We start from the raw sequence: 288,358 nt of genomic DNA on the forward strand, positions 1-288,358 counted from the left end.
GTAAGACTATAAAAATAAAATAAGAAAGCTTGGGCTGCTTGTGAAACAGCAGCCCTCTGACCATGGTCCGGCTCCTGCCGAACCAAACAAAAAACTAGTTTGCCTGAGCCAGTGGGCGAGGATATATGGACAGGCCCGTTGCATCCTGGGAGGCCTGAAAGCTTTTGATCGTTTGGTGCCAATCCGCTGTCGCTCCATCATATCCCATTGTTATCCTGTGGATAACCTGTGGACCCTGCCGGAGAAAAAAGCAATCGCACGGGCGATCACAAGGTGACCGACAGGAAGACAGCGTTTGTGGGTTGCAACTGACCGTTTTAGACGAGTGTCCGGGAAAACACAGGAGGGACCAGGCGTTTGGAAGAAGGGTTTCTGACGTCAGCTCCGGCCCCCTATCATTGCAGCGGCTGAGTAAGTCCTGGGCTGAGCAGAAACTGCACAAACTGATGTTTGTGCAGTTCTGCTACAAATGCGATCGCACACCTGCACACAGCTAATACCCTCCCCCCCTGTAGGCGGCGACTATCTGATCGCAGGGATACAAACAACGCACCCTAGTGATCAGGTCTGAATTACCCCCTATGGCAGCACTAACCAGCAAAAGCAACATGATTTTTTTGTTTGTTGCAATAGTGCATTTTTAATGCTTAGCAAACAGCGCAACTAATGTATTCCATGCAATAGAAATTTGTTAGGCAGAGCATCACAAGTATTAACATCTCAGTGCCAATCTCTTCTTAACAGCAACCAGGAGAGGGGAAAGTAGGGGGTCTGCATGTCACACTAGCAAACAGGAAAGTAGAGGATGTGTCTGTAATGGGAGGCATTTTATATGCCGGCTGTCGCGATCCCCGCGCTCAGCATACCGGCGCCGGGATCCCGACAGCCGGAATACCGACTATTCTCCCTCTTGGGGTGTCCACGCCACCCCCGGAGGGAGAATAAATAACGTGCGCCACCGTGCCCGCATGGGGCTCTGTTGCGCTCGCTCCCGCTACCGGCATGCCGGCGGTTGGGATCCTGGCGTTGGTATGCTAGCCGCCGGGATCCCGACAGCCGGCATAACGTAGTAGACCCGTCTGTAAATGTATGAATCTGATGCTAATTCTAATATACAGACTCCCTGCTTCCATCTTCCTGGGAGCTAGAACCCAGTATAGGCTCTGTCTTCTTTATGGAGTCTGTATTTTACACTAGCCATCAGAACAGAGTGCATGTAGTCTGCATTGTATACTAGCCACCATCAGAACAGAGTGCATGTAGTCTATACTGTACACTAGCCACCATCAGAACGGGTGGTCTTCAGGTTGCCGGCGGCAGGCTTCCCGACGACCACCATACCGGCACCGGCATACCGATATCTTTTCTCCCTCTTGGGGGTTCACAACCCCCCTGGAGGGAGACTAGATAGCGTGGCGCGCTACCGTGCCCGCAGCGTGGTGAGTGCAGCGAGCCTGCAAGGGGCTCATTTGCGCTCGCATGTCTGTCGGTATGCCGGCGGTCGGGATTCCTACGCCGGTATGCTGGCCGCCGGGAGCCCAACCGCCGGCATCACATACTACACCCATCAGAACAGAGTGCATGTAGTCTGCATTGTATACTAGCCACCATCAGAACAGAGTGCATGTAGTCTGCATTGTATACTAGCCACCATCAGAACAGATTGCATGTAGTCTATACTGTACACTAGCCACCATCAGAACAGAGTGCATATAGGGCCTAATTCAGACCTGATCGCTAGCAAGCGATTTTTGCACTGTTGCGATCAGATAGTCGCCGCCTACAGGGGGAGTGTATTTTAGCTGACCTGTACAAACAGATCTTGTGCAGTCTCTGCGCAGCCCAGGACTTATTCAACCGCTGCGATCACATCAGCCTATCCGAGACCGGAAGTGACCCTCCCTGCAAACGTAGGACACGCCTGCATTTTTCCAACCACTCCCTGAAAACGGTCAGTTGCCACCCACGAAATCCCTCTTCCTGTCAATCTCGCGAACGCCCGTGCGAATGGATTCTTTGCACAAAACCATCGCTGAGCAGCGAACAGCTTTGTACCCGTGCAACGCGCCTGCGCATTGCGGTGCATACACATGCACGGTTTAGACTTGATAGCCCGCTGTGCGAAAACGCAGCCTGGCGATCAGGTCTGAAGTAGCCCCATAGTCTGTATTGTATGCAACCCATCATAACAGAATGCATGTAGTCTGTATAGTACACTAGCCATCACAACAGAGTGCACGTAGTCTATTGTATACTAGCCACCATCAGAAGAGGGCATGTAGCCTGTATTGTATACTAGCCACTATCAGAACAGAGTGCGTGTAGTCTGTATTGTGTACTAGACATCAGAACAGAATGCATGTAGTCTGTATTGTATTCTAGCCACATCAGAACAGAGTGCATGTAGATTGTATTGTATACTAGCCACCATCAGAACAGTGCATGTAGTCTATATTGTATACTAGCCACCATCAGAACAGAGTGCATGTAGTTTGTATTCTATACAAGACATCAGAACAGAGTGCATGTAGTCTGTATTGTATTCTAGCCACCATCAGAACAGTGCATGTAGTCTGTATTGTACACTAGCCACCATTAGAACAGAGTGCATGTAGTCTGTATTGTACACTAGCCACCATCACAACAGAGTGCATGTAGTCTGTATTGTACACTAGCCACCATTAGAACAGAGTGCATGTAGTCTGTATTGTACCATCACAACAGAGTGCATGTAGTCTGTATTGTATTCTAGCCACCATCAGAATTGAGTGCATGTAGATTGTATTGTATACGAGCCACCATCAGAACAGAGTACATGTAGTCTGTATTGTACACTAGCCACCATCACAACAGAGTGCATGTAGTCTGTATTGTATTCTAGCCACCATCAGAATTGAGTGCATGTAGATTGTATTGTATACGAGCCACCATCAGAACAGAGTACATGTAGTCTGTATTGTACACTAGCCACCAATACAACAGAGTGCATGTAGATTGTATTGTATACTAGCCACCATCAGAACAGAGTGCATGTAGTCTATATTGTATACTAGCCACCATCAGAACAGAGTACATGTAGTCTGTATTGTATACTACTAGCCACCATTAGAACAGAGTGCATGTAGTTTGTATTGTATACAAGACATCAGAACAGAGTGCATGTAGTCTGTATTGTATTCTAGCCACCATCAGAACAGTGCATGTAGTCTGTATTGTATACTAGCCACTATCAGAACAGAGTGCATGTACAGTGTATTGTATTCTAGCCACCATCAGAACAGAGTGCCTGTAGACTGTATTGTATACTAGCCACCATCAGAACAGAGTGCATGTAATCTATATTGTATACTAGTCACCATCAGAACAGTGCATGTAGTATTTATTGTATACTAGACTCCATAACAGAATGCATGTAGTATATACTGTACATTAGCAATCATCAGAAGAGTGCATGTAGTCTGTACTGTATACTAGCCACCATCAGAATCAAGTGCATGTCCTCTGTATTGTACACTAGCCACCATTAGAACAGAGTGTATGTAGTCTGTATTGTATACTATCCACCATTAGAACAGAGTGCATGTAGTCTGTTTTGTACACTAGCCACCATTAGAACAGAGTGCATGTAGATTGTATTGTACACTAGCCACCATTAGAAGAGTGCATGTAGATTGTTCTAATGGTGGCTAGTATACAATACAATCTACATGCACTCTTTTAATGGTGGCTAGTGTACAATACAATCTACATGCACTCTGTTCTAATGGTGGCTAGTGTACAATACAGACTACATGCACTCTGTTCTGATGGTGGCTAGTGTACAGTACAGACTACATGCACTTTGTTCTAATGGTGGCTAGTATACAATACAAAGTGCATGTAGTCTGTACTGTACACTAGCCACCATCAGAACAGAGTGCATGTAGTCTGTATTGTATACTAGCCACCATTAGAACAAAGTGCATGTAGTCTGTACTGTACACTAGCCACCATCAGAACAGAGTGCATGTAGTCTGTATTGTACACTAGCCACCATTAGAACAGAGTGCATGCAGTCTGTATTGTACATTAGCCACCATCAGAACAGAGTGCATGTAGTCTGTATTGTACACTAGCCACCATTAGAACAGAGTGCAGTCTGCATTGTATACTACCACCAGGAAAGTTTCTTCAGGTAGCAAGTAAGAAAACAGTTAGTGCGTGAACAAGGGCTCAGCCTGGTGAGTGAGCAGGATCTCTGGGTCAGTTTTGAATGCAGTTAAAGTGTAGAAATATCTAAAAAAAACGCAGTAATAAAAAGGCACAATTTTTTCCCACTTGCTTTTATTGTTATTACTGTATGGTGACAACATTACACATAAGCAATAAGGCGAGCCGTGTGATAACAGACTGGTGAAAGGCTCTGACATGTCACCAGTTACTTGTTTTGTAGAAAGCGAGTGTGCAAATGCCACCACTGTGTCCAGCCCAGATAGGATTATGGGCCTGTACAGGCATAAAGTACACCAATAAAACACCAATAGACCCTACTTTATACCACTTAGGGTTTACAACATACCCAGGTTGTTATGCTGTCCAAAACTACAGCAGCTGCTGGACCCAGAATCAATGATGCCCAATCATATGGTTACATTGGCCAGTCGTTAATATACTTGTACCCAGGAAAGATGAAATCATTATGCAAGTCCTTTAAACATGTATAACTACTGCACACTTGCATTCATCATGGGCCCATACAGTAGTGCAGGGGTAGACAACCTGTGGCACTCCGGCTTCTGTGGAACTACACGTCCTAGCATGCCCTGCCAGAATTTTAGTATACATTACAGCAAAACTGTGGCGGGCCATGCTGGGATGTATAGTTCCAAAGGTTGCCTACCCCTGCAGTAGTCAATACTTTACATTTGTATAGCCCAAGGAAGGGAAGGGGGGAACCCAAGCAGTAAGCTTTAATGTTGATATACTGTGAACAATATAGGTTGCAGGCATTGAATAGTAATACTATATAGTAATGTCATAATAAATATAGGCTATGCCTGCTAGTCATGCTCTAGGTGCTGTGACAGTGTAAACAAGACCAGCCTACTTGTGCGTAGGTGGCCATATCGGATAATATGGATCACACCCCTAGTGAGTCGTATGCAGTGTCAAATTACCATGAGTGAGTGAGAGACGCTGTGTAATCTGTACTCTGTGATCCAACACAACAATGCAGGAATGGCTGATCAAGAAGACAGGAAACTACTGAATTGTGGGCAAAGTTATAAAACTGGTGTGTGAGACAATAGGGATCATTTCTAGACGCTGCATGTAGTCACAGTATCCAATGAGCACTTAGCTTTGAACTGGCTGAACAGTTGGACAATGACAGTAAGTGTCTACTTTTCTGTTATACGTCAGTGCCGATTTGCACGAACATGCAGTTTAGTACCTAGATCTAATGATACGTATATGTGAACGTTACTCACTATTATAACCTTTGGCATCTTCTGACGTTGATGAAAAATAAATGTGCGTGTCTTACACCTAGTCTGTGTTACTGTCGGTGTACTCATGCAAATATGCAGTTTCCTTTATTCTAATTTATAAATAAGCATGTTGCTATTACTTTCGATAATAAGGCATTTATCCACCATGTTTTTCTGCTGCGGGATTTAAAGCAGCATAAAATGCAAAACGCACCTTATTTTGCAATGAATAATATTGCTGCTATAATCAGCCTGTGACGATACAATCGCACCAATCTAATCTCACCAGTTGTTGTGTCCAAGGCAGAGTCTACAGTTCTGGTGGGAGGGTATAACTAACTGTAGGTGAGGTTCCCCTTTAAGCAAAAGGAATGGTCTAACACTTTAAACGCCTCCACCCAGGAAGTCAAACCACTAACTGCCTGTTTAAGCTATGGTGACCCTTGGTTATGGTAACTAAAATAAAATAAAAAATAAAAGGAAAAATGTCATGGTTGGGGCAGAACAATCCAATGCAATAAGAAATGTAACAGTTAGTTTTGCGGACCCGTAGTATATTGTCACTTGATCACAGCTAAATTAGAAGTTACAAGCCCTCAAAAATGTGTTTTAAAAGATGGCAACATGACGATCTAACAAAAGCAATGCCTGCAACTACATCTAACCAGAAATCGTGCCATATACTTGGAATAAGGTTCCCTAAGGAACACGTCTTCTGCACATTTATACTCCAAATGTCACAGCGATCCACGTTACAGTAAGTTTTCTTGTACACAAACTCTACGTGGGCAACCTAGCACGTTTTGTACACAGCCATGTGTTTCAGAACCTAGTGTGTCTTATTTGCCAGTGTTCTAGGGATCACAGAGTTGAGAGAACAGCGCATTCCCGCAAGTTACCGCCTTGTAGGCCGCAACCTCCAAGCACAAGTGCATAAAGCAACTCTGCCTCCACGCTTGGTCTCCAGGTGGTGGAGATGGAAAATTTGCCCCCTGGAAGCCTGCTACTGTATAGGAACCGGTGCGAATGGTTTCTAAGGGGCAGCTGGAACCACAGGCCCCAAGTCAAGCTCCACGTGATGCGTCAGCCACACAACCTCTGAGGAGGACTCGTTGTCTTCTAGCGGTCGGATGGGGGCGGCCAGGTTTCGGAAGTCGTGCTTGAGCTTGAAGCTCACAATCACTTCTCCTTTCTCCTGAAGAGGAGTGACCTTGATGAACACTCCCACTTTATTGGCTTTCCTGAAGGCGACAACGCTGCAAGAGAGATGAAAGCATTATTAGAAGCCAGCACGCTAAAATGAATCTATGAGGTCGATGTATCAAGCAGTAGAGAAGAGTGAAGTGGTTGCTATGGACAACTTCTCCACTGGTCCAATTAGATTCTACCTATTATTTTATAGAATGTAACTGACAAATGCTACTTCGATGCTAATCGGTTGCTATTGGTAACTTCGCTATTTTCACTGCTTGATATGTCAGCTTCTAAGGGGTGAATTCAATTGGCTGAGACCAGATCGAGTGCTCAAACGGGTCACTTTTTGGGCATTTCAGCTGGCCACCCCTGGCAGCCGATGGCACCCAAACGGATCTACAATTGAATAGCCCCGTTGGGCGACATCTACTGGCCGCCGGTGAAAAAAATTATTGAATCCCCCCCTAAATGTTAAATGATCTTTTAAAAAGGCCATTGCACACAAGGACGATGTGAAGTGATCACGTCGCCACGTGTCAGAAACGCCATACGGCCGAGTGATCGTATATAAAAAGGGACAGCTTACTCTGGATCATCCTGGAAGTCCTGTGGCTCTGCCAACTCGTCATATTCTGCAGCAGCATCCTTACCGGCTAAGACCAGCTCCTTTGTTGGAACAATCACCTAAAAGAAAGAGAGCCTTTCCATTATGCATTTGTACAGGCTATAGCAGACCTTGCCCTGCTGATCACTGCTGTGCTAATCCCACAGCTAGCATTAGGAGCACGTGTGCAATAAGAAGCCGTGGAGGCCAGGATCTGTACTTTGTGAATCACCCTTAGGTGGTACATTGGCAGAAATGCAATTCCTGGATTGGTGGAATCATACAGAGGCGGGGCCAGTGATGCTGCAGCATCTCAGTCCATGCTTTATAACCTGCACTGAATCCCATCATATTTATGTACGTTTGTGTATCTTGATTTTTAACAGACCTGCTGCAGTGTAATATTCATATCTATTGCGTTTTAGTTGTGCTTTAAGGAGGATGTGTTCGGCATCCCAGCGGTCAGGATAACAGTGGAGGCGAGTATCAGGGTACAGGTTAAGCACTAGGTGGGTTGTTAACCATAGCCCGCCCGCCCCCCCCCCAGGGATAGCCATAGCTGCCAACCCAGGAGGGCTGGGGTGGGGGATGGAGGAGAAGTAGAATACTTACCCTTTCTGGAGCGAGATCGTCAGTGCCGGGATGTTACTGTTGGTTATGTAACCGCCGGCATCCCGACCACCGGGATAACCTACCCAACCCCTTTAAGGAATAGACTTTCAGCAGCTGTTATAATAAATATGTTATACAGTATACACACACACACACACACACAGGCCACGGCTTCAGTAGACACTTTCTGGGTATCTATAGCTATAAATGCAAACACATCCGGCGCCTGTACTGCTCCCTCCACGACTCAGGTAATAGGGTTTTATTTGGGATAAAAGATGAAATACTCAGACCATACCTTGGCAGTGCTGTTGATGTCATGGGGATCGCCTTCTTCGCATGGGATCAGTGTTATATGAGTGAGGTTCTCCACTGGGTTAGTCAGAGTCAGCAGGACCTGGCTTTCCTGCAACAAAAGTGTCCAGACATCAGTAGTGCGCTCTGCCCTTGTGGCTTCATACTGCAGCAGATGCCGGGTCACTCAGTATCTGCAGCCTGGGGGGCACCAGCCACAGGGGAGAAGGGAAATAGGTAGGGAGGGCGGATATAGGTGGGTAGTTGTCAGTGACTGGACTAGTGCCATATACATCCAATCACGTGATGCCTTCACTAGCGAATAGAGTTGGACAAAGTGAGCTTTCTCTACAAAACATAAACTACTCCATGCACAGATGTGAAAAAAGTTACATGAGAGAAAACAGAAGTGCGCTTTGCTGTGTCTCACTAAAACTGGCAGAGGTGAAACCGTCTGATATTCAATGAGATCCTCTAGGGATTTTTCAGTAAACTTTTAGTATACTGGTAAACCTGATGGTTGACGTACAAATCAGATGGTGTTCGGGCCTGAGCATGTGCAGAACATTGCAATACTGCTCGCACCCCCGTCAGCCGCAGCACGGTTTGTGTGGTGGACGGTGATCCAAGGATGCCACCTCAGACGTAGCACTCGGATCTCACAAGTGCATGCAGGACGCGTCTATCACCTACAGAGGCCTCCGGCTTCATTTGTATTTTAATTACACGGATTTGCACAGCCGCTTCCTTGCACACACAACATGAATTAGGCCCTCCATTCACAGATGCACCAGGGTTATGTGATACATATAACTCCAGGTCCACAATCCTATGACTGACGTGCTGTTTAATGTTTTAATGACCAAACTAAGAAAATGCTCTAATGCAATCCAATCCCTGAGTCAGTAGAAGACAGGAAGTAACATTAGAGTGATGTGAGCCTGGAATACAAACCTAACTTCAGGGGATCACACTGTGTAAAGTAAATATACCACACACTTGGAAAGTGCCCGTCCTGGTTTTCGTGCATGTCTTAGTTTTAGTTCACACAATTTAGCAAAAAGTGCAAATGATGGTAGACGGTGACACTCACCTTCATGTGGCGCAGGTTTGGAATGGACATAATTCTCACTTCTGGGATGTAGCTCCTGCACAAATTAGCCACAATCAGTAGGTTAGGATTAATAACATTACACCTAAAAAATTCAATTCTTCAACATTCATTGGGGGACACTGGAACATTGGGGTGTAGAGATGCATAAAGGTTGGTCAATATAAAAAAAGTAAAATACTGTTGCAGGTAGTGACGCCAGAGCCCTACAGCTGCTGTCTGATTTGTCACTACTGCTACAGGTAGTATCAGCAGACCCTCGCAGCTGCTGTTTGATTTGTTACTAGTGCTGCAGGTAGAATCAGCAGACCCTCGCAGCTGCTGTCTGATTTGTTACTAGTGCTGCAGGTAGAATCAGCAGACCCTCACAGCTGCTGTCTGATTTGTTACTAGTCCTGGAGGTAGAATCAGCAGACCCTCACAGCTGCTGTCTGATTTGTTACTAGTGCTGCAGGTAGAATCAGCAGACCCCTACAGCTGCTGTCTCATTTGTCACTACTGCTGCAGGTAGTATCAGCAGACCCCCGCAGCTGCTGTCTGATTTGTTACTAGACCTGGAGGTAGTATCAGCAGACCCTCACAGCTGCGGTCTCATTTGTCACTACTGCTGCAGGTAGAATCAGCAGACCCTCATAGCTGCTGTCTGATTTGCTACTAGTGCTGCAGGTAGAATCAGCAGACCCTCGCAGCTGCTGTCTGATTTGTTACTAGTGCTGCAGGTAGAATCAGCAGACCCTCGCAGCTGCTGTCTGATTTGTTACTAGTGCTGCAGGTAGAATCAGCAGACCCTCGCAGCTGCTGTCTGATTTGTTACTAGTGCTGCAGGTAGAATCAGCAGACCCTCGCAGCTGCTGTCTGATTTGTTACTAGTGCTGCAGGTAGAATCAGCAGACCCTCGCAGCTGCTGTCTGATTTGTTACTAGTGCTGCAGGTAGAATCAGCAGACCCTCACAGCTGCTGTCTGATTTGTTACTAGACCTGGAGGTAGTATCAGCAGACCCTCGCAGCTGCTGTCTGATTTGTAACTAGTGCTGCAGGTAGAATCAGCAGACCCTCACAGCTGCCGTCTCATTTGTCACTACTGCTGCAGGTAGTATCAGCAGACCCTCACAGCTGCTGTCTGATTTGTTACTAGTGCTGCAGGTAGAATCAGCAGACCCTCACAGCTGCTGTCTGATTTGTCACTACTGCTGCAGGTAGTATCAGCAGACCCTCACAGCTGCTGTCTGATTTGTTACTAGTCCTGGAGGTAGTATCAGCAGACCCTCACAGCTGCTGTCTGATTTGTCACTACTGCTGCAGGTAGTATCAGCAGACCCTCACAGCTGCTGTCTGATTTGTTACTAGTCCTGGAGGTAGTATCAGCAGACCCTCACAGCTGCTGTCTGATTTGTCACTACTGCTGCAGGTAGTATCAGCAGACCCTCACAGCTGCGGTCTCATTTGTCACTACTGCTGCAGGTAGCATCAGCAGACCCTCATAGCTGCTGTCTGATTTGTTACTAGTGCTGCAGGTAGAAACAGCAGACCCTCGCAGCTGCTGTCTGATTTGTCACAACTGCTGCAGGCAGTATCAGCAGACCCTCACAGCTGCGGTCTCATTTGTCACTACTGCTGCAGGTAGTATCAGCAGACCCTCACAGCTGCTGTCTGATTTGTTACTAGTGCTGCAGGTAGAATCAGCAGACCCTCGCAGCTGCTGTCTGATTTGTCACTACTGCTGCAGGTAGAATCAGCAGACCCTCGCAGCTGCTGTCTGATTTGTCACTACTGCTGCAGGTAGAATCAGCAGACCCTCGCAGCTGCTGTCTGATTTGTCACAACTGCTGCAGGCAGTATCGGCAGACCCTCGCAGCTGCTGCCAGATTTGAGCAGCATCCTTATAACACAACTACGCTCTGGAACTGCAATATCCACTACTTCAGTCTCCTCTCCCCCAGTCAGGGGCACAGGAGAGATTATGACTAGCAGTCATACTGAAGCTGGGGCACAGCAGAGCTTCAAGTGCCAGTATTAGGACTGACAAACCGTTTTTTTTTGGACCCCTCATCTGCAGAATGTATATATTTGAATATCTGCACCAGAGCTGTAAGGGGGGACAGTTTTACTTAATGTTTAAAACTCTAGATGACATGTATTAAACTTCAAAAGAGTGAAGACGTGAACCGGTGGGTAAGCTGCCCGCAGCAACCAATAAGCTTCTACCTATCACTTTATAGAATGTATTCGATAAATGCTAGCTAGAATCCGATTGGTTGCTATGGGCACCTTCTCCACTGGTCTACTTATCCACCCTGTACAAGGTTTAATGACGGCTTTTCTCTGTGAGCTAAGTCTGCTCACTGCGGACAGGGCACACAGTAAAACACATAAGCGGGAATGTAATAAGACCTTGCATACTGGTGAATTATACTATAGAACATTTCCAGTCAGTCTAGCTAGAACGGTCAAGTACTCACAGGGCGACCAGTTGGATCTTAAACTTAATTGACGTTGGGTTAAACTCTGGCTTGCTCAGGTTGTGTTCACATTTCTGGATATAAAGAAAAACACAAAACCAGACTCGTACTTATCACGCTGCAAACATCGGATAGAGCGCACAGAACACAGGACATATCAGGATTACATACCCGGCAGCGGAGGGAGCGTTTGATTAGGAGATGTTTGTGGCGAGGGTGAAGCTGCGAGGCACATATGGGTTGGAAGTCGCACTGTAACAGACGTTGGTCCAAAGTAGTAACTGGTAACAAGGAAAGAATTCAGTATTAGGGCAAAGAATATTGGTAACAAGGAAAGAATTCAGTATTAGGGCAAAGAATCAGGGAGGATGAGCAAGTGATCGTGTTAATGTAGTCAGCGCGCCAAGAGTCAGGTACAACAGTGTATAAATCCCACAGTACCATGGGCAATCAGAATAATATTAACATCCAGCCACTTTCACTATGTAAGGCAGCCGCATTACCTTCTGTGAGATTTATAGGTCTGGTATAATAGTCCTCAGGTAACGGCTCCACTTCATCTACTGCCTGCGCCGGTTCAATCTTTATCTCCTTCTGATCTTCTACTTCTTTGAGTCTAGAAAAGGAACACGTTATATTATATGTTCAGTAACTGGAAAAACAGTACGATTATGAATGTAATTCCCATCTGCAAACAATAAAATGATAGGAGGTGGCTGAGGCAGGGAACAGACGCAGATGTATCACAGTGACCTGTAAAGACCAATTAACAATAAGAACCTTTAGAGTCTGACACAGTCGCGTCTGCAACTGTAAGCTAAGGCCGTTACATAATCCCAATGTACTGTATATACACCGTAGCACTTGTACTAATTATGTCCGCATTACTGCCTCACAGCACTGAGGTCTTGACTTCAATTCCCAGTCATGACCATATCTTTATGGAGTGAGTATGTTCTCACCATGCTTGCGTGGGTTTCCTCTGGGTACTCCAGTTGCCTCCCACAGTCCAAGAACATACTGGTACTTGGCTTCCGACACAAAAAATTAGCCCTAGTGCAGTGGTTCACAAACGGGTCCAGGTTATAAGGATATTGATGCTTCGACACAGGTGACTTAATTAGTATCTTGGTTAGTTTGAGTATGCCACCTGTGCACTAGCAGGGATATATATCCCTAAAACCTGGACTGTTGGGGTGCCTTGAGGACCGCACTTGGGAACCACTGCCATGTGTGCGTGTGGTAGGGAATACATTGTGACTGAGCTCATAATATAACAATATTTACATTTGAAAGGTTTATTGTACTGTAGGAATATAAAAGAAACGGAGGCCACCCACATTGTACCTGGGAGTACATGTAACAAGGGGTTCAGAAGACATAATCAACGCAAACTTACGTCAGTCCAGCCAGAGGAGTAATAGGGACTCCTGGTCTCTGACGCTGGAGCCTGGTGCCGCGCCCATACTTGTCCTGCATGGAATGCAACAGATGCAGTTATTACCTCTGTAACAGAACAGGAGTCATCAGTGGATGTTAGCCATGCAAGAGAAGCAATGACATTGAGGAGAATGGTTCCTCGCCCGCAGATAAGGCTTAGAGAATGCTTGATGGTTAGCGTGTGACTGTACGCCATTGCTGCTGGACAGCACGAGTTGTGATCAGAGAGGCAGAGATGAGGAGACCTGGAACTTACCGCTACATGAATTGTGTGTTGCTGTGTTGTATTCCCAAGTTACCCAGCAGAATGCAATTAAGGCAAAGACAAAAGAGGGACAGTCAGACTGAAGAACAGTAAGAGATTGTCTTTTATCCTTTTATAATAAGCTCATTTATGCGTTCTCATTGGAGAGGTCACAATATCAGGCAACAAACAGGATCTTTGTGTGGTTTGTGATATTTCCGCATAACCCCATCAATACGCTACTGAAAGCCCAATGGCAGCAACGAGAATCCATCAGTGGCCGGGCTCTAGTAGAGGACAATGTATTTATGAAAAGGGAGCAGAACCCTATAAATAAGGCACCGGACAAGAGGATCTCTCCAAACTGCTACCTGCATTCTATTTCCCGAACCAATGAAACAAGTTTCACATGCGCATCCCGCTGTTCAGAATCCTGACAGGGGTCCGGAAGCATGCTAATGCTTACCCCCTTACCCTCCTTTACTGCAGCCTAAACCAAACCCCCCCCCTCCAAACTCCCCCCCGCAGCCTTACCCTTACTTCCCCACCCTGAACCTAACCATACCCCCCCCCCCCCACAGACTAACCCTAACTTCCCCAGCCCGCAGCCTACACCTAACCCTCCGACCCCGCAGCCTAAACCTAATCCCCCCCCCCGGCAACCTAACCCTATCTTCCCCACCCCACAGCTTAAACCTAACCCTCCCCGTGGGTGCCTAACCCTACGACTTCCCCCGGCCCCCAGTGTGCCAGTAGTGACCCGATCAGGATACCGGGTGTCGGGATGCCAGCGCCGGCATTTTGATTCTATTCGAGAAGCCGATGCCGGCATTCTAATCAGTGACGGTATCCTGGCCTGGTACTTCGACATCCAGGATCCTGACCGGATCTAATTACCCCAAATACAAACTGTGTCATCTCTTACAGTTAGCACCCCATCGACTGTCGGGAAAAGCACTTACGGAAAAAGCCAAAGGCATGTAGTTTCTGCGCCGCACCAGCTTCTTGCGGTCACGCTCAATCTTCTCCTTCTGTGCCAATTGCTGGTAGTACTCCAACAGTTTATTAATCTATATATATTAATATATATAAATAAATAAATAAATATTATAAACACACACATATATACAGTATACATGAAACAGCAGGCGGCACTCTCAGGACTTTCACTGGCAATTACATCCACGTCTTAGATCTAACACACATAGATGTTCTTAATTAGTATATTTATTATCATCTTAGGTATACATTGGCCGGTATCCTATTAGCCTGATGGTGTACCGCTTGTGAAACATGGGGGTTTTCGCGTTTTCCTATCCTACTGTTTCATTCGAAAAGCCCCCCACTCCCCTCCATTTTTCAACTTCTGGAAAAATGACATAGGGTCTGCGAAAAGCTTTTAGGTGCACTTATTGGGGATCTGATTTCACCTGCCTTAGGCAGGAGAACCAAACCCCCGCTAGGTGCTGGCGGTCAGGTCTAATAGCCCTGGAGCGCTAATTAGCCACGGTAATTACCACGGATAACAGGATACAGGCCATTGTCTGAAAACATTTTTTTAAGCAAATGTATTTTTATATTTTGGACAGTAGATGGCGCTAGTAAAAGTTAAATGCTTGGAACGCCACCACATTGGAATGAATTCAAGATGCAGATTTACAGTCTCCTGACGAAGTAAGTTACATATCATACACAAAAAACAAGCCCCTTGCTTACCCTCTGGGTGTATGGATTCTCAGGTTCCTGCCAACCGCCGCTGGCTGCAAAACAAAGAAATCGTTTTACAATGGGGCTGTACTAAGCAGGGAGCAGCCATGCACATGTGACTGCAGACCACCAGACACCATATCTACACATAAACTACACTGTCAGCTTCAGCATACAGTGTAAGGTTACTTGGCTGTACCGAGCTAACACATAACAAGGAACAGATGTTATTACGCCTGTATTTCCCCCCCAAAGTACAGTGTCACGGGCCAACTCTGTGCTGCCCTGGGGTTAGCTGGCCTTTGCCGGTTTGTGGGATTCTGCACCCCGGGCCCAGACCTACAGTTAGGGACCACCAGCATCAGAGGAGCCTTGTCGGAGCCTGGTGGCTTATCATACGTTTGCAAACTGGATGTAACTAAGATCTCTGGAGAGATATATATAGATATATAGATATATATATATATATATATATACATACACACACACACACACACACACACAAAGTAGAAACTCCGGCACTCCTGTAATGGCAAAAAAATTTCTTGCTCCTGTGCCTTCCACCCGGGGGACTGCCCCAGAATACCAATGCAGAACAAATGAGGCGGCACTCGGAGACTGATGCAAATAGTGAATGGTATATTGGCAAAAGAGTTGCCAATATACCATTCACTATTTGCATCAGTCTCCGAGTGCCGCCTCATTTGTTCTGCATATATATATATATATATATATATATATATATATATATATATATATATATATATAGGATTTTAAACCTAGCAGTAAATCTTTTTCTCCTAGTCCGTAGAGGATGCTGGGGACTCCGTAAGGATCATGGGTTATAGACGGGCTCCGCAGGAGACATGGGCACTACAAAGAACTTTTAGTATGGATGTGCACTGGCTCCTCCCTCTATGCCCATCCTCCAGACCTCAGTTAGAGAACTGTGCCCAGAGGAGATGGACAGTACGAAGAAAGGATTTTGTTAATCTAAGGGCAAGATTCATACCAGCCCACACCAATCATACCATACAACCTGGAATATACGCAACCAGTTAACAGTATGAACAAAAAACAGTATCAGTCAAAGACCGATTCCAACTGTAACATAACCCTTATGTATAATAAAGGGGTTTTACAGGTGCGCCTGAGAAGGATTGTGCCTGCAAAGAATAGTAAAAATGACCTCTTTTCCTGATTTAGAATACAATCGGTAGGTTACTGTGGTCAACAAATGAAAATAAGTAAGTATGTAAATATCTTGATAATCACAAATGAGAGTCAGTAAGAGAGTAATGGTCTTGATAATAACAAGAAAGCAGTAAACAATATAATGAAAATAAAACTTGTCTTTTTATTTTTAGAATATGTTGTTATATCTAATACTTTAAGAATGAATGAAAAAAAGGGGGGGGGGGGGGAGGGGAGGGGGGTACCGGGGAGTTGTGGGCTAGGGAGAGATTGAACTGCTAACAATGTAGCAGTGAAAAAATCCCTGAATGTATACAGGTGTTAATAGGAATATAGTTATTGTGGTAGTTACACTTCAGAAAAGTGGCGTCACTTTTCGAAAGTGTAACTACCACAATAATAACCCCCTTTTTTTCATTCATTCTTAAAGTATTAGATATAACAACATATTCTAAAAATAAAAAGACAAGTTTTATTTTCATTATATTGTTTACTGCTTTCTTGTTATTATCAAGACCATTACTCTCTTACTGACTCTCATTTGTGATTATCAAGATATTTACATACTTACTTATTTTCATTTGTTGACCACAGTAACCTACCGATTGTATTCTAAATCAGGAAAAGAGGTCATTTTTACTATTCTTTGCAGACACAATCCTTCTCAGGCGCACCTGTAAAACCCCTTTATTATTCTTGTTTATGTGAAGTCATTTTTGGAGGTGCTTCATTTACAGGCTGCAGCCCCCACAGAATATCCAGACACACGAGCGCCATTTACCCGATTGTGCAATAACCCTTATGTAAGCAACAACTATATACAAGTCTTACAGATTTAGTCCGCACTGGGACGGGCGCCCAGCATCCTCTACGGACTAGGAGAAAAAGATTTACCGGTAGGTTTAAAATCTTATTTTCTCTTACGTCCTAGAGGATGCTGGGGACTCCGTAAGGACCATGGGGTTTATACCAAAGCTCCAAACCGGGCGGGAGAGTGCGGATGACTCTGCAGCACCGACTGAGCAAACGCAAGGTCCTCCTCAGCCAGGGTATCAAACTTGTAGAACTTTGCAAAAGTGTTTGAACCCGACCAAGTTGCTGCTCGGCAAAGCTGTAATGCCGAGACGCCTTGGGCGGCCGCCCAAGAAGAGGCCACCTTCATAGTGGAATGGGCTTTTACATAATTTGGCAACGGTAATCCAGTCGTAGAATGAACCTGCTGAATCGTGTTACAGATCCAGCGAGCAATAGCCTGCTTAGAAGCAGGAGCGCCAACCTTGTTGGCTGCATACTGGACAAACAGAGCCTCTGTTTTCCTAACCTTAGCCGTCCTGGCTACATAAATCTTTAAGGCCCTCACCACATCCAGGGACTTGGAGTCCTCCAAGTCACCCGTAGCCACAGGCACCACAATAGTGAATTTTCATGTGAAAAGAAGAAACCACCTTAGGCAAAAATTGAGGACATGTCCTCAACTCAGCTCTATCCACATGGAAAATCAAATAGAGGCTCTTGTGGGACAAGGCCGCCAATTCGGACACCCGCCTTGCAGATGCCAAGGCCAATAACATGACCACCTTCCACGTGAGAAATTTTAATTCAGCTGTTTGAAGAGGTTCAAACCAGTGAGACTTCAGGAAGTCTAAGACCACGTTAAGGTCTCACGGTGCCACTGGGGGCACAAAAGGGGGCTGGATGTGCAGCACTCCCTTCACAAACGTCTGGACTTCTGGGAGAGAAGCCAATTCCCTCTGAAAGAAGATAGATAAGGCCGAAATCTGTACCTTAATGGAGCCTAACTTCAGGCCCATATCCACTCCTGTCTGTAGAAAGTGGAGAAATCGGCCCAGATGGAAATCTTCCGTAGGAGCATTCTTGGCTTCACACCAAGAAACATATTTCCTCCAGATACGGTGATAATGCTTTGCAGTCACCTCCTTCCTAGCCTTTAGTAGAGTAGGGATGACTTCCTCCGGAATACCTTTGTCAGCTAGGATGCGGCGCTCAACCGCCATGCCGTCAAACGTAACCGCGGTAAGTCTTGGAACACACATGGCCCCTGCTGTAACAGGTCCTCTCTGAGAGGAAGAGGCCACGGATATTCTGTGATATACTTTCTTCGAGGCCAATCTGGAACAATGAGTATTGCCTGCACTCTCCTTTGTCTTATGAGTCTCAATATTTTTGAGATGAGAGGAAGAGGAGGAAACACATAGACCGACCGAAACACCCATGGTGTCACTAGAGCGTCTACTGCTACTGCCTGAGGGTCCCGTGACCTGGCACAATACCTCCGAAGCTCCTTGTTGGAGGCGTGACGCCATCATGTCTATTTGAGGAATTCCCCAAAGACTTGTTATCTCTGCAAAAACTTCTTGATTAAGTCCCCACTCTCCTGGATGGAGATCGTGTCTGCTGAGGAAGTCTGCTTCCCAGTTGTCCACTCCCGGAATGAAGACAGCTGACAGAGCGCTTACGTGATTTTCCACCCAGCGAAGAATCCTTGTGGCTTCCTCCATCGCCACTCTGCTCCTTGTCCCGCCTTGGCGATTTACATGAGCCACGGCTGTGACGTTGTCCGATTGAATCAGAACCGGGAGGCCCCTAAGAAGATTCTCCCCTTGTCGTAGGCCGTTGTATATGGCCCTCAACTCCAGTATATTGATGTGTAGACAAGCCACCTGGCTTGACCATAGTCCCTGAAAATGTCTTCCTTGTGTGACTGCTCCCCATCCTCGGAGGCTCGCGTCTGTGGTCACCAGAACCCAGTCTTAAATGCCGAACCTGCGACCCTCTAGGAGGTGAGCACTCTGCAGCCACCACAGGAGAGACACCCTGGCCATGGGGGACAGGGATATTCTCTGATGTATTTGTAGATGAGACCCGGTCCACTTGTCCAGAAGATCCCACTGGAAAGTCCTCGCATGAAACCTGCCGAAGGGGCTGCCACCATTTTTCCCAGAACTCGAGTGCATTGATGAACAGACACTCTTTTTGGTTTTAGCAGGTCTCTGATCGTGGTCTGGAGATTCTGGGCTTTTTCCAACGGGAGAAAACCCCTCTTTTGTTCCGTGTCCAGAATCATGCCTAGGAACAATAGCCGAGTCGTTGGAATCAATTGTGACTTTGGCAGATTGAGAATCCAACCGTGCTGTTGCAGCACTTTCAAGGAGAGCGACACGCTCTCCAGCAATTTGTCTCTCGATCTCGCCTTTATCAGGAGATCGTCCAAGTATGGGATAATTGTGACTCCCTGCCTGCGCAGGAGCACCATCATCTCTGCCATTACCTCGGCGAAAATCCTCAGGGCCGTGGAAAGCCCAAACGGCAACGTCTGAAACTGGAATGACAGTCCTGTACAGCGAATCTCAGGTACTGCTGATGAGGGGGATATATGGGGACATGAAGGTATGTATCCTTTATGTCTAGTGACACCATAAAATCCCCCCCTTCCAGGCTGGATATTACTGCTCGGAGTGATTTCATCTTGAATTTGAACTTTTTCAAGAACAGGTTTAGGGATTTTAGATTTAAAATGGGTCTGACCGAACCATCCGGCTTCGGGACCACAAACAGGATTGATTATTACCCTTTTCCCTGTTGAACCGGGGGAATCTTGACCACCACTTGCTGTTGACAAAGCTTTTGAATTGCAGCTAACACTACTTCCCTCTCCGGTGGCGAAGCTGGCAAGGCCGACTTGAAAAATCAGCGTGGGGGCACCTCTTCGAATTCCAGCTTGTAGCCTTGGGAAACAATTTCGATTGCCCAAGGATCCACCTCTGAAAGAACCCAGATGTGGCTGAAAAGTCGAAGATGTGCCCCCACTGGTGCGGACTCCTTCAGGGGAGCCCCAGCGTCATGCGGTGGATTTTGTAGAAGCCGGGGAGGACTTCTGCTCCTGGGAACTAGCCAGCGCAGGTGTTCTCTTTCCCTTACCCTTACCTCTGGCAAGGAAGGAGGAGCCCCGACCTCTTCTGGCCTTATGTGACCGAAAGGAATGCATCTGATACTGTGGAGTTTTCTTTTGCTGTTGGGGAACAAAAGGTAAAAAGGTAGATTTACCCGCGGTAGCTGTGGCAACCAGGTCCGCGAGCCCCTCCCCAAACAACACTTCACCCTTGTAAGGTAAAACCTCCATATGTTTCTTGGAGTCTGCGTCACCCGTCCATTGGCGGGTCCATAGAGCTCGTCTCGCAGAAATAGCGATGGCATTGGCTCTGGAACCCAGCAGCCCAACGTCTCTTTGAGCGTCCCTCATAAATAAGACTGCGTCTTTAATGTGGGCCAATGTTAATAAAATGGTATCCCTGTCCAGAGTATCAAGGCCATCTGACAAGGTATCTGTCCATGCTGCAACTGCGCTACATACCCATGCCGATGCAATTGCCGGTCTGAGCAAAACACCTGTATGCGCATAAATAGATTTTAAAGTAGTCTCCTGTCTGCGATCAGCAGGATCCTTGAGGGCTGCCGTGTCCGGCGACGGTAGCGCCACCTTCTTGGACAGGCGTGTCAAAGCCTTGTCCACCCTGGGGGAGGATTCCCAACGCACCCTGTCCTGAGCAGGGAAAGGATACGCCATAAGAACCCTTTTGGGAATCTGCAGTTTTTTATCTGGAGTTTCCCAAGCTTTTTCAAACAACTCGTTAAGCTCATGAGAAGGGGGAAAAGTTACCTCAGGTTTCTTTTCCTTATACATGCGCACCCTCGTGTCAGGAACAGAGGGATCATCTGTGATATGCAAAACCTCTTTCATTGCAATAATCATACACTGAATACCTTTAGCCACCCTTGGGTACAATCTAGCATCATCGTAGTCGACACTGGAATCAGAATCCGTGTCGGTATCAGTGTCTACTATTTGGGATAGGGGACGTTTTTAAGACCCAGACGGGCCCTGTGCCCTAGACCAACCCGTGGATTGACCCCCTGCTTTCTCCCTGGACTCTGCCACGTCCAGTCTCTTATGTAATGAGGCCACACTCGCATTTAACATATGGCACATGTCCATCCAATCATGAGTCGGCATTGCCGACGGAGACACCCCACTCATTTGCTCCACCTCCTCCTTGGACGAGCCTTCCGCTTCAGACATGCCGACACGCACGTACCGACACCACCCCCACACACAGGGATATATCTATAAAGGGAACAATTCCCCAACAAGGCCCTTTGGAGAGACAGAGAGAGAGTCTGCCAGCACACACCCAGCGCCAACTGATACTGGAATACAACCCAGATAGCGCTTTTTATTAATAATCAGTGTATAACACTCACTGCGCCTTGAAAATGCCCCCCCCCCCCCTCTTTTTCAGCCCTCTGTCACCCGAGTTCAGCAGGGGAGAGTCCGGTGATAAAGCTAAATATTTATCGTATATAAAACACTTTAAGAGGTCTAAGAACACTGTACGCTATCTACGTAAGAAGTACCGTAAGGGTACGCAAGTTGTGTAGCGATCGCTCAACCGTAGTCGAGACGCTCAAGCGTCACGTTCGCTTACGGCCCAGTGATCACAGGCAGGCACGCTATTGGCTGCCGACTAACGTAATGATTCGCTATAGCGTAGCGTACGCTCGGGACCACGAGGAGATCACCAGCGGTGCAGACGCTTACAACGTTAAAACCTTTATATCTATACCTTTAACAATGAGATACACAGTATACCTTAGTGACAGAGTGTAAGTGCAACCTGGTGTAACCTGATTAACTACAAAGCTGCTTGAGCGTCACCGACGCTCAGAGAATACTTAACACTATAAAGAATACACAGATACCTGGGCTTAGGGTCCAAAACCTATTATATGTATTTTAACTATTATACTTGCAAAAGGAATCACAGTACAAATGATACACTACAATATAACATAAACCAACTAACCAGATAACTACACTGGAAATACAATACAATACAATTAAAGGAAAATACGAGAGAAAGAGTAGGGAGAGAGAGAGAGAGAGAGATGGCTCACAGTAAGACAATATGATTACGGAGAAAACTTACGCACAAGGGGAACGATCGCATGCGCCTCGATATCCAGCTCCCGATTATCAGCAATGAGAACCGTTGATGAGAGTGAGTCTGGATATGGTCGGCCTGCCTATTTATGCCCCACACACAATACTATTCAATGGTCCCTACAATCTCATTGTCCATTGGACACAGGAATTCGGCTTCGCATTATAACAAAAGGTCATAGGTTGATTCATACAGGTGGGCTGTGACTGTTTCCAACTGTTCAGGTGGGTGGGATACTGGGTTTCCCGCCGCATGACTAAGTAAGAACAAATAATAGTAAATGGACATAAACTTCTTATGTCCATAACTATTCGCACGAGCGATTAATCCGCTCCAAACCAACACCGGAATATTGCTATTTAAATACTCTTCCGATGGGTACCAAACACTACTGTATGACCCCTGTTAGACCCTTCGTACAATACAAAGAGGGATCTCTCTGTTCAGGAACATGCTATGTTAACCAAACTTTCAGAATCTATCAAAGGGACCATGATCTATAAAATACCTTATTAGTGAAAATATGTAACGATTGAGTCGCACGCTACGACTACACAAACTTTACCGTAAATACGCATACCGAGCACCAGCGGGTGCACGCAACAGCGGGTATGCGCACTCACGGGAGAGCGCACGCATGCGCAGCGCGGACCTGAATGAGGTGCAAATATGGCAGTGTGCATAGAGATATTTTTCTGACTTTGACACCGGGGAGCCAGCTTCTCTGCAGCGTTCTGTGGAGAAAATGGCGCTGTTAGTGCTGAAGGATCAAGCTCCGCCCCCTCCAGCGGCGGGCTTCGGTCCCGCTTCAATATACAAAAAATGGCGGGGGATCTCTTCATTTACTGCCTCCGCAGCCTAATGCACCCATTATTTCCAGTCCCGAGGTTTATTGCTGCCCAGGGCGCCCCCCCTGCGCCCTGTACCCATCAGTGCCTGTTCTGTGTGTGTAGCGTGTGGGAGCTGTGTGTGTAGCGTCTGCGCGCTTACCTCAGTGAAGATCTGAAGTCTTCTGCCGCCTTGAAGTCTTCTTTTCTTCACATACTCACCCGGCTTCTATCTTCCGGCTCTGCGAGGAGGACCGCGGCGTGGCTCTGGGACGAACGGCGGGGTGAAACCAGCGTTCCGACTCCCTCTGGAGCTAATGGTGTCCAGTAGCCTAAGAAGCAGAGCCTATCATTTAAGTAGGTCTGCTTCTCTCTCCTCAGTCCCACGATGCAGGGAGCCTGTTGCCAGCAGTGCTCCCTGAAAATAAAAAACCTAACAAAATTCTTTATTAGAGAAACTCTGGAGAGCTACTCTGTAATGCACCCTATCTCCTCTGGGCACAAAATCTGAGGTCTGGAGGAGGGGCATAGAGGGAGGAGCCAGTGCACACCCATACTAAAAGTTCTTTGTAGTGCCCATGTCTCCTGCGGAGCCCGTCTATACCCCATGGTCCTTACGGAGTCCCCAGCATCCTCTTGGACGCAAGAGAAATATATATACACACATACATATATACACACACACACACACACACATATACATACATACATACATACATACATCGCGCCCTACGGGCGCTCTTCACACTGTCGTTAGGGGCTACACCCCTTTAACCCCTGCAGGCCTTTAAACATACGCAGTGCGGTAGATAACAGAATCAGAAACACAGGGCAGTATAGAGGGCATAGAGAAATGGTGTCCGGTTGAGAAAAGATAGAGAGGCGTGGGGGGGGAAGGGAATGTACAGAAACACTGTGCGATTGGTGAAGGACAGTGACAGGCAGGGAAGGCGTTACAGAGAAAATAAGAATTTACTTACCGATAATTCTATTTCTCGGAGTCCGTAGTGGATGCTGGGGTTCCTGAAAGGACCATGGGGAATAGCGGCTCCGCAGGAGACAGGGCACAAAAAGTAAAGCTTTAGGATCAGGTGGTGTGCACTGGCTCCTCCCCCTATGACCCTCCTCCAAGCCTCAGTTAGGTACTGTGCCCGGACGAGCGTACACAATAAGGAAGGATTTATGAATCCCGGGTAAGACTCATACCAGCCACACCAATCACACTGTACAACCTGTGATCTGAACCCAGTTAACAGTATGATAACAGCGGAGCCTCTGAAAAGATGGCTCACAACAATAATAACCCGATTTTTGTAACTATGTACAAGTAATGCAGATAATCCGCACTTGGGATGGGCGCCCAGCATCCACTACGGACTCCGAGAAATAGAATTATCGGTAAGTAAATTCTTATTTTCTCTATCGTCCTAGTGGATGCTGGGGTTCCTGAAAGGACCATGGGGATTATACCAAAGCTCCCAAACGGGCGGGAGAGTGCGGATGACTCTGCAGCACCGAATGAGAGAACTCCAGGTCCTCCTTAGCCAGGGTATCAAATTTGTAGGATTTTACAAACGTGTTTGCCCCTGACTAAATAGCCGCTCGGCAAAGTTGTAAAGCCGAGACCCCTCGGGCAGCCGCCCAAGATGAGCCCACCTTCCTTGTGGAATGGGCATTTACATATTTTGGCTGTGGCAGGCCTGCCACAGAATGTGCAAGCTGAATTGTATTACACATCCAACTAGCAAAAGTCTGCTTAAAAGCAAGAGCACCCAGTTTGTTGGGTGCATACAGGATAACAGCAAGTCAGTTTTCCTGACTCCAGCCGTCCTGGAACCTATATTTTCAGGGCCCTGACCACATCTAGCAACTTGGAGTCCTCCAAGTCCCTAGTAGGCGCAAGACACCACAATAAGCTGGTTCAGGAGAAACACTGACACCACCTTAGGGAGAGAACTGGGGACGAGTCCGCAGCTCTGCCCTGTCCGAATGGACAAACAGATATGGGCTTTTTTGAGAAAAAAGAACCACCAATTTTACACTCGCCTGGTCCAGGCCAGGTCCAAGAGCATGTTCACTTTTCATGTGAGATGCTTCAAATCCACAGATTTGACTGGTTTTAAACCAATGTGTTTTGAGGAATCCCAGAACTACGTTGAGATCCCACAGTGCCACTGGAGGCACAAAAGGGGGTTGTATATGCAATACTCCCTTGACAAACTTCTGGACTTCAGGAACTGAAGCCACTTCTTTCTGGAAGAAAAATCAACAGGGCCGAAATTTGAACCTTAATGGACCCCAATTTGAGGCCCATAGACACTCCTGTTTTCAAGAAATGCAGGAATCGACCGAGTTGAAATTTCTTCGTGGGGCCTTCCTGGCCTCACACCACGCAACATATTTTCGCCACATGTGGTGATAATGTTGTGCGGTCACCTCCTTTCTGGCTTTGACCAGGGTAGGAATGACCTCTTCCTGAATGCCTTTTCCCTTAGGATCCGGCGTTCCACCGCCATGCCGTCAAACGCAGCTGCGGTAAGTCTTGGAACAGACATGGTACTTGCTGAAACAAGTCCCTTCTTAGCGGCAGAGGCCATAAGTCCTCTGTGAGCATCTCTTGAAGTTCCGGGTACCAAGTCCTTCTTGGCCAATCCGGAGCCATGAGTATAGTTCTTACTCCTCTACGTCTTATAATTCTCAGTACCTTAGGTATGAAAAGCAGAGGATGGAACACATACACCGACTGGTACACCCACGGTGTTACCAGAACGTCCACAGCTATTGCCTGAGGGTCTCTTAACCTGGCGCAATACCTGTCCCGTTTTTTGTTCAGACGGGACGCCATCATGTCCACCTTTGGTAATTCCCAACGGTTTACAATTATGTGGAAAACTTCCCCATGAAGTTCCCACTCTGCCGGGTGGAGGTCGTGCCTACTGAGGAAGTCTGCTTCCCAGTTTCCATTCCCGGAATGAAACACTGCTGACAGTGCTATCACATGATTTTCCGCCCAGCGAAAAGTCCTTGCAGTTTTTGCCACTGCCCTCCTGCTTCTTGTGCCGCCCTGTCTATTTACGTGGGCGACTGCCGTGATGTTTTATCCCACTGGATCAATACCGGCTGACCTTGAAGCAGAGGTCTTGCTAAGCTTAGAGCATTATAAATTTACCCTTAGCTATATTTATGTGGAGAAAAATCTCCAGACTTGATCACACTCCCTGGAAATTTTTTCCTTGTGTGACTGCTCCCCAGCCTCTCGGGCTGGCCTCCGTGGTCACCAACATCCAAAACTGAATGCCGAATCTGCGGCCCTCTAGAAGATGAGCACTCTGTAACCACCACAGGAGAGACACCCTTGTCCTTGGATATAGGGTTATCCGCTGATGCATCTGAAGATGCGATCCGGACCATTTGTCCAGCAGATCCCACTGAAAAGTTCCTGCATGAAATCTGCCGACTGGAATTGCTTCGAAGGAAGTCACCATTTTTTTACCATGGCCCTTGTGCAATGATGCACTGATTTTAGGAGGTTCCTGACTAGCTCGGATAACTCCCTGGCTTTCTCTTCCGGGAGAAACACCTTTTTCTGGACTGTGTCCAGAATCATCCCTAAGCACAGGAGACTTGTTGTCGGGATCAGCTGCGATTTTGGAATCTTTAGAATCCACCCCTGCTGTTGTAACAGTATCCGAGATAGTGCTACTCCGACCTCCAACTGTTCCCTGGACTTTGCCCTTATCAGGAGATCGTCCAAGTAAGGGATAATTAAGACGCCTTTTCTTCGAAGAAGAACCATTATTTCGGCCATTACCTTGGTAAAGACCCGGGGTGCCGTAGACAATCCAAACGGCAGCGTCTGAAACTGATAGTGACAGTTCTGTACCACGAACCTGAGGTACCCTTAGTGATAAGGGCAAATTTGGGACATGGAGGTAAGCATCCCTGATGTCTCGGGACACCAGATAGTCCCCTTCTTCCCGGTTCGTTATCACTGCTCTGAGTGACTCCATCTTGATTTGAACCTTTGTAAGTGTTCAAATTTTTTTAGATTTAGAATAGGTCTCACCTAGCCTTCTGGCTTCAGTACCACAATATAGTGTGGAATAATACCCCTTTTCTTGTTGTAGGAGGGGTAATTTAATGATCACCTGCTGGGAATACAGCTCGTGAATTTTTTCCCATACTGCCTCCTTGTCGGAGGGAGACCTTGGTAAAGCAGCCTTCAGGAGCCTGCGCAGGGGAAACGTCTCGACATTCCAAACTGTACCCCTGGGATACTACTTGTAGGATCCAGGGGTCCTGTACGGTCTCAGCGTCATGCTGAGAGCTTGTCAGAAGGGTTGGAACGCTTCTGTTCCTGGGAATGGGCTGACTGCTGCAGTCTTCTTCCCTTTCCTCTATCCCTGGGCAGATATGACTCTTATAGGGACGAAAGGACTGAAGCTGAAAAGACGGTGTCTTTTTCTGCAGAGATGTGACTTAGGGTAAAAACGGTGGATTTTCCAGCAGTTGCCGTGGCCACCAGGTCCGATGGACCGACCCCAAATAACTCCTCTTCCTTTATACGGCAATACACCTTTGTGCCGTTTGGAATCTGCATCACCTGACCACTGTCGTGTCCATAAACATCTTCTGGCAGATATGGACATCGCACTTACTCTTGATGCCAGAGTGCAAATATCCCTCTGTGCATCTCGCATATATAGAAATACATCCTTTAAATGCTCTATAGTCAATAAAATACTGTCCCTGTCAAGGGTATCAATATTTTTAGTCAGGGAATCCGACCAAGCCACCCCAGCTCTGCACATCCAGGCTGAGGCGATCGCTGGTCGCAGTATAACACCAGTATGTGTGTATATACTTTTTATGATATTTTTCCAGCCTCCTGTCAGCTGGCTCCTTGAGGACGGTCCTATCTATAGACGGTACCGCCACTTGTTCTGATAAGCGTGTGAGCGCCTTATCCACCCTAAGGGGTGTTTCCCAACGCGCCCTAACTTCTGGCGGGAAAGGGTATACCGCCCATATTTTCTATCGGGGGGAACCCACGCATCATCACACACTTCATTTAATTTATCTGATTCAGGAAAAACTACGGTAGTTTTTTCACATCCCACATAATACCCTCTTTTGTGGTACTTGTAGTATCAGAAATATGTAACACCTCCTTCATTGCCCTTAACGTGTGGCCCTAATAAGGAATACGTTTGTTTATTCACCGTCGACACTGGATTCAGTGTCCCTGTCTGTGTCTGTGTCGACCGACTAAAGTAAACGGGCGTTTTAAAACCCCCGACGGTGTTTTTGAGACGTCTGGACCGATACTAATTGTTTGTCGGCCGTCTCATGTCGTCAACCGACCTTGGCGCGTGTTGACATTATCACGTAATTCCCTAAATAAGCCATCCATTCCGGTGTCGACTCCCTAGAGAGTGACATCACCATTACAGGCAATTGCTCCGCCTCCTCACCAACATCGTCCTCATACATGTCGACACACACGTACCGACACACAGCACACACACAGGGAATGCTCTGATAGAGGACAGGACCTACTAGCCCTTTGGAGAGACAGAGGGAGAGTTTGCCAGCACACACCAAAAACGCTATAATTATATAGGGACAACCTTATATAAGTGTTTTCCCTTATAGCATCTTTTTTATATATTTCTAACGCCAAATTAGTGCCCCCCCTCTCTGTTTTAACCCTGTTTCTGTAGTGCAGTGCAGGGGAGAGCCTGGGAGCCTTCCCTCCAGCCTTTCTGTGAGGGAAAATGGCGCTGTGTGCTGAGGAGATAGGCCCCGCCCCTTTTTCGGCGGCCTCGTCTCCCGCTCTTAACGGATTCTGGCAGGGGTTAAATATCTCCATATAGCCCCCGGAGGCTATATGTGAGGTATTTTTAGCCAAAAAAGGTTTTCATTTGCCTCCCAGGGCGCCCCCCTCCCAGCGCCCTGCACCCTCAGTGACTGCCGTGTGAAGTGTGCTGAGAGGAAAATGGCGCACAGCTGCAGTGCTGTGCGCTACCTTAAGAAGACTGAGGAGTCTTCTGCCGCCGATTCTGGACCTCTTCTCGTTTCAGCATCTGCAAGGGGGCCGGCGGCGAGGCTCCGGTGACCATCCAGGCTGTACCTGTGATCGTCCCTCTGGAGCTAATGTCCAGTAGCCAAGAAGCCAATCCATCCTGCACGCAGGTGAGTTCACTTCTTCTCCCCTAAGTCCCTCGTTGCAGTGATCCTGTTGCCAGCAGGACTCACTGTAAAATAAAAAACCTAAGCTAAACTTTTCTAAGCAGCTCTTTAGGAGAGCCACCTAGATTGCACCCTTCTCGGCCGGGCACAAAAATCTAACTGAGGCTTGGAGGAGGGTCATAGGGGGAGGAGCCAGTGCACACCACCTGATCCTAAAGCTTTACTTTTTGTGCCCTGTCTCCTGCGGAGCCGCTATTCCCCATGGTCCTTTCAGGAACCCCAGCATCCACTAGGACGATAGAGAAAATACCGTTGCAAGAGGCTACGACCCGTTAACCCCTGCACGGGCTTCAGCTGTGCTATAAATGTTATTATATGGAGTATTACCTGAAATTTTTGTTATGGCAGTGGGTAAATATTGTAAGGGGGCGTGTGATTGTCAAGGGGGCGTAGGCCTTTGCGAGGGCGTGCAGAGTGGCCGCAGGGCACAATGAATAACATAGTGTAGTATAATAAGAAATTACTTACCGATAATTCTATTTCTCGGAGTCCGTAGTGGATGCTGGGGTTCCTGAAAGGACCATGGGGAATAGCGGCTCCGCAGGAGACAGGGCACAAAAGTAAAGCTTTCCGATCAGGTGGTGTGCACTGGCTCCTCCCCCTATGACCCTCCTCCAAGCCAGTTAGGTACTGTGCCCGGACGAGCGTACACAATAAGGGAGGAATTTTGAATCCCGGGTAAGACTCATACCAGCCACACCAATCACACCGTACAACTTGTGATCTAAACCCAGTTAACAGTATGATAACAGCGGAGCCTCTGAAAAGATGGCTCACAACAATAATAACCCGATTTTTGTAACTATGTACAAGTATTGCAGATAATCCGCACTTGGGATGGGCGCCCAGCATCCACTACGGACTCCGAGAAATAGAATTATCGGTAAGTAAATTCTTATTTTCTCTATCGTCCTAGTGGATGCTGGGGTTCCTGAAAGGACCATGGGGATTATACCAAAGCTCCCAAACGGGCGGGAGAGTGCGGATGACTCTGCAGCACCGAATGAGAGAACTCCAGGTCCTCCTTAGCCAGGGTATCAAATTTGTAGAATTTAGCAAACGTGTTTGCCCCTGACCAAGTAGCTGCTCGGCAAGGTTGTAAAGCCGAGACCCCTCGGGCAGCCGCCCAAGATGAGCCCACCTTCCTTGTGGAATGGGCATTTACATATTTTGGCTGTGGCAGGCCTGCCACAGAATGTGCAAGCTGAATTGTATTACACATCCAACTAGCAATAGTCTGCTTAGAAGCAAGAGCACCCAGTTTGTTGGGTGCATACAGGATAACAGCAAGTCAGTTTTCCTGACTCCAGCCGTCCTGGAACATATTTTCAGGGCCCTGACAACATCTAGCAACTTGGAGTCCTCCAAGTCCCTAGTAGGTGCAAGGCACCACAATAAGCTGGTTCAGGTGAAACACTGACACCACCTTAGGGAGAGAACTGGGGACGAGTCCGCAGCTCTGCCCTGTCCGAATGGACAAACAGATATGGGCTTTTTTGAGAAAAAACTAGAGATGAGCGGGTTCGGTTTCTTTGAATCCGAACCCGCACGAACTTCACTTTTTTTTCCACGGGTCCGAGCGACTCGGATCTTCCCGCCTTGCTCGGTTAACCCGAGCGCGCCCGAACGTCATCATGACGCTGTCGGATTCTCGCGAGGCTCGGATTCTATCGCGAGACTCGGATTCTATATAAGGAGCCGCGCGTCGCCGCCATTTTCACTCGTGCATTGAGATTGATAGGGAGAGGACGTGTCTGGCGTCCTCTCCATTAGAATAGAGATAGATAGATTAGATAGAGAGAGATTGTGCAGAGTCGCAGACAGAGTTAGTTTACCACAGTCAGTGACCAGTGCAGTTGCTAGTTAACTTTTATTTAATATAATATATCCGTTCACTTCTCTCTGCTATATCCGTTCTCTGCCTGAAAAAAAAAACGATACACAGCACAGTCAGTCACACAGTGTGACTCAGTCTGTGTGCACTCAGCTCAGCCCAGTGTGCTGCACAGTCATCAATGTATAAATTAAAAGCTTATAATTAATTGTGGGGGAGACTGGGGAGCACTGCAGGTTGTTAGCAGGAGCCAGGAGTACAATTATATTAATTAACAGTGCACACTTTTGCTGCAGGAGTGGTGACCAGTGCCTGACCACCAGTATAGTATTGTTGTATACTACTAATATCTCTTTAAATATCAACCAGTCTATATTAGCAGCAGACACAGTACAGTGCGGTAGTTCACGGCTGTGGCTACCTCTGTGTCGGCACACGGCAGGCAGTCCGTCCGACCAGAATTGTATTATTTATTATTATATACCTACCACCTAACCGTGGTTTTTTTTTTCATTCTTTATACCGTCATAGTGTCATCCTAATTGTTACGAGTATACTACTATCTCTTTATCAACCAGTGTACAGTGCGGTAGTTCACGGCTGTGGCTACCTCTGTGTCGGCACACGGCAGGCAGTCCGTCCGACCAGAATTGTATTATTTATTATTATATACCTACCACCTAACCGTGGTTTTTTTTTCATTCTTTATACCGTCATAGTGTCATCCTAATTGTTACGAGTATACTACTATCTCTTTATCAACCAGTGTACAGTGCGGTAGTTCACGGCTGTGGCTACCTCTGTGTCGGCACACGGCAGGCAGTCCGTCCGACCAGAATTGTATTATTTATTATTATATACCTACCACCTAACCGTGGTTTTTTTTTCATTCTTTATACCGTCATAGTGTCATCCTAATTGTTACGAGTATACTACTATCTCTTTATCAACCAGTGTACAGTGCGGTAGTTCACGGCTGTGGCTACCTCTGTGTCGGCACACGGCAGGCAGTCCGTCCGACCAGAATTGTATTATTTATTATTATATACCTACCACCTAACCGTGGTTTTTTTTTCATTCTTTATACCGTCATAGTGTCATCCTAATTGTTACGAGTATACTACTATCTCTTTATCAACCAGTGTACAGTGCGGTAGTTCACGGCTGTGGCTACCTCTGTGTCGGCACACGGCAGGCAGTCCGTCCGACCAGAATTGTATTATTTATTATTATATACCTACCACCTAACCGTGGTTTTTTTTTCATTCTTTATACCGTCATAGTGTCATCCTAATTGTTACGAGTATACTACTATCTCTTTATCAACCAGTGTACAGTGCGGTAGTTCACGGCTGTGGCTACCTCTGTGTCGGCACACGGCAGGCAGTCCGTCCGACCAGAATTGTATTATTTATTATTATATACCTACCACCTAACCGTGGTTTTTTTTTCATTCTTTATACCGTCATAGTGTCATCCTAATTGTTACGAGTATACTACTATCTCTTTATCAACCAGTGTACAGTGCGGTAGTTCACGGCTGTGGCTACCTCTGTGTCGGCAGTCGGCAGGCAGTCCGTCCATCCATAATTGTATTATTATTATAATATATACCACCTAACCGTGGTTTTTTTTTCATTCTTTATACCGTCATAGTGTCATACTAGTTGTTACGAGTATACTACTATCTCTTTATCAACCAGTGTACAGTGCGGTAGTTCACGGCTGTGGCTACCTCTGTGTCGGCAGTCGGCAGGCAGTCCGTCCATCCATAATTGTATTATTATTATAATATATACCACCTAACCGTGGTTTTTTTTTCATTCTTTATACCGTCGTCATAGTGTCATACTAGTTGTTACGAGTATACTACTATCTCTTTATCAACCAGTGTACAGTGCGGTAGTTCACGGCTGTGGCTACCTCTGTGTCGGCAGTCGGCAGGCAGTCCGTCCATCCATAATTGTATTATTATTATAATATATACCACCTAACCGTGGTTTTTTTTTCATTCTTTATACCGTCGTCATAGTGTCATACTAGTTGTTACGAGTATACTACTATCTCTTTATCAACCAGTGTACAGTGCGGTAGTTCACGGCTGTGGCTACCTCTGTGTCGGCAGTCGGCAGGCAGTCCGTCCATCCATAATTGTATTATTATTATAATATATACCACCTAACCGTGGTTTTTTTTTCATTCTTTATACCGTCGTCATAGTGTCATACTAGTTGTTACGAGTATACTACTATCTCTTTATCAACCAGTGTACAGTGCGGTAGTTCACGGCTGTGGCTACCTCTGTGTCGGCAGTCGGCAGGCAGTCCGTCCATCCATAATTGTATTATTATTATAATATATACCACCTAACCGTGGTTTTTTTTTCATTCTTTATACCGTCGTCATAGTGTCATACTAGTTGTTACGAGTATACTACTATCTCTTTATCAACCAGTGTACAGTGCGGTAGTTCACGGCTGTGGCTACCTCTGTGTCGGCAGTCGGCAGGCAGTCCGTCCATCCATAATTGTATTATTATTATAATATATACCACCTAACCGTGGTTTTTTTTTCATTCTTTATACCGTCGTCATAGTGTCATACTAGTTGTTACGAGTATACTACTATCTCTTTATCAACCAGTGTACAGTGCGGTAGTTCACGGCTGTGGCTACCTCTGTGTCGGCAGTCGGCAGGCAGTCCGTCCATCCATAATTGTATTATTATTATAATATATACCACCTAACCGTGGTTTTTTTTTCATTCTTTATACCGTCGTCATAGTGTCATACTAGTTGTTACGAGTATACTACTATCTCTTTATCAACCAGTGTACAGTGCGGTAGTTCACGGCTGTGGCTACCTCTGTGTCGGCACTCGGCAGCCCGTCCATAATTGTATATACCACCTAACCGTGGTTTTTTTTTCTTTCTCTATCGTCCTAGTGGATGCTGGGGTTCCTGAAAGGACCATGGGGAATAGCGGCTCCGCAGGAGACAGGGCACAAAAAGTAAAGCTTTTTCCGATCAGGTGGTGTGCACTGGCTCCTCCCCCTATGACCCTCCTCCAGACTCCAGTTAGATTTTTGTGCCCGGCCGAGAAGGGTGCAATCTAGGTGGCTCTCCTAAAGAGCTGCTTAGAGAAAGTTTAGCTAGGTTTTTTATTTTACAGTGATTCCTGCTGGCAACAGGATCACTGCAGCGAGGGACTGAGGGGAGAAGGAGTCAACTCACCTGCGTGCAGGATGGATTGGTTTCTTGGCTACTGGACATCAAGCTCCAGAGGGACGATCACAGGTACAGCCTGGATGGTCACCGGAGCCACGCCGCCGGCCCCCTTGCAGATGCTGAAATCAGAAGAGGTCCAGAATCGGCGGCTGAAGACTCCTGCAGTCTTCTAAAGGTAGCGCACAGCACTGCAGCTGTGCGCCATTTTCCTCTCAGCACACTTCACACGGCAGTCACTGAGGGTGCAGGGCGCTGGGAGGGGGGCGCCCTGGGAGGCAAATGAGTACCTATAAAGGCTAAAAATACCTCACATATAGCCCTAGAGGCTATATGGAGATATTTAACCCCTGCCTAATTTTTCTAAATAGCGGGAGACGAGCCCGCCGGAAAAGGGGCGGGGCCTATCTCCTCAGCACACGGCGCCATTTCCTCTCACAGCTCCGCTGGTCAGGACGGCTCCCAAGTCTCTCCCCTGCACTGCACTACAGAAACAGGGTAAAACAGAGAGGGGGGGGCACATTTATGGCGATATTTTGATATAACAAAGCAGCTATAAGGGAGCACTTATTATAAGGCTATCCCTGATATATATATATAGCGCTTTTGGTGTGTGCTGGCAAACTCTCCCTCTGTCTCCCCAAAGGGCTAGTGGGTCCTGTCTTCGTTAGGAGCATTCCCTGTGTGTCTGCTGTGTGTCGGTACGCGTGTGTCGACATGTATGAGGACGATATTGGTGTGGAGGCGGAGCAATTGCCAAATATGAGGATGTCACCCCCTAGGGAGTCGACACCAGAATGGATGCCTTTATTTATGGAACTACGGGATAGTGTCAACACGCTAAAGCAGTCGTTTGACGACATGAGACGGCCGGACAATCAATTAGTGCCTGTCCAGGCGACTCAAACACCGTCAGGGGCTGTGAAACGCCCTTTGCCTCAGTCGGTCGACACAGACCCAGACACAGGCGATGACTCCAGTGGTGACGGTGACGAATCAACCGTATTTTCCAGTAGGGCCACACGTTATATGATTTTGGCAATGAAGGAGGCGTTACATTTAGCTGATACTACAGGTACCACTAAACAGGGTATTATGTGGGGTATGAAAAAACTACCTATAGTTTTTCCTGAATCAGAAGAACTAAATGACGTGTGTAATGAAGCGTGGGTTGCCCCTGATAAAAAGCTGATAATTTCAAAGAAATTATTGGCATTATACCCTTTCCCGCCAGAGGTTAGGGAGCGCTGGGAAACACCTCCTAGGGTGGACAAGGCGCTAACACGCTTATCTAAACAAGTGGCGTTACCCTCTCCTGAGACGGCCGCACTTAAAGATCCATCAGATAGGAGGATGGAAAATATCCAAAAAAGTATATACACACATGCAGGTGTTATACTACGACCAGCTGTAGCGACTGCCTGGATGGGCAGTGCGGGGGTAGTTTGGTCAGAATCCCTGATTGAAAATATTGATACCCTGGACAGGGACAATATTTTACTGTCGTTAGAACAAATAAAGGATGCATTTCTTTATATGCGTGATGCACAGAGGGATATATGCACACTGGCATCACGGGTAAGTGCTATGTCCATTTCGGCCAGAAGAGCTTTATGGACGCGACAGTGGACAGGCGATGCGGATTCAAAACGGCATATGGAAGTTTTGCCGTATAAAGGGGAGGAGTTATTTGGAGTCGGTCTATCAGATTTGGTGGCCACGGCTACAGCCGGGAAATCCACTTTTCTACCTCAAGTCACTCCCCAACAGAAAAAGGCACCGACTTTTCAACCGCAGCCCTTTCGTTCCTTTAAAAATAAGAGAGCAAAGGGCTATTCATATCTGCCACGAGGCAAAGGTCGAGGGAAGAGACAGCAACACGCAGCTCCTTCCCAGGATCAGAAGCCCTCCCCGGCTTCTACAAAAGCCTCAGCATGACGCTGGGGCTTCTCAAGCGGACTCGGGGACCGTGGGGGGTCGTCTCAAAAATTACAGCGCGCAGTGGGCTCACTCGCAAGTAGATCCCTGGATCCTGCAGATAATATCTCAGGGATACAGGTTGGAATTAGAGACAGATCCACCTCGCCGTTTCCTGAAGTCTGCTTTACCAACGTCCCCCTCCGAAAGGGAGACGGTGTTGGAAGCCATTCACAAGCTGTACTCTCAGCAGGTGATAGTCAAAGTACCTCTTCTGCAACAAGGGAAGGGGTATTATTCCACTCTTTTTGTGGTACCGAAGCCGGATGGCTCGGTAAGGCCTATTCTAAATCTGAAGTCCTTGAACCTGTACATAAAGAAGTTCAAGTTCAAAATGGAGTCACTCAGAGCAGTGATAGCGAACCTGGAAGAGGGGGACTTTATGGTATCCTTGGACATCAAGGATGCGTATCTCCACGTTCCAATTTACCCCTCACACCAGGGGTACCTCAGGTTCGTTGTACAAAACTGTCACTATCAGTTTCAGACGCTGCCGTTCGGATTGTCCACGGCACCTCGGATCTTTACAAAGGTAATGGCCGAGATGATTCTTCTTCGAAGAAAAGGCGTATTAATTATCCCATACTTGGACGATCTCCTAATAAGGGCGAGGTCCAGAGAACAGCTAGAGATGGGATTAGCACTGTCTCAGGAAGTGCTAAAACAGCACGGGTGGATTCTGAATATTCCAAAATCCCAGTTAATGCCGACAACTCGTCTGCTGTTCCTAGGGATGATTCTGGACACGGTTCAGAAAAAGGTTTTTCTCCCGGAGGAAAAAGCCAAGGAGTTATCCGAGCTTGTCAGGAACCTCCTAAAACCAGGAAAGGTGTCTGTACATCAATGCACAAGAGTCCTGGGAAAAATGGTGGCTTCTTACGAAGCAATTCCATTCGGCAGATTCCACGCAAGAATTTTCCAAAGGGATCTGTTGAACAAATGGTCAGGGTCGCATCTTCAGATGCACCTGCGGATAACCCTGTCTCCAAGGACAAGGGTGTCTCTTCTGTGGTGGTTGCAGAGTGCTCATCTATTGGAGGGCCGCAGATTCGGCATACAGGATTGGATCCTGGTGACCACGGACGCCAGCCTGAGAGGCTGGGGAGCAGTCACACAAGGAAGAAACTTCCAGGGAGTATGGACGAGCCTGGAAACGTCTCTTCACATAAACATTCTGGAACTAAGAGCAATATACAATGCTCTAAGCCAGGCAGAACCTCTGCTTCAGGGAAAACCGGTGTTGATCCAGTCGGACAACATCACGGCAGTCGCCCATGTGAACAGACAGGGCGGCACAAGAAGCAGGAGTGCAATGGCAGAAGCTGCAAGGATTCTTCGCTGGGCAGAGAATCATGTGATAGCACTGTCAGCAGTGTTCATCCCGGGAGTGGACAACTGGGAAGCAGACTTCCTCAGCAGACACGATCTTCACCCGGGAGAGTGGGGACTTCATCCAGAAGTCTTCCACATGCTGGTAACCCGTTGGGAAAGACCAATGGTGGACATGATGGCGTCTCGCCTCAACAAAAAACTGGACAGGTATTGCGCCAGGTCAAGAGATCCGCAGGCAATAGCTGTGGACGCGCTGGTAACTCCTTGGGTGTACCAGTCGGTGTATGTGTTTCCTCCTCTGCCTCTCATACCAAAAGTATTGAGAATTATACGGCAAAGAGGCGTAAGAACGATACTAGTGGTTCCGGATTGGCCAAGAAGGACTTGGTACCCGGAACTTCAAGAGATGATCACGGAAGATCCGTGGCCTCTATCTCTAAGGAGGGACTTGCTTCAGCAGGGTCCCTGTCTGTTTCAAGACTTACCGCGGCTGCGTTTGACGGCATGGCGGTTGAACGCCGGATCCTAAAGGAAAAAGGCATGCCGGAAGAAGTCATTCCTACTTTGATTAAAGCAAGGAAGGAAGTAACCGTGCAACATTATCACCGAATTTGGCGAAAATATGTTGCGTGGTGCGAAGATCGGAGTGCTCCGACGGAGGAATTTCAACTGGGTCGATTCCTACATTTCCTGCAATCAGGATTGTCAATGGGTCTCAAATTGGGATCTATTAAGGTTCAAATTTCGGCCCTGTCGATTTTCTTTCAAAAAGAATTGGCTTCAGTCCCTGAAGTCCAGACCTTTGTTAAGGGAGTGCTGCATATACAGCCTCCTGTGGTGCCTCCAGTGGCACCGTGGGATCTCAATGTGGTTTTGGATTTCCTAAAATCTCATTGGTTTGAACCACTAAAAAAGGTGGATTTGAAATATCTCACATGGAAAGTGACCATGCTTCTAGCCCTGGCTTCTGCCAGGAGAGTGTCAGAATTGGCAGCTTTATCTTACAAAAGCCCATATCTGATTTTCCATTCGGACAGGGCAGAACTGCGGACTCGTCCGCATTTTCTCCCTAAGGTGGTGTCAGCATTTCATCTGAACCAGCCTATTGTAGTGCCTGCGGCTACAAGTGACTTGGAGGACTCCAAGTTACTGGACGTTGTCAGAGCATTAAAAATATATATTGCAAGGACAGCTGGAGTCAGAAAATCTGACTCGTTGTTTATATTGTATGCACCCAACAAGATGGGTGCTCCGGCGTCTAAGCAGACGATTGCTCGTTGGATCTGTAGCACAATCCAACTTGCACATTCTGTGGCAGGCCTGCCACAGCCTAAATCTGTAAAGGCCCACTCCACAAGGAAGGTGGGCTCATCTTGGGCGGCTGCCCGAGGGGTCTCGGCATTACAACTTTGCCGAGCAGCTACGTGGTCAGGGGAGAACACGTTTGTAAAATTTTACAAATTTGATACTCTGGCTAAGGAGGACCTGGAGTTCTCTCATTCGGTGCTGCAGAGTCATCCGCACTCTCCCGCCCGTTTGGGAGCTTTGGTATAATCCCCATGGTCCTTTCAGGAACCCCAGCATCCACTAGGACGATAGAGAAAATAAGATTTTACTTACCGATAAATCTATTTCTCGGAGTCCGTAGTGGATGCTGGGCGCCCATCCCAAGTGCGGATTATCTGCATAAATTGTACATAGTTATTGTTAACTAATTCGGGTTATTGTTGAAGGAAGCCATCTTTCAGAGGCTCCGCTGTTATCATACTGTTAACTGGGTTTAGATCACAAGTTGTACGGTGTGATTGGTGTGGCTGGTATGAGTCTTACCCGGGATTCAAAATCCTCCCTTATTGTGTACGCTCGTCCGGGCACAGTACCTAACTGGAGTCTGGAGGAGGGTCATAGGGGGAGGAGCCAGTGCACACCACCTGATCGGAAAAAGCTTTACTTTTTGTGCCCTGTCTCCTGCGGAGCCGCTATTCCCCATGGTCCTTTCAGGAACCCCAGCATCCACTACGGACTCCGAGAAATAGATTTATCGGTAAGTAAAATCTTATTTTCTTTATACATACATACTAGTTACGAGTATACTATCTCTTTATCAACCAGTCTATATATTAGCAGCAGACACAGTACAGTGCGGTAGTTCACGGCTGTGGCTACCTCTGTGTCGGCACTCGGCAGCCCGTCCATAATTGTATACTAGTATCCAATCCATCCATCTCCATTGTTTACCTGAGGTGCCTTTTAGTTGTGCCTATTAAAATATGGAGAACAAAAATGTTGAGGTTCCAAAATTAGGGAAAGATCAAGATCCACTTCCACCTCGTGCTGAAGCTGCTGCCACTAGTCATGGCCGAGACGATGAAATGCCAGCAACGTCGTCTGCCAAGGCCGATGCCCAATGTCATAGTACAGAGCATGTCAAATCCAAAACACCAAATATCAGTAAAAAGCCTCTTTTTTTCTTTGCGTCATGTGCTGTTTGGGGAGGGTTTTTTGGAAGGGACATCCTGCGTGACACTGCAGTGCCACTCCTAGATGGGCCCGGTGTTTGTGTCGGCCACTAGGGTCGCTAATCTTACTCACACAGCTACCTCATTGCGCCTCTTTTTTTCTTTGCGTCATGTGCTGTTTGGGGAGGGTTTTTTGGAAGGGCCATCCTGCGTGACACTGCAGTGCCACTCCTAGATGGGCCCGGTGTTTGTGTCGGCCACTAGGGTCGCTAATCTTACTCACACAGCTACCTCATTGCGCCTCTTTTTTTCTTTGCGTCATGTGCTGTTTGGGGAGGGTTTTTTGGAAGGGACATCCTGCGTGACACTGCAGTGCCACTCCTAGATGGGCCCGGTGTTTGTGTCGGCCACTAGGGTCGCTAATCTTACTCACACAGCTACCTCATTGCGCCTCTTTTTTTCTTTGCGTCATGTGCTGTTTGGGGAGGGTTTTTTGGAAGGGCCATCCTGCGTGACACTGCAGTGCCACTCCTAGATGGGCCCGGTGTTTGTGTCGGCCACTAGGGTCGCTAATCTTACTCACACAGCTACCTCATTGCGCCTCTTTTTTTCTTTGCGTCATGTGCTGTTTGGGGAGGGTTTTTTGGAAGGGACATCCTGCGTGACACTGCAGTGCCACTCCTAGATGGGCCCGGTGTTTGTGTCGGCCACTAGGGTCGCTTATCTTACTCACACAGCGACCTCGGTGCAAATTTTAGGACTAAAAATAATATTGTGAGGTGTGAGGTATTCAGAATAGACTGAAAATGAGTGTAAATTATGGTTTTTGAGGTTAATAATACTTTGGGATCAAAATGACCCCCAAATTCTATGATTTAAGCTGTTTTTTAGTGTTTTTGGAAAAAAACACCCGAATCCAAAACACACCCGAATCCGACAAAAAAAATTCGGTGAGGTTTTGCCAAAACGCGTTCGAACCCAAAACACGGCCGCGGAACCGAACCCAAAACCAAAACACAAAACCCGAAAAATTTCAGGCGCTCATCTCTAGAAAAAACCACCAATTTGACACTCGCCTGGTCCAGGCCAGGGCCAAGAGCATGGTCACTTTTCATGTGAGATGCTTCAAATCCACAGATTTGACTGGTTTTAAACCAATGTGATTTGAGGAATCCCAGAACTACGTTGAGATCCCACAGTGCCACTGGAGGCACAAAAGGGGGTTGTATATGCAATACTCCCTTGACAAACTTCTGGACTTCAGGAACTGAAGCCACTTCTTTCTGGAAGAAAATCGACAGGGCCGAAATTTGAACCTTAATGGACCCCAATTTGAGGCCCATAGACACTCCTGTTTGCAGGAAATGCAGGAATCGACCGAGTTGAAATTTCTTCGTGGGGCCTTTCTGGCCTCACACCACGCAACATATTTTCGCCACATGTGGTGATAATGTTGTGCGGTCACCTCCTTTCTGGCTTTGACCAGGGTAGGAATGACCTCTTCCGGAATGCCTTTTTCCCTTAGGATCCGGCTTTCCACCGCCATGCCGACAAACGCAGCTGCGGTAAGTCTTGGAACAGACATGGTACTTGCTGAAGCAAGTCCCTTCTTAGCGGCAGAGGCCATAAGACCTCTGTAAGCATCTCTTGAAGTTCCGGGTACCAAGTCCTTCTTGGCCAATCCGGAGCCATGAGTATAGTTCTTACTCCTCTACGTCTTATAATTCTCAGCACCTTAGGTATGAGAAGCAGAGGAGGGAACACATACACCGACTGGTACACCCACGGTGTTACCAGAACGTCCACAGCTATTGCCTGAGGGTCTCTTGACCTGGCGCAATACCTGTCCCGTTTTTTGTTCAGACGGGACGCCATCATGTCCACCTTTGGTATTTCCCAACGGTTTACAATCATGTGGAAAAAACTTCCCGATGAAGTTTCCACTCTCCCGGGTGAGGGTCGTGCCTGCTGAGGAAGTCTGCTTCCCAGTTTCCATTCCCGGGATGAAACACTGCTGACAGTGCTATCACATGATTTTCCGCCCAGCGAAAAGTCCTTGCAGTTTTTGCCATTGCCCTCCTGCTTCTTGTGTCGCCCTGTCTGTTTACGTGGGCGACTGCCGTGATGTTTTTCCCACTGGATCAATACCGGCTGACCTTGAAGCAGAGGTCTTGCTAAGCTTAGAGCATTATAAATTTACCCTTAGCTCCAGTATATTTATGTGGAGAAAAGTCTCCAGACTTGATCACACTCCCTGGAAATTTTTTCCTTGTGTGACTGCTCCCCAGCCTCTCGGGCTGGGCTCCGTGGTCACCAGCATCCAATCCTGAATGCCGAATCTGCGGCCCTCTAGAAGATGAGCACTCTATAACCACCACAGGAGAGACACCCTTGTCCTTGGATATAGGGTTATCCGCTGATGCATCTGAAGATGCGATCCGGACCATTTGTCCAGCAGATCCCACTGAAAAGTTCTTGCGTGAAATCTGCCGAATGGAATTGCTTCGTAGGAAGCCACCATTTTTACCAGGACCCTTGTGCAATGATGCACTGTTTTTAGGAGGTTCCTGACTAGCTCGGATAACTCCCTGGCTTTCTCTTCCGGGAGAAACACCTTTTTCTGGACTGTGTCCAGAATCATCCCTAGGCACAGCAAACGTGTCGTCGGGATCAGCTGCGATTTTGGAATATTTAGAATCCACCCGTGCTGTTGTAGCAGTATCCGAGATAGTGCTACTCCGACCTCCAACTGTTCCCTGGACTATGCCCTTATCAGGAGATCGTCCAAGTAAGGGATAATTAAGACGCCTTTTCTTCGAAGAAGAATCATCATTTCGGCCATTACCTTGGTAAAGACCCGGGGTGCCGTGGACAATCCAAACGGCAGCGTCTGAAACTGATAGTGACAGTTCTGCACCACGAACCTGAGGTACCCTTAGTGAGAAGGGCAAATTTGGGACATAGAGGTAAGCATCCCTGATGTCCCGGGACACTATATAGTCCCCTTCTTCCTGGTTCGTTATCACTGCTCTGAGTGACTCCATCTTGATTTGAACCTTTGTAAGTGTTCAAAAAATTTTTTAGAATAAGTCTCACCTAGCCTTCTGGCTTCAGTACCACAATATAGTGTGGAATAATACCCCTTTTCTTGTAGTAGGAGGGGTAATTTAATTATCACCTGCTGGGAATACAGCTTGTGAATTTTTTCCCATACTGCCTCCTTGTCGGAGGGAGACCTTGGTAAAACAGACTTCAGGAGCCTGCGAAGGGGAAACGTCTCGACATTCCAATCTGTACCCCTGGGATACTACTTGTAGGATCCAGGGGTCCTGTACGGTCTCAGCGCCATGCTGAGAACTTGTCAGAAGCGGTGGAACGCTTCTGTTCCTGGGAATGGGCTGCCTGCTGCAGTCTTCTTCCCTTTCCTCTATCCCTGGGCAGATATGATCTTATAGGGACGAAAGGACTGAGGCTGAAAAGACGGTGTCTTTTTCTGCAGAGATGTGACTTAGGGTAAAAACGGCGGATTTTCCAGCAGTTGCCGTGGCCACCAGGTCCGATGGACCGACCCCAAATAACTCCTCTTCCTTTATACGGCAATACACCTTTGTGCCGTTTGGAATCTGCATCACCTGACCACTGTCGTGTCCATAACATCTTCTGGCAGATATGGACATCGCATTTACTCTTGATGCCAGAGTGCAAATATCCCTCTGTGCATCTCGCATATATAGAAATGCATCCTTTAAATGCTCTATAGTCAATAAAATACTGTCCCTGTCAAGGGTATCAATATTTTTAGTCAGGGAATCCGACCAAGCCACCCCAGCTCTGCACATCCAGGCTGAGGCGATCGCTGGTCGCAGTATAACACCAGTATGTGTGTATATACTTTTTATGATATTTTTCCAGCCTCCTGTCAGCTGGTCCTTGAGGACGGCCCTATCTATAGACGGTACCGCCACTTGTTTTGATAAGCGTGTGAGCGCCTTATCCACCCTAAGGGGTGTTTCCCAACGCGCCCTAACTTCCGGCGGGAAAGGGTATACCGCCCATAATTTTCTATCGGGGGGAACCCACGCATCATCACACACTTTATTTAATTTATCTGATTCAGGAAAAACTACGGTAGTTTTTTCACATCCCACATAATACCCTCTTTTGTGGTACTTGTAGTATCAGAAATATGTAACACCTCCTTCATTGCCTTTAACGTGTGGCCCTAATAAGGAATACGTTTGTTTATTCACCGTCGACACTGGATTCAGTGTCCCTGTCTGTGTCTGTGTCGACCGACTAAAGTAAACGGGCGTTTTAAAACCCCTGACGGTGTTTTTGAGACGTCTGGAACGGTACTAATTGTTTGTCGGCCGTCTCATGTCGTCAACCGACCTTGCAGCGTGTTGACATTATCACGTAATTCCCTAAATAAGCCATCCATTCCGGTGTCGACTCCCTAGAGAGTGACATCACCATTACAGGCAATTGCTCCGCCTCCTCACCAACATCGTCCTCATACATGTCGACACACACGTACCGACACACAGCACACACACAGGGAATGCTCTGATAGAGGACAGGACCCACTAGCCCTTTGGAGAGACAGAGGGAGAGTTTACCAGCACACACCAAAAACGCTATAATTATATAGGGACAACCTTATATAAGTGTTTTCCCTTATAGCATCTTTTTTATATATTTCTAACGCCAAATTAGTGCCCCCCCTCTCTGTTTTAACCCTGTTTCTGTAGTGCAGTGCAGGGGAGAGCCTGGGAGCCTTCCCTCCAGCCTTTCTGTGAGGGAAAATGGCGCTGTGTGCTGAGGAGATAGGCCCCGCCCCTTTTTCGGCGGCCTCGTCTCCCGCTCTTAACGGATTCTGGCAGGGGTTAAATATCTCCATATAGCCTCCGGAGGCTATATGTGAGGTATTTTTAGCCAAAATAGGTATTCATTTGCCTCCCAGGGCGCCCACCTCCCAGCGCCCTGCACCCTCAGTGACTGCCGTGTGAAGTGTGCTGAGAGGAAAATGGCGCACAGCTGCAGTGCTGTGCGCTACCTTTAGAAGACTGAGGAGTCTTCTGCCGCCGATTCTGGACCTCTTCTTACTTCAGCATCTGCAAGGGGGCCGGCGGCAAGGCTCCGGTGACCATCCAGGCTGTACCTGTGATCGTCCCTCTGGAGCTGATGTCCAGTAGCCAAGAAGCCAATCCATCCTGCACGCAGGTGAGTTCACTTCTTCTCCCCTAAGTCCCTCGTTGCAGTGATCCTGTTGCCAGCAGGACTCACTGTAAAATAAAAAACCTAAGCTAAACTTTTCTAAGCAGCTCTTTAGGAGAGCCACCTAGATTGCACCCTTCTCGGCCGGGCACAAAAATCTAACTGGCTTGGAGGAGGGTCATAGGGGGAGGAGCCAGTGCACACCACCTGATCGGAAAGCTTTACTTTTGTGCCCTGTCTCCTGCGGAGCCGCTATTCCCCATGGTCCTTTCAGGAACCCCAGCATCCACTAGGACGATAGAGAAATACTGCTAGTGTCTGCATCATGAAGTACCAGATGAGTAACAGCAATGCACTGTAGATAAGATAACAAAGTGCTGTGGGCACAGGTAACAGAGCCGCATATACACACACAATACCCACAGGTAGCAGAACCGCTTATACATACACAATACCCACAGGTAGCAGATCCGCTTATACACACATTACCCACAGGGGGCAGAGGCGCTTATACACATAGTGCCCACAGGTAGCAGAGCCGCTTATACACACAATACCCACAGGTAGCAGAGGCGCTTATACACACATTACCCACAGGGGGCAGAGGCGCTTATATGCATAGTGCCCACAGGTATCCGAGCCGCTTATACACAATATACCCACAGGTAGCAGAGGCGCTTATACACACAGTGCCGACAGGTAGCAGAGGTGCTTATACACACAATGGGCACAGGTAGCAGAGCCACGTGTACACACAATAACCACAGGTAGCAGAGCCGTATATACACACAATACCCACAGGTAGCAGAGCCGCTTATACACACAGTGGCCACAGGTAGCAGAGCCGCTTATACACACAGTGCCCACAGGTAGCAGCGCCATTTATACACAATGCCCACAGTTAGCAGTGTTGCTTATACACATAATGGCCACAGTATTAGTGTTTCTAATTAATCCAATGTCCATTGGTAGCAACTATACTCACAAAAGTTTTGGGGGTTTGAAAAGGGGGTGGGTTCAGTGAGGTGCCTATCCGTGTGGCTGATCAGCCCAATTCAGGGAAACTTGTAGCAGCTGCGGATGGTGTCCGAGGTGCTACTTGTGGTGGAGGGGTGGGTGTGGGAGGGGGTACAGAGGTGTTGTGGGTGGCGGAGGAGTGGGTGCAAGGGCACGGATGGCGGAAAGGGTGCAGAGGTGCTGTGGGTGGGGGAGGGGTAGGTGTAGAGGGGGCGCGGATGGGGAGTGTAGATGCTGTTGGTGGGGAAGGGGTGGGTGCGGGGAACTGTGGATGAAGGAGGGGATATGGAGGTGATGTGTGTGTGGGAGGGGCGATGTAGGGGTGTGCGTTTGGAGGTGCAGGGGGGGTGAGCTTAGGTGATGGGTTTCAGAAGTGTTGTTGGTGGGGGAGGTGTGGGATGGCACGGATGGGGGATGTAGATGTTGTGGATGGGGGAGGGGTGGATGCGGGGGAGCTGTGGATGGGGGAGGGAGTCCGGAGGTGGTTCGGGTGGTGGTCCAGAGGTGTTGCAGGTGGGGGAGGGGGCAGGTGTGGGAGGTCCGCAGATGGGGAGGGTGTCTGTAGATAATGCGGGTGGGTAGGTGCTGTGGTTGTGGGAGTGGCGGGGGTGTTGCGGGTGGGGTAGGTGATCTGGATGGGGTAGGTGATCTGGAGGTGCAGTAGCCAGGGGAGGGGCGGGAGCGGGGATGGCACGGATGGGGGAGGGGGTCTGTGGGCGCTGTGGATGAGTGAGGGGTGGGAGCGGGGTTACGGTGGTTGTGGCGAGCCGGGTGTGCTGCTGCGGTGGGTGGGGGAGGGTGCCGGTGTAGGGATACCGCGGTCGGGGTAGGGCGGTTGGTGCAGCTGCGACGGGTGAGGGAGGGGCAGGGTCGGAGTGTGGCGGTGGGGAAGGGGCGGGTGTGGGGATGCTGCAGGTGGGGTGCCGGGGGGGGGGGGGGGGGGGGGGGGCGTGAGGGGGTGTGGATGGGGTCTGTAGATGCTGCTGGTGGTGGAGGGGCAGGTGCGGGAGGCTGTGGATGAAGGAGGGGGTCTGGAGGTGCTGTGCGTGGGGGAGGGGCGATGTAGGGGGAGGTGGGGTTGCAGGGGCGGGAGGTTGGGGGAGGGGTTGTAGAAGTGCTGGGGGTGGGGGATGTGTGGGTGCAGGATGGGGTATGTAGATACTGCGGGTGGCTGCAGGGGAGCCGTGGATGGGGAAGGGGGTCCTGAGGTGCTGTGGGTGGTGGTCCAGAGGTGCGGGGGGTGGTGGAGGGGAAGGTGTCTATAGATGATGGGGGAGGGGGAGGTGCCGGAGGTGCTGTGGGTGGGGGAGTGGCGGCTGTGGGGGTGTGGTGGGGGTCCGGATGCGCTGCGGGCAGGGGAGGGGCAGGTGCGGGGGGGATGGGGCGGATGGGGGTGGGGATCAGAGGGCGCTGTGGGTGGGTGAGGGGCTGGTGTGGGGTTAACGCTGTTGGGGAGGGCCGGCTGTGGTGGTGTTGCGGGTGGTGGAGGAGCAGGTGCGTGGGTGTTGGGGGGGGGGGGGGGGGGCAGGTGCAGGGGTGCTGTGGGTGGGGGAGGGGGCCGTTTGGCGGGGTGGTGCGGTTGGGTGGGTGGGAGTTGGGTGTGAGGGTGCCACGGTTGTGGGGGCGGGTGGTGCTGCAGGAAGGGGAGGGGTGGGGGAGCAGGGGTGCTGTGCGTAGGGGAGAGGCGGGGGTGCCATGGGTGGGGGGTTGGGAGCAGGGGTGATGTGGGTGTGGAAGGGGTGGAGGGGCTGTGGGAGAAGCTGGAGAGGGAGTGCCGTGGGTGGGTGGGGTGGGGGAGGGGGGAGTGCTGCGGGTGGGAGTGTGGTGCCATGGGTGGGGGAACGGGTGCGGGGGGGCAGGGACGGGTGCAGTGGTGCTGCGGTTGGGGGGTGGCTGCGGGGGTTTCCGAGGGTTGGCGCGGGTGGGGGAGGGGGTGCGGGAGCAGGGGTGTTGCGGATGGGGGAGGGGCGGGTGCAGGAGGGGCAGATGCGGTGGTGGTGCGGGTGGGGTGGAGGGTGCAGGGGTGTAGCGGGGTGGGTATGGGAAGGGAGTGGGGGAGGGGCGTGGGTGCCACGGGTGGGGGAGGGGGTCGTTTGCCGGGGTTGTGCGGTTGGTGGGGGTGTGGGTGTGAGGGTGCCACGGTCGCAGGGGGTGCTGCAGGTAGGGGAGGGGTGGGGGTGCGGGAGCAGGGGTGCTGTGCGTAGGGGAGGGGCGTGGTGCCATGGGTGGGGGGTTGGGAGGAGGGGTGATGTGGGTGTGGGAGGAGTGGGGGTGCTGTGGGAGAAGCTGGTGTGAAAGTGCAGTGGGTGGGGGAGGGGGGGGGTGCTGGGGGCATGGTGCCATGGGTGGGTGGGCAGGTGCAGTGGTGGTGCGGTTGGGGGGTGGAAGGCGGTGCGGGGGTGTCGAGGGTTGGCGCGGGTGGGGGAGGGGGTGCGGGAGGGGCAGATGCGGTGGTGGTGCGGGAGGGGTGGAGGGTGCAGCTGGGGGAGTGGTGGGAATGGGGGTGGAGTGGGGGAGGGGCGGGGGTGCCACGGGTGGGGGAGGGGGCCGTTTGCCGGGGTGGTGCAGTTGGAGGGGTGGTGGGTGTGAGGGTGGCACGGTTGCAGGGGCGGGGGGGTGCGGCAGTAGGGGTGCTGTGCATAGGGGAAGGGCGGGGGTGCCATGAGTGGGGGAGGGGTGGGGGGGAAGTTGGTGTGGGAGTGCCGTGGATGGGGGAGGGTTGCTGGGGGTGGGGGCGTGGTGCCATGGGTGGGGGGACAGGTGCTAGGGGGGGGGCAGGGGCGGATGCAGTGGTGGTGCTGTTGGGGGGCGGGAGGCAGCTGCGGGGGTTCCAAGGGCTGGGGGGGTGGCGCGGGTGCGGGAGGGGTGGGTGCAGGAGGGGCAGATACAGTGGTGGTGCGGGTGGGTTGGAGGGTGCAGGGGTGTAGCGGAAGGGAGGGGGCGGATGTGGGTGATGCGTTGGGTGCCGCGGGGTGTTGGTGCTACGGGTGGGGGAGGGGGCGGGAGTGCTGCGGGTGTTGGTGCTGCGGGTGGGGGCAGAGTGCCGCGGGTGGATGCGGTGGGTGTTGGTGCTGCGGGTGGGGGAGAGGGCGGGAGTGCCGCGGGTGGGGGTGAATGTGGTTGGTTGCCGCGGGTGTTGGTGGTACGGGTGGGGGAGGGAGTGCCGTGGGTGGTGGGTGGATGCAGTGGATGCCGCGGATTTTGGTGCTGCGGGTGGGGGAGAGGGCGGGAGTGCCGCGGGTGGGGGCGAATGTGGTTGGTTGCCGCGGGTCTTGGTGGTACGGGTGGGGGAGGGAGCGGGAGTGCCGCGGGTGGTGGGTGGATGCCGCGTTTGTTGGTGCTGCGGGTGGGGGGCGGATACGGTTGGTTGCCGCGGGTGGGAGGGGGGGCGAGTGCAGCTGTCAGTGCTCAGCATTGTCCCCCTGACTCAGCGGCAGCCGCAAGACTGTGAGGCGGTTAGTGTGAGTCCCGCTTACAGTCAGCGACTGCGGTGTCACCAGGGTGCAGGGAGTGTACGGGGAGGAGGGAGACAGGGGACTGGGCGGAGATGGGGAAGGAACTGGGCGGGGATGGGCGGAGAGAGGGAGGGGACTGTTCCTGGCCAGATCTGTGCCTGTGACTCCGCCCAGCGTTACGGCCAGGCACAGAATCACAGACTTGGGCTAATATATAGAAGAGATATATAGCAGCGATGTAGTTACATCCAGTGGTAATTGGACACTGGATGTAACTACATCGCTGCTGACTTGATCCTGTGAGGTCCCGAGAGGGATCGGTTGATGAGCTGTGACCGGCGGCCGCTCCACTGGTGCTATCCGGAGGCGCTGTGTGTGTGATAACATCGTGCTGCTTATCTCTTTCTGAGATGTATGTATATATATGTATACTTCTTTTTATTAAATGCTCACAACTTTTACTGATATTCGCGCTCCTCATTTGTTCTTTTACATGTATTAAGCCTTGGTACGGCTTTCTTTGGAGGAAGCAGCAGTGGATACAAAGAGTCTGATCAAGATCATAAAATACTGGACGTTCTTAAGTACATTGGACTGATTGGAGTATTGCGCAATTATCCTTTTTTTCTGTTAGATATATATAGATATATATATATATATATATATATATATATATATATATATATATATATATCTGTATATATCTATAAAGTCTTTCATGTCTTGGTACAGGTACAGCTCGGTGTGCTGGGGGACACCGTGGGTTTATCCCCAATGTATTTCTAGCTCAGACTACCCCCTCCCTTTCATGCAGCTGAACTGTATTTGCTAATTAATTTGAGCAACTTACATTTTGTTCTCATTACTGAAACAAAGATAAAGTTACTGTAGCGAGTATATCTGCATGCTAATGGTCCCATCCACAACAAAGAAAATAATGACATTTAGTAAATGGATCGACTTTGATGTCTAATGGCAACAAACATGCAGAGAGTGTTGTAAAGTGGAGCGCTCTGTACTGTATAACGCAGCTAGATCCATTCCCAGCGCTTGGCTTATGCCACGGACATGGTGCAGATACAGATGTGCCACCTGCACTATGAGACAGCAAAAAACTACTTTGCACAAGCCAAGGTACCCCAGCGATGCCGCTCGCAGATGAGGATTCCTTCACGCAGCGACTGACAGTCAGGGACCATTTGGTGGCGATTACAGAAAGTGGCGGCAAAAATGCAGGTGTGTCACAACCATTTTCAGGGGGTGTCTCAGCCTAGGACTGTGATCCCCTGCTCAGAAATCATTGTGCCAGCGTCTCAGATCCTGCGGCCATGCTGCGTGACCACACAGTGGCTCAGATGGTTGATTAGTGAAGGATCTGCGACCGCCGTTTGTACGCAGTTTCTTGGATCTGTGAAGCTGCCGGTGGATGTCTCAATACATTTACAGGCAACTGTAGCATTGCAGATTATTAATTAGCGGTGTACAGGATCGCATCAGCGAATGCATTAGCGCACATCTGTAAATCGGGACCATTACACTGCACATTTATAGTCAGATAAAGCAGAAGTAGAACCTGCTGATAAATAGGAATGTCTCTTTATCCGTTAAAATTATATATATATATATATATATATATATATATATATATATAAACATTGTTTAGCATTATGCCCTTTAGAACACTCACCCACTGACTTGTCGGCCATCCCGACATCTCTAGAGGTCCAGCGGCAAAAACCACAAGCGAGATAGTAAGCCTTCTTCATGGTGGTCTTGGCTGGGTCATCAGGAAGCGGAGCAGGAATGCTGGTTGCACGGGTGGAGAGAGTGTGCATGCAGCAAGGGCAGTCAAAGCAGTTAGCACACCTGTGTAACGACAGACAGACAAGATATTACATACTGTAAGCAGCGACTATGACGCCTGCTGCCAACGTTTCCATACTAACTACTATGAAGGGAATAGGTGCTCACTCCCTGATCCCCAGGTTATAACTTGTGGACCACTATCACAAGCCTGGAATGCGCCAGCCAGACAGCTCCTGTCATTTTTCAAACCCATAATGATTGACTGGTGCGTTATCACCTTCCACTTATCAATGCTTTATCCCTTCTCCAGGCTTATTACATCTGCTCCATTATTCACAATGGTCCTCATTCCGAGTTGTTCGCTCGCTAGCTGCTTTTAGCAGCATTGCACACGCTAAGCTGCCGCCCTCTGGGAGTGAATCTTAGCTTAGCAGAATAGCGAACGAAAGATTAGCAGATTTGCGAATAGAAAATTCTTAGCAGTTTCTGAGTAGCTCCAGACTAACTCAGCCATTGCGATCAGTTCAGTCAGTTTCGTTCCTGGTTTGACGTCACAAACACACCCAGCGTTCGCCCAGACACTCCCCCGTTTCTTCAGACACTCCCGCGTTTTTCCCAGAAACGCCAGCGTTTTTTCGCACACTCCCATAAAACGGCCAGTTTCCGCCCAGAAACACCCACTTCCTGTCAATCACACTCCGATCACCAGAACGATGAAAAATCCTTGTTATGCCGTGAGTAAAATACCTAACTTTTGCGTAAAATAACTAAGCGCATGCGCTCTGCGAACCTTGCGCATGCACAGTAAGCGACTAATCGCAATATAGCGAAACAAGGCAACGAGCGAACAACTTGGAATGAGGGCCAATATTTCAAGTAACAGTGCAAAAACGATGTGTGACTGAGCACTCATACAGGACTTACACCGGGATAAGAAACGCAAAGTTGGGGATATAGGGGGTCATTCAGAGTTGATCGCTAGCTGAAAATGTTCGCTGCGCAGAGATGATGAAAAAAAAGGCACTTCTGCGCATGCCGATGTAGTTTCACACAGGGTCTAGCGAAGCTTTTCAGTCGCACTGCTGGCCGCAGAGTGATTGACAGGAAGTGGGCGTTTCTGGGTGTCAACTGACCGTTTTCAGGGAGTGTTCGGAAAAACGTAGGCATGCCAGGAAAAACACAGGCGTGGCTGGGCAAACGCAGGGCGTGTTCGTGACGTCAAAACAGGAACTGACTAGTCTGAAGTGATCGCAAGCGCTGAGTAGGTCTGAAGCTACTCTGAAACTGCACAAAATTATTTTGTAGCCGCTGTGCGATCCTTTCGTTCGCACTTCTGCTAAGCTAAAATACACTCCCAGTGGGAGCCGGCATAGCGTTTGCACGGCTGCTAAAAACTGCTAGCGAGCGAGCGAGCAACTCGGAATGACCCCCATGGTGCAGATTCCAAGTTGCAAGCAAAGCAGAACAGCAAGTAACTGTGCACCTGGGCAGATATAAAATGTGCAGAGATTTAGATTTCAGAGGGGCGTGTCCAAACAGAAATTTGTGGGTCACATGCAAAAGCAGCCAGGATTTACCCTGCATGCACAAGAAAAATGTATCTGCACCCCTTGCATTGCAACATTGATTGTTCCAGATCCTCCCACCTCAGAATCAGCCCGTGGAAGTTGTGGGGTCGCTTTTCCGGACACCACAGCAGGTAGTGCAAGAATCCGCCCCGTGTATACACACAATCCGAGCAAAAGCCTCTCCCTCCCACTGCTTTCCCATCTGCAAATGGACTGAGAATTATTTCACATGGATTTGCACCCACCCTAAAAGATTTCTTTGGAACATTCGCCCACCTCCTTCCGCATGTGACGATCAAACAAAACAGTTGGCCTACGTGCCCTCGACCCTCCCTTGGCACTCCTACTAGACGGGACAGATCCGTGTAATCGCAAGGACCCCGTCCCAGAAACACCCATTTCACAGATAGTGTGGTCCAATCCGTATGCACCAGCGAGCCCTATTCGTGAGTTTAAGTCCGATTTATTTCTGACTTCTTCGGCGCATGCGCAGTCTGTAGAGACCCGCGGGATACATCCTCATCGACTATTGTGTCTGATTCAGAATCAATTGCAATGCGAAGTGCTTAAATATTACGCAATAAAAAGCCTGCACATATTTTATAGTACCTAGTATTTAAGGATGCGCTCAAAACTGTATCAAGAGAGAATTAACTGGTGTACTAGGGTTCTTAACCACCAGTGTTTCATGTTTACTAAACCTCCCACTAAGGGGGAAACCCTATTCCCCAAGGGGGCAAGTTGCAGCTGTAACGGCGTGGAAACGTTGACAACGGCACCCGAACTCGCCCCCCTCGCAGTCTCTTCTATGGCCTGGACTTCATCACAGGGAATAGGAGTGACCCATAAGTGTCTGTAAATAAGTGTATACAATGTGGCTGGTTTTTGGGGAAGCCGCAGCAGTTATTTATTTATTACGTTTCTTACATAGTGCAGCAAATATCGTTGCGCTTTACAATTGGAAACAACAATGATGAAACAAAACTGGGTAATGACAAACAGTCATAGAGGTAGGAGGGCCCTGCTCGCAAGCTTACAATCAATAGGATGACTGCAGTGTTATTCCTCAGACTCAGCGGCTGGTCACATTTGGTGGGGAATCACGAGCTGCATTATTGCTGATTAGTAACATTTTCTACACAACCAGCGTTTACTGAGCCGGAGTAATTGGTTGAATGCAGTAAGAGACAGAACTAGAGGAGACAAAGCTGCTGTGTAAGCATATATACAGTATATTTATATCTCAAAGAAATAAAACCATACAGCAACAAACCTATTCTTCTTCAGCTTGGCTTCGGCCGACGGCATATTCTCCAAGCAGCTGGGACAATAGTGCGAGTCCACCTGCGGAGAATGAGGAGGGAATGATTGCAGGACTTTTCCAACAGATATAGATTAATTCCACGTGCAGAACAGCTTATAAAGGACAACCAACATCCAACACAAATCAACCCATGTTTCCCTTTCTATTATACAACCCCCACAGCATAGCAATATTATTACTGGGGAGGGGCCTGCAAACTACTCAGACTCATGACGCATACTGCTCTGAATTCTCTTGGGTTGTTAGGATAAATGTCTGTAATACTTACCTGCAACCTGATGTGAGAACACTGTCTGGGTCAGCACTTACAAGTGGTTTTACTACACAGTTTCAGAGATAGGAGAGGTGACTTGGTCTTACTGGTTGGAGAACTGTCATTTGTTGGAACAATAGTCATGTAGTGTACTGTATATGGCTTCTGATTGGACAGTTAGCCAATCGGGTGCCGCAGTTCTGTACACACTCCTCAGTCTTCTCACATAAAGTGGGAATTCAATTCCCTGAGCATCGCCTGCACACATATTATTACCAGTTATTAATATAGCGCACACATATTCCACAGCGCTTTACAGAGAATATTTGGTCATTAGCTCGACAGTTACAAAAGGTCGACAGAGTCTAAAGGTAGACAGTTGAAAAGATCGACAGGGTCAAAATGTTGACACAAAAAATCCCGACACAAGTTTTTTTACATTTTTTGGTTGTCATTTTGTATATTTCCTCACCTGTGACCACAATTAGTGTAAACGTGTATGCTCTCCGCGCTTCGGGCAAGGTGCCTCACTCCACTCCCGCTGCGCTCGCCAAAGGTTACTATTCCCATCGTGGTCCACATGGATGGTAGATGAATATATGGGGTAGAAGTATGGACTGTCTAATAGACACTATCTAAACAATGAATGGAACCCGATCAGAGACACATCCTGTGTTCCATTACAAATCAGTCTCTCCACAGCTGAGCTTTTGGGGAACACAACAAACACCTTCTGCTACTTTGTAGTGAAGGGTGAAGAGAACTGAAGAGCTTTGCCCGCCAACTGTTTACCAATTGCTATCATATCCGTGACAGTCCACCCATCCTTCCGTGTCTGAGGCAGTCCTTCTAACAGCTGCATGCAGAGATCACAGAAGATTGTTCTGCAGAAGACAAGCTACAACCACATCTCTCCTTTTTTTTTTTTTTTTGTAAAGCGCTTCAAATGGCACCCTGGCGGAACCTGGAGATGAATGGTTCATAATGTGACTTCCTTTGGGGTTTTTTTTATGTGTTTAAGAGTCACAAAAAACCTCGTTATTTGCTCTGCGATTGTCCACTACATGTTATACAAACTGCTCTTCTGCCCACCATAACATACGTAGGGCGCACTAGGTAGCTTCCGCGCCTGGTACTTTTGCCTCGGGAGCAGTACAAACACATGGAACCATTTATTCAGTGAGTAAATTGTTGGTCTGTTTTCCTTTTTTACCCTTGTTTGTCTTATTTCCATGTATTGCTCATCTCACACATTATAACCTACCTATGCAATGAGCCCAAGATGGCCGCCTCACCTGGTACCTTTATATGTAACATAGAAACATAGAATTTGACGGCAGATAAGAACCACTTGGCCCATCTAGTCTGCCCATTTTTTTTTTTATCCTTTAGGTAATCGCAACCCTCTTTGAACCTTAATTCCTTGTAAGGATATTCACATGCCTATCCCAAGCATGTTTAAACTGCTCCACAGTCTTAGCCTCTACCACCTCTGATGGGAGGCTATTCCACTTATCCACTACCCTTTCTGTGAAATAATTTTTCCTTAAATTTCCCCTGAACCTCCCCCCCTCCAGTCTCAGTGTATGTCCTCGAGTTCTAATATTTCTCTTCCTTTGAAAAATGTTTCCCTCCTGAACTTTGTTAAAACCATGTAGGATGAACAATGCATGGTTTTACTGATTTAGTATTCAGTAGCCCCACCATTATGCATAATCTCTTCCTGGCATTGCCTGTGCCGGATACTGTAACCCATGTAGTGCACCTAAAATGGCTGCCTCGCCTGGTACCTCCAAGCCTTGGAACCGATACCCTACAAAGGCTGCCTTACCTCAGTGTTTATGTTCATGGCTTCTGTAATTTCTGCAAATCTAAACCTCTGTATTATTTTCATGGTTTCTATAAAGCGCCTTGAGCCCAATTGGATAAAAGCTCTATATAAATGAAATTATTATTAGCATCATCATCTTCTGTTTGTAGCATAAAATCCTTGTTGAATCAAATGCTAATCCACCAAAGCACACAGAGTTCCAGACTATGGATAGACACTGTCTAGATAGACCATACCCATGTCGACCTTTCGTACTGTCTATCTTATACCCGTTGACCTTTTGACCCTGTCTATCCAATGCATGTCGGCCATATGGTGTCGACCTAATGACTGTCTATCTAATAACTGTAGATCTTCTATACCACTGCCAGCATACAGAGGGTCTTGGAAGGTTTTCACACACAAATAAAGAACAGAAAGTTATGAGAAGCTAACCAGACTGACCCATTGTATATGTGTGTCCCTGAACAGATTACATCAGGTAAAACTGTAACTTGCTCTGTCAGTGACATAATAATACAATTGTATCTCCCGCAGATAAGAGGTGTATGTGGGTGTGTGTGGTCCGCATTTCCGGGGCACACATACATCATTACTTCCGCCACTATCTGCAAGTGCTCCCCGCTCAAATACATGACACATATCGGTCTGATCATTGTCACACTGTGAGAGGCACAAACAACGTGGGCTGTAATATTTACACACAACCCCATATGAGAACACTTCTGCAGTAAGTACTCAAAGTATTCATCCCCCCTTTGCATTTTTCATGTTTTGTTGCCTCACAACCTGGAATTAAAATGGAATTTTTGAAGATTTGCATCATTTCATTCACAGGACATGCCTTCAACTTTGAAGATGTTTTTTTTTTTTTTTTATTGTGAAGCAAACAACAAATAGGACAAAATAACACAAAACTTCAGCCTGCATAACTATTCACCCCCCTAAAGTCAGTACTTTGTAGAACCACCTTTTGCGGCAATTACAGCTGCAAGTCACTTTGGATAAGTCTCTATGAGCTTACCACATCTTGCCACTGGGATTTTTGCCCATTCCTCAAGGCAAAACTGCTCCAGCTCCTTCATGTTGGATGGTTTCCGCTTGTGAACAGCCATCTTCAAGCCTGACCACAGATTCTCAATTGGATTTGACTAGGCCAGTCCAACACATTTAAATGTTACCCATTAAACCACTCGAGTGTTGCTTTAGTAGTATACTTCGGGTCATTGTCATGCTGGAAGGTGAACCTCCATCCCAGTCTCGAATCACAGGCAGACTGAAACAAGTTTTGCTCAAGAACATCCCTGTATTTAGCACCATCCTGCTTTCCCTCGTCTCAAAACAGTTTCCAAGTCCCTGCTGCTGAAAAACATCCCACAGCATGATGCTGCCACCACCATGTTTCACTGTGGGGATGGTGTTCTTTGGGTGATGGAATGTGTTGGGTTTGCGCCAGACATAGCATTTTCCTTGGTGGCCGAAAAGTTCAATTTTAGTCTCATCTGACCAGAGCACCTTCATCCATACATTTGGGAGTCATCCACATGCCTTTTGGCAAACTCAAAACATGCCTTCTTATTTTTAACACTAAGTAATGACTTTTTTCTGGCCACTCTTCCATAAAGCCCAGCTCTATGGAGTGTACGGCTTACTGTGGTCACATGCGCAGATACACCAGTCTCTGCTGTGGAACTCTGCAGCTCCTTCAGGGTTACCTTTAGTCATATCTCCCAACTTTCCTCTCCTGGGAAGCGGGACACTCGTGCGGCGTAGCCGCGCGCGCTCCCGACAAGGGGGCTTGGCCTACGAAAAGGGGGCGTGGTTTCGCGGGAGGACCCGCGATCGCGAGTCATGCCCCCGTTTTCGTCACTGAGGGGGCATGCCCAGCGCTCTGTGAGCCGCTGGCATGCTCCCTATCCCTCCGTCTGCACTGAATAGACGCTGTGCGCATGCGCACAGCGTCTATTCACCACTGCTCTGCTAAGCAAGGCAGCGGGTGACAGAGCCTCCCAACTGCCCCCCCCCCCCACCGCGGGACACTGCGGCCCGCGGGTGGGACAGCGGGACAGTCCCCAAAAAACGGGACTGTCCCGCGAAAATCGGGACAGTTGGGAGGTATGCCTTTAGTCTCTGTGCTGCCTCTCTGAGTAATGCCCTCCTTTTCCTGTCTGAGTTTTGGTGGCCGGCCCTCTCTTGGCAGGTTAGTTGTGGTATCATGTTCTTTCCATTTGAAGATGATGGATTTGATGGTGCTCCAGGGGATCATCAAAGATTTGGATATATTTTTTTATAACCCAAACCTGACTTGTACTTCTCAACAACTTTGTCCCTGACTTGTTTGGAGAGCTCCTTGGTCTTCATGGTATGATGCTTCTTGCTTAGTGGTGTGTTTATACTGACAGATCATGTGACACTTAGATTGCACACAGGTGGACTTCATTTCACTAATTATGTGACTTCTGAAGGTAATTGGTTGCACCAGAACTTTTGAGGGGCTTCATAGAAAAGGGCGTGAATACATATGCACATGTCAATTTTTAGATTGTTATTTATAAAAAAAAAAAATTATATAAATTTATCTCATTTCACTTCACCAATTTAAGACTATTTTGTGCAGATCCATCACATAAAATTCAGATTAAAAAAAAAATTAAATTACAGGTTGTAATGTTACAAAATAGGTAAAAAGCCAAGGAGGGTGAGGCACTGTATATAGTCTGCAGGAAAGTTACAGATAAACATATGGTAGACTTATGTGAGCCATACATCTACGGACCAATTCACAGATGCCAATCCACTGGTGGCAATCCATTGGTGGACTCTGATTGATTTGGGTTACAATCGGCCAATCGAGGATTTCCAACATATTGGATTTTTCTGATCCCTCAATCCAGGCGTTGGGAAAAATAAGAATTTACTTACCGATAATTCTATTTCTCGTAGTCCGTAGTGGATGCTGGGAACTCCGTAAGGACCATGGGGAATAGCGGCTCCGCAGGAGACTGGGCACAAAAGTAAAGCTTTAGGACTACCTGGTGTGCACTGGCTCCTCCCCCTATGACCCTCCTCCAAGCCTCAGTTAGGATACTGTGCCCGGACGAGCGTACACAATAAGGAAGGATTTTGAATCCCGGGTAAGACTCATACCAGCCACACCGTACAACCTGTGATCTGAACCCAGTTAACAGCATGATAACAGAGGAGCCACTGAAAAGATGGCTCACAACAATAATAACCCGATTTTTGTAACAATAACTATGTACAAGTATTGCAGACAATCCGCACTTGGGATGGGCGCCCAGCATCCACTACGGACTACGAGAAATAGAATTACCGGTGAGTAAATTCTTATTTTCTCTGACGTCCTAGTGGATGCTGGGGACTCCGTCAGGACCATGGGGATTATACCAAAGCTCCCAAACGGGCGGGAGAGTGCGGATGACTCTGCAGCACCGAATGAGAGAACTCCAGGTCCTCCTCAGCCAGGGTATCAAATTTGTAGAATTTAGCAAACGTGTTTGCCCCTGACCAAGTAGCTGCTCGGCAAAGTTGTAACGCCGAGACCCCTCGGGCAGCCGCCCAAGATGAGCCCACCTTCCTTGTGGAATGGGCTTTTACAGATTTTGGCTGTGGCAGGCCTGCCACAGAATGTGCAAGCTGAATTGTACTACAAATCCAACGAGCAATAGTCTGCTTAGAAGCAGGAGCACCCAGCTTGTTGGGTGCATACAGGATAAACAGCGAGTCAGATTTCCTGACTCCAGCCGTCCTGGAAACATATATTTTCAAGGCCCTGACTACGTCCCACAACTTGGAGTCCTCCAAGTCACTAGTAGCCGCAGGTACCACAATAGGTTGGTTCAGATGAAACACTGAAACCACCTTAGGGAGAAAATGAGGACGAGTCCTCAATTCCGCCCTGTCTGAATGGAAGATCAGATAAGGGCTTTTACAGGATAAAGCCCGCCAATTCTGACACGTGCCTGGCCGAGGCCAGGGCCAACAACATGACCACTTTCCATGTGAGATATTTTAACTCCACAGATTCAAGTGGTTCAAACCAATGTGACTTTAGGAACCCCAAAACTACATTGAGATCCCAAGGTGCCACTGGAGGCACAAAAGGAGGCTGTATATGCAGTACCCCTTTTACAGACGTCTGAACTTCAGGTAGTGAAGCTAGTTCTTTCTGGAAGAAAATTGACAGGGCCGAAATTTGAACCTTAATGGACCCCAATTTTAGGCCCATAGACACTCCTGTTTACAGGAAATGCAGGAATCGACCTAGTTGAAATTCCTCCATCGGGGCCTTACTGGCCTCGCACCACGCAACATATTTTCGCCAAAAGCGGTGATAATGCTTTGCGGTTACATCCTTCCTGGCTTGACCAGGGTAGGGATGACTTCATCCGGAATACCTTTTCCTTCAGGATCCGGCGTTCAACCGCCCTGCCGTCAAACGCAGCCGCGGTAAGTCTTGGAATAGACAGGGTCCTTGCTGGAGCAGGTCCCTTCTTAGAGGTAGAGGCCACGGGTCCTCTGTGAGCATCTCTTGAAGTTCCGGGTACCAAGTCCTTCTTGGCCAATCCGGAGCCACGAGTATAGTTCTTACTCCCCTCCGTCTTATAATTCTCAGTACTTTTGGTATGAGAGGAAGAGGAGGGAACACATACACTGACTGGTACACCCACGGTGTTACCAGAGCGTCCACAGCTATTGCCTGAGGGTCCCTTGACCTGGCGCAATACCTGTCCAATTTTTTGTTTAGGCGGGACGCCATCATGTCCACCTTTGGTTTTTCCCAATGGTTTACAATCATGTGGAAGACTTCTGGGTGAAGTCCCCACTCTCCCGGGTGGAGGTCGTTCCTGCTGAGGAAGTCTGCTTCCCAGTTGTCCACTCCCGGAATGAACACTGCTGACAGTGCTATCACATGATTTTCCGCCCAGCGAAAAATCCTTGCAGCTTCTGCCATTGCCCTCCTGCTTCTTGTGCCGCCCTGTCTGTTTACGTGGGCGACTGCCGTGATGTTGTCCGACTGGATCAGCACCGGCTGACCTTGAAGCAGAGGTCTTGCTTGGCTTAGGGCATTGTAAATGGCCCTTAGCTCCAAAATATTTATGTGAAGTGATGTCTCCAGGCTTGACCACAAGCCCTGGAAATTTCTTCCCTGTGTGACTGCTCCCCAGCCTCGCAGGCTGGCTTCCGTGGTCACCAGGACCCAGTCCTGAATGCCGAATCTGCGGCCCTCTAGAAGATGAGCACTCTGCAACCAACACAGGAGACACCCTTGTCTTTGGTGACAGGGTTATCCGCTGATGCATCTGAAGATGCGATCCGGACCATTTGCCCAGCAGGTCCCACTGGAAAGTTCTTGCGTGGAATCTGCCGAATGGAATTGCTTCGTAGGAAGCCACCATTTTTCCCAGGACCCTTGTGCACTGATGCACTGACACTTGGCCTGGTTTTAGGAGGTTTCTGACTAGTTCGGATAACTCCCTGGCTTTCTCCTCCGGGAGAAAACACCTTTTTCTGGACTGTGTCCAGGATCATCCCTAGGAATAGAAGACGTGTCGTCGGGATCAGCTACGATTTTGGAATATTGAGAATCCAACCGTGCTGCCGCAGCACTATCTGAGATAGTGCTACCCCGACTTCCAACTGTTCCCTGGATCTTGCCCTTATCAGGAGATCGTCCAAGTAAGGGATAACTAAAACTCCCTTCTTTCGAAGGAGTATCATCATTTCGGCCATTACCTTGGTAAAGACCCGGGGTGCCGTGGACAATCCAAACGGCAGCGTCTGAAACTGATAGTGACAGTTCTGTACCACAAACCTGAGGTACCCTTGGTGAGAAGGGTAAATTGGGACATGTAGGTAAGCATCTTTGATGTCCAGAGAGACCATATAGTCCCCTTCTTCCAGGTTTGCAATCACTGCTCTGAGTGACTCCATCTTGAATTTAAACCTTTGTATGTAAGTGTTCAAGGATTTTAGATTTAAAATTGGTCTCACCGAGCCGTCCGGCTTCGGTACCACAAATAGTGTGGAATAGTACCCCTTTCCCTGTTGCAGGAGGGGTACCTTGATTATCACCTGCTGGGAACACAGCCTGTGAATGGCTTGCAATACTGTCTCCCTGTCTGAGGGAGACGTCGGTAAAGCAGACTCTATGAAAAGGCGGGGGGGAGACGTCTCGAATTTCTTGAGACGGGCCCCCACCGTGCCTGAGACCGCTTGTAAAGCCCCAGCGTCATGCTGAGGACTTTGCGGAGGCGGGAGAGGGCTTTTGTTCCTGGGAATTGGCTGTTTGCTGCAGCCTTTTTCCTCTCTCTCTGCCACGGGGCAGAAATGAGGCGCCTTTTGCCCGCTTGCCCTTATGGGGCCGAAAGGACTGCGCCTGATAATATGGCGTCTTCTTAGGTTGAGAAGCTACCTGGGGTAAAAATGTGGATTTTCCAGCCGTTGCCGTGGCCACCAGGTCTGTTAGACCTACCCCAAATAACTCCTCCCTTTTATAAGGCGATACTTCCATATTTGGAATCAGCATCACCTGACCACTGTCTTGTCCATAACCCTCTTCTGGCAGAAATGGACAGCGCACTTACTCTTGATGCCAGTCGGCAAATATCCCTCTGTGCATCACGCTTATATAGAAATGCATCCTTTAAAATGCTCTATAGTTAGTAATATACTGTCCCTATCTAGGGTATCAATATTGTCAGTCAGGGAATCCGACCAAGCCACCCCAGCACTGCACATCCAGGCTGAGGCGATTGCTGGTCGCAGTATCACACCCGTGTGAGTGTATATACATTTTAGGATATTTTACTGCTTTCTGTCAGCAGGTTCCTTAAGGGCGGCCGTATCCGGGGACGGTAGTGCCACCTGTTTAGACAAGCGTGTGAGCGCTTTATTCACCCTAAGGGGTGTTTCCCAACATGCCCTATCCTCTGGCGGGAAGGGGTATGATGCTAATAACTTTTTAGGAATTAACAGTTTTTATCGGGGGAAACCCACGCATCATCACACACTTCATTTAATTCCTCAGATGCAGGAAAAACTACAGGCAGTTTTTTCTCACCCAACATAATACCCTTTTTAGTGGTACTGGTATTATCAGAAATGTGTAAAAACATTTTCCATAGCCTCAATCATGTAACGTGTGGCCCTACTGGAAGTCACATTCGTCTCTTAATCGTCGACACTGGAGTCAGTATCCGTGTCGGCGTCTGTATCTGCCATCTGCGGTAACGGGCGTTTTAGAGCCCCAGATGGCTTTTGAGACACCTGGACAGGCACAGGCTGAGTCGCCGGCTGTCTCATGTCAACAATCTTTTGTAAAGAGCTGACACTGTCACATAATTCCTTCCATAAGCTCATCCACTCAGGTGTCGACTCCCTAGGGGGTGACATCTCTGTTACAGGCAATTGCTCCGCCTCCACCTCATTTACCTCCTCATACATGTCGACACAACGTACCGACACCCAGCACACACACAGGGAATGCTCTGATAGAGGACAGGACCCCACTAGCCCTTTGGGGAGACAGAGGGAGAGTATGCCAGCACACACCAGAGCGCTATATATATATATATACAGGGATAACCTTATATAAGTGTTTTTCCCCTTATAGCTGCTGTATTGTTATACTGCGCCTAATTAGTGCCCCCCTCTCTTTTTTAACCCCTTTCTGTAGTGTAGTAACTGCAGGGGAGAGCCAGGGAGCTTCCCTCCAACGGAGCTGTGAGAGAAAATGGCGCCAGTGTGCTGAGGAGATAGGCTCCGCCCCCTTCTCGGCTGCCTTTTCTCCCGTTTTTCTGTGGAATCTGGCAGGGGTTAAAATACACCCATATAGCCCTGGGGGTTATATGTGGTGTATTTATGCCAGCCAAGGTGTTTTACATTGCTGCTCAGGGCCCCCCCCCCCCTAGCGCCCTGCACCCTCAGTAACCGGAGTGTGAAGTGTGCCTGAGTAACAATGGAGCACTGCAGCTGTGCGCTACCTTGGTGAAGACAGGATGTCTTCCGCCGCCGATTTTTCCGGACCTCTTCTTGCTTCTGGCTCTGTAAGGGGGCCGGCGGCGCGGCTCTGGGACCGAGCTCCGAGGCTGGGCCTGTGTTCGGTCCCTCTGGAGCTAATGGTGTCCAGTAGCCTAAGAAGCCCAATCCACTCTGCACGCAGGTGAGTTCGCTTCTTCTCCCCTTAGTCCCTCGATGCAGTGAGCCTGTTGCCAGCAGGTCTCACTGAAAATAAAAAACCTAAAACTAAACTTTCACTAAGAAGCTCAGGAGAGCCCCTAGTGTGCACCCTTCTCGGCCGGGCACAAAAATCTAACTGAGGCTTGGAGGAGGGTCATAGTGGGAGGAGCCAGTGCACACCAGGTAGTCCTAAAGCTTTACTTTTGTGCCCAGTCTCCTGCGGAGCCGCTATTCCCCATGGTCCTTACGGAGTTCCCAGCATCCACTAGGACGTCAGAGAAACGGGGAATTGCCCAGATACACTCCTGACAAATGGGTCCAACAATAGCAGTTTCTAGAATTTCAGATTGAAGGGGAACATTGAAGGTATCAGGATTATGTTGTATTTATGCTGCAGCACAGGAGTCAGCAACCTGCCACATGCAGAACATTTCTAAGTGGCATGCCAGCTAGGACCAATATGCAAGTCCCAGACTTAGGGGGTAATTCAGACCTGATCGTAGCAGCAAATTTGTTAGCAGTTGGGCAAAACCATGTGCACTGCAGGGGGGGCAGATATAACATGTGCAGAGAGTTAGATTTGGGTGAGGTGTATTCAATCTGAAATCTAAATTGCAGTGTAAAAATAAAGCAGCCAGTATTTACTCTGCACAGAAACAAAATAACCCACCCAAATCTAACTCTCTCTGCACATGTTATATCTGCCCCCCCCCCCTGCACTGTACATGATTTTGCCCAACTGCTAACAAATTTGCTGCTACGATCAGGTCTGAATTACCCCCTTAGTTCTTACATGTAGGCCTCAATATTTTAGAATGAAAAGAAAAAATTGGTTTGTTGATGTAGTTACAGATAGCAAACGATACCCACCGATTTACCTAGACGCTCGTCGTTGTATTGGTCTTGCTGGCCGCCACAAAATTTGAGATACAAAAGAAGCTTATTTGTATTCCAAGAGAAGAGGTATAGCTTTAAAAGACCAAGAGGTATTACCCCTTTCTCCGCATTGTGCTCCAACTGGGATACGGTTATTAGGTCGACCACTATTGATCGACATGCAATAGGTCGACATGCGTTTTTCACTTTTTCTTTTACATTTTTTCAAACTTTTTAAAACTTTACGATCCACGTGGACTACGATTGGTAATATTAACCTTGCCCGAAGCATGGCGAGCAAAGCGAAAACAAAGAAAACGACACCGGAAAAAGTTTAAAAAAAAACTCATGTCGACCAATAGTGGTCGACCTAATGATTCATACCCCTCCAACTGATAGGAGGAAGCTGAGAGGATGTACTGCTTGAGACGTTTAAGATGGCTCAGAACTCGGGTAGGACAGCGTCGGAAGACCTAAGCAATGCCGTGTTGGTATCAACACAAAAGCCTTACAGGAAAAGGGTCCAATGGTTCGTATGAACATGGGAGGCAAGTATAGACAAGCTTGAAAGAGCATGAAAGTAGACAGGTGACACTGTAATCGAAAAGAGAATTTGGGACAGAACTTAATTTAAGAATTGGGCAATTATGTCACAGTTGGGATAATAATTGAAATATATTAGTGAAGAAGAAAAGGCAACATATTAGTTAGGGCTGGCGTGAGCACATATAGGATTCTGACAACCTGGTCCTTGAAATTGGCAGCAAAGCTCTTGGCCAGAGACGGCAGTAGGATGAGTTGGTTTTGAAGGGTTGAGAAGAGATTTAAACGTATTAAAAACTAGAGATGAGCGGGTTCGGTTTTACTCGGTTTTACTCAGATTTACTCGGTTCTCAAAACGGCACCTTATTGGCTCACCGATGTCACATGTTTTGGATAGCCAATAAGAAAAATCCGGATAAAACCGAACTGGCGTTAATTCTGGTGTTAAATCCGAACCCGCTCATCTCTATTAAAAACACACATAGCGTTAGAAGACTGATTGGGAGTGAGAGATAGGAAATATAGAGGTCTATTTACTAAGCCTTGGACGGAGATAAAGTACCAGCCAATCAGCTCCTAACTGCCATGCCACAGGCTGGGTTTACAAAATGCTGGTTGGCTGGTGCTTTATCTCCATTTAAAGTCGCGTATACAGCGTGTATGCAGAGCGATGATGTGAACATCGCTGTGCGGAAAATCGCTCAGTGTATACACACTGAGCGATTTTCACGGGGGAGAACCACTTTCCACAGTAGGAGACCGTGGAAAGTGGTTCACTTGGCTTGTAAAACAAGCCAATGGACAGCGGCGGCCAGTGATGATGCGGGAGCGAGCATCAGCGCTCATCGCCCGCCCATACACATTAGTCGATTTTGAGCTCAAAGTAGCTCGCTTTTGGCATTTTGAGCTCAAAATCTCCTAGTGTGTATGGCCCTTAAGGCTTAGTAAATAGACCCCATAATTGTCTGTCAGTGTCCAGAGAATTCTGGTGGTAAGTAGCAGCATATCTGAGAAAGTCAGACACTTTACCAATGACCTCCTGCTCACACGGAGAGTTTATGAAAGAAACACGTTGTACCCGACACTTAAGAGAAAATAGCTGCTTCCAGTTATATGTTTAAATAAATAGAATCCTAATCTTGTTACAAGACATCTTTAAGATTTGTTCTGAAATGAGAAACATTGGGCCTGATTCAGAGATGTACGGTAATGTACTTGCATTTGCGATTTTCTAGGCTACGGAGCTGCGAATATTAGCAAGTGAATCTGCCTCCCAGACAGGAAAAGAGACATTCACCGGAGCCAACGCAATGCAACTGCGTACAACAGGGAACATCAACTGCTCAAGCAGGTCTATGGCTCAGCAGACTTGCCACAGCAGTAGTGACGCAGGCGCCATGTTTCTTTGCATATATGATCGCAGCTGATGTCAGATACACACCCCAAAAAGGGCCATGGTACACATGCGTTTTTGCCCATTACCACCCCTAAATAGTAATTTCCTGTCAATCACTCTGCAAAGATATCCCCACTGTGAGCATAATCGCAAAGCCACCTTTACACATGAGCAGTGCAATCGCAGCGCCTGCAGAGTCTGCCGATAATCTCTCACTTGTGAAAACATCAGCATAACGTACAACTCTGAATTAGGCCCATTGTCCTTAGGAGGGGATGGGGGGAATCAACTAACGACAGGACTTAAGGGCCCCATACACTAGTCAGCAATGACTTCCAAGCAATTTTCCTGCAATCTGGCCGGGAGCTTCCCAGGAGGCCTGCAATTGCGATTTCATACTTGAGTGTATTTTTCCATGTGATTTATCTCAGGCAATATAATGTTATTAAACCTATTTCCATGCAATTGAGATAAATCTCACGTGCAGCACGTGTGATCTGCGATTGCGATGGGTGACACACGGGAGCGCGCAATCGCAAGAAAAGTACATGCAATTTGACATTTTTCATGCTATCCATCTCGGGAACTCATCGCAATTGCACGAAAGCATGCAATATTGCACTAGTGTATGGGGCCCTTTACCATGAACTTTTAGCTCCCGGTATGAGTGGCCAGAGCTGTTCAATTATAGTCCATGGTCAGACCCGCAGCTAATGCACGATAAGGCATGGATTCCGGGTTGTGATGAGGGGGCCACATCTGCTAAGTCATGCACACTCCCCTAATTACCATGTTTCTGCCATGCCCACATCTTGATTCAGTCGGGAAGTGGGGCTTAATGGCTACTCATTCTAATTATACTGATAGGGTGAAGATGATGGGAGCCGGGTGATGATGATGTAGAAGGGCACGTGCATAGTGGGATCATGGTGAAAGGAAGTGGATGAGGCAGACAATTGGCAGTAGAAGGGGAATGATGATGATGACGCGGACAAGGGGGTGAAAGGGTTTGAGGAGACGTGGAGGATACAGCACATATATTGGGGGGGGGGGGTGGATGAGTGAGATGAAGAGTAAAGATAAACATTAATAAGAGGATTAAACCTGGGAGTGTGTATGGGTGGGTGGTACAGGCGCACAGTCCTCTATTAGCAGACATCATAGGAAAACACTCACAATATTTGTCCCTCTATTTTTACACGGTCTCCTAGGTTCTCAGATATTTGTCAAGTTCTGTCTTATAATAATATTATTTATACTCTGTGCAATGTATTATGATAGCAGCCAGCAAACTCCAGCAATCGGTTTACTAGCATTATAACAGATCTTGTTTCATACACAGTGTGTTATTACTATTCTAATGCTCCTACTAGCATTAAGCTCAGCTACCTGGAAGGCCATGCAGTCGCATTGTATTCATTCAGCACTAGGTAATAACACTGGAAAATAAGTGAGAAAAGCACAGTATAGAAATGTCAGCTTGCTGATGTTGGATACAGAGACGGCCAGGCTGGCCATCACAGAGCTCTTCAACCACTATAGGAGCCCGTTTGCTTACAGTAAATGAAGACGCAGAGCCAATGGTAACACAACTCAGTCAGCAGGCCTGAGACCACGGCCTTTATTAGAAACCCAGCCCAGGACCCGAAGCCAATTCAGTGACAGTGACTGACAGGCAGCTGTCAAATCAGCACACACTACGAGACCCGCGTCAGCCAATCGCCGCGGCGAAACGTTTAAAGTCCCGCCTACTGTCATAACGTCATACATCCCAAAGAGGCGGGGAGAGTTAATTGGCAACTAAGATCAACCAATAAGGGAGCCGTAAGGGCAGATTCCCGTCACCCCATTGGTCACTGTTGGCGCCGCTTGCATGATGCCTGATCGGCTCAGAGTGTTCGCATTTCCCAGTAATGACCGGAGATTTACCTCGTGAGAGACGCATTCCAGGGAGCGGAGCTCGCTGCAGTAGCGGCAGAAGTACAGCTGCGAGAGCGGCGCTCGGATCTCTTTGTCGCCGTGTACCAAGTACAAGACCCTCTCCAACTGGAACAGCGACGCCATTTTCCCCGGAGCCCCGCCTTCAGGGTCACATGACCAGCATAGGTGGTGGCTGGCCTCGGCTACGTCATGGCTTCAGTTCAGTCACGTGACAGCAGCTCACTTATAATATACACTTTGGGGGTCATTCCGAGTTGTTCGCTTGCAAGCGGATTTTAGCAGATTTGCTCATGCTAAGCCGCCGCCTACTGGGAGTGAATCTTAGCATCTTAAAATTGCGAACGATGTATTCGCAATATTGCGATTACACACCTCGTAGCAGTTTCTGAGTAGCTCCAGACTTACTCGACATCTGCGATCATTTCAGTGCTTGTCGTTCCTGGTTTGACGTCACAAACACACCCAGCGTTCGCCCAGACACTCCCCCGTTTCTCCGGCCACTCCTGCGTTTTTTCCGGAAACGGTAGCGTTTTTTTCCCACACGCCCATAAAATGGCCTGTTTCCGCCCAGTAACACCCATTTCCTGTCAATCACATTACGATCGCCAGAACGAAGAAAAAGCCGTGAGTAAAAATCCTAACTGCATAGCAAATTTACTTGGCGCAGTGCGGACATTGCGCATGCGCATTAAGCGGAAAATCGCTGCAATGCGAAGATTTTTACCGAGCGAACAACTCGGAATGACCCCCTTTATTTGAATTATATCAAATGCAGTAATGTACTATAGAGCAGAAGCTAACACAGATGGCAGAATAATATGTAGGCATACACATATCGGTGTATCCCAACATTCTAAGCAATGGTGGCGTCACTGGGCCACATCCTCTGGTGTATGATGTTCGTCAAGCCAATGGTGAGCCCAGCATTACAGTATGGGTGCCGCGCATGCGTATGGCATCCATTCACCGAAAAGCGGGACTATCTCACCAAAATTGATGTTATTGGAGAAAGAGCGCTATATAAATTATTTATTAACAGTTTCTTATATAGCGCAGCAAATTCCGTTGCGCTTTACAATTGGAAATAACAGTGATATAACAAACTGGGTGATAACAAACAGTCATAGAGGTAGGAAGGCCCTGCTCGCAAGCTTACAATCTATAGGGAAATAGGCATGTGTACACAAGGAAAGGTGCTACCTATTGCATAGAATGAGAAGACGTGAGGATATGTGTGGACTGTACAGAGTGGATGCAATTTGATAGGAAGGTTTATGAAAGTTATGTGGGTGGTTCTGGAATTTGATAAGCTTGCCTAAAGAGGTGAGTTTTCAGGGAACGCTTGAAGGTTTGGAAACTAGAGGAGAGTCTTATTGTGCGTGGTAGGGCATTCCACAGAGTGGGTGCAGCCCGATGAAAGTCCTGCAATCGTGAGTGGGAGCGAGTAATGAGTGTGGATGAGAGACGCAGATCTTGTGAAGAGCGAAGAGGTCCGGTTGGGAGATATTTTGAGATAAGCGAAGTGATGTACGTTGGTGTAGTTTGGTTAATGGCCTTATGTGTGATGAAACATTGCAAATAAAAAAAATAAAAATCCCACAAAGATAGCAATCGTGCCATCCCTTTTGCCATTGGGAAGCAGTCAGGATTCCAGCTGTCAGTATCCCGGCAGTCAGAATACCGACCTTATTCTGAATGCCGACTCCGGCATCCAGAATGGGTACAGTCGACAGCCGGAATCCCGAACGAGAAGAGACCGCGGTGCAAGGCAGGTAAGCTGATGTCCCGTGGGGTTAGGGTTAGGCTGCGGGGAGTAAGGGTTAGGGTTAGGCACCCCCCTTAGAGGTTAGGGTTAGACTGCGGGAGGGAGGCTTAGGTTTAGGCAGTGAAGACAAGGGGTGGTTAGGGTTAGGCAACAAGGGGGGAGGAAGAGTTGGGGGGAGGAAGAGTTGGGGAGAGGTGAGAACCCCCAATACTTACCTCTGTCAGCTTCAGAACAATCGCGATTCTGGCGTCGGTATTCTGAGCGCCGGGATCGCCATACATCGGTGAATCATACTGCTCCCTTGCCATCTACTGTAAAATACATTACCAACAGTGCAAAAACATTGATGGCTCTAACAAACACTGGCAATGGCCATCTGTAGTCCTAGCCAGGGACCCGTTATGGGCCATCCCTGCGGCTAGCACTGTGATATTTTGTGTTCCAAAAGATTTCAAACATATTGCTGGTATTCAGTCACTTTAACCCAGAGCCCCAAACATCACAACTGTAATGTCTCAGTGCCAGTAGTGCAGTGCAGCAGCAGGGCCGGTTCGAGCCCTTTTTGAGCCCCGGGCAGGACATAGGGGAGTGGCTTCATACAAGAGGCGTGGTCAGTTATGCCCCCTGTACAGTAGTAGCGCCGCTGGCGATGACGGCATCGCGCACCGCACCGTAAAGGTCCTCTCCACGAAGGGAAACTAGACGTGTAGCGTCTAGTTCCCTTCGTGGAGCGGACCTTTGCTGTGCGGTGCACAATGACGTCATCGCGCACCGCACAGCAAAGGTCCTCTCCACGAAGGGAAACTAGACGCATAGCGTCTAGTTCCCTTCACAGGGGGACACAGCCGGGGGACACAGCGGGCAGCGGAGGGCACAGCAGTAGCGGATCTTGCCATGGTGCGGCGCCCTCCGGATGGCGCCGGCGCCCTCCGGAAGACGGCGCCCCAGGCAAAAGTCCTGCTTGCCCGTGGCAGCAGCCAACATACCGTGCAGTGCTGTTATTTCTTAGTGACATCACTGCACCATGCGAACACCTATACACAGTTCCGATACTCATTATAGTTCCTATAAATGTGTTTTATGTCAAGTTGCAGTACTACCCCCAGTCTACCACAGATAACTGTGAACATGAGACAATAAATAACCATCATCATAACTGGATTATTCGTTTTGTTGAATCTAAAAAGATCAGTGGATTGCATTGGTATTCTTATGATGACGTTGCAACGGGACAAATAATCCAGTTAAGAGTAAATACGAGAAAATTACAATACCTCCTTCTGTTAAATAAAACTGTGCTTGTAGGCTGCAATTGCTGCAGCCGTAGCAACCAGTTAGATATGCGTTATTATTAGCAGATAACACTATTGTTGCAAAATGCAGGTATCTGATTGTCTTGGGCTATCCTACATAGCACTATTAGCAACGTGTTAGTAAATAATATGTGTGACTTCCCGAAGGAAATCTATTCAGTGGTTTCTGTGCTTCATGATGGTAGCAAATACTGTGACCTATTTCCAAAATATTTATTTTGTTTAGGGGCTTTTCTTGTTTCCAGGAAAGATAAATAACCAATTGTAGTTAGAAGTCTAATACCATCCAAGATGACAGGCATACAGTCTACCAATAGAGGGCAGCAGAGTAGGGGTATTATGGCTGTCGCAGTGTAATGCTAGTCTAGTTTGAGTATAATTCATGCTACTATTTAATTGCTGGAACCGACAAAGGGGGTCATTCTGACCTGATCGCATGCTGCCGTTCATCGTAGCGCAGCGATCAGGTCAGAAGTGCGCATGCGCCACAGTGCACCGGCGCATGGCTGACAGCCGACGGCTGTCGTTACCTCGTGATCGTCTGTCTGACGGGCAGAGGCAGTCGCTGGGCGGGAGGGGGCGGCACGGCAGCGTCAGGCCGCCGTTTTGTGGGCGCGGTCCGCCCAACGCAGGCATGGCCGGACCATGCGGGGGGAAGGCCGCAGCGGCTGCGTGACATCACACGCAGCTGCTGCGACCCGGGCAGTGACAAGTAGCTCCCAGTCAGCACGCAAAAGCTGCGCTGGCTGGGAGCTACTCCTGAAGTGCAAAAGCATCGCCGCTGTGCGATACTTTTGTACTTCTGCGGGGTGGACTAGCCCTGTGCTGGGCGTCCCCCCTTATGTCAGTGTGCCTGATCGTAGCCCTGCAAAATTTTGCAGGGCTACGATCAGGTCTGAATTATTTGGTCTCTTTATCTTTGCCAATAGGGAACGCAGACAAAAACACAGAGTAATTAGGTTAGTGTCCATTGTTTCTTATTTCTTCATTAATAGCACATTTACATTATTTTTATCTTTTATTTTTAAGGCGCACCACAGTGTCCACAGCACTGTCAGGGAATATACAAAGTAACAGACAATATTGATAATAAGTGTCACATGTGACCTGCTAAAGTGACGTTACACGACTACCTTTGTCCAGTTATTAAGACACGTACAGTATGGATCCCAATTGGTGCAGTATGTGATGGCAAATGTTTGCACTGGCCAATGAGAAGAGTTGGGTGGGACTTAATAACCCTGCATTTCATCCACAGAGCTAACTTTTGTATATTAGCCTGAACACTGTGCTGAGTTGTACTCATCTATATGTTTTATTCTAGCACCCTGCACCTGTCAGAATCCGTGCAGTTCCTCTTTCTTGCCTGGGGTGTCACTTTCTGCTCTGGTGCTTCTAGCACACTCTGGTCTGTATCTCAGCACTGAAGCACCAGAGCTGAGAGCGACAGTGGCGTCATAAGGTGGGTGCAGGGGGTGTGGCCCGCACCTGGGTGTCACCCTCGGAGGGGGTGACACCAACGTACTTGTTCCTCCACAGTGACAGGAGCCAGGTGCTGCAGTGTGACAGCCTCGTACAGCACCTGGCTCCTGTCATTGATGAGGAGCCGACAACGAAGGAAGAGTTTCTCCGGGGGCTGCCCAGTACAGCCCAGCATCTCTGGAGATGCCGGGCACACCCCCGGAGTTAAGAGTTCGGGATCCCTGCGAGGCCACGCCCTCTATGCATTTGGTCACCCCCCCCATATATGAGGACATCCCCCTTTTCGCTCCAGCATGCAGAGAGATCCAGGGTGCGCACCGGGTGTCACCACACCCGGTGACGCCTCTGGAGAGCAACACCCCAGGCACAGGGCCGGATTAACAATGGGGCGGATGGAGCTGCAGCTCCAGGCCCCCCATTGAAAATAGGCCCACAGCAAACTGACAGCATTGACAGGAAAAAACTTTTTCCTGTCACATACTGCCAGCGGCCTCCTCTCTCCCATGCCCCCTTCTACGGCTCCATCGATCTCACCTGCCACGGAGCCGTGCAGGCAGTGTGCTGGCCGCCCCTCCCTCTCCAGCCTCTCCTTCTTCGGGGTCCTGCTGTCACTCACAGGCCCAAGCTCCGCCCCCAGACTGCACGGGCCACGGGGAGCTGCTGCTACAGGAAGCCTGGCAAGTGCAGTGATGGCTTCTTGATTAATATGTGTATACAGTTTGTGTGATGTGTGTAGTGAATGTGTGTGTGTGTGTGTGTGTATATGTGGTGGTGGGTGTGTATAGTGTGTACTGTGTATATGTGGTGGTGGTGGTGTGTGTGTACTTTGTGTGTGTGTGTAGTGTGTGTGTGTGTGTGTGTGTGTGTATATATATATATATATATATATATATATATATAGATAGTGATGGGGGGTGTACTTTATATGTGAAGTGTGTAGTCACTGTAGTGGGTTCTGTGTGTGTGTTTAGTGTATATATGGTGGTGGAGGTGTGTGTGTACTTTCTGTGTGGGTGTGTGTAGTGTGTATATGTGGTGGTGGGTGGGTGTACTTTGTGAGTCTGTAGTGAGTACTGTATGTGTATATGTTGTGGTGGGTGTGTGTGTTTGTGTATATGTGGTGGTGGTGGGTGTACTTTGTGTGTCTGTAGTGTGTACTGTATGTGTATATGTGGTGGTGGGTGGGTGTGTTTGTGTATATGTGGTGGTGGTGGTGGGTGTGTATATAGTGTGTACCAGTGGTCGAAATGGAGTGGTATATCTTTTAATTAAATGAAAGTGTTCATGTTAAGCTTCTTTCGCAGGGAGCTGCGCCCTACCCCTTTTCTGAGTGACAGAATGCGCCCTGCTAATCACCAAAGGACTGCCTTCTCCCCCCGCCGCGCTGTCACTTCTCCCCCCGCAGCACTGTTACTCCTCTCCCCGCCGCGCTGATAGCTCTCAGCTGAAGGCGGAGACAGGGTCAGCATGCAGCGGGGAGGAGCAGCCAATCAGATCCTGCGGTGTCTCCTGCCAGTCCTCCGGCATGGTTTGATTCTGCCTCACCACGGCGCTGCGCGCTGACCTGGGCTCCGCCGTCAGCATCAAGAGACTGGCCCTGCTGATCCGGCACAGTGCCCTCCTCCGCAACGGTGAGTGCCGCTCTGCATCTGCCCTGTGCCTGTCCTCCCCTTCCTCCCAGTGCTCTCTCCCTGGTGCAGTGTGCCTCAGTGCTCTCTACCTGGTGCAGTGTGCCTCAGTGCTCTCTACCTGGTGCAGTGTGCCTCAGTGCTCTCTACCTGGTGCAGTGTGCCTCAGTGCTCTCTACCTGGTGCAGTGTGCCTCAGTGCTCTCTACCTGGTGCAGTGTGCCTCAGTGCTCTCTACCTGGTGCAGTGTGCCTCAGTGCTCTCTACCTGGTGCAGTGTGCCTCAGTGCTCTCTACCTGGTGCAGTGTGTCTCAGTGCTCTCTACCTGGTGCAGTGTGTCTCAGTGCTCTGCCTGGTGCAGTGTGTATAACGTGCTCTATCTGGCGCAATATGTATAACGTGCTCTACCTGTCGCAGTGTGTATAGGAGGTTCTACCTGTTGCAATGTGTATTAGGTGCACTACTGTGTGCTATAATGTGAATTTCGGCTTATTCAGTGTTCTATAATGTGAATTTCTGCTCGTACCGTGTGCTATAATGTGAATTTCGGCTTATTCAGTGTTCTATAATGTGAATTTCGGCTTATTCAGTGTTCTATAATGTGAATTTCGGCTCGTACCGTGTGCTATAATGTGAATTTCGGCTCATACCGTGTGCTGTAATGTGAATTTCGGCTTATTCAGTGTTCTATAATGTGAATTTCGGCTTATTCAGTGTTCTATAATGTGAATTTCTGCTCGTACCGTGTGCTATAATGTGAATTTCGGCTTATTCAGTGTTCTATAATGTGAATTTCGGCTTATTCAGTGTTCTATAATGTGAATTTCGGCTCGTACCGTGTGCTATAATGTGAATTTCGGCTTATTCATTGGGCTATAATGTGAATTTCGGCTCGTACCGTGTGCTATAATGTGAATTTCGGCTCATACCGTGTGCTGTAATGTGAATTTCGGCTTGTACCGTGTGCTGTAATGTGAATTTCGTCTCGTACCGTGTGCTATAATGTGAATTTTGGCTCGTACCGTGTGCTATAATGTGAATTTCGGCTTATTCATTGTGGTATAATGTGAATTTCGGCTTGTACCGTGTGCTGTAATGTGAATTTCGGCTCGTACCGTGTGCTATAATGTGAATTTCAGCTTGTACCGTGTGCTATAATGTGAATTTCGGCTCGTACCATGTGCTATAATGTGAATTTCGGCTCGTACCATGTGCTATAATGTGAATTTCGGCTCGTACCATGTGCTATAATGTGAATTTCGGCTCGTACCGTGTGCTATAATGTGAATTTCGGCTCGTACCGTGTGCTATAATGTGAGTTTCAGCTCGTACCGTGTGCTGCAATGTGAATTTCGGCTCGTACCGTGTGCTGTAATGTGAATTTCGGCTCGTACCGTGTGCTGTAATGTGAATTTCGGCTCGTACCATGTGCTATAATGTGAGTTTTGGCTCGTACCGTGTGCTATAAGGTGAAAGGGGCACCAGTACTAGATAGTATAAGGGGTTCTACTACACTGGACATGCCCCCTTTTGGGTGACCACGCCCCCTTTTCTGGAGCGAAGGCGCGCGCATAATTGCATCCTTGACTTTTCCATATCCCCACTTCAAAATTTCCACTTCGACCACTGGTGTGTACTGGTGTGTGTTTGTGTATACGTGGTGGTGGGTGTGTGTGTGTGTACTTTATGTGTTTATATGTGGGGGGGTGTACTTTGTGTGTGTAGTGTGTACTATGTGTGTATATGTGGGGGTGTGTGTACTTTATATGATGGGGGTCTGTGTGTATATGCTATGTTTGGGAGGGCTACGCTAACACCTATATGTTATATGAGTAGCAGCTGAGGAGGGAAGGGGTTCCACCAGCCCATAGAAATTGGATGCTTAGCGTATTTAACTGTCAGCGCTCACTCCTAAACAAATAATATCACATATGCAGTTTACTTTTAAATTCTGGTATACTCCAATTTATTAGGTTATCAAGCATAAAAATTAAAAACACAATATTATTTACAGTTTATATGGTTTATATAATGCTAATGGTCCTAATACTCGGGACTAACAAGGGTTAAAACATTTTTTTTAAAAATACCCTCCTCAGGTCCAGATGTCGGCGGTGCTGTTGGCAAGTCCATGTGGCAGGCGGCTGTGCTATCGGCAGGTCCGGGCAGCAGGCGGCGGCTCCAGCAGGCGGTGAGTATGGGCGGGTACGGGCATTCCAGGCCGGCGGCGAGGTTTATGCTGTGCGGCACAGTGTGACCTCTAACACCATGTCACGCTGCGCAGTGCACACAGCCGCACTGCCAGGGGCAGGGGGAGCCGAGCAGCATCTGAGCCGTGTGCTGAATTGGCTCAGACGCTGCCTGGCATTAAAAAAAAAAAAGCGTTGGCCCAAATACCGGGATTGTAAGCCCCATTTTCTCTAACGTCCTAGTGGATGCTGGGGACTCCGAAAGGACCATGGGGAATAGCGGCTCCGCAGGAGACTGGGCACAAAAGTAAAAGCTTTAGGACTACCTGGTGTGCACTGGCTCCTCCCCCTATGACCCTCCTCCAAGCCTCAGTTAAGATTTTGTGCCCGAACGAGAAGGGTGCAATCTAGGTGGCTCTCCTGAGCTGCTTAGAGTAAAAGTTTAAATAGGTTTTTTTATTTTCAGTGAGACCTGCTGGCAACAGGCTCACTGCATCGAGGGACTAAGGGGAGAAGAAGCGAACTCACCTGCGTGCAGAGTGGATTGGGCTTCTTAGGCTACTGGACATTAGCTCCAGAGGGACGATCACAGGCCCAGCCATGGATGGGTCCCGAAGCCGCGCCGCCGTCCCCCTTACAGAGCCAGAAGACTGAAGAGGTCCGGAAAATCGGCGGCAGAAGACGTCCTGTCTTCACTAAGGTAGCGCACAGCACCGCAGCTGTGCGCCATTGCTCTCAGCACACTTCACACTCCGGTCACTGAGGGTGCAGGGCGCTGGGGGGGGGCGCCCTGAGACGCAATAAAAACACCTTTTTTGGCAAAAAATACATCACATATAGCTCCTGGGCTATATGGATGTATTTAACCCCTGCCTATTTTTACATAAAAAAGCGGGAGAAAGGCCGCCGAAAAAGGGGCGGAGCCTATCTCCTCAGCACACTGGCGCCATTTTTTCCTCACAGCTCCGTTGGAGGAAGGCTCCCTGACTCTCCCCTGCAGTCCTGCACTACAGAAACAGGGTAAAACAAGAGAGGGGGGGCACTAAATTGGCATATAAATATATACAGCAGCTATATTAGGGAAAAACACTTATATAAGGTTATCCCTGTATATATATATAGCGCTCTGGTGTGTGCTGGCAAACTCTCCCTCTGTCTCCCCAAAGGGCTAGTGGGGTCCTGTCCTCTATCAGAGCATTCCCTGTGTGTGTGCTGTGTGTCGGTACGTTGTGTCGACATGTATGAGGAGGAAAATGGTGTGGAGGCGGAGCAATTGCCTGTGTTAGTGATGTCACCCCCTAGGGAGTCGACACCTGACTGGATGGTCTTATGGAAAGAATTACGTGATAGTGTCAGCACCTTACAAAAGACTGTTGACGACATGAGACAGCCGGCAAATCAGTTAATACCTGTACAGGCGTCTCAAACACCGTCAGGGGCTCTAAAGCGCCCGTTACCTCAGGTCGATACAGACACAGACACGGACACTGACTCCAGTGTCGACGGTGAGGAAACAAACGTATTTTCCAGTAGGGCCACACGTTACATGATCACGGCAATGAAGGAGGTTTTGAACATTTCTGATACTACAAGTACCACAAAAAAGGGTATTATGTGGGGTGTGAAAAAACTACCCGTAGTTTTTCCCGAATCAGATGAATTAAATGAGGTGTGTGATGAAGCGTGGGTTTCCCCCCGATAAAAAACTGCTAATTTCAAAAAAGTTATTGGCATTATACCCTTTCCCGCCAGAGGTTAGGGCGCGTTGGGAAACACCCCCTAGCGTAGATAAGGCGCTCACACGCTTATCAAAACAAGTGGCGTTACCGTCCCCTGATACGGCCGCCCTCAAGGAACCAGCTGATAGGAAGCTGGAATATATCCTTAAAAGTATATACACACATACTGGTATTATACTGCGACCAGCAATCGCCTCAGCCTGGATGTGCAGTGCTGGGGTGGCTTGGTCGGATTCCCTGACTGAAAATATTGATACCCTGGACAGGGACAATATATTATTGACTATAGAGCATTTAAAGGATGCATTTCTATATATGCGAGATGCACAGAGGGACATTTGCACTCTGGCATCAAGAGTAAGTGCGATGTCCATTTCTGCCAGAAGAGGATTATGGACGCGACAGTGGTCAGGGGATGCGGATTCCAAACGGCATATGGAAGTATTGCCGTATAAAGGGGAGGAGTTATTTGGGGTCGGTCTATCGGACCTGGTGGCCACGGCAACGGCTGGAAAATCCACCTTTTTACCCCAAGTCACCTCGCAGCAGAAAAAGATACCGTCTTTTCAGGCTCAGTCCTTTCGTCCCCATAAGGGCAAGCGGGCAAAAGGCCACTCATATCTGCCCCGGGGCAGAGGAAGGGGAAAAAGACTGCAGCAGACAGCCTCTTCCCACGAACAGAAGCCCTCCCCCGCTTCTGCCAAGTCCTCAGCATGACGCTGGGGCCTTACAGGCGGACTCAGGCACGGTGGGGGTCCGTCTCAAGAATTTCAGCGCGCAGTGGGCTCACTCGCAAGTGGACCCCTGGATCCTGCAGGTAGTATCTCAGGGGTACAAATTGGAATTCGAGACGTCTCCCCCTCGCCGGTTCCTGAAGTCTGCTTTACCAAAGTCTCCCCCCGACAGGGAGGCGGTATTGGAAGCCATTCACAAGCTGTATTCCCAGCAGGTGATAATCAAGGTACCCCTCCTACAACAGGGAAAGGGGTATTATTCCACGCTGTTTGTGGTACCGAAGCCGGACGGCTCGGTGAGACCCATTTTAAATCTGAAATCCTTGAACACTTACATAAAAAGGTTCAAGTTCAAGATGGAGTCACTCAGAGCAGTGATAGCGAACCTGGAAGAAGGGGACTATATGGTGTCTCTGGACATCAAGGATGCTTACCTCCATGTCCCAATTTGCCCTTCTCACCAAGGGTACCTCAGGTTTGTGGTACAGAACTGTCACTATCAGTTTCAGACGCTGCCGTTTGGATTGTCCGGGTCTTTACCAAGGTAATGGCCGAAATGATGATTCTTCTTCGAAGACAAGGCGTCTTAATTATCCCTTACTTGGACGATCTCCTCATAAGGGCAAGGTCCAGAGAACAGTTAGAGGTCGGAGTAGCACTATCTCAAGTAGTACTACGACAGCACGGATGGATTCTAAATATTCCAAAATCGCAGCTGATTCCGACGACACGTCTGCTGTTCCTAGGGATGATTCTGGACACAGTACAGAAAAAGGTGTTTCTCCCGGAGGAGAAGGCCAAGGAGTTATCCGACCTAGTCAGATACCTCCTAAGACCAGGCCAAGTGTCAGTACATCAATGCACAAGGGTCCTGGGAAAGATGGTGGCTTCTTACGAAGCGATTCCATTCGGCAGATTCCACGCAAGAACTTTTCAGTGGGATCTGCTGGACAAATGGTCCGGATCGCATCTTCAAATGCATCAGCGGATAATCCTGTCTCCAAGGACAAGGGTGTCTCTCCTGTGGTGGTTACAGAGTGCTCATCTCCTAGAGGGCCGCAGATTCGGCATTCAGGATTGGGTCCTGGTGACCACGGATGCCAGCCTGAGAGGCTGGGGAGCAGTCACACAGGGAAAAAATTTCCAGGGCTTGTGGTCAAGCATGGAAACGTCACTTCACATAAATATCCTGGAACTAAGGGCCATTTACAATGCCCTAAGTCAGGCAAGACCTCTGCTTCAGGGTCAGCCGGTGTTGATCCAGTCGGACAACATCACGGCAGCCGCCCACGTAAACAGACAGGGCGGCACAAGAAGCAGGAGGGCAATGATGGAAGTGGCAAGGATTCTTCGCTGGGCGGAAAATCATGTGATAGCACTGTCAGCAGTGTTCATTCCGGGAGTGGACAACTGGGAAGCAGACTTCCTCAGCAGACACGATCTTCACCCGGGGGAGTGGGGACTTCACCCAGAAGTCTTCCACATGATTGTGAACCGTTGGGAAAAACCAAAGGTGGACATGATGGCGTCCCGCCTCAACAAAAAACTGGACAGATATTGCGCCAGGTCAAGGGACCCTCAGGCAATAGCTGTGGACGCTCTGGTAACACCGTGGGTGTACCAGTCAGTGTATGTGTTCCCTCCTCTTCCTCTCATACCAAAAGTACTGAGAATCATAAGAAGGAGAGGAGTAAAGACTATACTCGTGGCTCCGGATTGGCCAAGAAGGACTTGGTACCCGGAAATTCAGGAGATGCTCACGGAGGACCCGTGGCCTCTACCTCTAAGAAAGGACCTGCTCCAGCAGGGACCATGTCTGTTCCAAGACTTACCGCGGCTGCGTTTGACGGCATGGCGGTTGAACGCCGGATCCTGAAGGAAAAAGGCATTCCGGATGAAGTCATCCCTACCCTGATCAAAGCCAGGAAGGATGTAACCATACAACATTATCACCGTATTTGGCGTAAATATGTTGCGTGGTGCGAGGCCAGGAAGGCCCCTACAGAGGAATTTCAACTGGGTCGATTCCTGCATTTCCTGCAAACAGGACTGTCTATGGGCCTCAAATTAGGGTCCATTAAGGTTCAAATTTCGGCCCTGTCAATATTCTTCCAAAAAGAACTAGCTTCTGTTCCTGAAGTTCAGACGTTTGTCAAGGGAGTACTGCATATACAGCCTCCTTTTGTGCCTCCAGTGGCACCTTGGGATCTCAATGTAGTTTTGGGATTCCTAAAATCACATTGGTTTGAACCACTCACCACTGTGGATTTAAAATATCTCACATGGAAAGTGGTAATGCTGTTAGCCCTGGCTTCAGCCAGGCGTGTCTCAGAATTGGCGGCTTTATCCTATAAAAGCCCTTACCTAATTTTTCATACGGACAGGGCAGAATTGAGGACTCGTCCTCAATTTCTCCCTAAGGTGGTTTCAGCATTTCACTTAAACCAGCCTATTGTGGTGCCTGCGGCTACTAGGGACTTGGAGGATTCCAAGTTGCTGGACGTAGTCAGGGCCCTGAAAATATATGTTTCCAGGACGGCTGGAGTCAGAAAATCTGACTCGCTGTTTATCCTGTATGCACCCAACAAGCTGGGTGCTCCTGCTTCTAAGCAGACGATTGCTCGTTGGATTTGTAGTACAATTCAGCTTGCACATTCTGTGGCAGGCCTGCCACAGCCAAAATCTGTAAAAGCCCATTCCACAAGGAAGGTGGGCTCATCTTGGGCGGCTGCCCGAGGGGTCTCGGCGTTACAACTTTGCCGAGCAGCTACTTGGTCAGGGGCAAACACGTTTGCTAAATTCTACAAATTTGATACCCTGGCTGAGGAGGACCTGGAGTTCTCTCATTCGGTGCTGCAGAGTCATCCGCATTCTCCCGCCCGTTTGGGAGCTTTGGTATAATCCCCATGGTCCTTTCGGAGTCCCCAGCATCCACTAGGACGTTAGAGAAAATAAGAATTTACTTACCGATAATTCTATTTCTCATAGTCCGTAGTGGATGCTAGGCGCCCATCCCAAGTGCGGATTGTCTGCATTACTTGTACATAGTTATTGTTACAAAAATCGGGTTATTGTTGTTGTGAGCCATCTTTTCAGAGGCTCCTTCTGTTATCATGCTGTTAACTGGGTTCAGATCACAAGTTGTACGGTGTGATTGCTGTGGCTGGTATGAGTCTTACCCGGGATTCAAAATCCTTCCTTATTGTGTACGCTCGTCCGGGCACAGTATCCTAACTGAGGCTTGGAGGAGGGTCATAGGGGGAGGAGCCAGTGCACACCAGGTAGTCCTAAAGCTTTTACTTTTGTGCCCAGTCTCCTGCGGAGCCGCTATTCCCCATGGTCCTTTCGGAGTCCCCAGCATCCACTACGGACTATGAGAAATAGAATTATCGGTAAGTAAATTCTTATTTTAGGCCAAATTCCCAGGATACTGCCGATCCCGATCCCAGGATTGGCCACCATATGAGTAACAGGTGCAGCTGTGTGAGTATAGTAATGGGTGCTGCTGTGAGTACAGTAATGGGTGCTACTGGTCTTGCCCCCCCCCCCCCCACATCACTAGTCACACCCTTGGTGGCCCCATATAATAGGCCCTTTGTAAATTTCAGCTCCAGGCCTATGTGGACCTTAATCTGGCACTGCCCAGGCAGGAAAGAGGACTTACATGGGGTGTGAAAGGTGCATTGGTAGAATGAATACTACATCTATGCAACCGCACCTCCCCTATCTGTCTGCTTGTTTTCATAGTCGTCACCATATTTAGTGCACACTTGCACCAGTTCTAATGTTGGTGCAAGAGATCTCTCTGGAGACAGAGAAACTGCATCTTCCAAAGGGATGGTGCAAGTTTTGATGGTGCGACCAATGGTGTCTAATGACGCACCAATCAGTGTGACCGCGTGTACAGAAGATGACAGTGGGCATCTCAGTCCTCGCACATTTGGCCACACCGATGTACTTGTGTAGGTAAAGACTCTGTAGCGCCATTTGCATAAAGTTGCAGGCGGGAGAAGGCCGATACATGCTGCTGCCTGCACTTCTGTGTCCAATTCAGAATCGGGCTCCTGATGTTTCCTAACACCTCATATATACCACATTGTGTAAAGGATTTAGGACTCTGTTCAGTAAGGATTGTAAAATTTGCGATCCGCAATCCAGCCAATTATGGAATGACTGCACATGCACGGCATTCGCATTGCGCACGCGTGAGCAATAATAGCTACAAAAACTGCGTACAGATCGTGATTGCAATGCAGCCGCTGTCCGATCAGATAGCCTCCGCCCATAGAGAGTGAAAACCCACCCCGTGCAAGTGTGCGAATGCATGCGTACACTGTGTGAACACTTTGCCAGACAGAGGACATCTGCAATTTAGCACAGCTACGATCGTTAACTCAGACATGCGGGGGGACGCCCAGCACAGGGCTAGTCCGCCCCGCAAGTCAGTGCCGGCCCCCCTGCACAAATACAAAAGCATCGCACAGAGGCGATGCCTTTGTATTTGAGGAGTAACTCCCAGCCAGCGCAGCTCCTGCGGCTGTCTGGCTGTCTCAGAGGCAGTCGCTAGATAACGAAAGCTGCCATGCGCCAGCGCATGCGCATTTCCAACCAGATTGCTGCGCTGCAACAAACTGCAGCGAGCGATCGGGTCGGAATGACCCCCCTTGTGCAGTCTCTGCGCAGCACAGGACTTACTCAGCCGCTGTGATCACATCTGCCTGTTCGGGACCGGATTTGACGTCAGACACCCGCCCTGCAAACGCTTGAGCCCGCCTGCGTTTTTCCGGACACTCCCTGAAACGTTCAGTTGCCACCCACAAACGGCCTCTTCCTGTCAATCTCCTTGCGAATGCCCGTGCAAATGGATCCTTCTCACAATCCCATCGCTGACCGGCGATCCCCTTTGCAGCTGTGCGACGTGCCGGCGCAGTGCGGTGCATACGCATGCGCAGTTCAGATCTGATCGCCCGCTGTGCTAAAAAAGGAACAGCAGCCATCAGATATGAATTAGGCCCTGTATCCATTCTTTTCAAATCAATATATCTGCATCTGAGCACGTCTTTCATTGCTGTTGTTCTGACAAATACATTCTGCTGTGTTTGCAGGTGTGGTATGGCTGACCGGCAGTCAGCATACCGACGCCCGGATCCTGGCAGCATACCGACACCCGGATCCTGGCAACATACCGACGCCGGGTTCCCAGCGGGGAGTGCAGCAAGCCCCTTGCGGGCTCAGAGGCGACCGTCGCCACGGGTTCTGTTCCCACTCTATGGGTTTCGTGGACACCCACGAGTGGAAATAGTCCCGGCTGGTCGGCATGCCGACCGTCGCGATAGTGAGGGGGCGGGATTTGGTGGAGATCATGTGACCGCCGGTCACGTGAATACCACCCGTGTTTGCAAGAGATCTGTCTGCTATGTTTGCTTTAATTTGCAGGCATTGTAACACATTGATTTTTCTGATCCGATCCTCCGACTGGATGATATACAGTATACAGACACACCAGTCTATTTGTAAGAGGTCAAAGTGATCCTGATTACCATATTAGATACATTGATTTAAACAGTATCTACATTTGAGTATTCAAGTTGTTGGTTGCTGGTGTTCTGACATTTACACACTGCTGTGTCTACAAGAGATCTGTTTACCTTAAGAGGTTTATTTCTTAATTTTTATTGGACACAGTATATTTTATTGTATATTTGTCTAACATCCTAGAGGATGCTGGGGTCCATTTAGTACCATGGGGTATAGATGGGTCCTTTGGGAGCCACTGGCACTTTAAGAGTTTAATAGTGTGGGCTGGCTCCTCCCTCTATGCCCCTCCTACCAGATTCAGTTTAGAAAATGTACCCGGATGAGCCGGTGACAGCTAGGGGAGCTCCTAGGAGTTTTTCAAGTTTTATTGTTTTTGAAGAGTTGTTAGGTACAGGAAGGCTGCTGGAACAGCCTCTCTGCTTCGTGGGACTTAGGGGGGGAGTAGGAACCAACTCTCGAAGTTAATGGTTCTCTATCTCCGCTGACAGAACACTGAGCTCCTGAGGGTGCTGATCGCAAGCCCACGAGGCGACCGCTCACTCCAGCAGCACGGCCGCCACCCCCTAACAGAGCCAGAAGAAAGAAGAGTGGTGAGTTCAGCGCCGGCGGCCCGGTTAGCGGCTCGCCAGCAGGAATGGCGGCACAAGGGTGGGAGCGCAGCTCTGACAGGCTGCGCTCCATGAAGGCTCCGCAACATTGTTATGTAGACGTGGCTGAGGACGTCCTGGGCCAGCGCGATCACCCTACACTGGCAAAACAGCTAACGGGCTAATCCCGCTGTTAGCACTAAACACCTCAGGCCAGTATAATCATCTTAATGTGCGGGAAGCCGTGCGCCATTGCAGGGGGCGGGGCTTCTCAGAGCGGATCCAGCACTCACCAGCGCCATTTTCTCTCTGCAGAATGCTGAAGCACGATGACAGGGAGCGCTCACCCTCCACCTGACTCCAGTTACTGCGGTACCAGGGTGTTATAGACGGGGGGGGGGGGTGTAAAAGCGCCGGGCTTTTATCATAATAACTGCTCCAGGGGCGCTGTGGGACTGGATCCTTATACTCTGTGACTTTCTGAAGGTACTCTGGGGGAAACTGTGTCTGACATTTTCCTTTATGTGTGTGTGAGTGTATATATCCATATTACCAGGTCTAAGGCCTCTGTATAATGTGCTGCAGAGTGTGTATCTTCTCCTGAAGAGTCTGTCCCATATACTCAGGACTGCAAAGTGCTTTCCCAACCTGCCGAATCCGAACCCCCATGGGTGGATTCATTAAGGGGAATGATATCACAGATTTCATCAAGGATGTCACATAATGAGATAGAGACGCAGTTTTTGAGAAAGTCTGTAGAGGGTTTGCAGCAATCAGCTCATACTTCCTCAAATACCCCACCTACATACCCTAAAAAATGTACACCTGCCCAAAGTTGACACTGATACCGACTCTGATACAGGGGATGGTGATGGAGATATGCAGGGAGGGGATGCATCCCTTGCTAAGGGCGTGCAGTTGATGATTGAAGCCATTAGGGATGTTTTGCATATTACTGAGAAGTTACCTGAGTCTGAAGAGGTGTCTTATTTTATGGAAAGTAATAAATCCTCCCTCACCTTCCCTGCTTCTAAAAAGCTTAACTCTTTATTTGAAAAATCCTGGAAAACCCAGAGAAAAAATTCCAGATCCCTAAAAGAATTCTCATTGCTTTTCCTTTCCCTGAGGAGTGTTACGTTCACTGTACTTGGTACTCCTGGAACTGGGCGGATGAACCCCAAGTACAGGAACGTAACATTATCACCAGCCATACAACAAAAAAGAAACAAAGCTAAATAGTAGTTTCTCTGACGTCCTAGTGGATGCTGGGAACTCCGTAAGGACCATGGGGAATAGCGGCTCCGCAGGAGACTGGGCACAAAAAGTAAAAGCTTTAGACTAGCTGGTGTGCACTGGCTCCTCCCCCTATGACCCTCCTCCAAGCCTCAGTTAGATTTTTGTGCCCGAACGAGAAGGGTGCAAGCTAGGTGGCTCTCCTGAGCTGCTTAGAAGTAAAAGTTTAAATAGGTTTTTTATTTTCAGTGAGTCCTGCTGGCAACAGGCTCACTGCATCGTGGGACTAAGGGGAGAAGAAGCGAACTCACCTGACTGCAGAGTGGATTGGGCTTCTTGGCTACTGGACATTAGCTCCAGAGAGACGATCACAGGTTCAGCCTGGATGGGTCCCGGAGCCGCGCCGCCGGCCCCCTTACAGAGCCAGAAGAGCGAAGAGGTCCGGAGAAAGCGGCGGCAGAAGACGTTCCTCTCTTCAAATAAGGTAGCGCACAGCACTGCAGCTGTGCGCCATTGCTCTCAGCACACTTCACACTCCGGTCACTGAGGGTGCAGGGCGCTGGGGGGGAGCGCCCTGAGACGCAATAAAAACGATATAAAAACCTTATATGGCTAAAAAAAATGCATCACATATAGCTCCTGGGCTATATGGATGCATTTATCCCCTGCCAGTTTCCTGAAAAAAGCGGGAGAAAAGGCCGCCGTGAAGGGGGCGGAGCCTTTCTCCTCAGCACACAAGCGCCATTTTCTTTCACAGCTCCGCTGGAAGGACGGATCCCTGACTATCCCCTGCAGTCCTGCACTACAGAAACAGGGTAAAACAGAGAGGGGGGCACTATTGGCAGCTAATATATAAATACAGCAGCTATAACAGGGAGTAACACTTATATAAGGTTATCCCTGTATATATATATAGGGCTCTGGTGTGTGCTGGCAAACTCTCCCTCTGTCTCCCCAAAGGGCTAGTTGGGTCCTGTCCTCTATCAGAGCATTCCCTGTGTGTGTGCTGGGTGTCGGTACGATTGTGTCGACATGTATGAGGAGGAAAATGATGTGGAAGCAGAGCAATTGCCTGTGTTAGTGATGTCACCCCCTAGGGAGTCGACACCTGACTGGATGGTAGTAATTAAAGAATTACGTGACAATGTCAGCACTTTGCAAAAAACTGTTGACGACATGAGACAGCCGACAAATCAATTAGTGCCTGTTCAGGCGTCTCAGACACCGTCAGGGGCGCTAAAACGCCCGTTACCTCAGATGGTCGACACAGACCCTGACACGGATACTGAATCCAGTGTCGACGGTGACGAGACAAACGTAATGTCCAGTAGGGCCACACGTTACATGATCACGGCAATGAAGGAGGCATTGAACATTTCTGACACTACAAGTACCACAAAAAAGGGTATTATGTGGGGTGTGAAAAAACTACCAGTGGTTTTTCCTGAGTCAGATGAATTAAATGACGTGTGTGATAAAGCGTGGGTTTCCCCCGATAAAAAACTGCTGATTTCTAATAAATTATTGGCACTATACCCTTTCCCGCCAGAGGTTAGGGCACGTTGGGAAACACCCCCTAGGGTAGATAAGGCGCTCACACGCTTATCAAAACAAGTGGCGTTACCGTCTCCTGATACGGCCGCTCTCAAGGAACCAGCTGATAGAAGGCTGGAAAATATCTTAAAAGGTATATACACACATACCGGTGTTATACTGCGACCAGCGATCGCCTCAGCCTGGATGTGCAGCGCTGGAGTGGCTTGGTCGGATTCCCTGACTGAAAATATTGATACCCTGGATAGGGACAGTATATTATTAACTATAGAGCATTTAAAGGATGCATTACTATATATGCGAGATGCACAGAGGGATATTTGCACCCTGGCATCTAGAGTAAGTGCGATGTCCATTTCTGCCAGAAGAACGTTATGGACGCGACAGTGGTCAGGTGATGCGGATTCCAAACGACATATGGAAGTATTGCCGTATAAAGGGGAGGAGTTATTGGGGTCGGTCTATCGGACCTGGTGGCCACGGCAACGGCTGGAAAATCCACCTTTTTACCCCAGGTCACCTCTCAGCAGAAAAAGACACCGTCTTTTCAAACCCAGTCCTTTCGTCCCTATAAGGGCAAGAGGGAAAAAGGCCGCTCGTTCCTGCCCCGGGGCAGAGGAAGGGGAAAAAGACTGCACCATGCAGCCTCTTCCCAAGAGCAGAAGCCCTCCCCCGCTTCTGCCAAGTCCTCAGCATGACGCTGGGGCTCTGCAAGCAGACTCGGGCACGGTGGGGGGCCGTCTCAAGAATTTCAGCGCGCAGTGGGCTCACTCGCAAGTGGACCCCTGGATCCTGCAGGTAGTATCACAGGGGTACAAATTGGAATTTGAGACGTCTCCCCCTCGCCGGTTCCTGAAGTCTGCTCTACCAACGTCTCCCTCCGACAGGGAGGCAGTATTGGAAGCTATTCACAAGCTGTATTCCCAGCAGGTGATAATCAAGGTACCCCTCCTACAACAGGGAAAGGGGTATTATTCCACGCTGTTTGTGGTACCGAAGCCGGACGGCTCGGTGAGACCAATTTTAAATCTAAAATCTTTGAACACTTACATAAAAAGGTTCAAATTCAAGATGGAGTCACTCAGAGCAGTGATAGCGAACCTGGAAGAAGGGGACTATATGGTGTCTCTAGACATCAAGGATGCTTATCTCCATGTCCCAATCTACCCTTCTCACCAAGGGTACCTCAGGTTTGTGATACAAAACTGTCATTATCAGTTTCAGACGCTGCCGTTTGGATTGTCCACGGCACCACGGGTCTTTACCAAGGTAATGGCCGAAATGATGATTCTTCTTCGAAGAAAAGGCGTATTAATTATCCCTTACTTGGACGATCTCCTGATAAGGGCAAGGTCCAGGGAACAGTTAGAGGTCGGAGTAGCACTATCTCAGGTAGTGCTACGTCAGCACGGGTGGATTCTAAATATCCCAAAATCACAGCTGATTCCAACAACACGTCTACTGTTCCTAGGGATGATTCTGGACACAGTCCAGAAAAAGGTGTTTCTCCCGGAGGAGAAGGCCAGGGAGTTATCCGAGCTAGTCAGGAACCTCCTAAAACCAGGACAAGTATCAGTGCACGAGAGTCCTGGGAAAAATGGTGGCTTCTTTCGAAGCGATTCCATTCGGAAGATTCCATGCAAGAACTTTTCAGTGGGATCTGCTGGACAAATGGTCCGGATCGCATCTTCAGATGCATCAGCGGATAACCCTATCTCCAAGGACAAGGGTATCTCTCCTGTGGTGGTTACAGAAGGCTCATCTTCTAGAGGGCCGCAGATTCGGCATTCAGGATTGGATGCTGGTAACCACGGATGCCAGCCTGAGAGGCTGGGGAGCAGTAACACAGGGAAGAAATTTCCAGGGCTTGTCGTCAAGCATGGAAACGTCTCTTCACATAAATATCCTAGAGCTAAGGGCCATTTACAATGCCCTAAGTCAAGCAAGGCCTCTGCTTCAGGGTCAACCGGTATTGATCCAGTCGGACAACATCACGGCGGTCGCCCACGTAAACAGACAGGGCGGCACAAGAAGCAGGAGGGCAATGGCAGAAGCTGCAAGGATTCTCCACTGGGCGGAAAATCATGTGATAGCACTGTCAGCAGTGTTCATTCCGGGAGTGGACAACTGGGAAGCAGACTTCCTCAGCAGACACGACCTCCACCCGGGGGAGTGGGGACTTCATCCAGAAGTCTTCCAAGTGATTGTAAACCGTTGGGAAAAACCAAAGGTGGACATGATGGCGTCCCGTCTCAACAAGCAGATATTGCGCCAGGTCAAGGGACCCTCAGGCAATAGCGGTGGACGCTCTGGTGACTCCGTGGGTGTTCCAGTCGGTATATGTGTTCCCTCCTCTTCCTCTCATACCAAAAGTACTGAGAATCATAAGAAGGAGAGGAGTAAGAACGATACTCGTGGCTCCGGATTGGCCAAGAAGAACTTGGTACCCGGAGCTGCAAGAGATGCTCACGGAGGACCCGTGGCCTCTACCTCTAAGGAAGGACCTGCTCCAGCAGGGACCTTGTCTGTTCCAAGAGTCATCCCTACCCTGATCAAGGCCAGGAAGGATGTAACTGCAAAACATTATCATCGCATTTGGCGAAAATATGTTGCGTGTTGTGAGGCCAAGAAGGCCCCTACGGAGGAATTTCAACTGGGTCGTTTCCTACATTTCCTGCAAGCAGGATTGTCTATGGGCCTAAAATTAGGATCCATTAAGGTTCAAATTTCGGCCCTGTCGATCTTCTTCCAGAAAGAACTGGCTTCAGTGCCTGAAGTTCAGACGTTTGTCAAAGGGGTGCTGCATATACAGCCTCCTTTTGTGCCTCCAGTGGCACCTTGGGATCTCAATATAGTTTTAGGGTTCCTAAAATCACATTGGTTTGAACCACTTGCCACAGTGGATTTGAAATATCTCACATGGAAAGTGGTAATGCTGTTGGCCCTGGCTTCAGCCAGGCGCGTATCAGAATTGGCGGCTTTATCCTATAAAAGCCCTTACCTGATATTTCATTCGGATAGGGCGGAATTGAGGACTCGTCCTCAATTTCTCCCTAAGGTGGTTTCAGCGTTTCACATGAATCAACCTATTGTGGTACCTGTGGCTACTAGGGACTTGGAGGACTCCAAGTTGCTGGACGTAGTCAGGGCCCTGAAAATATATGTTTCCAGGACGGCTGGAGTCAGAAAATCTGACTCGCTGTTTATACTGTATGCACCCAACAAGCTGGGTGCTCCTGCTTCTAAGCAGACGATTGCTCGTTGGATTTGTAGTACAATTCAACTTGCACATTCTGTGGCAGGCCTGCCACAGCCAAAATCTGTAAAAGCCCATTCCACAAGGAAAGAGGGCTCATCTTGGGCGGCTGCCCGAGGGGTCTCGGCTTTACAACTTTGCCGAGCAGCTACTTGGTCAGGGGCAAACACGTTTGCTAAATTCTACAAATTTGATACCCTGGCTGAGGAGGACCTGGAGTTCTCTCATTCGGTGCTGCAGAGTCATCCGCACTCTCCCGCCCGTTTGGGAGCTTTGGTATAATCCCCATGGTCCTTACGGAGTTCCCAGCATCCACTAGGACGTCAGAGAAAATAAGAATTTACTCACCGGTAATTCTATTTCTCGTAGTCCGTAGTGGATGCTGGGCGCCCATCCCAAGTGCGGATTGTCTGCAATACTTGTATATAGTTATTGTTACAAACAAATCGGGTTGTTTATTGTTGGAAGCCATCTTTTCAGAGGCTCCTGCGGTTATCATACTGTTAACTGGGTTCAGATCACGAGTTGTACGGTGTGATTGGTGTGGCTGGTATGAGTCTTACCCGGGATTCAAGATCCTTCCTTATTATGTACGCTCGTCCGGGCACAGTATCTTAACTGAGGCTTGGAGGAGGGTCATAGGGGGAGGAGCCAGTGCACACCAGCTAGTCTAAAGCTTTTACTTTTTGTGCCCAGTCTCCTGCGGAGCCGCTATTCCCCATGGTCCTTACGGAGTTCCCAGCATCCACTACGGACTATGAGAAATAGAATTATCGGTAAGTAAATTCTTATTTTTTTCTTTTTTGGTCCAGTCCGGTGTTTAGAATCCAGTCCGGTGTTTAGAATCCAGTCCGGTGTTTAGAATCCAGTCCGGTGTTTAGAATCCAGTCCGGTGTTTAGAATCCAGTCCGGTGTTCAGAATCCAGTCCGGTGTTCAGAATACAGCCCGGTGTTCAGAATCCAGAATCCAGCCCAGTCTTGTCTTGTCTAGTTCAGAATCCAGCCTAGTCTTGTCTTGTCTAGTTCAGAATCCAGCCCAGTCTTGTCTTGTCTTGTCTTGTCTTGTCTAGTTCAGAATCCAGCCCAGTCTTGTCTGTCTAGTTTGAAATCCTCCTATGCCTACTGTGCAAGCCCTACAGGCGTCTCTCTCAGCCCTGAACTCTGCTTTCAGTGCATTGAGACCTGAGCGGCTGGAAGTTTTGCAGCAATCCTTAAAGCAACTGCAAAACCTTCTGACCAAGATTTTGCTTATCTTGCCAGAAGTTGTTGAGAGTACATCTATCTCTAAAGAGACTCTTGCTCACAATATTGTGACAAGAGAATCCTCAGGTTTGGTTGGAGAGAAAAGGTTTAAAAGTTTTCTGCGGCCCAGGCTCTCAGAAGAGAAGCGTCTGCGTCGCAGAAACTTAAATATATGCCTTTATTGTAGGGGTTTAGGCCACTATCTGCAGACCTGTGAGTTGCACTAGCCAAAGTGTGGCAACAAGTCCTGCCCTCTGGCCAAGTTGAGTCAGGATTCAAGACCTACTCCTGTCTCTACTGTGGCAGAGGTACTTGTCACAAAACCCACACTAAAAAGAACTCTGTCCTATAATTGGGGTCCTTGGGCTAGGGAGCCCCATTATAGATTCAGGAACCAAAGGAGAATGTTTCTCTCCTCTCTTGACTTTCCTGTTGAATCAGAGTTGCAAACCCCAGTAGTGAAATCTCTGAGTCCTGAAGCGGTACCCGATGCCCAGGGTCCTGAAGCGGTACCCGATGCCCAGGGTCCTGGGGCGGTGTCCAATGCCCGGGGTCCTGGAGTGGTGCCCGATGCTCTGGGTCTAGGAGCGATGCCCGATGCTCTGGGTCTAGGAGTGGTGCCCGATGCTCTGGGTCTAGGAGCGGTGCCCGATGCTCTGGGTCTAGGAGCGGTGCCCGATGCTCTGGGTCTAGGAGCGGTGCCCGATGCTCTGGGTCTAGGAGTGGTGCTCGATGCTCTGTGTCTAAGAGCGGTGCCCGATGCTCCGGATCTAGGAGCGGTGCCCGATGCTCCGGGTCGAAAAGGGACATCGGATATAATAGCTCAGGTATCAATCTCAGAAGGGGTCTCAGAAGCTGTTACCCCAGGTGGGGACTTGAAAGGCGCAATCCTAAAAATGGGTATCAAAAATCATGGCTCATGGAGGGAATTCGAGAAGCACAGCCCCAGAAGGGATCTTTGAAGCAGTATCCCTAGGTGGGGTCTCGAAAGGCACAGAATCCAGAGGGGTTCTAGCAGCCGTTTCCTCTGGAGGGGTCTCTAATGGCTTAGCCCCAGTAGGGGTCTCAGAGGCCATAATCTCAGAGAGGGAGGCCGACGGTCCGGTCCCAGAGAGGGAGGCCGACGGTCCGGTCCCAGAGAGGGAGGCCGACGGTCCGGTCCCAGAGAGGGAGGCCGACGGTCCAGTCCCAGCAAAAGAATTTGAGGTGCTGACCCCAGCGGGGTTCCCGAAGGCCACTGCTCCAGCGGGGTTCCTGAAGGCCTCTGCCCCAGAGGGGTTCCTGAAGGCCTCTGCCCCAGAGGGGGTCCAGAAAGTCACTGCCCCTGGCGGGGTTCAGAAAGTCACAGCCTCGAAGAAGGGCTGTAATGACTTGGTCACAGTGAAGCACTCCAGCCAGTCAGCACAAAAATCATAGCCTATTACCATTGCTGCTGGATGTGCTTTCCTGTCTTCTCCCCACAGGAATTCTCCTAAAGTTTCAGTATCTAGGGGAATGGGACCAATCTATGGTCTGTTCTCAGATTCTGAAACTGATTAGATTTCTTATGTGCCTGGGCATTCTAGTAGGAAAGGGAAGAATCATCTGACTGCTCAACCTATATATATTGAAGATTTTTTTGAGCAAGAGATGTCTTCCTTTCCTGGTGTCTTTAAGCAGGCACAGGGGAAAAAGTTGAAGAAGAAGAAGAAAAATAAATATTGCTGACTCTTGCCTTGTCGGTTTAAAAAAAAAAAAAAAAAAGATTTTTTTCCCCCCTTGTCTTGTGTCCAGTGGCCTCCGTCAAGGGGGGGCACTGTTACAAGCTGTTTCCACAGCTTGTTTCTGTTTTCTTGCCTGTTAGACCAGTGTGTCAGGGTTTTTTTTATGTATCCCTTGTTTTGGAAAACCTGAATTTTGGGGTCCGTTGACCCCTCCTCAAGGGGGGGGGGGGGGGGGGGGAGGGGGTACTGTTATGAGCAACGGTAGTGGCTCATTCCTGTTTTGTATTTTGGTTATGTATTTCATGTTGTACTCCTGTTTCTGTTCCCCTTGGCTTTTGTGGGGTGTCCGGAGTCCACCCTTAAGGAGAGGGTACTATTATGAACCACAAGCAGTGGTTCATTCCTGTTTGCTTTCCGTTTATGTATTTTGTATTCTAGTTATGTTCGCATGCCAGGATTTCCATTACACTGGTTTAGAAGACTCTTGTTGGCCGTCGGTGGTAAGTCTGTGTAATTGCAGCCTGTTTTATATGGGTTAATTCTCACCTGCAGGTGTTTGTGCAATTACCTTGTGCCTGGCTTCCAGCAATCCTGATTGGGGCGTGTTCCCTTATTACCTAGTTAACTATGCAGTTCTGAGCTGGTGATAGACGTTCTGCTAAGATACCTGTATGTTCCTGAATAGAGTCTTGTCCAGTATTGCATCTGTGTCCAGGCCCTGTCTGATACTGGAATCCTGTGTACTCAGCTCTGGCAGAGTCCAGAGCTTCCTATGAGCTGTTCCTATCCTGGTGTGTGTTCCTGTGATCCAGTAGCTCTGAGTCCAGAGTCCTGAGTCCTGGTGTCTGGAGCCTGTTAAAGATATCTGTCCGGCTTTCCTGTTATGTGAGCCTGTGTCTGCAGCTTTGGGGGTTCTTGTCCGTCCACCTGTATTCACACCGGTTTCCTGAGTAGCGGCTTTGCCGCACCTTACGGCCTTGGCCGTATCTGTCCGTTATATTTGCTTTGGATTTTCTGCAGAGGGTTCTGCGTATGCTGTCATCGCCGGTACACAGTAGTATTGTGTCGGCGTGTGGACAGCATTTCCTTTGTTGTTGTTTGTCTTGGCGGCTGAGCCGCACATACTTTTGTCTGAGTTCTGTAGTTGCCCCTAACTCGAGTTTCTGTTTAGTTAGAGGTTCCCCTTGTTATTGCCCCGTCTCAATTTACGCCTTGTCTCCAACTAAGACCGGGGGGCATCGGAGTTGGGCAGACATAATCCGTCCTTCAAACGCGGCTGCCATGGGCCCAAGCAAACATAGTCTCGCAGGCGTAGACTGACCACGCGGGTGAAACAACGGAGTCAGGGTTCTGTAGGGGTTTGCTGCTGGTCTCAATTCCCACTCCAGCATTACGTTCCTGTACTTGGGGCTCATCCGCCCAGTTCCAGGAGTACCAAGTATAGTGAACGTAACAAGGAGGATAGAAAGAAAAGGGAAAACCCACCTATAGTAGACGCTTCTGTATTTAGGTTGTCTAAAAAGGTGGTTTTACCTGTCCCTGGTTCAACCACCCTAAAGGAGCGGGCTGACCGCAAAATTGAGACTACGCTCAAATCTCTATACACTGCTACAGGCGTGGCTTTAAGGCCCACTATTGCTTGTGTGTGGATTTCTAAAGCCATAGTAAAGTGATCAGGCACATTACTAGAGGACTTAGATACTATGGATAGGTGTGACATTGATTTGTTTTTGCGTCACGTACAGGATTCTGCTAGGTTCATGGTGGAGGCCATGAAAGACCTTGGAGTCCTAAATGCGAGGACTACTTCCATGGCAGTCTTGGCACGCAGAGGACTCTGGCTACGCCAATGGATTGCGGATGCAGAATCTAAGAAAAGTGTGGAGAACCTACCCTTCACAGGTCAGGCTCTGTTTGGGGATGCATTGGATGCGTGGATTTCCATGGCAACTGTGGGTAAGTCAACCTTTCTCCCCTCAGGAGCTCCACCGACTAAGAAATCTTATCCTACATCCACACTGCAGTCCTGTCGGACCGCAAAATGTAAAAAATCCAAATCCCCTTCCACCTTCTTTAGGGGTGGTCGGGGAAAATCCAAAAAACCTGCACCAACATATTTTATTAGAAGGAGAGAGATCTCTTTTAGAAAAGGGGCTGAAGTACGCCCCCTCCACTAAAATGAATCAGTTTGATATATTTATAGATGTCCAAAAATGTACGATTAAAAGTAAGGATTGGCGAACAGCTACGTAACATCCGTAAAGGCATAGAAACACATGCTTTATCACTCCATTTTAAAGAAGAACATCAATGTGATACAACACACATTTTAAATTTTTATGGTTTTAAAAAAGTAAACAAAAATATAAGACATCAAGAATCTATGTCCATATTAGCACGCACTGAAATGGAGATGATTTTTAACTTTAAAACCTTAATACCAGATGGTCTGAATAAAGACCTCGAGATAAAATGGTTTCTCTGATGGGGTGTTCTTATTTAATATGGTCTTACAGAATTCATTATTTTATTATTTATCTTTTATTTTTTCTATACATGCACATATTTTTTTGTATCCTTTGATAAGGGATTATCCATATATTAATATTGTCTTTCTTAATATGTTCTTAATTTCATTATTCTATGATGCTGCTATCTATGGTATTGGACATTACAAACCAACCAAATGGCCACCGTAGAGAATGTAAAGGAATGGACATTACAAACCAATAAAATGGCCGCCGGCAGTGGAATGAACATAGGGGGTAATTCCAAGTTGATCGCAGCAGGATATTTTTTAGCAGTTGGGCAAAACCATGTGCACTGCAGGGGGGGACAGAGATAACATTTGCAGAGAGAGTTAGATTTGGGTGGGTTATTTTGTTTCTGTGCAGGGTAAATACTGGCTGCTTTATTTTTACACTGCAAATTAGACTGCAGATTGAACACACCCCACCCAAATCTAACTCTCTCTGCACATGTTATATTTGCCTCCCCTGCAGTGCACATGGTTTTGCCCAACTGCAAAAAAAAATTCTGCTACGATCAACTTGGAATTACCCCCCTAGATATAAAGTAGGGAGGCCAATCCCGGGCCGTTTTTTCAATCCCGGGATTCGGGATTGAAAAACGGTCAATCCCGGGATTCCCGGGATTGCAGTAGGGACCAGTGAAAGATGTAGGGAGCAGCGCTGGAGGGAGGGTGCAGGAGGTAGGGAGGGGGTAGGCATAGGCGTGCGCAGACACTGACAGGCGGGTGCCGCTCCGGACTGCCCCCCCCCCCCCTCCACGGCATTATAGTGTTCTCTCACCTCCCCTGTCCTGGATTTAGACTGCTCACCTGGGCGGCCCAGGTAAGCAGTCTATGTCCAGGACAGGTGAGGTGACAGAACACTATAATGCCATGCCATGGAGGGGGAGGGGGGGGGGGGGTCCAGAGCGGCACCCACCTGTCAGTGTCTGCGCACACCTATGGGGGTAGGTAGCGGTGCGGGAGGGTGGGTGTAGGTAGTGGCGCGGGAGGGTTGGTAGCGGGGAGGGAGGGTGGGTGTAAGTAATAACACTTACTATTAGGCGGGCGGCCGCGGCAGCCATGGACACACTGAACACTTCGGCATTTCAAATGAAGCGCCGGCCGCCAGCCAACCAGAGCTGGTGGACCGGCAGCCAATCAGGGAAGCTGCCGCAGCAGTCGCTCCTGATTGGCTGCCGCTGCTGCGGCAGCTTCCCTGATTGGCTGCCGGTCCGCCAGCTCTGATTGGCTGGCGGCCGGCGCTTCATTTGAAATGCCGCCACGTTCAGCGTGTCCATAGCTGTCGCGGCCGCCTGATATTAAGTGTTATTTCTCTAACGTCCTAGTGGATGCTGGGGACTCCGAAAGGACCATGGGGAATAGCGGCTCCGCAGGAGACTGGGCACAAAGTAAAAGCTTTAGGACTAGCTGGTGTGCACTGGCTCCTCCCCCTATGACCCTCCTCCAAGCCTCAGTTAAGATTTTGTGCCCGAACGAGAAGGGTGCAATCTAGGTGGCTCTCCTGAGCTGCTTAGAGTAAAAGTTTAAATAGGTTTTTTATTTTCAGTGAGACCTGCTGGCAACAGGCTCACTGCATCGAGGGACTAAGGGGAGAAGAAGCGAACTCACCTGCGTGCAGAGTGGATTGGGCTTCTTAGGCTACTGGACATTAGCTCCAGAGGGACGATCACAGGCCCAGCCATGGATGGGTCCCGGAGCCGCGCCGCCGGCCCCCTTACAGATGCTGAAGCAAGAAGAGGTCCATAAATCGGCGGCAGAAGACTTTCCTGTCTTCATAAGGTAGCGCACAGCACTGCAGCTGTGCGCCATTGCTCTCAGCACACTTCACACTTCGGTCACTGAGGGTGCAGGGCGCTGGGGGGGGGCGCCCTGGGAAGCAATGAATTTACCTTATTTGGCAAAAAATACATCACATATAGCTCCTGGGCTATATGGATGTATTTAACCCCTGCCAGTTTTCCAGAAAAAAGCGGGAGAAGAGCCCGCCGTGAAGGGGGCGGGGCCTATCTCCTCAGCACACAGCGCCATTTTTCCCACACAGCTCCGCTGGTAGGAAGGCTCCCAGAATCTCCCCTGCATCCTGCAACTACAGAAACAGGGTAAAAAAGAGAGGGGGGCACTTATTTGGCAAAATAACAGATATAAGCAGCTATAAGGGATAGACACTTATTGTAAGGTTGTCCCTATACATATATAGCGCTCTGGTGTGTGCTGGCAAACTCTCCCTCTGTCTCCCCAAGGGGCTAAGTGGGTCCTGTCCTCTATCAGAGCATTCCCTGTGTGTGTGCTGGGTGTCGGTACGTGTGTGTCGACATGTATGAGGAGGAAAATGATGTGGAGGCGGAGCAATTGCCTATAATGGTGATGTCACCCCCTAGGGAGTCGACACCTGAATGGATGGCCGTAATTAAGGAATTACGTGACAGTGTCGGCACGTTACAGAAAACTGTTGACGACATGAGACAGCCGGCAGCTCAGTTAGTGCCTGTCCAGGCGTCTCAAACACCGTCAGGGGCTATTAAACGCCCGTTACCTCAGTGGGTCGACACGGACCCAGACACAGACACTGACTCCAGTGTCGACGGTGAAGAAACAAACGTATTTTCCAGTAGGGCCACACGTTACATGATCACGGCAATGAAGGAGGTTTTGCACATGTCTGATACTGCAAGTACCACAAAAAGGGGTATTATGTGGGGTGTGAAAAAACTACCCGTAGTTTTTCCTGAATCAGATGAGTTGAATGAAGTGTGTGATGAAGCGTGGGTTAACCCCGACAAAAAACTGCTAATTTCTAAAAAATTATTGGCACTATATCCCTTCCCACCAGAGGTTAGGGCTCGTTGGGAAACACCCCCTAGGGTGGATAAGGCGCTCACACGCTTATCAAAACAAGTGGCGTTACCGTCTCCAGAAACGGCCGCCCTTAAGGAGCCAGCAGATAGGAGGCTGGAAAATATCCTTAAAAGTATATACACACATACTGGTGTTATACTGCGACCAGCAATCGCCTCAGCCTGGATGTGCAGTGCTGGGGTGGCTTGGTCGGATTCCCTGACTGAAAATATTGATACCCTGGACAGGGACAATATATTATTGACTATAGAGCATTTAAAGGATGCATTCCTATATATGCGAGATGCACAGAGAGACATTTGCACTCTGGCATCAAGAGTAAGTGCGATGTCCATTTCTGCCAGAAGAGGATTATGGACGCGACAGTGGTCAGGGGATGCGGATTCCAAACGGCATATGGAAGTATTGCCGTATAAAGGGGAGGAGTTATTTGGGGGCGGTCTATCGGACCTGGTGGCCACGGCAACGGCTGGGAAATCCACCTTTTTACCCCAAGTCACCTCGCAGCAGAAAAAGATACCGTCTTTTCAGGCTCAGTCCTTTCGTCCCCATAAGGGCAAGCGGGCAAAAGGCCACTCATATCTGCCCCGGGGCAGAGGAAGGGGAAAAAGACTGCAACAGACAGCTTCTTCCCACGAACAGAAGCCTTCCCCCGCTTCTGCCAAGTCCTCAGCATGACGCTGGGGCCTTACAAGCGGACTCAGGCACGGTGGGGGCCCGTCTCAAGAATTTCAGCACGCAGTGGGCTCACTCGCAAGTGGACCCCTGGATCCTGCAGGTAGTATCTCAGGGGTACAAATTGGAATTCGAGACGTCTCCCCCTCGCCGGTTCCTGAAGTCTGCTTTACCAACGTCTACCCCCGACAGGGAGGCGGTATTGGAAGCCATTCACAAGCTGTATTCCCAGCAAGTGATAATCAAGGTACCCCTCCTACAACAGGGAAAGGGGTATTACTCCACGCTGTTTGTGGTACCGAAGCCGGACGGCTCGGTGAGACCCATTTTAAATCTAAAAGCCTTGAACACTTACATAAAAAGGTTCAAGTTCAAGATGGAGTCACTCAGAGCAGTGATAGCGAACCTGGAAGAAGGGGACTACATGGTGTCTCTGGACATCAAGGATGCTTACCTCCATGTCCCAATTTGCCCTTCTCACCAAGGGTACCTCAGGTTTGTGGTACAGAACTGTCACTATCAGTTTCAGACGCTGCCGTTTGGATTGTCCACGGCACCCCGGGTCTTTACCAAGGTAATGGCCGAAATGATGATTCTTCTTCGAAGAAAAGGCGTCTTAATTATCCCTTACTTGGACGATCTCCTGATAAGGGCACGGTCCAGAGAACAGTTAGAGGTCGGAGTAGCACTATCTCAAATAGTACTACGACAGCACGGATGGATTCTAAATATTCCAAAATCGCAGCTGATTCCGACGACACGTCTGCTGTTCCTAGGGATGATTCTGGACACAGTACAGAAAAAGGTGTTTCTCCCGGAAGAGAAAGCCAGGGAGTTATCCGACCTAGTCAGGAAACTCCTAAGACCAGGCCAGGTGTCAGTGCATCAGTGCACAAGGGTCCTGGGAAAGATGGTGGCTTCTTACGAAGCGATTCCATTCGGCAGATTCCACGCAAGAACTTTTCAGTTGGATCTGCTAGACAAATGGTCCGGATCGCATCTTCAAATGCATCAGCGGATAACCCTGTCTCCAAGGACAAGGGTGTCTCTCCTGTGGTGGTTACAGAGTGTTTATCTCCTAGAGGGCCGCAGATTCGGCATTCAGGATTGGGTCCTGGTGACCACGGATGCCAGCCTGAGAGGCTGGGGAGCAGTCACACAGGGAAAAAATTTCCAGGGCTTGTGGTCAAGCATGGAAACGTCACTTCACATAAATATCCTGGAACTAAGGGCCATTTACAATGCCCTAAGTCAGGCAAGGCCTCTGCTTCAGGGTCAGCCTGTATTGATCCAGTCGGACAACATCACGGCAGTCGCCCACGTAAACAGACAGGGCGGCACAAGAAGCAGGAAGGCAATGACGGAAGTGGCAAGGATTCTTCGCTGGGCGGAAAATCATGTGATAGCACTGTCAGCAGTGTTCATTCCGGGAGTGGACAACTGGGAAGCAGACTTCCTCAGCAGACACGATCTTCACCCGGGGGAGTGGGGACTTCACCCAGAAGTCTTCCACATGATTGTAAACCGTTGGGAAAAACCAAAGGTGGACATGATGGTGTCTCGCCTCAACAAAAAACTGGACAGATATTGCTCCAGGTCAAGGGACCCTCAGGCAATAGCTGTGGACGCTCTGGTAACACCGTGGGTGTACCGGTCAGTGTATGTGTTCCCTCCTCTTCCTCTCATACCAAAAGTACTGAGAATCATAAGAAGGAGAGGAGTAAAGACTATACTCGTGGCTCCGGATTGGCCAAGAAGGACTTGGTACCCGGAAATTCAAGAGATGCTCACGGAAGACCCGTGGCCTCTACCTCTAAGACAGGACCTGCTCCAGCAGGGACCATGTCTGTTCCAAGACTTACCGCGGCTGCGTTTGACGGCATGGCGGTTGAACGCCGGATCCTGAAGGAAAAAGGCATTCCGGATGAAGTCATCCCTACCCTGATCAAAGCCAGGAAGGATGTAACCGTACAACATTATCACCGTATTTGGCGTAAATATGTTGCGTGGTGCGAGGCCAGGAAGGCCCCTACGGAGGAATTTCAACTGGGTCGATTCCTGCATTTCCTGCAAACAGGACTGTCTATGGGCCTCAAATTAGGGTCCATTAAGGTTCAAATTTCGGCCCTGTCGATATTCTTCCAAAAAGAACTAGCTTCTGTTCCTGAAGTTCAGACGTTTGTCAAGGGAGTACTGCATATACAGCTTCCTTTTGTGCCTCCAGTGGCACCTTGGGATCTCAATGTAGTGTTGGGAGTTTTCTTTCTATTCTATATACGGTTATGGAGTATGATACTACTATAAGGAAAAGTACGTGACTGGCAGTGGTCCGCTCCGCTTATGCTCATTTGTCTACAATATAGTAGACCATCCCTTCTGGTAGGAGTCCAAAATTAGCACTCTTCTGCACTTTAATATTTTAAGAGTACCATCTGCACTATATTTTGTATTTGCTTTATATTTAAGGAAATACCTTGTGCTTAACAAAGGAATCACCGAATACAACTGGTCTGTTATTTAAGCGCCTATATATACAGTGGTATTTTCTGTTGTCTGATCTATATGTTGAAGGTTTTGGTGTCACCTTTTCCACTGGCTGTGGGCTGTTTTGCATCTTAAAGCGCAAACTTTTCCTTTCAACACTTTTGTTCTATTGTAACCTGTTATCAGTAGCGGATCTTGCCACGGGCAAGCAGGACTTTTGCCCGGGGCGCCGGCGCCATCCGGAGGGCGCCGCACCAGGGCAAGATCCGCTGCTGCTGTGCCCCCCGCTGCCGCTGGCCGCTGTGAAGGGAAACTAGAGTTTCCCTTCGTGGAGAGGTCCTTTACTGTGCGGTGTGCGATGACGTCATCGCGCACCGCACATTAAAGGACCTCTCCACAAAGGGCTTCGCAGCGGGGGGTACATTTCAGAACGCTACAGTAGTCTGTACAGGGGGGCGTAAATGACCACGCCCCCTGTACGAAGCCACACACCCCCATTGCCACCCGGGGCGCGCAAAGCCTCAGTACCGGCCCTGCCTGTTATATTGCACAGCACTGATGAACCTGGTGTATTTCATACCTAAAGCTGTTATATACCTGGACATTGGTGTTTTTGTAAGGGTTGCATATTTTATTTCTTAAGTTTTCATTGTTGATTAATACTAGAGTGCCCCAAAACAAGATATATTTTTTTTATTCTGGCAGAGCAACTATAGAAAGCTACAGAAAACAGAATGTGTGCATTGCCCCTGCAATGGGGCTCATAAACAGTTACCTTTTGCAACAAATGTGAAATGCATCAACACAAAGATGCATTTTGCGGTATCATATACTGGTGTGAAGGGGTAGGGGGAGATGGAGCATCCCAGCACTGAATTATACATTTTCAAGAATTTAAAAAAGAAAAAAAAAAGTTCTCAAAATAAAAAGGATGTAATTACTTCCTGCAATACTATGAACTGGTGGTGCTCCCTTGAGTAAGTGTAAACAGAAGGATTTAAAAAAAAAAAAAAACTAAGGGGTATATTTGTAACGGGATCCGGATTGAAAGTCGACAGTAACTAGGTCGACAATGTCTAGGTCGACCACTATTGGTCGACAGTAACTAGGTCGACAGGGTGTCTAGGTCGACAGGGTCTTTAGGTCGACATGTTCTAGGTCGACAGGTCAAAAGGGCGACATGAGTTTTTCACAATTTTTTTCTTTTTTTGAACCTTTTCATACTTAACAATTTACGTGGACTACGATTGGAACGGTAATCTGTGGTGAGCGAAGCGGTAGTGGATGCGAGGGGACGCGGTGCACTAATTGGGGTTCCCGGTCACTCTACGAAGAAAACGACACCAAAATAACATTAAAAACTCATGTCGACCTTTTGACCTGTCGACCTAGAACATGTCGACCTAAAGACCCTGTCGACCTAGTTACTGTCGACCAAAAGTGGTCGACCTAGACATTGTCGACCTAGTTACTGTCGACTTTCAATAGCACACCCATTTGTAACACCTCTAGTGTGTTAGAGGATCAGCTGATGTGTGTTGCTCACCGTTGGTTGAGTCATCACGGTTGTTTCTGGACTTTCGCATGCCCACAGCAGAGAGGCTGGTGATCCACCACAACCCAACACAGTAATGACACAGAAATAAAATAACTTTTTTTTATTGAGTGGGAATTCTTTGCCAAATCTGGTTTGTCTTTTGCAAGTAGTTTGCAATATCACATTACACACTATAGTATATTCTCATATTTAAATATGTCACAACACATTATAGAAGCATGCAATAATGCAACACGGTGATGAAGACTATAGAACCTTAGCCTGGTAAGCAGTAAACTGAGGGATACTATAATTCTGCACATACATTAACATGTCCATGTGATACCCACGTTGGGGTACCCCTGCTACATGCCATTACAGTCTCATTTGTTTTCTCTATCGTCCTAGTGGATGCTGGGGTTCCTGAAAGGACCATGGGGAATAGCGGCTCCGCAGGAGACAGGGCACAAAAAGTAAAGCTTTCCGATCAGGTGGTGTGCACTGGCTCCTCCCCCTATGACCCTCCTCCAAGCCTCAGTTAGATTTTTGTGCCCGGCCGAGAAGGGTGCAATCTAGGTGGCTCTCCTAAAGAGCTGCTTAGAGAAAGTTTAGCTTAGGTTTTTTATTTTACAGTGAGTCCTGCTGGCAACAGGATCACTGCAACGAGGGACTTAGGGGAGAAGAAGTGAACTCACCTGCGTGCAGGATGGATTGGCTTCTTGGCTACTGGACATCAGCTCCAGAGGGACGATCACAGGTACAGCCTGGATGGTCACCGGAGCCTCACCGCCGGCCCCCTTGCAGATGCTGAAACATGAAGAGGTCCAGAATCGGCGGCAGAAGACTCCTCAGTCTTCTAAAGGTAGCGCACAGCACTGCAGCTGTGCGCCATTTTCCTCTCAGCACACTTCACACGGCAGTCACTGAGGGTGCAGGGCGCTGGGAGGGGAGCGCCCTGGGAGGCAAATGAAAACCTATTTGGCTAAAAAATACCTCACATATAGCCTCCGGGGGCTATATGGAGATATTTAACCCCTGCCAGAATACACTAAAGAGCGGGAGACGAGCCCGCCGGAAAAGGGGCGGGGCCTATCTCCTCAGCACACAGCGCCATTTTCTTTACACAGCTCCGCTGGTCAGGACGGCTCCCAGGTCTCTCCCCTGCACTGCACTACAGAAACAGGGTAAAACAAGAGAGGGGGGGCAAAATAGTGGCAAAAATTATATTATAAAAGCAGCTATACAGGGAGCACTTATTATAAGGCTATCCCTGTCATATATAGCGCTTTTGGTGTGTGCTGGCAAACTCTCCCTCTGTCTCCCCAAAGGGCTAGTGGGGTCCTGTCTTCGTTAAGAGCATTCCCTGTGTGTCTGCTGTGTGTCGGTACGTGTGTGTCGACATGTATGAGGACGATATTGGTGTGGAGGCGGAGCAATTGCCAAATATGGGGATGTCACCTCCTAGGGGGTCGACACCAGAATGGATGCCTTTATTTATGGAATTACGGGATAGTGTCAACACGCTAAAGCAGTCGTTTGACGACATGAGACGGCCGGACAATCAGTTAGTGCCTGTCCAGGCGCCTCAAACACCGTCAGGGGCTGTAAAACGCCCTTTGCCTCAGTCGGTCGACACAGACCCAGACACAGGCACTGATTCCAGTGGCGACGGTGACGAATCAACCGTATTTTCCAGTAGGGCCACACGTTATATGATTTTGGCAAAGAAGGAGGCGTTACATTTAGCTGATACTACAGGTACCACTAAACAGGGTATTATGTGGGGTGTGAAAAAACTACCTATAGTTTTTCCTGAATCAGAAGAACTAAATGATGTATGTGATGAAGCGTGGGTTGCCCCCGATAAAAAGATGCTAATTTCAAAGAAGTTATTAGCTTTATACCCTTTCCCGTCAGAGGTTAGGGCGCGCTGGGAAACACCTCCTAGGGTGGACAAGGCGCTCACACGCTTATCTAAACAAGTGGCGTTACCCTCTCCTGAGACGGCCGCACTTAAAGATCCAGCAGATAGGAGGATGGAAAATATCCAAAAAAGTATATACACACATACAGGTGTTATACTACGACCAGCTATAGCGACAGCCTGGATGTGCAGTGCTGGAGTAGCTTGGTCAGAGTCCCTGATTGAAAATATTGATACCCTGGATAGGGACAATGTTTTACTGTCTTTAGAGCAAATAAAGGATGCATTTCTTTATATGCGTGATGCACAGAGGGATATCTGCACACTGGCATCACGGGTAAGTGCTATGTCCATTTCGGCCAGAAGAAGTTTATGGACGCGACAGTGGTCAGGCGATGCGGACTCAAAACGGCATATGGAAGTTTTGCCGTATAAAGGGGAGGAGTTATTTGGAGTCGGTCTATCAGATTTGGTGGCCACGGCTACAGCCGGGAAATCCACCTTTTTACCTCAAGCTACTCCCCAACAGAAAAAGACACCGACTTTTCAACCGCAGCCCTTTCGTTCCTTTAAAAACAAGAGAGCAAAGGGATATTCATATCTGCCACGAGGCAGAGGAAGGGGGAAGAGACACCAACAGGCAGCTCCTTCCCAGGAACAGAAGCCCTCCCCCGCTTCTACAAAAGCCTCAGCATGACGCTGGGGCTTCTCAAGCGGACTCGGGGGCGGTGGGCGGTCGTCTCAAGAATTTCAGCGCGCAGTGGGCTCACTCGCAGGTAGATCCCTGGATCCTGCAGATAATATCTCAGGGGTACAAGTTGGAACTAGAGACAGATCCGCCTCGCCGTTTCCTGAAGTCTGCTTTACCAACGTCCCCCTCCGAAAGGGAGACGGTTTTGGAAGCCATTCACAAGCTGTACTCTCAGCAGGTGATAGTCAAGGTACCTCTTCTACAACAGGGAAAGGGGTATTATTCCACTCTATTTGTGGTACCGAAGCCGGACGGCTCGGTAAGACCTATTCTAAATCTGAAGTCCTTGAACCTGTACATAAAGAAGTTCAAGTTCAAAATGGAGTCACTCAGAGCAGTGATAGCGAACCTGGAAGAAGGGGACTTTATGGTGTCCTTGGACATCAAGGATGCGTACCTCCACGTTCCAATTTACCCCTCACACCAGGGGTACCTCAGGTTCGTTGTACAAAACTGTCACTATCAGTTTCAGACGCTGCCGTTCGGATTGTCCACGGCACCTCGGGTCTTTACAAAGGTAATGGCCGAGATGATGATTCTTCTTCGAAGAAAAGGCGATCTCCTAATAAGGGCAAGGTCCAGAGAACAGCTAGAGAGGGGATTAGCACTGTCTCAAGAAGTGCTAAAACAGCACGGCTGGATTCTGAATATTCCAAAATCCCAGTTAATGCCGACAACTCGTCTGCTGTTCCTAGGGATGATTCTGGACACGGTTCAGAAAAAGGTTTTTCTCCCGGAGGAAAAAGCCAAGGAGTTATCCGAGCTTGTCAGGAACCTCCTAAAACCAGGAAAGGTGTCTGTACATCAATGCACAAGAGTCCTGGGAAAAATGGTGGCTTCTTACGAAGCAATTCCATTCGGCAGATTCCATGCACGAATTTTCCAGAGGGATCTGTTGGACAAATGGTCAGGGTCGCATCTTCAGATGCACCAGCGGATAACCCTGTCTCCAAGGACAAGGGTATCTCTTCTGTGGTGGTTGCAGAGTGCTCCTCTATTGGAGGGCCGCAGATTCGGCATACAGGATTGGATCCTGGTGACCACGGAAGCCAGCCTGAGAGGCTGGGGAGCAGTCACACAAGGAAGAAACTTCCAGGGAGTGTGGACGAGCCTGGAAACGTCTCTTCACATAAACATTCTGGAACTAAGAGCAATCTACAATGCTCTAAGCCAGGCAGAACCTCTGCTTCAAGGAAAACCGGTGTTGATCCAGTCGGACAACATCACGGCAGTCGCCCATGTAAACAGACAGGGCGGCACAAGAAGCAGGAGTGCAATGGCAGAAGCTGCAAGGATTCTTCGCTGGGCAGAGAATCATGTGATAGCACTGTCAGCAGTGTTCATCCCGGGAGTGGACAACTGGGAAGCAGACTTCCTCAGCAGACACGACCTTCACCCGGGAGAGTGGGGACTTCATCCGGAAGTCTTCCACATGCTGGTAACCCGTTGGGAAAGACCAATAGTAGACATGATGGCGTCTCGCCTCAACAAAAAACTGGACAGGTATTGCGCCAGGTCAAGAGATCCGCAGGCAATAGCTGTGGACGCGCTGGTAACGCCTTGGGTGTACCAGTCGGTGTATGTGTTTCCTCCTCTGCCTCTCATACCAAAAGTATTGAGAATTATACGGCAAAGAGGCGTAAGAACGATACTAGTGGTTCCGGATTGACCAAGAAGGACTTGGTACCCGGAACTTCAAGAGATGATCACGGAAGATCCGTGGCCTCTACCTCTAAGGAGGGACTTGCTTCAGCAGGGTCCCTGTCTGTTTCAAGACTTACCGCGGCTGCGTTTGACGGCATGGCGGTTGAACGCCGGATCCTAAAGGAAAAAGGCATGCCGGAAGAAGTCATTCCTACTTTGATTAAAGCAAGGAAGGAAGTAACCGTGCAACACTATCACCGCATTTGGCGAAGATATGTTGCGTGGTGCGAGGATCGGAGTGCTCCGACGGAGGAATTTCAACTGGGTCGATTCCTACATTTCCTGCAATCAGGATTGTCTATGGGTCTCAAATTGGGATCTATTAAGGTTCAAATTTCGGCCCTGTCGATTTTCTTTCAAAAAGAATTGGCTTCAGTTCCTGAAGTCCAGACTTTTGTTAAGGGAGTGCTGCATATACAGCCTCCTGTGGTGCCTCCAGTGGCACCGTGGGATCTCAATGTGGTTTTGGAATTTCTAAAATCTCATTGGTTTGAACCACTAAAAAAGGTGGATTTAAAATATCTCACATGGAAAGTGACCATGTTACTAGCCCTGGCTTCGGCCAGGAGAGTGTCAGAACTGGCAGCTTTATCTTACAAAAGCCCATATCTGATTTTCCATTCGGACAGGGCAGAACTGCGGACTCGTCCGCATTTTCTCCCTAAGGTGGTGTCAGCATTTCATCTGAACCAGCCTATCGTAGTGCCTGCGGCTACAAGTGACTTGGAGGACTCCAAGTTACTGGACGTTGTCAGAGCATTAAAAATATATATTGCAAGGACAGCTGGAGTCAGAAAATCTGACTCGTTGTTTATATTGTATGCACCCAACAAGATGGGTGCTCCTGCGTCTAAGCAGACGATTGCTCGTTGGATCTGTAGCACAATCCAACTTGCACATTCTGTGGCAGGCCTGCCACAGCCTAAATCTGTAAAGGCCCACTCCACAAGGAAGGTGGGCTCATCTTGGGCGGCTGCCCGAGGGGTCTCGGCATTACAACTTTGCCGAGCAGCTACGTGGTCAGGGGAGAACACGTTTGTAAAATTTTACAAATTTGATACTCTGGCTAAGGAGGACCTGGAGTTCTCTCATTCGGTGCTGCAGAGTCATCCGCACTCTCCCGCCCGTTTGGGAGCTTTGGTATAATCCCCATGGTCCTTTCAGGAACCCCAGCATCCACTAGGACGATAGAGAAAATAAGAATTTACTTACCGATAATTCTATTTCTCGGAGTCCGTAGTGGATGCTGGGCGCCCATCCCAAGTGCGGATTATCTGCAATAATTGTACATAGTTATTGTTAACTAATTCGGGTTATTGTTTAGGAAGCCATCTTTCAGAGGCTCCTCTGTTATCATACTGTTAACTGGGTTTGATCACAAGTTGTACGGTGTGATTGGTGTGGCTGGTATGAGTCTTACCCGGGATTCAAAATTCCTCCCTTATTGTGTACGCTCGTCCGGGCACAGTGCCTAACTGAGGCTTGGAGGAGGGTCATAGGGGGAGGAGCCAGTGCACACCACCTGATCGGAAAGCTTTACTTTTTGTGCCCTGTCTCCTGCGGAGCCGCTATTCCCCATGGTCCTTTCAGGAACCCCAGCATCCACTACGGACTCCGAGAAATAGAATTATCGGTAAGTAAATTCTTATTATTTGTACTGCCTGAGGGACTTTTCTTACTCAGCCTGCAGGGAGCGGGAAAAGCGGAGACCAACAGGATTGGAGGGGAGTTGGGCGGCAGAAAAAGGAGGAGGAGTACCTGGTTGGGAGATAAAAGACCAGCGGCATAGGCGGGAGTGTACGTGCCTGACTGGAGAGAGTGAGGAGCTGTTTGCCGCGGCTACACACAGGAAGAAGGGGAGAAGCGTCTGTCATCAGCGACGAGATCTGCTGCCGCCGACCGCCAGCAGAGAGAAGAGGGAAGCCGCCACTGCACACAGCCAGCAGGGAGCAGAGCCGCCACCTGCAGCAGCGCAACATCAGACTGGACATGCTGCCGCCGAATGGGGAGAGAAGCCGCCAGCCACAGCACGACACAGAGAGCCGGATCCAGCGCCAAGGAGAGCCCAGTAGCCGCAGCAGCGCTAAAGAGAGCCGCCAGCCGTAGCAGCAGCAGCGCTATTACGCACTAAAAGGAGCAAGGTACTCTTTATAATAACAGCCTCCCCCCCAAACATACAAAAGGCTATCTTTAAAGAGGGGACACGTTACCGGAGGGCCAGAGGGACTTTACTAAGGGGTGCACCCACGCAATAAATATGCTCAACCGCTGCTATAAAACAGGTCTAATGAGAAGTCATCCCCTGAGCCCCCCCTCCGTATTCTAACCTACAGACCCTTTGCCACAAATCAAGTGAGGCTGATACACGCCACAAGAGGCCATTTGCGAACAGTGGCCCTCATTCCGAGTTGTTCGCTCTGTAAATTTCATCGCATCGCAGCGATTTTCCGCTTAGTGCGCATGCGCAATGTCCGCACTGCGACTGCGCCAAGTAAATTTGCTATGCAGTTAGGTATTTTACTCACGGCTTTTTCTTCGCTCTGGCGATCGTAGTGTGATTGACAGGAAGTGGATGTTTCTGGGCGGAAACAGGCCGTTTTATGGGCGTGTGGGAAAAAACGCTGCCGTTTCTGGGAAAAACGCAGGAGTGGCTGGAGAAACGGAGGAGTGTCTGGGCGAACGCTGGGAGTGTTTGTGACGTCAAACCAGGAACGACAAGCACTGAACTGATCGCAGATGCCGAGTAAGTCTGAAGCTACTCTGAAACTGCTAAGAAGTGTGTAATCGCAATATTGCGAATACGTCGTTCGCAAGTTTACGATGCTAAGATTCACTCCCAGTAGGCGGCGGCTTAGCGTGAGCAACTCTGCTAAAATCGCCTTGCGAGCGAACAACTCTGAATGACCTCCTGTGTTTCAGATCCCGCGCAATCCTCGGCCTCAATGCGTTGTTTATGCTGCAGTAGTTCTACACAGTTACACTAAAAACTCAGTTATCTGCAAAGCTGCCAGAACTATTTCTTCACCTCTCTGGGCTACTACGGGTGACTGTCATTAGACTCTAAAGTCAACCTTATCATTGTCCGCATTCATGGGCAACGTCTGCCAAACCAAATTGTGGGGAAGCAACCCTAATAGTTTTCAATGACCGTGATGTGCCTTATTGGTATTTGAACTTCTCCGGATTGTGTACAAGGCCAGAGACTGCCTTTACTGCGCCACAGCGCCATCTAGTGGTATTTTAGTATACTATTTGAGTATCCATGAGCTAGGTTATTCCTAAATGACAGTTTTCAGTTTTAATGTTCTGCAGAGCACTTATGTAGAGAATGTGATAACACTTATGCCTATTATGCAAATAATATGTGATGTTCTGCCATGCGCCCTCTGAAGTAGAGTGGATTTATTAGCCGGCATTTGAATACATTAAACAGTGATTTTCTTTCCCCTGATTTAATAAATGTGCTGCCACCATTCAATCGCATTTTCTTTATCCGTGGGGTCCTCCTTGAGGTGACTATTCTTCTGCCCTAGGCTCCTGAGGAAGAAATCGTGAGAGATCTGAAAGCCGCAAGTGTCGTCTGGAGAAAGCAGGTACGACTCCGCTCCCACACAGGGGTTATAGTACATCCATACTCTTTGCTGGCCAGTCTTTTGGAGTTGATCCTGCGCTCTGTTCGTTTAGCTCTAGGAACTTTTTCAACTAACTTTAAAGAAAATCCTCACTGTCTCTCTATTATGCAGCTTGCTAACTTATACACTGGTACATAAATATCCTTGGCATGTAGCCTGTCATACAGTTTATATTTCCTGTCAAAATGTATTTCTGGGATGTAGTGATGTGTGTAGAATTTAAGAGACCTGGGGGGGTCATTCAGACCCCCCAGGTCTGCAGCGGCCTGCAGTGCAATTTGCCGATGAATGCAAACTGCACGTGCGCAGCAGCCGCATAGCGGCGGCACCGACGGATGCAACTGCAATGCAGCTGATGGATGCAACCGCAATGTGATTGACTGCGGCAGGCATTCACGGGACGGCTATACGGTGTTGAAGGGGCGGGGAGAGCCAAACGGGGGTGGGCCGGGACTATTTCGGGGCAGCTGCGTGTCGTCACACCAATAAAAATATTGGCTTTGCTGCCAGGGGTCAACCTTAGTTCCGATGCATCCGCAATCTAATTGCGGACACAACGGGAAGCAGCCTCACACATGCTGGGTGGCCCTGCCCTGTGCTCGGCAGCCTCCAGCATGTGAGGAGATCTGGCTGCGTATGCAGCAATCTGTGTTTATCTCTGAATCAGGTTCTTGGTCCAGAAGGGGGCATCTGAGTCCTCTCCTGTCTTGTGCTCCCACACAGTTGCTTCCTCTCTCTCCCACTAGAATGCTGTAGATCCAGGCATGACTTCTGAGGGTCTGGCCTGCTGTGAAGTGATCCACCCCTGGGCGCCATCTCTCACTTCTGCGGCTGTCACTCAACCGTATCTTGGCAATGCCTTCCTCTGTTTGCTTCCTGGCATTTAGAGAGCAAAGGGGCCAACTTGAAGAATGTCCTGGCCACTGCTTTCTGCTTCCAGGGATGTCTGCTGGCACCCTTCTCTGGCAGGCTGGCTTGAGGATCCTGTATCAACCCCTCCTGGTTCTCCATATCTCAGATGCTGGTTACCAGACTTGCTTCCTGCTACCCAACTTCAGCACTCACAGCTGTTACACTTCTGTCACTCTGCCTCACGATGCTGCTCTGAGGTGGCTTCAAAAGCCACTTTCGCCCACAAACAGTTAGTGGGTATTCTTTCTATAACTTTCCTCTGGGGACCCAGATGTCTCCTGCCTGCTGCACGAGACCCTTACCGCTGGTGCACGGTGATCCAGTCCTTTCACCCATGTGCTGGCTCCTGGGGCTGTCTCCATTGTTCATTTTTACAAATGTTAAATAATGTTGGTAAATATGTATATACTGTATGTGGCTGGAGGGGTATCACTTATTTACTGAAGTGCAGGTTTTTAGAAGTGGATATGTTGCCCAACTGTAAGGTTTAGACTGTCGTGGGAGTTGTCTTTTTGTTTACTAATCTGAATGTTATAAAAAGGAGTCCGGTGGCCTGGGTGGTCTCTGACATGGGTAGAAACTGTGCTGGAACTTTCTGTTTCCCCAAAAAGTTACTGTCTAGTTACACTACATCTCCGAGCATGCTCCTCTGGGATTTACTGTTTTGCTGGCCCTGTGAAACGAACATGCTCCAAGTTATGTTTCAGTGTGGTTTAAAAAGGGAAATGGGGCTAGGGTGAGTCAGTCTTTCCAAATCCTGCGTTGCTGGAAGCTGTGTGTGTTTGGCAGCTGGTGCTGGTTATGCTAGCATAGCCTGGACAGAAGGTATTCTAAGAGGTCCGCTGGTGTATCCCTCTGTACGGTGCAGATGACAGGGCTTATTTGTTGGGACACCACCATATTGGTGGAGCACTGGGACCCATAATAGTCTACTAAAGTTGTTTACCTGAGTTAGGTAACTGCCTCTGATGAGTTTTGGGGACTCTGCTGGGACTTTTAGGGAGACTGATGTTCAATCTAATAATTATTATGAGATGTTGTTAAAAGTCCTTTGGTGATTGTGCAATGTTACCTAGGAGGTGTGTGTTGTTTTTTTATATTACCTTCTAATAAATGTATCTGTGTGAGTGCTGTATTTGAGGGGGGTCCAAGAGTAAAGGTGGGCTTTATGTTCTATATCTGGTATCTTTACAGCAACCAATTCTAGATTCTAGCTATTATTTTCTAGAAAATGCTGGATAAATGATAAGTAGAATCTGATTGGTTGCTATGGGCAACATCTACATACAGTGGGGCAAAAAAGTATTTGGACAGCCACCGATTGTGCAAGTTGACCCACTTAAAAAGATGAGAGAGGTCTGTAATTTCCATCATAGGTACACTTCAACTGTGAGAGCCAGAATCTAAAAAAAAAAATTGGAAATCACATTGTATGATTTTTAAACAATTTATTTGTATATTCTTGCGGAAAATAAATATTTGGACGATCAAAAAGTTTAACTCAATACTTTGTACTATAACCTTGGTTGGCAATTACAGAGGTCAAACATTTATTGTAGTTCTTGACCAGGTTTGCACACACTGTAGCAGCTATTTTGGCCCACTCTTTTATGCAGATCTTCTCTAGATCTGTCATGTTTTGGGGCTGCCACCGGGCAACACAGACTTTCAACTCCCTCCACAGATTTTCTATTGGGTTAATGTCACTCCAGGACCTTGAAATGCTTCTTACGGAGCAACTCCTTAGTTGGCCCGGGCGGTGTATTTGTGGTCATTGTCATACTGGAAGACCCAGCCACTTTCCATCTTCAATGCTCTTACTGAGGGAAGGAGGTTTTTGCCCAAAATCTCACGATACATGGCCCCATTCATCCTCTCCTTAATACGAATCAGTCGTCCTGTCCCTTTTGCAGAAAAGCAGCCCCAAAGCAAGATGTTTCCACACCCATGCTTCACAGTGGGTATGGTGTTCTTGGGATGTCATTCATCATTCTTCTCCCTCCAAATACGGCGAGTGGAGTTTATACCAAAAAGTTTGATTTTGCTCTCATCTGACCACATTACATTCTCCCAATCCTCCTCTAGATCATCCAGATGATCACTGGCAAACTTTAGACGGGGCTGGACATGTGCTGGCTTAAGCAGGGGGACCTTTTTCGGGCGCTGCAGGATTTCAATCCATGACGACGTAGTGTGTTACTAATGGTAACCTTTGTGACTGTGGTCCCAGCTCCCTTGAGGTCATTGACCAGGTCCCCCCATGTAGTTCTGGGCTGATTCCTCACTGTTCTCAAGATCATTGATACCCCATGAGGTGAGATCTTGCATGGAGCCCAAGGTCGAGGGAGATTGTCAGTGATCTTGTATTTCTTCCATTTTTTTAATAATTGCACCAACAGTTGATCTCTTCTCACCAAGCTGCTTGCCTATTGTCGAGTAGCTCATCCCAACCTTTTGCAGCTGTACAATTTTGTCCCTGGTGTCCTTAGACAGCTCTCTGGTCTTGGCCATGGTGGAGAGGTAGCAGTCTACCTCTCCACTGTCAAAGTCAGAAAAATATCCCCATGCACGTTGCCATATTTGCACCGCACACTGGTCCGTGCTGCGCATGCGTACGCTCTCCCGTGAAGGCGCATACCCGCAATAGCGTGCACTCGCAGGCGCGGTATGCGTATTTACGGTAGAGTTTATGTAGTCGTAGCGTGCGACTCATTCGTTACATATTTTCACAATTAATGTAGTTTATAGATCATGATCCCTTTGATAGTTTCTGAAAGTTTGGTTAATATAGAAGGTCCCTGTTTAAAGTAATCCCTCTTTGTATTGTACGAAGGGTCTAACAGGAATCATACAGCAGTGTTTGGTACCCATCGGAAGAGTATTTAATTAGCAATATTCCGGTGTTGGTTTGGAGCGTATTAATCGCTCGTGCGAATAGTTATGGACATAAGAAGTTTATGTCCATTTCTATTATTTACTCATACTCAGGTATGCGGCGGGAAACCTAGTTTCCCACCCACCTGAGCTGTTGGAAATCGTCACAGCCCACCTGTATGAATCAACCTATGACCTTTTGTTGTGATACAGGGTCGAATTCCTTCATCCAATGGACAATGGGATTGTAGGGACTATGAGATTGCATTGTGTGTGGGGCATAAATAGGCAGGCCGACCACATCCAGCTCTCACTCTTCAACGGTTCTCATTGCTGAAAATCGGGTGCTGGATGTCCAGGCGCATGCGATCGTTTACCCTGTGCGTAAGTTTCTCTCCGTAATCATTGTCTTTCTGTGAGCCAATTTCTCTCATCTCTCTCCGTCTCTCTCTCTTTCCCTTCTCTTTCTCTCGTATCTCCCCTAGACTAGTATTGTATTGTATTAGATAGTATTGTATTTTGGTTAGGAAGTCTCTGTTATATTGTAGTGTATCATTTGTACTGTTATCCCCTTTTACAAGTATATTAGATATAAAACAGTTAATAGGCTTTGGACCCTAAACATTTATCTGTGTATTTTCTATAGTGTTAAGTGTTCACTTGAGCGTCGGTGACGCTCAAGCAGCTTTGTAGTTAGTCAGGTTACACAAGGTTGCACTTACACCCTGTACTCACATTAAGGTATTCTGTGAATTTTATTGGTATAAGGTTTAGACATAAAGGTATAGCGTTGTGAGCGTCTGCGCCGCTGGTGATCTCCTCGTGGTCTCGAGCGTCCGCTACGCCATAGCGAATCATTACTCTAGTCATAGCCAATAACGTGTCCTGTGATCACTGGGCCGTGAGCGAACGTGACGCTTGAGCGTCTCGCCTACGGCTGAGCGATCGTTACGCAACTAGCGTACCATTACGGTACTTCTTAAGTAAACAGCGTACAGTGTTCTTAGACTTCATAAAGGGTTGTTTATACGAAAAGGGAATTTAGCATTGTCAATTGGGGACTCGTCCTATCCTTCTCATATCTGCACTAGGTAGATCAGCAGACATTATCCCCCCAGCAAAGGGTGGGAGGTTGTCTCGCAGTGCTGACGGGATAAGCGTCTGCTTCGCTTAGATAAAGAGTGCTGAAGGAATCCGGGAACCGGAAGTAAGAACAAAACGCTTGTGTCTTTTAAAACTGTTTTATTTCTCTTCTGTCTTGCGTATACACGCACGCATACATTTATCTGCATTTCTTTTTCAAATTTCGTATATCACTATTCCTGTTTGCCAAGTTTTATAGTTGATAGAAAGTGCTAAAAGAGATTTGCTGTTATTTCATAGTAGAGGTAATAGTTAAAGTATAGACCAACACACGGCTTGTCTGGGAGATAAGGCAGTCAGTGTGGTGTGCGGTAGATGATCAGGGATCATCTACATTGATAAAGGTAGAAATTGTGTTACGGTGGATCTTTGTTTTGCGTACACGTGTCCCTAACAAAAGACTTGCGTACGCAATCCAAACGGCAGACGCACGCAGCGTACATTACGCAACGTAGCGTCTGGTTACGCCCACGTAGCTCAAGTCACGAAAAGTTGAATTAGAGCAAAGCGATAATTAGCGCAAAGGCGATAAATAACGCGACGCGGTAAATAACGCAAATCTTTTTTTGGAAAAATCTGAAATTTAGTTTAACAGATCCTGCTCCTAATTGGTAACACAGTTGGACTGAAGACAATTTCTGCGCAGAAATAGATATAGAAACAAAGTGTACATGTGTTGAGTGAGTGTGTTTTTATCACATAAGTTTATATAACTTAGAGGTTGAACCAAAAGGAAAGTCGGGTACTCGTCAAGGGACACACGTGTAAGTGACATATACGGTGGCTAGGGAGGCATCCTTGGTTAAATAATATTTGAGCATTAGAGTATAGCGGACCATAAGGTAACAGACCAGGAGGTCATAAGGTAACAGACCAGGAGGTCATTAACAGACGGTAACAGACCAGGAGGTCATAAGGTAACAGGTAAAATAGACAAAGAGGTCCGCTATAAAGGTACAAGAGGCACAACGCCTGGGGTGTTGGTGCAGAACCCATATAGGCCATAAGCTCTTGCTGAAGGAATCGCGGCCGGAAACATCGATTCCATTGATCTTTCAGTACATGACAAGTAGTGCTTATGTACTGAACGATTGGACCGCACGTAATTGTGTGCAGTAGTTAGTAATCTGACCTAATACCATTAGAGTAAAGTGGTCACAAACGCTATCTGTACATTCTGACGTGATTTGTGTAATTTTTTATTTTTAAAGGGAAGTTCGCTGGTCACTCAGGAACTATCTAACAACCCCAACTTTACTGGAAAGAGTAAGTGTCCTTCGGGTAACCCTCATATGTTCCAGTAAACAGAAGGTTCACAGGGGCCCTGGGTTGGGTACAGCAGCTCTGGTTACAGTGATTGCAGTACTGGCCAACGTGGGCGAGAAGTAAGTGGGGTACTTGGTAAACCGCCACCGCCGGCCTGCCCAGGACATCTTGGTTTGTTTGTAAGGGTTCGCTGAAAACCTTGATATAAAGATCCAAGGAGGAATAAGCAACACCTGCAGAATTATGGGGGCCAGTTGTTCAGGTAGGGGGCGATCAACCTCGGTTCGGGTTGATTCAGAGAACCGACCCGTTGGGTCGGCAAGGTACATCATGTGTGAAAAATACGGAAGTCACACAGAATCTTTATGTGATGAATGGGAGAGAATGACTGTACAAGACAGGGACAAATTCCCAAGAATAGGTAGCTTCAGTCCAGACGTGTTACAAAATTTAAGGAGGAGGATATGTCTCGTAAAATCAACAAAGAGACGAATTCAGCATCATGATTATTTACAGTTATGGCACCAGGAAGGTGAGATACAGAGAGGTTTGGCTCTGGCGGCAGGATCTGGGGCAGTCAGTAAGCTGATAGCCACAGCCCCTCCTCCACCATACATTGCAGGAGAGAAGTTGATTGCGGAGAGAAACGCACTGGGTTGTAAAACACAAACACTTAGTAGCCCTGTAAATGTAAATGATGTTAACCAAGTAACTCATGCTATTATTAACCCGTGCAAGTTGTACCCTGTTTTGAACCTTCCTCAGGAGTGTGATCAAGAAGAAGATTCGGCAACAATTTCAGCTCTCTCTCTTGCGGCCACCATAGCAGAGACCACAGTAGGCACAGCGACACCCACGAGATTAGTGAAAGCCCCTAGCGGAGGGATAGGTGAGGTCGTGTCAACGGGTAAGTACGGCACCATACACTACACTGAAACAATTGTACCACAAGTTGTAGAATCTACACAGAATGAGGCTGTTAGAATTGCTCCTGTAAGGGTAATAGCAGTTCCCAATGGAAAAACAGATGTGTCTGGAGCCACTCCCATAAGGAACATTGCCATGTACACTCCATTTTCCCGAATGGAATTAAGAACAATAGTGTCCGAATTTCCTGACCCCAGGAAAGACTTAGTTGCTAGCCAAAAATACATCAGGGATCTAGGTAACACTGTAGAACCCAACAACAAGGATTGGCAGATACTGCTAAGAGCTTGTTTACCTTCCAATGTCGACGCAACTCAATTCTTAGTTGACTGCGCCTTGGATAAAGATGTACCGCTTACAGACGTGTACAACAAGGATAATGTAAAAAGGATAAATTTACAGCTAAAGGAGTATTTCCCAGCCGTTGTTAAATGGAACAAGATATTCTCCATTAAGCAAAAGGAGTCCGAAACGGCAACAGAATATTTTCACCGGGCACTATTAGAAATGGCAAAGTACACTGGTATAGAAGACATTAAGACCAACCCAAACCATCGAGAAGTAGCAGTATCTGTACTGATGGATGGTTTGAAAGAAACATTAAAAGCTAGGGTACAGACCACACAACCATGTTGGCGAGGTCTGTCAGTGTCCACATTGAGAGAGGCTGCTATTGATCACGACAGAAACATCACTAGGCACAGGGAGTCGCAAAGTGATAAGTTGATGTCCGTAAGTATACAGGCGCTGACCACAAGGCAGCCTGCGTATGTACCACCGAATCCTGTGGGTAAGGCAAGTGTAATGACATGTTTTTCTTGTAACAGACCGGGACACTATGCACGAGAATGTAGAACAAAGAGTGTACAAAGATCTTTTCAACCCCCTAGACAACGACACGACACACGACATTGGGAGCAGGGTCCACAGAGGCGGAGTTTTGAGCCACATACAGGGGAAACAAAAAGATATCCCCGAACAGAGATTGGCATGCCTCTGGTAGTTCCCAGCTAACCCCCTCACAAGTAGTCGCTGCCAGCGGGATTCAGGGAGGTCAGCATACCCACTAGGGGTGTGGCCATACCTGTAATCTGCAGCCAGTTAAGTTGATTGCCAGTCTTGGAAGTGAACCAGAGATTGCAATCAATGTAGCTGGTAAAACTTTAAACTTTCTTGTAGACACAGGGGCGGCCAAGTCAGTGATAAATTCGACAGTGGGCATGAGAACCACTGGTAGGACAATTCCAGCCATGGGAGTAACAGGAGTAGTCCAGCACTACCCTGTTAGCAAACCAGCCGAGATTACAATAGGGCCTTTGCATACCAAGCATTCCTTTTTGCTGGCTGCATCGGCACCAACTAATCTCCTGGGTAGAGACTTACTATGTAAAATGGGTTGCGTCATTTATTGTACTCCTGAAGGTGTATTCTTGGACATTCCTGAGAATCACGCTCAGGAGGTACGAGACATGTTAGACTCCCCATCAAAATTAATGTCACATTCCATTATGACAAATAGGAATCCATCCCAAGTAGAAGAGATGATATCTCAGATACCAGAGTCACTTTGGACAAAAGATGGACAGGACACTGGATTAATGGCAAACGTAGCTCCAGTAATTGTACAAGTAAAAGATGGTAGGATAGCTCCAAAAATCCCACAGTATCCTCTGAAGCCAGAGGTGGAGTTAGGAGTTTTTCCCGTAATAGAGCGCTTGCTACAACAGGGCATTCTAGTAAGAACGTCCAGCACAGCAAATAGTCCCATCTTCCCTGTTAAAAAGAGTGGGGGGAGGGGTTACAGGCTAGTGCAGGATCTAAGGGGGATTAACAAAATAGTTGAAAGTCAGTTCCCCGTAGTGCCTAATCCAGCTGTCATCCTAATGCAAATTCCTCCCACTGCCAAATTTTTCACTGTTATTGACCTCTGCTCCGCTTTCTTTTCGGTACCTCTGCACCCTGACAGCCAATATTTGTTTGCATTCACATACAGAGGAGTCCAATACACGTGGACTCGGTTACCCCAAGGTTTCATAGATAGTCCAAGTATATTTTCTCAGGCTTTGCATGATTGTTTACAGTCTTTCCAACCAGACAGTGGATCAGTATTGATACAGTATGTGGACGATTTATTACTGTGTTCAGATTCACTGGAAGCATCTCTGAAGGATACGAAACAGCTCCTGTTTCATCTTTCAGACACAGGTCACAAGGTTTCCAAAGACAAGTTACAATTATGCCAAACTAAGGTAAAATATTTGGGACACTGTCTAACACAAGGACTGAGACACCTGACCGCTGATAGAATCCAAGCCATTAGAGACATGACACTGCCACAAACCCAGCAACAGATCAGGACGTTTTTAGGAATGTGTGGGTATTGCCGTAATTGGATCCCAGGGTTTTCCATGTTGGCGTTACCTTTGCAGGAAATGGTCTCTTCAAACAAACCTGATCGGATTTCGCATACAGACGAATCCGAAACAGCATTTGAGAGACTCAAACAGTGCCTAACGCAGGCACCAGCACTAGGTATGCCAGACTATGGGAAACCCTTTGAACTATACGGAACAGAAAGTGCTGGGTGCGCAGCAGGTGTACTAACCCAAAAACACGGTGACGCCAGCAGGCCAGTCGCATACTACAGCGCCCAGCTAGACACGGTAGCGCGATCCCTCCCCACATGCTTGCGTAGCGTTGCGGCGATAGCATTGCTAGTGACGAAAAGCGAAGATGTCGTGCTAGGCCACAACCTCACAATCCACACACCACATGCGGTATCTGCCTTATTGAATTCTGCCCAAACCAGACACGTCTCATCTGCAAGGTTTACAAGATGGGAATTGGCATTAATGGCCCCAGTAAACATCACCATAAGGAGATGCAGCGCATTAAATCCTGCAACTTTTCTCCCAGGTGTGCCTGGTCAGGCACAAAGGGTGGAAGGTGAGAGTGATGGGGAAGGAGGATTTAATGCAAAGGAAGATACACATGATTGTATGGAATATTTGACCCAAAATTTCACCGCAAGGCCTGACATCAGTGACAATCCACTGGAAGATGCAGAACTCACGTTCTACACTGACGGTAGTTGTCATAGACAGTCAGACTCGGGAGACTTGTGTACTGGATACGCAGTCGTAGATGACCAAGACACCATAGAAGCGGAACCGCTAGGCCCACCTCACTCAGCCCAGGTTGCTGAACTGGTCGCCCTAACCAGAGCATGTGAATTGGCTAAGGGTAAGTCAGCCAATATCTACACCGATTCTAGATACGCCTTCGGGGTAGTACATGATTTCGGAGCCTTATGGCGCCTCAGAAATTTCATGACGGCGGCTGGTACACCGATAGCGCATGCAGCATATATAAAAAGGCTTCTAACAGCGATACAGGAACCCAACAGAGTGGCTGTTATCAAATGTAAAGCACATACATATAGCCAAGACCCAGTATCCCTTGGTAACAGCCGAGCAGACGAAGCCGCAAAGCTTGCAGCTGCTACCCCCATACAGACAGACACCACACAACTGATGGTATTTAATACCATCAACACACAAAAGTTGTGTGAGATGCAGAATTTGTGTTCCACACAGGAAAGAGCAGTCTGGAAGGCAAAGGGATATGGCCAGGAGTCCTCAGGGCTCTGGACGGATGGACATGGTAAACCAGTGGCCCCCAGGGCATACCTTCCATGTCTGGCTGAAGCAGCTCACGGGCTGACTCATCTAGGCAAGGAGGGGATGTGCAAATTGGTAAGAGCATACTGGTGCGCCCCAGGATTCTCCTCTCATGCGAGTAAAAGAGCAATGTCATGCCTTACCTGTCTGAGAAAGAATATTGGAAAGGCAATACCTACAGAACCATCCCATATCCCACCTGCCGGCGGCCCTTTCCAGGTAATACAAATCGACTTCATTCAATTACCCCCATGTCGAAATTTGAAATATGTACTTGTCTGTATAGATGTTTTCTCGAATTGGGTCGAAGCTTTTCCAGCAGCTACAAATACCGCTATGTTTACAGCTAAGAAAATTGTGCAGGAATTTGTATGTAGATATGGTATCCCTAGAATCATTGAAAGTGATAGGGGTACCCATTTTACAGGTGATGTCTTTCAAGGAATGTGTAAGTTGATGGGAATTGATAGCAAGCTGCACACTCCGTACCGTCCACAGGCGAGCGCGAAGGTCGAAAGAGTGAACAGCACTATTAAAAATAAATTGAGTAAAGTAATGGCAGAGACAGGATTGACGTGGCCAGAAGCTTTACCCATTGTTTTGTATAGCATCAGAACCACTCCCAGGTCCCCTCTTAATCTGTCTCCTTTTGAAATCTTGTTTGGTCGACAACCGCATGTCATGATTAACCCTCAGGATGATTTGAAATGTAACAATGAAGTAACTGTAAAGTACTTGATTAACATGAGTAAGCAGTTGAGGAATCAAAATGATAATCTGAAGTTGGTGATTCCTAATTTACCAGATAGTAATTGTCATGACATTGAACCTGGGGATTATGTAATGATACGAAATTTTCTACGCTCAGGTTGTCTTATTGATAGATGGGAAGGACCATACCAGGTCTTATTGACTAGCACCACAGCATTGAAGGTGGCTGAGAGAGAGACTTGGGTCCATTCATCCCACTGCAAAAAGATTGCTGATCCAGAGAAGTCCCGTGATAAGGAACAGACGGTAGAGGTTGTATCACTGGAGTGTCTGTTCCAGGAGGACTGAGGCGGCACCTGAGCCTTGAAGACCGAAAGCAGTTGTCGACTCCCCTCTCCCTTTTATTGTTTTTCTCCACTTCCCATCCCCTCTTCCTTGAAATTTATTTTTTCCCCCTTCTCATTCTTCTCTATTTCCTCCTCAAAGATGGACTTGCCCCAAGAGACTGTGATCCGGATTTTGATGTTAACCGTGATGTTGACCAGAGCAGTCTGTTCCGGCGAGAGTACCATAGAGGTCGAGAGAGGATCTGGAATGGGTTCCGATTATGATGATGGAGGCGTAGTTTTCCAAGATCAACCAAACCAACAAGCAAAGGCGAGTATCAGAAAACGATCCGATAGAAGAAATTGTGATGGATTGTTAGCTGAAGAAAATTGTATCTGTAGGCTCTGTGATAATCTGGTTGAAGATGGATGCATAAAGAAATGCCAATCCAGTTTTAATATCCATATGGACCGGCATCCATTGAGTGACTATCACTCTTTAGTGGGTAATGTGTTAAACAAAACAGATTGTTGGGTATGCTCTCAAGTACCTCAGGGTCATAGCAAATCAGGGCTAGTACCATTTCCTTTAACGTTAGGGGAGGTACTTGAGCTAAGTGGTGGGAGACCGGTGGACCGGAGATTTAACATCTCCAGCCCTCCTAGTTTGAAGCTCCACCAATACCATGTGGATAGGTCCCTCTTATGTTTTAATATCTCCAACCCCCGTAAGCCGGGAAATTGGGAAGTGTCATGGAGCAACCTTACCATGACCTTTTCACACAGAGCAGATAGAATGCCTACAGATACAGAGCTCGTACGCCACATAGCCAGTAGAGGAAAATCTTTCCGGTATCGATATACCTTAGGAAATAGGATTACTAGAGTTGGAGAGGTATCACCAGGATACTGTGCACATATCGTACAAACTGATACGTGCATTAAGCAGATGGAAGAATTAGGGTCAGGAGATTTCACCTGGAAGGTTTGTAACATGGTAATGTCCTTCTCCGTCCCATATGTTCTCCCCGATGACGCATATTTCATATGCGGGAGAAAGGCGTACAAGTGGCTTGCCCCAAACTCTGAAGGATTGTGTTATATTGGAAAAGTATTGCCTGAAGTGATGACTGTTACACATGACAAAATGAAGGACATACACCGTGGTGCCCAAGCTCCTTATACTCACACTCATTACGAGCACCGAGTTAAAAGACAACTGTCAGAAAGGTTAGAGCATCCGGCCTCTGATCTTATCCATGAATCCACCGGGATTCAGGTCCTGGTAGCGTTAGATTTCACTCGCACCGCTCGAGGAGTGATGAATTATAGATACATTTCCGCACTCGCCAATTTGTTAGATAATATCACTGAAATGTATGATGACACGTTTAGATACACTGGAAGAGAACTTCGGGCTTACAAAACGGAACTAGTTCAGCATAGGATGGTTCTTAATTATCTTACAGCAGTAACAGGCGGATATTGTGTTACATTGGCAACACAGTACGGCATAAAGTGTTGCACTTATATCACGAATAGCACCGAGGATCCGGTAGAGGTCATAGACCAAAAGATGGACGATATTCTGCAATTAAAGTGGGAATTTCGTCGAAAACACAATCTCACCCTTGCTGCTGTAGGTAATGAGCTGACTGGTTGGGTGTCATGGTTGAACCCGCGAAATTGGTTCTCCGGTTTAGGAGACTGGGCTCAAGGAGTCATAATGGATGTTGGAAAGTTTCTACTATGTATCTTAGGTGTTGTTATATTTATTGGATTGATATTTAGATGCGGGCAGGCTTTAATGAGGTGCAAACAAAGTACAAAAGTGATGAGCGTGAGGAGTGAGGAAACTGTAATTAACCTGGATTTGATTTATGACCCAATAATAGAAACCAGAATGTGATGAAAATGCGATTATACGGTCCGTTTCTTTCACCTGTTTTTCTGCTTTTCTCCAAGATACAAAGACCCCCTTGGACGAGGAAGTTGACGAGACGCTATACAGACAACAGACAAGCACCAAAGATGAAGTTTTGACCACTTGAGAAATGGACATTTGATGAACTTTGCCATGGATCCCCAGTTTCCCTAGTACTTTTAAACTCACGCTAGCCCAACATTTTTTTGTAAATCCGATGGCTCTGACAAAGCTATTTGCTCATGCCCAAGGAGCAATACAGCGCAAAGAAGACGACTCTCAACAGATACCGAACACAACTTCGACGACAGATGTACATTTCCCTGACATAGAATATCATTGCATTTTCCATAAGTGTTCTTTATCTTCATCTCTACAACCCTCAGGTAATGACACACATAGACGATAGGGAATACAGGCACAGATATCAGCAACCACATACCTCCCCCATTCATGTATCATCAACTAAAATGTGCTCCCCATTTTGTTCAAAATCCGAAAAGAGCTCGGTAAAGTTTGACAGCCCATCCACAGACCTGTACCACAGGATAAGAAGGAATTCAAATGTATACTTCGCAATACCTCGAAGCTTGATTTACAACACGTACGGCACGATGATACATGACCCTCCAAACATGGACTCATACACACATGCTTCTGCTATCACACTAGGTCATACCCTCTTCACACCTACTCCTCTCTCCTCCCTCACCCAACCATGGAAATGAATTAACCCCTGACATATATTTTTCTCCTTTTGAAATGTTTTAGAAGGTGGCAGTTATTATTGACTGCCAAAGGGTGGACTGTCAAAGTCAGAAAAATATCCCCATGCACGTTGCCATATTTGCACCGCACACTGGTCCGTGCTGCGCATGCGTACGCTCTCCCGTGAAGGCGCATACCCGCAATAGCGTGCACTCGCAGGCGCGGTATGCGTATTTACGGTAGAGTTTATGTAGTCGTAGCGTGCGACTCATTCGTTACATATTTTCACAATTAATGTAGTTTATAGATCATGATCCCTTTGATAGTTTCTGAAAGTTTGGTTAATATAGAAGGTCCCTGTTTAAAGTAATCCCTCTTTGTATTGTACGAAGGGTCTAACAGGAATCATACAGCAGTGTTTGGTACCCATCGGAAGAGTATTTAATTAGCAATATTCCGGTGTTGGTTTGGAGCGTATTAATCGCTCGTGCGAATAGTTATGGACATAAGAAGTTTATGTCCATTTCTATTATTTACTCATACTCAGGTATGCGGCGGGAAACCTAGTTTCCCACCCACCTGAGCTGTTGGAAATCGTCACAGCCCACCTGTATGAATCAACCTATGACCTTTTGTTGTGATACAGGGTCGAATTCCTTCATCCAATGGACAATGGGATTGTAGGGACTATGAGATTGCATTGTGTGTGGGGCATAAATAGGCAGGCCGACCACATCCAGCTCTCACTCTTCAACGGTTCTCATTGCTGAAAATCGGGTGCTGGATGTCCAGGCGCATGCGATCGTTTACCCTGTGTGTAAGTTTCTCTCCGTAATCATTGTCTTTCTGTGAGCCAATTTCTCTCATCTCTCTCCGTCTCTCTCTCTTTCCCTTCTCTTTCTCTCGTATCTCCCCTAGACTAGTATTGTATTGTATTAGATAGTATTGTATTTTGGTTAGGAAGTCTCTGTTATATTGTAGTGTATCATTTGTACTGTTATCCCCTTTTACAAGTATATTAGATATAAAACAGTTAATAGGCTTTGGACCCTAAACATTTATCTGTGTATTTTCTATAGTGTTAAGTGTTCACTTGAGCGTCGGTGACGCTCAAGCAGCTTTGTAGTTAGTCAGGTTACACAAGGTTGCACTTACACCCTGTACTCACATTAAGGTATTCTGTGAATTTTATTGGTATAAGGTTTAGACATAAAGGTATAGCGTTGTGAGCGTCTGCGCCGCTGGTGATCTCCTCGTGGTCTCGAGCGTCCGCTACGCCATAGCGAATCATTACTCTAGTCATAGCCAATAACGTGTCCTGTGATCACTGGGCCGTGAGCGAACGTGACGCTTGAGCGTCTCGCCTACGGCTGAGCGATCGTTACGCAACTAGCGTACCATTACGGTACTTCTTAAGTAAACAGCGTACAGTGTTCTTAGACTTCATAAAGGGTTGTTTATACGAAAAGGGAATTTAGCATTGTCACCACCATGGCCAGCAGTCTAGTTTGAGGGTGTGGACAGGTGTCTTTTATACAGATAACCAGTTCAAACAGGTGCCATTAATACAGGTAACGAGTGGAGGATAGAAGAGCTTCTTAAAGAAGAAGTAACAGGTCAGTGAGAGCCAGAAATCTTGCTGCTTGGTAGGTGTCCAAATATTTATTTTCCACAAGAATATACAGGTAAATTGTTTCAAAATCATACAATGTGATTTCCTGGTTTGTTTGTTTTTTTCAGATTGTCTCTCACAGTTGAAGTGTACCTATGATGGAAATGACAGACCTCTCTCATCTTTTTAAGTGGGTCAACTTGCACAATTGGTGGCTGTCCAAATACTTTTTTGCCCCACTGTATACCCCTAAGAAACTCATTGGGCAGACAGGCACTCTTTTTAATTTTTAAAATATGTTTATTGGTATGTCTTGCAATTATTAAAGCATAAGATTGACTACTTACAGTGACAAACACACAAAAGTGTGTAGGACTAGACTTTGATAGCTCCCTGCAAAAAAAAAAGGCAGAATATTTACACAAGTAGGTAGAATAGAATGTGAAAAAAACACAGATTACAATCAGGCTGCTCCACAGTACAATGCACATGTGTAACATGCACACACCATGACGGAGCACACTATCTGTGAAATGGGTGTTTCTGGGTGGCGACTATGCACAGATCTGTTCCATCCTGTAAGAGTGTTGTGGGATTGTCACAGTATGAAGTAAGCATTTACGTACTGTACATGCAGACAAAAATGTATTTACACATTGGGACTCAGTTCGGTGACACCCCTCCTCTCCCCCGTACATAGCAGTCACCCATGGCTTGCTTTAATCCAGACAACATTGTAAAAACTATAGGGTACGGGCAAAATCCATGTTTAGTCCAGCTATTTTAGGTGCCAGCCCCTGTTGCATTTGTACTGTGGTTTTGGGGTGCCTTCTCATTTAATCGGAGCATGCAGGTTCCACTGTCTCAAGACTCAAAGGGAACTTATCGCTGCCTGTGCTATATGACCTCACACTCCACAGATCACCGCTGTTATCACCACACTCTACAAAGGGCATTGCCGTGACCCCCATACCATACAGAGAGCAACGCAATGACTGCCATATAATACAGAGAACATCAGCGACCTCCAACCAATAATGAAAGCACAAGTGACCTTGATAAAATACAGAGAGCAATGAAATGACTGCCATATAATACAAAGAGCATCAGCAACCTCCATACAATAATGAAAGCATCAGTGACCTCAATAAAATACAGAGAGCAATGCAATGACTGCCATATAATACAGAGAACATCAGCAACCTCCAACCAATAATTAAAGCATCAGTGACCTCGATAAAATACAGAGAGCAACGCAATGACTACCATATAATACAGAGAGCATCAGTAACATCCATACAATAATGAAAGCATCAGTGACCTCGATAAAATACAGATAGCATTAGTGACTGCCATATAATACAATACACAGAGCATCAGAGACCACCATATAATACAGAGAGCCTCAGTGACCGCCATATAATACAGAGATAATCAGTGACTGCCATACAATAGAATACACAGAGCATCCGTGATAACTATTCAATACAAATAGCATCAGTGACCACCATAAAATACATAGATCATCAAAGCAACTGCTATATTACGCAGAGCACATTGTAGTGACTAATAGAGCATTTTATTGTATGCCACGAAAGGACAGGACTGTGGATACAAAATAAAGAATGTTATTAGACATGGCACCCCATTTGTGTCTACATAAAGCTCTGGACCACACAGAATCATTTGAAGTGATGGGGACAAGCACATCTCCTCTCTCATTGGGCAGGATGTAAAGATGCCCAAAATCACCGGAGCTGTGAGACACAGGCTGATCTCAGACTTTTTTTTAAAGGGGCAATCACTCACAAGGCATGGTTTTGCTTTGTAAGAGATTGCACCTTTAAAAAATGTCCAAGATCGGCCGGCATGTCGCAGCTCTGGCGATCTTCGGCATCATTACATCCGGCCCTTTTTCACTGTTTTGCTCAGCTCTTCATATATAGTAACATAGGGGGTAATTCAGATTTGATCGCAGCAGCAAATTAGTTAGCTAATGGGCAAAACCATGTGCACTGCAGGGGGGGGGGGGGGGGCAGATGTAACATGTGCAGAGAGAGTTAGATTTGGGCGGGGTGTGTTCAAACTGAAATCTAAATTGCAGTGTAAAAATAAAGCAGCCAGTATTTACCCTGCACAGAAACATAATAATCCATCCAAATCTAACTCTCTCTGCACATGTTATATCTGCCCCTTCCTGCAGTGCACATGGTTTTGCCCATTAGTTAACAAATTTGCTGCTGCGATCAGATCTGAATTAGGCCCATAGTAACATAGGGGGTAATTCAGATCTGTTCGCTAGGATGCATTTTTTGCATCCCTTTCGATCAGGTAGTCGCCATCTACGGGGGGGAAAGTATTTGCTTTGTGCAGGTGTACGAACGCATTTGTTGGAGAGCTGCACAAAACATGAGTTTGTGCAGTCTCTGCTCAGCCCAGGACTTACTCAGCCGCTGCGATGATCAGGGCCAGAGCTGACGTCAGAAACCCTCCCTCCAAACGCCTGCTCCTTCGCGTCAGTCACCTTGCGATCGCCTGTGCTATCTTTTCACACCACGCCAGCGCATTGCGGTGCACACGCATGCTCCGTACAGACCTGATCGCCCACTGTGCGAAAACACACAGCAGCGATCAGGTCTGAATTACCCCTCTAGGAACATAGGCCCTCATTCCGAGTTGTTCGCTCGGTAAAATTTTTCGCATCGCAGCGATTTTCCGCTTAATGCGCATGCGCAATGTCCGCACTGCGACTGCGCCAAGTAAATTTGCTATGTAGTTAGGAATTTTACTCACGGCTTTTTCATCGTTCTGGCGATCGTAATGTGATTGACAGGAAATGGGTGTTTCTGGGCGGAAACAGGCCGTTTTATGGGCGTGTGGGAAAAAACGCTACCGTTTCCGGAAAAAACGCAGGAGTGGCCGGAGGAACGGAGGAGTGTCTGGCCGAACGCTGGGTGTGTTTGTGACGTCAAACCAGGAACGACAAGCACTGAACTGATCGCAGATGCCGAGTAAGTCTGGAGCTACTCAGAAACTGCTACGAGGTGTGTAATCGCAATATTGCGAATACATCGTTCGCAATTTTAAGATGCTAAGATTCACTCCCAGTAGGCGGCGGCTTAGCATGAGCAAATCTGCTAAAATCCGCTTGCGAGCGAACAACTCGGAATGAGGGCCATAGTTTCTGAGGTTGTAAAAATACAATTTGTCCATCGAGTTTAACCTGTTAGTGATCTCCTATACTTGAATATTTTTAATACTAATTTCAACTGTTGTGAATGTTTAAACGTCATGTCTATTTCTTTTTTTTTTTTTCTCTTTTTTATACTGTTGTGCATGATTTACCCACCATAACCCTGTATATCCTTATCCAGTAGGAATTTATCCAGCCCATTCTTAAAAGCAATGACCGAGTCTGCCAATACTACTCTCTCAGGCAGGGAATTCCAAATACGTAAAACATTTTCGTCTCTGTGTGCGAAATCTCCTCAGGTGTCCTTTGTGTTGATCTTACCAAAAACAAATTCCCCGCTAGCTCTGTGTATTGTCCCCTTTATATTTGTACATGTTTATCATGTCCCCTTTTAATCTCCCTTTTTCTAGTGTAAACATGCCCAGCCTAGCAAGCCTTTCCTCATATTCAAGCGTCTCCATCCCCTTATTTTGGTCGCCCGTCTCTGAATCTTTTTTAGTTCCAGGATATCCTTTGTGTAGTATGGTGCACATAATTGTGCACATTATTTAAGATGTGGCCTTACTAGTGATTTATATAATGGGATTATAACACTCTCATCCCTTGCATCAATTCCCCGCTTTACGCATGTTAATACCTTGTTTGCCTTATTTTGTTGCATTCCTACTTTGGGTACTACTGCTCAGTTTGTTATCAATGTGAACACCTAGATCTTTCTCCAGTACAGAATCCCCTAGTTTTTCCCCATTCAGTATGAAGGTAGGATTATTGGGGGTAATTCCAAGTTGATCGCAGCAGGAATTTTTTTAGCAGTTGGGCAAAACCATGTGCACTGCAGGGGAGGCAAATATAACATGTGCATGGAGAGTTAGATTTTGGTGGGTTATTTTGTTTCTGTGCAGGGTAAATACTGTCTGCTTTATTTTTACACTGCAATTTAGATTGCAGATTGTACACACCACACCCAAATCTACCTCTCTCTGCACATGTTATATCTGCCCCCCCTGCAGTGCACATGGTTTTGCCCAACTGCTAAAAAATTTCCTGCTGCGATCAACTCAGAATTACCCCCATTGTTCTTGCTACCAAAGTGCATTACCTTACAATTGTCTATATTGAACCTCATTCTCTATTTTGCTGCCCATGCTTCCAGTTTAAATAAGTTGTTCTGAAGAGACTCAGAATCCCCCTCCGAATTTATAACCTTACACAGTTTGGCATCATCTGCAAAAATTTACACCATGCTCTCTAGACCTACCTCTAGATCATTTATGAAAATGTTGAACAATAGTGGTCCAAGTACAGACCCTTGTGGCACACCACTTAGTACTTCAGTCCATTTAAAAAAAAATCCATTTACCACCACTCGCTGCTCCCTATTTTCTAACCAATTTCTAACCCAAGTGCATCTTGTGCTTCCTAGCCCCAGTTCTCTTAATTTATAGATAAGTCTCATATGATATAGATAAGTCTCATGTGTAAGCTTTAGCAAAGTTTAAAAAGATTACATCCACCTCCTTACCCTGGTCTAGGTTCGCACTAACTGTTTTGTAAAAGCTTAATAAGTTGGTTTGACATGATCTATCCTTTACAAATCCATGTTGGTTCTTATTAATAACCTTATTGGCTTCAAGGAACTCCTGTATTCTATCCCTTAAAATACCTTCCAGTACTTTCCCCACTATAGATGTAAGACTTACTGGTCTATAATTACCTGGTTCAGATTTACTTCCCTTTTTAAATATCGGCACTACTTCTGCTATACGCCAGTCTTTGGGGACCATACCTGATGCAAGTGAGTAATTGAAAATCAAATATAGGGGTCTTGCTAGTTCGGAGTGTAGCTCCATGATAAACCTTGGTTGAATTCCATTGAGACCAAGTGATTTATTGATCTATTTTTTTTAATCTGTCACACAATACTTCCTCACTTAAAAAAGCACTTAGCAGTGATACATTAACATTGCTGAGGTTATGGGTCAATCCCGCCATCTGGTCCACTCTTGTGAATACAGATGAGAAACACTTGTTTAATTTTTTTCCGCTATGTCATTGTCGTCTTTGATTAGGGCGCCCAACTCGCCTTTTAAAGCGCTTCTATACTCTCCTTCTTTAATCTTTTGCTGTTGATATCTCTCCTTCCCATCTGAATTCCTTCTCTCAGCACTCTCATCCTTACTGCTGTTTATCCCTCACACAGCTACTCTCTCCAGTGTGCAGTTATTCTCACCCCTCTCTTGGGCTCCTCAGTCCTTTCCTAGCTCACTCACCTCCCTTCCCTCTTCTAGTGAGAGACATGCTGGTGTAATCGGCTCCCAGTGGCAAAGGCTGCAAAATAATTAAATGAGGTGGGCTGGTAGGTGAGCGGTGTGCCTGTGGAGGAACGTGGATGTGCCAGTGATGCATCCTTTTGTCCAAAAGGCCCCCAGATTGCTGCTTCTGTCACCCGGGGCAAGTGCCCTGCGGTATGGCTAGTGCCAGTCAAACATAGGCTGAGTACAATATATGATGTATTCACATAACTGCGACAATTAGACTTGGACACATCATTTAGGTAACCTATCGAATGTTCTGGAGGACTGGTGTAATATGCTGCTTATCAGTAGTAGAGATGAGCGGGTTCGGTTTCTTTGAATCCGAACCCGCACGAACTTCACTTTTTTTTTCACGGGTCCGAGCGACTCGGATCTTCCCGCCTTGCTCGGTTAACCCGAGCGCGCCCGAACGTCATCATGACGCTGTCGGATTCTCGCGAGACTCGGATTCTATATAAGGAGCCGCGCGTCGCCGCCATTTTCACACGTGCATTGAGATTGATAGGGAGAGGACGTGGCTGGCGTCCTCTCCATTTAGATTAGATTTAGAAGAGAGAGAGAGAGATTGCTGTGATACTGCAGATTAGAAGAGAGTGCAGAGTGCAGACAGAGTTTAGTGACTGACGACCACAGTGACCAGTGACCACCAGAGACAGTGCAGTTGTTTGTTTTATTTAATATATCCGTTCTCTGCCTGAAAAAAACGATACACAGTCACACAGTGACTCAGTCTGTGTGCACTGCTCAGCCCAGTGTGCTGCACATCAATGTATTGTATATAAAGCTTATAATTGTGGGGGAGACTGGGGAGCACTGCAGGTTGTTATAGCAGGAGCCAGGAGTACATGATAAATAATATTATATTAAAATTAAACAGTGCACACTTTTGCTGCAGGAGTGCCACTGCCAGTGTGACTAGTGGTGACCAGTGCCTGACCACCAGTATATTAGTAGTATTGTATACTATCTCTTTATCAACCAGTCTATATTAGCAGCAGACACAGTACAGTGCGGTAGTTCACGGCTGTGGCTACCTCTGTGTCGGCACTCGGCAGGCAGTCCGTCCATCCATAATTGTATTATATACCACCTAACCGTGGTTTTTTTTTTCTTTCTTTATACCGTCGTCATAGTCATACTAGTTGTTACGAGTATACTACTATCTCTTTATCAACCAGTGTACAGTGCGGTAGTTCACGGCTGTGGCTACCTCTGTGTCGGAACTCGGCAGGCAGTCCGTCCATCCATAATTGTATTATAATATATACCACCTAACCGTGGTTTTTTTTTCGTTCTTTATACCGTCGTCATACTAGTTGTTACGAGTATACTACTATCTCTTTATCAACCAGTGTACAGTGCGGTAGTTCACGGCTGTGGCTACCTCTGTGTCGGAACTCGGCAGGCAGTCCGTCCATCCATAATTGTATTATAATATATACCACCTAACCGTGGTTTTTTTTTCGTTCTTTATACCGTCGTCATACTAGTTGTTACGAGTATACTACTATCTCTTTATCAACCAGTGTACAGTGCGGTAGTTCACGGCTGTGGCTACCTCTGTGTCGGCACTCGGCAGGCAGTCCGTCCAACCATAATTGTATTATATACCACCTAACCGTGGTTTTTTTTTCATTCTTTATACCGTCGTCATACTAGTTGTTACGAGTATACTACTATCTCTTTATCAACCAGTGTACAGTGCGGTAGTTCACGGCTGTGGCTACCTCTGTGTCGGCACTCGGCAGCCCGTCCATAATTGTATATACCACCTAACCGTGGTTTTTTTTTCTTTCTTTATACATACATACTAGTTACGAGTATACTATCTCTTTATCAACCAGTCTATATTAGCAGCAGACACAGTACAGTGCGGTAGTTCACGGCTGTGGCTACCTCTGTGTCGGCACTCGGCAGCCCGTCCATAATTGTATATACCACCTAACCGTGGTTTTTTTTTCTTTCTTTATACATACATACTAGTTACGAGTATACTATCTCTTTATCAACCAGTCTATATATTAGCAGCAGACACAGTACAGTGCGGTAGTTCACGGCTGTGGCTACCTCTGTGTCGGCACTCGGCAGCCCGTCCATAATTGTATATACCACCTAACCGTGGTTTTTTTTTCTTTCTTTATACATACATACTAGTTACGAGTATACTATCTCTTTATCAACCAGTCTATATATTAGCAGCAGACACAGTACAGTGCGGTAGTTCACGGCTGTGGCTACCTCTGTGTCGGCACTCGGCAGCCCGTCCATAATTGTATATACCACCTAACCGTGGTTTTTTTTTCTTTCTTTATACATACATACTAGTTACGAGTATACTATCTCTTTATCAACCAGTCTATATATTAGCAGCAGACACAGTACAGTGCGGTAGTTCACGGCTGTGGCTACCTCTGTGTCGGCACTCGGCAGCCCGTCCATAATTGTATATACCACCTAACCGTGGTTTTTTTTTCTTTCTTTATACATACATACTAGTTACGAGTATACTATCTCTTTATCAACCAGTCTATATATTAGCAGCAGACACAGTACAGTGCGGTAGTTCACGGCTGTGGCTACCTCTGTGTCGGCACTCGGCAGCCCGTCCATAATTGTATATACCACCTAACCGTGGTTTTTTTTTCTTTCTTTATACATACATACTAGTTACGAGTATACTATCTCTTTATCAACCAGTCTATATATTAGCAGCAGACACAGTACAGTGCGGTAGTTCACGGCTGTGGCTACCTCTGTGTCGGCACTCGGCAGCCCGTCCATAATTGTATACTAGTATCCAATCCATCCATCTCCATTGTTTACCTGAGGTGCCTTTTAGTTGTGCCTATTAAAATATGGAGAACAAAAATGTTGAGGTTCCAAAATTAGGGAAAGATCAAGATCCACTTCCACCTCGTGCTGAAGCTGCTGCCACTAGTCATGGCCGAGACGATGAAATGCCAGCAACGTCGTCTGCCAAGGCCGATGCCCAATGTCATAGTACAGAGAATGTCAAATCCAAAACACCAAATATCAGTAAAAAAAGGACTCCAAAACCTAAAATAAAATTGTCGGAGGAGAAGCGTAAACTTGCCAATATGCCATTTACCACACGGAGTGGCAAGGAACGGCTGAGGCCCTGGCCTATGTTCATGGCTAGTGGTTCAGGTTTTTTGGAAGGGACATCCTGCGTGACACTGCAGTGCCACTCCTAGATGGGCCCGGTGTTTGTGTCGGCCACTAGGGTCGCTAATCTTACTCACACAGCTACCTCATTGCGCCTCTTTTTTTCTTTGCGTCATGTGCTGTTTGGGGAGGGTTTTTTGGAAGGGCCATCCTGCGTGACACTGCAGTGCCACTCCTAGATGGGCCCGGTGTTTGTGTCGGCCACTAGGGTCGCTAATCTTACTCACACAGCTACCTCATTGCGCCTCTTTTTTTCTTTGCGTCATGTGCTGTTTGGGGAGGGTTTTTTGGAAGGGACATCCTGCGTGACACTGCAGTGCCACTCCTAGATGGGCCCGGTGTTTGTGTCGGCCACTAGGGTCGCTTATCTTACTCACACAGCGACCTCGGTGCAAATTTTAGGACTAAAAATAATATTGTGAGGTGTGAGGTATTCAGAATAGACTGAAAATGAGTGTAAATTATGGTTTTTGAGGTTAATAATACTTTGGGATCAAAATGACCCCCAAATTCTATGATTTAAGCTGTTTTTTAGTGTTTTTGGAAAAAAACACCCGAATCCAAAACACACCCGAATCCGACAAAAATAATAAGATTTTACTTACCGATAAATCTATTTCTCGGAGTCCGTAGTGGATGCTGGGGTTCCTGAAAGGACCATGGGGAATAGCGGCTCCGCAGGAGACAGGGCACAAAAAGTAAAGCTTTTTCCGATCAGGTGGTGTGCACTGGCTCCTCCCCCTATGACCCTCCTCCAGACTCCAGTTAGGTACTGTGCCCGGACGAGCGTACACAATAAGGGAGGATTTTGAATCCCGGGTAAGACTCATACCAGCCACACCAATCACACCGTACAACTTGTGATCTAAACCCAGTTAACAGTATGATAACAGCGGAGCCTCTGAAAGATGGCTTCCTACAACAATAACCCGAATAAATTAACAATAACTATGTACAATTTATGCAGATAATCCGCACTTGGGATGGGCGCCCAGCATCCACTACGGACTCCGAGAAATAGATTTATCGGTAAGTAAAATCTTATTTTCTCTATCGTCCTAGTGGATGCTGGGGTTCCTGAAAGGACCATGGGGATTATACCAAAGCTCCCAAACGGGCGGGAGAGTGCGGATGACTCTGCAGCACCGAATGAGAGAACTCCAGGTCCTCCTTAGCCAGAGTATCAAATTTGTAAAATTTTACAAACGTGTTCTCCCCTGACCACGTAGCTGCTCGGCAAAGTTGTAATGCCGAGACCCCTCGGGCAGCCGCCCAAGATGAGCCCACCTTCCTTGTGGAGTGGGCCTTTACAGATTTAGGCTGTGGCAGGCCTGCCACAGAATGTGCCAGTTGGATTGTGCTACAGATCCAACGAGCAATCGTCTGCTTAGACGCAGGAGCACCCATCTTGTTGGGTGCATACAATATAAACAACGAGTCAGATTTTCTGACTCCAGCTGTTCTTGCAATATATATATTTTTAATGCTCTGACAACGTCCAGTAACTTGGAGTCCTCCAAGTCACTTGTAGCCGCAGGCACTACAATAGGCTGGTTCAGATGAAATGCTGACACCACCTTAGGGAGAAAATGCGGACGAGTCCGCAGTTCTGCCCTGTCCGAATGGAAAATCAGATATGGGCTTTTGTAAGATAAAGCTGCCAATTCTGACACTCTCCTGGCAGAAGCCAGGGCTAGAAGCATGGTCACTTTCCAAGTGAGATATTTCAAATCCACCTTATTTAGTGGTTCAAACCAATGAGATTTTAGAAAATCCAAAACTACATTGAGATCCCACGGTGCCACTGGAGGCACCACAGGAGGCTGTATATGCAGCACTCCCTTAACAAAGGTCTGGACTTCAGGGACTGAAGCCAATTCTTTTTGAAAGAAAATCGACAGGGCCGAAATTTGAACCTTAATAGATCCCAATTTGAGACCCATAGACAATCCTGATTGCAGGAAATATAGGAATCGACCCAGTTGAAATTCCTCCGTCGGAGCACTCCGATCTTCGCACCACGCAACATATTTTCGCCAAATTCGGTGATAATGTTGCACGGTTACTTCTTTCCTTGCTTTAATCAAAGTAGGAATGACTTCTTCCGGCATGCCTTTTTCCATTAGGATCCGGCGTTCAACCGCCATGCCGTCAAACGCAGCCGCGGTAAGTCTTGAAACAGACAGGGACCCTGCTGAAGCAAGTCCCTCCTTAGAGGTAGAGGCCACGGATCTTCCGTGATCATCTCTTGAAGTTCCGGGTACCAAGTCCTTCTTGGCCAATCCGGAACCACTAGTATCGTTCTTACGCCTCTTTGCCGTATAATTCTCAATACTTTTGGTATGAGAGGCAGAGGAGGAAACACATACACCGACTGGTACACCCAAGGCGTTACCAGCGCGTCCACAGCTATTGCCTGCGGATCTCTTGACCTGGCGCAATACCTGTCCAGTTTTTTGTTGAGGCGAGACGTCATCATGTCCACCATTGGTCTTTCCCAACGGGTTACCAGCATGTGGAAGACTTCTGGATGAAGTCCCCACTCTCCCGGGTGAAGATCGTGTCTGCTGAGGAAGTCTGCTTCCCAGTTGTCCACTCCCGGGATGAACACTGCTGATAGCGCTATCACATGATTCTCTGCCCAGCGAAGAATCCTTGCAGCTTCTGTCATTGCACTCCTGCTTCTTGTGCCGCCCTGTCTGTTCACATGGGCGACTGCCGTGATGTTGTCCGACTGGATCAACACCGGTTTTCCCTGAAGCAGAGGTTCTGCCTGGCTTAGAGCATTGTATATTGCTCTTAGTTCCAGAATGTTTATGTGAAGAGACGTTTCCAGGCTCGTCCATACTCCCTGGAAGTTTCTTCCTTGTGTGACTGCTCCCCAGCCTCTCAGGCTGGCGTCCGTGGTCACCAGGATCCAATCCTGTATGCCGAATCTGCGGCCCTCCATAGATGAGGACTCTGCAACCACCACAGAAGAGACACCCTTGTCCTTGGAGACAGGGTTATCCGTAGGTGCATCTGAAGATGCGACCCTGACCATTTGTCCAACAGATCCCTTTGGAAAATTCTTGCGTGGAATCTGCCGAATGGAATTGCTTCGTAAGAAGCCACCATTTTTCCCAGGACTCTTGTGCATTGATGTACAGACACCTTTCCTGGTTTTAGGAGGTTCCTGACAAGCTCGGATAACTCCTTGGCTTTTTCCTCCGGGAGAAAAACCTTTTTCTGAACCGTGTCCAGAATCATCCCTAGGAACAGCAGACGAGTTGTCGGCATTAACTGGGATTTTGGAATATTCAGAATCCACCCGTGCTGTTTTAGCACTTCTTGAGACAGTGCTAATCCCATCTCTAGCTGTTCTCTGGACCTCGCCCTTATTAGGAGATCGTCCAAGTATGGGATAATTAATACGCCTTTTCTTCGAAGAAGAATCATCATCTCGGCCATTACCTTTGTAAAGATCCGAGGTGCCGTGGACAATCCGAACGGCAGCGTCTGAAACTGATAGTGACAGTTTTGTACAACGAACCTGAGGTACCCCTGGTGTGAGGGGTAAATTGGAACGTGGAGATACGCATCCTTGATGTCCAAGGATACCATAAAGTCCCCCTCTTCCAGGTTCGCTATCACTGCTCTGAGTGACTCCATTTTGAACTTGAACTTCTTTATGTACAGGTTCAAGGACTTCAGATTTAGAATAGGCCTTACCGAGCCATCCGGCTTCGGTACCACAAAAAGAGTGGAATAATACCCCTTCCCTTGTTGTAGAAGAGGTACCTTGACTATCACCTGCTGAGAGTACAGCTTGTGAATGGCTTCCAAAACCGTCTCCCTTTCGGAGGGGGACGTTGGTAAAGCAGACTTCAGGAAACGGCGAGGTGGATCCGTCTCTAATTTCAACCTGTACCCTTGAGATATTATCTGCAGGATCCAGGTATCTACCTGCGAGTGAGCCCACTGCGCGCTGTAATTTTTGAGACGACCGCCCACCATCCCCGAGTCCGCTTGAGGAGCCCCAGCGTCATGCTGAGGCTTTTGTAGAAGCCGGGGAGGGCTTCTGTTCCTGGGAAGGAGCTGCGTGTTGCTGTCTCTTCCCTCGACCTTTGCCTCGTGGCAGATATGAATAGCCCTTTGCTCTCTTATTTTTAAAGGAACGAAAGGGCTGCGGTTGAAAAGTCGGTGCCTTTTTCTGTGGGGGAGTGACTTGAGGTAGAAAGGTGGATTTCCCGGCTGTAGCCGTGGCCACCAAATCTGATAGACCGACTCCAAATAACTCCTCCCCTTTATACGGCAAAACTTCCATATGCCGTTTTGAATCCGCATCGCCTGTCCACTGTCGCGTCCATAAAGCTCTTCTGGCCGAAATGGACATAGCACTTACCCGTGATGCCAGTGTGCAGATATCCCTCTGTGCATCACGCATATAAAGAAATGCATCCTTTATTTGTTCTAACGACAGTAAAATATTGTCCCTGTCCAGGGTATCAATATTTTCAATCAGGGACTCTGACCAAACTACCCCAGCACTGCCCATCCAGGCAGTCGCTACAGCTGGTCGTAGTATAACACCTGCATGTGTGTATATACTTTTTTGGATATTTTCCATCCTCCTATCTGATGGATCTTTAAGTGCGGCCGTCTCAGGAGAGGGTAACGCCACTTGTTTAGATAAGCGTGTTAGCGCCTTGTCCACCCTAGGAGGTGTTTCCCAGCGCTCCCTAACCTCTGGCGGGAAAGGGTATAATGCCAATAATTTCTTTGAAATTATCAGTTTTTTATCAGGGGCAACCCACGCTTCATTACACACGTCATTTAATTCTTCTGATTCAGGAAAAACTATAGGTAGTTTTTTCATACCCCACATAATACCCTGTTTAGTGGTACCTGTAGTATCAGCTAAATGTAACGCCTCCTTCATTGCCAAAATCATATAACGTGTGGCCCTACTGGAAAATACGGTTGATTCGTCACCGTCACCACTGGAGTCATCGCCTGTGTCTGGGTCTGTGTCGACCGACTGAGGCAAAGGGCGTTTCACAGCCCCTGACGGTGTTTGAGTCGCCTGGACAGGCACTAATTGATTGTCCGGCCGCCTCATGTCGTCAAACGACTGCTTTAGCGTGTTGACACTATCCCGTAGTTCCATAAATAAAGGCATCCATTCCGGTGTCGACTCCCTAGGGGGTGACATCCTCATATTTGGCAATTGCTCCGCCTCCACACCAATATCGTCCTCATACATGTCGACACACACGTACCGACACACAGCAGACACACAGGGAATGCTCCTAACGAAGACAGGACCCACTAGCCCTTTGGGGAGACAGAGGGAGAGTTTGCCAGCACACACCAAAAGCGCTATATATATATCAGGGATAGCCTTATAATAAGTGCTCCCTTATAGCTGCTTTGTTATATCAAATTGTCGCCATAAATGTGCCCCCCCCTCTCTGTTTTACCCTGTTTCTGTAGTGCAGTGCAGGGGAGAGACTTGGGAGCCGTCCTGACCAGCGGAGCTGTGAGAGGAAATGGCGCCGTGTGCTGAGGAGATAGGCCCCGCCCCTTTTCTGGCGGGCTCGTCTCCCGCTATTTAGAGAAATCAGGCAGGGGTTAAATATCTCCATATAGCCTCTAGGGCTATATGTGAGGTATTTTTAGCCTTTATAGGTAATCATTTTGCCTCCCAGGGCGCCCCCCTCCCAGCGCCCTGCACCCTCAGTGACTGCCGTGTGAAGTGTGCTGAGAGGAAAATGGCGCACAGCTGCAGTGCTGTGCGCTACCTTTTGAAGACTGCAGGAGTCTTCAGCCGCCGATTCTGGACCTCTTCTGTCTTCAGCATCTGCAAGGGGGCCGGCGGCGTGGCTCCGGTGACCATCCAGGCTGTACCCGTGATCGTCCCTCTGGAGCTTGATGTCCAGTAGCCAAGAAGCCAATCCATCCTGCACGCAGGTGAGTTGACTCCTTCTCCCCTCAGTCCCTCGCTGCAGTGATCCTGTTGCCAGCAGGAATCACTGTAAAATAAAAAACCTAGCTAAACTTTTTCTAAGCAGCTCTTTAGGAGAGCCACCTAGATTGCACCCTTCTCGGCCGGGCACAAAAATCTAACTGGAGTCTGGAGGAGGGTCATAGGGGGAGGAGCCAGTGCACACCACCTGATCGGAAAAAGCTTTACTTTTTGTGCCCTGTCTCCTGCGGAGCCGCTATTCCCCATGGTCCTTTCAGGAACCCCAGCATCCACTAGGACGATAGAGAAAATTCGGTGAGGTTTTGCCAAAACGCGTTCGAACCCAAAACACGGCCGCGGAACCGAAACCAAAACACAAAACCCGAAAAATTTCAGGCGCTCATCTCTAATCAGTAGCATTATCTAACCGCTTCTGATGTCTAATTGGCATCTCAGTACTTCCAGCTGATACTTAAATCATTAGTGTTGCGGTTATATTAGCTGACATTTCAATTGCTAATATTCCAGAGAAGAAGAATCACATGTTTAAAGGATAAAATATCTTGTTATCTAATTTACTTAATTTTTAATTGAATAGAATGACATTTGTATTTATGTTTTATGTAATAACATTTAATATTGAAAATGCGCCATTGGCATATATATATATATAACTTGTGCTACTAACACTGTCAGGTCATATCTCTGCGCTACTATGAAGAGTGCGTATACATATGGCATGCCGCAGGTCCTTCTGACGCAAATGCTGCTGCTATAGGGCTGCTGAATGCAACCTGAGATGTTAATAATTCAAATAGCATTATTCCACTAGAAAATGTGTATACCACTATCTATTACACCAATGGCCATGCCAGTCCTTTCTCCCATTTACTCAGCCTCCCAACAATGGCCACTTGTCACAGGGCATGACCAGAGCTTCCGACGTGCTAGACCGATTCAATTCTCTGCCCATTTGCAGCTATGCACAGAGAGACGGGCATATATAAACAGGCCTGTCCACTGCTGCGCAATAACCCAATACACGTCGCCGGCCCTGACCAATTTGGTGTAATTAAATTGCAGCCAATCCCAGGACTGTGCCTGCTTGGCATCCCCCCTGGAGCATTGGCACCTAGGGTTGCCAGCAAGGGCATAGCCAGAAGTTTGTGGTCCCATCGCAACTCTGTCCTGTCCCAGTGCTTCCAAAGAGACACCTCTCTGCAGCAGTTGTTAATTTTATATCCCATAATAGATCCCTGGTTCATTTTCTGAACCATAGTAGTGCCCTAGTGAATGTTATGCTCCATAGTAGTGCCCTAGTTAATGTTATGCTCCATAGTAGTGCCCTAGTTAATGTTATGCTCCATAGTAGTGCCCTAGTTAATGTTATGCTCCATAGTAGTGCCCTAGTTAATGTTATGCTCCATAGTAGTGCCCTAGTTAATGTTATGCTCCATAGTAGTGCCCTAGTTCATTTTATGAACCACAGTTGTGACCTAGTTCACATGTCACATTGTAGGTCTGCCAGTACACATTATGCCACACAGTATCCCCAATTCACATTATGACATACAGTGTCCCTAGCTCATATTATGCCACATTACAGTGCCCCAGTTCATTATGTAACATTATAATGCCCTTCAGTTAATTTTATACCACATTACAATGAGCAGGTTCAGGGGCATAACTAGATATATTGTAGGCTCCAAGGCAAAAGATTGTGAGGTCCCTATCTATTTACCAGTGGTGAAAAATATATAGAGCACATGTAACTATGACAGGGAAAGTGGGCCCCTTTCAGCTCTGGGCCCCATAGCAGCTGCACTCCCTGCACCTCCAGTATGGTAGCTATGCCCGTCGCCCGTGGTTGCCAGATCATCCCATTAGTAAGACATATGAATTACAAAGGTTCTGTGGCTGATTAAAACCAGGTGAAATGGAGTCTTGAAGTCAGCCAGCCACAGAACCTGTGTATTTCGTGAGTGTCCCATATTGTAGGGAGATTTAGCAACCCTATTGGCGCCCTAGACATTCCCCTATATCAGTGGTTCTCAAACTCGGTCCTCAGGACCCCACACAGTGCATGTTTTGCAGGTAGCCCAGCAGGTGCACAGGTGTATTAATTACTCACTGACACATTTTAAAAGGTCCACAGGTGGAGCTAATTATGTCATTCGTGATTCTGTGAGGAGACCTGCAAAACATGCACTTTGTGGGGTCCTGAGGACCGAGTTTGAGAACCTGTGCCCTATATGATGCCAGTCCCATCATCATAGCTCTGCCCTTCCCATTTCACAGAGAAGTAGGTTCTGAGAGACTAGGTAAGTACAGGTACGTGCTGAAGTGCTGCCATCAGAATTCGCCGTATTACATGGCCATTATTCACAGTAGTTTCTACAGATATCTATTTTATAGATGTCAATACAAGATTACTGTTAAGAGTTCTAGCCACGTGGGTTTGTCTTCCGGTGTCCAGGTTCTCTCCGTCCTATGAAAGGACAATGCAGAGTACATTCTGCAGTGCTTCACATTAATACTAGCTGTGCATGTCTCACATCAGTGTGCAGACTGTGTCTCAGTCACTAGGTGGCTTTTCTTCCGAATATGAGAGACTTATTGGTTTGTTCTTTTTGGAAGTAGGAGGTTAAGGAGCTACCCCTCCCATCAAGGCCAAGCACATCCCCCTAATGATATAGCCAGAGAAGGAAGCTTTGCAGGCAGAGTGCCCAGCCATGGGGAGATAGTGCTCTGTTGGTGACACTACGGATATCTCTGCACTGCATCTGGGGTGTGAGCTGCCACTCCTGAATTACAAAGTCCCAATTCAGTCTCCTCTGTTCTATGGAGCATTGCTGAGCAGGTAAGTCACAAATCTCTATGTACAGTAGATTGCCGGGTAACTAAATGTGCTCGGGAAACCAAGTCACACAATGTTGTCAACTCTGTCTGTCTGTGAATACCCAGTCTTGTTTTATTTGCTGTGTTCCCAATTGTAAAGCGCAACAGAATCGCCTAAATAGATGTTACCAAGGGCCAGATGTACTAAGCTTGAAAAGTGATAAATATCACTGTGATAAAGCACCAGCCAATCGGCTCCTAACTGTCATTTTTCAAACACAGCCTGTGACATGGCAGTTAGGAGCCGATTGGCTGGTGCTTTATCACAGTGATATTTATCACTTTTCAGGCTTAGTACATCTCCCCTCAAATGTTAAGAAACTGCGGGGAAGCCTTGCTTACTTTAGCAATGTTCGCCCCCACCAAAGCGTAGATAAGGAATTCATAGACCATCGCTATTTATTGGGTATGTGGGTGAATTCTGACCTTTGTGGTTATTTTTATAGAGGTTAATTTAAATAAGAGTCCCTTATTTGTACACGGTGCAAATTAAAATATACCAATGTATATATCTGTTAATGCAAACATCCGTTTTACTTAGGACAGATATACACTTCTACAGTATTTGCTCTCACTCTGTGATTGGAAGCTATTTAATCTTAGCTGAATTAAGGGGAACATTTCTCGTTAACAAAAATGAAAAATTATATTATTATGGTTACAATTTTTTATCTATCCTGGGACATAATAAAAAAAAAAGAAAAGTTAAATGGATCGTATCTCATAAAATCAAATCCCGTAAGCGTTAAATTAATGGGAATGAGTCTCTGCTCAGATTATAGTTAGAGAATGAGGTTTTAAAAGTTTGTGTTGTATGTCACTGTTAAAATGTTATATATTAGTATTTTAGAAGGGAGGTTGTTGTTTTGATACTTTTTAGCTGTAGTTATTATATGTGCAGGTACTGTATGCTGCTTTCTGTGAAGAGTGTTTAACCTCTCATCGACCACAGTGAACTTGTAGCCTGATACTCTAGCTCCAGGGTACAGAAAACAGATTAACCACGACAGACTAACCACAATGCTGCTATGCAGAAAATATGTTACAACAACAAAATAAAGTAATAAATAAACTTAATTTATGGAATAAATAGAGGTATTCATTTACACAACTCCCAGGGCAAGCTCTACCACAGTGATCGCCAACCCGACGCTCGCGAGCTACCAGTAGCTCGCCGCAGTAATTCCGGTAGCTCGCAGAGCGCACGGGATCGGACAATCACTGGCACGGCACGCCCTTCATTTTTAATATGGTGCCGGCCGTCAGCCAATCAGAACTTGCGGACCGGATGTCACAGATAGGAGAGGCGCACGTTGCGCTCTCCTCTCCTCCCCTTCCGTCCCTCATAAAGAAGAAGCCAGCAGCGGTGAGCACTGCGTGTGTGTGTATGTGGGGGGGGGGGGGGGGGTGTTTGGGCATTGTATCTGGCGCTGCGGGGGGGGGCATTGTATCTGGCACTGTGGGGACACTGTATCTGACACTGGGGGCACTGAATCTGGCACTGTGGGCGCACTGAACCTGGCACTGTGGGGGCACTGAACCTGGCACTGTGTGGGGGGGGGGGGGGGGGGGTGGCATTGTATCTGACACTGTGAGTGCATTGTGTCTGGCACTGTGGGGGCATTGTGTCTGGCACTGTGGGGGCATTGTGTCTGGCACTGTGGGGGCATTGTGTCTGACACTGTGGGGGCACTGTGTCTGGCACTGCAGGGGGGCACTGTATCTGGCACTGCGGGGGGCATTATTTGTGTATCTTGCACTGCTGGAGGGCATTATTTGTGTATCTGGCACTGCTGGATGGCATTATTTGTGTATCTGGCACTGCTGAGGGGCATTATTTGTGTATCTGGCACTGCTGAGGGGCATTATATGTGTATCTGGCACTGCTGAGGGGCATTATTTGTGTATCTGGCACTGCTGGGGGGCATTATTTGTGTATCTGAGACTGCTGGGGGCATTATTTGTGTATCTGGCAATGCTGGGGGGTATTATTTGTGTATCTGGCACTGCTGAGGGGCATTATATGTGTATCTGGCACTGCTGGGGGGGTATTATTTGTGTATCTGGCACTGCTGAGGGGCATTATATGTGTATCTGGCACTGCTGGGGGGTATTATTTGTGTATCTGGCACTACGCTTTTCTGTACTTCATTATTATCTGTACTATACTGTGCTATGCATCTGTTAAGCGCCTTGAGTCCTATTTGAGAAAGAGCGCTATATAAATAAAATTATTATTATTACACCGGGGGGGGGGGGGGGGGGCAATACGTGTAGTTGTGAGACCACATCCACTTTTGTTAGGCCACACCTACTTTTGCAGGAACGCACGCATTGGTGGTAGGGTTGTGTCTATGTTGCCTTCGTGCTAAGGACCTGGACGTGACAAAACGAGAGGGCAGGAGAGCACTTCCGCCCTTACACCATCTAAATGTCTCCTTCGTTCTCGAATCGTTTGGGGCAAATTTATTTCTCTATGCAGCATTGGACCCTCGCGGGCTCGCTTCGCTCGCCACGCATCGGGCTCGGTGTCTCGCTTCGCTCGCTACACTTTACTATTCCAAATAGATTGTGACATGGACCCAGGGTGTTATGGGAAATGTCCTTAGCGCGAAGAGAATCTAGACGCTACCATGCGTAGCGTCTAGTTTCCCTTCATGGAGAGGACTTTTGTTGTGTGGTGCGCGATGACGTCATCGCGCACCGCACAGCAAAGGTCCTCTCCATGAAGGGAAACTAGATGCTACGGTATAGTTTCCCTTCATGGAGAGGACCTTTGCTGTGCGGTGCACGATGACGTCATCGCGCACCACACAGCATAGTGGCACAGACACTAGGGGTCATAATTGACGTAATAACGTCTCTCCCATAGATCGAGGAGAGGAGAGAAGAGCGGTGCCGGTGGAGGAGGTCTGCAGCGGTCTGGATCAGGAACGGGGATAGTAAGTATACTTCTTTTTATTTTATTTTTTCTTTCAGCGGCGCTACAGGGGGCACAAATGGGAGCGTAACTGACCACGCCCCCATTTGAAGCCACGCCCCTATACTTTGCCCGGGGCGCCACAAGGGCAAGAACCGGCCCTGTTAGCCAATTTCAAATAGTGATGTCCATATGCCATCACTGATTAATAACCATCGATGGTTAACCACCGATGAATAATGGTTTTGCCATCAGTGGTGGAGATCCCATGGTACAACACCATCGATGGCACAAAGCCCCGGAATGTTTTGCCCCCAGACACGACCTGTGAAGTTCCTTCCCCAACTCTGATTGGCCTGCTGCCCCATTGGGTAATAGAGAATGGATGACCATTGGTGGACGAAACCATAGATGGTCCCCCATCGATGGTTTCGTATTACTGAGTTTAACCACCAATGAAACCATCAATAGTTAATCGACCGATTGCCATCTGCCGACTTTTGTGATCTGCTGCTGAGTCTGAAGATGCAGCATCAGACCCTGCTGCCTGAACATTGGTAATGCTTAGGTCAGTCAGTATGGCCGGTGTTCTTACACTGCCGGTGTAGCTGTGTCACAGACACTGACCCCGGCATGCCTCAAAAGCGGGGCAGACATGCCCCCCCCATTTTTAAGGATGCACAGATATCACACCATTGGAGATGTACCGTACTGTACTTTAACCATCAGGTTTGCGTATTTCTCTGAATTAGGCCCTAGTTGTGCAATACAAACCCCCTATGTCATCTTTAGGTACCTTCTACCTTTGTGGCATTTTCCTTTAAGAACATTGCACTTTATTATGCCTCAAATTTTTTATGGTATGCAGAAAAATCAGCTATTCCAACGCAACAAGGGCCCATGCTTTGCGGCCATGCCATTCTTCAGTAATAGTATTTGTATGTTCTGACATATGTTGTGTACAAATATTATTGCAAGGGGTTAACGACAGTATTTGTTCTCAAAACACTTCCCTACAATTGTAAAGCGCAATGGAATTTTCTGCAATCTATAAGCAACTGTTAATAAAAGAAAGAATACTTTTAGGCCAGGTACACTCTAGGATGAAGTTGGGAGGATTTGCTGTATCGGAACAACAAATTGTCTACATCGTATAGTGTGTACCCGCGGTTACGCGCTCCTGTGGGTTGTTAACGATATCTTCTGGTGGTCGTGCTTCTCGGCCAACCAGAAGATACCATTAGTGTGGGCCATGTAGTGTGTATGGACAGCACCACTGGTATATTTACAATGGGTGCAGTGTGTGGGGTGCACATGGGCCAGGGGGGCCCACACCGCGCACCCTGCGCCCATTTTTTCACTACTCATCTCTCTGGAGTCCCCCACCGTCGGCAGCAGCGCTAAGCAAATCTCTGGTAAAAGTCGCTGCACCCATTTTTCCGGAGATTTGCGCATGCGCAGTAAAGAAATCTCAGGGAAAATGGCCACCGCGCCATTTTCCTGGAGATTTGCGCATGCGCTGTAAGCTCTGAGAAGGCATTAGGGTCCCCTAGTGACCCTAGTGCCCAGAGTCTATAGCGCTGCCGGATAGAGAGGAGGAGGCCCAGACGGAGTCTGCACACGGGCCTCCTCCTCTCTAGAAGCGCCCCTGGGCGGCACAACATGTTGGACGGCATATCAGCTGAGAACACATCGCTCTTATGTGTGCCCAGCATTAGTTTCTCTGGTGTTTTCTTAAAAATGCGGAACGCTCTGCTCTCTAGAGTCATATTCATGCTTTGTACTTTGCTGTGTGAAAAAGCACACGTGATTGCTTTCTGTGAAAAGATATTTACAGGATGACTCCACACAAAACTGATAATTCAGTTATAGATAGAATGCCATAAATTAAACATTAGTTTGGAATATAATTTACCTTGGCTTCAGCCATACTTGCCTACGCTCCCTCATTCTGCAGGAGACTCCCTGAAATAGCAGCAATCTCCCTGACTCCCTGAATAGTCCAGCAATCTCCCCGGTTACACCTTAACCCCATTATGTAGCTGTTACATTCTTGGGGGGAAAAAATAAATCACAGATACATACATTCAAATGGGAACATCATTGCCATTTCCCTACATTGGTTATAAGACACAATGGCCCTCATTCCGAGTTGTTCGCTCGCTAGCTGCCTTTAGCAGCCGTGCAAACGCTAAGCCGCCGCCCTCTGGGAGTGTATCTTAGCTTAGCAGAAGTGCGAACGAAAGGATCGCAGCGCTGCTACAAAAAAAGATTGTGCAGTTTCTGAGCAGCTCGATACCTACTCCTAGCTTGCGATCACTTCAGACTATTTAGTTCCTGTTTTGACGTCACAAACACGCCCTGCGTTCGGCCAGCCACTCCCCCGTTTCCCCAGCCACTCCTGCATTTTTATCTGGCACGCCTGCATTTTTTCACACACACCCCGAAAACGGCCAGTTACCACCCAGAAACACCCACTTCCTGTCAATCACTCAACGATTAGCAGTGCGACTGAAAAGCGTCGCTAGACCTTGTGTAAAACTACATCGGCTTTTGTGAAAGTACGTCGCGCGTGCGCAGTGCGCACCATACGCATGCACAAAAGTGCCGATTTTTAGCCTGATCGCTGCGCTGCGAACAGTGGCAGCTAGCGATCAACTCGGAATGACCCCCAATGATCCCTGTGGCTTCATGTATTTTAAATAGTTTCTCGTGGCCACTTACAGTATATGGAACCTCTTGTAAAGCACAATACACAAACAAATTCTGCAAAATATAAGAGTTCTTTGCTTCTTCAACAAGTAGATCATACTAACTTTAGGGATCATTTACATTTGGATGTAAGTCATTTTTATGACACGCATCTGAGAGGGATCCGGTCTGAAGATCGACAGTGTCTAGGTCGACAATGTTTAGGTCGACCACTATAGGTCGACAGTCACTAGGTTGACATGGATGGAAGGTCGACAGGGTTTCTAGGTCGACAGGTCTAAAGGTCGATATGAGTTTTTAACATTTTTTTTCTTTTTTTGAATTTTTTCATACTTAACGATCCACGTGGACTACGATTGGAACGGTAAAGTGTGCCGAGCGAATCGGTAGCGGAGCGAAGGCACCATGCCCGAAGCATGGCGAGCGAAGCGAGCCATGCGAGGGGACGCGGTGCACTAATTTGGGATCCCGGTCACTTTACGAAGAAAACGACACCAAAAAAAAAAAAAATCCTCATGTCGACCTTTAGACATGTCGACCTAGAAACCCTGTCGACCTAGTGACTGTCGACCTATGGTGGTCGACCTAAACATTGTCGACCTAGACACTGTCGATTTGATGAACCACACCCATCTGAGATGTAGCAGTACATGTCCGAGCTGATAGGTGTTACTTTCACATCTCCCTGAAATGCTTTTTCAAAAGTAGGCAAGTATGTCTTCAGCGTTATCCCTGATGTCTGCCACTTTTCCCATTCCTCTAAGCAATAAACTCACGCTAAGGAGGAGAAAGACAAGCATCGCCAGACTACAGCTGAATCAGGTTCATGGTCATTTTTTCATTTCTCCTCTCTGACAACCACTTCTCACTCCCAAGACTTCTCCTGTGCTGTTTCTCAGTAATAATTACCCTGCCTGACCAGATTCTCCCTCAGTCTTCACTGTTTCAAGCTTTCTTCCAAACCCCATCTCTTCACTTCAGCCTATCCTATCCCACCTGAGACTACTTTCTCTGTATGTTCGTATCAACTCCGGTCTAGGGTTGACCATTGACCAGCTATGGTTTGTAAACATCCATTGTCAGATGCTGATGCCAACTAGTTTGCAATTGATGGGAGGACCACTGCTGGTATACATCAGTGGTGGACTTCTGATAGCTTATGCCGGCTGGGGTCTGCACATTGTTAGATCATCGATGGTTCAACCAACAATGGACAGTCGTATTCCAGCTGTATATGCAGGCCGAGTCTCAGTAGTACTTATTGTCTCAGCATTACCCTCTCCCACTCAGCGGCACCCAGAAGGTTGGTGGGTACTATTTACCAGGGCCTGCTAGCGGCCTGGGTACCACTCCCCCCCCCCCCCCCCCCCACCCCATCCTTCTGATATGTGTTAGGCTGCAAAGGGGTACAGGGAGATTGCTACCACTGAGCAGAGGCAGTAAGTCCTCTCTCCCACCTTGGATCTGCCCCTGGCATTCTCTGGTGCAGCATCAGGTGACGGGATCCGGACTCTAGGTCTACAAGACTTAGGTCGACAGTGTCTAGGTTGACCACTATTGGTCAACAGCAAGTAAGTCGACATGGTTTCTAGGTTGACAGGGACTCTAGGTCGACATGTGCTAGGTTGACATGAAAAAAGGTCGACATAAGTTTTTCACATTTTTTTAAATTTTTTGAACTTTTTCATACTTTATGATCCACGTGGACTACAATTGGGAACGGTAACCTTGCCTGAAGCTCGCTCGCCATGCGAGGGGACACGGTGCACTAATTGGGCTTCCCCGTCACTCTACAAAGAAAACAACACCGAAAAAATGTAAAAAAAAACTCATGTCGACCTTTTTTCATGTTGACCTAGTACATATCGACCTAGAGTCCCTGTCGACCTAGAAACCATGTCGACCTACTTACTGTCGACCAAAGTGGTCGACCTAAGTCTATTCTATCTAACGTACCACACCACAGGTGACGCCTACCATTTTTGCCCCTTCCTTCCTACATGTTACGTTTGAAAATTTGGGGCTCGGTACAATATAGTAATAACGTGTTAACGTTTCATATGGTTATTCATCCTGTTAGATATAATATTCATCCTGTTAGATATAATAATAATAAGGGGTAAATTTACTAAGCTGGGAGTTCTATTTAAGGTGGGATGTTGCCCACAGCAACCAATCAGATTCCAGGTATTATCTTCTGGAAGGTGCTAGATAAATGAAAAGTAGAATCTGATTGGTTGCTATGGGCAACATCCCATCTTAAATAAAATTCCCATCTTAGTAAATTTAGGGCAGGGGTATTCAGTTTGCAACTCTCTAGCTCATATCTCCCAACTGTCCCGATTTTTGCAGGACAGTCCCGTTTTTTGGGGATTGTTCCGCTGTCCCTCCCGTGGGCCGTAGTGTCCCGCAGGGGGGGGTCGGGGCAGTTGGAAGGCTCCCTATCACTTGCTGCTCTGCTCAGTTAAGAGCAGAGCAGTGGTGAATAGACGCTGTGTGCATGCGCACAGCGTCTATTCCAGTGAGGCAGAGGGACTGGGGGCATGGCTAGCAGCTCACAGAGCGCTGGCCACGCCCCCACTGTGACAAAAATTGGGGGCGTGGTGCGCGAGCGTGTCACCCGTACAAGGCCACGCCCCCTTTCAGCAGGCCACGACCTTTTTTCGGCACCACGCGGCTGCCCCTCCTTAAGGGAATAGAAAGTTGGGAGGTATGCTCTAGCTGCTGTGGAACTACACGTCCCAGCATGCCCTGCCACAGTGTTTCTATTAGGGAATGCTAAACTGTGGCAGGGCATGCTGGGATGGTTAGTTCCACAGCAGCTGAAGGGCGCTGCACTGTGATTATCTCTGGTCTAGGATCTTGCAGACTGCCAGACATGCTGGTACACGTATAAAAGGATCCAGCACTGAGGTCTCCTGTGGAATTAGTGCTCCCTGCACATATATTAATAATGAAAGAGAGTTGGAAAGCTTTGATGGGTAATGATTTGTACCACATGGTAACTTAGAGCCTTTCATTTATAATTCTTCTGTCACTTGTGTTCTACGTCTTTCCATTACTGCTGCACAGCACGCTAGGAAACTTTTACCCAGACAGACCACTGAGCTAGTGTAATTATTCAAAAGAAAGAATTATGTATATTATAGACCAGAGGTTCTCAAACTCGGTCCTCAGGACCCCACACAGTGCATGTTTTGCAGGTAACCCAGCAAGTGCACAGGTGTATTAATTACTCACTGACCCATTTTAAAAGGTCCACAGGTGGAGCTAATTATTTCACTTGTGATTTGTGAGGAGACCTGCAAAACATGCACTGTGTGGGGTCCTGAGGACCGAGTTTGAGAACCTGTGTTATAGACCAGAGGTTCTCAAACTCGGTCCTCAGGACCCCACACAGTGCATGTTTTGCAGGTAACCCAGCAGGTGCACAGGTGTATTAATTACTCACTGACACATTTTAAAAGGTCCACAGGTGGAGCTAATTATTTCACTTGCGATTCTGTGAGGAGACCTGCAAAACATGCACCGTGTGGGGACCCGAGGACCGAGTATGAGAACCTGTGCACTAGAACGATTATGCCTGATTTCGGGCATTCGGGCCAATATATTGTGTAAAATCGGGCATTTGGGCTGTGGATTCGATCCGATGCGCGGCCCCGTGAGCGTCGGTTCGACTCCTCTAGGTCAGTAGTGCTGCAGTCCTCATATGTCGGTTCCCGCAGGCATGGCTAGTATCGCATACGATATATCGCATGCAAAATGTACCAAATCGTATGGAACCACTCCCGGGTTTGTACTAGTGTATGGGGCCCTTAACCCTAATCCTCCATTTCCCGCTGCCTAAACCTAACCCTTCCTGCTTAATGCCTAACCCAGAGGTTCTCAAACTCGGTCCTCGGGGGCACACACAGTGCATGTTTTGCAGGTAACCCAGCAGGTGCACAGGTGTATTAATTACTCACTGACACATTTTAAAAGGTCCACAGGTGGAGCTAATTATTTCACTTGCGATTCTGTGAGGAGACCTGCAAAACATGCACTGTGTGTGCCCCCGAGGACCGAGTTTGAGAACCTCTATGATCCCCTGTATTTAATTATAGCAAAGAAATAAAAGACATCAGACACAGTAGTGCCTAACCCTGATCCTCCCTTGAGGGTGTGTACACACGGTGAGATAAATCTGTAAGATTTTGACTATATAGTCAAAATCTTATGAAAAGTTAGTGCATATCTCATGGTGCTAGGCAGCTTGTGATACAGATTCGATCCCGATGCGCGCTCCCGTGGGGTCGGTATCGTAAGGCTAGATAGACTGTGCAGGTAAGTCAATCTTGACTATCTAGTGTACTATCTAGTACAAAGTATAGTCAAAATTGGCACTTAGACAAAATCTCAAGCACAGATAGTCAAAATCTGTACTATCTGTGCTATCTGGACTCTGGGGGAGTTCAAGGGAAATCGCATAGTCAAAATCGAACATAGCAGGGATCTCACTGTGTGTACACACCCCTGCCCGGTGGTGCCTAAAGGGCCCCATCCACTAGAACATAGGTTCTCAAACTCGGTCCTCAGGACCCCACACAGTGCATGTTTTGCAGGTAACCCAGCAGGTGCACAGGTGTATTAATTACTCACTGACACATTTTAAAAGGTCCACAGGTGGAGCTAATTATTTCACTTGTGATTCTGTGAGGAGACCTGCAAAAAATGCACTGTGTGGGGTCCTGAGGACCGAGTATGAGAACCTGTGCACTAGAACGATTATGCCTGATTTCGGGCATTCGGGCCGATATATTGTGTAAAATCGGGCATTTGGGCTGTGTATTCGATCCGATGCGCGGCCCCGTGAGCGTCGGTTCGACTCCTCTAGGTCGTTAGTGCTGCAGTCCTCATATGTCGGTTCCCGCAGGCATGGCTAGTATCGCATACGATATATCGCATGCAAAATGTACCAAATCGTATGGAACCACTCCCGGGTTTGTACTAGTGTATGGGGCCCTTAACCCTAATCCTCCATTTCCCGCTGCCTAAACCTAACCCTTCCTGCTTAATGCCTAACCCAGAGGTTCTCAAACTCGGTCCTCGGGGGCACACACAGTGCATGTTTTGCAGGTAACCCAGCAGGTGCACAGGTGTATTAATTACTCACTGACACATTTTAAAAGGTCCACAGGTGGAGCTAATTATTTCACTTGCGATTCTGTGAGGAGACCTGCAAAACATGCACTGTGTGTGTGCCCCCGAGGACCGAGTTTGAGAACCTCTGGCCTAACCCATAACCTCCCCTTCTAAGTGTCTAACCCTAAACCTAACCAAACATGGTAATGTATGATTGCCATCAACTGTGGTGAAACGCCTTTCTTATCAATTAACTAGCTCACCACAGGTGATGGCAATCATACATTACCAGGAAAGTCCAGGAACAGAGCATTTTCTCCCTCATGGAGAGGCTCAGGTAGACAAGTATGATACAAACAAGCACATGTCTTTACAGTGGTACAGAAAAGGAAGAAATGGTAACTGTGCTATATGGAGCACAATGGGCCAATGGTGACAATGTATAATAAAAACAATTTATTGGACAAACACATTAAAATAGAGCATAGATCCGCACCCCACATCCATAAATATTGGGATTGTGGAGAGTATTGGTGCCCGGTGCTGTGGGTAATTCACATGGGTGCCTTAGCATCCTCAACAGAATTACCAACAGCACCAGGCACTGCACCATGCTCTCCGCAATCCTAATATTAATGGATATGGGTGCTGCATTATTATAGACGGCTGAGAATACTGCCGGGGAAAAGCAGGTTCTTGTCAGTGAGCACACTACAACTTAAGGGGATATTGTATCGTAGAACACTCAACATCATACTTGCCTACCTGACCCTCTCCATGAGGGAGAAAATGCTCTGTTCCTGGACTTTCCTGGTAATGTATGATTGCCATCACCTGTGGTGAAACACCTTTCTTATCAATTACCTAGCTCACCACAGGTGATGGCAATCATATATTACCAGGAAAGTCCAGGAACAGAACATTTTCTCCCTCATGGAGAGGGTCAGGTAGGCAAGTATGCTCAACACATGGACAAAGATTTGTAAGCTGTCACCCTTGTGCACAGGTGATTATACCTTTGTTTGAGATGTATGCTCCCAGTCACAGCTTCAGACTCACTGACGTCCCAGGTGTGATATTCTGAACACATATGAAACTTTGCCTTATTTAGAGTTACACAGAATCACTGGCTGCTGCCTATTCTAATGTAATGTGAATTCTCTATATTAAGTTATTAACGTGTGTTTGTTTTTGGCCAATAAATTGTTTTTATTATAAATTTTCACCATCGTCCTATAGTGATCCATATAACGCAGTTAGTTACCATTTCTTCTTTGTTTTGATACCATTGTTTTTTTTTAAACCTCTACAGAGGATTATTCCTAATGGCAGCTAGGGATCACAATTGTATATTATCACATTTTGCATAGTTGGTTGTACCAGATTACGTGATATTTCAACACAAGTGTTTTTTTTCTCTGCTGATCGCTAGCGCCCTGGGGTTCTGAATTTTAGACGTAACTTTAAGCATATATAAATACAATGCTAAGATTTCATTATTCCATAGAGAACACCAAGGGAAGAGGGCCCTGAGCACAAAGATTTATATTCTAGAGGACTGGTCTACTAAACGGGAAGCATTTAGCTTCCTGACGAATGGCATCCTGCTGGTCAATATACCGCCGCCGGGTTCCTGAGGGAAGACACAAACCTAGCGTCGCGATACCCACATCAAACAGGATGCCAGCGTCAAACTATCGACAGCTGGCATCCTGAACGTCCTGACAGTGGGACGCGCTGCCGTCCTGCTGCTGGGAGGTTAGGGTAAAGGGCCGGGAAGGTTAGGGAGGGAGGGAGGGTTAGGCACATAGAAGGTGAGGGTTAGGCACCAAGCGGGGAGGGTTAGGGTTAGGCACCCAGAAGGGAGGGTTAGGGTTAAGCACCACCGGGGAGGGTTAGGGTTCGGTACCCACAAGGGAGGGTTAGGGTTAGGCACCACTGGGGAGGGTTAGGGTTAGGTACCCACAAGGGAGGGTTAGAGTTAGGTACCACTGGGAAGGGTTAGGTACCCACAAGGGAGGGTTAGGCACCACCGGGGAGGGTTAGGTACCCACAAGGGAGGGTTAGGGTAGGCACCAGCGGGGAGGGTTAGGCACCCACAAGGGAGGGTTAGGGTTAAGCACCACTGGGAAGGGTTAGGTACCCACAAGGGAGGGTTAGGCACCACTGGGGAGGGTTAGGGTTAGGTACCCACAAGGGAGGGTTAGGCACCCACAAGGGAGGGTTAGGGTTAAGCACCGCCGGGGAGGGTTAGGGTTAGGTACCCACAAGGGAGGGTTAGGGTTAGGTACCCACAAGGGAGGGTTAGGGTTAGGCACCACTGGGAAGGGTTACGGTTAGGCACCACCGGGGAGGGTTAGGTACCCACAAGGGAGGGTTAGGGTTAGGCACCACCGGGGAGGATTAGAGTTAAGCACCACCGGGGAGGGTTAGGTACCCACAAGGGAGGGTTAGGCACCACTGGGGAGGTCTAGGGTTAGGCACCCACAAGGGAGGGTTAAGGTAGGAAAAAGGTGAGGGTTAGGGGACTTACTGGGGGGCTGTTGGGATTCTGATGGATGGGATGTCGCTGTCGGTATACTGACCGCCAGCATCCCGTCTATTGGTCACTCATACTGAACCCTACTACTTGATTACAGCTGAAGAGATCTTTCACCCCTCCTAAATAAGTGAAGATGTGGCCCATAGCTACCTATTAAATTCTAGAATGTGCAAGTTAAATGGGGTATGGGTCGTTGGGTCGACTCAATTTAGGCCGACAGTCATTAGGTCGACCACTGAAGGTCGACATGGGCATTGGGTCGACATGGGAATTAGGTCGACATGTAATAGGTCAACAGGTGAAAATGTTGACATGAGCTTTTTGACTGTTTTTGGTGTCGTTTTCTTTGTAAAGTGACGGGGTACCCCAATTAATGCACCGTGTCCCCTCGCATGGCTCGCTTCGCTCGGCACAGGTTACCGTTCCAATCGTAGTCCACGTGGATCATAAAGTATGGGAAAATCCAAAAAAGGAAAACATTTTTGAAAAACTCATGTCGACCCTTTGACCTGTCGACCTATTGACCACGTCGACCTAATGCACGTCGACCTTCAGTGGTCGACCTAATGACTGGTGACCTAAGCTGTGTCGACCTAATGACCGTATCCCGTTAAATTAAAGCTAGAACCTGATTGGTTGTGAAATATCCCCATTAAAATGTTGCAGAGAAGTTTTTTCTGTGTGTTTGCGCAGGAACATACCCTAATCTCTCCTGCCTTTATCAGCTTCACATATTGAAAATGTTAATTGCAAAGAAGAGTTCCTGATTGTTTTACTTGGGCTATTACAGATAGCTTGATAAATATGTTTGCCGCCACCGGTAGCTACCAATGAACTGTTCACTCTGTTTCTTCTCTGTTTGTCTAGCAATTAGGAAAAATTATTGTTTGACTACAAGGTAAATAGGAAGTAGACAGTCCATATAAACTTGGGCCGAGAGCCGTGTTTGTTTTTATACAAAGAGGATGTAAGCAATTATTCCAAGCGCAATTAATCTATGTCAGGAACTTAAATGCACTTAGGAAATGTATTTGCGTAGAACTGGCATTTTTATCTTGATTGAATGTGAGAAATGTTTTCGATACGCCCGTAATAGCTGGCATTTATAACCGTTTATCCCGTCATGACCAGGCGTACAGTATTTCACAGGTCATCTGTGTGTTTGTTTAAGTGTACAACTGTGTCGCCATCTAAATGTTATGGTGTTTTTGCAGGTCAGATAGGTGCGTCTGTTATTAGAACAGTAAAATATGTATCATTTTATTTTTAAGTACAGTACATGAGCTAAAATAGGAATACTCTTGTAGAGGGCCTACAAGAGTATTCCTATTTTAGCTCATGTACTGTACTTAAAAATAAAATGATACATATTTTACTGTTCTAATAACAGACGCACCTATCTGACGATAATAATCAAAGATATGAACGACGATCTTGTTCATTAATGAACGAGATACCGTTCATATCTTTGAGTGTGGAGGCACCAGCGGTGAAGGATGCGCGGCCCCACACTCGTTCATCGCTGGTGCCCCGTCGCTTGTGCATGCAGGCAATATGGACGATCTCATCCATATTTGCCTGCGCTGCTATGGAGCCGGGTGATGGGGGGAGTGAATAAACTTCACTCCCCCCGTCACCTCCCCCCTGCTGCCGGGTCGCCCATCGGCCGTATCCGCCATCGGGCAGCTCGGCGGCGGATCGCTAAATGTGTAGGGCCCTTTATACTAATTTGCAGGGAAGTGCAGCACGTCACTGCTAATTAGAGAAACCCCAGAAAGGGACATGGGGAATGGGTCATTAGGTCGACCACACTTAGGTCGACAGTCATTAGGTTGACATGGTCACTAGGTCGACGTGGTCATTATGTCGACGTGAACAAGGCCAACATGGAAAAAGGTCGACATGAGTTTTTTTCACTATTTTGGGTGTCGTTTTCTACGTAAAGTTACAGGAAACCCCAATTAGTGCACCGTGTCCCCTCGCATGGCTCGCGCATCGGGCAAGGTGCCTCACTCCGCTACCGCTGCGCTCGGCACAGGTTACTATTCCCAATCGTAGTCCACGTGAATCATAAAGTATGAAAAAGTTCAAAAAATGGGAGGAAATTTGAAAAACACATGTCGACCATTTTCCAGGTCGACCTAGTGACCACATTGACCTAATGCATGTCGACCAATAGTGGTCGACCTGACTGTATCCCGGGACATGTAAGGATTCCAAATACTTGTGTAATTGAGTGTATGATGGAGATATGGGGCCTAGGCACCTATTTATTAAGACTTTCGATAAAGCCCAAAAATGAACATACAGTATTGCTGCAATAACGAGTTTTATGGTAAGAACTTACCTTTGTTAAAACTCTTTCTGCTGCGGGGTACACTGGGCTCCACAAGGATTGGACAATGGGGTGTAGAGTAGAATCATGATCCGAGGCACCAACAGGCTCATAGCTTTGACTGTTCCCAGAATGCATAGCGCCGCCTCCTATATCACCCCGCCTCCCTGCACAGGATCTCAGTTTTTAGATAACCAGTCCAATGCAGTAGCAGGAAAAGAGACGACAACGGTTAGTAGCCAGAACACCGCATTCTCACGACAGGAGACGTGTCAGCGGCTAATGCCATACCAACCCAAAAAAGCTAAGTGCGTCAGGGTGGGCGCCTTGTGGAGCCCAGTGTACCTCGCAGAAAGAGTTTTAACAAAGGTAAGTTCTTACCATAAAACTCGTTTTCTTCTGCGGGGTACACTGGGCTCCACAAGGAATGGACAATGGGGATGTCCTAAAGCAGTTCCTTATGGAAGAGGACGCACTGTAGCGGGCACAAAAACCCGGCGTCCAAAGGAAGCATCCTGGGAAGCGGCAGTATCGAAGGCATAGAACCTTATAAACGTGTTCACAGAGGACCACGTAGCCGCCTTGCACAATTGTTCAAGGGTCGCACCCCGTTGGGCCACCCAAGAAGGTCCAACAGACATCCGCAGACGCTCCTCTGGAAACGGAGCCTGCTGACTGATAAGCCCCGCCTCCCTGCATAAGTGGGCGTGACTACAAACTATCGTGACCCACCGGTGGATCCACCGGAACCCCGGCAGGCCAGTCCGAGCCTGACTGGGGTCATTATTTGTATCTGCCACTATACTGAGGTCTTTATGTGTATCTACTGCTCACTCCCGATGTAACCCAGGTGCATATACTACTGCTCACTTCTGATGTAACCCAGGCGCATATACTACTGCTTTCTCTTGGTGTAACCCAGGCGCATATACTACTGCTCTCTTCCGGTGTAACCCAGGCACATATACTACTGCTCTCTCCCGGTGTAACCCAGGCGCATATACTACTGCTCTCTCCCGGTGTAACCCAGGCGCATATACTACTGTTCTCTCCTGGTGTATCCCAGGCGCATATACTACAGTGACGTGTGGTGAGGTCAGGGCTTGGGGAGGCACTGCAGCTAAACAACCCCCCCCCCCCCCCTACCCCGAAAAAAAAAAAAAAGCGCAATCCCCCCACACCACTAAGACCAGCACCAGGCAGAACCAGCCAGGGGGGATAATGCCATAGCAGGGGAGACACTCGGTGTGGGGTCCCCCTGCCATGCCATTAAACACCCCCCAAACCAGTCAGCCCAGGGCTGGAATTCCTCGGAAAGTGGGGCCCCCAAAAAATCAAAATGGGGTCCCCCTTCCCGAGCAACAACCAGCACTGGGCTGATAGCCCAGTGCTATGCCCGCACCCCTGGTGGCGGTGGGTGCGGGGTTCATTGTATGTTCTGTTCTTTACAGGTGGCCTACAGATCCCAGCAAGCCTGCCCCAGCATGCTGGCACTTGGAGAACCACAAGTGCCAGCATGCCCGGACATAAAGGGCCCGCTGGCACCTGTAGTCCACCTGCAAAGAATAGTAATATTGTTCTTTACAGGTGGCCTACAGGTCCCAGCAAGCCTGCCCCAGCATGCTGGCACTTGGAGAACCACAAGTGCCAGCATGCCCGGACATAAAGGGCCCGCTGGCACCTGTAGTCCACCTGTAAAGAAAATATAAAAAAAAAACACAACACATTCTTTAAAAAATCCTTTATTAAACTGGGTCTTCACCTGGGGGCGGCGGCCTTTAAGCTCTTTTGCATGGCCGCCGCCTTCCCAGGGCTTCCGGCGTCTTCACCTGGGAGGGCGCCACCTCCCCAGGGCTTCTGGGGTCTTCCTCCGGCGTCTTCACCTGGTGGGCGGCGGCGGCTAAGCTCTTTTGCATAGCCGCCGCCCATCCAGGACTTCCACGGTGTCTTCAGGAGCTCTTCTCCGCTCCTCCTCCGCCGTCGGACTGACAGCCGCTGCCTCGCGCTGACTTATATAAACCAGCGGGAGGGGGCGGGGCGATGACGCGGCGATCCATGATTGGCTCGCGGCGGCCATCTTGAATTTCAAAAATGACGCTGAGGCGCCATTTTTGAAATGGGTACCGCTTCCGCTGCCAAACTCTGCACATGGAGCCTGAAAGCGCGTCTCGCCGCCGCTACCGCCGCCCGCCTCTCCGCCGCCCGCCTCTCCGCCGCCCGGCCCGCCGCATCCCGCACCTCCGCCGCCCGCACCTCCGCAGGTACCGATGCCGCCCCATACAGTGATTGACAGCGGATCCAGTGACGGATCCGCTGGCCAATCACTGTGGCCTCACTCACAGGGACGTGCTTTCATAGGTTGAAAGCACGTCCCTGTAGGAAAGCGGCACCACTAATGGTGCCGCTTTCCCATGTTATTTCAATGGGCTTTTCCAGCCCATTGCTAGGGCCCGCCTGCGCCCGCCCCCCGCTCCCCATACTTTTCCTAATCACTACGGGAGGCACCACGATCGGTGCCTCCCAAAGTGATTTTAACACACATTAATGATAGGTAAAATAATAAAGAAGATACTTATGTGTCATAAGTATCTTCTTTGTATTATTTTACTCATTAATGACAGGGGAGGCACTGCCTCCCCTGACTGCACGTCCCTGATATACTACTGTTCTCCCCTGGTGTATCCCAGGCGCATATACTACTGTTCTCCCCTGGTGTATCCCAGGCGCATATACTACTGTTCTCTCCTGGTGTATCCCAGGCGCATATACTACTGTTCTCTCCTGGTGTATCCCAGGCGCATATACTACTGTTCTCTCCTGGTGTAACCCAGGCACATATACTACTGTTCTCTCCCAGTGTAACCCAGGCATATATACTACTGCTCTCTCCTGCTGTAACCCAGGCATATATACTACCGCTCTCTCCCGGTGTAAACCAGGCACATATAGTACTGTTCTTTCCTGGTGTAACCCAGGCACATACACAACAGCTTGAAGTCTGCAGCGAGGTAGAGCTCTTTTTCTTTATATACTATGGCCCTCATTCCGAGTTGTTCGCTCGCTAGCTACTTTTTGCAGAAATGCAAACACAAAGCCGCCGCCTACTGGGAGTGAATCTTAGCTTTGCAGAATTGCAAACGAAAGATTAGCAGAATTGCGAATAGAAATTTCTTAGCAGTTTCTGAGTAGCTCGGGATTTACTCTGCCAATGCGATCAGTTCAGTCCTTTTCATTCCTGGTTTGACGTCACTAACACACCCAGCGTTCGTCCAGACACTCCCCCCGTTTCTCCAGACACTCCCGCATTTTTCCCAGAAACGCCTGCGTTTTTCCGCACACTAGATACAAGGGAAATGGGGAATGGGGATTTCTTCTGCACCAGACAATTCTTAATGTTTACACTTTTGATAAGAGATTCCCCAAATTATATGATTACAGGAAGTTTATCTTCCATCGTTCATTGATAGCGGGTGCTGCCATAGACAATGAGATTGCAGAACAACAAAAAACAGAGAATCTTTCTCTGTTTTTTGTTTTTCCGCACACTCCCATAAAATGGCCAGTTTCCGCCCAGAAACACCCACTTCCTGTCAATCACACTACGATCAGCAGAACGATGAAAAAACTTTGTTAGGCCGTGAGTAAAATACCAAACTTTTGTGCAAATTTACTTGGCGCAGGCGCACTGCGAACATTGCGCATGCGCAGTTTGCGATTAATCGCTCCGATGCGAAGAAAAATTACGAGCGAACAACTCGGAATGAGGGCCTATGCTAGGTGGCGCCTATAATGGCTGGCCACTCCTCTCTGGTCACTTGGCCACACCCCTTCCAGCATATAGCAACGCCCCTTAGTGGGCCCCTGTGATTGCATTTCCCTGGTGGGCCCTTCATGCCCCAGTCCGACACTGACCCCAGTAATGCAGTGCCAGATACACATACACCCCCAGCAGTGCCAGATACACAGGTACTGCCCCCACAGTGCTGCTCACCTCCGCCTGGGCTCTGCTGCTGCTCCGGGGGCTGGGGCTCAGGGAGGAGAGCGCAGCGCGCACCTCTCCTCCCCTCAGTCCGACTCTGGCTACAGGTTCCAGGGGCAAATCTTTACATCCAACACTATGCATTGAAATAAGGGGCAGTAGGCACCTATGGTATCTGCATAAACATGTCTAATAATCACAGCAATGTCTAATACCTTGTGCGTGTGACACACCTCCCTCTCTCGTAATAATTTCTGTGTCAGCATGAAAGCTGCTGTGTCTCCCTACTCACCGGCTGTCTCTTTCTCATCAGACATGATTGTGGTCACTGATTACCGTGGCGACACGACCTAAACGTATGCGGATTAGGCTGCTGCCATCTTTAAAACAGTAGAATGCCCTAACAAGCTGGCGCATCCATGCTCATCCCAGATGTTACCACAGTAACAAAAGTTGCGTACTTTCACTATATGTGACACTTGCAGTGTATCGCGATAAACACCATACACTCTCCCTTGCTGCATCTGCCACTAGTTAATATTATATAGATCATGATGACAGAGATGCTACATACAAGAAATTAGAAAATAAGTTGACTGCTAGTTAGCCAGTGATAGATTTAAACATAATAAACATTTCTAATTTATTGGAACGTGGCTGACATCATCATATTCAGTGTATTTAGAGGCTCAAAATGATGTTCCTTTCATAATGTCGATGATAATTAGTGGAAATAATACTAAAATTTATAAAAAAAAATGAAAGCGTTGCACATTTACAGAGAGCCAGGGCCCCTCCCCCCCATAGAGAGCCAGGGCCCCTCCCCCCGCCGTTCACTGTATATTGACCGGTGGCCACACTATACAGGGAGCTGGGAGCCAGGATGCCCCCCTTGTTGTTCTCTGCTATATTGGGAGCCGCGACCCACCCGCTGCCCACTGCACGCACTCACCAGTCCCAGAGCGTGTCTTCTGTTCTGGAGCGGCAGGATCCTCCAGACGGCGTGGTGCGGTGCAACGTCAGTCCGTACATCCGCAGACGCTCCTCTGGAAACGGAGCCTGCTGACTGCTAAGCCCCGCTTCCCTGCATAAGTGGGCGTGGCTACAAACTAGCGTGACCCACCGGTGGATCCACCGGAACCTCGGCAGGCCAGTCCGAGCCTGACTCTACACCCCATTGTCCATTCCTTGTGTAGCCCAGTGTACCCCGCAGCAGAAAAGGATTTTATTTTCAGGTCTATTTATCAAATATCTCTTGCCAGACAGTGGCTCTAATAAGAGTTCCTTCCAGAGAAGAGTAATAGTTAATTGATAGCATATGCTATGGCTTTACTGCAGGGAGGAGTTGGGCCTCACATGTACAAGCGTGGCTACCAGAGAGGATCCTGGATCCTTTTCCAGAAAAGAAAATGCAATACATTTGCCATAAATCATAAATATTAAAATTGTAATTAGATTTTCCACACAAAATAATGCAAGATTCTCTCTACTTTTACTGGCCACACCCATACACCACTGGCCACACCCACACAACATGAGTCACACCTCCTCTGCTTGTCACAATAGGTCCTTGATCATTTTTAGTTCCAGGCCCATGTTGCCCTTAATCCAGACCTGTATAGTGCACCTGGATTTCTGTTGACTCAGCGTACATGGCCACACGCAGTTAAGCAGAGAAACCTGCTGAACTTGTGACGGGTTCTTAATTTATGTACACAGTCTGAGGACATACAGTAGCAGCTGCAGGGGTAACAAGCACCTGTAACCTAAGGCGCTCCATTTGAATACATTAGGTTTAGTTTTCTGCCAAGGAGCATGGGTCACAGAACAAGAAGGGTGAGTATGAGGAGGAGCAGTAATTGGCCAGAGTGAAGGCAGCCTTAACAAAATATGAGGTCGGTGCACCAAAGTGACTTTGTTTATAGAGCTGTGCAGAATGATAGACTGGCCCACCGGAGTACAGGGGAAATCCCTGGTGACCCTCACTGCTTAAAGGTCAAACCCCTTTCTCTGGGAGTCTGGTTCTAGACTGTGCACAGACTGTACATTGGAGGTCATTCCGAGTTGATCGCTCGCTAGCTGCTTTTAGCAGCATTGCACACGCTAGGCCGCCGCCCTCTGGGAGTGTATCTTAGCTTAGCAGAATTGCGAACGAAAGATTAGCAGAACTGCTACTAAATAATTATTTGCAGTTTCAGACCTACTCACAGATTGCGATCACCTCAGTCCGTTTAGTTCCTGGTTTGACGTCACAAACACGCCCTGCATTCGGCCAGCCACTCTCCCGTTTCTCCAGACACTCCTGCGTTTTTCCGACACGCCTGCGTTTTTTAGCACACTCCCGGAAAATGTTCAGTTACCACCCAGAAACGCCCCTTTCCTGTCAATCATTCACCGATCAGCAGTGCGGCTGAAAAGCGTTTAAAAAAAAAAAAGTTTTGTGTTAAATAACTTAGCGCATGCGCATTTAGCAACAAATCGCAGCATAGCGAAAATCGTCAACGAGCGAGCAACTCAGAATGACCACCATTGTTACTTAAGTTACCTGGTGGAGCGGGAGTCAGGACCACTGATGGACATGGGTGCTTGGCTTGCTTCTATAGAAGCTAAGCCAATATACTCCCTCCTGCCAATCAAAGTGGGGGGTCACGACACACTTCTGTCCCTTCTCTTGTTGGCTGTGGGCTTTAAAATAATAATAATAATGAACACAATTACTGCCAGTAATTGGAATGGCATTGTAGCTCTGCATTTAATTGTAAATTGCAACGGAATATGCTGCGCTATATAAGAAACTGCTAATAAATAAATAATAATAAATAAATATTTACTAACCTATAACTCCATTATCCCAGTGGTAAGAGCTTTGATAGTTGACTTTTTATTTTTTCAGTGGCATGTAATTCACCTCTCCTAGATCTAAGACAGTTCCCATTGAGTTGTAGACACTTGCCGTTCAGTACAGTGGTTCCATATCACATGTACAGTGCATTAATGTGGGATATATAGACGGTATCACCACCATGTGCTTAATTAATATACATATGTGCAGTGGTGCAAGTAGTTATTTTTTACTTACTCTGCATGGACAGAAGGCGTGGTCATAAATAAGGGGGCTTGGCCATGCACCATATGGGTGTGCCCGCACAACCCAAGCCCTTTACATTCCTCGTTACTCTGGGAGCATTCTTAATGGTATGCTGAATCGTCCTGTATCACTGCATGTGCTTCATTATACTCCATTTCCAGGACTCTGAAATGGACCTGGTGGTTTTGTTGGGACACTACCTCGAGCGTTAAGATGCCACAATCTCCCCATTTTGTGTCACATTTTCTAGGGGTAGACTATTCCGCCCAGGTTATTCCTACACAGTGTGCCCAAGATGGCTGCATCACCTGGTACCTGTGAGGGTGGAATACACAACCCGTGAAAGTTATTATCCAAAATACCTACATCAATCCTGCATTATGCTTACCGCTCTAAGTTTTCTTTTTATGTCTGTGTGGCTGATCTATTGCTTTATTACTTAAATCTTCTGTATTATGGGGGTAATTCCAAGTTGATCGCAGCAGGATTTTTGATAGCAACTGGGCAAAACCATGTGCACTGCAGGGGAGGCAGATATAACATGTGCAGAGATAGTTAGATTTGGGTGGGGTGTGTTCAATCTGCAATCTAATTTGCAGTGTAAAAATAAAGCAGCCAGTATTTACCCTGCACAGAAATAAAATAACCCACCCAAATCTAACTCTTTCTGCACATGTTATATCTGCCTCCCCTGCAGTGCACATGGGCCCTCATTCCGAGTTGTTCGCTTGCAAGGCGATTTTAGCAGAGTTACACACGCTAAGCCGCCGCCTACTGGGAGTGAATCTTAGCTTCTTAAAATTGCGAACGATGTATTCGCAATATTGCGATTACAAACTACTTAGCAGTTTCTGAGTAGCTTCAACCTTACTCGGCATCTGCGATCAGTTCAGTGCTTGTCGTTCCTGGTTTGACGTCACAAACACACCCAGCGTTCGCCCAGACACTCCCCCGTTTCTCCAGCCACTCCCGCGTTTTTTCCGGAAACGGTAGCGTTTTTATCCACACGCCCATAAAACGCCGTGTTTCCGCCCAGTAACACCCATTTCCTGTCAATCACACTACGATCGCCGGAGCGAAGAAAAAGCCGTGAGTAAAAATACTATCTTCATAGCAAAATTACTTGGCGCAGTCGCAGTGCGAACATTGCGCATGCGTACTAAGCAGAAAAACGCTGCGATGCGAAGAAAAATACAGAGCGAACGACTCGGAATGAGGGCCATGGTTTTGCCCAGTTGCTATCAAAAACCCTGCTGCGATCAACTTGGAATTACCCCCTATGTGCGATGTTTTTGATGTCTGTAAAGCGCCTTGAGTCCTGTTGGAGAAAGAGCGCTATATAAATAAAATGATTATTATTACTGTGTATTGGCCTTGCCCATGCACTCTCCAATTGTTAGCCAAGCCTCTGTGGTAGCTTAGCACACCCCTTTAAGCATGGACCCCTATCACTGCATCACCCGGTGGACCCTTCATACCCAAGTCCAACAGTGGTCTGTACCCATGTAAAGTGTGATATGTTTTGCACCTACTGTATGTATATAACCATGTGGCTCCCTATAAATAAAATATAACTACAACAGGCCTTTCTAATCTAAACTGAACTGCTTTAAACCCTTTAGACATAATATAATATGCACCCTCCAACTAATTAAATCACATATTCATTTGTGGGCAAATATTTCTGTTTGACAGAAAATTAAGCCGGCAAGCAGACGAGCCCCACAGAATGGGGTGTCATGTAACGCTATTTCCTACAGTGTACACAGGCAGTACTGTATTTTTCAAAATGGTATAAGCAAACATAAAAGAACAAATGGAAAAAAAAGAACATTTGCGCCTTGTATGGCATCAATGGCAGAGAATCATCTGATCACTTCTATTGATGGAAAAACCATCGACCAATAGTAGTAATCCATTGAGGGTCAATGGCCATCCATAGTGTTGCACATACCCAGCCTGGCTTTGATAACTACATCTGCTCAGAAGTATCAAGCACGGTACTGCCATACGTTAATATTTGTTCAAGGCAGGCAGCACGAATAGTAATAATTAAAAGATAATAAAACAGATTGCTAAATTCACAAAGCTGAGATGTACTGTTGAGACAAGCAGATGATGCGGACTCTATTGAATTCAATGAATGGTCCTTAAATTGGGCTGATAAATGTGTTTTTGATGCACTTCTCATGTAGTGTGGAGGTTTCCATTCATTCAGTTGGATTTAGTTCTGTTCACACAGAGGGCATGAGCCAATCACAGTGCTGATGCATACCTCCCAACTTTCAAGGATTAGGAAGAGGGACCACATGCGCGGCAGAGCCGCTTCCGCTGCCGAAAAGGGTGTGTGGCTACATAAAATGGGCGTGGCTTTGCATAAAGGGGCGTGGCATCACGGCAATGCCGCAATCGCGAGCCACGGTCCCCGTTCTCGTTACTATGGGGGCATGGCCAGTGCTCAGTGAGCTGCTAGCATGCCCCCAGTACCTCTGACTCCGTGAATAGACGTCTATTCACCCTGCTCTGCAGTGAGTGCAGGAGCCTCCCAACTGTCCCCCCCCCCCCCCCCCCCCCCACCGTGGGACACTGCTGTCTGCGGGTGGGACAGCGGGACAGTCCCCCAAAAAATGGGACTGTCCCGCGAAAATTGGGACAGTTTGGAGGTATGCTGATGTGATTGTTTTCGATTGTGATGTTTTCGCCATTTTCACAGGTATGTGCACTCCCGTGATTCGCCCTATTCATATGCAAATTAGCAAAAACGGGATTGCCACAAAAATTGGTGGAGAAAGTGAAATATGGGTAAAGCTAAACTAACATCGGATAACAGTATAAAATTTTATGATTGGTTATAATTAAAGTATTTTTGGTACTTAAATTTGGTCAAATGGAAGTTATATGCATTTGGAAACCGTGGAAAAGTGGAAACCGACCGATTACTCCCATCTGCAAGTCTTAAAACACTTGTCCCTTTCATAAAGCACCCCAATATACCTGCCTCATACCTTGTACCGATATCCATCATTTTGCACTTTTTCACCCCAAAATTGACATCTTTATTGGCAAATGAAAAAATAATTAAAAACTTCTAAGTGCTTAATCAGTCATTCAGGGGGTTGTACCAGGGGTTCAGAACCAAATCCCTAAATTTTAACTGAAAATAGGGATTTTCCCCAAGTTTATCACCTGCTCAGAGTTGGTGAATTGAAATTCACTTTCAAATAACTGCGAAACACATTTTCGCAGACAATTGAATAGGCGTTTGGCGAAATTACCACGAGTCGCAGTTATTTTGCATCTTTTTACCACAAAAACACATTTTCACCAGTAATTGAATACCCCCCTTTGTTTTATACACTTTAGTTAAAAAAAACTTTTTGTGTTTTATAAGCCCTGAAGACTAAAAATAAATAAATCATAATGTTATATTGTATAACATAACATAAAATGCTTGAAATGTAAACCTAAATGTTTTCATGAAACTGGCACAAGACGAAACTGAGGTAGGGGGAAATCACTGATGTCGCTGCTGTTCCTCTTTCATCCCCACTTCTCTTTTGAGATGAGTCACAATTGCTGAAAGCCAGCGATATTATCAGGAGAGAACTAATCTCAGGGCACGAATAAGGAAGAAACAAACATTCGCTTTTACTTTATTTTTCTGTTTTCCCTTTGAATGAAAATGCGTGTGTTCTAGCATGTCTTGAAAATAAGATAACATGACCTAGTTGTTGAAGTTATCTGTACCGCAGTTGCAATCACAATAGCATCCATAACAGCACAACGGCCAGCGGTACAGAGAATATGGTCAAAGCCTTTTTTGTATATAATTAGCTCCGTAACCTTAAGGTTAGGGGTTTTCCAGGCTACCAAGTTCCTCCAAAGAGCCACAGAAACTTTGCTTGATAACAAACACCAGAGATGTCTGCTGTGCCTAACCACTCCATCCCAGTGACGACCATACTGGGAATCCATGGGATGGCAGAATCTCAGGACCAAGACCCAAAGTTCCCCCTTACTGTCTCCTTCTCAAATGTCTGCAAAAACGTTTTCGCAGTCATTTTAAAGTGAATTTCAATTCACTAACTCTGAGCAGGTGATAAACTTGGGGAAAATCCCTATTTTCAGTTAAAATTTAGGGATTTGTTTCTGAACCCCTGGTACAACCCCCTGAATGACTGATTAAGCACTTAGAGGTTTTTATTATTTATCATTTTATTTATATAGCGCTCTTTCTCCAACAGGACTCAAGGCGCTTTACAGACATCAAAAACATTGCACATAATACAGAAGATTTAAGTAATAAAGCAATAGATCAGCCACACAGAAATAAAAAGAAAACTTAGAGCGGTAAGCATAATGCAGGATTGATGTAGGTATTTTGGATAATAACTTTCACGGGTTGTGTATTCCACCCTCACAGGTACCAGGTGATGCAGCCATCTTGGGCACACTGTGTAGGAATAACCTGGGCGGAATAGTCTACTCCTAGAAAATATGACACAAAATGGGGAGATTGTGGCATCTTAACGCTCGAGGTAGTGTCCCAACAAAACCACCAGGTCCATTTCAGAGTCCTGGAAATGGAGTATAATGAAGCACATGCAAATGTTCTTTTTTTCCCATTTGTTCTTTTATGTTTGCTTATACCATTTTGAAAAATACAGTACTGCCTGTGTACACTGTAGGAAACAGCATTACACGACACCCCATTCTGTGGGGCTCGTCTGCTTGCCGGCTTAATTTTCTGTCAAACAGAAATATTTGCCCATAAATGAATATGTGATTCCCCCTTACTGTCTCCTTTCTTGCTGCTGTCCTGCTTTTCCCTTAATTCTCATTATGAATGGGGATCAGCTCTAAGCCTCCTACCCTCCCTTCATTATCTGGGGTCCATGTTACCGTGTCAGTGGACTTGGAACCACTCACTCCCTTCTTATCCAATCCCCCTATCTCTCATTAACCCACCTATGCTGGGCTTGAAAATGTCCCCAAATATATTGGCTGCTGTTCTACGGGGGAAATCTCGCCGTTCCTCCTCCCGAACCAATGAGACTTCCCCCTGCTTACAGAGCAGCAGCGTGATCCAGAACATGATCCCCACTGTGGTCATGACCCACTGACTATGGGCCTCATTCAGACCTAATCGCTCCTCTGTGGATTTCCAGAGGTTTGTGATCAGATAGTCACCGCCCAGACAGAGTGAATACCTGCCCCGTGCAAGTCTGCGTACGCCGTGCGAAAAGCTTTGCAAACATCGGTCAGCTGCAAATCAGTTTGCAACTCACTCACCATCTAATGATTTTTCCAGTCTGTGCGTAGCCCAGAACCTACTCCTACAGTGTGAAAGAAACGGGCTGATCGGGCCAGAGCTGACGTCACATACCCTTGGAAACGCCTGCATTTTTCTTGACACTCCCAGTAAACGGGCAGTTACTACCCCCAAACGTCAGCTTCCTGTCAATCAACTTGCGTACGCCTAGCGATCAAAAAATTGGCTGGATTCTTTTGCAGTTTGGCCTCACGCATGCGTACTACGATCCGTTCACGTGTGCAGTCAATCGATAATCGGCCACAGTGCAAATTCGCACAACAGTGATAAGGTCTGAATTAGGCCCTATATCCGGCGCTTCATTGCGCAGTTATTGGAGTTTCTCTGACGTCCTAGTGGATGCTGGGAACTCCGTAAGGACCATGGGGAATAGCGGCTCCGCAGGAGACTGGGCACAAAAGTAAAAGCTTTAGGACTACCTGGTGTGCACTGGCTCCTCCCCCTATGACCCTCCTCCAAGCCTCAGTTAGATTTTTGTGCCCGAACGAGAAGGGTGCACACTAGGTGGCTCTCCTGAGCTGCTTAGTGAAAAAGTTTAAGTATAGGTTTTTTATTTTCAGTGAGTCCTGCTGGCAACAGGTTCACTGCACCGAGGGACTAAGGGGAGAAGAAGCGAACTCACCTGCGTGCAGAGTGGATTGGGCTTCTTAGGCTACTGGACATTAGCTCCAGAGGGACGATCACAGGCCCAGCCATGGATGGGTCCCAGAGCCGCGCCGCCGGCCCCCTTACAGAGCCAGAAGACAGAAGAGGTCCGGGAAATCGGCGGCAGAAGACGTCCTGTCTTCAATAAGGTAGCGCACAGCACCGCAGCTGTGCGCCATTGCTCTCAGCACACTTCACACTCCGGTCACTGAGGGTGCAGGGCGCTGGGGGGGGGCGCCCTGAGACGCAATAAAAACACCTTAGATGGCGAAAAATACATCACATATAGCTCCTGGGCTATATGGATGCATTTAACCCCAACCAGTTTTTCCTTAAAAAAGCGGGAGAAAGGCCGCCGAGAAGGGGGCGGAGCCTATCTCCTCAGCACACAAGCGCCATTTTCCCTCACAGCTCCGCTGGAAGGACGTCTCCCTGACTCTCCCCTGCAGTCCTGCACTACAGAAACAGGGTAAAACAAGAGAGGGGGGGGCACTAATTTGGCAGATTAATCAATACAGCAGCTATATAAGGGAAAAACACTTATATAAGGTTATCCCTGTATATATATAGCGCTCTGGTGTGTGCTGGCAAACTCTCCCTCTGTCTCCCCAAAGGGCTAGTGGGGTCCTGTCCTCTATCAGAGCATTCCCTGTGTGTGTGCTGTGTGTCGGTACGTTGTGTCGACATGTATGAGGAGGAAAATGGTATGGAGGCGGAGCAATTGCCTGTAATAGTGATGTCACCCCCTAGGGAGTCGACACCTGACTGGATGGTCTTATGGAAGGAATTACGTGATAGCGTCAGCACTTTACAAAAGACTGTTGACGACATGAGACAGCCGGCAAATCAGTTAGTACCTGTCCAGGCGTCTCAAACACCGTCAGGGGCTCTAAAGCGCCCGTTACCTCAGATGGTCGACACAGACCCAGACACGGACACTGACTCCAGTGTCGACGGTGAGGAAACAAACGTGTTTTCCAGTAGGGCCACACGTTACATGATCACGGCAATGAAGGAGGTTTTGAACATTTCTGATACTACAAGTACCACAAAAAAGGGTATTATGTGGGGTGTGAAAAAACTACCCGTAGTTTTTCCTGAATCAGATGAATTAAATGAGGTGTGTGATGAAGCGTGGGTTTCCCCCGATAAAAAACTGCTAATTTCTAAAAAATTATTGGCATTATACCCTTTCCCGCCAGAGGTTAGGGCGCGTTGGGAAACACCCCCTAGGGTAGATAAGGCGCTCACACGCTTATCAAAACAAGTGGCGTTACCGTCTCCTGATACGGCCGCCCTCAAGGAGCCAGCTGATAGGAAGCTGGAAAATATCCTAAAAAGTATATACACACATACTGGTGTTATACTGCGACCAGCAATCGCCTCAGCCTGGATGTGCAGTGCTGGGGTGGCTTGGTCGGATTCCCTGACTGAAAATATTGATACCCTGGACAGGGACAGTATATTATTGACTATAGAGCATTTAAAGGATGCATTTCTATATATGCGAGATGCACAGAGGGATATTTGCACTCTGGCATCAAGAGTAAGTGCGCTGTCCATTTCTGCCAGAAGAGGGTTATGGACGCGACAGTGGTCAGGTGATGCGGATTCCAAACGGCATATGGAAGTATTGCCGTTGTCAAAGTCAGAAAAATGTCTCAATGCACGTTGCCATATTTGCACCGCACACTGGTCCGTGCTGCGCATGCGTACGGTCTCCCGTGGAAGCGCATACCCGCAATAGCGTGCACTCGCACGCGCAGTATGCGCATTTACGGTAGAGTTTATGTGATCGTAGCGTGCGACTCATTAGTTACAAATGTTCACAATTAATGTAGTTTATAGATCATGATCCCTTTGATAGTTTCTGTAAGTTTGGTTAAAGTACAATGTCCCAGAGCTGAGGAATCCCTCTTTGCATCGTACGAAGGGTCTAACAGGAATCATACTGCAGTGTTTGGTACCCATCGGAAGAGTATTTAAATAGCAATATTCCGGTGTTGGTTTGGAGCGTATTAATCGCTCGTGCGAATAGTTATGGACATAAGAAGTTTATGTCCATTTCTATGATTTACACATACTCAGGTATGCGGCGGGAAACCCAGTTTCCCACCCACCTGAGCTGTTGGAAATCGTCACAGCCCACCTGTATGAATCACCCTATGACCTTTTGTTATGATGCAGGGCCGAATTCCTTCGGCCAATGGACAATGGGATTGTAGGACCAGGAGATTGCATTGTGTGTGGAGCATAAATAGGCAGGCCGACCACATCCAGCTCTCACTCTCTCATCAACGGTTATCTGCTGATAATCGGGAGCTGGATATCGAGGCGCTGGCGATCATACCCTTTGTGCGTAAGTTCTCTCCATAATCATTGTCTTTCTGCGAGCCAATCTCTCTCTCTCTCTCTCTCCATCTCTCTCTCTCCTCTTTTCTCTTAAATACCTTATAGTATTATAGTATTGTATTGTATTTCATTTAGGTCAGCGTAGTATTGTCTTATTGTATTTATTGTTTAGTTCTGTGGTTAGGAGGTCTCTGTTATATTGTAGCGTATCATATGTACTGTTATCCCCTTTTACAAGTATATTAGATATAATACAGTTAATAGGCTTTGGAAACCTAAACCAGTATCAGTGTATTTACTATAGCGTTAAGTGTTCACTTGAGCGTCGGTGACGCTCAAGCAGCTTTGTAGATAGTCAGGTTACACAAGGTTGCACTTACACCCTGTACTCACATTAAGGTATTCAGTGTATTTCATTGGTATAAGGTTTTAACATAAAGGTATAGTGTTGTGAGCGTCTGCATCGCTGGTGACCTCCTCGTGGTCTCTAGCGTACGCTACGTTACAGCGAATCTTTCCCCTAGACATAACCAATAACGTGTCCTGTGATCCCTGGGCCGTGAGCGAACGTGACGCCTGAGCGTCTCGCCTACGGCTGAGCGATCGTTACGCAACTAGCGTACCATTACGGTACTTCTTAAGTAAACAGCGTACAGTGTTCTTAGCTTCATAAAGGGTTGTTTATACGACAAAGGAATTTAGCATTGTCAATTGCGGGCTCGTCCGGTCCTTTTCACATCTGCACTAGGTAGATCAGCAGACATTATCCCTCCAGCAAAAGGGTGGGAGGTTGTCTCGCAGTTGCTGACGGGATAAGCGTCTGCTTCGCTTAGATAAAGAGTGCTGAAGGAACCCGGTAACCGGAAGTAAGAACAAAACGCTTGTGTCTTTTTAAAACTGTTTTATTTTTCTTTTGTCTTGCGTACGCATACATACCTGCATTTCTTTTCACTTGTGTATTTCATTTTTTCGTATATCACTATTCCTGTCTGCCAAATTTTATAGTTGATAGAAAGTGCTAAAAAGAGATTTGCTGTTATTTAATAGTAGAGGTGATAGTTAAAGTATAGAACAAACACACGGTTTGTCTGAGATACAAGGCAGTCAGTGTGGATTGCGGTAGATGATCAGGGATCACCTACATTGATAAATAAATATATTGTGTTACGGTGGATCCTTTGCATTGCGTACACGTGTCGCTAACAAAGACTAGCGTACGCAATCCAAAGGCAGACGCACGCAGCGTTCATTACGCAACGTAGCGTCCGGTTACGCTCACGTAGCTCAAGTCACGAAAAAGTTGAATTAGCGCAAAGCGATAATTAGCGCAAGGCGATAATTAACGCACAGCGGTAGATAACGCGAAGCGGAAAATAACGCAAATCTATTTTGGGAAAAAAATCTGAAATTTAGTTTAACAGATCCTGCTCCTAATTGGTAACACTCTTGGCCTGAAGACAATTTCTGCGCAGAAATAGATATAGAAACAAAGTGTACATGTGTTGAGTGAGTGTGTTTTGTATACAAAAGTTTATATAACTTTAAGGTGGAACCAAAAGGAAAGCCGGGTACTCGTCAAGGGACATACGTGTAAGTGACATATACGGTGGCCAGGGAGGCATCCCTGGTTAAATAATATTTGAGCATTAGAGTATAGCGGACCATAAGGTAACAAGACCAGGAGGTCATAAGGTAACAAGACCAGGAGGTCATAAGGTAAAAAGGTCCGCTATAAAAGTCCAGTGGCACAACGCCTGGGGTGTTGGTGCAGAACCCATATAGGCCATAAGCTCTTGCTGAAGGAATCGCGGCCGGAAACATCGATTCCATTGATCTTTCAGTACATGACAAGTAGTGCTCGTGTACTGAACGATTGGACCGCACGTAATTGTGTGCAGTAGTTAGTGATCTGACCTAATACCATTAGAGTAAAGTGGTCACAAACGCTATTTGTACATTCTGACGTGATTTGTGTAATTTTTTATTTTTTCGGGAAGAGAAGTTCGCTGGTCACTCAGGAACTATCTAACAACCCCACCTTTACTGGAAAGAGTAAGTGTCCTGCGGGTAACCCTCATATGTTCCAGTAAACTGAAGGTTCCATAGGGGCCCTGTATCGAGTACGCCAGCACCACGTCGGTGTGATCAGGTCGTATTGGTCGAGGTGGGCGAGTGAGTGGGGTACTCGGTAAACCGCCACCGCCGGCCTACTGTGGAGTAATTTGGTTGTCTGAAAAGGCTTGCTGAAAACCTTGATACAGAGATCCAAGGAGGACTAAGCAACACCTGCAGACTATGGGGGCCAGTTGCTCAGGTAGGGGGCGATCAACCCTGGTTCAGGTTGATTCTGTGAACCGACCAGTTGGGTCGGCACGATATGTAATGTGTGAAAAATATGGAATTCACACCGAATCTTTATGTGATGAATGGGAGAGAATGACTGTACAAGACAGGGACAAATTCCCAAGAATAGGTAGCTTCAGTCCAGAAGTGTTACAAAATTTAAGGAGGAGGATATGTCTCGTAAAATCAGCAAAGAGACGAATTCAGCATCATGATTATTTACAGTTATGGCACCAGGAAGGTGAGATACAGAGAGGTTTGGCTCTGGCGGCAGGATCTGGGGCAGTCAGGAAGTTGATTGCCACAGCTCCTCCCCCACCATACATTGCAGGAGAAAAGTTGATTGCGGAGAGAAACGCACTGGGTTGTAAAACACAAACTCTTAGTAACACTGTAAATGTTAATGATGTTAACCAAATAACTCATGCAAGTATTAACCCGTGCAAGATGTACCCTGTTTTGAACCTTCCTCAGGAGTGTGATCAAGAAGACGATTCAGCAACAATTTCAGCTCTCTCTCTTGCAGCCACCATAGCAGAGACCACAGTAGGCACAGCGACACCCACGAGATTAGTGAAAGCCCCTAGCGGAGGGATAGGTGAGGTCGTGTCAACGGGTAAGTACGGCACCATGCACTACACTGAAACAATTGTACCACAACAAGCTGTAGAATCTACACAGGAAGAGGCTGTTAGAATTGCTCCTGTAAGGGTAATAGCAGTCCCCAATGGAAAAACAGATGTCTCTGGAGCCACTCCCATAAGGAACATTGCCATGTACACTCCATTTTCCAGAATGGAATTAAGAACAATAGTGTCCGAATTTCCTGACCCCAGGAAGGATTTAGTTGCTAGCCAAAAATACATCAGGGATTTAGGTAACACGGTAGAACCCAACAACAAGGATTGGCAGATACTGCTAAGAGCTTGTTTACCTTCCAATGTTGATGCAACTCAGTTTTTAGCTGATTGTGCATTGGATAAAGATGTACCGCTTACAGACGTGTACAACAAGGATAATGTAAAAAGGATAAATTTACAGCTAAAAGAGTATTTCCCAGCCGTTGTTAAATGGAATAAAATATTTTCCATTAAGCAAAAGGAGTCCGAAACGGCAACAGAATATTTTCACCGGGCACTATTAGAAATGGCAAAGTACACTGGTATAGAAGACATTAAGACCAACCCAAACCATCGAGAAGTAGCAGTATCTGTACTGATGGATGGTTTGAAAGAAACATTAAAAGCTAGGGTACAGACCACGCAGCCATGTTGGCGAGGTCTGTCAGTGTCCACCTTGAGAGAGGCTGCTATTGATCACGACAGAAATATCACTAGGCACAGGGAGTCGCAAAGTGATAAGTTGATGTCCGTAAGTATACAGGCGCTGACCACAAGGCAGCCTGCGTATGTACCACCGAATCCTGTGGGTAAGGCAAGTGTAATAACATGTTTTTCTTGTAACAGACCGGGACACTTTGCACGAGAATGTAGAACAAAGAATGTACAAAGGTCTTTTCAACCCCCTAGACAACAACACAACACACGACATTGGGAGCAGGGTCCACAGAGGCGGAGTTTTGAGCCACATACAGGGGAAACAAAAAGATATCCCCCGAACAGAGATTGGCATGCCTCTGGTAGTTCCCAGCTAACTCCCTCACAAGTAGTTGCTGCCAGCGGGATTCAGGGAGGTCAGCATACCCAATAGGGGTGTGGCCATACCTGTAATCTGCAGCCAGTTAAGTTGATTGCTAGTCTTGGAAACGAACCAGAAATTGCAATCAATGTAGCTGGTAAAACTTTAAACTTTCTTGTAGACACAGGGGCGGCCAAGTCAGTGATAAATTCGACAGTGGGCATGAGAACCACTGGTAGGACAATTCCAGCCATGGGAGTAACAGGAGTAGTCCAGCACTACCCTGTTAGCAAACCAGCCGAGATTACAATAGGGCCTTTGCACACCAAGCATTCCTTTTTGCTGGCTGCATCGGCACCAACCAATCTCCTGGGTAGAGACTTACTATGTAAAATGGGTTGCGTCATTTATTGTACTCCTGAAGGTGTATTCTTGGACATACCTGAGAATCACGCTCAAGAGGTACGAGACATGTTAGACTCCCCATCAAAATTAATGTCACACACCATTATGACAAATAGGAACCCATCCCAGGTAGAAGAGATGACATCTCAGATACCAGAGTCACTTTGGACAAAAGATGGACAGGACACTGGATTAATGGCAAACGTAGCTCCAGTAGTAGTACAAGTAAAAGAAGGTAGGATAGCTCCAAAAATCCCACAGTATCCTCTGAAGCCAGAGGTGGAGTTAGGAGTTTTTCCCGTAATAGAGCGCTTGCTACAACAGGGCATTCTAGTAAGAACGTCCAGCACAGCAAATAGTCCCATCTTCCCTGTTAAAAAGAGTGGGGGGAGGGGTTACAGGCTAGTGCAGGATCTAAGGGGGATTAACAAAATAGTTGAGAGTCAGTTCCCCGTAGTGCCTAATCCAGCTGTCATCCTAATGCAAATTCCTCCCACTGCCAAATTTTTCACTGTTATTGACCTCTGCTCCGCTTTCTTTTCGGTACCTCTGCACCCTGACAGCCAATATTTGTTTGCATTCACATACAGAGGAGTCCAATACACGTGGACTCGGTTACCCCAAGGTTTCATAGATAGTCCAAGTATATTTTCTCAGGCTTTGCATGATTGTTTACAGTCTTTCCAACCGGAAAGTGGATCAGTGTTGATACAGTACGTGGATGATTTACTGCTGTGTTCAGATTCACTGGAAGCTTCCCTGAAGGATACGAAACAGCTCCTGTTTCATCTTTCAGACACAGGTCACAAGGTCTCCAAAGACAAGTTGCAATTATGCCAAGCTAAGGTAAAATACTTGGGACACTGTCTAACACAAGGACTGAGACACCTGACCGCTGATAGAATCCAAGCCATTAGAGACATGACACTGCCACAAACCCAGCAACAGATCAGGACGTTTTTAGGAATGTGTGGGTATTGCCGTAATTGGATCCCAGGGTTTTCCATATTGGCACTACCTTTGCAGGAAATGGTCTCCTCAAACAAACCTGATCAGATTTCGCATACAGACGAATCCGAAACAGCATTTGAGAAACTCAAACAGTGCCTAACGCAGGCACCAGCACTAGGTATGCCAGACTATGGGAAACCCTTTGAACTATACGGAACAGAAAGTGCTGGGTGCGCAGCAGGTGTACTAACACAAAAACACGGTGAGGCCAGCAGGCCAGTTGCATACTACAGCGCTCAGCTAGATACGGTAGCGCGGTCCCTCCCCACATGCTTGCGTAGCGTTGCAGCGATAGCATTGCTAGTGACAAAAAGCGAAGATGTCGTGCTAGGCCACAACCTCACAATCCATACACCGCATGCGGTATCTGCCTTATTGAATTCTGCCCAAACCAGACACGTCTCATCAGCAAGGTTTACGAGATGGGAATTGGCATTAATGGCCCCCGTAAACATCACCATAAGGAGATGCAGTGCATTAAACCCTGCAACATTTCTCCCAGGTGTGCCTGGACAGGCACAAAGGGTGGGAGGTGAGAGTGATGGGGAAGGAGGATTTAATGCAAAGGAAGATACACATGATTGTATGGAATATTTGACCCAAAATTTTACCGCAAGGCCTGACATCAGTGACAATCCACTAGAAGATGCAGAACTCACGTTCTACACGGACGGTAGTTGTCACAGACAGTCAGACTCGGGAGACTTGTGTACTGGATACGCAGTCGTAGATGACCAAGACACCATAGAAGCGGAACCACTAGGCCCACCTCACTCAGCCCAGGTTGCTGAACTGGTCGCCCTAACCAGAGCATGTGAATTGGCTAAGGGAAAGTCAGACAATATCTACACCGATTCCAGATACGCGTTCGGGGTAGTCCATGATTTCGGAGCCCTATGGCGGCTCAGAAATTTCATGACGGCAGCTGGCACACCGATAGCGCATGCAGCTCATATAAAAAGGCTTCTAACAGCGATACAGGAACCCGACAGAGTGGCTGTTATCAAATGTAAAGCACATACATATAGCCAAGACCCAGTATCCCTTGGTAACAGCCGAGCAGACGAAGCCGCAAAGCTTGCAGCTGCTACCCCCATACAGACAGACGCCACACAGTTGATGATATTTAATACCATCAACACACAGAAGTTGTGTGAGATGCAGAATTTGTGTTCCACTCAGGAGAGAGCAGTCTGGAAAGCAAAGGGATATGGCCAGGAGTCCTCAGGGCTCTGGACGGATGGACATGGTAAACCAGTGGCCCCCAGGGCATACCTTCCGTGTCTGGCTGAAGCAGCTCACGGGCTGACTCATCTAGGCAAGGAGGGGATGTGCAAATTGGTAAGAGCATACTGGTGCGCCCCAGGATTCTCCTCTCATGCTAGTAAAAGAGCAATGTCATGCCTTACCTGTCTGAGAAAGAATATTGGAAAGGCAATACCTACAGAACCATCCCATATCCCACCTGCCGGCGGCCCTTTCCAAGTAATACAAATTGACTTCATTCAATTGCCCCCATGTAGAAATTTAAAGTATGTACTTGTCTGTATAGATGTTTTCTCAAATTGGGTCGAAGCTTTTCCAGCAGCTACAAATACCGCTATGTTTACAGCTAAGAAAATTGTGCAGGAATTTGTATGTAGATATGGTATCCCTAGAATCATTGAAAGCGATAGGGGTACCCATTTTACAGGTGATATCTTCCAAGGAATGTGTAAGTTGATGGGAATTGATAGCAAGCTGCACACTCCGTACCGTCCACAGGCGAGTGCGAAGGTCGAAAGAGTGAACAGCACTATTAAAAATAAATTGAGTAAAGTAATGGCAGAGACAGGATTGACGTGGCCAGAAGCTTTACCCATTGTTTTGTATAGCATCAGAACCACTCCCAGGTCCCCTCTTAATCTGTCCCCTTTTGAAATCTTGTTTGGTCGACAACCGCATGTCATGATTAACCCTCAGGATGATTTGAAATGTAACAATGAAGTAACTGTAAAGTACTTGATTAATATGAGTAAGCAGTTGAGGAATCAAAATGATAATCTGAAATTGGTGATTCCTGATTTACCAGATAGTAATTGTCATGACATTGAACCTGGGGATTATGTAATGATACGAAATTTTCTACGCTCAGGTTGTCTTATTGATAGATGGGAAGGACCATACCAGGTCTTATTGACTAGCACCACAGCATTGAAGGTTGCTGAGAGAGAGACTTGGGTCCATTCATCCCACTGCAAGAAGGTTGCTGATCCAGAGAAGTCCCGTGATAAGGAACAGACGGTAGAGGTTGTATCACTGGAGTGTCTGTTCCAGGAGGACTGAGGCGGCACCTGAGCCTTGAAGACGAGGAAGCAGTTGTCGACTCCCCTCTCCCTTTTATTGTTTTTCTCCACTTCCCATCCCCTCTCCCTTAAAATTTCTGTTTCCCCCTTCTCAATCTTCTCCATTTCCTCCTCAAAGATGGACTTGCCCCAAGAGACTGTGATCCGGATTTTGATGTTGACCATAATGTTGACCAGAGCAGTCTATTCCGGCGAGAGTACCATAGAGGTCGAGAGAGGTTCTGGAATGGGTTCCGATTATGATGATGGAGGCGTAGTTTTCCAAGATCAACCAATCCAACAAGCAAAGGCGAGTATCAGAAAACGATCCGATAGAAGAAATTGTGATGGATTGTTAGCTGAGGAAAATTGTATCTGTAGGCTCTGTGATAATCTGGTTGAAGATGGATGCATAAAGAAATGCCAATCTAGTTTTAATATCCATATAGACCGGCATCCATTGAGTGACTATCACTCCTTAGTGGGTAGCGTGTTAAACCAAACAGATTGTTGGGTATGCTCTCAAGTACCTCAGGGTCACAGTAAATCAGGGCTAGTACCATTTCCTTTAACGTTAGGGGAGGTACTTGAGCTAAGTGGTGGGAGACCGGTGGACCGGAGGTAACATCTCCAGCCCTCCTAGTTTGAAGCTCCACCAATACCATGTGGATAGGTCCCTCATATGTTTTAACATCTCCAATCCCAGAAAACCGGGAAATTGGGAAGTGTCATGGAGCAACCTTACCATGACCTTTTCACACAGAGCAGATAGAATGCCTACAGATACAGAGCTCGTACGCCACATAGCCAGTAGAGGAAAATCTTTCCGGTATCGATATACCTTAGGAAATAGGATTACTAGAGTTGGAGAGGTATCACCAGGATACTGTGCACATATCGTACAAACCGATACGTGCATTAGGCAGATGGAAGAATTAGGGTCAGGAGATTTCACCTGGAAGGTTTGTAACATGGTCATGTCCTTCTCCGTCCCATATGTTCTCCCCGATGATGCATATTTCATATGCGGGAGAAAGGCGTACAAGTGGCTTGCCCCAAACTCTGAAGGATTGTGTTATATTGGAAAAGTATTGCCTGAAGTGATGACTGTAACACATGACAAAATGAAGGACATACACCGTGGTGCCCAAACTCCTTATACTCACACTCATTACGAACACCGAGTTAAAAGACAACTGTCAGAAAGGTTAGAGCATCCGGCCTCTGATCTTATCCATGAATCCACCGGGATTCAGGTTCTGGTAGCGTTAGATTTCACTCGTACCGCTCGAGGAGTGATGAATTATAGATACATTTCCGCACTCGCCAATTTGTTAGATAATATCACTGAAATGTATGATGACACGTTTAGATACACTGGAAGAGAACTTCAAGCTTACAAAACAGAACTAGTTCAGCATAGGATGGTTCTTAATTATCTTACAGCAGTAACAGGCGGATATTGTGTTACATTGGCAACACAGTACGGCATAAAGTGTTGCACGTATATCACCAATAGCACCGAGGATCCGGTAGAGGTCATAGACCAAAAGATGGATGATATTCTGCAATTAAAGTGGGAATTTCGTCGAAAACACAATCTCACCCTTGCTGCTGTAGGTAATGAGCTGACTGGTTGGGTGTCATGGTTGAACCCGCGAAATTGGTTCTCCGGTTTGGGAGAGTGGGCTCAAGGAGTCATAATGGATGTTGGAAAGTTTCTACTGTGTATTTTGGGTGTCGTTATATCGTTTGGATTGATATTTAGATGCGGGCAGGCTTTGATGAGGTGTAAACAAAGTACGAAAGTGATGAGCTTGAGGAGTGAGGAAACTGTAATTAACCTGGATTTGATTTATGACCCAATGCTAGAAACCATGACGTAATGATGTAATGAGTATACGGTCCGTCTTTCACCCATTTCTATGTTTTCCTCCGAGGTACAAAGACCCACGTAGACGAAGGATTTGATGAGCCAAGGGGCCGACAACGGAAAGATGGAAAGAAGAAGAGCAGACGACCTGATATACAAGACTTTGATGGACAATGCCATGGGTACCCCAGTTTCCCTAGGAACTTTAAAATCACGCTAGCCCAACATTTTTGTAAATCCATGGACGTTGTTTGCTTTACTCACGATTTATGAGCAAAAGCACAAAGAAGAAGACTCCAATCAACCGACACCAATCAAGACCTCAATCGACGAATGTACATTTCCCTGACATAGAATACCATTGCATTTTCCATAAGTGTTCTTTACCTTCATCTCTACAACCCTCAGGTAATGACACACATAGACGATAGGGAATTCAGGCACAGATATCAGCAACCACATACCTCCCCCATTCATGTATCATCAACTAAAATGTGCATCCCCATTTTGTTACAACTACAGCCGAAATGAGCTCGGTAAAGTTTGACAGCCCATCCACAGACCTGTACCACAGGATAAGAAGGAATTCAAATGTATACTTCGCAATACCTCGAAGCTTGATCTACCACACGTACGGCACGATGATACATGACCCTCCAAACATGGACTCATACACACATGCTTCTGCTTTCTCACTAGGTCATACCCTCTTCACACCTTCTCCTCTCTCCTCCCCTACCCAACCATGGAAATCAATTAACCCCTGACTTACATTTTTCTCCTTAAATGTTTTGTGGCAGTTATTATTGACTGCCAAAGGGTGGACTGTCAAAGTCAGAAAAATGTCTCAATGCACGTTGCCATATTTGCACCGCACACTGGTCCGTGCTGCGCATGCGTACGGTCTCCCGTGGAAGCGCATACCCGCAATAGCGTGCACTCGCACGCGCAGTATGCGCATTTACGGTAGAGTTTATGTGATCGTAGCGTGCGACTCATTAGTTACAAATGTTCACAATTAATGTAGTTTATAGATCATGATCCCTTTGATAGTTTCTGTAAGTTTGGTTAAAGTACAATGTCCCAGAGCTGAGGAATCCCTCTTTGCATCGTACGAAGGGTCTAACAGGAATCATACTGCAGTGTTTGGTACCCATCGGAAGAGTATTTAAATAGCAATATTCCGGTGTTGGTTTGGAGCGTATTAATCGCTCGTGCGAATAGTTATGGACATAAGAAGTTTATGTCCATTTCTATGATTTACACATACTCAGGTATGCGGCGGGAAACCCAGTTTCCCACCCACCTGAGCTGTTGGAAATCGTCACAGCCCACCTGTATGAATCACCCTATGACCTTTTGTTATGATGCAGGGCCGAATTCCTTCGGCCAATGGACAATGGGATTGTAGGACCAGGAGATTGCATTGTGTGTGGAGCATAAATAGGCAGGCCGACCACATCCAGCTCTCACTCTCTCATCAACGGTTATCTGCTGATAATCGGGAGCTGGATATCGAGGCGCTGGCGATCATACCCTTTGTGCGTAAGTTCTCTCCATAATCATTGTCTTTCTGCGAGCCAATCTCTCTCTCTCTCTCTCTCTCCGTCTCTCTCTCTCCTCTTTTCTCTTAAATACCTTATAGTATTATAGTATTGTATTGTATTTCATTTAGGTCAGCGTAGTATTGTCTTATTGTATTTATTGTTTAGTTCTGTGGTTAGGAGGTCTCTGTTATATTGTAGCGTATCATATGTACTGTTATCCCCTTTTACAAGTATATTAGATATAATACAGTTAATAGGCTTTGGAAACCTAAACCAGTATCAGTGTATTTACTATAGCGTTAAGTGTTCACTTGAGCGTCGGTGACGCTCAAGCAGCTTTGTAGATAGTCAGGTTACACAAGGTTGCACTTACACCCTGTACTCACATTAAGGTATTCAGTGTATTTCATTGGTATAAGGTTTTAACATAAAGGTATAGTGTTGTGAGCGTCTGCATCGCTGGTGACCTCCTCGTGGTCTCTAGCGTACGCTACGTTACAGCGAATCTTTCCCCTAGACATAACCAATAACGTGTCCTGTGATCCCTGGGCCGTGAGCGAACGTGACGCCTGAGCGTCTCGCCTACGGCTGAGCGATCGTTACGCAACTAGCGTACCATTACGGTACTTCTTAAGTAAACAGCGTACAGTGTTCTTAGCTTCATAAAGGGTTGTTTATACGACAAAGGAATTTAGCATTGTCACCGTATAAAGGGGAGGAGTTATTTGGGGTCGGTCTATCGGACCTGGTGGCCACGGCAACGGCTGGGAAATCCACCTTTTTACCCCAGGTCACCTCTCAGCAAAAAAAGACACCGTCTTTTCAGGCTCAGTCCTTTCGTCCCCATAAGGGCAAGCGGGCAAAAGGCCACTCATATCTGCCCCGGGGCAGAGGAAGGGGAAAAAGACTGCAGCAGGCAGCCTCTTCCCAGGAACAGAAGCCCTCCCCCGCTTCTGCCAAGTCCTCAGCATGACGCTGGGGCCTTACAAGCGGACTCAGGTACGGTGGGGGGTCGTCTCAAGAATTTCAGCGCGCAGTGGGCTCACTCGCAAGTGGACCCCTGGATCCTGCAGGTAGTATCTCAGGAGTACAAATTGGAATTCGAGACGTCTCCCCCTCGCCGGTTCCTGAAGTCTGCTTTACCAACGTCTCCCTCCGACAGGGAGGCGGTATTGGAAGCCATTCACAAGCTGTATTCCCAGCAGGTGATAATCAAGGTACCCCTCCTACAACAGGGAAAGGGGTATTATTCCACGCTGTTTGTGGTACCGAAGCCGGACGGCTCGGTGAGACCTATTTTAAATCTGAAATCCTTGAACACTTACATAAAAAGGTTCAAATTCAAGATGGAGTCACTCAGAGCAGTGATAGCGAACCTGGAAGAAGGGGACTATATGGTGTCTCTGGACATCAAGGATGCTTACCTCCATGTCCCAATTTGCCCTTCTCACCAAGGGTACCTCAGGTTTGTGGTACAGAACTGTCACTATCAGTTTCAGACGCTGCCGTTTGGATTGTCCACGGCACCCCGGGTCTTTACCAAGGTAATGGCCGAAATGATGATTCTTCTTCGAAGAAAAGGCGTCTTAATTATCCCTTACTTGGACGATCTCCTGATAAGGGCAAGGTCCAGGGAACAGTTAGAGGTCGGAGTAGCACTATCTCAAGTAGTACTACGACAGCACGGGTGGATTCTAAATATTCCAAAATCGCAGCTGATTCCGACGACACGTCTGCTGTTCCTAGGGATGATTCTGGACACAGTCCAGAAAAGGTGTTTCTCCCGGAGGAGAAAGCCAGGGAGTTATCCGAGCTAGTCAGGAACCTCCTAAAACCAGGCCAAGTGTCAGTGCATCAATGCACAAGGGTCCTGGGAAAAATGGTGGCTTCTTACGAAGCGATTCCATTCGGCAGATTCCACGCAAGAACTTTTCAGTGGGATCTGCTGGACAAATGGTCCGGATCGCATCTTCAGATGCATCAGCGGATAACCCTGTCTCCAAGGACAAGGGTGTCTCTCCTGTGGTGGTTGCAGAGTGCTCATCTTCTAGAGGGCCGCAGATTCGGCATTCAGGACTGGGTCCTGGTGACCACGGATGCCAGCCTGAGAGGCTGGGGAGCAGTCACACAGGGAAGAAATTTCCAGGGCTTGTGGTCAAGCATGGAAACGTCATTTCACATAAATATCCTGGAACTAAGGGCCATTTGCAATGCCCTAAGTCAAGCAAGGCCTCTGCTTCAGGGTCAGCCGGTGTTGATCCAGTCGGACAACATCACGGCAGTCGCCCACGTAAACAGACAGGGCGGCACAAGAAGCAGGAGGGCAATGGCAGAAGTTGCAAGGATTCTTCGCTGGGCGGAAAATCATGTGATAGCACTGTCAGCAGTGTTCATTCCGGGAGTGGACAACTGGGAAGCAGACTTCCTCAGCAGACACGACCTCCACCCGGGGGAGTGGGGACTTCACCCAGAAGTCTTCCACATGATAGTGAACCGTTGGGAAAAACCAAAGGTGGACATGATGGCGTCCCGCCTCAACAAAAAACTAGACCGATATTGCGCCAGGTCAAGGGACCCTCAGGCAATAGCTGTGGACGCTCTGGTAACACCGTGGGTGTACCAGTCAGTGTATGTGTTCCCTCCTCTGCCTCTCATACCCAAGGTACTGAGAATCATAAGAAGGAGAGGAGTAAGGACTATACTCGTGGCTCCGGATTGGCCAAGAAGGACTTGGTACCCGGAACTTCAAGAGATGCTCACAGAGGACCCGTGGCCTCTACCTCTAAGAAAGGACCTGCTCCAGCAGGGACCCTGTCTGTTCCAAGACTTACCGCGGCTGCGTTTGACGGCATGGCGGTTGAACGCCGGATCCTGAAGGAAAAAGGCATTCCGGATGAAGTCATCCCTACCCTGATCAAAGCCAGGAAGGATGTAACCGTGCAACATTATCACCGTATTTGGCGTAAATATGTTGCGTGGTGTGAGGCCAGGAAGGCCCCTAAAGAGGAATTTCAACTGGGTCGTTTCCTGCATTTCCTGCAAACAGGACTGTCTATGGGCCTAAAATTAGGGTCCATTAAGGTTCAAATTTCGGCCCTGTCGATTTTCTTCCAGAAAGAACTGGCTTCAGTTCCTTAAGTTCAGACGTTTGTCAAGGGGGTACTGCATATACAGCCTCCTTTTGTGCCTCCAGTGGCACCTTGGGATCTCAATGTAGTTTTGGGGTTCCTAAAATCACATTGGTTTGAACCACTCACCACTGTGGACTTAAAATATCTCACATGGAAAGTGGTAATGCTGTTAGCCCTGGCTTCAGCCAGGCGTGTCTCAGAATTGTCAGCTTTATCCTATAAAAGCCCTTACCTAATTTTTCATACGGACAGGGCAGAATTGAGGACTCGTCCTCAATTTCTCCCTAAGGTGGTTTCAGCGTTTCACTTGAACCAGCCTATTGTGGTACCTGCGGCTACTAGGGACTTGGAGGACTCCAAGTTGCTGGACGTAGTCAGGGCCCTGAAAATATATGTTTCCAGGACGGCTGGAGTCAGAAAATCTGACTCGCTGTTTATCCTGTATGCACCCAACAAGCTGGGTGCTCCTGCTTCTAAGCAGACTATTGCTCGTTGGATTTGTAGTACAATTCAGCTTGCACATTCTGTGGCAGGCCTGCCACAGCCAAAATCTGTAAAAGCCCATTCCACAAGGAAAGAGGGCTCATCTTGGGCGGCTGCCCGAGGGGTCTCGGCTTTACAACTTTGCCGAGCAGCTACTTGGTCAGGGGCAAACACGTTTGCTAAATTCTACAAATTTGATACCCTGGCTGAGGAGGACCTGGAGTTCTCTCATTCGGTGCTGCAGAGTCATCCGCACTCTCCCGCCCGTTTGGGAGCTTTGGTATAATCCCCATGGTCCTTACGGAGTTCCCAGCATCCACTAGGACGTCAGAGAAAATAAGAATTTACTTACCGATAATTCTATTTCTCGTAGTCCGTAGTGGATGCTGGGCGCCCATCCCAAGTGTGGATTGTCTGCAATACTTGTACATAGTTATTGTTACAAAAATCGGGTTATTATTGTTGTGAGCCATCTTTTCAGAGGCTCCTCTGTTATCATGCTGTTAACTGGGTTCAGATCACAGGTTGTACGGTGTGATTGGTGTGGCTGGTATGAGTCTTACCCGGGATTCAAAATCCTTCCTTATTGTGTACGCTCGTCCGGGCACAGTATCCTAACTGAGGCTTGGAGGAGGGTCATAGGGGGAGGAGCCAGTGCACACCAGGTAGTCCTAAAGCTTTTACTTTTGTGCCCAGTCTCCTGCGGAGCCGCTATTCCCCATGGTCCTTACGGAGTTCCCAGCATCCACTACGGACTACGAGAAATAGAATTATCGGTAAGTAAATTCTTATTTTTGATAGCTGAGCTTTATTCCATGGATTTTTGTATCAGCATTTCACCTTAATATATACCTTCTGAATATTAAAATAATGCTACTCAATTGCATGTTAAGGGGTATGTACATCATCAAAAATATTGTGCAATGAGAATTTTTAGATTTTTATTATCACTGCATCATCTCACAATTATTATTTTTTTATGAAAAACAGGTCTTTTGAGAAGACAGCTATTTGAAAAAGTGATCATTTTTCCCTGGGCTGTAACACCTCCGCCCAGACCCCGCCTCCCCCCCCCCCCCCCTTCCCCGTACCCCGTTGGCATGTTATAGCCGCAGCAACCTAAACAGCCAGCGCCGCCGCCCCCCTCTCCTGCGGCATGTGTCTGCGACCCTGCACGCCCCCTGCGGTATGTGTCAGCTTGCCAGCTAGTCCTGCCGTGGCACCATCGATTGTTAACTTTTTCGTTGGCCATTCCTAACATTTGTCCTACATGCTGGGATTGTTGTCCTACTCTCTCCGCTGCTTTGCATGGTAGCATGGTAGAGCTGTGATGAGTGAGTACTACTGTAGGTAAACAAAATATAAACCTTTAATTGAATCTTAGCTTCCTAGTAATATAGTACTGGATGTTAAATTCAGGAACAGTTGACATCTTTTGGACAGACGTAATTTTTTCCTATTTATCATGTTGTGGTCAAGTAGTTGCTTTTATTTGTTCATATGGAGCTTGTGGAAAGTGGAGTACACTACTGCGCAGACTCCATGTTGCTACTCCTCCAGGCAAACTTCATTCCCTGTACCAAGGCTACTACTGAGCATGTGGGGAGCCATCTTGGAACTGTGTAAGAGTGCCAAAGTGGGAGACAGTAGTCTTCCATTTAGTTCCAGTAAGACCTGTGTTTAATTGCAATATAACCAATGTTCAAGTATATAACACCGCTATCAGGTACCTACATACACTCACTGGCTAATGAGCTGTCTGACACTCCGCTCCATCTACCAGTGTGTATAACAGTGAGTACGGCTGTACCTGCTTCACCTTCAATAAAACTACTCCACTGGTTAAGTAACTGGGCTATTCGTAGCTGTAAGGCATCTGCTGGTGTGTACAGTAACTCTGCTACATCCTCAAGCCTGTACACACATAGGAGCAAATGTATTATCATGGAGAAGGCATAAGGAAGTGATAAACCAGTGATAAGTGCAAGGTGATAAACGCACTAGCCAATCAGCTCCAATATGTAAATTAACCGTTAGAAGCTGATTGACTGATTGCACTTATCACTGGTTTATCACTTCCTTATGCCGTCTCCAGGCTTAATGCATCTGCCCCTTGAGTTTGTTATTCTTTTACTATTTACATACACCCAAAATTTCATATAGAGGCCCCGACTATGGCAGCACATATAATATCACCTTTCTGCTTTGAGAACACAGGAAAACAAAATTAGATTCTAATTAGACATAAAACAAACACACATTGCTGTCAGCCTACAATGCGGACGTGGTTTCATGCGCTAGACTTGAAAAAGTCTGAAACTGGAAAGTATCACACATTTTACTCATTTTTGGCAGTTTGTCCGCTTCAGACGTGAGTAACATTTGTTTTCCCCAGTTATTATGTGTAGTTAGAGACAAACATAGTTGAGTCTCCGTCTGAATGATTGTTCAGGATCATGAGAGGGCGCTTCCAGCAGCAGAATGGAAACTTAGGCTCAGTCAGTGAAGTCGGCCAGGGAAGTAAACAAATTGCTTAAGACAGAGCACAAGTTTGATACGGCACTGTGGCCTAATTCAGAGGTGGATGCGGTGCGGGATGAGTGCAGTTAAACAATGGTTTTTGTACAGCACATGCGTCCAAATCCAAGTCGCACTGTGCATGCATTTCAGTTGTCTGCGCACAGAGAGGCAGCATAAATTTGGATGCAGTACAGGGTTCCGGTAAATACAGTAGATCGACACTGCAGGGACTGATTGGCCATAGGGATCACCAGGAAGATTCCTGGTAGGCTGACGTGTCTGTGTGTTGCCCCACTCCCCACATGACAGGCGGACCACCACACTCAGTACACTGCATTGTCCCCATTCATTCTGTTCTTCCATCTCTGCAGTACAGGAACCCTGCCATCTAGTGATACTGCCATGGCTACACGGTATATTATACCTCCTGTGCTGCCCATGTCGGGTCACTACTAGAAAGTTTTACAGGGCCACTTATAGTTCCCCATCCGCCCCCGGTCTCAGACACAACTGTAGCAAAAGACGCAAGGAAGGCTGCAACTGCTTACAATCAGGCCCTATGAGGAGGGATCCCGCCCCCCTCCACAGACCCCACCCCCTCATCAGACACCCCCCATTAGGGCTACTCCCATAAAATTGACATGCATTATGTCGACAGGTGCACAAGTTTGACATTGTGAAAAGGTTGATAGGTAAAAGGTAGACGGTGCTTAAGGTTAACAGGTACACAAGGTTCACACAGTCAAAATGATAATGGTTGACACACAAACGGTTGACACTTTTTTGGTGGGTTTTTTATCATGTTTTTCCAACTTTTGCTGGATGTACTATCCACGTGGACTATGACTGGGAATAGTAACCTGTGGCGTGCGGAGCGAGGCACCTTGCCTGAAGCGTGGCGAGTGAAGCGAGACAGCGAGGGTACACATTTCCACTGGTTGTGCTTAGAAATGTGTAAACTTACAAAATAACACCAAAAAAATCTTACAAATAAACTTGTGTCGTCCTTTTTTGTGTAGCCCATTGTCATGTTGACCTTTTGACCCTATCAACCTTTCTACCTGTCGAGCTTACCCACTGTCTGTCTTTTACCTGTTGACCTTTGGACCCAGTCAACCTAATGCATGTTAAACATATGGGGTTGACCTAATGACTGTCTATCTAAAAAGTGTAGATATTCTATACCACACACCCGCAGGGCACGGGGTTTTTGAGTTGGGCGTTCCTGCGAGGTAACAGGGGAGTAGCTAGGAGGATGTGGGCATGTCGCTAAAAGCGGTTGCACCCAAAGATGTACAGTCACTCACACAGGAGGCCATACAAGTTCCAATGGTGCACTGATGGTGTGCACTGAGACGTAAATGCACATGGGAGTCTCAGTTTTAAGAAAATTGTCTCTGTGTCTGACTCAGATTCAGACCCTGTGTCTCTGATATACCGCAACGCAGAAGTAGCATTTTGGCTGTTAGCACTATGCCCTGTCAAAGAATAGAACCTGCACATCTTGAACACACACAAACAATAGAAAGAGCTTGGATTTAGTATATCCATGGAAAATAAGAACAATAGCCCCCACTCCTAGCTGTAGCAAGGTGAACCCAATTCTTAGGAAATTAATTTACTTAAGAGGATAAAATGTGTTGATTTCTGGGGAAATTAATTTATTATTACAGATATGGGAGAGATGGAAATTACTGGGGCCAGTAAATAAATTTCAAAGTTTTTACTGATGATCTAAAAGATCTTCCATGGAATGTCCAAACTGCAACGATCCAATGGATAGTCTGCAACATATCAGGACAGCTGTCGTTATGTGTGTTTAATAAGAACACAGTCATTCATCAACATTGGCACAGTGTATATATCACACAAAGGCTGTTGAGAAACCACAAAGCTCTACTTGGAGATCGTTGGTTTATTATTAATGGACTGTATATGGGTGTGTGTTGCGAAATGCAGAACAAGTACTTTTGCAGATTACATTCTACAGACCTAGGCGGACATTCAGGAGAATTTCTGGTAAGGGCCATATGGGGCATTAACCCTTTTCGTTTAGGGTATACAAGATATGCAAAGAGAAAAAATGGAAGGAATATAGTGTAACACTGTTTTAATTAACACAAAATAGACAAACAACAATTGAACTGATTCTATGATGAATCACAAAAATACAATGTAAGGCATAAAAGTTCCTTTACAAGGAGGTAGGCTTGTTTAACAGCGGGTAATTACCAGATCAAATTGAACTGAGTTTTAAACAGTTCAAAATACGCTCAGAACATGGGATCACACGGTATGTCTCCTCACGGATCGTCAGAGCTTCCAGCAATATTCCTGTAAGTCCCAGATCGGATCGCCTCCTCCTCCACCGACGCGTTTCTTCCCCTACACTGGGGTCTTTATCAAGGTGTGAATATCCAGCGCTCCGTCCGGCCAGCGTGTGCGCTCGACGTCCACGGGAGGTGCGGGTGACGTCATCGGTACCTCCACCAATCAGGCCCTGGCGGGAAGTTCAAATTCAGACGCCGGGCAGTGCTCCGGCGCCTGAGTATCATCGTTGCTGCGACTGTGGTGGTGATCTCCAGAGCTCCCGTTTCTCCGTGCCTCAGCATCTCCGTGCTTCCCAGCACCTCCGTGCCTCAGCATCTCCGTGCTTCCCAGCACCTCCGTGCCTCAGCACTCAGCACCTCCGTGCCTCAGCATCTCCGTGCCCCAGCACTCAGCACCTCCGTGCCTCATCACCCCCGTGCCTCCAGTGTCTCCGTGCCTCAGCACCTCCATGCCTCAGCATTTCCGTGCCTCAGCACCTCCGTGCCTCAGCATCTCCGTGCCTCAGCACCTCCGTGCCCCAGCACTCAGCACCTCCGTGCCTCCAGTGTCTCCGTGCCTCAGCACCTCCGTGACTCAGCACCTCCGTGCCTCAGCACTTAGCACCTCCGTGCCTCCAGCACCTCTGTGCCTCCAGCACCACCGTGCCTCCAAGCATCTCAACGTCTCTAAGCGCCTCAGCGCCTTCAAACACCTCAGTACCTCTAGCATTTCGGTGCCTCTAGCACCTCAGTGCCTCCAGCACGCCAACATCGCTCACAGTAAGCTTTTGGTATTCTCCACCAATTCATCAGCACCTTTACAAGTCTTGCCTTTCAGGAGACCTTCAAGCATTCACCTGTGCCTCCTGCCTACCGTCCTAATCCTGTATGAGGAAGACCTACATCCGGCCATCTCTACTGCGACCCAGTAGCGGTTCCTCTTCCCGGTCACCGGAAGAAACCCCGAGTCCACAACACTTCCAAACCAGGTCAGTGATAGTATACTCAGGCCACATGGACCCGGGGAATCGGAAACACAGAGTCAAGCGCCATCCAAAGTTTGGCTTCCCGAGTTCAGTCTCAAGAGGCGACACAGGGTCAGGTGATGCAATATCTCCAGGAACTGTCCGGCCGATTGGATAAAATTCAAGCATCCTTAGCCTCCGCAATTCCGGCTCCAGCTCCCGTAACTGCTCCAGTTGCTGTTTCCAGTAATGTCCAACCTCCGGCCGGTACCAGGTCACGTCTTCAGCTTCCTACTCCTTCCCGCTATAATGGGAACCCAAAGAATTGCCGTGGTTTTTTTAAATCAGTGCGAGGTGCACTTCGAGCTGCTCTCTCATAACTTCCCTATGGATCGCTCTAAGGTAGCGTATATCATTTCCCTGCTTGAAGGGTCAGCGTTGAATTGGGTGTCTCCATTGTGGGAACTATCTGATCCCGTGGTTTCCAACTACACCAACTTCATCACGTCCTTTCGAAGAATCTTCGACGAGCCCGGCAGGATGACCACTGCTTCTTCCGACTTGCTCCGTGTTCGTCAGGGCTCCCGTCCCGTGGGTCAGTACGTGGTTCATTTCCAGACCATTGCCTCTGAATTGCTCTGGAATAATGACGCTCTGAGAGCTGCCTTCTGGAACGGTCTCTCCGACCGGCTGAAAGATGAGTTGGTCACAAGGGATCTGCCGGATCCATTAGAAGAGTTGATTTCCCTTTGCGTCAAGGTGGATCTTCGGATGCAGGAGCGTGGAAGAGAATGTAGCCGTTCAGATCGTTCCAGGTTCCGGAATCCTACTCCTAGACCGGTGGCTATGCCTAGCTCGGACGAGCCCATGCAAATTAACCGATCCCGACTGTCTCCGGAAGAACGACAGCGTCGTCGTGAGGGTAAACTTTGCCTTTACTGTGGAGCCGCAGATCATTTCCTCAAGTTTTGTAAATTCCGTCCGGGAAACAGGCAGGCCTAGCTTGTTCCGGAGGAGTCGAGCTGGGGGTTACGACAAAATCTTCTCCAATTTTGGACTGTTTGCTTCCTGTAACTTTAGTCACCGATTCAGCCTCCAAGCCTTGTGAAGCCCTGTTGGATTCCGGAGCTGCGGGGAACTTCGATTCTTCCTCCTGTGTCCAAAGCATGGATTTAAAGTTACGGCCTATCGAGCGGCCTATTTCGTTGATGGCTATCAACGGTACTATAATTTCCAAGGGTCTCATAATGTGGCGCACGGAGCCAGTTAAGCTGCAGGTCGGGGCTCTACATCAAGAAAGTCTGGAACTCTTGGTGATTCCAGAAATGCATCACGATCTGGTCCTTGGAATGCCTTGGCTGAAAATTCATAATCCCCACATTGACTGGAAGTCTTCTCAAATTCTGTCTTGGAGTTCCTTTTGTCACGCTAACTGTCTCACTCCCGTTTGTCCGCTCCGTGTCTCTTCTAAGACGGATGAAGAGCATATTCCGGAGGCGTATCAAGGGTACAAGGATGTGTTTTCGGAACAAGCAGCTGATCTGTTACCACCTCATAGGCCTTGGGAGACTATTGACCTTGTCCCAGGGAAGACGCCACCTCGTGGTCGCACATATCCCCTGTCACTTCCCGAGACTCAAGCTATGTCGGAATATATTAAGTCCAATCTGCTCAAGGGATTTATTCGTCCCTCTTCCTCCCCTGCTGGAGCGGGCTTCTTTTTCGTGAAAAAGAAGGACGGGGGGTTGAGACCATGTATCGACTACCGCGGCTTAAACGATATCACTATCAAAAATAAATACCCCTTGCCACTAATCACAGAGTTATTTGATAGGGTTCGCGGCGCCCGCGTTTTCTCCAAACTCAACTTGAGGGGAGCTTATAATCTTATACGCATCCGAGAAGGGGATGAATGGAAGACTGCCTTCAATACCCGGGATGGGCATTACGAATACCTGGTGATGCCGTTCGGTCTTAGTAATGCTCCTGCTGTTTTCCAGGAATTCGCCAACTAAATCTTCCGAGACATGTTATATCAGAGTGTTGTGGTATATTTGGACGACATACTGATTTTTTCCAAAGATCTTGTTGAACACAGGACTCAAGTCAAAGAAGTGCTCCACCGTTTACGAGAGAATCATCTCTATGCTAAGCTTTCCAAATGTACCTTTGAAGTAACATCAATTCCGTTCCTCGGTTATATCATCTCGGGGAGGGAGCTTCGCATGGATCCAGAAAAGTTCTCTGCCATTCGTGACTGGACTCAGCCTCTCTCTTTAAAAGCAATACAAAGATTCCTGGGCTTTGCGAATTACTACAGGAAATTCGTTAGAGGTTTCTCCACCATTGTTGCGCCCATTACTGCCTTGACGAGAAAGGGCTCTAATCCGAGTTTGTGGCCTCCCGAAGCCATTGAGGCCTTTTCCCACTTGAAGTTAGCTTTCATGTCCGCTCCAGTTCTCCAACAACCAAATTTCGATGAACCTTTCTTCCTAGAGGTTGACGCATCTTCAGTCGGGGTTGGGGCCGTTCTCTCTCAGTACTCCTCTGATAAGAAATTACATCCGTGTGGCTTCCACTCTCGTAAATTCTCTCCGGCCGAACGAAATTACACTATTGGAGACCAGGAACTTTTGGCAATTAAATCTGCCTTGGAAGAGTGGAGATACCTCTTAGAAGGGGCTAAACATGTGTTTACCATTTACACGGATCACAAAAATTTGTTGTACATCAAATCCGCACAATGCTTGAATCCTCGCCAAGCGAGATGGGCACTTTTCTAGACTCGATTTTCTTGTTATCAAGTACCGGGCCGGGACTCTCAATATTAAAGCGGATGCGCTGTCCCGTTCACAAGTTTCCACAGACGAGGATGAATCTTTTGAGCGGAGTTTAATCCTAAATCCAGTTTCTGTCTCCGCTGCTTTAACTACTCCAGCTCCTCCCCCTGGAAGAATGTCTGTACCTGCTAGATTCCGGCCAAGAATATTACAGTGGGCCCATAACTCCAAGTTTTCCGGTCATCCCGGTGCCCAGAAGATGTACAAGTTTCTGCAATGGTCTTACTGGTGGAACACCATGAGGAAGGATGTACAGGATTAAGTTAATTCTTGTCCACAGTGTACACAACATAAATCTCCTCGCCTGCCTCCTGCTGGGTTGCTTCGTCCTTTGCCTATTCCTGTGAGACCCTGGACTCACATTTCCATGGACTTCATCACTGACTTGCCCTGTTCCAAGGGTTGCAACACCGTCTGGGTGATCGTCGACCGTTTTTCGAAGATGGCACACTTCGTTCCATTGACTGGTCTACCGACAGCTCCGAAACTAGCTCTACTATTCATCCAAGAACATTTTCGGTTGCATGGGTTGCCACAGGAAATAGTCTCTGATCGTGGGGTACAGTTCACCGCAAGGTTTTGGAAAGCCCTCTGCTCAACTTTACAGATTAAACTTGAGTTTTCTTCCGCTTATCATCCCCAAACGAATGGACAAACGGAACGAGTCAATCAAGATCTAGAGACTTTCCTTCGTCTTTATCTCTCCCCTTCACAGGACAACTGGGTGGAGTTGTTACCATGGGCGGAGTTTGCCCATAACCATTCGTTTCATTCTTCCGCTGGTGAATCTCCATTCTTCGTCAACTATGGGTTCCATCCACGTGTTCCGGAATTACCAAGCCTTCCGATAGAAGAGGTTCCAGCTGTAACGTCCACTCTACAACACTTCGGACAAATTTGGAGTAAGATTCATGCTAATCTTAAGAAGGTTTCAGTCCGGTACAAGTTCTTTGCAGATAAGAAACGGCGAGCCGCTCCTCAATACAAGGTTGGTGACAGGGTATGGCTGTCCACACGTAATCTCCGGTTGAAGGTGCCCACCATGAAGTTTGCTCCAAGATTCATCGGTCCTTACCCTGTGCTACAAGTCCTAAATCCTGTGGTCTGTAAGCTGGGTTTACCTTCTCACCTACGTATACCAAATGCCTTCCATGTTTCTCTTCTTCGTCCTCTCGTCCTTAATCGTTTTCATTCAAAGACCTCTAGCCCCACCTCAGTGCAGACTGAAACAGGAACAGACTTCGAGATCAAAACTATTCTAGACTCTCGTTACCTTCACAAGAATCTGCAATATCTGGTGGAATGGAAAGCATATGGTCCTGAGGAGAGAAGTTGGATAAAGGCTTCTGAGGTCTCGGCTCCTCGACTAATCCGGATTTTCCATTCTGAACACCCTACGAAACCAGGAAAGTGTCCAGGGGCCACTCCTAGAGGAGGGGGTACTGTCACAGCGCCGCCGCGGTCTCCATACTTACCCCTCCGGGCGCGCTGGCTCTCCGTGCGGCCATCCTCGCTGGCGGTTCCCGGCGTCCAGCGCTCCGTCCGGCCAGAGTGTGCGCTCGACGTCCACGGGAGGTGCGGGTGACGTCATCGGTACCTCCACCAATCAGGCCCTGGCAGGAAGTTCAAATTCAGACGCCGGGCAGTGCTCCGGCGCCTGAGTATCATCGTTGCTGCGACTGTGGTGGTGATCTCCAGAGCTCCCGTTTCTCCGTGCCTCAGCACCTCCGTGCTTCCCAGCACCTCCGTGCCTCAGCATCTCCGTGCCTCAGCATTTCCGTGCCTCAGCATCTCCGTGCCTCAGCATCTCCGTGCCCCAGCACTCAGCAGCTCCGTGCCTCAGCACCCCCGTGCCTCCAGTGTCTCCGTGCCTCAGCACTCAGCACCTCCGTGCCTCAGCATCTCTGTGCCTCAGCACCTCCGTGCCTCCAGTGTCTCTGTGCCTCAGCACCTCCGTGCCTCAGCACCTCCGTGACTCAGCATCTCCGTGACTCAGCACTCAGCACCTCCGTGCCTCAGCACCTCCGTGCCTCCAGCACCTCCGTGCCTCCAGCACCTTCGTGCCTCCAGCACCACCGTGCCTCCAAGCATCTCAACGTCTCTAAGCGCCTCAGCGCCTTCAAACACCTCAGTACCTCTAGCATTTCGGTGCCTCTAGCACCTCAGTGCCTCCAGCACCCCAACATCGCTCACAGTAAGCTTTTGGTACTCTCCACCAATTCATCAGCACCTTTACAAGTCTTGTCTTTCAGGAGACCTTCAAGCATTCACCTGTGCCTCCTGCCTACCGTCCTAATCCTGTATGAGGAAGACCTACTTCCGGCCATCTCTACTGCGACCCAGTAGCGGTTCCTCTTCCCGGTCACCGGAAGAAACCCCGAGTTCACAACACTTCCAAACCAGGTCAGTGATAGTCTCAATATCTACATTCCTCAGGGAATGTAGAAAATGTGACATTCATCAAACTGAGAAAAAGCATTTTTTGAGTTTGAGCGTGAAACTATTCGCCATCCTGAGATGTCGAACAGCCCCAGAATCTCTGCCGTTTACAGGGCAGCTTGTGCAGTAGAGGGAGGGTGGGAGAGAGGGTCTGCGTCTGCAGGTTGGGCAGCCCCAGTACTAAGGTGAGGGCAGCGGGGAGCCACGGCTGCAGAGCGATCTCTGCAGCCGGGCAGCCCTTGTGATAATGTGCTGGCAGCAAGGAGGAGGGGGGAACAACTGCAGAACGATCTCTGCAGCCCCTGAATATGCCCCAATGTCCCGGCGACAGAGGGGGACCGCAACTGCTGTGTGATCGCAGCGTAGCCCCGGTGACAGCATCCCGGTGGCAGGGGGAGCGGGGGGCCGCGGCTGCAGAGTGATTTCTGCAGCCGGAGTGACCCAGCAATAAGGTGCCGGCAGGGAGTCCGGGTAGTTGCGGCTGCAGTGCTCCATCCTGCAGCTGGCAGCCTGAGGGGGAAATTATCACTTCCCGAAAAAGTCCAGTTTTTCGGGAGTGATAATTTTATGATGATGGCATGATGAATCCTGAAAAAAATTGTGTGAGAATACAATGAGAATTTAAAACTAAAAATTCTCATTGCACAATTTTTACATGATGAATATGCCCCAAATTCTGCAAAAATGAGATTTGTTTTTCTGAATAAGATATTTTGCGTGCCAGATTAAACATGGCTTTCTAGTCATGCAGCATGGCCAGGATCTACCGCATCAGATGTAGTGACACACAGAACTTCTCTTGACACTGTCATTAAGACCCATAGCACAAGAACTGCAATATGTTCATGCATAGCCATAGATATAAAGATGTAAACTATAACATTTAGTGAAATAAAGGCAGCCCTGATATTTAATTACTGTCAGGAGCTCTATAAAACATGGATGTGGGACGGGTGATTGGTTCCGTTGATTTGGAGAAAATGCTGAATGATGCGATGGACCAAATCGGATGCGAATGATGGTAATTGTTTCTCACAGTGACTTCTACTGTACCTCCAGGGTTGCCGACTTTCTGGCTGCCCCCTCCGGGAGAGGGCAGCCAGCTCGGCGCAGTAGGGGACTGGGCAGGGTGGGTGTGACATCACATGGCGTGTGGCGAGGGCGTGCCTATGTAACGGAGACTGCACAGGGGGATGGAACTTGCAGTCGTGTCACTGTGACCGCGCCCCCACCCATACAGTGCTGATATTACAGGCACTGAACAGCGGGGGGCGGGGCTACGATGACGCGGTTCAGCAGGAATCGCCTCATTGGGTCCCCTTGAACCGCCCAATTGTGTGTTTTGTTCATATGTTTGTAAATCCAGTCATCAGGACACAGAGACACGTGAGTTCACTGCTGTGCTGTTTATTCCATCACCAACTCCAGACACACTGCACACTGGACCACCCACTTCCCAGCATGCCCCTGGTCCTAGGGACCATCACTGAAGATTCAGGCTTACACATGTTAGTAAGGGAGTGTCTACAAACATTAAGTATTCTAATACACTTTCATCACATCCTCTTTTCTTTAAAGATAAGCCCTATGCGCTTCAAAGCAACAATTAACAACGTCATATTAAGAACATCATCTAACACGTTTCAATGAGTCTCTCAGGTCTGCGTATTTCCCTTTTGGGTCTTTCATACACAGTCTGTGTTTCATCGACCATGTTGGACCTTTATAGAATCGTGGTTTGTTCACCATTATTAGCATCTTCATACTGTACATGTCAGATGAGGGGTATTCTTCAGTCATGTTGTCTTCATTATGGTTAGGTTGAGATCTTAAATCCACCCGATTTCTTCTTACTTCCGTTCCACGCTCTGTACGTATAGTATAAGATCTTGGTGCTACTTGTGCTTGCACAATACCTTTCTGCACCCAAACACCTTTCTCGTGATCTCTGAGACGGACTTGGTCACCCAATTTTAGATCAGATAAGCTTTTTGCTCGCCTGTCATGGAACAGTTTCTATTTCGCCTGTTGACGTTCCTTACTCAGTCTGATCAACGCTGAGTTATGTGTATTAAGCAGTTCATCATGTATCAGGAGATTTGCTCTAATCCTCCTTCCCATTAGCATTTGTGCAGGAGAAAGTCCATTCTGTAAAGGTGTACTGCAGTAGATTAAAAGACTTTTGTAGAAATCTTCTTTACCTTCTTGAGTTTTTTTCATGAGACTCTTTACAGTTTTTACTGAACTTTCCACCAACCTATTTGAGCGTGGATAGTGGGGACTTGACGTAGTATGGACAAATTCCCAATCATCAGCAAATTGTCTAAATTCAGCACTGGAAAACTGAGGACCATTGTCAGTGAACACTTCCATAGGAACACCATGCCTTGCAAAGATTGACTTCATGCAATTGATTACGGCTATACTAGTAGTTGTATGTAGTGTCTTCACCTCAGGGTAGTTAGAGTAATAATCAGTCACGACAATGTACGTTTTCCCATTACAATCAAACAAATCTGCGCCAACTTTCTGGTACGGTCTCTCTGGCACTGCGTGAGGACTCAGTGGCTCGACTTGTTGTTTCGGTCTATACGTAAGACATAATTCACATGTAGCTGTAGTCTGTGCTATGTCTTGGTTCATTCTTGGCCAATACATAACTTCACGCTCTCTCCGCTTACATTTTTCGTCTCCTAAGAGGCCTTCATGTATCTTGCACAGCATAGTTTTTCTTAGTCGTGCAGGTATGTCAAACCTATTGCCTTTGTAAATAATACCATCGACAACTGTAAAGTCACTGCGGTACATCCAATAATCATAGATAGACAGCGGGCACGCATGTTTTTCTGCTGGCCAACCTTTCAGAATGATATCTCTCAACACTTTCATTGTGTCATCTGTCTCAGTTTCTTTCCTAATCTGTTCTTGTCTTGCAAGAGACACTGGTAGAGAAGCTACAATCAAATTAACATAGGCTTCTATCTCTTCATCCATCAGACTTTTGGAACCTTCACTTTTGTCCACAGCACGAGAAAGTGTATCAGCAATGTACATGTATTTGCCGGGACAGTACAGCAAGTGTACATCATATTTCTGTAGTCTGATAAGCATTCGTTGAATTCTCATGGGACAGTCATGTAATGATTTAGTCATGATAGCTACCAATGGCTTGTGGTCCGTTTCCACTGTAAATGTTTGACCATATACAAACTGATGAAATCGCTCACATGCATATGTGATCGCTAGAAGTTCTTTTTCTATCTGAGCATACCTTGTTTCAGCACTTGTCAGTGCTCTTGATGCATAGATTACTGGTTGCCATGTATCCTCATGTTCTTGTAACAGCACTGAGCCTAGGCCAAATTGCGAAGCATCTGCTGAAATTCTTAATCTTTTCGCAGGATCAAAGAATTTTAGCACTGGTTGCTCTGTAATGATCTGTTTCAAGTTTTCCCAACTTTCTTCTTGTTCATGTGACCACATCCACTCGTTATCTTTGTCCAACAACCATCTAAGAGAAGCTGTTCGTTCAGAGAGTTGAGATATAAACTTTCCTAAGTAAGTAATCATTCCTAGGAATCTTCTGACGTCGTCTTTGTTGTTAGGGCGTTCCATGTCCACTATGGCTGATATTTTCCTTGGGTCTGGTTTTACACCTTGATCCGAGACCACGTCGCCCATAAAGGTAAGTGTATTCACGTCAAATTCACATTTGTCCTTGTTTAGCTTTAGATTCACTTTCTTGACAAGTTCCATTACTTGTCTCAATCTAGAATCATGTTCTTCCTTTGTAGATCCCCAGACAATAACGTCATCCATCATTGTTTCAACACCTGGAATATGTTCAAAAATCATGTGTATCTTTTTGTGATATACTTCTGGAGCAGACCATATTCCATATGGTAGTCGAAGAAATCTGTATCGACCTTCTGGTGTATTAAATGTACAAAGCTTTGAGCTAGCCTCATCTAGCTTCATTTGCCAGAATCCTGAAGATGCGTCCAATTTACTGAACCATTTTGCTCCCGCAAATTGCGACATGATTTCATCTCTGGTTAGTAGTTTGAAATGTTCTCGTTTAATAGCTTTGTTTAAATCTCTGGGGTCTAGACATATTCTGAGTTGTCCATTTTTATTTTCAACAATTACTAAGGAGCTTACCCATTCAGTAGGCTCATCAACTTTCTGTATCACACCCAAGGCTTCCATGCGATTTAACTCTGGTTTCAGTTTTTCTCTCAGCGCAAACGGCACTTTTCTACAGGGGTGTATCACTGAAGAAACTTGCGTGCCTATATTTATATATTAGTAGATGCTCAAATTCTACTATTATGTGGAATTTATATCTGGTTACGGTTATCATTCAGGGTGCTGGGGGAAACAAATGCCTTTTTTTCGTGCCTATATTTATGTTATGCTCTCCAGGCAAACAACCTAGACCTTCAAACAAGTCTCTGTATTCTGTAAACATTGATATGCAGTCATCTTCTACTTGTGATGTCACCATAAAAACTTTCTTTAGCAAGCTTAGTTTCTCACAGGAACTTAATCCTAGAATCGGTTGCACATTTCCACAATCAGTAGAGATGTTTTAAACTGTTGTCCCTTATATTTCAGTGTCACTAAACATGTACCTTTCACAGGAATTTCCTCCCCAGTGTACCCTGTAACTTTCACTTTGGCTGGATGAATTTTAGGTTTTACTCTAAAAGTCTTATAGTCTTGAAACAATATTAAATTCACCTGCGCGCCAGTATCAAGCTTAAAGGGAATGACAGTTAAAGGGACAATCCATTCTTTCTTATCTGCACTGCAAAGTTCAGTGCAATCCACAAAGAATTCTTCTGTTTGTTTAACAGCATGCACATTGGTTGTTTCCCTTTTCAGTTTACAGCATTTGGCAAAGTGATTAAGTCTACCACATTTCATGCATGTTTTACCATAAGCAGGGCACATTTTAGGATTGTGAGCATTTCCACATCTACTACACATTTCCTTATTAGACTGTGGCTTAGACTGCTTCATTCTTGAGAATGGATGTTTGCTTGGCTCTGTTGTCTGCACTACATGTACATCAGCATCAGCTTCCTTGTGTAACGTTTTGGCTTGAAATCTAGTTATTTCTGCAGATCTGCACATAGTCACTGCCTTTTCTAGTGTTAGGTCTTGCTCTCTCAGCAATCTCTCTCTGAGTCCATTATCAGATATTCCACAGACAATACGGTCTCTAATCAGTGAATCCTTTAAATCACCAAACTCACAGGTTTTACTGAGTGATTGCAGCTCTGTAACATACTGATCAAATCCATCTACAGACTTCTGATCACATCTGAAAAACTTATATCTTTCATATGTCACATTTTTCCTTGGCACAAAGTAATCTTCAAACTTTTGCATTATAGAAGATAGCACCATATTCTGCCCCTCAGCAAACTGAAAACTATTATAAATGTCCAGCACATCCTCTCCTATCACATGGAGGAAAATGGATGCCTTTGTTTTGTCAGCCTCTGTATCAGCTCCACATGCAGCAAGATATATATTAAACCTTTGCTTAAATCTTTTCCAGTTTTCAGACAAGTTACCAGACATCAGCTTGCCAGTTGGAAGAGCTAGTTTATCCATGGTTACTCACTGTTTGAAGAGAGGAGCACACGGCAGGCTTTGCAGACACTATCACAGCCTTACAGACTGCTGCAGGATTCTGTTACACTCTGAGAGCACTAGCAGTCCAAGTTAAACTTCTTCTGACACCATGTTTTGTTCTTATGTTTGTAAATCCAGTCATTAGGACACAGAGACATGTGAGTTCACTGCTGTGCTTTTTATTCCATCACCAACTCCAGACACACTGCACACTGGACCACCCACTTCCCAGCATCCCCCAGGTCCTAGGGACCATCACTGAAGATTCAGGCTTACACATGTTAGTAAGGGAGTGTCTACAAACATTAAGCATTCTAATACACTAACATCACACTGTGCTCTGCAAGTGGAAGGCCAAGGGGAACTGCTAGGGTGCTGCGGGAAACTTCCCCACCTTTCCGGGGGGCCAGGAGGGGCACCCGAATTTCGGGAGCCCTCCGCCATTCCGGGCGGCTAGGCAAGTATGCTGTACCTCCTAATATTACTTTGTGTGCACTGGCATGCTGGCCAACTTATCACTGATGCCAAATATCCTGTGTGCAGTGTTACACAAGAGAATATGGCATAGGCAAATACAGGGAGGATTTCCAGTTGTTCAGAAACCCCCCTTCTCTTGGACAGTGGCTCATATTTTGACCACAATAGCTATAGTATATAATACAATTAGAACTGCTGCAACATGTAGTTTAAGGGATAGAGCGGAGCTGCTGCACATGCCCAGTATAGCAGCTTCTTCTACCAAGTTTGCTGTAGGTGTGGATCTGAGTGCTCAATCAGTGCGCTGGCCTAGAGAGTAGCTGCCAGGAAGAAGAGACAGACGTCTTAATATGAGGTGGGAGAATGTGTGCTTAGAAAGTGCAGTTTCCCCTGTATGGTATCCATATTCAAAAGTTTGTTTTCTTAATGAATAAATAAAAAGGAATATGACCCACCTCTATGACTATCCCCAGGAATCTGCTCTGAGATGGGTTCCATACTTTTAAGAGGAGCTCGCATTTTTATCATGTAACTTTGGATTTATGCAGTTGGACCTTGCTTAATGCACAGCATTCCACTACTATTGTGGCACACAACATTATTACCCAAAGTTCTGTTTTGTACGTATGATTCCAGTTACTGTCTGACAACCCCTGATGTTTGATCACTGCCTGCACTGACCATTCCTCTGTTTTTTGTGATTTTGTTCTTGATAATTCTGCTTATTTTGACTCTTATACTCTTTTTTTTTTTCTGTCTCCTACCCATGTCTTTCACTATACAGTATCTGTCCTGAGGCTACGTGCTTAAGACAAGTTACTTCCACAAATCTGGTTTCCTAGTAAAGTCCCAAGTGTGTACAAATAGTTGTGGTCACAGACATTACGGTTTTCTACTACTTATCCCAGCTGGTTAAATGGCTAATATCATTATTGTAATGTGTAATATTGATGTATTTCTGTCACAAAGGTGGTACTGGGGATGGGAAATGAAAGCTTCTAACATATGTGTAATTTACGGCCATTATTTCTTGTTGCAGGCAGTGGATTTTACATCATCGGCCAATATGAATGACCTTGTGACTCCAACCCCAGCCGAGCTCCCCAAACATATACTGGACATTTGGGTCATTGTCCTTATTATCCTGGCCACTATACTGGTGATGACATCAATGCTTCTTCTTCCAGCCGCTGCCGTTATTATCTACAGAGTAAGAACACATCCCATCAGAAGTACCAGTTAGCAATATGGAGTCAAATATGAAATGCCATGCTGGACTTGGCTGCCATTTTGTGGACAGGACGGTCAAAAAAGAATCCTGTGCAATGACGCATTCTGGGACACAGGCATACAATGAACTACTGCATTCGATGCCCATTTTATACCCTGCACAGTATTTGGTCATGAATGATTCATATTATATGAAGGAGCATTTCAAAGCAACCCCAATATATTATGTTCACACCAGTAATTTGCATGTTTTTTAGTCAGAATGTTTTGTGTATTTAAAAATAAGATTTTATTAAAAAAAAATATAAAAACATTTTTTTTTTGGTTTGTCAAAGTTCGACTTGGATCATTGTAGTTTACCCTGTAAATATGACAATAAAAAAATGAACATGGAGTTTCTTCTTCCAACCGATGTACAAGACTACCTGTATATACACTTTGTTTAACCATAAATAATCAGCATTTTACGCTACAAACCCCCCGAAAATGCTGCACTCGTATCATCTTGTACCACATTTTGTATGATGGAATTGGGCAAGCCCGCCTTCTCTGTCCCCACAGCAAGCCTGTCTTCTCCACCCTAGTCCCCACAGCAATCCTATCTTCTCCACCCAAGTTCCCACAGCTCCAAAACTCTCACACAGGGTGCAAGTAGACCTGGGACCGGCCCTTTGTTGAGTGGATTCAAGCACCATCTTCTCCACCATACACAGTTGAGTGCATGAGACAGAGAGACAAAATACAACTTTATTATCTTGTTTAAGGACACTGACTCGCATGGACGGGCCACCTTGGCCACCAGCACCAGCAGTATGTTACATAGTGATATTAGCAGAACACACACAAGCACCTCCATATTGCCTCAAATGCTGACATATGTATCCTTATGCTGCCTCATCAGTGTGCACACCATCAAAGAACTGTGCAGCAAGGCCTCGCTATGGGCCAGTAGTATGTGAGTTTGTCTGTGATGTGCATGTCAAGCGAATTACTGTTGAAAATTACAATATATATGTATATCATCTATTATATAATGTCCAAACTGTCTCATCTATGTCATGTGCAGTGGAAGTGGTACGGCTCCTCCTGCAGTAACAGGACAGCCCGGATAGACCAGGCTGAGGACCACTGCGCCAGGAATGGGGTAAGGTAAGTAATACAGTGGGGAGGGTGTTAGACAGCAGGGTGTGCATGGACTGGGTGTGGCTTAGGTGACCCGGGTCCATTTTGCTGCCACACACACACATACAAGGGAGAGAGGAATGTATAGAAGTCCAGATGTAGGGTCGTGACGGTCCTGACCGAGAAGGGTAACAGATGCTTTAGGAACCACACTTGCTGTTCCCAGACTTGTATTACTGTCTAACTCATGGAAATGGGGAATCTGCCCCAACTGAGGCAAAATATTGTACAGCAGACAGAAGGGGAGATGTTTCAAACCTTGGTGACAGGTAAAGTGGAGTAGTTGCCCATAGCAACCAACCAGCTTTTGTGATTTTATAGACTGATTGGTTGACTCGTGTAACTTTTCCACTTCAACTCTCTCAAAGGCTTGATACATCTCCTCCCTCTGAGACTTGGTTGTGTAATGTGGTATGTGGACAAGAACCACGGTATCCCATGTTCAGGACTAAGTGGAAGAGGACAGGGAATGGACAATATCATGGGCTGGTGACAATTACGTTCTACTGGCCTGGCATAGAGAGTGATGTGGAGGCTTACTGCTAGGACTATTGCTTCAGAGTTGCACACATGTTCACTTTCAGGACGGAACTCGTGGTTTCTAACACTGTGCATGCTGCATAGCTGATCATATCCAACTGTGAGCAACTACGTGAGGCTCCAAGTCATTGGCCTCCCAGCCGCACCTCAACATGCAGCTGGGCATAGTGTAAGTGTTATGAGGACGTGAGAGTATAGATTGCCGGTACACACTAGACAATCGAATGAACAACAGAACAATATGTCGTTCTGCACCGAATATGGTATCGTTAGATTAACCTGCAGCACGGTCAATCAAACAATCTTTTATGTCATCCGCGAGAGCTATAGTGCATACACAGCAGATGTTATGCTTGATTTGTTGTTCTGATACGGAAAATCGATCTTATGTTCTAATCTAATGTGTACCTGGTCTAACTCTTTATACCTGGAGAGTATAGTAAGGCGCTGTCACATAATTGTTGTATAATTACAGGTGGATGCAGCCACAGATAGTCCTGTCAGGAAACATATCTGATTTGGGTGCTGGAACCTGGATGATTACTATCAAATCAAACCTTTAGAGTATGATAAAAAAAAAATGCTTAGAACCTGGGCTGTTTACTGTTATTGTGGAGGGATGAACTTTGGGGGTTTCCCCCACAAATGCCGACACCAGCACCAAACTACACAGGCTGGACTTGTCACACTATAATGGATGCTACTGCAAGGAAATCCGCAGCTTGGGGTCTTCCTGTCATAGTAGTTGCATAGGGCTAAGTTGACTAGAGTAATTGGGCCCGCAAAAAATACCTACCCATTATGGAAAATAATCCCTGTGCTGATACCCATTGGGAGAGTGGTGTCGGGGTAGTAAATAATGTTTAAAATTGCAAAATTAGCATTCTCATATGTGGCACTACTAAACCCCCACAGACCTGACAGCCATAAACTACTTGGGCTGTAAGAGCATGCTGAACTACAAGCACCAGCATGACCTCACATATAGGGTTTGTATGGACCTGTAGTGACAAATTACAAAAAAATATATATATATCATTAAAAGAATGTTGAAAAATGTTATTAAGGGTGCAGCAAAGTGCAACAGTGACTGCAGAAGACATGACAGGGGAGGAAAGTAGTAGCCAGGTGTCCATATATCGGATTATCCAAATACAAGCCACGGTTAACAACTGGAGCCAGCTCATCAGGTATCAGAACACAGGAACCAAAGTTGTAGCGGTGGAAGTTATAAACATCCTAGTGATACTTGGTGGACCCCTTAATTCAAAGTAAAACATTCATTACCTCTAATACCAAGAAATAAAGACACGGAGACTTGAATTTGGCAGAAAAATTGCTAGCTATTTATTTTACCCTAACCATAGCAAACCTGTAAATGAAAAAACTTTGTTAACATGCCGATTCAGCCGGCATATGGTGGCAGAAAAAAGAACGGCTCTATTTAACTAACGCTAACCTTAAAATTCAAAACTGTCCTAATTTAACTACAAACTGTAAAATCGGTAATAGGTGCTAGCTCAACCCCCACAGTGACTACCCACCCTGATGGGTGCCTGCCGCTGCACCCGGTCGGGTGATCGAGCGACCCTATAAGTCGATGGAGGTGAGTGCACCTAAACCACACCAAACTGTAAATCACTACAGCTAACCATACAACTACAAACTGCCGTTCTTTTCCGCCAATAAATAGCCAACGACAAAATCAGCCAACAATTCAACGCCAAGGCACTCCGTGCCAGAACCTCTACCCACAGGGCGGGAGGGCGGGAAGGCAATCAGCAGCAAGAGAGACTGATCTGGCCTAGCATTCCCTATATATAATAACCCTCCCCTTTTTCCAAAGGCTGTACTTCCTAACAGCTAGGTCCACCACCTCACAGGATGTTTAACTCTTTCCTTTCCTATGCAGTCATTTCTCTCTCCTAGTGTAGAGAAAACTCATCTACAGAGCACTAAGGGGGCTACTTATTAAAGTCATTTTGTAGGAGATCCCCCCAAAATGGACATTTTCGGCAGATACCTTCAAAATGTAAGCATCCCCAGGATGTACCGCAGCAGAGATCAAATATATATCCCCCATTTCCAGTCTCAACAGCAGACCCCAGTGGGGGCTGCTGTACTGTGACATATACAAACTCCCTAATGCGGAGTCCTTGTTTTATTCCTGTTATTGCCTTACTCAAATTGGATATTACATTACCCCGACGGGCGGTATGGGTTTCATAAATAATATCATTCCATTATTACTTGCTTCCTGCGATATTCATCTATTGTAGGCCAATCTGCCGTTGTGCTCATGAATATGTTAAATCTGGCAGAGACAATTGGTAGTGATAGATCAGCGCTGTGTAAGTATACTGCTAATTCCACCACCATCTGTGCTCTGTCAGGGACTGCAAACTGTTTTATAGACAAGAAGACAGAATCCCAGGCAGAGGTAAGACACGGTATTGACATAAGAGGCATCAGCCCTCAGTGTTAGCAGGAACACGGTCTTCAGTGAGGACTCTCCATATCACTTGTGTGTTCTAACGCATTTACATTGCAGCTATCAGTGCACAAGGCTTATTGTGAGTTTGTAGCAAGCATCTTGTTCTGCGCAATATACATATGTGCATTTTGGGCATGTGTAAAAGACTACACATGCTTACATATACATTAAGATTACTGTACATCCAACCCAATGTATCATATTGTATTCATCACAGTGTGAAAGTCATTTACAAAGCGTACCGGATGCAGAATTTGCGCAGGTGACGGGTAGCCCAACATACTTTTACATGCACGCCCTCAGATGAAGCCTCTGTAAACTAGACATGCACCTAGATATGCGGAAAGATGGCAAAATCTCCAGCCGCGCCCGTCAAGGTGCCACCTCCGACCACTTTATAACACCTGATTCAGTTACATTAACCGGTTCAGTTTTTCTCCACAAATCGGTTTACAGTTACTTATGGCTTCAATGAATCTGGAGATCAGTACAAGTGTCACTTTTGTGTGTATAATGCTTCTTAATACATTGCCCAGATGCGCTTAAAAAATGTGCATCTCAGCTGACGTGGAACATTAAAGCATGAGATATATGTAAGCGTAACTTGGGGCATATGAATGGCACAAATTGCGCGTTTTCTATTGCACAAATCATTTGCGCTAACAACTACCTACACGTAGAGAGCCAAAATAGAGGATGGTGTGGCCTGCAAGCATTGGCAAAGTTCCATATCCCCACAGAAAGACACATATGTGACTGGCATGAAGCATTTCACAGGTGGTCTGTTGAAAGAGGTGTGCGCTACTGTGCACACTCCAGTCTTCCTGTTCTTCATGGAGGCTTCATGCCCTTTCCCAAGATGGCTGCCACAATCTCTACTGAGCAGTTAAGAAACTGGGCTGTTCATAGGGGGTAATTCCAAGTTGATCGCAGCAAGATCTTTGTTAGCAGTTGGGCAAAACCATGTGCACTGCAGGGGAGGCAGATATAACATGTGCAGAGAGAGATAGATTTGGGTGTGGTGAGTTCAATCTGCAATCTAAATTGCAGTGTAAAAATAAAGCATCCAGTATTTACCCTGCACAGAAACAAAATAACCCACCCAAATCTAACTCTCTCTGCAAATGTTATATCTGCCCCCCCTGCAGTGCACATGGTTTTGCCCAATTGCTATAAAATTTCCTGCTGCGATCAACTTGGAATTACCCCCATAGTTCGAGTCATCCGCAGGTGTGTGCCTAAATAACTCTGCAATGTCAACACCTGCACACAAATACTTCCGAACATGCTCAACCCCTGGTGCTAAATACACAATGATGATGGTAATGGCTGTTTGCCACATTAGATAAAGACAAGTCCAAATGCAAATGGATGCCATGGATATTTGCGTCATACTGTAGATTGGTCTTTCTGTGAAATTGGCGTTTAAGGGTCGTGACCATGCGATCACATTTAACTGTGCCGTCTATTGGGAGTGTCATGTGAGTGTTGTAGGTGTGTAGGCCGAATTCTTACTTCTCTGTGACATGTGACTGGAAATTAGGTGCCTGATCTCTTGCACATAGCATGAGGTGGGTGTGAGACTCGATACTAATGGGCTGCACGGCGTTCCACATGAAAATACATGGATAATATGCATAGATGGGTGAATATCTGCATTTGGGGGTCTATTTACTAAGCCTTGGACGGAGATAAAGTACCAACTAATCGGCTCCTAACTGCCATGTTACTGGCTGTGTTTGAAAAATGACAGGAGCTGATTGGCTGGTACTTTATCTCTGTCCACTTTATTTCCATCCAAAGCTTAGTAAATAGACCCCTTAGTTCTCAGCGTGCAATGTGAGTGTAATAATGGCCGGCCTGCGTACAACTCTGATATTGGCTTCACAGTGCACAAATATGGCTGCTACATCCAAAAGCAGAAAAAAATGCATGTGCAGCCGTTGGCCGGGAGACTTGCCCTCGCACAACGCGATTTTTGGGAGCCTCCCAGCCATTCCGGGAGAGTAGGTAAGTATGGATATATCAATCCTTCTAAAGAAGAGAAATGGAGAAGTTGCTCATACCAACCAATCAGCTTGTAGCTATCATTTATCAAGCGCATCCTTTAAAATAACAGCTAGAAGGTAATTGGTTAGAATGGGCAACTTCTCAATTTGTCCTCTTTAGCCGGTTTGAGGTAAAATCCTGTATCCCACATAACTGAAGAATATTTATTGTTCTGTTTTCTTTCTGTTCTACTATATGTACTACGGTTTATATACTGAACCTTGACGGAGATAAGCTGCCAGCCAATCAGCTCCTAGCTGCCATGTTACAGGCTGTGTTTGAAAAATGGCAGTTGGAAGCTGATTGGCTGGTACTTTATCTCCATCCACTTTATCTTTCTCCAAGACTTCTCTCTCTGCGGAATCCCGACACAGCTGTGAATGCCGGCGGTAGAATCCTGAAAGACACTTTGCCAGACTGCCGGAGATGTAAGCCGCGCATGGGGGGAGGGTAGGTTTAAGTTTAGGCTGCGGGGGGGAGGGTTAGGTTGTGGGGAAAGGGGGGTAGGTTTAGGCTGTGGTGGGGGGGGTGGGAGGATTAGGGTTAGGCTGCGGGCGGTGGAGGGTTAGGTTTAGATTGCAGGAAGGAAGGGTTAGGGGGCCATTGGAGGAAGGTAAGCGTACCCTTCCTCTGTCGGGTTTCTAACTGTCAGAATGCCGTGGTCAGTTTTCTGGTCGCCAGCATCCCAAACCCAACCCTTTTAGTACATAGGGGTCTGTTTATGAAGCAGAGAAAAGAGTGGAGAAGCGAGATACTGGAGAAGTTGCCCATCGCAACCAATCAGCTGCTACATATAATTTAATAGAATGTACTTGATAAATGTTACTTCAATGCTGATTGGTTGCCATGGTCAATTTCTCCACTGGCTCACTTCTCCACACTTTTCTCTGCTTCATAAATGGATCCCATAGACTCTTCTACCTGTTTGCAGCTTTCACTACCTGCTGCTGCTGCTGGTGTATTAAGCTCTGTTACTGTATCGAATATTCAGCATTACTTATCTCCCCGGCAAAGTCCGGTGATGACCCCTTCTTCAGCAGCATCCTCCACTGTCATCGAAAGGGCTTCTGAGTCATTGGGATGCACGGTGGCCAATCTGCGGAGGCTCCAGAGATGGGGCAGAAATTCAAATAGGGGAGCCACACCAAATGCCACCCCAAACTCCTCACCTCTAGAGCGGCCACTGTGCATGACAGTGTGAGGCGGCGGCGCGGCGATCGGGCCGGGGTACGGAGGAACGAGGATCCGAGAGGATCCAAGTTCCTCCAATCAGCGCCTCCGGATTTGAAATGGGCGCCGGACGCGAGCCAATCGCTGCTCGCGGCTTGGCGCCCAATGAGGGGTCGCCGCGGCGGGCCAATCAGTGCTTGTCGCGACGGACCAATAGGAGTCTGCCGCGTCATGGCTCCGCCTCCTCCCATCGGCTTATATCAGGCGCTGGGCGGCGGCTGGAGTCAGGTGCGCGCCGGAGCCGGAGCAGAGAAGAGCTCCAGAAGACGCCGGGAGAGGATCAGCGGCGGCGGAAGAAGTGGCGCCGGAGAAGGCCGACGACGGGACGAAGAAGGAAGATTGAAGACGGGACGGAGCCGGACGAAGAGGTGGAGCCAGCGGCCCAGCAGCGGAGTATCGGCGGAGAGTGCTGCAGAGAGAGGGAAGCAAAAGAGCTGATGAAGCTCCCCTCTGCAGCCTCTCCCACCGATCCGGGTAAGAGGCCTTGGGCCTGTACCACCTTCCTAGAGGCCTCTTCCGCCCTAGACCACAAGGTGTTCGGGCATTAGGCCCGTGGGCAAAGTCAGGCCCTTCCGGCCTGTGGGCATTCAGTCGGGCCCCCCCGGCCCGTGGGCACAAGTTAATCGGGCTCTCTGGGTCCAAGGCCACGCGCAGTCGGGGTTCCACCCGGCCCATGGCCCAAGCACCCAGACCCGACCACACATCAATTAGAGGGTTCGGGCATTAGGCCCAAGCCACCCTCTCCCAGCGCAGTAGGAGGGCACTAGGCCCGGGGGCACATCAGGCAGTAGGCCTGTGGGACATTAGAGGGCATTAGGCCCTAGAGTATTTTGGCCAGTTAGGGTAACATAAGGTGACCCTGGGCACTAGGCCCAGGTCACCCCACGAGGGACGAGTTAGGCGGGCATTAGGCCCGTGGGTACAGTCGGGCCTCGGGTCCGTGTGCAAATAGGGGGTGCTAGGCCTAGCGAATAATTGCCCCGGGGTGAATAAAGGTGGCACCGGGCACTAGGCACAGGCCACGCTGAGGTGGTAGGTAGACAGGTCCGTTTGACCTGAGCCCATAAGAAGGAAGTGCACAGGAGGTGGGCAGGCTGTGTGGCGCCCACCCCCTTTTCAGCGGTAGGGATTTAAAGGGACAGCACCGTTTTATGTTGTACTCCGATGTGTGTGTTGTTACCGTGCAGGGCAAAATGTTGTTATATAGTTTGTGTTGCACCACTTACACTTGAGCCAGTTTGAGGGCTTTGTTATGCAGTTAGTGTAGTGGACGCACACTAGATTAGAGTTAGGCCCTGCACGGCTGTTTCTCTCTTTGCCTCCTTACAGGGACCTGTAAGTGGAGAAGATCGGAGTACAAGACGTAGGACGGTGAGTAACATCGGTCTGTGTGTTCCTTCTGTGTGTGTCCCTATCTGTCTCCCTTCCTTCAGGGCGAACGGTGAGCCTTGCACGCCGGTGCAAGGTAGAATTTCCACCTGGTGCGAGAGTGCCAATAGGTGAAATTCGGGCTCTGAGGCGGACGCCTGGGATGACCCTCACCTAGCCCGAAAGCACTATTTTCCTTGACTCCGGAGGGCGTTTCGGTCCACAGTTAGGAGGACGGCACTCAGCAATCTCCTTCCTCCTAGGTCATCGTGTCTGGGTCCGGCGAAAGATTCTTCAGGTCCGTTGAAGGTTCCGGTACCTGAAGGTGAGAGAGAGCGGTGCCTGGTGAGTACCAAAACTACACCTGTACGGCAACCACCACACGCACCGCCGCACCTCTTACAACAGTTTCACCCGATGATGACCTGGAAAGTCAGCACTGGGTCCCCATAGCTGGGTCGGTCATGTATCGTTCTTAAATGGGGCCTTAGTGTTAAATCAAAAGTTTTTTGTTTGTTTTTTAAAAGTCTTAAGTGGCTCCATAACTTTACCTCCCTTAGTGGCCTGTTGCCGATCCAGCCCGGAATGTATCTTATCGCATAGACAGCCTTTGTATTTGTGTTACCTACATGTAATGCTTCCTGTTTGGGAAGAATAATAAGATTATTGCAACCTGTTTAATGTGCTTGAAGGAGATAGCAATCTCTTATACGAAAATTAAATTTACCTAAAAATTATATTTGTATGTGATTTTAATTAGGACATTTGCCTGGTTTATGTTATAGAGTCTTGAGACGTAGAAAGAACAGTAAAAAGTCTATTTTCTTGGTCCCCTCAGAGATATTTCTATATGCAATTTCCACACAAAGCATGGACTGTTAACTTCAGAGCTTCTGCTTTCAATTACCAAACTGCCGTTGTAATGCACACAGCCCACCGGGGGGTTCTGCTTGGAATAAAATCACAAATTGACACTGTTTCTGCCAGGAAAAGAGACTGCGGAGCAGATCCATACAGAGAATAAAGTACTGGCAGTATTAGACTGCCACTGGCAATCTGTAGCCCTACCGAGGCGCCTCCGGTTCTCAGGTGGGGCATTACAGAATGTCAACAAAGTTAAAGTTAACAGATTTCACCCCTTGCTAAATATTTATCTGTATACCCATTTATTTCATCTTGCAGATCGGTGGCATGGGATATTCCTGTTTATGGATGATGCTCTCTTTAGATTTTAACACTTTTCTTTCTGGATTGGTCAGTACACAATAAACATAGACCAGAGGTAGGTAAAGTTTTTCCCTTTTTGTGCCAGATCCCAAAAAGCCGTTTAATTAAGTACCGTAGTTCTGTTGTTTTCCAGCTGAATATGTCCTCTGAAATAATTATTAAAGTCCCTCTATGATGGCTGGCCACACCCCCTCTGGTGGCTGGCCACACCCATTAAGCTTGGGGCCCGCCCCCTACCACTGCGTTTATGCCACAGTCTGGTGCTGCTGATGGCCTACCTACCCATCCCACAAGACAAAAGTAAAGCAAGTGTATATTGAGAAACCAACCTTTATTTAACATATTTTTATTGGGTTTTCTTTCAGGATAACAACAATAATAATCAAGACTTAAAAAGAGAGAAAAGGTCAAAACTAGTGATGAGCGGGTTCGGTTCCTCGGAATCCGAACCCCCCCGAACTTCACCCATTTTACACGGTTCCGAGGCAGACTTGGATCCTCCCGCCTTGCTCGGTTAACCCGAGCGTGCACGAACATCATCATCCCGCTGTCGGATTCTTGCGAGATTCGTATTCTATATAAGGAGCCGCGCGTCGCCGCCATTTTCACTCGTGCATTGGAGATGATAGGGAGAGGACGTGCAGCGTTCTCTCAGTTTCTGTGTTCAGTGTGCTGCAAATATTTGTGCTCAGTGTGCTGCAAATATCTGTGCTCAGTGTGCTTGCAAATATCTGTGCTCAGTGTGCTGAATATATCTACGTTCTCTGCCTGAAAAATGCTCCATATCTGTGCTGCATTGCAGTATATAGTAGAACAGTGCAGAATTTTGCTGACCAGTGACCACCAGTATTATATAGCAGTACGGTACAGTAGTCCACTGCTCTACCTACCTCTGTGTCGTCAAGTATACTATCCATCCATACCTGTGGTACATTTTAGTTGTGCGCAGTATATATAGTAGGAGGACAGTGCAGAATTTTGCTGACCACCAGAATATAATATATAGCAGTACGGTACAGTAGGCCACTTCTCTACCTACCTCTGTGTCGTCAAGTATACTATCCATCCATACCTGTGGTGCATTTTAGTTGTGCGCAGTATATATATAGTAGGAGGACAGTGCAGAATTTTGCTGACCACCAGTATATAATATATAGCAGTACGGTACAGTAGTCCACTGCTCTACCTACCTCTGTGTCATCAAGTATACTATCCATCTGGTGCATTTTTTTTTTTTAATAAACGATTTATTGGGTTTTACAAAATTTTTCCATTGATATATATAGAAAATCAATATCATATCGACAATATTGGTACATTGGTACATTGTTACATTGTTATCTTCAAGGCGTCAAAGTACAATACCAAAGGATGACAGGCAGTGCATAGTGATGCCCATAAATTCGGGCAAAGAGTAACAGTGTATAAAACAATTGCTACATCTAAAAGAGCGTTAGAGTAAAGTACAAACAGACCTGTTATTCAAATCCAATGTACCAGGCATAAATGGATAACATTAGTAAAATTTATATGCGACAAGATAAGAATAAAAAAAAAAGGGGGGAGGGTGGGGAGGAACACAAAACAGAGGGAAGGAGGGAAGAGGCAGTGGTAACTCCGAAATGTCAAAATAAGTTGTCGTAGTGGATAGGAATTACATTAGTTTCTGTCTTAGGAGCCAATCAGTGCCTTCGAACACTGTCTGTATTTGATCTTGTATACCCTGGGGAAGTCTAATTATATAGCCACCCCACAAAACTTAACTACCCCTGTCTCAATCTCTGGAAATGCAGCACTTCGTTCATAATAAAGTATCTTTAAAATATCTGACTGAAGTTCGTGTAGAAAGGGGGGGGATCTAGAGATCCAGTGTCTTAGAATAAGCTTACTGGCAATGGTCAAAATAACCGTTAATATAGGTGACAATGTGGTTTTACATAAACCTAAATCCCATTCATCAAAATTCAATAAAAGGCAAGGGATAGGGGCTTTGATAAGACATAGGGAGAAAAGTTTATTGATATAAGTGATAACTTTATCCCAAAATCGTCTGATCTTCCTACATTCCCAAAAGTTATGAAAGAAATCAGCTTTACTAGCAGTGCATTTTGGGCATCTGCCCGTTTCTTCTGCTACTATAAATTTCCTCTGTGCTTGAGAGATGTATGCCCTATGTACAATCCGTAGATGTGTTTCCTGTAGTGTGGCAGAAGGGATACGCTTAAGGGTGGCCTCACAATGCTCCGTCCAAACTGCAGATGACTGAATGGATGGGATGTCTCGAGTCCAGCTCCTAAGGGAGCGAGACCAAACTGTTGCCGCAGATGGCTCCAACAAAAATGGATATAAATATTGAATTTTGTATGTTTTGATTTTAATGAAAGCCATAGTTTCCAAAATCACATCTATGGATTGAGACACGTTTGGTTTCACAGTTTTGGACTGAGCATAGTGCCTAGCCTGTAGATACATAAAGAACCACCCTCTCTGAAGACCAAAAGTATCTTGGAGATAATTAAAGGCACGTATGGTGCCACCCGGATCGAAGATGTCTTTTATCGCTATTATCCCCTTCGCTTTCCAGTTCAAATATAGTGGATTCTCCAGACCTGGAATAAAACTGTGATTCCCCCAAAAGGTAATAAAAGGAGTGTCGGTATGATGCCTGTGTAAGCGTTTATTGATGGTACACCAACTTCTATAAACATCTGCAAATAATATATTGGAGAGAATGGGTGTTGGGATCAATGATTTAGGAGAGTGTAATAGTGCATAAGAGGAAAAGGGGAAGAAAAGTGCATCCTCCAATGCAGTGTTGGTAAATACGGAGGTTTGCCCCAACCAGTCTGAGATATATCGAAAATGAGTTGCTTGGGTAAAAGTGGCTATGTCTGGCACAGCGAAGCCTCTCTGCGCCTTTGGAAGGATCAATTTTGAAAAAGCAATGCGTGGCTTCTTACCTTGCCACATAAATTTAGTAAATTGAGCATTTAGGGCTTTAGTATCTCGCCTTGAAAGACAAAGGGGGAGCATTTGTAGTATATATGAAAGTTTGGGAAATAACACACTTTTTATGACAGCAATTCTGTCAGTTAATGAAAGGGGTAAATGTGTCTAGTGGTCGATTAATTTTACTATTGAAGCCAGTATTGGTGGGAAGTTAACTGAATAAAGTGAACTTAGAGTATTTGGAATAAGAATCCCGAGATATTTAAGAGGGGCGTGGCAGATAGCAAACCTGGCTAAAGTGGGGTGTGATGCAAAATAATTAGCCTCCGTCATTATAGGCAGGAGCTGTGATTTTGAATAGTTCACCTTAAAGCCTGAAAATGCACTGAAATTGTCTATCATGGAAACAATGGCTGTAAGCGACTGCAAAGGCTGAGATATAAATAGCAGCATATCATCTGCAAAGAGGCTCAATTTGACCTCTACATCATTTATTTTAATGCCAGTATACAGGGAATTTGAACGGAGGGCTACAGCCAGTGGTTCTAACGCCATAGCGAAGAGGAGGGGAGAGAGGGGGCAACCCTGTCTCGTGCCTTGTAAAATTGAAAAGGGGTGGGAAAGATAGCAATTACTTAAAATTTGCATAGAGGAGCCCTTATATAGCCTTTGCAGTATCAAAATAAATTAATTGGGGGTGCCAAATCTGTGCATACAATCAAATAAGTGGTCCCATGCTACTAGGTCAAAAGCTTTTTCTGCATCGAGTGATAAAATTGCGTTGGGACTTTTGAAGTTAGAGGATTCTAGCCATTGCATAACCGTGAGGACTTTCCGAACATTCCCTACAGAGTGACGCCCCATAATAAACCCTGTTTGGTCTTCGTGTATGATATTTGTAAGAATAAGTTTAAGTCTTTCAGCCAAAATTTTGGTATATAATTTATAATCTGTGTTCAGGAGGGAAATTGGACGATAGGAGCCGGGTAAAAGAGGGTCACGTCCAGGTTTATGTAAGAGTTTCAACAGGGCAGAATTAAAGTATAGAGGGGGGTCAGATCCCGATATCAGCAAATTAAAAAAAACTAGAAGGGCGTCTTCTATTTTAGGGCCTAAAATCTTATAGAAGTCATTTGAGATTCCATCTGGACCAGGAGCCTTATTGGTTTTAAGTTGCTTAATCAAAGATAAAAAGGTAGATCCAAAGTGCGCAATAAATGTTACAGTGGGCAGCCGTCACACAAAAAAAGGGAACACCATATCCCTATGGTACAATGCAAACAAAAGAGATTTATGTGTGCATAGGCGCCTTTGTAACAAAGATGAGAGGGTAGTGTAAAAACAATTTTTTATTTTTTACACAATAAAATACAATAAAAACATAGAAGCATAGACAGGGTAACAAAATAAAATAAAATGAACATATATATTGCACTAGTCCCAAAAAGATTTCTCACCCTCTAATGAATTTGCGGTGGGCAGATGACTTTCTCAGCAAAAAAGCGATCAGTTCCCAGTGTGGTTTAGATGGCACCACCGCAAAAAGCTTTTGTCTTTAGAAGGCTGAGTAGGGAATCCTGTCAGTGCAGTCACAATAGGGTATCCATATCGTCCAAACGACGCGTTTCGGAGTGTGCAACTCCTTTTTCAAGCTTGGATGATATGGATCACAACAAAATGGATATTTATACCCTTACTAATTGACACAATCTTTCAATTATTCCCATTTCCGGTTTCGCCAACCGGAAGTGACGTATGCAGTTCATCACTTCCGGTTGCGTCTCAATATCTCTATGCCGTAATGATCTATATAAATATATATTATCCCCAGCACTCATGTGCAGGCACATCCGCCTGTTACTTATTATCTAATGAAATTCACGGTCACAGAAGCAAAAACAAGGACTTTCTTCCGTTTTCGCTGACCGGAAGTGACGCATGCGTTCCACCGCTGCGTTCCAAACGGCGGCCATTTTAGAATTTTAGAATTTCAATCATATACTTGCGCTGGAGGTATACAGACTTCTATTATTAAAGAAAGATTCCCCTATATTCAATCTATTCACATATACTTAAAATTCACATATACATATAGAAAAGTATAAAACAGTGTCCCCAAACAAAAACATTGTCATTAGAATGGAAAGACTTCCGGAATTGCTTTGCCGGATGTGACATATGTGTTCCACCGCTGCGTTCCACATAACGGCCATTTGTAAATTCCATTTCTGGTTAATTTGAGAAATATTTTGCAGGAAAGAAGGGGGAATTGGATCCACTGCCATATCTCCTCACCCAAACTTTGCCGTACTGTGTATTCCGGGCCAGTCCATCCCTAATACCGGGAGATAGGCATTCCAAAATTCCAAAGGAATCTTCACTCTAATATAAGGCTCAGAGAGAAGAAAATAAAATAATTAAAAATCACATACGATGGTTAAAATTACTCTAAAAACCATTTTAACTCGAAATCAAAATTATGTCCTTCAGGTTGTAAAGTATTCAAATTGTAGATCCACTTCATTTCACTCTGCGCAAGTTTTCTTTCTGTATTTTTATATTTCCAATTTCCTTTAATTAGTTGGATCCCAAGGAATCTTTTTATTCCCCTTTCGCATTTATTATGAACCACTGAAAAGTGTTCAGACAAGGGATGGGTGCTGAGACCCTTCTTAATATTATAAATGTGTTCTGCTGTTCTTGTTTTAAGGCTTCTAGTAGTTTTGCCTATATATAATTTTCCGCAGTTACATTCTATAAGATAAATAACATTGCGCGAGTGGCAAGTGATAAATTCTCTTATTTTATGTTTCTTGCCTTTTATTTCAAATTCAGTAATTTTTCTTTCTATTCCCTTTTTTGTAGTGGATTTGCACATCAGACATGTTCCGCATCGGTGAAATCCAACATTTCGTTCACTCGCTCCTTTCTCATTTTTTAAAACACTCTGTACTAAAATATTTTTAAGAGAGGGTGCTTTTTTATATATGAATCTAGGTTGTTCGGGTAGGATATCACACAAAATTGGATCATTTTTTAGGATTTTCCAATTTTTTTTAATAATACCTTCTACTTTCTTATGGTGGGCTCCATATTTCGTAATATATGCCCATTCATACCTAGTATCTTTTGTTGTAGGTTTAATTTTTTCTTTTAACAACTCCTTTCTATCAATAATTTGTACTTTTTGTTGTGCAGTATCCAATAAATTTTTTGGATATCCTTTTTGTTGGAATCGTGCAGTCATTTCATTTGTTTGTTCAATTAAGGTGCTTTCATTAGTGCAATTTCTTTTCAGTCTTTTAAACTGCCCCAAAGGAATATTTTCCAACCACCTCTTATGATGTTCACTCGATATTTCAATATAAGAGTTGGAATCCGTTGGTTTTCTATGAGTTTTAGTACATATTGCTCCATCCTCTATATAAATAATGAAATCTAAAAAGACTAGAGAATCTGCACTTTTATTGAAAGTCAATTCGATATTAAAATGGTTTTGATTTAAAACTTCACAGAAAGAACTAAGGGAATCTTCCCCCCCTTGCCAGATAAAAAACACATCGTCAATGAACCGCCACCAGCATACCAGGCCTGCCCCCATAACTGATGCATCAATAATGGTTGATTCCCAATAGGCCATAAATAAATTAGCATAACTGGGGGCAAACCTGGTGCCCATGGCGGTTCCCCTAGTTTGAAGATAATAGGACCCATTGAAATAAAAATAATTATTTTTAAGAATAAAATCAATGGACTCTAAAATAAAATCTTTAAGATCCTCGGAATACTCACTGGTATTTAAAAAATGAGTAACAGCTTCTTTCCCTTTCTCCCATTCAATAATCGTGTACAAACTAGTAACATCAGCACTGATTAAAGTGCAATTTTCATTCCAGGATATGGCTTCTAATTTTCTTAAAACATCCCCTGTATCCTTTAGAAAAGAAGTGGTTTTACAAACTAAAGGCTGTAGGAAGTGATCTACCATTGCGGAAAGGTTAGAGGTAATACTATTTACCCCCGCAATGATAGGTCTCCCTGGAGGTTTAGTGGGATGCTTGTGCACTTTTGGGAGAACATAAATAGTGGGAATAGCAGGGTCCTTTATACATACAAAATCCACCTCATTTTTAGTTAGAATACCTTTTTCATGAGCTTCATTTGTTAATTCAAGGAGTTTTTTAGTAATGTTTTGGGTGGGGTCGCTTCTTAATTTTTTATATGTTTGTTGGTCTCCCAACTGTCTGTTTATCTCTTGTAGATAATCCTCTTTTTTTAAAATAACAACCCCCCCCCCCCTTATCTGCCGGTTTTATGATAATATCCTCATTATTCCTTAGTGACTCAAGGGCGGAAAGTTCCTTCTTAGTAAGATTCCTCTTTTTAACATTAGTAAGTTTTTTAAGATCCTTGGTAACCATGGAATTAAAACAGTCTATGTTACCATTTTTTATGTGTTTAGGGTAGAATTTTGACTTTGGTTTAAATGGGGTAAGAGCATTTGTAATGACGGTTTCCTGATTTGTATCGCCTTTTTGTTTGAAAAACTTCTTTATACTGACCTTTCGAACAAACTTCTGAAGGTCTAAATACATCTCAAAGGAATTAATCTGAGATGTGGGAGCGAATTTTAATCCCTTTTCTAAAACTAATTGTTCATCTTTTGTCAGAGGATGATCACTTAGATTAAAAACTTTACCTTTTCCTTCTACCTCTCCTTCCAACTCAACTGGGGTTATTTTCTTTTTTTTCCTTTGATGGATTTTTTTCTTACCTCCTCTTTTTCCCCTTCGGGTCTTATTGACCACATCAGGAGCAACTATTTCCTTCTTGGTGTCCAAGGACCCCAGTTTAAAAAAGATGGAGAATTTGTTCTTTGTTCTGTATGTTGTGGGTCTCTCCTTAATGGATTGAACCTATTTCTAAGAGGTACATTAAAATCCCTTTCTCTATCTTCAAACCTTGTATTTTTTCTCCATGTAGATTGATTCCTTTCTCTGTAGCCATAAAAATTATCTCTCTGTTCATTGAACTTACCTTGATGGTAATTTGTTTGGGGATAAACATTAGGAGTGCTAGCCACTTCACGTCTAGGATACCTAATGTTATTTCTAAATCTATAGGAATGATTTCCTTGATCGGGATGAGGATGTTTAAACTTCTTTCTTACATTTCTATTAATTTCCTTATCCATTACGGAATTGGTACTGCATATTTCCTCTATTTCCTTATGTTCAACATTTTCTCCTTTTAGGAGATCTGAATCTCTCTGAAACTTCTTTCGTTTTTTAATTTTTAAATCTCTAGAACTTCTTTCTAGTTTGGAGACAATTTCCTTTTCTTTTTGTTTGACCTCCTCTAAGTCTATAAAGGGTTCAATATATGACTTTAATTTCTCTATGTCATAATTGATATCCTTTAGGTTTTTTTGTCGCTCTTTTAGAATAAGTTCTATTAGAGACAAAGAACAACTGTGTAGTATTCTACACCATTCATCTTTAAAATCTCTTGTGGCTGTTTCAAAGGAGGCAACCTTCTGTATTTGGAGGCCCTTTGGAACCATTTTATTTTTATAATAATGTTCCAGACTGGCCACCTCCCACCACAAGCGATTTTCTTTTAACATCAATTTTTCAAGTTTATTTAGAATGGTACTAAGATCCTCATCCTCTATATCTATGTCATTAGATTCCTGAGAGGATAGAAAATTCATAACCATGTTCTTTCTTTGATCTCTATACGCAAACATCTTTGCAGCACTTTTGGAAATAATTGGTGTAAGGAACGTATATCAAAGATAAAAAGGTAGATCCAAAGTGCGCAATAAATGTTACAGTGGGCAGCCGTCACACAAAAAAAGGGAACACCATATCCCTATGGTACAATGCAAACAAAAGAGATTTATGTGTGCATAGGCGCCTTTGTAACAAAGATGAGAGGGTAGTGTAAAAACAATTTTTTATTTTTTACACAATAAAATACAATAAAAACATAGAAGCATAGACAGGGTAACAAAATAAAATAAAATGAACATATATATTGCACTAGTCCCAAAAAGATTTCTCACCCTCTAATGAATTTGCGGTGGGCAGATGGCTTTCTCAGCAAAAAAGCGATCAGTTCCCAGTGTGGTTTAGATGGCACCACCGCAAAAAGCTTTTGTCTTTAGAAGGCTGAGTAGGGAATCCTGTCAGTGCAGTCACAATAGGGTATCCATATCGTCCAAACGACGCGTTTCGGAGTGTGCAACTCCTTTTTCAAGCTTGGATGATATGGATCACAACAAAATGGATATTTATACCCTTACTAATTGACACAATCTTTCAATTATTCCCATTTCCGGTTTCGCCAACCGGAAGTGACGTAGGCAATTCATCACTTCCGGTTGCGTCTCAATATCTCTATGCCGTAATGATCTATATAAATATATATTATCCCCAGCACTCATGTGCAGGCACATCCGCCTGTTACTTATTATCTAATGAAATTCACGGTCACAGAAGCGAAAACAAGGACTTTCTTCCGTTTTCGCTGACCGGAAGTGACGCATGCGTTCCACCGCTGCGTTCCAAACGGCGGCCATTTTAGAATTTTAGAATTTCAATCATATACTTGCGCTGGAGGTATACAGACTTCTATTATTAAAGAAAGATTCCCCTATATTCAATCTATTCACATATACTTAAAATTCACATATACATATAGAAAAGTATAAAACAGTGTCCCCAAACAAAAACATTGTCATTAGAATGGAAAGACTTCCGGAATTGCTTTGCCGGATGTGACATATGTGTTCCACCGCTGCGTTCCACATAACGGCCATTTGTAAATTCCATTTCTGGTTAATTTGAGAAATATTTTGCAGGAAAGAAGGGGGAATTGGATCCACTGCCATATCTCCTCACCCAAACTTTGCCGTACTGTGTATTCCGGGCCAGTCCATCCCTAATACCGGGAGATAGGCATTCCAAAATTCCAAAGGAATCTTCACTCTAATATAAGGCTCAGAGAGAAGAAAATAAAATAATTAAAAATCACATACGATGGTTAAAATTACTCTAAAAACCATTTTAACTCGAAATCAAAATTATGTCCTTCAGGTTGTAAAGTATTCAAATTGTAGATCCACTTCATTTCACTCTGCGCAAGTTTTCTTTCTGTATTTTTATATTTCCAATTTCCTTTAATTAGTTGGATCCCAAGGAATCTTTTTATTCCCCTTTCGCATTTATTATGAACCACTGAAAAGTGTTCAGACAAGGGATGGGTGCTGAGACCCTTCTTAATATTATATTCTTAATATTATATTTTGATTTCGAGTTAAAATGGTTTTTAGAGTAATTTTAACCATCGTATGTGATTTTTAATTATTTTATTTTCTTCTCTCTGAGCCTTATATTAGAGTGAAGATTCCTTTGGAATTTTGGAATGCCTATCTCCCGGTATTAGGGATGGACTGGCCCGGAATACACAGTACGGCAAAGTTTGGGTGAGGAGATATGGCAGTGGATCCAATTCCCCCTTCTTTCCTGCAAAATATTTCTCAAATTAACCAGAAATGGAATTTACAAATGGCCGTTATGTGGAACGCAGCGGTGGAACACATATGTCACATCCGGCAAAGCAATTCCGGAAGTCTTTCCATTCTAATGACAATGTTTTTGTTTGGGGACACTGTTTTATACTTTTCTATATGTATATGTGAATTTTAAGTATATGTGAATAGATTGAATATAGGGGAATCTTTCTTTAATAATAGAAGTCTGTATACCTCCAGCGCAAGTATATGATTGAAATTCTAAAATTCTAAAATGGCCGCCGTTTGGAACGCAGCGGTGGAACGCATGCGTCACTTCCGGTCAGCGAAAACGGAAGAAAGTCCTTGTTTTCGCTTCTGTGACCGTGAATTTCATTAGATAATAAGTAACAGGCGGATGTGCCTGCACATGAGTGCTGGGGATAATATATATTTATATAGATCATTACGGCATAGAGATATTGAGACGCAACCGGAAGTGATGAACTGCATACGTCACTTCCGGTTGGCGAAACCGGAAATGGGAATAATTGAAAGATTGTGTCAATTAGTAAGGGTATAAATATCCATTTTGTTGTGATCCATATCATCCAAGCTTGAAAAAGGAGTTGCACACTCCGAAACGCGTCGTTTGGACGATATGGATACCCTATTGTGACTGCACTGACAGGATTCCCTACTCAGCCTTCTAAAGACAAAAGCTTTTTGCGGTGGTGCCATCTAAACCACACTGGGAACTGATCGCTTTTTTGCTGAGAAAGCCATCTGCCCACCGCAAATTCATTAGAGGGTGAGAAATCTTTTTGGGACTAGTGCAATATATATGTTCATTTTATTTTATTTTGTTACCCTGTCTATGCTTCTATGTTTTTATTGTATTTTATTGTGTAAAAAATAAAAAATTGTTTTTACACTACCCTCTCATCTTTGTTACAAAGGCGCCTATGCACACATAAATCTCTTTTGTTTGCATTGTACCATAGGGATATGGTGTTCCCTTTTTTTGTGTGACGGCTGCCCACTGTAACATTTATTGCGCACTTTGGATCTACCTTTTTATCTTTGATATACGTTCCTTACACCAATTATTTCCAAAAGTGCTGCAAAGATGTTTGCGTATAGAGATCAAAGAAAGAACATGGTTATGAATTTTCTATCCTCTCAGGAATCTAATGACATAGATATAGAGGATGAGGATCTTAGTACCATTCTAAATAAACTTGAAAAATTGATGTTAAAAGAAAATCGCTTGTGGTGGGAGGTGGCCAGTCTGGAACATTATTATAAAAATAAAATGGTTCCAAAGGGCCTCCAAATACAGAAGGTTGCCTCCTTTGAAACAGCCACAAGAGATTTTAAAGATGAATGGTGTAGAATACTACACAGTTGTTCTTTGTCTCTAATAGAACTTATTCTAAAAGAGCGACAAAAAAACCTAAAGGATATCAATTATGACATAGAGAAATTAAAGTCATATATTGAACCCTTTATAGACTTAGAGGAGGTCAAACAAAAAGAAAAGGAAATTGTCTCCAAACTAGAAAGAAGTTCTAGAGATTTAAAAATTAAAAAACGAAAGAAGTTTCAGAGAGATTCAGATCTCCTAAAAGGAGAAAATGTTGAACATAAGGAAATAGAGGAAATATGCAGTACCAATTCCGTAATGGATAAGGAAATTAATAGAAATGTAAGAAAGAAGTTTAAACATCCTCATCCCGATCAAGGAAATCATTCCTATAGATTTAGAAATAACATTAGGTATCCTAGACGTGAAGTGGCTAGCACTCCTAATGTTTATCCCCAAACAAATTACCATCAAGGTAAGTTCAATGAACAGAGAGATAATTTTTATGGCTACAGAGAAAGGAATCAATCTACATGGAGAAAAAATACAAGGTTTGAAGATAGAGAAAGGGATTTTAATGTACCTCTTAGAAATAGGTTCAATCCATTAAGGAGAGACCCACAACATACAGAACAAAGAACAAATTCTCCATCTTTTTTAAACTGGGGTCCTTGGACACCAAGAAGGAAATAGTTGCTCCTGATGTGGTCAATAAGACCCGAAGGGGAAAAAGAGGAGGTAAGAAAAAAATCCATCAAAGGAAAAAAAAGAAAATAACCCCAGTTGAGTTGGAAGGAGAGGTAGAAGGAAAAGGTAAAGTTTTTAATCTAAGTGATCATCCTCTGACAAAAGATGAACAATTAGTTTTAGAAAAGGGATTAAAATTCGCTCCCACATCTCAGATTAATTCCTTTGAGATGTATTTAGACCTTCAGAAGTTTGTTCGAAAGGTCAGTATAAGGAAGTTTTTCAAACAAAAAGGCGATACAAATCAGGAAACCGTCATTACAAATGCTCTTACCCCATTTAAACCAAAGTCAAAATTCTACCCTAAACACATAAAAAATGGTAACATAGACTGTTTTAATTCCATGGTTACCAAGGATCTTAAAAAACTTACTAATGTTAAAAAGAGGAATCTTACTAAGAAGGAACTTTCTGCCCTTGAGTCACTAAGGAATAATGAGGATATTATCATAAAACCGGCAGATAAGGGGGGGGGGGTTGTTATTTTAAAAAAAGAGGATTATCTACAAGAGATAAACAGACAGTTGGGAGACCAACAAACATATAAAAAATTAAGAAGCGACCCCACCCAAAACATTACTAAAAAACTCCTTGAATTAACAAATGAAGCTCATGAAAAAGGTATTCTAACTAAAAATGAGGTGGATTTTGTATGTATAAAGGACCCTGCTATTCCCACTATTTATGTTCTCCCAAAAGTGCACAAGCATCCCACTAAACCTCCAGGGAGACCTATCATTGCGGGGGTAAATAGTATTACCTCTAACCTTTCCGCAATGGTAGATCACTTCCTACAGCCTTTAGTTTGTAAAACCACTTCTTTTCTAAAGGATACAGGGGATGTTTTAAGAAAATTAGAAGCCATATCCTGGAATGAAAATTGCACTTTAATCAGTGCTGATGTTACTAGTTTGTACACGATTATTGAATGGGAGAAAGGGAAAGAAGCTGTTACTCATTTTTTAAATACCAGTGAGTATTCAGAGGATCTTAAAGATTTTATTTTAGAGTCCATTGATTTTATTCTTAAAAATAATTATTTTTATTTCAATGGGTCCTATTATCTTCAAACTAGGGGAACCGCCATGGGCACCAGGTTTGCCCCCAGTTATGCTAATTTATTTATGGCCTATTGGGAATCAACCATTATTGATGCATCAGTTATGGGGGCAGGCCTGGTATGCTGGTGGCGGTTCATTGACGATGTGTTTTTTATCTGGCAAGGGGGGGAAGATTCCCTTAGTTCTTTCTGTGAAGTTTTAAATCAAAACCATTTTAATATCGAATTGACTTTCAATAAAAGTGCAGATTCTCTAGTCTTTTTAGATTTAATTATTTATATAGAGGATGGAGCAATATGTACTAAAACTCATAGAAAACCAACGGATTTCAACTCTTATATTGAAATATCGAGTGAACATCATAAGAGGTGGTTGGAAAATATTCCTTTGGGGCAGTTTAAAAGACTGAAAAGAAATTGCACTAATGAAAGCACCTTAATTGAACAAACAAATGAAATGACTGCACGATTCCAACAAAAAGGATATCCAAAAAATTTATTGGATACTGCACAACAAAAAGTACAAATTATTGATAGAAAGGAGTTGTTAAAAGAAAAAATTAAACCTACAACAAAAGATACTAGGTATGAATGGGCATATATTACGAAATATGGAGCCCACCATAAGAAAGTAGAAGGTATTATTAAAAAAAATTGGAAAATCCTAAAAAATGATCCAATTTTGTGTGATATCCTACCCGAACAACCTAGATTCATATATAAAAAAGCACCCTCTCTTAAAAATATTTTAGTACAGAGTGTTTTAAAAAATGAGAAAGGAGCGAGTGAACGAAATGTTGGATTTCACCGATGCGGAACATGTCTGATGTGCAAATCCACTACAAAAAAGGGAATAGAAAGAAAAATTACTGAATTTGAAATAAAAGGCAAGAAACATAAAATAAGAGAATTTATCACTTGCCACTCGCGCAATGTTATTTATCTTATAGAATGTAACTGCGGAAAATTATATATAGGCAAAACTACTAGAAGCCTTAAAACAAGAACAGCAGAACACATTTATAATATTAAGAAGGGTCTCAGCACCCATCCCTTGTCTGAACACTTTTCAGTGGTTCATAATAAATGCGAAAGGGGAATAAAAAGATTCCTTGGGATCCAACTAATTAAAGGAAATTGGAAATATAAAAATACAGAAAGAAAACTTGCGCAGAGTGATATGAAGTGGATCTACAATTTGAATACTTTACAACCTGAAGGACATAATTTTGATTTCGAGTTAAAATGGTTTTTAGAGTAATTTTAACCATCGTATGTGATTTTTAATTATTTTATTTTCTTCTCTCTGAGCCTTATATTAGAGTGAAGATTCCTTTGGAATTTTGGAATGCCTATCTCCCGGTATTAGGGATGGACTGGCCCGGAATACACAGTACGGCAAAGTTTGGGTGAGGAGATATGGCAGTGGATCCAATTCCCCCTTCTTTCCTGCAAAATATTTCTCAAATTAACCAGAAATGGAATTTACAAATGGCCGTTATGTGGAACGCAGCGGTGGAACACATATGTCACATCCGGCAAAGCAATTCCGGAAGTCTTTCCATTCTAATGACAATGTTTTTGTTTGGGGACACTGTTTTATACTTTTCTATATGTATATGTGAATTTTAAGTATATGTGAATAGATTGAATATAGGGGAATCTTTCTTTAATAATAGAAGTCTGTATACCTCCAGCGCAAGTATATGATTGAAATTCTAAAATTCTAAAATGGCCGCCGTTTGGAACGCAGCGGTGGAACGCATGCGTCACTTCCGGTCAGCGAAAACGGAAGAAAGTCCTTGTTTTCGCTTCTGTGACCGTGAATTTCATTAGATAATAAGTAACAGGCGGATGTGCCTGCACATGAGTGCTGGGGATAATATATATTTATATAGATCATTACGGCATAGAGATATTGAGACGCAACCGGAAGTGATGAACTGCATACGTCACTTCCGGTTGGCGAAACCGGAAATGGGAATAATTGAAAGATTGTGTCAATTAGTAAGGGTATAAATATCCATTTTGTTGTGATCCATATCATCCAAGCTTGAAAAAGGAGTTGCACACTCCGAAACGCGTCGTTTGGACGATATGGATACCCTATTGTGACTGCACTGACAGGATTCCCTACTCAGCCTTCTAAAGACAAAAGCTTTTTGCGGTGGTGCCATCTAAACCACACTGGGAACTGATCGCTTTTTTGCTGAGAAAGCCATCTGCCCACCGCAAATTCATTAGAGGGTGAGAAATCTTTTTGGGACTAGTGCAATATATATGTTCATTTTATTTTATTTTGTTACCCTGTCTATGCTTCTATGTTTTTATTGTATTTTATTGTGTAAAAAATAAAAAATTGTTTTTACACTACCCTCTCATCTTTGTTACAAAGGCGCCTATGCACACATAAATCTCTTTTGTTTGCATTGTACCATAGGGATATGGTGTTCCCTTTTTTTGTGTGACGGCTGCCCACTGTAACATTTATTGCGCACTTTGGATCTACCTTTTTATCTTTGATATACGTTCCTTACACCAATTATTTCCAAAAGTGCTGCAAAGATGTTTGCGTATAGAGATCAAAGAAAGAACATGGTTATGAATTTTCTATCCTCTCAGGAATCTAATGACATAGATATAGAGGATGAGGATCTTAGTACCATTCTAAATAAACTTGAAAAATTGATGTTAAAAGAAAATCGCTTGTGGTGGGAGGTGGCCAGTCTGGAACATTATTATAAAAATAAAATGGTTCCAAAGGGCCTCCAAATACAGAAGGTTGCCTCCTTTGAAACAGCCACAAGAGATTTTAAAGATGAATGGTGTAGAATACTACACAGTTGTTCTTTGTCTCTAATAGAACTTATTCTAAAAGAGCGACAAAAAAACCTAAAGGATATCAATTATGACATAGAGAAATTAAAGTCATATATTGAACCCTTTATAGACTTAGAGGAGGTCAAACAAAAAGAAAAGGAAATTGTCTCCAAACTAGAAAGAAGTTCTAGAGATTTAAAAATTAAAAAACGAAAGAAGTTTCAGAGAGATTCAGATCTCCTAAAAGGAGAAAATGTTGAACATAAGGAAATAGAGGAAATATGCAGTACCAATTCCGTAATGGATAAGGAAATTAATAGAAATGTAAGAAAGAAGTTTAAACATCCTCATCCCGATCAAGGAAATCATTCCTATAGATTTAGAAATAACATTAGGTATCCTAGACGTGAAGTGGCTAGCACTCCTAATGTTTATCCCCAAACAAATTACCATCAAGGTAAGTTCAATGAACAGAGAGATAATTTTTATGGCTACAGAGAAAGGAATCAATCTACATGGAGAAAAAATACAAGGTTTGAAGATAGAGAAAGGGATTTTAATGTACCTCTTAGAAATAGGTTCAATCCATTAAGGAGAGACCCACAACATACAGAACAAAGAACAAATTCTCCATCTTTTTTAAACTGGGGTCCTTGGACACCAAGAAGGAAATAGTTGCTCCTGATGTGGTCAATAAGACCCGAAGGGGAAAAAGAGGAGGTAAGAAAAAAATCCATCAAAGGAAAAAAAAGAAAATAACCCCAGTTGAGTTGGAAGGAAAGGTAGAAGGAAAAGGTAAAGTTTTTAATCTAAGTGATCATCCTCTGACAAAAGATGAACAATTAGTTTTAGAAAAGGGATTAAAATTCGCTCCCACATCTCAGATTAATTCCTTTGAGATGTATTTAGACCTTCAGAAGTTTGTTCGAAAGGTCAGTATAAAGAAGTTTTTCAAACAAAAAGGCGATACAAATCAGGAAACCGTCATTACAAATGCTCTTACCCCATTTAAACCAAAGTCAAAATTCTACCCTAAACACATAAAAAATGGTAACATAGACTGTTTTAATTCCATGGTTACCAAGGATCTTAAAAAACTTACTAATGTTAAAAAGAGGAATCTTACTAAGAAGGAACTTTCTGCCCTTGAGTCACTAAGGAATAATGAGGATATTATCATAAAACCGGCAGATAAGGGGGGGGGGGGGGTTGTTATTTTAAAAAAAGAGGATTATCTACAAGAGATAAACAGACAGTTGGGAGACCAACAAACATATAAAAAATTAAGAAGCGACCCCACCCAAAACATTACTAAAAAACTCCTTGAATTAACAAATGAAGCTCATGAAAAAGGTATTCTAACTAAAAATGAGGTGGATTTTGTATGTATAAAGGACCCTGCTATTCCCACTATTTATGTTCTCCCAAAAGTGCACAAGCATCCCACTAAACCTCCAGGGAGACCTATCATTGCGGGGGTAAATAGTATTACCTCTAACCTTTCCGCAATGGTAGATCACTTCCTACAGCCTTTAGTTTGTAAAACCACTTCTTTTCTAAAGGATACAGGGGATGTTTTAAGAAAATTAGAAGCCATATCCTGGAATGAAAATTGCACTTTAATCAGTGCTGATGTTACTAGTTTGTACACGATTATTGAATGGGAGAAAGGGAAAGAAGCTGTTACTCATTTTTTAAATACCAGTGAGTATTCAGAGGATCTTAAAGATTTTATTTTAGAGTCCATTGATTTTATTCTTAAAAATAATTATTTTTATTTCAATGGGTCCTATTATCTTCAAACTAGGGGAACCGCCATGGGCACCAGGTTTGCCCCCAGTTATGCTAATTTATTTATGGCCTATTGGGAATCAACCATTATTGATGCATCAGTTATGGGGGCAGGCCTGGTATGCTGGTGGCGGTTCATTGACGATGTGTTTTTTATCTGGCAAGGGGGGGAAGATTCCCTTAGTTCTTTCTGTGAAGTTTTAAATCAAAACCATTTTAATATCGAATTGACTTTCAATAAAAGTGCAGATTCTCTAGTCTTTTTAGATTTCATTATTTATATAGAGGATGGAGCAATATGTACTAAAACTCATAGAAAACCAACGGATTCCAACTCTTATATTGAAATATCGAGTGAACATCATAAGAGGTGGTTGGAAAATATTCCTTTGGGGCAGTTTAAAAGACTGAAAAGAAATTGCACTAATGAAAGCACCTTAATTGAACAAACAAATGAAATGACTGCACGATTCCAACAAAAAGGATATCCAAAAAATTTATTGGATACTGCACAACAAAAAGTACAAATTATTGATAGAAAGGAGTTGTTAAAAGAAAAAATTAAACCTACAACAAAAGATACTAGGTATGAATGGGCATATATTACGAAATATGGAGCCCACCATAAGAAAGTAGAAGGTATTATTAAAAAAAATTGGAAAATCCTAAAAAATGATCCAATTTTGTGTGATATCCTACCCGAACAACCTAGATTCATATATAAAAAAGCACCCTCTCTTAAAAATATTTTAGTACAGAGTGTTTTAAAAAATGAGAAAGGAGCGAGTGAACGAAATGTTGGATTTCACCGATGCGGAACATGTCTGATGTGCAAATCCACTACAAAAAAGGGAATAGAAAGAAAAATTACTGAATTTGAAATAAAAGGCAAGAAACATAAAATAAGAGAATTTATCACTTGCCACTCGCGCAATGTTATTTATCTTATAGAATGTAACTGCGGAAAATTATATATAGGCAAAACTACTAGAAGCCTTAAAACAAGAACAGCAGAACACATTTATAATATTAAGAAGGGTCTCAGCACCCATCCCTTGTCTGAACACTTTTCAGTGGTTCATAATAAATGCGAAAGGGGAATAAAAAGATTCCTTGGGATCCAACTAATTAAAGGAAATTGGAAATATAAAAATACAGAAAGAAAACTTGCGCAGAGTGAAATGAAGTGGATCTACAATTTGAATACTTTACAACCTGAAGGACATAATTTTGATTTCGAGTTAAAATGGTTTTTAGAGTAATTTTAACCATCGTATGTGATTTTTAATTATTTTATTTTCTTCTCTCTGAGCCTTATATTAGAGTGAAGATTCCTTTGGAATTTTGGAATGCCTATCTCCCGGTATTAGGGATGGACTGGCCCGGAATACACAGTACGGCAAAGTTTGGGTGAGGAGATATGGCAGTGGATCCAATTCCCCCTTCTTTCCTGCAAAATATTTCTCAAATTAACCAGAAATGGAATTTACAAATGGCCGTTATGTGGAACGCAGCGGTGGAACACATATGTCACATCCGGCAAAGCAATTCCGGAAGTCTTTCCATTCTAATGACAATGTTTTTGTTTGGGGACACTGTTTTATACTTTTCTATATGTATATGTGAATTTTAAGTATATGTGAATAGATTGAATATAGGGGAATCTTTCTTTAATAATAGAAGTCTGTATACCTCCAGCGCAAGTATATGATTGAAATTCTAAAATTCTAAAATGGCCGCCGTTTGGAACGCAGCGGTGGAACGCATGCGTCACTTCCGGTCAGCAAAAACGGAAGAAAGTCCTTGTTTTCGCTTCTGTGACCGTGAATTTCATTAGATAATAAGTAACAGGCGGATGTGCCTGCACATGAGTGCTGGGGATAATATATATTTATATAGATCATTACGGCATAGAGATATTGAGACGCAACCGGAAGTGATGAACTGCATACGTCACTTCCGGTTGGCGAACCCGGAAATGGGAATAATTGAAAGATTGTGTCAATTAGTAAGGGTATAAATATCCATTTTGTTGTGATCCATATCATCCAAGCTTGAAAAAGGAGTTGCACACTCCGAAACGCGTCGTTTGGACGATATGGATACCCTATTGTGACTGCACTGACAGGATTCCCTACTCAGCCTTCTAAAGACAAAAGCTTTTTGCGGTGGTGCCATCTAAACCACACTGGGAACTGATCGCTTTTTTGCTGAGAAAGCCATCTGCCCACCGCAAATTCATTAGAGGGTGAGAAATCTTTTTGGGACTAGTGCAATATATATGTTCATTTTATTTTATTTTGTTACCCTGTCTATGCTTCTATGTTTTTATTGTATTTTATTGTGTAAAAAATAAAAAATTGTTTTTACACTACCCGCTCATCTTTGTTACAAAGGCGCCTATGCACACATAAATCTCTTTTGTTTAAGTTGCTTAATGGCACGTCTTATTTCCTCGATGGATATGGGCTGTATTAGGGATGAGGCTTGATCTGGGGACATGCGAGGGAGGGTATCTTTGTCCCAAAAGGCAACAGCCTCTTCAATACTAGTTTCCGATGAGGCATATAACTTAGAATAAAAGCAGGGCCGAAACTAGGGGGGGGCTAGGGGGTCACGTGCCCCGGGCGCTGGGCTGTAGGGGGCGCTAATGAGCCCAGTTCTGGTGCAGCGATTTCTTCAACTGGCTCCCCGACAGCAAGTGACCTGCTGTCAGGTGCCAGCAGCACTAGAGGCTCCCAGCGCTTCCTGGATGCGGACCACGAACACATTGCGCGTGTGACGTCATGACGTAGCGCGTGCACAGGACGTCACGCGCGCACACGGCTACAGAGACGACGGAGGTGGGAGGTGGAGGCGGGAGTCTGGCAGCCGCACACTGTCAAACCGCACCAGAAAAGAAGGTGCGTACTGGCAGAGCACAGTGGCAGCACTGGGGCTAACAGGCCAAGCCCCTGGCAACAATACATAACAGAGCACTGATAGAGGAGGAGGGGGGAGCCTATTAAATATATAGTATATACACTGTGAGTGACTGACTCCTCAATGTAAATTTTGGGAAACCAGTATCCCAAATTTTTATATATATATATATATATATATATATATATATGTGTGTGTCTGTATATTATGTATATATAAATATATGTATCCGCACTCAGGGTCTTTTGAAGTGTTACAAGTATAGTATCAGGTGTCACATCAAACAAGCAATGTTCCGGGGCCCGTAGCCTCTCCTTAGCCCCTTTGGGCTACGGCCCCGTAACATTGGCTTATTTGATGTGACACCTGACAATATACACATATGTATATGTATATATACAGTATATATATATATATATATATATATGTATACACACACACACACACATGTGTACATATATATATAGTGCTGCGGTCAGCGGCACTCATGTCTCCATTAAAGGATGACACAGACGTAGTCTGAATTGACAGACTGCGTCTGTGTCATCCTTTAATGGAGCCGTGACGTGAGTGCTGCCGACCGCTACACTATACAGTATGTTTGGTAACTATGTGTTTACACCTGGAGGGCATCGGTCTTTCTATGCACTTTGTGTGTATATATATATATATATATATATATATATATATCACACACGCGCACACACACACACACACACACACACACACACATCCTCTTCTTAATGGCACTCTCTGTCAATAAACAAATGCCGGGGTGCCCTCCTTCAATCATGTAGGCTCAGCTGGGTTCTCTGGGTAATACTTTGTAAGCATGTCCCCGATAGATATTCAAGAACCAGGCGGCACTCACCGGACTTTTTCAAATCATCAAATGTATTGAGAGCTGTAGTTACAAATAAAGAACAGCATATCGAGTATCACCGACGTTTCAACGTCCTATGGACGTATTTTATCAAGGTGCAGTGGTATATCTTTTTCTTCGCAGCACTGCACCTTGATGAAACGTAGTTATTATTATTTTTATTATTATTATTTTCTATCTTATTTATTTCTATATTATTAATACTATTATTATATTTATGTTAATTTTTTTCTTTTGTGTGTGTGTGTGGGGGGGGGGGGGGGGGGTTGCGACGAAGTAATGTCCTGCCCCGGGTGACAGAATTCCTAGTTTCGGCCCTGATAAAAGGCATGTAAAATATTGGAGATTTCCTTGCCATTAGAAGTGGTCTTCCCATTCTTATCTTTAAGAGCTTTAATTGTACTAGAAGTGAGTTGGCCCTTGAGAAGGTTGGATAAAAGCTTCCCCGACCTATTGCCATGTTTATGAAATTTGCAGGCAGAGTTAAAAGAATATTTGGACTCCGCCTGGGATAACATATTATCAAAAGCCGTCTTTTGCGACAAATATGCCAATTTATTGGCTGATGTAGGTGTATTCTTAAATATCTGATAAGCAGCAGTCAGGTTGGTTTGCAATTCTATATATGAGGAGCGAAACAATTTGTCTTTATGTGCACAATAAGAAATAATCTCTCCTCTGAGCACAGGTTTAAAGGCTAGCCAAAAAAGTGCGGGGGAGGAGGACGCGATATCAGCATTATGAAATTGATAATTAACCCAAACGGTTTCCAATGCAGCTCTAAACTTTAAGGAGTGAGATAAGTGGGAGGGGAAACGCCATTGTTTGTATGGGCCTTTATCAGTGATCAAAGCAAATTTAATCCAACACAGAGCGTGGTCAGACACACAAATAGGTTCTATATTAGAATCTAGGAGGCTTGTAAATAAATGCTCAGATATAAAAATGTAATCTATCCGGGAAAGAGTACCATGAGCTGCAGACAGACAAGTGAATTCACGCTCTAGAGGGTGAGAAGTAGAGATGAGCGCCTGAAATTTTTCGGGTTTTGTGTTTTGGTTTTGGGTTCGGTTCCGCGGACGTGTTTTGGGTTCGACCGCGTTTTGGCAAAACCTCACCGAATTTTTTTTGTCGGATTCGGGTGTGTTTTGGATTCGGGTGGTTTTTTCAAAAAACCCTAAAAAACAGCTTAAAACATTGAATTTGGGGGTCATTTTGATCCCATAGTATTATTAACCTCAATAACCATAATTAACACTCATTTTCAGTCTATTCTGAACACCTTACACCTCACAATATTATTTTTAGTCCTAAAATTTGCACCGAGGTCGCTGGATGACTAAGCTCAGCGACCCTAGTGGCCGACACAAACACCTGGCCCATCTAGGAGTGGCACTGCAGTGTCACGCAGGATGTCCCTTCCAAAAAACCCTCCCCAAACAGCACATGACGCAAAGAAAAAAAGAGGCGCAATGAGGTAGCTGTGTGAGTAAGATTAGCGACCCTAGTGGCCGACACAAACACCGGGCCCATCTAGGAGTGGCACTGCAGTGTCACGCAGGATGGCCCTTCCAAAAAACCCTCCCCAAACAGCACATGACGCAAAGAAAAATAAAAGAAAAAAGAGGTGCAAGATGGAATTGTCCTTGGGCCCTCCCACCCACCCTTATGTTGTATAAACAGGACATGCACACTTTAACCAACCCATCATTTCAGTGACAGGGTCTGCCACACGACTGTGACTGATATGACGGGTTGGTTTGGACCCCCCCCCAAAAAAGAAGCAATTAATCTCTCCTTGCACAAACTGGCTCTACAGAGGCAAGATGTCCACCTCATCTTCACCCTCCGATATATCACCGTGTACATCCCCCTCCTCACAGATTATCAATTCGTCCCCACTGGAATCCACCATCTCAGCTCCCTGTGTACTTTGTGGAGGCAATTGCTGCTGGTCAATGTCTCCGCGGAGGAATTGATTATAATTCATTTTAATGAACATCATCTTCTCCACATTTTCTGGATGTAACCTCGTACGCCGATTGCTGACAAGGTGAGCGGCGGCACTAAACACTCTTTCGGAGTACACACTTGTGGGAGGGCAACTTAGGTAGAATAAAGCCAGTTTGTGCAAGGGCCTCCAAATTGCCTCTTTTTCCTGCCAGTATAAGTACGGACTGTGTGACGTGCCTACTTGGATGCGGTCACTCATATAATCCTCCACCATTCTATCAATGGTGATAGAATCATATGCAGTGACAGTAGACGACATGTCCGTAATGGTTGTCAGGTCCTTCAGTCCGGACCAGATGTCAGCATCAGCAGTCGCTCCAGACTGCCCTGCATCACCGCCAGCGGGTGGGCTCGGAATTCTGAGCCTTTTCCTCGCACCCCCAGTTGCGGGAGAATGTGAAGGAGGAGATGTTGACAGGTCGCGTTCCGCTTGACTTGACAATTTTCTCACCAGCAGGTCTTTGAAACCCAGCAGACTTGTGTGCGCCGGAAAGAGAGATCCAAGGTAGGTTTTAAATCTAGGATCGAGCACGGTGGCCAAAATGTAGTGCTCTGATTTCAACAGATTGACCACCCGTGAATCCTTGTTAAGCGAATTAAGGGCTCCATCCACAAGTCCCACATGCCTAGCGGAATCGCTCTGTCTTAGCTCCTCCTTCAATGTCTCCAGCTTCTTCTGCAAAAGCCTGATGAGGGGAATGACCTGACTCAGGCTGGCAGTGTCTGAACTGACTTCACGTGTGGCAAGTTCAAAAGGTTGCAGAACCTTGCACAACGTTGAAATCATTCTCCACTGCGCTTGAGACAGGTGCATTCCACCTCCTATATCGTGGTCAGTTGTATAGGCTTGAATGGCCTTTTGCTGCTCCTCCAACCTCTGAAGCATATAGAGGGTTGAATTCCACCTCGTTACCACCTCCTGCTTCAGATGATGGCAGGGCAGGTTCAGGCGTTTTTGGTGGTGCTCCAGTCTTCTGTACGTGCTGCCTGTACGCCGAAAGTGTCCCGCAATTTTTCTGGCCACCGCCAGCATCTCTTGCACGCCCCTGTCGTTTTTTAAAAAATTCTGCACCACCAAATTCAAGGTATGTGCAAAACATGGGACGTGCTGGAATTTGCCCAGATGTAATGCACGCACAATATTGCTGGCGTTGTCCGATGCCACAAATCCACAGGAGAGTCCAATTGGGGTAAGCCATTCCGCAATGATCTTCCTCAGTTGCCGTAAGAGGTTTTCAGCTGTGTGCGTATTCTGGAAACCGGTGATACAAAGCGTAGCCTGCCTAGGAACGAGTTGGCGTTTGCGAGATGCTGCTACTGGTGCCGCCGCTGCTGTTCTTGCGGCGGGAGTCCATACATCTACCCAGTGGGCTGTCACAGTCATATAGTCCTGACCCTGCCCTGCTCCACTTGTCCACATGTCCGTGGTTAAGTGGACATTGGGTACAGCTGCATTTTTTAGGACACTGGTGACTCTTTTTCTGAGGTCTGTGTACATTTTCGGTATCGCCTGCCTAGAGAAATGGAACCTAGATGGTATTTGGTACCGGGGACACAGTACCTCCAACAAGTCTCTAGTTGGCTCTGCAGTAATGATGGATACCGGAACCACGTTTCTCACCACCCAGGATGTCAAGGCCTCAGTTATCCGCTTTGCAGTAGGATGACTGCTGTGATATTTAATCTTCCTCGCAAATGACTGTTGGACAGTCAATTGCTTGGTGGAAGTAGTAAAAGTGGTCTTACGACTTCCCCTCTGGGATGACCATCGACTCCCAGCAGCAACAACAGCAGCGCCAGCAGCAGTAGGCGTTACACGCAAGGATGCATCGGAGGAATCCCAGGCAGGAGAGGAATCGTCAGAATTGCCAGTGACATGGCCTGCAGGACTATTGGCATTCCTGGGGAAGGAGGAAATTGACACTGAGGGAGTTGGTGGGGTGGTTTGCGTGAGCTTGGTTACAAGAGGAAGGGATTTACTGGTCAGTGGAGTGCTTCCGCTGTCACCCAAAGTTTTTGAACTTGTCACTGACTTATTATGAATGCGCTGCAGGTGACGTATAAGGGAGGATGTTCCGAGGTGGTTAACGTCCTTACCCCTACTTATTACAGCTTGACAAAGGGAACACACGGCTTGACACCTGTTGTCCGCATTTCTGGTGAAATACCTCCACACCGAAGAGCTGATTTTTTTGGTATTTTCACCTGGCATGTCAACGGCCATATTCCTCCCACGGACAACAGGTGTCTCCCCGGGTGCCTGACTTAAACAAACCACCTCACCATCAGAATCCTCCTGGTCAATTTCCTCCCCAGCGCCAGCAACACCCATATCCTCCTCATCCTGGTGTACTTCAACAGTGACATCTTCAATCTGACTATCAGGAACTGGACTGCGGGTGCTCCTTCCAGCACTTGCAGGGGGCGTGCAAATGGTGGAAGGCGCATGCTCTTCACATCCAGTGTTGGGAAGGTCAGGCATCGCAACCGACACAATTGGACTCTCCTTGTGGATTTGGGATTTCGAAGAACGCACAGTTCTTTGCTGTGCTTTTGCCAGCTTGAGTCGTTTCATTTTTCTAGCGAGAGGCTGAGTGCTTCCATCCTCATGTGAAGCTGAACCACTAGCCATGAACATAGGCCAGGGCCTCAGCCGTTCCTTGCCACTCCGTGTGGTAAATGGCATATTGGCAAGTTTACGCTTCTCCTCCGACAATTTTATTTTAGGTTTTGGAGTCCTTTTTTTACTGATATTTGGTGTTTTGGATTTGACATGCTCTGTACTATGACATTGGGCATCGGCCTTGGCAGACGACGTTGCTGGCATTTCATCGTCTCGGCCATGACTAGTGGCAGCAGCTTCAGCACGAGGTGGAAGTGGATCTTGATCTTTCCCTAATTTTGGAACCTCAACATTTTTGTTCTCCATATTTTAATAGGCACAACTAAAAGGCACCTCAGGTAAACAATGGAGATGGATGGATTGGATACTAGTATACAATTATGGACGGGCTGCCGAGTGCCGACACAGAGGTAGCCACAGCCGTGAACTACCGCACTGTACACTGGTTGATAAAGAGATAGTAGTATACTCGTAACAACTAGTATGACTGACTATGACGGTATAAAGAATGAAAAAAAAACCACGGTTAGGTGGTATATATTATAATACAATTATGGATGGACGGACTGCCTGCCGACTGCCGACACAGAGGTAGCCACAGCCGTGAACTACCGCACTGTACACTGGTTGATAAAGAGATAGTAGTATACTCGTAACAACTAGTATGACACTATGACGGTATAAAGAATGAAAAAAAAACCACGGTTAGGTGGTATATATTATAATACAATTATGGATGGACGGACTGCCTGCCGACTGCCGACACAGAGGTAGCCACAGCCGTGAACTACCGCACTGTACACTGGTTGATAAAGAGATAGTAGTATACTCGTAACAACTAGTATGACACTATGACGGTATAAAGAATGAAAAAAAAAACACGGTTAGGTGGTATATATTATAATAATACAATTATGGATGGACGGACTGCCTGCCGAGTTCCGACACAGAGGTAGCCACAGCCGTGAACTACCGCACTGTACACTGGTTGATAAAGAGATAGTAGTATACTCGTAACAACTAGTATGACACTATGACGGTATAAAGAATGAAAAAAAAACCACGGTTAGGTGGTATATATTATAATACAATTATGGATGGACGGACTGCCTGCCGACTGCCGACACAGAGGTAGCCACAGCCGTGAACTACCGCACTGTACACTGGTTGATAAAGAGATAGTAGTATACTCGTAACAACTAGTATGACACTATGACGGTATAAAGAATGAAAAAAAAACCACGGTTAGGTGGTAGGTATATAATAATAAATAATACAATTCTGGTCGGACGGACTGCCTGCCGTGTGCCGACACAGAGGTAGCCACAGCCGTGAACTACCGCACTGTACACTGGTTGATAAAGAGATAGTAGTATACTCGTAACAATTAGGATGACACTATGACGGTATAAAGAATGAAAAAAAAACCACGGTTAGGTGGTAGGTATATAATAATAAATAATACAATTCTGGTCGGACGGACTGCCTGCCGTGTGCCGACACAGAGGTAGCCACAGCCGTGAACTACCGCACTGTACACTGGTTGATAAAGAGATAGTAGTATACTCGTAACAATTAGGATGACACTATGACGGTATAAAGAATGAAAAAAAAACCACGGTTAGGTGGTAGGTATGTAATAATAAATAATACAATTCTGGTCGGACGGACTGCCTGCCGTGTGCCGACACAGAGGTAGCCACAGCCGTGAACTACCGCACTGTACACTGGTTGATAAAGAGATAGTAGTATACTCGTAACAATTAGGATGACACTATGACGGTATAAAGAATGAAAAAAAAACCACGGTTAGGTGGTAGGTATATAATAATAAATAATACAATTCTGGTCGGACGGACTGCCTGCCGTGTGCCGACACAGAGGTAGCCACAGCCGTGAACTACCGCACTGTACTGTGTCTGCTGCTAATATAGACTGGTTGATATTTAAAGAGATATTAGTAGTATACAACAATACTATACTGGTGGTCAGGCACTGGTCACCACTCCTGCAGCAAAAGTGTGCACTGTTAATTAATATAATTGTACTCCTGGCTCCTGCTAACAACCTGCAGTGCTCCCCAGTCTCCCCCACAATTAATTATAAGCTTTTAATTTATACATTGATGACTGTGCAGCACACTGGGCTGAGCTGAGTGCACACAGACTGAGTCACACTGTGTGACTGACTGTGCTGTGTATCGTTTTTTTTTTCAGGCAGAGAACGGATATAGCAGAGAGAAGTGAACGGATATATTATATTAAATAAAAGTTAACTAGCAACTGCACTGGTCACTGACTGTGGTAAACTAACTCTGTCTGCGACTCTGCACAATCTCTCTCTATCTAATCTATCTATCTCTATTCTAATGGAGAGGACGCCAGACACGTCCTCTCCCTATCAATCTCAATGCACGAGTGAAAATGGCGGCGACGCGCGGCTCCTTATATAGAATCCGAGTCTCGCGAGAATCCGACAGCGTCATGATGACGTTCGGGCGCGCTCGGGTTAACCGAGCAAGGCGGGAAGATCCGAGTCGCTCGGACCCGTGGAAAAAAAAGTGAAGTTCGTGCGGGTTCGGATTCAAAGAAACCGAACCCGCTCATCTCTAGTGAGAAGCTCTCCACACATCTACCAACTGAAGTTGCTGAAGAATATACGGTATGCCTACTGGTGGGGCACGACGTTTGTTGTGTGGGGAAGAGGAAATGTCCATCTGTGAAGATGCTACTATATTAAAATCTCCCCCGAAGAGGATAGGGACAGTCAGGGCCGTCTTTTCGTATGGGCTCAATGGGCTCTTGCCCAAGGGCCCCAGGAGTAAAAGGGCCCTAGGCTGATAGCCGAGGGTCCCCTCTTTCCAGGGGTACCAGATTTTTGAAAATTGGCCATGGGGAACTGGAGATATCTGACTTCAAAGCAGTGGTCCCCATCCACGCCTGTTAATTGTTCTTCCCAGCCAGATATCTCTGGTTCTGTCTGACTTACAGTTTTTCTGAGGATATACTCCAAAAGCCGGGACTCTCCCCTTTTGGAGAACACTGGCAGCTTGTCTCTACTATGCCCAGAACCAGAGATATCAGCCTTCCAGCAGCTGGTCCCTGCTCTAGCTCCACACGCATAATATGCAGTTTTATATTTTCATTGGTGGATTGCTCTGGCTCCTGAACTCTGATCCCCAAGTCCCCAGTACCTCCTGAAAGATGTCCCCAGTACCTCCTGACAGGTGTCCCCAGTACCTCCTGAAAGGTGGGACTCTCTAGTTATTTTTATCCCATTAAAACTAAGAAATCTATTTCCAGGAACCGAAGATATCTGCAGTAAAGCAAGCAGCCCTCCCACCAGAAAATTATGAATATTAAGCCCTCTCCACTATTGACCCCTCATCTGCGTATTAAACACCCCCTACCACCCTGAAAGTCATGTACCAGGGCCCTTTCATTCAGTCCAATGTCCCCTTCTACAGTTTAGTGTTCTCCCTCCTGCCCCATCTGTGCAGTAAAGGAGTAATTAGCATAAATTATTTCTCCATGTCCTACATGCTGAGCGAAAGATAGAACACCCCCTACTGCCCGCAGGACATCAAAGCTGCCACTGATAGCACTTCCCACCCCTACCGCTGATGGGTGGGTAGGGGCCCCAGTGCATTGCTGCGCCCAGGGGCCTACACTGCTGTTAAGATGGCTCTGGGGATAGTGCCATAAGCGTACAATTTAGATACAATTTTAGTAAAAAAATCCCTAGAATATATATTAGGGGCATACACATTGCATAATATATATCTAGATTGATCAACTGATACATCAGCTATTATATAACGACCCTGAGGGTCGATTGATGAGGAGTGCACAATGGTTGCTAATGACGCCCTCACTATTACTGCTACCCCTCTGGCCTTAGAGGTGAATGGGGCAGATAAAAGGACTTTCCAGGGTAGTGTGTTTAGCTTTAACATTTCAGGGGGTAACAGGTGAGTTTCCTGTAAATACGCTATATCAATTTTTGTTCTATTGAGGTATATCAATATCTTCTTCCTCTTAGCTGGAGAATGAAAGCCACCGATATTGAGGGAGCCTAATGTTAGACTAGCCATACATAAAACAATGTAAAGGTAAGCATGCAAAATATAATCCCAGCCTACTCATTGAAAACCTGCCACATGATAATAAGATAAAGGATACAACAAAATCGGAATTGCGAAAGGGAAGAGGGGGGGTGGGAAGGAATAACTGGGGAAACAAACATAGAGAATATATTCCAATAAGGAAGTACACTGTTATGTTGCGCACACAGGCGAGGTGGACTTCCGGGTGTAAATCTTCCCGCGTCAGACTAACACGCGGGTAAACTCTAACGAGCATAAAGCAGAACAAGATTGATGCTCTTAACCTCCATAAAAAAAACAAACATAATTATTCACAGATGTGTATATATGAGGGTTAGGCACAGAGCCATTATAAATCAAGAAGCAAAGCAGCGGCCAAATTAGATATAAAAGGGTCACTGGACAAGCATTGCCAAAAACAACATGCGAATCCCTATATCATTAAACATTGTTGCTATAAAGCTATAGATGGCCAGATATATTCATAATAGTAATTGCAGAAAGACAAGTATGTATCCCTTTAACCAGGAAGAGCAATGAGACCGTGAGTGAGGTCTAAGCCGGTGAAAGGAGACAACCTAGCAACAATAACAAGAGAATAAAAATAAAAGAGAAATAAATAAAATAAAAAATAAAAAATAAATAAATGTGTTGTTAGCAAGGAGACTGCAAGGCGTTCATATATTGCCGGCCGAAGCTGTATGTTTGCATACACAGATATCAGGGCCAGATTGAATGTGGATATCTCTTTAGGGATAGATAAGACCAACTAATATCACACATTGCAGGGCACATTATAGGTCAGCTGGGTCCTCAGAGGGGCTGTAATCTGTCTGAGTAATTTCACGCAAATATCCCTCTGCATCACCGACAGTGGAGAAGTCTTTAAATGCATTGCCCTCAAAGAGACGGAGACGTGCTGGAAACAGCAAGGCAAATTTCCTTTTATCTTTCACCAACTTAGTACAGAGGGGTGCAAAGTCTTTCCTTGCTCTCATTACTTCAGAAGAATAGTCCTGAAAAATAAACAGTCGTGAACCCATCCATTTAAGATCCCTGTTGTGCCGTGACGCCGCCCAGATGGCTTCCTTGTGGACAAAGCTGAGTGTTTTGAAAATGACTACACGGGGTCTGCTGTCCGGGCCGGACCGCGGGGGACCTAAGCGGTGCGCTCGCTCCACGACCAAACCCGTACAATCCTCTCCAATATCCAGTAAATCAGGCAGGGTAGATTGTAAAAAAGTAAACAGCTCAGGGCCTTTGAGTGATTCAGGTAACCCCACGACACGTAAATTGCACCGTCGTGACCTGTTTTCAAGGGCGTCGACCTTTGTTAGTAGTTGGTAGTGGGATTTCTGTAGCTGTTCATATTGTATTTTGAGCTCAGTAACCTCTTGGAAAGTTTTCCCAATACGTTGTTCATTATTTACAACTGTTCTAGAAAGCTGCTTTACTTGTGATTTCATATCACGTATGGCTTGTTGCAGTTTGGCTCAATGTGTATCCATAATCGGCCCCATAGCCACCTGCACCGCTTTCACCACGTCTGAGTATGTAACAGGGCTATCGAAGCAGGTACAGGGGTGTCTGGGGTAGGTTGTGAGGGGTGCAGGGCATGCTGTGAGTGTTTGTCAGTGCTAGCAGCATGTGCTCCCACCTGAGTTTCAGACGCAGCGGCCATCTTGGATTCCGGCTGCCGGCGTTCAGACTTGGATTTGTGCACTTTGGGGGGCATAGATGCGGATAGAAACTTATCCATGTGATGCCCCACACCTTCCCCTTCGGCCAACTGCGAAAACCGCCGCTGTCCACGGCGGAATGGAGGCTCTGTGCGGCCCGTTATTTAGAGGTGCAGGAGAGCTGTATGAATCAGCGTCTCCTCATGCAGGCACCGGAACCAGAACTCCCTGTGGTGCATTTTAGTTGTGCGCAGTATATATAGTAGGAGGACAGTGCAGAATTTTGCTGACCACCAGTATATAATATATAGCAGTACGGTACAGTAGGCCACTGCTATTGATATATTACTGGCATATAATTCCACACATTAAAAAATGGAGAACAAAAATGTGGAGGGTAAAATAGGGAAAGATCAAGATCCACTTCCACCTCATGCTGAAGCTGCTGCCACTAGTCATGGCCGAGACGATGAAATGCCATCAATGTCGTCTGCCATGGCCGATGCCCAATGTCATAGTAGAGAGCATGTAAAATCCAAAAAACAAAAGTTCAGTAAAAAGACCCAAAAATCTAAATTAAAAGCGTCTGATGAGAAGCGTAAACTTGCCAATATGCCATTTACGACTTAGTCACACAGCTACCTCATTGCACCTCTTTTTTTCTTTGCATCATGTGCTGTTTGGGGACTATTTTTTAAATCTGCCATCCTGTCTGACACTGCAGTGCCACTCCTAGATGGGCCAGGTGTTTGTGTCGGCCGCTTAGCTTAGTAATCCAGCGACCTCGGTGCAAATTTTAGGACTAAAAATAATATTGTGAGGTGTGAGGTGTTCAGAATAGACTGGAAATGAGTGGAAATTATGGTTAGAAACATAGAAACATAGAATTTGTCGGCAGATAAGAACCACTTGGCCCATCTAGTCTGCCCCTTATTATTTTTTTTTATATTATTTTTTAACACTAACCTTATTTGATCCTTATTTCTTTGTAAGGATATCCTTATGTCTATCCCATGCATGTTTAAATTGCTCTACTGTCTTAGCCTCTACCACCTCTGATGGGAGGCTATTCCACTTGTCCACTACCCTTTCTGTGGTTATTGAGGTTAATAATACTATGGGATCAAAATGACCCCCAAATTCTATGATTTAAGCTGTTTTTGAGGTTTTTTTGTAAAAAAAAAAAATTTTCAGGGAGGTTTTGCCAAAACACGTCCGAATCCAAAACACGGCCGCGGAACCGAATCCAAAACCAAGACACAAAACCCAAAAAATTTCCAGTGCACATCACTAATCAAAACTAGAGATGAGCGCCTGAAATTTTTCGGGTTTTGTGTTTTGGTTTTGGGTTCGGTTCCGCGGCCGTGTTTTGGGTTCGAACGCGTTTTGGCAAAACCTCACCGAATTTTTTTTGTCGGATTCGGGTGTGTTTTGGATTCGGGTGTTTTTTTCAAAAAACACTAAAAAACAGCTTAAATCATAGAATTTGGGGGTCATTTTGATCCCAAAGTATTATTAACCTCAAAAACCATAATTTACACTCATTTTCAGTCTATTCTGAATACCTCACACCTCACAATATTATTTTTAGTCCTAAAATTTGCACCGAGGTCGCTGTGTGAGTAAGATAAGCGACCCTAGTGGCCGACACAAACACCGGGCCCATCTAGGAGTGGCACTGCAGTGTCACGCAGGATGTCCCTTCCAAAAAACCCTCCCCAAACAGCACATGACGCAAAGAAAAAAAGAGGCGCAATGAGGTAGCTGTGTGAGTAAGATTAGCGACCCTAGTGGCCGACACAAACACCGGGCCCATCTAGGAGTGGCACTGCAGTGTCACGCAGGATGGCCCTTCCAAAAAACCCTCCCCAAACAGCACATGACGCAAAGAAAAAAAGAGGCGCAATGAGGTAGCTGTGTGAGTAAGATTAGCGACCCTAGTGGCCGACACAAACACCGGGCCCATCTAGGAGTGGCACTGCAGTGTCACGCAGGATGTCCCTTCCAAAAAACCCTCCGCAAACAGCACATGGCGCAAAGAAAAAAAGAGGCGCAATGAGGTAGCTGTGTGAGTAAGATTAGCGACCCTAGTGGCCGACACAAACACCGGGCCCATCTAGGAGTGGCACTGCAGTGTCACGCAGGATGTCCCTTCCAAAAAACCCTCCCCAAACAGCACATGACGCAAAGAAAAAAAGAGGCGCAATGAGGTAGCTGACTGTGTGAGTAAGATTAGCGACCCTAGTGGCCGACACAAACACCGGGCCCATCTAGGAGTGGCACTGCAGTGTCACGCAGGATGTCCCTTCCAAAAACCCCTCCCCAATCAGCACATGATGCAAAGAAAAAGAAAAGAAAAAAGAGGTGCAAGATGGAATTGTCCTTGGGCCCTCCCACCCACCCTTATGTTGTATAAACAAAACAGGACATGCACACTTTAACCAACCCATCATTTCAGTGACAGGGTCTGCCACACGACTGTGACTGATATGACGGGTTGGTTTGGACCCCCCCCAAAAAAGAAGCAATTAATCTCTCCTTGCACAAACTGGCTCTACAGAGGCAAGATGTCCACCTCATCTTCACCCTCCGATATATCACCGTGTACATCCCCCTCCTCACAGATTATCAATTCGTCCCCACTGGAATCCACCATCTCAGCTCCCTGTGTACTTTGTGGAGGCAATTGCTGCTGGTCAATGTCTCCGCGGAGGAATTGATTATAATTCATTTTAATGAACATCATCTTCTCCACATTTTCTGGATGTAACCTCGTACGCCGATTGCTGACAAGGTGAGCGGCGGCACTAAACACTCTTTCGGAGTACACACTTGTGGGAGGGCAACTTAGGTAGAATAAAGCCAGTTTGTGCAAGGGCCTCCAAATTGCCTCTTTTTCCTGCCAGTATAAGTACGGACTGTGTGACGTGCCTACTTGGATGCGGTCACTCATATAATCCTCCACCATTCTATCAATGTTGAGAGAATCATATGCAGTGACAGTAGACGACATGTCCGTAATCGTTGTCAGGTCCTTCAGTCCGGACCAGATGTCAGCATCAGCAGTCGCTCCAGACTGCCCTGCATCACCGCCAGCGGGTGGGCTCGGAATTCTGAGCCTTTTCCTCGCACCCCCAGTTGCGGGAGAATGTGAAGGAGGAGATGTTGACAGGTCGCGTTCCGCTTGACTTGACAATTTTGTCACCAGCAGGTCTTTCAACCCCAGCAGACTTGTGTCTGCCGGAAAGAGAGATCCAAGGTAGGCTTTAAATCTAGGATCGAGCACGGTGGCCAAAATGTAGTGCTCTGATTTCAACAGATTGACCACCCGTGAATCCTTGTTAAGCGAATTAAGGGCTCCATCCACAAGTCCCACATGCCTAGCGGAATCGCTCCGTGTTAGCTCCTCCTTCAATGTCTCCAGCTTCTTCTGCAAAAGCCTGATGAGGGGAATGACCTGACTCAGGCTGGCAGTGTCTGAACTGACTTCACGTGTGGCAAGTTCAAAGGGCATCAGAACCTTGCACAACGTTGAAATCATTCTCCACTGCGCTTGAGACAGGTGCATTCCACCTACTATATCGTGCTCAATTGTATAGGCTTGAATGGCCTTTTGCTGCTCCTCCAACCTCTGAAGCATATAGAGGGTTGAATTCCACCTCGTTACCACTTCTTGCTTCAGATGATGGCAGGGCAGGTTCAGTAGTTTTTGGTGGTGCTCCAGTCTTCTGTACGTGGTGCCTGTACGCCGAAAGTGTCCCGCAATTCTTCTGGCCACCGACAGCATCTCTTGCACGCCCCTGTCGTTTTTTAAAAAATTCTGCACCACCAAATTCAAGGTATGTGCAAAACATGGGACGTGCTGGAATTTGCCCATATTTAATGCACACACAATATTGCTGGCGTTGTCCGATGCCACAAATCCACAGGAGAGTCCAATTGGGGTAAGCCATTCCGCGATGATCTTCCTCAGTTGCCGTAAGAGGTTTTCAGCTGTGTGCGTATTCTGGAAAGCGGTGATACAAAGCGTAGCCTGCCTAGGAAAGAGTTGGCGTTTGCGAGATGCTGCTACTGGTGCCGCCGCTGCTGTTCTTGCGGCGGGAGTCCATACATCTACCCAGTGGGCTGTCACAGTCATATAGTCCTGACCCTGCCCTGCTCCACTTGTCCACATGTCCGTGGTTAAGTGGACATTGGGTACAACTGCATTTTTTAGGACACTGGTGAGTCTTTTTCTGACGTCCGTGTACATTCTCGGTATCGCCTGCCTAGAGAAGTGGAACCTAGATGGTATTTGGTAACGGGGGCACACTGCCTCAATAAATTGTCTAGTTCCCTGTGAACTAACGGCGGATACCGGACGCACGTCTAACACCAACATAGTTGTCAAGGCCTCAGTTATCCGCTTTGCAGTAGGATGACTGCTGTGATATTTCATCTTCCTCGCAAAGGACTGTTGAACAGTCAATTGCTTACTGGAAGTAGTACAAGTGGGCTTACGACTTCCCCTCTGGGATGACCATCGACTCCCAGCGGCAACAACAGCAGCGCCAGCAGCAGTAGGCGTTACACGCAAGGATGCATCGGAGGAATCCCAGGCAGGAGAGGACTCGTCAGAATTGCCAGTGACATGGCCTGCAGGACTATTGGCATTCCTGGGGAAGGAGGAAATTGACACTGAGGGAGTTGGTGGGGTGGTTTGCGTGAGCTTGGTTACAAGAGGAAGGGATTTACTGGTCAGTGGACTGCTTCCGCTGTCACCCAAAGTTTTTGAACTTGTCACTGACTTATTATGAATGCGCTGCAGGTGACGTATAAGGGAGGATGTTCCGAGGTGGTTAACGTCCTTACCCCTACTTATTACAGCTTGACAAAGGGAACACACGGCTTGACACCTGTTGTCCGCATTTCTGGTGAAATACCTCCACACCGAAGAGCTGATTTTTTTGGTATTTTCACCTGGCATGTCAACGGCCATATTCCTCCCACGGACAACAGGTGTCTCCCCGGGTGCCTGACTTAAATAAACCACCTCACCATCAGAATCCTCCTGGTCAATTTCCTCCCCAGCGCCAGCAACACCCATATCCTCCTCATCCTGGTGTACTTCAACACTGACATCTTCAATCTGACTATCAGGAACTGGACTGCGGGTGCTCCTTCCAGCACTTGCAGGGGGCGTGCAAATGGTGGAAGGCGCATGCTCTTCACGTCCAGTGTTGGGAAGGTCAGGCATCGCAACCGACACAATTGGACTCTCCTTGTGGATTTGGGATTTCGAAGAATGCACAGTTCTTTGCTGTGCTGCTTTTGCCAGCTTGAGTCTTTTCATTTTTCTAGCGAGAGGCTGAGTGCTTCCATCCTCATGTGAAGCTGAACCACTAGCCATGAACATAGGCCAGGGCCTCAGCCGTTCCTTGCCACTCCGTGTGGTAAATGGCATATTGGCAAGTTTACGCTTCTCCTCCGACAATTTTATTTTAGGTTTTGGAGTCCTTTTTTTTCTGATATTTGGTGTTTTGGATTTGACATGCTCTGTACTATGACATTGGGCATCGGCCTTGGCAGACGACGTTGCTGGCATTTCATCGTCTCGGCCATGACTAGTGGCAGCAGCTTCAGCACGAGGTGGAAGTGGATCTTGATCTTTCCCTAATTTTGGAACCTCAACATTTTTGTTCTCCATATTTTAATAGGCACAACTAAAAGGCACCTCAGGTAAACAATGGAGATGGATACTAGTATACAATTATGGACTGCCTGCCGACTGCAGACACAGAGGTAGCCACAGCCGTGAACTACCGTACTGTACTGTGTCTGCAGCTAATATAGACTGGTTGATAAAGAGAAGATGTCTATGTAACTATGTATGTATAAAGAAGACTGAAAAAAATCCACGGTTAGGTGGTATACAATTATGGACGGACTGCCTGCCGAGTGCAGACACAGAGGTAGCCACAGCCGTGAACTACCGTACTGTACTGTGTCTGCAGCTAATATAGACTGGTTGATAAAGAGAAGATGTCTATGTAACTATGTATGTATAAAGAAGAATGAAAAAAATCCACGGTTAGGTGGTATTACAATTATGGACGGACTGCCTGCCGAGTGCAGAGACACAGAGGTAGCCACAGCCGTGAACTACCGTACTGTGTCTGCTGCGACTGGATGATAAATGATATAAAAAATATATATATATCACTACTGCAGCCGGACAGGTATATATTATATATTATATAATGACGGACCTGCTGGACACTGTCTGTCAGCAGAATGAGTTTTATTTTTATAGAATAAAAAAAAAAAAAAACACACAAGTGAAGTCACACGACGAGTGTTTAACTTTTTCAGGCAATCACAATATAAGTATACTACTAACTATACTGGTGGTCAGTGTGGTCAGGTCACTGGTCAGTCACACTGGCAGTGGCACTCCTGCAGCAAAAGTGTGCACTGTTTAATTTTAATATAATATGTACTCCTGGCTCCTGCTATAACCTATAACTGGCACTGCAGTAGTGCTCCCCAGTCTCCCCCACAATTATAAGCTGTGTGAGCTGAGCAGTCAGACAGATATATAATATATATAGATGATGCAGCACACTGGCCTGAGCCTGAGCAGTGCACACAGATATGGTATGTGACTGACTGAGTCACTGTGTGTATCGCTTTTTTCAGGCAGAGAACGGATATATTAAATAAACTGCACTGTGTGTCTGGTGGTCACTCACTATATAATATATTATGTACTCCTGGCTCCTGCTATAACCTATAACTGGCACTGCAGTAGTGCTCCCCAGTCTCCCCCACATTTATAAGCTGTGTGAGCTGAGCAGTCAGACAGATATATATAATATTATATATAGATAATAGATGATGCAGCACACTGGCCTGAGCCTGAGCAGTGCACACAGATATGGTATGTGACTGACTGAGTCACTGTGTGTATCGCTTTTTTCAGGCAGAGAACGGATATATTAAATAAACTGCACTGTGTGTCTGGTGGTCACTCACTATATAATATATTATGTACTCCTGGCTCCTGCTATAACCTATAACTGGCACTGCAGTAGTGCTCCCCAGTCTCCCCCACAATTATAAGCTGTGTGAGCTGAGCAGTCAGACAGATATATATATAATATTATATATAGATAATAGATGATGCAGCACACTGGCCTGAGCCTGAGCAGTGCACACAGATATGGTATGTGACTGACTGAGTCACTGTGTGTATCGCTTTTTTCAGGCAGAGAACGGATATATTAAATAAACTGCACTGTGTGTCTGGTGGTCACTCACTATATAATATATTATGTACTCCTGGCTCCTGCTATAACCTATAACTGGCACTGCAGTAGTGCTCCCCAGTCTCCCCCACAATTATAAGCTGTGTGAGCTGAGCAGTCAGACAGATATATATAATATTATATATAGATAATAGATGATGCAGCATACTGGCCTGAGCCTGAGCAGTGCACACAGATATGGTATGTGACTGAGTCACTGTGTGCTGTGTATCGCTTTTTTCAGGCAGAGAACGGATTATAAAGTAAACTGCACTGTCCTCACTAGTAAACTCTCTCCACTCAGTCTCTACACTTCTACAGTAACAGTACTCCTCCTAGTCAGCTCCAGTAAATCTCTCTCAGTCTCTTATAATCTAAATGGAGAGGACGCCAGCCACGTCCTCTCCCTATCAATCTCAATGCACGTGTGAAAATGGCGGCGACGCGCGGCTCCTTATATAGAATCCGAGTCTCGCGATAGAATCCGAGCCTCGCGAGAATCCGACAGCGTCATGATGACGTTCGGGCGCGCTCGGGTTAACCGAGCAAGGCGGGAAGATCCGAGTCTGCTCGGACCCGTGAAAAAAACCATGAAGTTCTGGCGGGTTCGGATTTAGAGAAACCGAACCCGCTCATCTCTAATCAAAACTAATGAAAAGTCATCGGTGTGCATCACTTACAATTATCACTGAAGTCTGTCCAGACAGCAGATGAACGGGTTTAGCACCGAATATTAAGAGACGACATCATTTATGAGCATGGCATAAAATTGAATAAATGACTTAGCACAGTGTATCATTTTTACACAGATAATATATAACAATAATAAAAATTTCAACGGATAGTAATTATGTCTGTCTTCTTTGGTGTATACAGTATATAGCACTGCAATATCAAATATATTTTTCTCTCTCATAAAAACTTAGCATACAATCAAACCGGGAATCAAGGAGGGGGGGGGGGGGGTGTTATTTAATAAAAAAGAGGCTCTGCATTGAGGTGATATTGCAGAGTAAGAAGAGGATGCTGTGGTTAACATGGATGCTTTAAGACCAAGTGGGAGGGGAGGGTGAGGAGTGACTCAAGTCTGAAGAGTAGGAAGACAAAGTATCATATAGGTGACCCAGGAGAATACATTAATTAGATAAGGTCTGCCAATCGTTTGTAATGCCACCAATCAGTGTTTTCATAGAGTTTGAAGATCTTGGAAGTTGGAACGCGTTACCTCGTCAAGCGTGTCAATATATATACCCCATTTTCTATAAAAGCGGACTACCCCCTTTTCCAGGTCAGGAATTGTCGATTCTCTATCGAAATAGAGAATTTTGAGAAGTAGGGTTTTCACCTCACATAGCGAGGGGGAAGTTGACGAAATCCAGTGTCTCATAACAACTTTTTTCGCTACGGATACCAGGATCGTGAGGAATGGGATCATGTTTGGTAACATACCCTGCTGTATCCAAGCTTGAAAGTTAGCAAAAAGACAAGGGATTGGGTCTAATTGAAGCTGTAAGTTTAAAGTAGTATTAATAAAATATACAATCTTGTTCCAAAATTTTCGGATTTTGTGACAATGCCATACATAGTGTATAAATGTCGCAGATGCAATAGAACATTTCAAACCTCATTTGAGTTCAGAGGGCATGTAATGATGGCGTTGCATTTGTGTGATATAAGCTCTCTGTATCGTCTTGGTATGCACCTCTTGTAGTAAGGAGGATCGCAACAATTTCATAGATCGGTCATAGGGGGTCATTCCGAGTTGTTCGCTCGTTGCCGATTTTCGCTATACTGCGATTAGTCGCTTACTGCGCATGCGCTTAGCTATTTTACACAAAAGTTAGGTATTTTACTCACGGCATAATGAAGCTTTTTCATCGCTGTGGTGATCGTAGTGTGATTGACAGGAAGTGGGTGTTTCTGGGCGGAAACTGGCCGTTTAATGGGAGTGTGCGGAAAAACGCAGGCGTTCGAGTTCCAAAACGCGGGAGTGTCTGAAGAAACGGGAGAGTGGCTGGGCGAACGCTGGGTGTGTTTGTGACGTCAAACCAGGAACGAAAAGGACTGAGCTGGTCGCAATGGCAGAGTAAGTCTGGAGCTACTCAGAAACTGCGGGGTAATCGTTACGAGAAAATTAGCGAAGCTTTCGTTCGCAATTCTTCTATGCTAAGATACACTCCCAGTAGGCGGCGGCTTAGCGTGTGCAGTGCTGCTAAAAGCAGCTAGCGAGCGAGCAACTCGGAATCACCCCCATAGTGTTGAAAAATAGTTGCTGCTGAATCTATCATAGGGAGATCTGCAGGGGTGTGGTTCATCAAATCGACAGTGTCTAGGTCGACAATGTTTAGGTCGACCACTATAGGTCGACAGTCACTAGGTCGACATGGATGGAAGGTCGACAGGGTTTCTAGGTCGACATGTGCTAGGTCGACAGGTCTAAAGGTCGACATGAGGATTTTTTTTTTTTTTGGTGTCGTTTTCTTCGTAGAGTGACCGGGATCCCAAATTAGTGCACCGCGTCCCCTCGCATGGCTCGCTATGCTCGCCATGCTTCGGGCATGGTGCCTTCGCTCCGCTACCGCTTCGCTCGGCACACTTTACCGTTCCAATCGTAGTCCACGTGGATCGTTAAGTATGAAAAAATGTAAAAAAAGAAAAAAAATGTGAAAAACTCATGTCGACCTTTAGACCTGTCGACCTAGCACATGTCGACCTAGAAACCCTGTCGACCTTCCATCCATGTCGACCTAGTGACTGTCGACCTATAGTGGTCGACCTAAACATTGTCGACCTAGACACTGTCGATCTTCAGACCGGATCCCAATCTGCAGACCATTGGGATACTATTGAGGTACAGATCTTATCTTTGTAAAGTGTTAGTAAAAGGAGGTAGAGGAATTTCAATCTATAAGTATGCTGTTTTAGAAAATGCAGCAATGCATCTATTTTATCGGGAGTGGATCAGGATGGCGCAAATTGGGTTAAAGAAGAAACAAAGTTCTGGATCTGCATGTAGGGGTAGATATGTTGCGAAGTGAGTCCAAATTTTTCCTGGAGAGAGGGAAAAGTATATAGTTTGCCTCCTGGGTCAAATATATCCGAGGTAGCTCGCATGCCCTTCAAAAAAAGTATGTGAAAGACGGAAGAGTCCCTTCCCGGCTCAAAAAGAGGGTTTCCCCATAAAGAGATATGTTTGGTGTATCGATGGTTACGTTTAAATTTTCTATTAAGAGACAGCCAGGATATATGTGTCTCTAAAGAGTGGGTTGAGGAACATTTCGGAGGGTAGCTTTGCTCTTGGAGTATGGAGGAGGGCATTAGGTGACAGTGGATGAAATAACGCAGAGTCTAGTTCGTAGTCAGTACATACGCTTTTTTAAGAGCCAGTCAGAGGCATATCGAAAAAGAATTGAGTGAGTATAAAGCAATAGGTCAGGGAGGCCCAAACCACCATGCTTGCGAGACATTTGTAGTTTTTCTCGTGCAATACGGGACTTCCCACCTTTCCAGAGAAATTTTTGAAAAATGGTATTTAAAAAAGAGATGTGTTTATGAGATATACGTATAGGGAGCATTTGCATTAGATAGGGTAATTTGGGGAAGATAATATGTTTTATGACCGCCACCCTACCCAGCAAGGATAGAGGAAGAGCTTTCCATCCTTCCAGGGTATTAGAAATGCGCGATATTAAAGGAGTGAAGTTTAGGCCATATAAATCTGAAAGTTTATCTGGGACTTGGATGCCTAAGTATTTAAAGTGTGTAGGGACGACAGTCATGCTATGCAAAGATGGGTCGGAGAGTATAAATTCCAGGGATCCTGATAAGGGTATAATTTCTGATTTGTCGATGTTTATTTTGTAACCTGAGAAGGTGCTGAATCGAGCAATGATATCCATTACTACTGATAGAGAGTGTTTTGGGTGTGATAAAAACAAGAGCATGTCATCTGCAAATAGGCAGATTCATAGGTCAATTGAACCTATGCGGATGCCTTGATAAAGGGGGAAGTCACGCAACGTAACGGCTCTAATGCAGTATCGAAGAGCAGAGGGGATAGAGGGCAGCCCTGTCTGGTACCTCTCAGTATGGGAATAGGATTTGATAGGTATCCATTACATGATAGTTGGGAGGTAGAGGATAAATATAAAGTTTTAATAATCATAATAAAGCTTTCTGGGAAACCAAATTTGGACATGGTGAAGAAAAGATGATTCCAGAGCACCATGTCGAAGGCCTTCTCGGCATCTAGTGAGAGTATGGCGCTAGGCATTGGGGAGGCCGTTTGGGAGACTGAAAAGATAGCCGAGAAGACTCTTCAAACATTAGTGACGGAATGTCGACAGAATGGTCTTTGTGGATTATAGAAGAGAGAAATATTTTTAGTCTATCAGGTAGGACTTTCGTTAGGATTTTATAATCCAGGTTAAGAAGTGATATTGGCCTATAAGAGGAGGGATTGCTATAGTTTCTCCCTGGTTTCGGGATTAGTTTAACTATAGCAGAATTAAAATATTTAGGGAGGGTATGAATGGCAATAATTTGATTGTACAGAGTTGTTAGAATAGGGACTATGGAAGGAGCTAAGAGTTTGTAATATTCAGTCGTCAGGCCATCTGGTCCTGGTGCCTTTGCCGATTTTAAATTGGAGATTGTGTTCCTGACTTCCAATTCAGTTATTGGAGCTGTGAGTATATCAGTAGCGGAGGATGGGAGCGACGGAACATTTAGGTTTTCCCAAAAGGAGTCATCAGTCTTGGTGTCGTGTGTGGGGGCAGAGTATAGTGAAGTGTAGAAGTCCGTCATGATAGTAACTATATGCGCGCTACGAGATTCCAATGAACCTTCAGGGAGTTTTAATGGATGAATCACCATAGGTGGGGATTGGCTGCGAAAAAGATTTGTCAATAGTTTGCCCACATTGTTACCAAACTTAAAAAAGAGGTGATTTTTGCGAAAAGAGTATGTAGATTCGTAAGGCATCAAAATGGGTTTTTGCGAGGGAGTAGGTTGATTTATTGGTGGGGGAGGGGTCGGATATGAAGAGTTGATAAGAAGTAGTAAGGTGAGACTGAGAGGAGAGATAATCAGTTGCCATTTTCATTTTAAAGGAGTGGGTGTAAGCCATGATTGTTCCTCTAAGAACCGATTTGGATGCTTGCCAGAATAACGAAGGATCATCTGATAATGATTCAGTGTTGAGTAATTCATAGTCTGCCCAAGCAGCTTGAACTTAACTACGAAATTTGATAGATGTGGCAAAAGAAGTGGGGTAGCGCCATTGAATGTAGGGGCCTAAATCTACAGTGGTGCGTAGTGTGAGCCAGACCATGGCATGATCAGATATGCAAATAGGGGAGATCTCCACCTCTTCCATTTTAGAAAACAGAGAGGGCGAGACTAGAATGTAGTCAATTCTGGATAAGGAACCGTGGGCCGCCGATAGACATGTGTATACCTTGTCAGTTAGGTGATGGGTTCTCCAGCCATCAAGCAGTTGGAGTCTGTCTAGTAGCATGGGTATACCATATTTCTGAGCCGGGTGGGTTTTACTAGAAGTACCTTGTTTATCTAAGTGTGGAGAAACGTACATATTAAAGTCGCCACAAACTAGCATGGGCAGATGGGTATATTGTTGAAGGGCGGTGAGAATAGTTGTATACAATTTTTTGGAAGAGACATTGGGGGCATATAAGTTACAAAAGACATACACTGTCACGCCAATCTTAACCTCTATTAAAACAACGCCCTTCAGGGTCTGTCGTAGACGACAGGAGTTCAATGGGAGCGGTTCTTTTAGCTAAGATGGCTACGCCTCTCTTTTTTGAATTATATGAAGCAAAATGCAATACTCGCCAGCCCAAGATTTGCAGCCTGAGTACTTCATCGGTTAGAAGGTGTGTCTCCTGAAGGAAGGCTATATCAATGTGTTGTTTAGTCAGGTAGAGCAAAACTTTCCTTCTTTTTGAAGGTGAATTTACCCCTCCTACATTTAGGGAGCCAATTTTGAGTAACGACATCAAATATCAAAGAAAGCGTACTTCGTGAAGGCATCCCTACACCACACATAAAGTAGAAATAAAAACATTAATACAACCTCGTTAGCAAGAGCCTGAGTGTAAGTAGGTGAAAAGGGGGGAGCAGGTCGGGAGCAGACCTGTTCCTGAAAATAACAAAATATAAACATACTAAATATTAAAACACATGACAATACCAAAAGCATCAAACAGAAGGTGGGTCTCTGACTCGTACCTTTCCGAGTCAAAATTGACCGCCACTGTGATGCAGAAACTTGGGAAGTTGGACTTCCAGTGTGTGGAAAAAAGAAAATTAACATGAGGAGCACTGGAAGAGCTCCGTGACACCTACAAGGCATTGAGGAGGGGGTGTCTGAAAATACAGGATTAAATTGCCAACTGAAGGGGGAGGGGGAGGATGGTAAAGAGGTGGGGGGGGAGGAGGGAAGGATAGCATAAGAGGGGGGAGGAGGAGGGGAGCGGGTGTAATACTGATGTGGGCCGAGCCGCTGTACAGATTCTGTAAAAAGAAGCTCATATAAAATCAAACAGACATATAGACTAATGAGCGGTAAAAACAGTTATATGTGAACGATGCTGCACAAATGTGCAAGAGAGTGTCAGTGTGTGTTAGGAAAGTAGTCGTAGTCGACAGACTTATCAATCATCGTCGTGTCCAGATTGGGCATCTATATCAGTATGCAGTTCTTCCAGATATTATTGAGTATCGGCTACTGAGGTGAAGTCCAGGTGTGAGGACCCGTCGTAAATGCTAAGCCGTACCGGGTATAACAAGGCAAATGTTTTCCCTTTCTTGATTAAATAAGAACAAACTGGAGATAACTCTTTTCTAGCAGCTGTCAGCTCTGCCGAATAGTCTTGAAATAGGAGCAGTCTATTTCCATTCCATTGTAAGGAACCGAGCTTGCGGGAGGCTACCCATAGTAAGTTTTTGTGTGCATAATTAAGGATACGGAAGATGACCACACGGGGGCGTGCACCTGTTTGGTTGCGCACCGGTCCTAGTCGATGCGCTCGTTCAATTACCATATCCTGGCACTGATCTGAGACCTGAAGTAACTCTGGAAGAGTGATTCTTAGAAAATCATAGAGGGCGGAACCTTTACCGTCTTCAGGGACCCCCACAACTCGTAGGTTATTTCTGCGCGATCTGTTCTCCAAATCTTGCAGTTTGTTTATTATCGAGTTTTGTAGTTTTTCTCTGTTTGGTAGAAAAGGTTTGAAGATCCGCCACATCGGAAAATATAGCCCCCAGTCTCTGCTCAGTGTCCTGGACTCTGTGAGTGAGTTTGTCCAGCTGCTGTGTGACGCTGGCTGTTTGTGCAGTGATAAGGGGGCCTATGGCATCCCTAATTGCAGTTACCATGTCCCTGTAGGTCACAGGGGAGTCTAATTGTGCAGCATCTGTATTAAAAGTGTGCCCGGGGGGGGGGTCAGGGGAGGTAGCTCACCTCTGCTATGCAGCTATGTGCTTGTACCTGCAGATTCACGTGCTGGGGAGGGGTGTGGTATTGAAAGTCGTCAGTAACTAGGTCGACAATGTCTAGGTCGACCACTATTGGTCGACAGTAACTAGGTCGACAGGGTGTCTAGGTCGACAGGGTCTTTAGGTCGACATGTTCTAGGTCGACAGGTCAAAAGGTCGACATGAGTTTTTAATGTTATTTTGGTGTCATTTTCTTCGTAGAGTGACCGGGAACCTCAATTAGTGCACCGCGTCCCCTCACATGGCTCGCTTTGCTCGCCATGCTTCGGGCATGGTGCCTTCGCTCCGCTACTGCTTCGCTCGGCACAGATTACCGTTCCAATCGTAGTCCACGTGGATCGTTAAGTATGAAAAGGTTCAAAAAAAGAAAAAAATTGTGAAAAACTCACGTCGACCTTTTGACCTGTCGACCTAGAACATGTCGACCTAAAGAAACTGTCGACCTAGACACCCTGTCGACCTAGTTACTCTCGACCAATAGTGGTCGACCTATACATTGTCGACCTAGTTACTGTCGACTTTCAGTCCGGATCCCGCTGGGGAGTCCATCCAGCTAGCTCCAGGCGCCATCTTGGATGGGGCCTCCTTAGATCCCTTGCTCTTATTGCGGGGCATCGGAGGTAGGAGGAAGCGGTCCATGCACCGCTGTGATATCCGCGAGGGCAGCGGGTGTGGGTCCCGGCGGCGTGGAGGCTGTGTGAGCAGCCGTGAGATCGGGAGCCCGGCGGCGGTGTCAGCGGGGCCGGAAGCGGAAGTCCCGAGAAACCAACCTTTAAGAGGCATCTTAATGTTGCTATTTGTTTAATATGATTCTTATAGGCCTAGTATCTATTGTTTTGTTCTCCTGTGCGGTGCAGAGCTGTATTATAGGTTGCTGTAATGTGGGAGCCACCTGTAGGAAAAACGTCAACCTCAATGGGCCTAAGACTCACGCACAGTCCACGAGCCATGCCGATGTTCACATAGTTGAGCAGTTTTGAAAATATGCATTCACGAAAATTTCTAACAATTTGAATGGCGCATTTGTTACGAAGTGTACGCACACTGTTTCCATTAAGACAGGTAGAGAATCCGAAAAAGTTGTGTCAAAGTGATGTGCGTTACTGGGCAGTCGGTCCTTTCAGTGGGCGTGTCAGGGGTTTGCAGAAAGTGGCAGATCATCAATAGACGCTGCTGTGTGCACTTATGCGTGTGTCTTCTGAGTGCAAAAAATGACGCAGGACAGCGCGGCGGGTTCTTAGAAACATTTCAGAAATAAAACAACATAATGCAGGGCCCACTGGCCTGGCCAGACACAATTCAGCCAGGCCCAGGTTGCCACTGCCGCTTCTGCAGGCGATGCAGCTGACTGTCAGTGAGTAAATAGGTTCTCTTTCCCATATTTTGCCCAGAAACCCAACTGCTCTATATACATGTATAGCAATTTGGTGGCATGCCATACCGCCACTTCTACTGTTTCACTTTTAATACTATAAAATTTACTTCACGTAGTTGTTAGTGTTTGGTAAGTAATGTACAATCTTTTCAGTATTATTATTTTTATTATTACATTTTATTTATAAGGCGCCACATGTGTTTCGCAGCGCCGTACAAAGGACAGTACAGGGAGACAAAACATAGCATTACAGTAAATAAATAACAGAAATAGAGTACAGGTAACAGAGCACCACACGTTCTCAAGACATAATACAGCTAAGATGCAAGTATTGATGGAGTGATCATCGTACTACTAGAGGCTGGTGGCCATAGATGGAGGTGAGCCTTTACTAGCAGGATAAAGATGGTCGTTGAGTAGGGGAGAGCTGCGAGTGAAATGTGTCGAGACGAGGGCTTAGATAACAAGAGGAAAGAGGGCCCTGCTCTGAAGAGCTAACAATCTAGTGGGGAGGGGCGACAGACAGATGACAAGAGGTGAAGGCAAGTGGGAGGTAGCCTGATGGCAGTATGCAAGCAAAGCTGAGATGTTCACGACATGAGGCAGGGGGGTGGAGGCGCGGCTTCAGCACTGGGTTATGCATCGGTAGGGTATGCTTTGATGAATAGGTGGGTTTTTAGTGCCCATTTGAAACTTTGCAAGGTCGGGGAGAGTCTAATGGAGCGGGGGAGTGCGTTCCACTGAAGGGGTGCAGCACGGGCAAAATCCTGAACTCGTGCATGGGAAGCAGTGACCAGGGCAGTGGAGAGGCGACGGTCATTAGTCGACCGTAGGGGGCGGGAGGGAGTATGAAGGGAAAGGAGGTTGGAGATGTAGGGAGCAGTGGAATTAGAGATGGCCTTGTATGTGAGGGTGAGGAGTTTGAAGAGGATTCTGTAGGGGAATGGGAGCCAGTGTAGATTTTGACGATGAGGAGTGGCAGATGTGGTGCGGCGGGAGAGGAAGATAAGCCTAGCTGCGGAGTTCAGGACAGATTGGAGGGGAGCAAGATGGGAGCAAGCAAGGCCAGTGAGGAGAACATTGCAGTAGTCAAGTCGTGAGATGACCAGTGAGTGGATGATGAGTTTAGTTGCACTCTGGGAGAGATATGGCCTGATACGAGCAATGTTGCGTAGCTGGAAACAACAGGATTGTGCCAGAGCTTGGATGTGGGGTGCAAAGGAGAGGGAGGAGTCAAGAGTGACGCCCAAGCAGCGGAGTTGGGGAACGGGGGAGATGGTGGTGTTGTCAACAATGATGGAGATATTGATCGGGGGTGTTGCTCTGGATGGGGGGAAGATGATGAGTTCAGTGTTGTCCATGTTGAGCTTTAGAGAGCATTCAGACATCCAGGAGGAGATTGCGGAGAGGCAGCTGGAAACCTGAGAGAGGACAGAGGGGAACAGATCAGGAGAGGAGAGGTAGAGTTGTGTGTCATCAGCATAGAGGTGGTATTGAAGGCCAAATTAGTTAATGAACGCACCCAGGAAAGAGGTGTACAGGGAGAACAGAAGGGGTCCAAGGACAGAACCCTGAGGGACACCAACAGGAAGGATGGAAGGGTGTGAGGTGGTGCTGGAGGCAGACACAGAGAAGGAGCGGTTAGTGAGGTAAGAAGAAAACTAGTCAAGGACAGTGCTAGAGAGGCCAGCATTTTGGAGTGTGCGGAGGAGGAGAGGATGATCTACGGTGTCAAAGGCAGCAGAGAGGTCCAGAAGGATGAGCAGAGAGAAGTGGCCCCTGGATTTGGCCGAAAGGGAGGTCATTGGTGACTTTCACCAGGGCAGTCTCAGTTGAGTGGAGTGGGCGAAAGCCACATTGTAGTGGATCAAGGATGGGGTTGTCAGAGAGGTAGCTTGTGAGACGGCTGTAGACTAGTCGTTCAAGTCATTTGGAGGCGAAAGGGAGAAAAGAGATGTGGCGGTAGTTAGTGGGTGATGAGGGGTCGAGGTTGGGTTTTTTGAGAATAGGTGAGGCCAGAGCATGTTTGAATGGCGAGGGGAAGATGCCGTTAGAGAGGAATAGGTTAAAGAGGTGAGCAAGGTGGGAGCAGGCAGTGGGGGAGAGGGAGCGGAGAAGACGGGAGGGAAGGGGGTCCAGGGAGCAGGTGGAGGGGGGGGGGAATAAGATGAGGGAGTGGACTTCCTTTTCTGAAGTGGGACGGAAGGAGGACAGGGTGGGATAGATGGAGGGGAGGGATAAAGGGGGCAGGGGGGTAGCAGAGGGGTGATGGCGGGAGATGTCGTGTTGGATGTCCTCAATTTTGGAGATGAAGAAGGAGGCAAAGTCAGTGGCATTGAGGGAGGATGGGAGGGGAGAAGGAGGGGGGCGAAGGAGAGTGTTAAAAGTTTCAAAGAGACGGCGTGGACAGGAGGACTGAGAAGAGATGAGTGCTTGGAAAAAGGATTGCTTGGCGAGGGAAAGAGCAGAGTTGTAGGAGGAGACAATAAACTTGAAATGGAGGAAGTCCGGCAGAGAGGAAGATTTCCTCCAGGAGCGTTCAGCGGAGCGTGAGCATTTTTATAAGAAACGTGTTAGTTTGGTGTGCCAGGGTTGGGGTTTGGAGCGGCGGAGGGGCACAGAGGAGAAGGGGGCCACAGAGTCGAGAGCAGCGGTTAGGGAAGAGTTATAGAAGGAGGCTGCCTGGTTGGGATAAGTTATAGTGGAAAGAGGAGATAGGAAAGCCTCGAGGGAGGACATGAAAGTGGGGTTGACAGACCCGAGATTGCGTCTGGTGGTGGTTGGTCTGGGCGTGGAGAGGAGGAAGGAGGATGAGAGGGTGAAAGAAAGCAGATGGTGGTCAGAGAGAGGGAAGGAAGAGTTTGAGAAATCAGTGAGATCACATCGGTGGGTGAAACAAGGTCGAGGGAGTGGCCGAGATTGTGAGTAGGGGTGGAGGTTCATTGAGAAAGTCCAAAGGAGGTGGAAAGGGCGAGAAGATTAGTGGAAGCAGCATTAGTGATGTCAATAGGGATGTTAAGGTCACCGAGGATGACAGAGGGGAGGTCGGAGGAGAGAAAGTGGGGAAGCCAGGCAGCAAAGTTGTCAAGGAAAGTAGTTCTCATCCAGCCTTCCTTATGTCCTTGCTTATGTGTGTCTCTGTTTCCACCATTACGTTCCATTTTCTGCTCCCCCCGGACTTCTCTGGCCACCAGGGACACACGCTATACTTCTGGATCTACTGAGCCATTGACATGTGGGGAGATAAGGGGGACATGAGAATAAGAGAGAGGATTGATGACATTGTGGGGCAGATATATTAAGCCTAGAGAAATGATAAAGAAGTGATAAGTGTAAGGTGATAATGCACCAGCCAATCATTATGAGTTTGAAAAATGACAGAAGCTGATTGGCTGGTACGTTATCGCCTTCTACTTATCACTTCTTTATAATTTCTCCAGGAATAATACATCTGTCTCAATGCGTGTGGGTCACACGGGCCACTGGGTCCAGGGGGCCAACACCAATGATAGATAGTGAGTCACAGCCGGTGATGTCTGGCAGTATTTGGAGTGGCAGTTGGTGTTGCTCCCATATTTGAATTTTGGACTGTGCTACAGCCCCACATCTGGAGCTACCACTAGTGGTGATTAACACCCTCCAGGCTATGTTACCTCCAGAGGCACACAGTGGCCTAGAGTATCCCTCTCTAATTTCCCTTTGAGACCACCCTAATGAAATATGCTACACACGTGTGCATATCTGTATGGGGATGTCGGCAGTCAGGTGACCGACGCCGGAATCATAACATCACTCAGAGTTCTGGCACACGTAACACCGACTAACGACATCCCACAGATAATTATCGGAGCCACTCTTATGGTTAGGACCCGGAGGGTGGGGGTTGGGTATGGGTTAGGTACCACAGGGTAGCTGCCGCCCCCCTGCGTCTTGTCCCTAGCCGCCACACCCACTATCTTAGCCCCAGCTGCCACTCCAGATGGTTTAGGGTAGAGGGCAGGGGTGGAGTACAATAATTAAAATCCCCTGTTGGCATTCTCATGGCACTGATGCCATTTTCCTGGACTGTAGCAGAGTCTGGTTCTGTGATGTTACTAATTCCTATTGCTGCATTGCATTGTCATTGATACAGGTTTAGCCTACAAAATGGCTCCCTCCAGTGTGTGTGAAGACCCAGATGTACTCTGAAACTGAAACGCCACATTCTCCTGTTAAAAACACTAATTAGTTTTTACTCGCTAAGAGTTGCAATCTGCAGTTCCTAAAAGGTTTCTGGTTTATGAAGTGCGGTGCAAAGCCTCACTGACTTATGGGTGTGGTTTGTTGTCTTGATATTTTAGGGCGTTATGGAGATGCCAATCCATGTTAGGCTGAGCATCTATATTGAAAAGATCTACCTGATTTGACAGTAACAGTACTCATGCGAAATTAGCAATTGAGGTTCATGGTTCACATTTGAGGTTCGAGGTTCACCATTTACATTTGAGGTACATGATGAATCTGTATTATAAAATATTTATTTTGGAACATTATTGCCATAAAAAAAAAAGTTTGGAAAATAAAGACCAAACAAGCTTACTCCACTTCACACCAGTGACGTGCCGTGAGGTCAGTGGCTGGGGAGGCACCAAGTGAAGCCCCGTCCTCAGGGCCAGATTATAGGACGGGGGGTGGATAAAGTTGGCTCCCAGGGGCCTTCACACATTGGAGTCCCCCACACTGCAGCAAATAAGGGGGTTTGCCAATCTTATTGGTAAGGTTGTGGGGATTGTCAGTTTTATTGGTGGGGTTGGGAGCAGTGGGTAGTCAATTTTATTAATGGAGATGGGGTGCAGGGGGGCCCCTTAAACCACAATCTGGCCCAACCCGCCCTGCATTATAAATGGGATATCCACCACTGCAGCTCCCTGCAACCCTGTCACCCATGAGGGTTTCTGATGTGGTGTGAGCTGCCCCCCTGCCCACATTAATTCCATTCACTCTACAACCTCCCCCCCCCCTCCCCCTCACTTGGGTCCATGTGCCCCGTGTAAAGGCTCCGGTGCTGCTGCGGAGGCTGCTGCCTGGGAGAGGGCAGAGGAAAATGGGAGAGTGCGCTGCCCGATACACTTGGCTCTGCCCCCGGCGGGGTATCGTAGGAGATCACTGCGTGGCTCAACTGCTGCACCATCACCGCACGGCTGCACAAGGAGATCACCGCACGGCTGCACAAGGCTCTGCCTGGTGGGGTAACGTAGGAGATCACCGTACGGCTGCTGAGGTCACGCTCCCACCACCAGCAGTGCGGAGACAGGGGGAATGAGGAGAGTGATCACTGATGCCGCCACGTATAGGTGATTGGACCAGCGGATCCAGCACTGGATCCACTGTCCAATCACATCTGTCCCTGTTAAGGAGGCACTTATACTAGTGCCGCTTTCGCTACTCTTTTCAATGGGCTTTTACAGCCCAGTGCTTGGCCCCACCCCACTGCATTATCCCTATTTCCTTTGTCAACGGGAGGCACTCAGTGCCTCCTAATCTATTTAAATGTATTAAAATGATTAGAATAATATAACGAAGATACTTATGACACAGAATATGGGCCCTCATTCCGAGTTGATCGCAGAGAGACAACGCATCGCAAATGTGCAAAACCTAACTAACTGCGCATGCGCAAATGCGTAAATACGCATGCGCGAGCTCAGCCGCGCGACACCGGTGCAAAAATACTTCAAAAAAACCCACACGTTACTCACAAACGAAAACGAGGAGTGGCGGAGGCGTGGCGGAGGCGAGACTTCGCAATGGTCCGACATGGGCGTGAAAGTGGGCGTACAGTGTGGGAGTATGCAACTCGCAATGGGCGTGTTTTTCGCAAAAAAACATTGTCGCTGTTAAAACCAACATAGGAATCCATAGCAATCTTCACGCAGCAGCCGAGTAGGTCTGCAGTTACTCTGCATTTGCGAAGTGCTGTTACAAGTGTGTATGCAGTAATTAGCAGTTAATTGGAGAGCACATTCATCTGTTGGCCAATTACTTGTTAAATACTGTTCAGATGAAAGTTAGCAAACAGCAATTGTCTGAACCCACATTACATGTTTATTCTACTCACATATAAATCTCACACACTGCCAAATAAGGTTGTTATTTGTGTTAAAGTTGGTGTGTAAAATGTTTGTAAAGGGCAGGTTTTAATGTGTGTAAGACTACTAACTGCAAACAAGTGAAATTACACAAAATGTTAATTGCAAGCAGCAACATTTTACCTAAATAAACAGACACCCACATAATGCAGCATACACTTAATTTTGGCCAGAAATGTTTTGTTTTGTTTTTTTAGAATATCTGACAATGTTTTAAATGATGTCCTGTTGACCATAGATAAAACTAAAAAGTGTTGTGTCAGTTTAATTAATATGGACATTAAAGTGTGGTGCAAGGCATACCTCTAGTATTTTTGAAGATGCAATTGTTTTAAAAATTTGCAGATTGTTCCCTCGTTACACAAGTGTCTATATGCTTACATAATCTTCCTGGAACTAAGATTTACATAATGCATTACCTTGAATAAAGTGCACAATTGTTGGTAAAATATGATATGTTTATTACTGTAGTAATATTTGGACACATCAAAACAACATGGCTACACGTGAGTATCACAGGCAGAGATGGACCAAGCAGCAAGCAGATGACACTGACACAAATGAGATAGCAGAACTCAGTACTCGGCAAAATTCAGCTTCTGACAAACTGAGAAATTTAACTAACACAAGAAAATATTACACACCCTGCCACACAAAAATTTGGACCCAACTGAGAAAGAATTAGGATCCACCACACAAACACAGCAATACATAGCACACTAGTAAGAAGAAGATGGCTCTGTTGTTTCTGAAAATAAGCTCACAGGCTACAATACCTCCAAACATTGGCCCTCATTCCGAGTCGTTCGCTCGGTATTTTTCTTCGCATCGCAGCGTTTTTCTGCTTAGTACGCATGCGCAATGTTCGCACTGCGACTGCGCCAAGTAATTTTGCTATGAAGATAGTATTTTTACTCACGGCTTTTTCTTCGCTCTGGCGATCGTAGTGTGATTGACAGGAAATGGGTGTCACTGGGCGGAAACACGGCGTTTTATGGGCGTGTGGATAAAAACGCTACCGTTTCCGGAAAAAATGCGGGAGTGGCTGGAGAAACGGAGGAGTGTCTGGCCGAACGCTGGGTGTGTTTGTGACGTCAAACCAGGAACGACAAGCACTGAACTGATCGCAGATGCCGAGTAAGGTTGAAGCTACTCAGAAACTGCTAAGTAGTTTGTAATCGCAATATTGCGAATACATCGTTCGCAATTTTAAGAAGGTAAGATTCACTCCCAGTAGGCGGCGGCTTAGCGTGTGTAACTCTGCTAAAATCGCCTTGCGAGCGAACAACTCGGAATGAGGGCCATTAATAATACATTTCACTAAGAGGGAGTTAGCCATTCTGGACACACAAGCCAACTCCAAAATAACATAGAGGCAACATGAAAAACATGGGTGCTGCCCATCTGGAGAGACATCACTTTCTTTTTTTTGGCCCCGCCTGAGGCTGTTCTTCTTGGTTTGGTCTGCGGAGCGACCTTCGTTGGGCCTGCCCAGTGGCCTGTTCTTCCTGGGCAGGGGCAGGGGAGGGAGCCGATGTGGGTGGCTCTCTGCCACTGTGGGCAAGGGAGACAGCGATGGCCTGGAGCCCTTGCAAGATGTTAGTTGCAAGGCTTTGGAATGAGGAGGCAAGTTGTTCTTGTCCCTGCCTGATCTCTGCCAGACCTTGGCAGAGTTGAGCAACACCTTGCTCAACACTGGTTCGGTGCTCACTGAGCCGGACAGCTATCTGGCTTACCTCCCGGAGGACCCCGTCTTGAAATGCATTTAGGCTCTCACCATACCTAGCTATTTCAAGCAGGATCTCCAGGATAGCAGAGGGTTGGGTGGGGGGGCCAGTAGGAATCTGCAGAGGTGGGATTTGTGGGCCCACACGCCCAGACCCACTAGGTCCCTCCACCTCAGCCTCAGCCACATAACCTTCCTGTGACTCTAACTGATCACCCCCCTGTGCTGTGTTTTGTGGCAAGCAAATAGCAGAATGTGTGGGAAAAGAGTACAATAAAAAATTAATTTTATTTAAAAACATACAGTTTAATTTGCAGACAAATACGTGTGTAAACTTACCTGGCAAGTCATGTTCCGTCAGGATCTCAGGCAGGTCCGTGTCCATATTTGACACCCCTTGGGCCTCCTCATAACTGATACAGGGCATCGCCATCTCCTCCAAGTCTGTAAACTCCACAGCGACAGATGGTCCTCCACCTGTAGCCCTAGAGGCATTCCACTCCGCAGACCTCTTTGCCTTCAGGCGGGATTTGAAGTCAGCCCAACTACATATGTTTGTGGAAATAGGGGCAAAGTAGAGTATTATTATTTCTGTCTAAAAATATATAGGACACATGTTCTGCTTTTGTTTGCTATACATAACATCACATGTAACTACATTTTTAAGACAACTTAGCACAGAGAATGGACTGCCAAGATGCACTTACCGTCGTCTAACTTCCTGTGATGTTCTGACGACAGAGCCAACTTCATTCACAGAATGTGTGATGTCCCTCCAGATGCGATCTTTCGTAGCAGCACCCATGTTTTTGGGGCCTCTATGTATTTTGGACATGGCCTGCGTGACCAAAACACGCAACTCCCTCTTAGTGAATGCTGGCTGTCTTTTCTTACGTCTGGAGGTAGCCTGTGAGCTTTCTTCCTGCTGCTCCTCACCATCTTCCTCGTCACTAGCAGCTTCTGTCTGTTGTGCTTGTGTGGCTAATGCTGATTCTCCCTCAGTTTGGCCAGTATGTGTGTGTGGCAGGGTATCCCCACTTAATTGTTGGGGCTCAGAAGCTGACATTTCCCGAGTACTGGGTCCTGTCTCTTCAACATCCGCAGAGGCGGATTCCATCATCCGTCTCTGGCACTTGATGCGTTTTTTCGCCAATGCCATCTGCTCCTGCATAATGCGGTCCATCTCTGCTGCTAATTCCTCACGAGTAGCCATGTTGGAGATGTCGTCTGTACGGCCAGGTGTGTGCCTATTTATATCTACGTGCGGCGCATTCATTCACACATTGCCATGATGCGTGCGGGAACTCCGCGTGCTGGTGGCGGTAATGGACCGACGCGTAGGCCGCGTTGGGCGTTTTATCCCAAATAGGGTAAAACGCGAGGCCTACGCGGAGGTCCGCCGCTTACTACGGAGGCGCCTCCGCAGTCGTAGGACCATCATCATGCTTGAGAGGCGCTGGAGCGACCTGCGGAGGCGCACGCCAAACCTTATGGCGGAGCACCGCCAACAGATCCGGACCCTACGTGTCCGCAGTGAGTAACATTTCGTGCACAGACAGAATTAACGCATAACCTTTGCATACTATCGTTAAGTGTGGTAGCAAAAATTTGCACAGAGAAAATTTGCATGAGTGTATGTAGGTAGGTTATGCAGTGATGCATAACTCCCAATATGACCTTTTGCAAGAGGAACCGAACACTCTGCTTAGGTATTTGTAACTTAATTGTTAATCTCTTGATTTCTCTGCACAAGTGATCGCAATCATACATTAAGAGTGAAGTGACGGAGCAGAACATTCTGTCCCTCCTGGCGAGACTCATGTTGGGAGGTATGGTACTGACTGTATGTTGTTGGCCATAATTAATACACAGGCAGAAAAGTTTAAACTAATACCGGATCATTGTTTTTTAAAACATTTTAAATTGTGGGTCAATTTTTACACTGGAGATGTTGTTTAGATTAAAAAATGTGAATATATGTTAAAATGGATAGACGGTATTTAATATACTTTATTTTGATTCTGTTTGTTTGATAAGGGCAACATCACCATGAAATATATTTTACTAACTTAGTCATGTTAACCCTGTTTCTTTAACATGGTACAGAACAGAGTAATAGGAATATTGTGTTTTATTATTTTGGTTTTTAACAAAAAAATAACATATGTCATTATAGGGCGAGCACAACGGCAAGGTGCTGGTGCAGGGAGGACACACCAGCAACATTCCCCATCCCCTTCCCGATCACCCTCCCCCTCTCCGGCCCAATCCCCCTCTCCTGCCCAATCCCCCTCTCCTGCCCAATCCCCCTCTCCGCCAACCTCACCCTCTCCAGCCACCTCACCCTCTCCAGCCACCTCACCCTCTCATGCCACCTCACCCTCTCCTGCCCAATCCCCCTCTCCGCCAACCTCACCCTCTCCAGCCACCTCACCCTCTCCAGCCACCTCTGCATCATTTTCCAAAACCCCCTCTCCAGCCCAAGCCCACTCTCTTTCCCAATCCCCCTCTCCAGACCAATCCCACTCTCTTACCAAATTTCCCTCTCTGCCCCACTCCCCCTCTGTGTCCCAAAAAAACACACCACCACCCTCACCCTATCATTCACAAACACCCTCTGAAAGTACCTCCCCCTTCCATCCTCTCACCCAATTGGACCCTCCTTCCCCCATCCTGCCTTCTTCCCCCATCCAGCACCCATCCCCCATCCAGCCAACCTCACCCATCCAGCCTCCATTCCCCAGCCAGCACCCATCCCCCATCCAGCCTCCATCCCCCAGCCAGCAAACATCGCTGACAGAATGGGCAGCAGAGGCCCCGGAGCCACTAGAGGGAGGTGTCCAAGTGGCAGAGGAGAGTAAGTTGGCACACATTCCTTATTTTTATTTTTATTGTAAAAAAAAAAAATCAAATAAATGCAGTGTTGTACTGTGGCCAATCTTTTGTCTAGGTTAAATGCTTGTCTTTTTCATCATGGTATGGATGATGCATTCACATTTGTGTGCGGGACATTATATGTACAGTGTCTACATCTGGTTGATAATCACTATGTGGACAGGTTTGCCCGCACAACAAGGTTTGTATGTGAAACATTATATGCAACACATTTAGACCAGAGTGTTATTTTTGGTGTGTTTTGACTGTTTCAATTGAGCTTGGGTCTTGCAATATTTTCTTACAAAAGTTGCAGGAGTCACTTTGTTAGCCAGCCTAACGACACAATGATTTGTGTTGTGAAAGTCACACTCACAAAATACTTATTTGCTTTTTCAAAACCTGTTTGACCTTGTTTTTTTTTGTAAGGCAGGCTTTCAGGGAGTGTGGGCATGCTAGGGTATGTTGTCCTTCTGAAGATGTTGATATGCAGTGTGATGATTCCGGACAAAACAGCACAAAAAACAAGTCTGCTTCATTACAGATGTGAATGAAGACCAGTATGGGGTTACATGTACTAATTTGGGGGTGTGATTCAAGATTGGATGTTTACCATAGCAAACAAACTATAACAAGTTTTTTGTTCTTTTCCACCTTCTAGAAGAGAAGTTTAAAGTGATTGGTTGCTATGGGCAACATCCCATCTTAAAAATAACTCCCATCTTGGGAAATGTACATCATGGTGTGTTAGACTTTTACACATTGTAATTTTCGAATGACAAACATTGCTGAGTATGCTTTTGTGTTGGTATGCTACTGTTTTGTCATTTAAACATCCATGATGTATATCATTTTATATGAAAGTGTGCTTTGTGGAATTGTGATGTAATAGCTAATGTGAGTTATGTTTTAAATATCATTTTTATTCTGAATTTCAGATGTTGCCATTGGAGATCCCACAAGCCTGGTAGCCATCGTTGCCAGAATGAAGGCTAATTTGGAGGCCATGTTGGCCGAAATACAAAATTTGACTGAATTACTTTAAACAAAAAAAAATATTTTTGTTTTAACAATGAAAAAAAAATAAGTAAAAAAATAATTTACTAAAACATTTGTTTAACAAATAAAAAAACATTTTGTTCCGTTATGCGCTTGTGATGTTTTTATTGTCCAAAAATTAAAGCATATTGCAAAGAAGAAATTGGTTAACAAAAGCAAAAAAAATATATTAACCACGAGTATTAGTCTTATTTATTACATACAAATTAGGTTAGTTAGTAGCTTATTTTTTAAACAAACATGTAAACACATACATTCACACACTAAACATCCACACCAAATTAAGCTATTTACATTTATGTCAGGCACAGTTTACACATCTCTTGCACTTCTTTCAAAAAAAACATGGTAATGTCCAATTATGCCTGCAAAGTGTTCTTGAGGTATTCTTTGCAGACTTAATTGGTCATGCACACAATCAATTATTCCACTAATTGGTTTTATAATTGAGGGACGCTTGCTGAGTTAGAATTGCAAGGTGTCATCTAAATTAGGTTTAAAAAGCCATTGCTGTGCGTTTGTTTGCACAAAACTTAGCATATTTAAGAGGAATGCGTAAATCTACGATGATATCGTATTTTTGAGATGATGTTTGTGTGTATGCGTTGGATTCGCATAACTGCGTTGGAATATGGCATACACCTACCTTGTGCAATACTGCGTACGAAATAGCAAAAATACGTTGGGGGCGGATGTTCGCAATTTTACAACATAATCGCAACTTTGCGAATATGTTGTGCGAACAAAAAACTTAGCGACCAACTCGGAATGACCTCCATGGGGTATATTCAATTAAAGTCGAAAGCTGCCATCTGTTGAAAAGACGACAGTGTTCGACTTTGTTAGGTCGGTCAGTGTAAGCCCAAATTATTTGACAAGTCGAGAAATTCGACATGTAGAAAAGCATGTGGATCGGCGGAATAGCTGCCGATCTGCGTGCTTGTGTCGGTTTTGGCTCCCTTTTCGACCATCTCAATTCGACTTTAAAAAAAGATGAATTGAGATGCGGGAGCAGAGATGGGGGAGAGCCGCGGGCAGACGGGGGAGAACAACGCCGGAGAATGTACCACAGCCGCCGCTCACAGCACGTCCACCCTGCTCCAGCAAGCGAGACCTCACTTGCTGGAGCCGGGTGGACGCTGCCGTTAGCATCGGCTGTGATGCGGGAGCAGAGACGGGGGAGCCGCGGGCAGACGGGGGAGAGCAGAGCTACAGCAGCGGCAGCGTAGCCGGAGGAGGTGTCACAGCCGCCGCTCACAGCAGCGTTCACCCAGCTCCAGCAAGCAAGACCTCGCTTGCTGGAGCCAGGTGGACGCTACCATGAGCAGCGGCTGTGACACCTTCTCCGGCTATGGTGCTGTAGCCGCTGCTGTAGCTCTGCTCTCCCCCGTCTGCCCGCGTCTCGGCTCCCGCATCTCAATTCGACTTTTTTTAAAGTCGAATTGAGATGACATTGAATAGCCCAGGTCGGATGCATTTCGACAAATGAATGTCGGAATGGATCCGACTTCAATTGAATATACCACTATGGGTCATAAGTGGGTGTAGTATGGTATGCCGGCGGCCGGGCTCCCGGCGACCAGCATACCGGCGCCGGAAGCCCGACTGCCGGCATACAGACAGCGTGGCGAGCGCCAATGAGCCCCTTGCGTGCTCGCTGCACTCGCCACGCTATTTATTCTCCCTCCAGGGGGGTCATGGACCCCCACGAGGGAGATCGGTATGCCGGCTGTCGGAATCCCGGCGCCGGTATACTGTGCGCCGGGATCCCGACAGTCGGCAACCTGAAGACCCCCCGTCATAAGTATCTTCTTTGTATTATTTTAATCCATGATGACAGGGGAGGCACTGCCTCCCCTGACTGCACGCCCCTGCTTCACACATATGCAAAACAGCTCAAACATGGTTGAAGAACTGACAGGATTGACTTCTGGAAATATCACTAGATTTTTCTAATATTTTTTTATAAAAAGGAAATAAATAAATCCAGGAAATTTGATAATTATGTTGAACAAATATGAGGACCAATAGGTGACCAGATTTGTAGTTAAATAACCTGTTTAAAAAACGACCTGGGTCGGAACTAGGGTGGCCAATCGGATCCCAGGATTTTGGCCAAAATTGGCCGGGATTCAATCCCGAGATTGGGGCCTCCAATCCCGGGAATTTCGGAAATAGGAAGCCCCTTTGTTTTTTCAATGCCGGGCAGCGTTGAGTGTCCTCATGAGGCTCAGATGCTGCCCGGCTTCCATCACTGGTCACTTCCCCCTGCCCTCAACTGTGCGCACTGTGCAGCGTGATGTGAAGTCAGAGGTCACGCTGCGCAGGCAGCCGCTCACCGCTCGCCACTCGGACTTCAGTGCCTGCACTGGCCCGCACCTCATCTCCTTGCAGCATGTGGACCCACCCTCCCTCCCTCCCAGTCAGATGAGTGTAAGTTATGTGGACTGGGAGGGGGCGGGGTTGCATGGGGGCAGACATGGAAAAATAACCAATCCTGGGTATCCTGGGAACCCCGGGATTGATCATTTTTCAATCCTGATTCCTGAGATTGAAAAAATGGACCGGGATTGGCCTCCCTAGTCGGAACACAGAATTCAGTGGAAAATATTGTAGGAAAGATTCAAACAACAAAGGTATATATTTTATTTATGTACAAGTCATTATTATTACCAGTTATTTGTATAGCGCACACATATTCCGCAGCACACACAACCCAGCATGCCTTGCTACAGTTTTACTATTTGGACATGCTAAAACTGTTGCAGGGCATGCTGGGATGTGTAGTTCAACAACAGCTGGAGTGCCAAAGGTTCCCCATCCCCGGTGTAGAGAGATCTGTGCCAGTCAGAAAGAATCAGCCCTTTAATGATTAATAGAAATATATCCACTTTCCATCTTACGGCCAATATCGTCCAATGGGATCAAGTCATTCCACCTGATTTCGAACAGTCCAGAATTCTATCATTTAGCTCTAACGATTGTTCCAGATAACCAAGATTTCATGTAGCTGAATAGAAAACATTTCATGAGCTAACCTGGAAGTGTCGCCTGTGAACGTTGGGCTTTAAATTACAGTCTAGTTCAGAGGTTCCCAACCGCGGTCCTCAAGGCACCCCAGCAGTCCAGGTGTTAGGTATATCCATGTCTCAGCACAGATGGTTAAATCAAATTGACTAAGGCGCTAATTAAGTCACCTGTGGCCAAGCATTGATACATTTAAAACCAGGACCGTTGGGGTGCCTTGAGGACCGCGTTTGGGAACCACTGGTTTAGTTACTTGGCTTTGGGTGAACAACAAGCTTTCAGCAATTTTAACTACTAATGTGATTCAATTGTTCTCCGATCGGCTTACTAAGCAATCAGCCTGAATGACGGGATAGTGACGTGTGGTCAGTATTACTGCAGAAATAGCATACACACAGAAAGAAGTATACATTTCCTCTAACCGAATTAATGGGAATTGAGAAAAAGCTGGCATTGTATTTTTGTGCATGTACCCTGAGGGAATACGTGTAAACTGTTTTATAAATAAGTGATGTGACTTTCTGTACAGATGCATGCTAATTCATTAGACGGGCATTATGTGAACAATATTAATTAATACACTATGTCACTGTACTTTTCCATCAGCCAGTTTATTTTCTGTTATTAATGGGTGATTTCTGCAATGTGTCTTCCGACCTTTCCATTCCATTTTACGATAGTTATCCTGTCATAGTGCATTAAAGTATGAGAACAAAGCATTCCCTTGTTAAAGATCCGAAGTGCCTGGTGGTACGTGCTGTGCTTTTTTAAAAGAGATTTTTTCCATCAGTGTAAGCAGCTAGTAAACGCCATAAAAGAATAGAAAATAGCAGAATGGATAAATCAGTCACATAGTCATAAAATAAAGCATAAAGGCACCACTAAATAGTTGTATGTTTCTTTCCCATTAGGTGAGCTTCAGTATATCAGCCAGTGACAACAGCCGGATATACCCTTAAAGGGTGAGTGTGTGAGTGTCAAAGCACCGGCATATTACCCTGAATCTTAGTAATAAAGTCACACTTGCCAATATTTTGTGAAAGCCCTCTGGGCAGTGTCGGACTGGGGCATGAAGGGCCCACCGTGGAATGCAGGGGTAGGGGCCCATGTTTAGGGGTGTGGTCAGTCTCCAGAGGGGGTGTGGTCAGCCATTACATTGGATTACCTAACCATTAGTGAGTGCATGTGCTGGGCCCCTTGACAAATATGTAAATACTTCTAGTGCGTGCATGATAATGTACCAGATAAATATTGGCAATACACTGTAGGGAATACATTATAGTCCTGTGCAGTCTGTAGCGGATATTGCCACGGGCAAGCAGAACTTTTGCCCGGGGCGCCGCCTTCCGGAGGGCGCCGCACCATGGCAAGATCCGCCACGGCTGTGCCCTCCGCTGCCCGCTGTGTCCCCCGCCTGTGCCTCCTGTGAAGGGAACTAGACGCGTAGCGTCTAGTTTCCCTTCATGGAGAGTACCTTTTGCTGTGCGGTGCGTGATGACTTCATCGCGCACCGCTCAGCATTCAAGCGGCGCTACTAATGTACAGGGGGCGTAACTGACCACGCCCCCTGTATTAAGCCACGCCCCATTTTCTGCCCGGGGCGCAGAGCGGGCTTGAACCGGCCCTGTGTGCAGTATAAGGTAACATATGTATAATTCATGTGCACAGTCTGGAACCTGATCACTAGAGGAGGAGAAGGGCCCCCAGGCAGTGGGGCCCACCGGTGGTTTCCCCAGTACCCCTGTGGGCCAGTCCGACCCTGCCTCTGGGAGATACCGGATGGCTGGAACTATTTGGAGATGAAGCATCAAACAGCAATGGGGCACGGTCACAATGACGCGTTTCACCATAATTCACATGAAGCCCCCTAACTAGCCACTTCACTGGGGAAGTAAGTGGATCTGGGAGGCTGGACTACTGTCTCTGGGAGAGTATGCAACTATGAATAATTTAACAATACACTTAATTCAATAAAAAGAAACACCAATCTGTATTGCATATATTATATAATATATCTGAAGGCATTTTAATGTAAAACAAACAAGTGTTACAAACTTGTTTTTCTTATGGACATCCGCTGCAATTCTGTACATGCGCTAACATCATAGGTGCCTACCCTCCCTCATTCTGCAGGAGACTCCCTGAAATAGTAGCAATCTCCCCGACTCCCTGAATAGACCAGCAATCTCCCTGATTGCACCTTCTGCTGGCCATACACTTGTGCAATGTCCTGCGACATCGCAAGGCATCGCACCGGCAGTTCAGGTGTGATGAAATGCAAAGTGATTACCATGCAATCATGCAATCCGCCGAGTGGGAGCGGCCTGTGGGCGCTCCCGGTGGGTGCCCATCGCACATCGCAGTGTGATATATCTCATGTGGGTTTAAAACCACATGTGATCGCACTGCAATGCAACAAATATTAAATGCAGCACATAATATCTTGAGATGCGATACTCGACCGGCGTGCCCGCGCATCGCATCTCAAGGTACTAAAATGTGCATACAATCCTTCGATTTCTCTCACAGATGTGGTCGAAATCGAAGGCTAGTACCGATAATCTCATAAGTGTATGGGCACTTTTATTCCCAGTATATAGCTGTTACATTCTTGGGGAAATCAGAGATACATTCATTAAAATGGGATCAGCAGTGCCATTTCTCTGTATTGGTTATAAGGCACAATGGGGTAAATGTATGAAGCAGTGATAAGAGTGGAGAAGTGAGCCAGTGCAGAAGTTGCCCACACGTTCTATTGAATGGGCGATATTTTGCGGGTCCGTCGGCCAGTGTGTACAGGCGATATGTCTGTGAACTCCGTCGTTCGCCGACCTATCGCGTCGGCCCTGCAGCACAGCCGATGGCCAATATATCTACGGATATATTGGCGCTTCGCTGTGTGTGTACAGGCGATCAGCCATCCGCCCGTACACATGCTGCGGCAGCGGGCGGTGATTGACAGCTGAACTGGGTGTGTGTGTATGCACACCCGCCAAGTTCATGACGTCAGTCCCCGACGGATCGGGCAGTGTGTATGCACCGTCTATATATATATACATATATATATATATATATACATACACACAAAGCAGTTGATCTGCAGGTATATCTGTCAGTGTGTAACCATCTTCAGTTGCTTTAGGCAACTGCTGAACTTTAGCTTTCTCCAAGGCTTGTTACAAGTATCTATTCATGATCCCCTATAGGGCCATTACACATACGGAAAC

At 46.5% G+C, this 288,358-nt stretch overlaps 2 protein-coding genes across 12 annotated transcripts; one reads left to right on the forward strand and one right to left on the reverse strand.

Moving 5' to 3' along the window:
* Positions 1-4,893: 4,893 nt before the first annotated feature.
* Positions 4,894-69,860, reverse strand: DCTN4 (dynactin subunit 4). 2 transcript variants are annotated; one of them, XM_063928665.1, is made up of 14 exons: positions 69,670-69,860; positions 54,589-54,659; positions 51,629-51,807; positions 15,143-15,186; positions 14,389-14,496; positions 13,439-13,459; positions 13,142-13,215; positions 12,246-12,358; positions 11,914-12,023; positions 11,743-11,816; positions 9,266-9,320; positions 8,177-8,284; positions 7,249-7,346; positions 4,894-6,724 (listed from the first exon to the last, which is right to left on the reverse strand). In XM_063928665.1, the coding sequence occupies exons 1-14, from the start codon at positions 69,802-69,804 to the stop codon at positions 6,502-6,504; spliced, it is 1,413 nt and encodes a 470-aa protein (XP_063784735.1). In that variant the 5' UTR covers positions 69,805-69,860; the 3' UTR covers positions 4,894-6,501. The 2 variants fall into 2 exon arrangements, with proteins under 2 accessions (XP_063784735.1, XP_063784736.1); XM_063928666.1 differs by lacking the exon at positions 13,439-13,459 and having other exon boundaries at positions 69,670-69,859.
* Positions 69,861-77,984: 8,124 nt separating this feature from the next.
* Positions 77,985-211,993, forward strand: SMIM3 (small integral membrane protein 3). Of its 10 annotated transcripts, none has more exons than XM_063928673.1 (4): positions 77,985-78,059; positions 111,791-112,248; positions 113,641-113,700; positions 211,378-211,985. In XM_063928673.1, exon 4 carries the CDS (start codon positions 211,405-211,407, stop codon positions 211,579-211,581), a length of 177 nt encoding a protein of 58 aa, XP_063784743.1. In that variant the 5' UTR covers positions 77,985-78,059; positions 111,791-112,248; positions 113,641-113,700; positions 211,378-211,404; the 3' UTR covers positions 211,582-211,985. The 10 variants fall into 10 exon arrangements, with proteins under 10 accessions (XP_063784743.1, XP_063784739.1, XP_063784740.1 ...); XM_063928669.1 differs by lacking the exons at positions 77,985-78,059; positions 111,791-112,248; positions 113,641-113,700 and adding exons at positions 146,648-146,794; positions 147,104-147,323; positions 209,785-210,019 and having other exon boundaries at positions 211,378-211,993; XM_063928670.1 differs by lacking the exons at positions 77,985-78,059; positions 111,791-112,248; positions 113,641-113,700 and adding exons at positions 146,648-146,784; positions 147,101-147,323; positions 209,785-210,019 and having other exon boundaries at positions 211,378-211,993.
* Positions 211,994-288,358: the final 76,365 nt, after the last annotated feature.

This window comes from Pseudophryne corroboree, chromosome 6 (assembly GCF_028390025.1).
Source record: "Pseudophryne corroboree isolate aPseCor3 chromosome 6, aPseCor3.hap2, whole genome shotgun sequence".
Taxonomy (NCBI): Eukaryota; Metazoa; Chordata; class Amphibia; order Anura; family Myobatrachidae; genus Pseudophryne; species Pseudophryne corroboree.

Coding starts and splice junctions, on each gene's coding strand:
- DCTN4 (XM_063928665.1), bottom strand. CDS start 69,804: ATGGCGTCGCTGTTCCAGTTGGAGAGGGTCTTGTACTTGGTACACGGC. Junction 8,285..9,265: donor CAAACCTGCGCCACATGAAG/GTGAGTGTCACC, acceptor CTTTTGTTGCAG/GAAAGCCAGGTCCTGCTGAC. Junction 6,725..7,248: donor GACTTCCAGGATGATCCAGA/GTAAGCTGTCCC, acceptor TCTCTCTTGCAG/CGTTGTCGCCTTCAGGAAAG.
- SMIM3 (XM_063928669.1), top strand. CDS start 209,984: ATGTTTGTAAATCCAGTCATTAGGACACAGAGACAT. Junction 210,020..211,377: donor TCATTAGGACACAGAGACAT/GTGAGTTCACTG, acceptor TTCTTGTTGCAG/GCAGTGGATTTTACATCATC.